Source organism: Haliotis rubra, unplaced genomic scaffold (genome assembly GCF_003918875.1).
Source record: "Haliotis rubra isolate DU_JTF1 unplaced genomic scaffold, ASM391887v1 Scf101, whole genome shotgun sequence".
Classification (NCBI taxonomy): domain Eukaryota; kingdom Metazoa; phylum Mollusca; class Gastropoda; order Lepetellida; family Haliotidae; genus Haliotis; species Haliotis rubra.
Genome location: NW_025764904.1, coordinates 1,500,869 through 1,741,989, shown reverse-complemented (window position 1 = coordinate 1,741,989; position 241,121 = coordinate 1,500,869). Strand labels below are relative to the sequence as shown.

Genomic DNA, 241,121 nt, shown 5'->3' with positions numbered 1-241,121 from the left:
ATAATTCTCTGATAATTTCAAATGTTATAAACCTATCTTACCCCAAGTGCAAAAACTCACAAGTGGTGATGTTGGCCCAACGTGTGAGTGCTATCTGGGACGCGGTGCGTGAAATAGGTCATTATCGATACGAGCTGGTACATGTTTCAGATAGACCACTGACCGTAATCGAACCATTGTCTACAGCCCAGTGTGCAAAATAGCCACTGGCCCGCTAGCCCGTGACTAGTAAAAATTCTGTCGGGCCAGTATATTTTCTAGTGAATTTTCATAGGGTCATTTTGTAAATATATCAATCTCTCCGACTTGTTAAGTTATAATGCACTTTTAAATCGTATAAGGATACATTAAACCTACAAATACTACACAGCTGATAATTAAAGATATTCACTGCATACTAGTATATTATCAAGAATTGTTAACGCAGACAAGTTAAGGGTTCATTTTATGAGATATTTACGGTATCCTTGCTGGTTCATACCCAGTCGGGCGAGTGTTGGCCTACCCGTTTATTCATAGCCTCAGTTCGCAGGTGAGAGGTTTGCGAAATGCTGATAGCAACTAGCAAGGTTTTTTTTGCAGCGAGGGCGATAGAAAGACATTCACCGTGCACATACATGTAAATACTGCACGGTGTTTATTTCAATGTGTCTGCTAGCGGCTTGTTCCAATACCCTAGCTGCGTGCAGTCGAGGATAGATAGATAGATATTCTTTATTTCCTCCATAAAATGAACAAATACATTTGAATGATAAACAACAGTACAGAAAAGGTTCTAACTATTAGTACTGATATTATACAGTAATATTCAATTGTGAAAGAACTGAAGGTATTTATGAGCATTGCCGGAGTATGCTCTCCCAACTGCGAACAGAGAGACTAATCATTACCATCAGTTCTGACCAAACATTATAGTCCAATACACCTTTACAGTGGTCAGGTATACCTCCGAGGAGGAATGACAGGAATACATCATCGTCTTCCATCCGCATTTTAACAAAAATGTCTATGTCAAGAATATCACAGATTATTTCAAATGGAGAATTTCTTTCTACCAAGTTATACTGGCATGACATAAAAACATGTTTCATAATGTCGTGAGCAACTGTTCCGCATATAGACATTGCTTTGATTCTATTGGGAGTTGACCACCTCCGTGGTGTAGTGGTTAGAGCGTCTGCCCGGAGAGCGGAAGGTCGCGGGTTCGATCCCCGACCGCGTCATACCAAAAAAGACGTTAAAATATGGTACTTGTTGGTCCCTGTCTGGCGCTCGGCATTAATGGGTACAACAAGGACTGGTCGTCTCGAAGTCAGTATAATGTGTCTGAGTGGGGTATTCATGCTTCACTGCGGCAATTGGTATCTCAGTGGGCTAGCACTATAAAACCAGTTTAAGTCTGGGCTAGTACAAGCAGCCGCACATACACATACACACGCATGCACGTCGTCATATGAGCGAAATATTCTCAAGTACGACGTTAAACCCAATTTCACCTCACCTCACCTATTGGGAGATGCATGCCTTATAATTCTCGTAATGTCAGTGAAGTTCTGAGGTATCCATAGTCGATGTATCCATAGTCTATGTTCTCGTCCTGATCTTATTGTTAGATATCTGGAGAGAGACAACCTTGTCTGTAGTATATTTACCAACAGCATTTGATCATATGTAGTTACCTTATCTTTGACTAGTTGCGACCAAGCATTATTCTTCATAAACTTAGAATCACAAATGTAGTTACGGAATTTACTAAGCAGATTGTACTTGGAAACAAGCCGTAACATGTTAAAAACAGGTGATTTCAAATTAAACTTATTCTTGTGTATCAGTGATTCTTTGCAGTGGTATTGGCCAAGGCGGACTAAAAACATTTGTTTAAAGCTGTATCTTGTGTTGGCATGACAGAGTTTACCAATGAGTAAGAGGCTTTGTTGATCTATATATCCTTTTAGGGATGTTATCCCGACTGTATCTCTTACAATTTCATTTGGCATGTACTTATTAAAGCCTTGAATTATTTTCTGACAGAAGTAGCGCTGGATGATTTCTAGCATTTCATATTCTTTAAGGGACAATTTGCCCCAAACTGTACATCCATACAAACCACAAGGTAGAATCACTCGATTCCAAATACGTACATGTTTAGAGGATTCATACCGCCAAAGTAGAAGACAGAGTCAAAGTTCATATTTATTAATATTCGTAGCTTTTCACAGACAAGTTTTGTTCTCTCCGTAGGGCACTTAGTAGTGCTGATATGGACTCCATCATAAACTACAGACCATTTAATAGGGAGATTAGTTTCTCCAAGATACAGGTTGACAAGTAGGGATGCATTGCTTCATCCAAAGGTTACAGCAGCGCTTTTACCAACATTGTATTTTAGCTGCCACTTATTTGCATATAGTTCAGTCACCTTCAACAGTCTTTGGAGATCTGTTGGATTATTGGTGAGCAATGCTGTGTCATCGGCTAGTAGTATTCCTGGGCATTTCCCCCAAGGGTGACACAGACCGCAGCCAGTATCATTTAGTTCATTTAGTAGATCATTTATATATAGAGAAAATAGCCAGGCAGACAAAACACGACCTTGGCCCACGCCTTGTCTAATGTGAAATAGATCGGACTTAAAACCAGCAAAACTTACACATGAATGCATTGAACTATAGGATAGGCGTAGTATCCGCCAGAGTTTGCAAGTAATTCCAAGATTGTAGAGTTTGTAGAACAGACCACCAAGCCAAACACGGTCAAATGCTTTCTCGTTATCAAGGAAAGCACAGTAGACAGGTGAATCCTTTTCGTCATATATAGTATGCAATACTTTCTACAAGTGTGAGAGCTGCTGTCTCAGCACTGAAGTCTTTTCTCAAGCCAAATTGGAAGTTGTGGGGCAACGTTATATTTTCAGCTGTCCACTTTTCAATTATGTTAAGGAGCAATATTTCAAACAGTTTACTTAGAATCGACGTTAATCGACACCCCTGTAGTTGGAGGGGTCAGCTTTACTTTTACCGTGGCCTTTATGCAGGGGCAGAATGTGGCCAACATTAAAAGCTTGTGGAATGTACTCGTATGTGATGATATTGTTGAACTATATCATTCAGCGGTGAATACGTATCTCCTTCACATATATTTTTACTTTTCTCAAGATATTCAATATTTGATATTGAGCGCTCAATTTCTCCAGCAAAGTGATTATCAAAGCTACTTTCCATGTTTGTCACAGATAGGTCCTTGAAGTATTGACCAAAAGTGTTACAGATATTTTCTGCATTATTGCCTGAATGATTTTTGTATACTGTTCTGTTACTAGACCTGTAGCTCGTTTATACCTTTTTGTAAGCTTAAAATATTCATGTACGTCTATTTCCGCTGCCTGATGGATTTCTTTCAGTCTATCATCTATGAGACTTTGCTTACACTGACGGTGTCTTTTTCTAAAGATACGATTAGCTTCTTTGTATCTAGCAGCCGTATGATGAGACGAATGGACCTATCAAGATATGTCTCTATCAGATCTGTTGAACATAATAAACTGTGGCTGTTATGTCAAAATTATCCATGTAAATTTAAACAGCTGTCGCGTATTGTCTCACATGCATCAAGAAGACTTCAATCAAAAGAATGCTGTTGTGGTACAGTTGCTCATGACATCATTAAGCATGTGTTCATATCTTGCCATATTAATATGAAAGAAAGAAATGAACTGTATGAAAGTGTCATTGACATACTCGATGTAGATTGCTTTGTCAACTTGTGGGCAAACGATGATGACATTATGATTACATTTCTACTTGGTGGTCTTCCAGAATGTGCTGCTAACATTGATTTTGATATCTGGTGCAAAATAATGTTCCTGGCTGCTGATTGTATTTATAAATGCCAACATCTATTTGTGTAATCTCTTGTCTATCACCTGTACATTAAACCTGTCATAACCATTTAAACGGTACCCTTGTAATCTTCAATTGTTGAGGAAATAAAGACTATCTATCTATCTTTCCCATTCTCAACCCAGAGTTTTCGTCTACTGCGCATATCATCATACAGTTTATTTAGATTTTCTGCTTTCCAATATGGTTTCAGAAATGGTTGAAACCTTGATGACGGGATACTGATAGACGCACATGCATGTAGAATATCAGCTATGTGCTGATTGTACATTTCAATATACTCGGCATGGGACGAGAAGTGAGGAAGGTTGTGGATATCGTAACGAAAGTAGTTTTCAGTTTCGTAACGATAGATCATGCGGTCGACATCAGATGCCTTTCTCCAACTGAGCCTAGACCAACCATAAGACACGCATGGATTATCAATTTTAAGACATACATGAATGGGTAGGTGATCAGACACATTGTATGATATGTTGGTATCGATGGTGTAGCCTATAACGTTGTGGATACAGTCATTGTTTATAATAGTCTATCATTGTTCTCGTACTAGCACTTTTGGTTGAGAACGTATATTTACATTTATCGTCTAAGGGCACGACAGGTCGCGTTCGTCAAGTACTCTCTGGAGACAGCAAGATCGAGTCTTCTTGGCAACAAAGTGCCGAATGTCTGTATTAAAGGTGAGGTGAGGTGAAATTGGGTTTAACGTCGTACTTGAGAATATTTCGCTCATATGACGACGTGCATGCGTGTGTATGTGTATGTGCGGCTGCTTGTACTAGCCCAGACTTAAGCTGGTTTTATAGTGCTAGCCTACTGAGATACCATGCCGCAGTGAAGCATGAATACCCCACTCAGACACATTATACTGACTTCGAGACGACCAGTCCTTGTTGTACCCATTAATGCCGAGCGCCAGACAGGGACCAACAAGTACCATATTTTAACGTCTTTTTGGTATGACGCGGTCGGGGATCGAACCCGCGACCTTCCGCTCTCCGGGCAGACGCTCTAACCACTACACCACGGAGGCGGTCCTGTGTTAAAGTCTCCAGTGAGTATGGTTTGACAATACTGTGAATATATATCATATAGGTTCATCACATAATGGAGTTCCTGAGTGTGTGAAGGAACACTTGTACTTTCATTTGTTCCCTTATTCGTTTCCATGAGTATATATTTGAAGTTATGCCCCAAGTTATAGCCTTGACTAACACCAGATAACTCAGGTTGAATCTTGTAAAGCCTGGTGGCCAGAAACGAGGTGGTGGTTGACTCGGGTCACTGTTAACTGAAGGTTATCCCTTAGAAAAACAGAAAAAACACGACTCAAAAGATGACAAGGTATTTCTTTGTAAACAGCCTACCCGTAAGGAGGTCACGCTCTGCGTATTTGGGTTGAGGAGATCGTATAACTCGACAGCCATGGGTACATTTAGTGCTCATGTACCGTAAATCTCTCTGGACAAGTTTCAAGCAGTGATTTCTTCAACCCATTTCTCTCAGTTTTCCTTCTAAGTCAGATTCTTTATTTATCACTTATAGTCTGTTTGCAGTGAAAACGTACCGATGAATTTCACTTTTAACAAAAACGTAAATCAAATAAAGTGAAATTAGAAGTACGAATCCTCATGATTTTACCTTGCCAATTGAACATTTAAATCTCAGAATTTTATTCAACTTAGGATAAAAGTTGTTTAACAGACGATCATAGTTTCAAATCGCTATTGTTGGTTTGTATTACAAGGGGGTATGCACATTAAATGAAACACCGAGAAGAAGTAGGGTTGGTCTAAGTTAACGCTCATCACGAACTGCACGTGCATTTGTATCACTGTTCCAATTACTGGGTTTACTCCCTTGTAATACAAACCAATAATAGCGATTTGAATCTATGGTTAAGGTATGGGAGTTACGGTCACCTTAGCGCTACGATAGTTGTAAGTCTATGTTAAGGTATTGGAGTTACGGTCACCTTAGCGCTACGATAGTTGTAAGTCTATGTTAAGGTATGGGAGTTAAGGTCACCTTAGCGCTGAGATCGCTTTGTACAACGGCACCCTCCTGGCCAAGGTCAAATTGCTGCCGCGTCTTGAAGTGAGAAATCATCAACCGCTAGTACACGATGGGGCCTTGTGTTCAGAGTATGTTATTCGAACAGACCTGTCTATGATGTAAGTAATGTACGGTTGTCCATTTAAATTTGAACTGTTCCTCACAAGACCATGTTTACAGTCGTTTACAATCAGTGAACCCCCAAATGCCATTCAAACACCTTACCAACAACTTTCCATCTTTGAGGAGGCCCCATATTTGCAACAACGAAATCAATTGATTTTCCAAGTTATCGAACTGCAAGAACAGTTTACTGAAACGTATTTTGCTTAATGACGGGTATTGCACATGACTCTTGCCTTTGATTGTAGCACGTGCATATTTCTAATCAAAGAATGATATGTCCGAAGCGTAAATGATCATATATACATATTTATAATATGAACATAAATGACTATATGTGGGTTCAAAGTCATAGGTGTTGCGATACTTTTTTCTATGTGTATATACACTCATGCACTTTATATGATGGGAACTGCAGATGTTTACTTAATATTAGAGCAGGGAGTGTGGTGCGAGTACGGCTGCCCGCGTATTGCGCAATTTGTTTAAATATCAGGTTGGTTTTGGAGGGTCAGACACTGTCTGAATACAAGTTCGACTTGAAACCTCAACGTATTAAACAAACGAAGGAGCAAAGAAATTGCACATCTCAGCTGGTTCTTTTTAACAAGTTTAATTTCCAGTTCGAAATGTCTTAAGTTTGCTATAGTTTATATAAATGGACTACATCGGCACTTAGTCAGAACTCAGAGAACATGGTTTTGATTAACAAATAATTTGATTTCATTCTTTTGAAAATTAAAAACTTTGCATGCTACAAAACTGTTGAAAGGTATCTAGACGTCTTATCTGTGAAAATCAATAAATCTGCTCAAATCTGCAACATTTCATACATGGTAGGAGCTAAATGGTTGCAAATTCGTTTTTACGACAGTCTTTACTGATACAATGTATTTTTTAAGATTTCTAAGCTACGTTACTTGTAACATACTGTTGCAGGATTCAGTGGTGGTTAAATCAGAGACCATATATAATCTGTTATCTATAATCTATTATATGGTCTCTGGTTAAATAGACATGATAGATGTGATACAAATAAGACTCGCAAGCATGGGAGAATGAATCCGTTGATCTCGTATTTTGTTTCTGGAATATTGAAAACACTCACTCACCCTTATGCTGTCGTTGGGTGGCCGGTTGGTTTGTTGTTTAACGCCACATTCAGAAATAGTCCAGCTATATGGCGGCGGTCTGTAAATAATCAAGTCTGGACCAGATAATTCAGTGATCAACACCATGAGCATCGATCTGCGCAATTGGGATACGATGACATGTGTTAACGAAGTCAGTGAGCGTGACCACGTACCGATCCCGTTAGTCCCGTTACGACCCGAGCATGGGTTACTGAAAGGCAATTCTAGCCCGGATCTTCACTGGTCCATATGCTGTCAATAGTAATTCTCGTAATTTCCTTTCTAATTGTATATCATAGTCAACACTCAATTTGTCTTTTAGCACAATGTCTATCGCAAAGAAAAGAAATGGTTAGTCCATGGAGATGGATATATATATATGACTCGGTCATCATTGTTGCGTTTGTTGTCTGTCTCACAGTCCCCCCAGCTGCACTATTTCTTCTTCAGCCCAGCCCTCCCTGCAATGCTAAAGCCCTAAACCAAGACGTCTAGATTTCCTCAGCTTCAGAATTTCCCCTCTCACTGCATGGGGCTAACTTCGTTGTGTGCCAGTTTAATAGGTACACGGGCTTCTTTTTAATTTAAAAGGAATATAGTGAGTGAGTTGGGTTTTACGCCGCTTTTAGCAATATTCCAGCAATATCACGCTGGGGTACACCAGAAATGGGCTTCACACATTGTACCCACGTGGGGAGTCGAACGCAGGGTCTTCTGCGTGACGAGCGAACACCTTAACCACAAGGCTACCCCACCGCCCTTTAAAAGGAATAATTCCTATCAAACTTAATGTATTTTCTACTCTACGCGTTAGTCTGTTGGGCTTTTATGTGTTTCGGGGTCAAGGTATTGTGTGAAGTAAATGCCGTTGTGCAGTGGTATATCATGGGTGGATCCAGGAATTTTGAAGGGGCTTCGCCAACGCATTTTTTTTTTCAATGTGGTCTTAAGTCATTTTCAGAGAGGGTGTGTGTGTGTTCGAACCCCCTGAACCCCCTCCCCCCCCTGGATCCGCCACTGTATATGGTGATAAATAAGAATTAAGTTAAACGATTTTATCATATTATGAATTTATCTCATGATGACTTATGATTTTTTAAACACCATTTTGAACAGGTGTAAGTTGTCGAAAGATATAACATCTATGTAACACATGAAATGTGTCACTAAACATATTCACACATCAGCACGTACGACCGTATACTACTGCCGTAAATGACACATTGTATCCGGGGGTCTTATTTCCTGTGGTTGTGTGCCTCTATTATTTTCATCCGGGTAAGTTGAAAGTTTTTCTTTTCTTTTTTAAACATAACTTGTATAAAACACAAAACAACATTAGTAAAAACTGAAATAAGCGAAATCCATAATGCAGTTTATATATATTCAAAAAAATATACATTTTCAAACCTATGTATTATGGAGATTTCTTGTAGATCAAACTTGTTAACAAAACAACACAATGAAGGGTCCCTGGAATGTCCAATCTCGAACGATCTCGTGAGAAACAAACCTCAGTCCAAGATGTCTGCGATCAAGTCGCTGAATCCCAAAGCCGAAGTTGCTAGGGCGTCGCAGGCCCTAGCTGTGAATATAAGTGCAGCTAAAGGTCTACAGGATGTCCTTCGTACCAATCTTGGCCCAAAGGGTACCATGAAAATGTACGTTTATTCATAATAACCGTGATTTGTCGAAGCCGACTAGCGTTGTTAATGAGAATGTTCTGGAAACACGTGCTCCTGTCGACACGCTGTTTTGAGTCATGTCGGCACTTGTTATTTGTTAAGTACGGCTACTTTGAAACGTTTTACAATTATCCCGCTTTTGAATAATATTTCAGTGGTATTTCAGAATAATCTAGATAGTAGGAATGATATTAACCATCATAACCGTGTACTAAGCGTGTGCAGGGTACCGGTTCAGATGTGCAATACATGCATATTTTACAACATTTTTGTGATACTCCCAACGTATGTTCGTAGGAGTCTTAGCTAACGCAGTAGTTTTTCAAACAAGTGTACCTTGAATAAAAAACAAACGAATTGCATTTAAAATATCCCTCAAAATATTTACTATGATTCGGTTTCAGTCACCAAGACCAGTTTTCAAAGTCTGTAAAACCATTCGTGTGGTACTTGGGTTGCAAGAAAAATAATTGTGCTGAAAACAGCCCCACCTGTTTTATATTTTTCCCCATCTTGCCTGTGGACTAAACTGTTTGAAATTCTGCCTTTTCGTTACAATGATAAAGCCTACCCATGAAATTCTGGGTTAGAATTGGTCTTGTAACCCATGCTTCTTGCAAGAAGACTTGGTTGACACAATCATATCATCATATCCCTATTGCGTAGAATGATGCTCATGCTCTTGATCACTGGATTCTCTGGTCCAATCTCAATTACTTACCGACCGCCGCCATATAGCTAGAATATAGCTGAGTGCTGCGTAAACCTTATCTAACTCACTCACTCATTATCAAAGCCAATCAGCATTACAAAACATTTTGCATCAACACTTTCTGTTTTGGTTTCAGGCTTGTGTCCGGAGCTGGAGACATCAAGCTGACGAAAGATGGAAATGTACTGCTACACGAGATGGTAGGGATATTTCTTCATCAACACCATGCAATAACCAGTATCTGTTATCCAACAAAACAGATTCCTTTGGCCATAAAAGACAAAATAGTTGTGAATCAATGAAAATATGTGATGTCAACAGGTTTTAACGGAAATGATAAGCTTGTTCGTCCACGTCAAATAATGTTATTACACTAACATCTTTTGTTTTCATTTGCTTAGGTGACGCACATTTAATTAATAACCAATTGACAAGAAGATAATCTGTTTTTTGTTATTTGATTGACAGCAATGTTACAATAACCCCAATTTTACAAAATCCGAAATTTTGAAAATGATGACCTTTGTTCAGATCGTTGTTCTTGAATTATTAACCTATGTATTTGATAAGTTTTATGGTTGTGTTTGTAGCAAATCCAGCACCCTACCGCCTCCCTGATTGCAAGAGTTGCAACAGCTCAAGATGACATCACTGGAGATGGCACAACATCCAACGTCCTCATCATCGGAGAGCTGCTTAAACAGGCTGATCTCTACATTGCAGAGGTAGGGAGAGAAAATTTTCATGGATTGTCTGTGTGTAATCTGAGTAAGGCATTGAACATGATAAACCAAGAGCCAGATGCTATGATAATGACTTTGTATACAATGATGACTTCTTATGTTCGTAATCAAATAATAGCAAGAATAATAATAGATTTTTATTTGATGAAATCTGGGAATATGATAGGTGATTTACATTTGATCAGTTTGAAACTTTTGAATGGTCCCTCAGTGGGGATATATTCAGCTCAACTGGTGATTTTGATAATCAAATTTTATTCTGTTTTTACATATTTCATATGTGAGAATCGGCTTTGTGTGGTATAGATAAATAAATATCTTCTATCACAATTTGAGTATTAAGAGTTAAATATCTAACAATACAGTGTGTGCAAACAATATTTGTGTGTTTGTGTATGAGGGGAGATCTTGGGCTAGGCATGAATTTCAAAAGCTGCTTGTTATAAGCCTTAAATTTCAAGTTGAAAGTATAGGGGTAAATTAAAATACTGTGGGGTTCCTCAAGGATGCCAGGATGCCCTTTAGTTTCAAACACTGAATTAGCTGCCATGAAAAATGTCAGAATTTGTTTCGTGTATTCTTGTACAGCAAAATAACTTTATTTTTCAGGGACTGCATCCCCGTCTGATCACTGAGGGGTTTGAGCTGGCCAGAAACAAGTCCTTGGAAGTAAGTCTTGATGATTCTTTTGAGGGTGATATGGTGGATTGTATATTTACCTGGTTTAAAGACTGTAAACCTAGAGATATAGATACCAATGCAGGACAAAAGTTGCTTCCAGTATACACACCTTAAATAGGTCCTGTGTAGAAAAGGTTCCATGTATCAAATGCTAATTGCGGATTGCAGGAGTTATCGGAACCACAAAAATTTTTTTATGGGCTTTATTGTAAAAATATGGTATGTCTTTTTGTATAGGTTTTGGACGAGGTGAAGATTGAGCGTACAATTGATCGGGACACACTGGTGCAGGTGGCACGCCACATCACTCAGGACCAAGGTGCATCAGGAGCTGGCTGATCTTCTCACAGAGGTAGACTTTACATAATGCAGTTAAGATTTATGCTCAGTAAAATGACAGTTACATTCCTGCCAAAAGAATACAGATATAGTGTTTCTGTATCAATTTATGAGAGCCCAATTGGGAGAAGACTCGTCAATATATTTGTGATAAGTCTTGTACTTGCACTGTATCATGTTCACACAATTGTTTTAGTTAGCTGGTTGTAAAGATGTTATATTGTAAGTATGCAGCAAAAATCATTTTGGGTGTTTACGACATGGAACAGCATATTGGTATCAACATACATCACATGGCCTTTGTTTTCTCCATTCAGAACTGTTTTTGTTTTGTTTTCAAGATAAATGAATGTGATATTTTCATGAAATTGTGCCTCTGTGATAGCTGAAAATAACTAGTGCCTAGCATGGTTAAAGACTCGGAAACTGATGCCAGTGTTGTGTTGTGAATGTGGTGAAGCAATGCACATCTAAACGCTAGCAAAATGGTGATTGTCTTTACAGCATGTCGTTGATGCTGTTCTGGCCATCAAGCGTCCAAATGAGGCCATTGACTTGCATATGGTGGAAATCATGGAGATGCAGCACAAGACTGATATGGACACGACGTGAGTTTCACCTGATAGAAGTTTAGTAAACAAACATTGTTTAAACAGCAAGACTGGAGGTATGTTTGCTCACTAGCAAGTCTGGAAAATGAATACCTCACTTGTGTGACTCGTTAATGACGGACGTGAATATCCAGGTTAGAACTGATCTTCCGCAACCAATGCTTGTCATGAGCCAAACAACTGGATCGGGTGGTCAGTCATGCTGACTTGGTTGACACATGTCATCGTATCCCAACTAATCAATGCTCTTGCTATTGATCACTGGATTGTCTGGTTCACACTCTAATTACAGACCAATGCCATATTGTTGGAATATTGCATAGGAGATTTAAAAAAAAAGATAAAATTTTGTCATCTGGTCCAGATGAGAATAGTTATAAGGCTGGAATATACTAGTACACAACAAATATGTCAGGCATGGAATGCAAGGGTATTCCCAACTGTGAAGACATTCATAAAACATTCATCCTCAGCTTATGGGGAATTGTCCAGCTTTGGATGATTGTAATTTCTTGAACAGGAGAAATATGCATGCTTGTTCTTGTCTCTGTTTTCTGATGAAACTATGTGTTTACTGAATAGGTTTGTGCGGGGGCTTGTCATGGATCATGGATCTCGTCACCCCGATATGAAGAAGCGAGTTGAGGATGCCTACATTCTCACCTGCAATGTCTCACTGGAATATGAAAAGACGTGAGTGGCTAAAAATAATGTTCAGTGTTTTAGAAGACACATGTTTTTCTGGATAACTCGCATCTTCATCATAATGATAAAATAGACCCATTGTAATGGAGATTCCAAACAGAAAACACCTGCCATATATGGAATATAAACAATAGCTCCATACAACGAAAACTGTGGCACAAGGTTGTCTGTGTTTGCTGAGCTGGTGTCAATCACAAGTTGTGCGTAAGATATTTGTAAAGAGCGCTCCAAGGGGCATAACTCGATGGGGTTCGCTTGAAATAATGTTTGGCCTGTAGAGAGCCCGAAAGTCAATTTAATGCAACTTTACATTAAGTAATTCAAACTTTTTATTTTAAATTGTAATCTAAATACAACATTTTTTGGGAGTAAATGATATGGTAGCTTTCCTGAGGGCTGATAGTTAATATTATTGAGAGAAATGCATTATTTATTTTTAGAGAAGTTTGGTGTAATATAGTGCCTTTAATATTGACTTACAATGGTTGTAGCGTTAAATTGCCTTATGGCCCGAGTCCCTCTCATAATACTCACTTTATCAATGTAGGGATGGTTACTATTAACACTTTCCTTGTACAATATGGCTAAAATATTGTCAGTGTGACTATAAATCTTCACTCCCTCACTTTTCTTGTCTGCTTCCAGCGAGGTGAACTCTGGTTTCTTCTACAAGAGTGCTGCAGAGAGAGAAAAACTGGTGGAGGCAGAGAGAAAGTTCATTGATGATCGTGTCAGGAAGATTATTGAGCTGAAGAACAAAGTGTGCAAAGGGAATGACAAGGGATTTGTTGTCATCAACCAGAAGGTAGTGCCTGAGGTTACCCGCAGTCTAAGTTAACTTAGGCTCAGTATCATTTGTCATCGTTCGTTAGTCTAACAAATCCTAGTAGAAGGTTGTGTCAGCTAACCTTTGAGTGACCTATGTCGTCCAAACAAACGGGAGACGGACGAACAGATTTAACCAATCAGACGACGGCTACTATTTAGGGTTCGCAGGGACTTACGAAATGGATTTTCTCTTCCCTGGTCGCTGACACTGATCTCTCAACAAACGAAAATCTGCATAAAACACAGATACTTAACATGCAGCTTATGCGCTTAGGGGTTTCTGATGACATGGTTACTATTAGCTTATATTTTCGCAAGATGACATCCTGGAATATTGACAAAAATGGTATGTGTGAATGTTAACTTTCGTGATTTGGTAAGCTGTGTTCTGATTGGTAAATTGACATGGTTAGATGACGGCGACCTTCATACTGGCATTTGTTAGACTCAGTATAGCAGTGTAATGAATATACAGAGCCTAAGTTTACTTAGACTGAGGTTATCCAGTAGCCACTATAACAGCGAAAATAGGGTGATAGGTTTACTTGTGCTATTCTGATTTAAGTTTTGAGGATTTTTTTTCTTCTAAAAACAAGAATATTGGGTTCAATTCTGATGAAAGAAGTTTTTCATTTTCAATTTATTTTTCAACTTCAGATGTATTTTTTGACGGGAAAATCTGATCTGATGATCGGTTTGTTTTACTTCTGCAATTGACATGTTCAAATAATTGTATTGACTCAACCATGTTATGATGATGTTTGAGTTTTAAAAATATTTTACAAAATTTGCTGTACTTTCAATACTTCAGTTTTACGTCTTTAAATACACGTTAAGAATAGCCAGTCAATTCCTCGAACAGAATCAACAACTACTCTACTGGACGTTGTCTTAATGATTTACAAATGAAGCTGCATTCAGTGCAATAATGTAGAAATAACTATTGATGCCACATCTTCTTTTTAGGTCCTGTTATCAGTGAAATACAAATAAACTCATTCTCAAATAATAATGGAAGTCTCTCTGATATAATATAATTAAAAATAAGAAACACAATGTTAGACATGAACACTATTCATTTCATATTTCTTGCAGGGAATTGATCCTCTGTCGCTGGATATGTTTGCCAAGGAGGGCATTGTGGGTCTGCGCCGTGCCAAGAGGAGGAACATGGAGAGGTTAGTCAGTGCTTCAGGCTAGGAGACATCAGAAATAGATCCTTGAATTGGTCGTTTAGCCTGGTGGTGTAAGTGTTCAGGTCAAAGAGCGGGCTTCAATTCCAAACTTAGGTTCAGTGTGAAGGCCTTTTTCCTGATGTATTGTTAAGTGTCTTAAAAACTAGCCAGAGCATAATGTCTCCTTTCCAATGTAAGAAATACATTAATCCCCTATACTACTGTAGCCTCATTTTAAACCTGGTTCCTATGATTTAACATTTGTTAAAAATACTCTTTAGCAAGGGCATTGCTTTGTTGGGAAATTAGTCTGAATAATCTATTCATCTGAGTTGATAGTAGTTGAGTTGATTACTACCATGCATTAGCATTATTACATGACTCCATCTTATTGTTTTAATACCATGGCTTTATCAACCTATTGTTGAATTTCAAAAGAAGAGAGACTGAAATTGGGGACATCAATACTCAAAGAACGGGAGGCAATGGGTCCAGGGTGTTATGTTCAGGTGGTTTGAAACCAAATCTCTCTCCCTCTCTCTCTCTCTCTTTCCCTCTCCCTCTCCCCCTCTCCATCTCTCCCATTGAAAATGACTTAAGTACACAGTTTTACACTGGCGGAGAAGGAGGGATTCAGTGGGTTCGAACCCCCTAACCCCCCCTTTTGAAAATTCCTGGATCCGCCTCTGGATATTGATGACAAACATGTTATCACACAACTGAAGTTGATGTAATCATGTTGCTGGTAATGCTGTCAAAGGCCCAGTGGTTTGAAGAAGACTTTTAGCTGTGATATTTGGGATCCGAGAAAATCTGTGTTAGAATTGATCTTCAGTAACACAGTAACTCATGCTTGGCTGATAGATGTCATCGTATCATATCCCGATGCTCATGCTGTTGATCACTGGATTGTCTGGTCTAGACTCAGTTATTTATAGACTGCTGTCATATCGCTGGAAAATTAAGTGCAGCTTTAAACAACAAACTTGATATTTTGTGTACAGTGTTTGTTACAATGTGTACTCATGTCTTCAGACTTTCCCTGGCAGTTGGTGGGACAGCTATGAACTCCGTGGATGACCTGACACCAGATGTACTGGGACATGCTGGGCTCATGTATGAACATGTTCTGGTAGGTAAACACTGTAACTGTGTTGGAGTCTCATCCCTTCATGACATGGTGAAAACAATACTTTAGAAGCATGTGTGTGTTGGATGGAGAAAGTGCTTGTTGTTCCCCGCTGCAGCGCGGAACGGGGGACTATGTATTCAGCAGCGTCCATATGTACGTCCCGATTCTTGTAACCCAATATCTCATGAACTGTTGTACCCAATGTCTTCAAATTTGGTGACAGCCTACATTGGGGAATTACGCAGACACCAGTTCATTTTGGTGACCTTGAGGTTGTTTTAATCCTGCACTACTTAGGAAGTAAGTAGTGCAGGATAAGTATACAAATATAAAAAATATTTAGATTTTACTAAATTGGTCTTTAGGATTGTCTTCCAGATGTACAAAATGTAAAATTTGATGAAATCGCCTATTTTTCTGACTTCTCATTAAATCAAGTCCAGTCCAGTTCATCCAGTGTTGCTTCTTCTAGGGAGAACAAAAGTACACCTTTGTGGAGGATTGCAAGAACCCGCAGTCTGTCACCATCCTCGTCAAGGGACCTAACAAACACACACTGACGCAGATCAAGGATGCTATCCGAGATGGGCTCCGTGCCGTCAAGAACGCCATCGAGGACAGTGAGTTGAAATGCATTTGGGATTCTGTTGGTTTTGAGCACACACAAAAGAAATTCAAGTTGGCCACAAATTAGTGTTGGACAGCTGTGTCACAAGATATGTACCTGGTGGGTTTTTTGATTTTTTTAATGCCGCACTGAGCAGTATTCCGGCTTTATGACGGGGGTCTGTAAATAAATGGAGTCTGGACCAGACAATCCAGTGATCAACAGCATGAGCATCGATCTACGCAATTGGGATATGATGAGATGTGCCGAGACAGCAAGCCTGACCATCCGATCGCAATAGTTGCCTCTTAAGACAAGCATGGGTTACTGAAGACCTATTATTTACCTGATGAAAGGTATCTTAGTGGCACATTTCAAGTTTCTTTCGTGTGGGCACATGTCATGGTAATGAAACTGAGTTGGCACATTTCTTGTCTCATAGTTTCTTATCGCTATATGGCTGTAATATTGCCGACGTGATGTAAAATATTAACTCACTCACTCACTCATAGTTTCTTGCTATGGACATATGTAAGGTTCAGTGTTGTGTGGTAGAAAATTGTCGAGTTTATTTTCAAACCTAATCTGAGCTCATTTGTGTTTGTGTGTGTGATTGTTCCCTGGCTGGACAAGGCTGTCAGATGTTTGACAAATGTCTTCTTCCATCAGGCTGTGTGCTGCCAGGAGCTGGAGCCTTCGAGATTGCTGCCTTCCAGGAACTCATGAAGTTCAAGGACACTGTCAAAGGCCGAGCTCGTCTAGGTTAGTTACATTAATTTTGTAAGAATTTTTAAGAATCCTTAAGATGCCTCCAACATACACCAGTCTTTTCTCATAATTTAAGTTTCCCACATCATTGTCAGGGAAAGAAATCTTTAAAAAATTCCCACAAGACCACAGGACCAGTGAGTGGACAATAATTAGTGGTCTTGTCTGTACTTCACTGGTCCAAAATAACATTCGTAGATTTACGTAACTTATCAATACAAAATTCACTGGCCACCAGGGCCACTAAAACTTATCATTTACTCGTCCTGATGAATTTTTACTAGCCAGGGATTACAGGACCAGCATAAATTTCGCACACTGATTGTGATAAGGATTAGAAATATTCTAACCATTGACTAGAAAATGTTAATTCCTTTTTGTCACCGCTTAAACTCATTATTTTCATTTCAACACAATAGACTCATTATTTCAGGCCATATATCTAGATAAACTGTTCATTTAAAAATTACCCACCCACTTCATAGAAATATATGCTCCCTGAGGAATCTGGTCATTCATTGTTTCAGAAATCTTAATCAGTTGTGAATGTTGTAAAGCCGATGACTAGTCTCAGATAACGTTGATAGTTGTACCAGTGGTTGACACAGATCCTCAGATGATGAGTACATGTGTCCTAGTTTCTTTAATAGTGTGACTTTTATAGATAAGAAGTGACAGGTGTGGATAAGTGGGACACAAGTGAAGGTATATAGGACATGAGAATTTTATCTCGCAGGAAATATGTACCTAGCTTCTACCCTTTCACCTTGCAATGATCTGAGTTTGCACTGGCTGAACTTGTTGCATTTTGTTAAGTGTCGGCTTCCATTTTGTCCTTTGCCAATCACACATCAACGCAAGTTAACTGTTGGCTTCCATTGTTTAGACTCCATCTTTGTTGTCTTATTACTTTTGTTGTTCCTACATGTACATATACATGCTGTCTTATAGTGTTCATTCACATGATGAAGGAGTAAGGATATACTCCGAAACCTTATGTCCTTCATAATAAAGAAGTTGACCTCCATAAAACTCGCTTCCTTATGCGCATCTCACCTAAATGCCATTCAAAGACCCATTTTGTTTTGTCTCTGAAATTAATGATTGTCCCCCGCAACAACGCGGATCGCGGGACTATGTATTCAGCGGTGTCCGTACATACGTCTGTCCATACATACATACATACATATATACGTCCGTTCGTCCATACATACATACATCCCGATTCTTGTTAACGCGATATCTCATGAACTGTTGTACCCAATGTGGTGACAGCCTACATTGGGGGATTACATACACCAGTCGATTTTGGTGACCTTGACCTTATTTTCAACGACACTTTGACCACTTTGCAAACTCTTGTTAACGCGATATCTCATAAAACATTGCACCCAATGTTTTCAATTATATTGACAGCCTGCATTGGGTGATTATGCAGATACCAGTCATTTCAGGCATCTTGTATGTGACCAAAATATAAAAAGTAGTAAATGTGTTATAAATTTTCCGTTCTTTAGCAGCGGGGGACATTGCCATATCACTGGCAAACACTTGTTTAAACTTAACTGGTACTTTTAAAGTTTGACACAATTTCAATTGTGTGACATGCACTGATTTCTTCTCAATAAAGAAAAGGATATACAAATAGGTAGTTCCACACCCGAATCCCTTTAACTACTGTTGCATACAAACAGATTAGATAATTGTTGTAACAATCAAAACGTTTTCTTTTTGTGGAATTTGTGTGAGCTTGGGAAATTTGTCATCTTTTGATGACTCTTGTTGAGTGTTCAAGGTCTCAAGGCATTCACTGGATTGCTGCTTATTATTGTGAATGTTCTTGAACGACAAATGAGGTTAGAAATACTTTCATCAAGATGGGCTGATAACTCTTGTAGGATTTCACCCATGTACCATTCAGATGACCCCCTTCAGAATTTGTGGATGACATTGTGATGACTCTTTGTTGACTGTTCCAGGAATCCAGGCGTTTGCCGAGGCTCTGCTTATCATCGTTAAGGTTCTAGCCCAGAACTCGGGCCTGGATCCCCAGGAGGCCATTGTCAAGCTACAGCAGGAGTACCTGGGTCCTAAACAGGCAGTGGGACTAGACATCAAAACAGGTAAAGTACAGTACTGGTTCATGGATAGATCCACAGGACACTCAGATGTTACTATACTTCTCTACTTTGACAGGGACATTTGTATCTTTGATTTGTGCACAAAAATGATTTTCATTATATACCAAGTGTGTATTTAAGTAGAATATTGTCTTTATGAAAAGTTGAGTGGTCAAAATGTCTATAAATGTCTTGACTAGGAGTGTAATGATGCATCAAACTATTGATGGATTGCAGTTGTTGATTCTCCGATGGCAATTAATTGATGATAAATGCGCAGCATAAAGTACAGGAAGTACCAGATTCGTTCACTTTCATTTAGAGTTATCCGCCCCCGTTATGTTTTAACTGTTTCCTTGATGTGGGTTTCCAGTTTTTTGTCAGTTATTAAAAGAGACTGAAACTACATCAACTTGTTTTTATTTCATATAATCTATACATTCATTTGGGTAATGACTTCAAATGAGACAACTGAAGGAGAGAAAAAAACATTCAGGGGGAAACAATAGTCTATTGCAATACTATTGCAATAGACTATTGTTTCCCCCTGAATGGTCACCCCTAGTCTTGACCAAATGTTGACAACTGCATGTTCCCCCTCCCTCTGTTCCCATAACCAAGCCATTTTTCAGCTTAGGTTTCTGTTTTTCTCTCCCGGTCTTTATTGACTGACCTAAAATATGAATCAATAAACATGAACTGTAGTGAATATGGCAAAGAATGCTGTCTCACTTCTTGTAACAAAGTCATCTATCATGGTGAGCATATGTGATGTGTATTAGACGTCACATAAGCAAATGAAAAGTTAGAAGTCACATGAAGCAGCATTTTAAGCAGAACTACTTTTGAAGCCCATCTTTGATTTAATAGTAGCCATTAGACAGGGTATGAGGGAGTCAGCACAGTGGAGTATGAGGAGAACTATTAGTATCTGATGAGATCATTTGATTAAGTACTCAGTGGTACAAGTTTCCTGAACACTGTTGCCTTTTCCTGTAGATGTATGTTCCTTTATTACTGTATGTTGCTGACATGCCAAGAACTGTCATATCCCATGTGTTTTACTGTGGGGGATTTCCTTCATTCAGGGGAGGCAATCATACCAGCTGATTTAGGAATCCTGGACAACTTCCGGGTGAAGAAACAGCTACTACATTCATGGTGAGTTGTCTCCCTGGACATGTAGCTCCTCATATTTCTGGTCCTTTTTACTGGAACCAGTTATGTTTATCTATTTATCTTTTCTAACAAATCATCCGGCAGTTTGATCTGACAATTTGTGAGGTCACATTATCATAAGACAAATCCTCATTTGTGTCAAATACTAACATATTTTTTTTATAATAGGACCTGACAGAAATAGGGTAGACCTGACAGAAATAGGGGTAGACCTGACAGAAATAGGGTTGTCAGGTTTGTGTCTCAGCAAGTTTTCATTGTACCCCAGAGGTGTAGATTGTTAATCACTGATATTTTAGTCAGTGCTTTGGCAGTTGCAGACAACATATTTTTGAAGTTCAATGTGATATCTATGAAACATTGTGGAAACATTTGATTTGATCTGATGTTGGATGTTTGTGTTTTTCTTTTGCAGTACTGTGATAGCTACCAACCTTCTACTGGTGGACGAGATTATGAGAGCTGGCATGTCTTCCCTCAAGGGAGACTAACATCACCACATGCTGCTCCTTGTGCTGCTTGTCCTGTCATCTTATAGTGCTTCACCGAAGAACTTCATTCTGTCTAATCCAGGAGTCATTATCTTTGTTCAAAACTTAACTGCACGGTCATTATATTCATTTTGGTTTTGAAATTATTGTTCTCCAGTGCGATTGATGTTTTCACACGACTGCCTGACAATTTTGGAATGATGAGCATGTGTCCGGAAATGGTCTTTTGAAATTTTCAGGGATAGAATGAAGTTATCTAAGGATCTGTGTTTGTGTCTTTTCATATACCTAAATAAACGAATCCTGCTTACTCATGTTTGTTCATTACAGATGATTTGAGTGAGTTTAGTTTTACGCCGGACTCAGCAATATTCCAACTATATGGCGGCTGTCTGTAAATAATTGAGTCTGGACCAGACAATCCAGTGATCAACAGCATGAGCATCGATCTGCGAAATTGGGAACCAATGACATGTGTCAAACAAGTCAGTAAGCCTGACCATCCGATCCCGTTAGTCGCCTCTTACGACAAGCATGGGTTACTGAAGATCAGTATTCTAACCTGGACCTTCACGGGTTGGATAATTTGAGTGCATGGCAAGTAAAGCAAGACCGAAGGCTTGAGATGTGTGCATCACGGATAGAATGTGTTAGGTTATGGTGATTCACGCTGCAAACAGTTTGATTTCTAGGTTTCCACCCATTTTTCGAGAAAGTATACCGAAAGCAGTATGGGAGACGGACAAGTGTTAGTTATAGCCGGCCTGCCTGCAATCTATGTTGGTCATTTATGGCTACTAAACAGGATTGAATTGTTGCTCATTGTAATATCGAGCACTGGATTGTCTGGTCCAGGTGAAATAATCACACATTAATACACACTGTAAATGGAAGGACTACAAGTCTGTTTTACCTTCACACAGGGACATCCATCATTTATCAGAGGTGTAGTAGCAATGTCAGGTGCCACCATCAGTTTTTCTGTTGTCAGTTGTTGGAGTCACAATTTGCCCTGCAGAGTTGCTTCCCTTAGGCATGCTGCATACTTTGTGGGTTCAAACACTGACTTGCCTGATAATGTTTCAAGGTTTGTCAGGTTTGTGGAGTTTTCTTTCCACATTCAGCTGACGTGCAGTGATATAACTGGAATACTGAAATTCTTCAAAGGCATTTAGAAGTTGGTATAGTAATTCAGGACAAATCTTCAAAGTGGCATTAAACTTCACAGTATTTACAGTTTTGTGGTTGAAAAGTCAAACCCAAATAAGAAGTTGTGGCAAGGTTGTAATTTCTTTGTCAAAGCCTTTTCTCTTGAAAGGAGGTATGATGGAAGGATTTCATGATACATGTCAGCTGGAAATCTGTGCAGAAATAAGTCCCCTTGGCTCTACCAAGATCCAGTTCCAAAGTTACCTGATCGTGATCTCACTGTCAGGAGCCATGTTATAATTACTGCTTTTCCCAAACTGCTTGAACCGAACTTCTTCACTCGATGCTCGTGACCGATACTGTGATGGAGTGGATAGAGTGCCTGTTAGGAGAGTTGAAAGTTTGTTCAATGCCTGGCAGTGGTGAGCACATGGGATGTTTAAATATTATACTTGCTTCCCTGTCTGGGCTGCTTGGCTCAGTCAGTATGCAGTGTCTTCAGTTGGGTAACCTTATGAAACTAATATATAACCAGCATGAACAAGGTCTGGGTTAGAATATTGGCCTTCAGTGGCCCATGCTTGTCGTAAGAGGCGAGTAACGGGATCGGGTGGTCAGGCTCGCTGGTTCCCAATTGTGCAGATCGATGCTCATGCTGTTGATAACTGGATTGTCTGACTATTATTTACAGACCGCCGCCATATAGCTGGAATATTGATGAGTAAAACTAAACTCACTCACTCCTCTTTCCTTTCCCCCCCACATGGAGGCAGTGGGGTATCCTAGTGGTTGAAGCATTTGCTTGTCATGTTGAAGACCAGGGTTCGATTCCTCGCATGGGTACAATATGTGAAGCCCATTTCTGGTGTCCCCTGCCATTATACTGCTGGAATATTGCTTTAAGAGGCGTAAAACCAAATTCACTCACTCGCACCACTCTGGAAATGCAGTAAACCAAAACAATCACCTCGCTGCACTGCAAATATTTGTGAATGTGCAAACCCAACAAACATCAACACCATGAGCCAGTTTAGACTTTTTTATTGCTGAAAAACAGTATCAAGCAAGAATAAATACTGACAGTAAAAGCATTGTCAAAAACAATTAAGATATTGTTCAGTGAGCAAGGAATCAATTTGGCACAAACATTAATTCATCAAGAACACAAAAGCAGCATATATCTTTAGGGTGGAATGTATTTGTAAATACAAGGTTCTTACAGTCTGTATATCCAGGAAGCCATTGTACAAAGGGATCCTGCTTTCGAGGTGATCTTAAGGGCACAATGTCACACATTTTCGACAATAATTAACCTCTATTTTATATATTTGGGGCATATGCACTCACTTTAGCTTCCTATTGATGCAATAAAAGACTTATTATCCCTTACGACTTGCCTGAAATCGACAACTGAAACTTTGAGGCGAACATTTGCCATATATGGAATGTAAACAATTACTCCGTACATTGAAAACTGTCGCACAGGGTGTTGTTGGCGTTAGCCAAACTGGTTTCAATCACATATATATTATATCACTGGATATACGTAAAGAATGCTCCAAGGGACATAACTCTGTGGGGTTCGCTTGAAATGATGTTTGGATGGTAGAGGGTGTGAGAGTCCATATACGTTGCATTAATTCATTCGAACCTTTTAATTTAATATCATAATCTAAATACATAATTATTAATAATAAAATAAATTATACGGTAGCTTCCCTGAGGGCTGATAGTATTATTGAGAGAAATGCATTATGTATTTTTCGAGAACTGTGGCATGACATTGTGCCTTTAACGCCATTACTTTAGCGTGGGTGTAGAATCAAGGATATCCATAAAGACATACAGGACGGAACACGCCTCCTGTACCCAGTGCTTGTAAAAAGCTGACTAAAAGGAGGTTATAATTTGTGACCTCTTGTATCTTCTGCTCGTAAGACTGAAAAAGGACTCTGGGCCTCATTCTGCAAAGTGATCTCAGTGTTTAACAGCACTAACAGACTGACCATACTATGCACACTTGTCAACATAAATGTTACATCAAGTTCAAGGTCATTCTTTGTGTGACCACACATTTTGTGTTCTACTTGACGGCATGGATTGTTGCTCGCAATGTTAACCACTGGTTTTCAACACTTATGTAATGTTGAACATAGAGATTTTTTTCTGGGTTACATCTTCTTTTTAATCTCTATGTTCATCAAATATCATCTTCTAAAATGCCAATCAAGCATTTATGTAATGTTAATATTGTTGACCTTAAAAACACTGTTCCTTTCCAATCAAACAGTAAAATCATATCATATACGAATAATTGTCAATGTTTATGTACATGAAAAATAAGTTTGATAAAGAATCAGGGGTTTGCGCCTACATACAAAAAGCAAATGAGTAATGTCTTTCGTTGTTTTTAAAGCTAAGCTCCAATGATGACGTCCAGACCCAAATCTAGACCAATCTCTAATGTTTAGAAACACCATCATAAAAGACAAAACATAAGCCAGGGCTCCAGATAATTTTTCAACATCTGGAGTACGTACTCCTTATATTTTCAACACAGGAGTACTGGACAACCTTATTGCTAAAAGCGGCGTAAAACTAAACTCACTCACTCAGACTGAAAAAACATATTGAAAAAATCTTTCACAGTGATTGGCCAGTGGTGAATATTATTCTTTCTTTTTTGACATTACAGTTATTAATCCTCTCTATGCTGCATTATGACAAATCCAAACAAAACTTCCAATAACCATTGACCAGGCCAAAATAGCACTGAAACTTCCATTGTTGACATTAAGAACCTCCCCAATTCAATTAGTTACAAACTTATGGCCTGGCATTGTGCAGATGTTTTCCTTTGCCTCGTACAAACTTATTTCACTGATATTGTGGACAATAAATATGATGGAGCAAAAGGACATAATACTTAACTTTAGGTTATTGCACATCCTCGATAATCTCCAGGGTATACGTTACGATCACTCTCCACTATACGCTGGATGCATCCACAGCTTGGCCTGATAATTATTATTATAGACACCTGATTGGATAAAAAGCCAGCCAAGGGAGGTAATAAAATCATCCGGCCAAGCCGTGGATGCATCCAGGGTATAGTGGAGAGTGATCGTAACGTATACCCTGGAGATTATCGAGGATGATTATTGCACTGAGTGCACTAATAGGGCGAATACATTGGGAAAATATTTCTGAATTTATGAAAATTAGAACTTTCAAAAATCTGAAATAGGAGCAATATAATTATTTCTAACCCAATTTGCCTTCAAATCCTTTGTCTGGAATCCTAGATGAACTCGACAGTGGCAGTGGTGTGATGCATTTAAAATACACAAGGCTTGGCACCCTACAAGTGACATATTCATAAATATGTTAAGTTCTATTTTTTATCGCATACTGGATAGTGGTCTCAATATGTTAGACAAATAAAAAATACTTATCACCTTCCAATAATTGTGCAAATGAGGTCCTTGCAGGCACTACTTTTTATAATAATGTGTCAATGCAATATCTATTTCATTAAAACACCTTGTCTGACATCTAAAAATGTAATACTGTTGTTTTTCTATTCATGGAACAGTACATAAAATGGCTTCAAACCATTTGGTTCACAATGCCACTTTTACTTACATTAAAAGTAAAATAAAATTACTGCAAAATCATGACAAGGAAAGTACATGTCATAAATCCAGCTTACTAAATATGTATAATGAAAATTAAGTATGAAAACCGCGACGTACATTCTTAATATCACACAGGCAATTCGAAACACTCCGAAATTATATTTATGTAATAATACATAAACAATAGATACATATGTTTTGAAATTCATTGAAATCATTGATGTATTGGCAAAACATCAAACCTTAAATATGTTGCGATGGTATTAAAGCTACATTAAAAGAGATGCTTCCCTACAAGGCTGGGAATATTTTCCCTAAAAATGTATAAATGTTAATTATTCTTCCTTGTCTTTCCGACCAAACCTAAACAGCCTCTGAATGATGAGTCGTACTAGCTCAAACGTGATGACGATAGTGAACTCAGGTTTCAGCATGTGGAGCTTGGGAACTCGACCTGTATTCAGATGATAAAGAATGTGTATACACAAGGTGCAAGGTGACATTTATGTAGTACTTGACTATAATATGTTCTGAAGTTTTAGAGATAAAATACGGTGTGCCAAGTGTAGAGTAATAACTTCACAGGTTGCTCATGCCATCAACACACGATACAATGTCGATAAAATTGGTTTGTTCATTATTTAACGCCACACTCAGCAACATTCCAGCTATAATGCGGTCTGTTAATAATCAAGTCGCAATTTTATATATGATGACATGTGTCAACCAAGTCGGAGAGCCTGACCACCCGATCCCATTAGTCGCCTCTTACGACAAGCATGGTTTGCTGAAGACCAATTCTAACCCAGATCTTCACGGGTACAACAATAAGAAGACGGGACACAGTTGATAAAGCTTTATGGGTTAAGAGAGAGAATAGGTGAGGTGAGGTGAAATTGGGTTTAACGTCGTGCTTGAGAATATTTCACTCATATGACGACGTGCATGCATGTGTATGTGTATGTGCGGCTGCTTGTACTAGCCCAGATTGAAGTTGGTTTTATAGTGCTAGCCCACTGAGATACCATGCCGCAGTGAAGCATGAATACCCCACTCAGACACATTATACTGACTCCGAGCCGACCAGTCTTTGTTGTACCCATTAATGCCAAGCGCCAGGCAGGGACCAACAAGTACCATATTTTAACGTCTTTTGGTATGACGCGGTCGGGGATCGAACCCGCGATCTTCCGCTCTCCGGGCGGACGCTCTAACCACTACACCACGGAGGCGTCCGGGAGAGAATAGGAGCAGATAGACAGTGAGAGAAGAGGAAAAGAAATTGTTCCAGTAAATACTGGAAAAATAATTTATACACAAAAGATGAGAGTCTAATGGGTGTAACATATGTAATATGTATAGGTTAGACCACGAGGGCCCCCGTGTTTAACTGTTGAAATGCTGAGTTAAACCCCGAGGCGCCGAGAGATTTAACGCAGCATTTCAACGGTTAAACACGGGGGCCCGAGTGGTCTAAGCTATTTAAACCATGGCCATCTTCAGATGGTATTAACTTCATTGATTATTCTGTAAATTTAAGTTAAAATAGCGATCTGCATTTTGTGTGTAGGTATGTTTTGCGTTCATGGTTGTGAACAGGCTTTCCCATCGAAGCTACTGACGTCAGACGCTAGCTAGCATGTGTTGCATGACCTGCACGTGCATTTCGAACTACTTCAATTTCTTAATGATTAATTATACTTGTTTCGGGCTGCTATTGTTTTCGCTTGGGCCATTTGATATGAGTGATTATTTGTTTTCTGAATACCTCAAGGCACGGGCATGCGTGTTGCCACTTTGGTCAGAGCACTTTTACAGTATGGATGCACACGTATTTGACAGTGATATCGCCTCCATCTTCACAAATAGGACTGGATATGTATGTTATGACGAATTCAAGCAGTGGTGAAGATATGGCCAGTACCTGTGAGTACCTTGAGAATACTTGTGCAGGGTGTCCTGGCAAAATGTCCGAAACTGAACTGTTACAATCGACATGTTAACTCCATCGTGCACAGTGACTGCTCCGTCTGACAAGAGTGTCCACCTTGTGTTAATATCTCCCTCAATATCCACTTCAAGTGAAAAAAACCTCGTGAAAATGTAAATTATCCCGAATAAAACTTTATCGCAAATTCCTTGTTTGTCGTTTGGAAAGTAGTTCCGACCTGGGGTTTAACTGGTTTGGCGGTCAGCTAAACCCCGGTCTGAAACAAAGGAGCCATGGTTTAATTGGGATTACACTTTCTCAGTAAAGTACAGATTCTAGTGCTTTGTTAGGTCGAGTCCCATCCAGGATACGAACCCTTACTCTCCTGATTGGCAGCACACAAAGTCAGGGATCTAACCCACTCAGCCACCATGGTTTCAACAAGATGGAAGTCTTGATCACATACTGTAACAAGTGTAAAGTGGCATGTACCTGTCATAATGTCTGCCCATTTCAGAAGGAACTTATCTCCCTTTCTCTTGACAGCAGCTGTTGCTGCATCGATCAGGATTGGAAACCGGAATACCAGCTGTGCAAATATCATGGACCTGTAAAATAATATCACATCAGAAGAAGCTGTACAAACATCATTGATTTGTGAAACAATATCATGTCAGAAGAAGCTGATCAAACATCATTGATCTGTGAAACAATATCATGTCAGAAGAAGCTGTTCAAACATCATTGATCTGTGAAACAATATCATGTCAGAAGAAGCTGTACAAACATCATTGACCTGTGAAACAATATCATGTCAGAAGAAGCTGTTCAAACATCATTGATCTGTGAAACAATATCATGTCAGAAGAAGCTGTACAAACATCATTGATCTGTGAAACAATATCATGTCAGAAGAAGCTGTACAAACATCATTGAACTGTGAAACAATATCATGTCAGAAGAAGCTGTACAAATATCATGGACCTGTGAAACAATATCATGTCAGAAGAAGCTGTTCAAACATCATTGATCTGTGAAACAATATCACGTCAGAAGAAGCTGTACAAATATCATGGACCTGTGAAACAATATCATGTCAGAAGAAGCTGTACAAATATCATGGACCTGTAAAATAATATCACATCAGAAGAAGCTGTACAAACATCATTGATTTGTGAAACAATATCATGTCAGAAGAAGCTGTACAAACATCATTGATCTGTGAAACAATATCATGTCAGAAGAAGCTGTTCAAACATCATTGAACTATGAAACAATATCATGTCAGAAGAAGCTGTACAAATATCATGGACCTGTGAAACAATATCATGTCAGAAGAAGCTGTTCAAACATCATTGATCTGTGAAACAATATCACGTCAGAAGAAGCTGTACAAATATCATGGACCTGTGAAACAATATCATGTCAGAAGAAGCTGTACAAACATCATTGACCTGTGAAACAATATCATGTCAGAAGCTGTTCAAACATCATTGATCTGTGAAACAATATCATGTCAGAAGAAGCTGTTCAAACATCACTGACCTGTGAAACAATATCATGTCAGAAGAAGCTGTACAAATATCATGGACCTGTGAAACAATATCATGTCAGAAGAAGCTGTACAAATATCATGGACCTGTAAAATAATATCACATCAGAAGAAGCTGTACAAACATCATTGATTTGTGAAACAATATCATGTCAGAAGCTGTTCAAACATCATTGAACTGTGAAACAATATCATGTCAGAAGAAGCTGTACAAATATCATTGATCTGTGAAACAATATCATGTCAGAAGAAGCTGATCAAACATCATTGATCTGTGAAACAATATCATGTCAGAAGAAGCTGTACAAATATCATGGACCTGTAAAATAATATCACATCAGAAGAAGCTGTACAAACATCATTGATCTGTGAAACAATATCATGTCAGAAGAAGCTGTTCAAACATCATTGATCTGTGAAACAATATCATGTCAGAAGAAGCTGTACAAATATCATGGACCTGTGAAACAATATCATGTCAGAAGAAGCTGTTCAAACATCATTGATCTGTGAAACAATATCACGTCAGAAGAAGCTGTACAAATATCATGGACCTGTGAAACAATATCATGTCAGAAGAAGCTGTACAAATATCATTGATCTGTGAAACAATATCATGTCAGAAGAAGCTGTTCAAACATCATTGATCTGTGAAATAATATCATGTGAGAAGAAGCTGTTCAAACATCATTGATCTGTGAAACAATATCATGTCAGAAGAAGCTGTACAAACATCATTGATCTGTGAAACAATATCATGTCAGAACAAGCTGTACAAACATCATTGATCTGTGAAACAATATCATGTCAGAAGAAGCTTCTGGATGTTAAAACACAATTAAGTTGATGAAGATTCTCCATCCAGAACTGCTGATATCATTTTAGAAGATCTGATATAATTTCTATGTCTTTTCAAAGATTCTCGACCAAGAAGAACTGATATCATTTCAATACTGTAATATAAACATGCCTATTGTTTATGAAACACTCACCATCTGTGACTAAGGACATGCCTATTGTTTATGAAACACTCATCATCTGTGACTAAGGACATGCCTATTGTTTTATGAAACACTCACCATCTGTGACTAAGGACATGCCTATTGTGTATGAAACACTCATCATCTGTGACTAAGGACATGCCTATTGTTGAATGAAACACTCACCATCTATGACTAAGGACATGCCTATTGTTTTATGAAACACTCATCATCTGTGTCTAAGGACATGCCTATTGTTTATGAAACACTCATCATCTGTGACTAAGGACATGCCTATTGTTTTATGAAACACTCACCATCTATGACTAAGGACATGCCTATTGTTTTATGAAACACTCATCATCTGTGACTAAGGACATGCCTATTGTTTTATGAAACACTCACCATCTATGACTAAGGACATGCCTACTGTTTATGAAACACTCACCATCTATGACTAAGGACATGCCTATTGTTTATGAAACACCCACCCTTTGTGACTAAGGGCATGCCTATTGTTTATGAAACACTCATCATCTGTGACTAAGGATGTGCCCTTTTGTTTATGAAACACTCACCATATATGACTAAGGACATGCCTATTGTTTATGAAACACTCACCATCTGTGACTAAAGACATACCTATTGTTTATGAAACACTCACCATCTGTGACTAAAGACATGCCTATTGTTTATGAAACACCCACCATTTGTGACTAAGGACATGCCTATTGTTTATGAAACACCCACCCTTTGTGACTAAGGGCATGCCTATTGTTTATGAAACACTTACCATCTAAGACTAAAGATATGCCTATTGTTTATGAAACAATCACCATCTAACTGTCTCATACCTCCCTTCAAGAACTCTACGCTCTAGTCAACAACAGCTCCTTCGGGTGCCTGTCACCAAACTTAAAACTTTCGGCTCCAGATCCTTTTCTGTCTCAGCCGCTACTCTGTGGAACTCTCTACCCGAATCACTGAAGTTGATTCCATCTCTTGAAACTTTTAAATCCAGTCTTAAATCCTACCTTTTCAAGCACTATACGTAAAAGATACATAACTCATACCATTGTGGAGAACTCAACTGCCTCTGTTTCCATCGTTTGAGGCAATGCGCTTTGAGCATACCTTCATGGCGTGGATATAGCGCAATATAAGTGCCATTATTATTATTATTATTATTATTATTATTATCTATGACTAAAGATATGCCTATTGTTTATGAAACAATCACCACTCAAGAAGATGGACATGACTATTGTTTTTTTTAAATAATAATCAATGGTTTATGAAACACGCACCACTCAAGAAGATGGACATGACTATTGTTTTTTATCAATGGTTTATAAAACACGTACCACCAGAAGTCGTAGCCAAACTTTTTTCATCCATCTCTGGTGGAAGATCCTCATCACATCGTTGTCATAGTTACCATGAAGTAGTACCTCCTGCAGGAACTTTGCTGCAATCTGTCCTCCCTCCATAGCATGATGGATTCCTTCTCCTACAGTACATAACAGAGGTTGTCAGGGAAGGTCACTTCTTGTCAGGGAAGGTCATGTTTTGTCAGGGAAGGTCACTTCTTGTCAGTGAAGGTAATGTTTTGTCAGAGAAGGACACTTCTTGTCAGTGAAGGTAATGTTTTGTCAGGGAAGGTCATGTTTTGTCAGAGAAGGTCACTTCTTGTCAGTGAAGGTAATGTTTTGTCAGTGAAGGTCCTATCTTGTCAGTGAAGGTAATGTTTTGTCAGTGAAGGTCCAATCTTGTCAGTAAATGTCCCATGTTATCAGGGGGCGGTGAGGTAGCTTACCCCACATGGGTACAATGTGTAAAGCTCATTTCTGGTGTCGCCTGCTGTGATATTGCTGGAATATTGCTAAAAGCGGCGTAAAACTAAACTCACTTATACACTCACCCATATTGTCAGCAAAGGTCCCATCTTGTGACAGGGATGGCAACAGGAAAATTTATTTTCAGCTGAAAACTTAATATTCTGTCATCACATGGGGGATTTAGAGGGATTCAGACGATTCACAGAATTGATAAATTTAAAATAAAACCGGCAGAAAATTGCCACATATGTTGTCAGCTAATGCCCCATCTTGTCAGTACATGTCAAATCTTGTCAGTGAAGGTCCTTGGTTGTCGGTGAATGTCATTTATATTGTCAGATAATGTTACACTTAATGACTGACTGACTGACTGAGTTTGGTTTTACGCCGCTTTTAGCAATATTCACGGCGGGGGACACCAGAAATGGCTTAACACATTGTGCCCATGTGGGGATTCGAACCCGGGTCTTCGGTGTGACGAGCCAACGCTTGCACCATTAGGCTACCCCACCGGCCCTACACTTAATGACTGAATGTGAAGTCTCACAAGTAAATCTCACATTTTGACAGAATGTTATCTAAAAATACAAGTTAAAAAACCAAGAAAATGAAATCAACTGAAACTACAAAAAAACAAATCACATAAAATAACTGAGATTTTGGGGAAACGGTAACCACGTCTGAGAATGTTAAACAATGTACCTGTCATTGGGTCAATCATTCCTGCAGCATCACCGACAACAATCACATGATCTCCATGGGACACTTTCTCTCCCCCCGATTCGTAGACTTGCTGTTAACAGAAAAGCGTATATTCAAGAACCACTTCTGGTTCCAAATTTTGTGAGTGCCAAATATGACTTTACTAGACCGGAAAAAGTGTACAACATGATGCTTGGCTGTCAAGTTGTTGACAGTCATAATAGTTGGCTAATTTGGGGATGGTTAGATCGGAATTCTTTTATTCCTGCAAGGATTACCAGTTCCTCACTGTCAACTGACAACCATCAGACCAAACGCAAAGGTATAGAACGTCTCGCGATGTGCCGTGACCTACTTACGGGCCCTTATTGCTCAAATATAGCTTGACATTTTCAAAATTGAGCTTAATAATAGTAGAGATAGATAATTTACATGTACACAAAGTAGGCTAAGCTTGGGTCAGTTAGGTGGTGGTGGTGGTGGAATTGGGTTTAATGTCGTGCTTGAGAATATTTCGCTCATATGACGACGTGCATGCGTGTGTATGTGTATGTGCGGCTGCTTGTACTAGCCCAGACTTAAGCTGGTTTTATAGTGCTAGCCCACTGAGATACCATGCCGCAGTGAAGCATGAATACCCCACTCAGACACATTATGCTGACTCCCGAGCCGACCAGTCCTTATTGTACCCATTAATGTCGAGCGCCAGGCAGGGACCAACAAGTACCATATTTTAACGTCTTTTGGTATGACGCGGTCGGGCGGACGCTCTAACCACTACACCATTGAGGCGGTCTGGGTCAGTTAGGACTCCTACCACAGTATACAGCAAAATAAGTAACCAACAAACTAAGAACATACCAGCTTTCATCCTCTCTATCTTGTGGTCTGGACCAAGGGCTCTCTTGATGTTTGGATCGTTGGTCTTGAGCCATTCATGCCAGTGGGCCAGGTCCTCGCTCTTCACGTCGGGGTTGCCGGGGATGATGTAGCAACAGTAGTTTAAGACGTCGTTGGGGTGGCGGAACAAGGCTGAGTAACCTGTATAAACAAAACTCATTGTTCAAATATATATATGTAAATAATCAAGTATAATCAAGCTAACAGCAGTGAACTTTGGAATTTTTAGTCTAGATTTGTGATAAGAAGCTGTTTTGTTTGGCCCTCATGAAAGAATTGGTCGCAACCAGTGGTGTTCCAATTAATTGAAATAATCGAACATTGGTCGCAGTGATTAATCGACCAAGCAATCGATCACATTTACTCATTATCGAACACAAACGATTTTGGAACTACTGTTTTAGTGTTTGAAACACTTGACAAAGGAGATATCCTAGAAGTTGTCAGGGCCTGAAAATGTTTTTAACTCTTAGAAAACTCACTTCATTTACTGAAAAGTCATGACTGAATATTTCTTGAAGACTCCAGGAAGTTCATGTTCATTATATATTAGTCATCACTTTAAAGTAGCTAGTTGCAACATTTTAAATTGGTTCTGAAATTTGCAAAAGCAATTTGCGCAGTTTCTAAATAAAACAAGAAACAACAGAGAACCATGTTATACTTATCTGCAAGAACACCTGATTAGGAAAATCTGAGAAATGCCGCTAACCAATTTTTTTTGATGATTGCTCGCTGGTAGTGAACAAATCATCAATTGTTAGATTGCAAATAATTCCCAACACTAGTCGCAACTTGTCTTCAGAAACTCATGTTTTTTGTAAGGGATGACTGTGAGAACCATATGGTCTGACATAGGATCAGCTGGTTAGGTTTGTTGAATTGGTTGATGCATGTAATTGTATCCCGCTGTGTAGATCGATGCTCATGATATCATTCACTGAATTGTCCTGTTCACTGCTATTCTGCTCATGATATCATTCACTGAATTGTCCCGTTCACTGCTATTCTGGTCATGATATCATTCACTGAATTGTCCTGTTCACTGCTATTCTGCTCATGATATCATTCACTGAATTGTCCTGTTCACTGATATTCTGCTCATGATATCATTCACTGAATTGTCCTGTTCACTGATATTCTGCTCATGATCATTCACTGAATTGTCCTGTTCACTGCTATACTGCTCATGATATCATTCACTGAATTGTCCTGTTCACTGCTATTCTGCTCATGATATCATTCACTGAATTGTCCTGTTCACTGCTATTCTGCTCATGATATCATTCACTGAATTGTCCTGTTCACTGCTATTCTGCTCATGATCATTCACTGAATTGTCCTGTTCACTGCTATTCTGCTCATGATATCATTCACTGAATTGTCCTGTTCACTGCTATTCTGCTCATGATATCATTCACTGAATTATCCTGTTCACTGCTATTCTGCTCATGATATCATTCACTGAATTGTCCTGTTCACTGCTATTCTGCTCATGATATCATTCACTGAATTGTCCTGTTCACTGCTATTCTGCTCATGATCATTCACTGAATTGTCCTGTTCACTGCTATACTGTTCATCATATCATTCACTGAATTGTCCCGTTCACTGCTATTCTGCTCATGATATCATTCACTGAATTGTCCAGTTTACTGCTATTCTGCTCATGATATCATTCACTGAATTGTCCTGTTCACTGCTATTCTGCTCATGATATCATTCACTGAATTGTCCTGTTCACTGCTATTCTGCTCATGATATCATTCACTGAATTGTCCTGTTCACTGCTATTCTGCTCATGATATCATTCACTGAATTGTCCCGTTCACTGCTATTCTGCTCATGATATCATTCACTGAATTGTCCTGTTCACTGCTATTCTGCTCATGATATCATTCACTGAATTGTCCTGTTCACTGCTATTCTGCTCATGATATCATTCACTGAATTGTCCTGTTCACTGCTATTCTGCTCATGATATCATTCACTGAATTGTCCTGTTCACTGCTATTCTGCTCATGATATCATTCACTGAATTGTCCTGTTCACTGCTATTCTGCTCATGATCATTCACTGAATTGTCCTGTTCACTGCTATACTGCTCATCATATCATTCACTGAATTGTCCTGTTCACTGCTATTCTGCTCATGATATCATTCACTGAATTGTCCTGTTCACTGCTATTCTGCTCATGATATCATTCACTGAATTGTCCTGTTCACTGCTATTCTGCTCATGATCATTCACTGAATTGTCCTGTTCACTGCTATACTGTTCATCATATCATTCACTGAATTGTCCTGTTCACTGCTATACTGTTCATCATATCATTCACTGAATTGTCCTGTTCACTGCTATTCTGCTCATGATATCATTCACTGAATTGTCCTGTTCACTGCTATTCTGCTCGATATCATTCACTGAATTGTCCTGTTCACTGCTATTCTGCTCATGATATCATTCACTGAATTGTCCAGTTTACTGCTATTCTGCTCATGATATCATTCACTGAATTGTCCTGTTCACTGCTATTCTGCTCATGATATCATTCACTGAATTGTCTTGTTCACTGTTATTCTGCTCATGATATCATTCACTGAATTGTCCTGTTCACTGCTATTCTGCTCATGATATCATTCACTGAATTGTCCTGTTCACTGCTATTCTGCTCATGATATCATTCACTGAATTGTCCTGTTCACTGCTATTCTGCTCATGATCATTCACTGAATTGTCCTGTTCACTGCTATACTGTTCATCATATCATTCACTGAATTGTCCTGTTCACTGCTATACTGTTCATCATATCATTCACTGATTTGTCCTGTTCACTGCTATTCTGCTCATGATATCATTCACTGAATTGTCCTGTTCACTGCTATTCTGCTCGATATCATTCACTGAATTGTCCTGTTCACTGCTATTCTGCTCATGATATCATTCACTGAATTGTCCAGTTTACTGCTATTCTGCTCATGATATCATTCACTGAATTGTCCTGTTCACTGCTATTCTGCTCGTGATCATTCACTGAATTGTCTTGTTCACTGCTATACTGCTCATGATATCATTCACTGAATTGTCCTGTTCACTGCTTTTCTGCTCATGATATCATTCACTGAATTGTCCTGTTCACTGCTATTCTGCTCATGATATCATTCACTGAATTGTCCTGTTCACTGTTATTCTGCTCATGATCATTCACTGAATTGTCCTGTACACTGCTATACTGTTCATCATATCATTCACTGAATTGTCCTGTTCACTGCTATACTGTTCATCATATCATTCACTGAATTGTCCTGTTCACTGCTATTCTGCTCATGATATCATTCACTGAATTGTCCTGTTCACTGCTTTTCTGCTCATGATATCATTCACTGAATTGTCCTGTTCACTGCTATTCTGCTCATGATATCATTCACTGAATTGTCCCGTTCACTGCTATTCTGCTTATGATATCATTCACTGAATTGTCCTGTTCACTGCTATTCTGCTCATGATATCATTCACTGAATTGTCCTGTTCACTGCTATTCTGCTCATGATATCATTCACTGAATTGTCCTGTTCACTGCTATTCTGCTCATGATATCATTCACTGAATTGTCCCGTTCACTGCTATTCTGCTCATCATATCATTCACTGAATTGTCCCGTTCACTGCTATTCTGGGATTTGGTTCTGTGTGTAGCATGTCACAAATGAGGAGAAGTTAACCAGCATTGGTTTCAGACAGCAGTTAGACCCTATTTGGCATCCAAAGGTTAGGGGATAATGCTCCTCTCAGGGAAAGAAAATCGGGGGAATGGGGTGTGTGTGTGTGTGTGTGTGTGTGTGTGTGTGTGCGTGTGCGTGTGTGCGCCCCGATATAGTTTTGACCTGAGAATGTTCACCAGGTTCATTGATGCATACTTATCATGTAACTTACAATCTTCAAACCAAATAAAACCTGTGAAAATCCGGGTTAAAAATGATCTTCAGTAACCCATGCTTGTCGAAAGAGGCGACTAATGGGATCGGATGGTCAGGCTCGCTGACTTGGTTGACACATGTCATCGTATCTTAATTGCGTAGATCAATGCTCATGCTGTTGATCAGTGGAATGTCAGGTCCAGACTTGACTATTTACAGCAATATAGCTGGAACATTGCTGAGTGCGGCGTAAACTCTCACACTCACTCATGATGTCAATCAGTGGATTTTCTAGTCCTGAGTCGATTAATTTACAGACAGTCATTATTTAGTTGGAAATTGCTGAGTGTGACATGAAACAACAAACACACACACAAATTGTGGGTCTGCCAACTACAGAGGAGGCATTGAACAACACTGCATAATGTCAACCTGAGGCTAGACTTGTTTAAACTTCGATACAAACCTAAAAGGAACGGAAAGGTAACATTTATTGAAAAACTGACAAAAATAACCAGAAATAAGGTATTCAGAGATGCCAACCCTGAATCAAATAAAGTCCTGTCTTGGAAAAGCAATTCCCCGAGCCCTGAAGTTGCGAGTTGGGGGTGAGCATGAGAGGGGGCTTGGGCCTCCTCTATGAAATTGTTTAGATATAGCCTGGAAATATTTAATTTCTAGGCATATTTAACCAGATAATTCTGAACTCACACGAACATATTTACTAAAATCTTCTTTCAAACATTCTAAATTCATAAACATATTTTTTATATAGACAAATCAGAGAGTGGATTTTGCATTTAAAAAATGGAGTAATGGTTGGCATCTCTGGGTATTCCTGGCCTTTGCTATATGAATACTGAATATGCGAGCATGACGAGGGCATGAAACATTGGCTCTACCTGGAAGCAATGTCTTGTTGTAGAAGATAACACCATCGGCCTTGAACTTGTGTGTGCCGCCCTCGACATACGATCTGGAGCATGTGCTGTCTGGAGGCCTTGTCACGAGCCCAAGTTTAGTTGCCAGGCGAGACGGTGCACCATCCGCACAAACTAGCACCTGTGATAATATTAACCTATGATAATAACACGGTATAACAACAAATTAACTATGACAGCAATAAGCATAAAAATAACAGGAAAAACCCATAACAGCAATAAATAGACAAACAACAATACTTACATGAATATGAACAATATATACATGCATAAGAATCACAGAAAAATAAATAATAAATATATTAGGAATTAAATAGAAACAATAAACATATTAAAAACAACAATAAATATAACAATTCATTAATAACAACTCTTAAAAATACATATATGTATAACAATATATATATTCATAGCAACACAAAAAATGTTCATGACAATAAATATATTGATGACAATACATATATATTAATAACAAGAATATAATATAGTACTAAAAAAATTATTTAATAATGACAATGATGATGACAAAGTATAACCAATATCCCTTAACGACTTGCCTGAAATCAATAATTGAAACTTCTAGGCGAACAGCTTCCAAACAGAAACACTTGCCATATATGGAATGTAAACAATAGCTCCGTACATCGAAAACTGTCGCACACGGTGTTATCAGTGTTTGTGCAACAGGTTTCAAAATAATGTTCGGCTGGTAGAGGATGCGACAGTCGATTTAATTAATTGCATTAATTTATTCAAACTTTTTAATTTAATAATGTAATCTAAATACGTAACTGTTTCTGAAAAAATTATATGGTAGCTTCCCAGAGGGCTATTGTGAGAAATGCATTATGTATTTTTAGAGAAACGTGGTGTGACATTGTGCCTTTAAAGTCACCATATTGTACCAATCAATATGAGATACTGGGAACATGCTAATTAAACCAATAACTCAGTCATTAATCAATACAAGTACTATACAACTGTAGGATTACCCTTGCTGTAAACTCTGTGTCCGTGTTCTCCAAGGTCACAGTCCATAGTCCTTTCTCTTTGTCAAATACAGCTTCATCCACAGAACATTCCTCCCGTAAATCTGCTCCTGCCCTAAAATAAACATAGTGCAGTGATTGAGCAGTTGGGTGCAACCTGATTTGTTGTAACTGTTGTTAAATGGCACTGAATCACAGAAGCCTTCCAGACTTTTCACTGTGAATGAATATGTTTTTGTCTCTCATGACAAAATTTAAAAACCAAAATGTGCCTTTCTTAAAAATGAATAATTTGTCAACTTTAGATTTAGTTTCGCCAATATCAGGCAGACAAGTTCAGTCATGGTGGTATCATTACAGTGAGACATCAATTCTTTCCAATCTGTGTGTGTGTGTGCGTGTGTGCATGCATGCCTGCATGTCGTGCATGTTAGTGAAGAATGTAAATTTACTGAAAATACAAAATATATCTGCAACACCATGTATTCTCCACTCCATGGGGAGAGTCACAATCCAGTTTTGTAAGTCAGTCTACTATCCTTTCAATTCACGTGAAGTCTGTGCTGAAGCGTGAATGTTGTAGCTGAAATAAAATTGATTGAATCGTCCCAAAAATGATAAAATTGAAACATAAAAATTCCTTGAAATTTTATCGTTGCAAAATTAAGGTTATCAATATTGTTACCCACCGTTTTGCTGCCATGGCGATGGCCTCGTCAAGGTGTATCCTCTTACATGCAAGAGCTGCGGGGACAGGACCCAGAGCTTCCTTACTGCGCCCGATGAAGCTCAACCCCCCAGGACTGCACATTCCTCCATTGTCCGACTGGAATCAAACAGTGATACAATACATCATACAGTCGAGCACTGCTGTCTCGATATTCATGGCACCAAGAAATTTTTTCGAGGTATCCGAACTTCGAGACCTCCGACCAGGGCATATCATCACATATCATTTAGACACAACTCAACAATCACATGCTAGTCACGTGATTACACAAAACCCTCATTGGATTCTCAGTATGTTTTTATTTGAAACTTTAATCCGTTATCAGTAGTGTTTAGTCGTAACAGTGAGTACTTCCTAAATTAATTCCTTCTTAATTAATTTTAATTAAATAACAAACAAGTGACACCTTCAACTCAATTAGCCCTAATTAGTTTACACGGTTATCTCCCATTTGACAGACACCCATTTGACAGACAGTCAGTTGACAGACACTGAAGTAGAAGGTTAATTAGGGTAACAACTACGGTTATAATGGAACAGTCCACTGTCTAGTGAACAGAGTAGGGTGAGTCTGAAACAGGCTCGTTACTTAGAAGTTTGATTGTGTGTAAATAGAACTTATGTTGTGATTAAATGATAATCTGTCTTCTCTTCTCAAAATTCTTTAACTATCATTTACTATCGAATATAAAAACTGAGAGGTTTGATTGTGTTTATTGACTGCAATATATTTTATTCATGCCGCACCATGTGTAAACACCCTCAGTTCAGAGGGATACTTGCCTATCAAAGGTAGGTGAATATCAAGTTTCTTTGCAAATATCGAGTTAAAAGGGTAAATTTGCTTGTTGGGACCATGAAATTATATCAAGATATCCGAAATATCGAGACATCCATATCGAGTTAAAAGAGCTTGAATAATGATAAATTATGATGGATTTTGCTGGGACCAAGATGTTATATCAAGACAACCGAGATATCAAGTTATCAGAGTTCAACACAACGGTGCTAGACTGTATATTTCATTGTTCACAAGCTGAGTCATCTGTTGACGTATTGTAGTTGGGTCTCTTATGCAAGTGTAGCAGGGCGTGGAGTCATTCCACAGATGACATCCTTACCTGTCAGCTTGCTGATGGGGTTAACCCCTTGGTCATGTTGACAAAGCGTTCCTCCCCCCCCTCTGAAAATTCCTGGATCCGCCTATGGACTTTGGATCAGAAGGTCTGTGGTTTGAATCCCCAGCATGGGACTTGGAACTTTTATGGCCACTACACAAGGATCCTATGAATGGGGTTGGAATCATGTGATACCATACATCATATATTTCATTGTTCACAGCTCAATCATCCTTTTCTGTAACATTTGTCGTGCAGAGTTATGTCCCTTGGGTGTGCACGGATACCATAAATCATATATTTCACTGTTCATAGGCTCAGTCATCTATTGGTGCATCATTTCTAGTGAAGAGTTATGTACCTTAGGCTGCAAGGATCCTAAAAGTGAGGTTGGAATCATGTGTTATCATTCATCACACTCTATACAAATGACTATATCTCATTTATGCACCTGTTTGAATTTCAAATTTGCTGATGATGCCGCTTTGGTTGGGTTTATTCGTCAATCAGAGTTAGAGTATAGGAAAAATATTGATGCGTTTACTTCATGGTGCAAACACAATTACCTCTCCCTGAACATAAAAAAAACAAAGAAAATGATAATTGACTTTCGAAGCGGAAAAAAACAAACTGAAACCTGTTTGTATTGATGGACAGGAAGTAGAAACAGTAGAAGAGTATAAATATCTGGGTACTATCATTGATAATAAACTTTCATGGAAGTCCAAATTCACATCGGGTACATAGGAAAGCACAACAGAGGCTTTTCTTTCTGCGAAAATTGCGATCATTTAATGTAGACACTAATATCTTAAAATTATTCTACCAAACATTCATAAATAGTATTTTAACTTTCTGCTTTTATGCCTGGTATGGCAATCTTTCTCTTCCACAGAAAAATAAAATTGACAAAATTGTAAACATATCAAGCAAAATTTGCGGCTTCAATTTCGAACCTCTACCTTTTCAGTATGAGTCAAAAGTGATCCAATTGGATCCATCACACTTTTTAAATGAATGTTATGAACTTCTGCCTTCTGGCGGCCGTTTCAAAATCATGTATTACAAAACTAATAGAACTTCAAAATCATTTGTCACATACAGCATGAAACTTCTAAATCTTCCTTCAAAACTGTGATAGTGAAATCTATGATGAGGCACGAGTGATTATTATATCATGAACTTTGATTATGTTATAATTCAACATTATATTCTGATTAGCTTGGCATTGTGTATATACATTTTAAATTACTTGTTGTTATATGCTTGTATTGGCTCTTTGAATGCAAAACATATTTCCTTGCGGGACAATAAAATTTATCTTATCTTATATATTTCATTGTTCATAGACTTATTCATCTATTGCTATATCACATGCAGTGCAGAGTTGTATCCTTTGGGCATGACAGACTGAGTATGGTTTTACGCCGTCTTTTTAGCAATATTCCAGCAATATCGCAGCAGGGGACACCAGAAATGGGCGTCACACATTGTACCCATGTGGGGAAAGGATGTTATGAATGGGGTTCGAGTCATGTGATATCATAAATCATGTATTTCTTTGTTGACAAAAGGACACATGTTGCTTTGTTATAATGAAATTCATAGTGGCTAGTTAGAAAAATACCCAGAATCCTGTTATTGTTTATTTGAATCCCAGATTTGCTGCCTGCATGAAAAAATGACACAGATCACAACCATAAAGGGTTTGGCGAGAGCATCAATAATTCACTGATTCATTTCGGCAAATACAATTTATATGTATACATATATATAGAATTAGTCATAGGGATCATGAGATCAAATTGGGGTCAGCAAAATATGTTTTATCAGTATGTATTCAAATTCAATAATACTAGTAATACAGGAAAATAGGAAAAAATATCATTTTGGAACAAACTTAAGTGAGTGAGTGATGATAACTGCTTCATTTGTAAAAATAATAACTTGTTAATTAAAACATTCATTATCTATAATACTCATTCTAGCACGACAATGTGTGATCCTCGATTCTGATTGGCTGAGAGCTCATCAAAACTTTACTTAAATGACAGTTTAAGGACCGCTAATTAAAGTGACCGATTCACCGCGTATGAATACTACGAACTCGTTGACCCTATTGTTTGTAAACAAACATGTCGGACATCGGCAATTTCTATCTCGGCAGCATCTTTGGTGTTTTTGAAGTAAAAAGTGAATGGTTTGAAGAAGAATTTCTTGACCTTAATCCCAGTGAAGAAACTACGAAGCTAGAAAATCCGTCAGCAGCGCAAAAGCGGCAGTATATTCAAAGCGGGTCCAGATCTACGTGTGTTGACGTCGACAACACACGTCGGCCCACACGTCCTAACCTGACCGCTTCCGTCCCGGCCGTATTGCCCAGTCCTTCCACTTCCACTGTCCATGTATCCGACATAAAACGTGGCATGTCAGGTCTTTTCCAAATTGGGAATAGTAGGGTGGTTATCAATAATTATTTCTGTGAATAAAGTTAGCGGCGACTAAACTTAGCGAGTTCACTGCTTGCATTTGGGTGAGTCGATTGTCATACAGTAGGGGAGATCAATAATTCGCTTGAGAAAAATCAAATAATTGTACTTGCTCACAGTATAAACTGTATTTTTATTTATTTATATATGCTACTTGTTACAAATACAAGCATACTATTTCCTTAAATAGAGCATTTATGTTGTTGAAAATGTCTTATTTTGTTCATTACACAACCTGTCCCTCAACGGGACGATTCCAAGCTATTTCCAGGAAAAAGGCCCTTTATGCCTTTGTGTTCTCTTGGCCAAACAGTTCGGTTTTGAAACGCTTTATCAGTCGTAGCTAGAATGAAGATAAAGCTACTCTGTTTTCATTTTATGGTTCTTTATCGTTGATTTAAGACCGCTAAATGTTTATTTAAAACCTCACGCTAACGCGTTCGGTTTTTAAATTACATTTAGCGGTCTTAAATCAACGATAAAGGACCACAAAATTGAAAACAGAGTAGCTTTATCTTCTAATTATAATTTCATTCAACATCAAAATGCCTGTAAAATCTTGCAGATATATATTTCTTTGGTTATCTGAAAACATCTGCTGCTGGTGATAATTGGTTTTATTCATATTATTCATGATATTATAAATAAGGTTGTGCTTTAGGACATGATCGCCAAGATTATGATGATGTAGGTAATTATTTGTTCATTTGATAGTGCTTAAGATGCTGATCCAGAGACAAGTGGGTAGGGGGGAACAAATAGTGATGTTTTTGTCATCCTTGAATAACCAGGTTATCATATTTCCATTCTATTGTAAACCAAGACGAGATTAAGGATTTGAATAGATCCTAGGAACATGTGCTAGGAGGAGATCAAATACACAGTGTGGTCAGGCTTGGCTGCTTGGTTGATAAGGGGTCACTGGATGGTTGTTCACTGTAAAGATCCGAGTTGGAATTGGTTTTCAGCAACCCATGCTTGTTGAGAGAGGCGACTAACGGGATCAGGTGGTCAGGCTCGCTGACTTGGTTGATATGTCATTGGGTCACATATATCTATTCTCATGACATCAGTCACTAGATTGTACGGTCCAGGTGTGATCGCTTACATTCCTTGTATAGCTGGAATATTGCTGAAAAGGGGATTAAATACCAAACAAACATATTATGATAAATACCATCCTACCTGATTCAACAGACACAAAAGAATGACAGTAACACCACTATGATGGATGGATGGAATGATGGATGGAATGATGGATGGATGGATGGAATGATGGATGGAATGATGGATGGATGGACGGAATGATGGATGGAAGGATGGATGGATGGATGGATGGATGGATGGATGGAATGATGGATGGATGGATAGATGGAATGATGGCAGGATGGAATGATGGATGGATGGATAGATGGAATGATGGCTGGATGGAATGATGGATGGAATGATGGATGGAATTATGGATGGATGGAATGATGGATGGAATAATGGATGGAATGATGGAATGATGGATGGATGGATGAATGGAATGATGGATGGCTGGATGGAATGATGGATGGATGGAATGATGGATGGAATGATGCATAGAATGATGGGTGGATGGATGATGGAATGATGGATGGAATGATGGATGGAATGACTGACTGAGTTTGGTTTTACGTCGCTTTTAGCAATATTCCAGCAATATCACGGCGGGGGACACCAGAAATGGGCTTAACACATTGTGCCCATGTGGAGAATCGAACCCGGATCTTCGGCGTGACGAGCCAACGCTTTAACCACTAGGCTACCCCACCACACCTGGATGGAATGAATGATGGAATGAATGATGGAATGAATGATGGAATGAATGAATGATGGAAATGATGGAATGATGGAATGGAATGGATGGATGGAATGATGGATGGATGGAATGATGGATGAATGGAAGAATGATGGATGGAATGATGGATGGAATGATGGATAGATGGAAAGATGGATTGATGGAATGATGGATGGATGGATGGAATGATGGATGGATGGAAAGATGGACAGATGGAATGATGGATGGATGGATGGAATGATGGATGGATGGAATGATGGATGGGTTAAGGAATGGATGGATGGATGGATGTGTTGATTGATGGATGGATGATGGAATGATGGATGGAATGATGGATGGAAGGATGGAATGATGGATGGAATGGATGAATGGAATGATGGATGGATGGAATGATGGATGGATGGAATGATGGATGGAATGATGGATGGAATGATGCATAGAATGATGGATGGATGGATGATGGATGGAATGATGGATGGATGGAATGATGGATGGAATGATGGATGGGTTATGGACGGATTTGAAGGAATGGATGGATGGATGTGTTAATTGATGGGTGGATGGATGGAATGATGGAATGATGATGGAATGATGGATGGAATGATGGATGGAATGAATGATGGAATGATGGATGGGATGGATGGATGGAATGATGGATGGAATGATGGATGGAATGGAATGGATGGATGGATGGAATGATGGATGGAATGATGGATGGATGGAATGATGGATGATGGAATGATGGATGGATGGAATGATGGATGGAATGATGGATGGAATGATGGAATGATGGATGGAATGATGGATGGAATGATGGATGGAATGATGGATGGATGGAATGATGGATGGAATGATGGATGGATGGATGATGATGGATGGATGATGGAATGGATGGATGGAATGATGGATGGAATGATGGAATGATGGATGGAATGATGGATGGAATGATGGATGGAATGATGGATGGATGGAATGATGGATGGAATGATGGATGGATGGAATGATGGATAGATGGAATGATGGATGGATGGAATGATGGATGAGTTAAGGAATGGATTGATGGATGGATGTGTTGATTGATGGATGATGGATGTGACATAAGCTTATGTCAAGGTCCTTCAAAAAGAACATATTAAACATGTAAAACTCACCACATGAGCTTTGTTCTGTTTGAGGAGCTGATCATATATTCCCATGTCCATTAAAATCTCGATTCCAGTTTTACAAACAGCATCTCCACAATATTTGTCCCGTGGAAATTTCTTCTTCTCTAAAAGGAGACATTTCCATCCTTCTTTTCCTGAAAATGAATACACCTGATTTAGTTTTGTTTATGTCACTCTGAATAACATATTGTATATCATGGCATGTGATATGTGAGGAAAACCCAAAGTAATGTCGACGTTCACACCTTCGGTGAAATCTATGAGCATGATAATGGTGTTGACAAATAGCATAATATGACAGAACGGGATCCCTCACCCTCATCAAAGCTTTTCACCCCAATTCCACCCCCAGAGCCCCCACAAAACAGGTCAAATTCAGTGAAACACCAAATGATGTCCCGCTAAATTTGTTCTGTTTTTGTGGGGTTGTGAAGTGAGGTGAAAAGGCTTGACAAGGTTGAGTGGCTCCCGTGATCTGGGTGGGCAGGGTTTAGATCCACAATCATAGGTCTTTGGCGTTCTCAAGGGCCACAGCTCGGTGCCGTGAATTGTGGTGCCACAGATGACTCGCTATTCTCATTTACCCATTGATAGAATGAACAATGATCCATTCCTGGGTATGATGACACGTGCACACAGATCTTCATGCAGAGAGGTATGATGACACGTGCACACTGATCTTCATGCAGAGAGGTAAGATGACACGTGCACACAGATCTTCATGCAGAGAGGTATGTTATCACGGTGTCCTTGGATCTTCATGCAGAGAGGTATTTTATCACGGTGTTCTTGGATCTTCATGCAAAGAGGTATCATATCACGGTGTTCTTGGATCTTCATGCAGAGAGGTATCATATCACGGTGTTCTTGGATCTGCATGCAGAGAGGTATCCTATCACGGTGTCCTTGGATCTTCATGCAGAGAGGTATCACATCATGGTGTTTTTGGATTTTCATGCAGAGGTATCATATCACGGTGTTCTTGATTCTTCATGCAGAGAGGTCATCACGGTGTTCTTGATTCTTCATGCAGAGAGGTATCTCACTGTGGTGTTGTTAGATCTTCTTGCAGAGAGGTATCTCACTGTGGTGTTGTTAGATCTTCTTGCAGAGAGGTATCTCACTGTGGTGTTCTTAGATCTTCTTGAAGAGAGGTCTCACTGTGGTGTTCTTAGATCTTCTTGCAGAGAGGTATCTCACTGTGGTTTTCTTGGACCTTCGTGTAGAGTGGTATCACAAGTATGCCCTCACCCCTACCTCTCTAAACAACTGGCATATCATAACTATGGAGTTACCACTTAAGAAGTCTTGGCATATATATAGTGTCCAAATCAGGGGTTGGCATTCTCTGCTATATCAAGTGTGAAATATCTGACCTCATCTGTTAATGCCTGAATTGTTGCTATAAATACACTTTGGTATATCACATGAAAAACAATGGGTCTGACAACAGGAGTTACCTCCCTTATATTTGCAAGCAAGACTGACAATATTTTTCCTTTCAGGATTCAGTATAAGTAGGAATTGTCAAAATCTGCTGCAGATTAAGAAGAACTCCACTGAACATTAAATATTTTTTGTCACCTTTCAGTTTCAGAGGAGAGTAATATATACTAAAAAGTTTCACATAAACAACAACTTAGAGTACATTTATATTATCCAGTACTCACCCAGATAGTAGCCGCAGACTGATCCGGCTGGGCCGGCGCCGACAATGGCAACATCATAATGCTCCTTGTCTGCTGCCTGCCGAGATGAATAGACATCAGTAACTCACTGCCGGAAATATAAGAAACTACGATCATTACGAACTAACAGGGACCTTTAACTTCTACTTCAAAATAAACATAACAAGCAATTAAAACATTTGGCACAATTTAATAAATTCAAAACGCTGGAAGATACATCATGAAACGTGTCAGCATGCTGTGACTTACAACATGTTACAGTAATGTAATAATGTATATTATATCTCCCAGCCCAAAGAAAGAAACGAGGTAATGTTAAAACCTCAAACCTTTTCTGTGAACACTAAATTATATAGTCACTTTGTAGAAAGAAATATTAGAACCTCAAACTTTCAATTCTGAACATTAATTACGCACGCTCAATTATGCAATCTATTTTGCAGGGAGGGCCTTCCCAAACCTTTACATAGCTTCTAATTTGCGGTTGGTACTAATATCCAAGTAGCGAAGATATGCCTGACTTTTCCAAAAACCTAAGTCTTGTATGATTTCTCAAACCAATCTGAAAAGCCCAAGACGCTCCACCCCTTCTAAAGGAATGGCCTGTAATAGTGCCCTCACACCTGCTGACTCTAGAACATGCTGCACTGTAGCTATGAAGCCACAGTAAGTCAAAGCATACAACTGGTAAATTAAACATTTAGCGGTCTTAAATCAACGATAAAGGACCGCATAATTGAAAACAGAGTAGCTTTATCTTCATTCTAGCACGACTGATAAGCGTTTTAAAACCGAACTGTTTGGCGCGCAAGAACACAAGGCGCAAAGGGGCCTTTTTCCTGGAAATCGCTTGGAATCGTCCCGTTGAGGGACCGATTTTTCAATGAACAAAATAAGACAATTTCTACAACATAAATGCAATATTTCAGGAAACAGTATGCTTGTATTTGTAACAAGTAGCATACATAAATACAAAAAATACAGTTTATACTGTGAGCAAGTACAATTATTTGATTTTTCTCAAGTGAATTATTGATCTTCCCTACTGTATGACAATCGACCCACCCAAATTCAAGCCGTGAACTCGCTAAGTTTAGTCGCCGATGAAAGTTTGTAAACTAAGATTTAGCAAAAGTTATAGTTAAACTAAAAAAAGGAAAATTGTAAAATGCAGTAAAAGTTGCTTTACAAACAAAACAAACAGATTTTAGCTGTAATTATCAGTATCTGGCAAGGAGAAGTGTTTATTCACTACAATAAACTCAAAATCATAAAATAAATTATTCCAAAATCTTATTAATGTGGCCTTTTACAGTTTTTGTCAATTAGCAATCTGAATTGTTCGAAAAATGTCTGAATCTTTGACATTCGGGTTCTTCCTGATTATGCATAATTAAAGCTTACTTGATGTGTAAATGTCATCTTGGTATATAATTGTTATTTTTAGTCAAAACTTAATTTAAAAATTCAGTCCCATCACATTTTCTTTCATAAAGAATAGAAAAGGTTATGGTATTTGTAAAACTGTCAGTGGATAAAGCTTCTTTAACAGGTTGATTAAATTGATGGCTATACCCTAACTTTTCTGTAGCATCACATCTTATTTTCAAAATAGGATGGTGCTTAATTAATGCACTTGTGTATACAATTTTCTCAATGAAACGCTTATCATAATCAAAACATCAGACCAACTCTGTGAGTTTTTGCAGAATTTATGTCCTAAAATATAAAAGTCGTTTAACAAACTATCATTAAAATTTTGACACATTATTTGTTACGAGGGAGGAGTGCAAAGAGAGGAACAGCCAGGTGTGCGAGAAATGATGGAGACGGCAATGAATCAGGTAAATGAATCAATAACTTTGTTGGCACTTGTGCACGTGTTTCGCGTACAGCTGGAAAACAGAGATACAATGATACAATGGGGGTTTCAGTACCATTTGTATCCTGATACACACCTTTTAACTCGTAAGACATTGCCCTTACAGGTGACTCGAAACCTTGTATTGTCTTTAAATTTAGAGACAGATTTTTGTTTTGTTTGTTTGTTGTTTAACGCAGCACTCATCAATATTCCAGCTATATGACAGTGGTCTGTAAATAATCCAGTCTGGACCAGACAATCCAGTGATCAACAGCATGAGCATCGATCTATGCAATTGGGAACCGATGACATGTGTCAACCAAGTCAGTGAGTTTGACCACCCGATCCCGTTGGTCGCCTCTTACGACAATCATTGGTTATTGAAGATCAATTCTAACCCAGATCCTCACTGATTTCAGAGACGGAAGAATGTTTGTTCAGATCTGCATTGTTATTGAGCATACAACGCTCAGAAATTTCATTTGGAAATTTAAGTATAAGCCATGTAAGTTTTAAATGTAAATAATTCTATGCATCACAGACTCAAAATGTTCACTGACATTATAAACACTAATGTTATCAGAATATCTGCTTTGAGTAAGACCACAGAGGATGTGATATGCTTCCATGTCAAGTGAACCAACACGGTTATCAGGATGAAGAGGAGAATGAACCAGATATTATAAATTATACACGATGAAAATGATCTAAAATGATCTAAAAATTCTTTATTGAACTTGATATTTAATTATGTGCTATCCATTTTAAAGTTCATATGCAGTGAAAAGTCAGGAAGATTTCCTGGATACATTAAACAATAATTCTCATCAATCAAATTGCAGCATACAATCCCAGTCATTTTCGACAGGATACACAGGAAACGCTCTTCTAGTAACCATGGTAACAATCTCATAGAGTTAGATGTTGATTTTAGATCACTTTGGCTTCACACGTCACAAGTAACATTCAAATGCTCACTGGAGACAAATTATCATGGAAATATTCTCCCAATTCCTTAAACATTTTTTAAAACGTCACTAAAATATTTACACTGAAATCATTATTAATGGGACAGTAAGGGTGTCAAATCTTGATGTGTTCAGTTGATGATGAAGGGCAATAATGATTTAGCTAATGGAAGGATGGTGGATGAAGACATGACACAGACTAAATTGATGGTGTCAAGTTGCACTGATCAGTGATAACAGGATTTACTTTGTGCTTCACACTAAATGGTTGCGTTGAAACCATAAAGCACTGCTTTCTTTACTTCCTCTTCCAGTCGACCAATGAAGGTCCGGGTTAGAATGAACCTTCAGTAACCTATGCTTGTCGTAAGAGGCGACTAACGGGATCGGGTGGTCAGCCTTGCTGGCTTGGTTGACACATGTCATCGGTTCCCAATTCTGCAGATCGATGCTCATGCTGTTGATCACTGGATTGTCTGGTCCAGAGTCGATTATTTACAGACCGCCGCCATATTGCTTAGTGCAGCGTAAAAGTAAACTCACTCACTCTCTCATCTTCCAGTCTCCCATTACAAGTTAATGCCATAGTCCTACTACCTACAATACCAACAAACCTTTAACTCTCTTTATCTCTATCTTAGTTTCCATTTGCAAAACATTCTGTAACTGCACACATCAATCCCATCATCTCACAACACTCATTTCGCATCACGTCCCATATGCGGCATGTGATTTTGATTTTTATATTTAGTCTCAGAGGGACACCAGAAATTGGCTTCACACACTGTACCCATGTGGGGAATCAAACCCGGGTCTTCAGCATGACAAGTGCACGCTTTAACCACTTGGCTACCCTAACGCCCCCTCATCAAGTCTATCAAATAATGCATCAGCTGTTATTCAGATTTTATAGCTGATCTCACCTTACTAGAACTACTTGTATTGTCATTAAAATCAAATCTTGTCCTCTTATAAGATAACTATCTGATTTTGATAAAATTAGATTGATATGGTTGCATGCTCGTCTGATCTGTGTAAAAGAAAACCTTTAACTTTGACTTTGAAATTCTCGGTAGATTTTAAATTAAACTAAGTTTATCGCAAAATTTGTTTAATTATTTTACCCAATACATATTGTGAGTGAGTATAGTTTTACACCACTTTTATCAATATTTCCGCAATATCATGGCTGGGAACACCGGCAATGGGCTTCACACATTGTACCAATCTGGGGAATCGAACTCAGGTCTTTGGTGTGACGAGCAAACGCTTTCATCACTAGACTATCCCGGTGCCCTTGATTGAAAAGCACATTGCGGTATATTGGTATAGAGGTAAATCCATAGAGACCTTCTTATAACAGTATCTTTATTGAATTTGCTTTTACTAGAGATAATTCCAAAAAGTCTGAAGTTTTTTTATGGGATTGTTACCATGGTAATAATTGTAGGAAAAGCCCATGGGAATTAAATACTATAAATAAGAGGTGACTAAATGAATCTGATGGTCAGGCCAGGTGATTTGGATGTGTAAAAGGTTTCACTTCTACATAATAACGGATATTTCATCATGCTTGTTTCTGAGGGACACTGTTTCCATGCAGTGTGCGAAAGAGTTTCCAAATTTTGCTAGTCAGTTGGGCTAGCTATACCTGAAAGTTACTAGCCCACAAAATAACTCACTAGCCCGAAATTTGAATGTAGGCACGGGTTTCATCATAGTATGATGAACATTTTTATCAGGCCATAATCTTGCATGGTTTAAAAGATTATTATAACTAAACACGTCATAGAGAGTTATATATTTACAAAATGATCCAATGAAAATTTACTCGCCAGTCGGGCCAGTGACTGTAGAGATTTTCTGGCCCAAATGGATTTTTTACTAGCCACAGGCTAGCGGGCCAATGGCTATTTCACATACTGTTTCTAAGAATATAACATGTTCTGTGATTGGCTCATGGAGCTCCACTTTCTTAATTTAAAGCTAAGTTGGCTCAATCACTGTCTGTCTGAGACTTGATAATGCACAAAGTGTTGTCATATAGCTGACTGCAGCAGTCTAAGTAAACTTAGGATCAGTAGTATTCGTTACACTGCTATACTGAGTCTAACAAACCCTAGTAGAAGGTCGCGTCAGCTAACCTTTTGGACTGACCAATCAGAACACAGCTTACCAAATCGCGAAAGTTAACATTCGCACATACCGTTTGAACCTCTAAATTACCTAAAAACTCGAAAATTCCAATGCTATTTTCAGTACGATCGCTTCCGAATGATACACATGGAGGACACAATGAGTAAACAGTCGTTGAAAATAGTGTTTTTGTCAATATAAATGTAAGCTAATAGTAACCAGGTCAAATATCTGTGTTTATTGCGGATTTTCATTTGTTGATAGATCAGTGTCAGCAACCAGGGAAGAGAAAATCCAAAACCTGTTTTGTAAGTCCCGACGAACCCTAACAAGTAAAGTCATTGTCTGATTGGTTAAATCTGTTCGGCTGTCTTGCGTTTGATTGGACGGTCATAGGTCACTCAAAGGTTAGCTGACGCGACCTTCTACGGTACTAGGGCTTTTTAGACTCAGTATACTGTGTAACGAATAAAACTGAGCCTATGTTTACTTAGACTGCTGCTTGCAGTGTCAACAATAAAGCATTCGATCGTTGTCAGTACACGATTTTAATCATAAATTATTAAAATATTTCTGAAACTGTCTATTTATTCGTCAAATATTAATTGTTTTGGAGTGATTATCGTAGTGTTTTTGTTGCCACTTTGTGAATAGGTAATTAAACTATGACGAATTATTTAGAACAATATATGTCTGTGTGTGTAAGCAAAATACTGGTTTCAGTTGAGCACAACCATGCAGGCAGTAGACTGAAGCATTTCTTTATATTATAATGACAATTATCTGTCCATTACGTCGCCCAAAGTCTACTTGAGGTGCATACAGGCTAAATCACAAACATTATGAGTGATTCAAAATAGACAAAGAATTATCTCCTCGTCAGCTGTTTATAAACAAACCTTTTGCTCTGGGTATTTTGACGGGAAATCTTTGATATTTCCTTCCTTCTCGCTGGATGTCAGTCCTAACACGATAATCAGAAAAAGTATAAACACAAGAAATAAGATGCCTGCCCAAAACAGATCCATATTGGCGGTGTTTTGAACTTTGTATTATGACATGTGTTGAGCTGATTGTCCCAATACAACCTTTGAACTTTGACCGATAGTTGAAAGGTCATTGTGACCAACACTAACAGCAAACGATTCGTATCATGAATAATTTTAATGCGAATATTTATCGAATATTGAGGATTGCTAATAATTATTTTCTAATTTTCTACTGCCATTACGATGATATGTGAGTGTTATAGTTGTCTATTAGGTAAATACCGATATAATAAATGCTAAATTCCGGATCCGGGCACCTGCCTCGTGACGTCACATTCTTTTTCGCCCATGTTGGTTACGCCGTGTGGGGCTGAGACCGGTGAAGATAATCATGTCGACCCTGCAGAAAGCCGAGAGTCCTGTGTCGCCAGGCTGTAGTGGTAGCAGCAGCCAATACAAGGGTGGTATTATAAAAGAATTGTAAGTATAGGTGTTCTTTGTCGAAAGATCATTGTCCGATTTGTGACCCCGATGATAGGTTCATCTGATTGTCATGTTGTGCGACTCATACGATTGCGCATGATTGTCCGCCACCTGTTTCTCAATAAGCCCGAATTATTTGTCACCCACGACACTTTACGTATACTAAAGGGACACACGATTGGAAATATGCTTGTTGTTCAGATTGGAAATGACTTGTTTCCTCGATCAATCAATAAATCTTTCTAGGGTATGAGTCATATCGGGACATTTGACGTTACTGCCCTTACTCTAAGTAAAATGACTTGACGTACACATATCTATGACGAATCAGAATATTCTTCACTTTTTCCCCCATGACTGAGTGTTCACATGTGGGTTTTTGTATGGTGTCGTGTTTGTTATGAAAAATACAATGAAAAAGAATGTAAGGATGTTTGGTAATGTTTTGATGTGTTGGATTCATAGTAACAGAAGCAAATATCTCTGTTATTTTACACAGCTGAAGATGTTCTTTTAACTTGTCTTGAATGGTAAATAAGTGCCAATAAGTGAAAACAGATCTAATTTAGGGGAACCAGTTGTTGCAGTAAATAGGTTGATCTGTGTACAGGGATTTAAACTGTCTGTCTGTTTCTTTGATTGGCATTGTTTGTGAATAGTGAATAGTTAAATCCTTTGTGTTGCTTAGCAACATAAACCTTTGTGTTTATGTACATGATATATGCATCTTAAATTGATGGAAGCTTTCGGTGGTGCATTGATTGAGACCTTAGCTACAGTCATTGTGCAGAAGATTTCTATTTTATCACAGTTTGTTATACTATTTGATTGTCATGGTTATGATATTGGTTAGCAGCTAGAAATAATAGTCAGGATTCTGCCAGATGTAATATATTGCATTCTACACACATGAAAATTAATAATGGATGCAAATAGTATTCACTGGGAGTTTCATCAGGCACAATTATGGATATAGGAATAATTGAAAGCAATTCATCTGAAGTATATGCTTAATTTAGGACAAAAATAACATATATTTGGATTGTCCATGTCGGATCTTTTTCACTTGGTCACTGATTTTTGGTAAAAAGGAAAGCCAATTCACTATGTGTTTGATTCCTGTATATTTTAATTTTATCATGAAGTTTCCTGGGTAAGTTTGTTTAGAATATTGTGGTCCCAGGTTCTGATGAGCAGGCGGTGGGTTAGCCTAGTGGATAAGGTGTTTGCTCATAACAAGAAAGGTGTGGGCTCAATTTCCAACATTGGTTGGTTGGTTTGTTGTTAAACGCTGCACTCGGCAATATTCCACCTATATGGCGGTGTTCTGTAAATATTCAAGTCTTGATCAGACAATCCAGTGATCAGCATCATGGTTGATCTCACTGATTTGGTTGACACATGCCATCGTATCTCGTATTCTCATGCTGTTGATGACGGGATTGTCTTGTCCACACTCAATCATTTAGAGACTGCTGCCATATAGCTGGAATATTGCTGAGTGCGACGTTAAACTACAAACACTGGAAACAAAAGCAGACTCATCCAAATCCTTCCCATTTTGCCACAGGAACCTTCCATTAGGTTCACTGCACTGGATTAAGTTACATAAGAGGCAACTATTAGACTTAATTAGACGTATTTGTTTAACCCTATTGATTGTGTCATCTTACCTGGAGAGCACTGTGTGTTGCTCATAATATCATCCACTTGTTTGCGTGTTATTTACATGCCTGTATGATGAAATTGGAATGCTTCTCACATTCACTCGCCAGTGTTTGTATTAAGTGGAGTCGTTGAGGTTTGCTGATAAGGCATCAATAGAGTCTAGCATCCCAAGACCTCTGCTTCATATCATTTTATCATATTGATTATGGGGTAGCCCAGTGGTTAAGGCATTTGCTCGTCACACCGAAGACATGGGTTCGATTACCCACACAATGTTTGAAGCCCATTTCTGGTGTCCCTCGTCATGATATTGCTGGAATATTGCTAAAAGCAGCGTAAAACTAAACTCCTCTCTCACTCATAATGGTTACGATTATGGTTATCCATGATTCATATGAATCATAGTTACCTTCCTCTAGCCTTTGAAACTGTTATTGAGGCAGCCAAGTAGGCTAGTGTTAATTTCTGACCTTCCATCAACATAATTATATGCTGCAGTCATAACGACATATTAGCATGAACATAGTGTTGGAAATAACAGCGCCGCCCCCTTTCGGTCTGTGGCAGGTAGATTTAGTGTCGGCCCAATAGTTTTAAATCTGTGTGGGTCCTTGCAGAAAATTCATATGTGTCTTCAATATAATGCAGTGTTGTTAAATAAACCCTGAATTAGTGCATAGTTAAGCAGTATGTGAAATTTACGCTGGTCCCGTTGTCCCTGGCTAGTAAAAATTCATCAGGACCACTAAATAAGTTTGCAATGGTCCTGGTGGCCAGTGCATTTTGTGTTGATAGTTAAGTAAATCTACGAATGTTATTTTGGACTAGTGAAATACAGACAGGACCACTAATTGTTGTCCACTCACTGGTCCTGTGGTCTTTTGGGAAATTTTGAAAGGTTTCTTTCCCTGTTAAGCCTGGGCTTACAGCTCTAAAAGTCTGTAGGTCCAGATGGCATCCAGGCTGTTTTATGTTTCAAACACTGCATGCAAAGTTCTGCTTTATGAATTAGAGTCAGAAATACTTGTCAGCCAGCATTTCCAGCTGGTACCTCACTGTCTGTAGTCTGTAATTGCTATACTGATAATTTTTAATCAGGAATTGATATGACTCAAGCATCTGCAAGCAAGAAATAGCTTTGTGATTATACAACTGTAAGTATAAAAACACAGAGTTAAATAAATCTGAGAAAAATGATTATCTAGGATATTTGTAATTGGAGACAATCCAGTGAGTGTTCTGATTACAAATTACCAGGTACTTCAGACACTGTTAATTTTATGAACCTATATATATACACATGATGTAGGGATCAAATATCACAGGCTTTGTGTCCGCCCTAATCATGTCACATGCAGTAGTTGACATAGACAGTACATTTTCTGTTGTATATATCAAGCATATCATTGTTTATATCAAATATTCCAGGGATGTATCTGATCTGCTTCAGCCCCTAATCGGAACAATATGTTGTTAAAAGTTAAAAATTGGTATTACACTCATGATTAAAGTTTTTGTTAAATATGGCTTTTGCAGTGGTGTATTTCAAGGATAACAGGACCTGTAGAAGGTGTATTACTGTAATGGTTTTATGGCTTAAATATGTATTACTGCAGTCGTATTACATTGAATGCAATCAAATCAAAAACATCTGAATATGCTAGGGATGATGGGGTAGACTTATGGTTAAAGTGTTCAATTGTCACACCAAAAAGTGGGATTGATTCCCCAAATTGTGTGAAGGTGATATCTGGTGTCCCCTGTAGTGATATTGAAGGAATATTGCTGAAAAAGACACACTCAGTCACTTTGAACGTGCTGGATTCTGCATTAGAAAAACCCCCAACATGATTATGATAAAAGAAATCCAAATTTGCAGCAACGAAAACTTGATCTAATATTATACCACAGAATAGTTTACCATGGTGATAGCGTTTAGTTTAGACTAGACACTAAATTCAGATTTCAAACAAAGCTTTGTGTTTGTCATTATCCATCTGTGTCAAAGCTTTTTCAATTTAACAGCATTTTACATCAACACATTATGTACATAGGATGATATGAGCTAAGTTATGTTGGATACTGAAAGAAAATTCCAAAGTCTCATGCTTCAGACCCATGTCTCTACCAATAAATACCTAACAATGTTTTTCACGGAAAATAAAAAAGCACATTGAATTTTGCCCCAAGACTAGCCTAAGTTTACAGGGTGTAATTGTTAACACGGTTAATCTGTATTTACAAAGATATTGCTATTGTATCAGGACAGCTATGCAGTATCTTTATCAGGAGACTCATTGCATTGATGTGTTGAGGTTTAATCATCATCGTTTATCAATGACAGTTATGTTCTTGTGCTTCTGTGACCATGTCAGGTGTATTTGTCACATGTGATCTAATGATCTAATTTTACTTTGAGATTTCTTGGCTGCTGATCATAATAAATCAGATGAATACTTTTTCCACCAATATATTATTTAGTCGTAACTAACATATCATATAATCTGTCAATAATTGGGCATAGGTGTATACAATAAAGAAGAAATTGACATCCATAATATTTTGTCTTTTACTTAATACCACCATCTGTATGCCTCTCAAGAACCTCAATAATGCATTTGACAGCCGGAATGGTAATCGTTTTTGACTTATTGATGCTGAAGTTAGTGTTCAGTTAAGTTAAGATAGATAAGTTAAGATAAGCATTCTGCTGTCCTGTTTTGCTGCATTTTCAAATTAAGGAGGTATTACAGTCATGAGGTGTTCTCAGTTGTAGCAATGATATTCAGATCAAAATCAGGGGCAGTGGGGTAGCCTAGTGGTTAATGCGTTCGCTCGTCACACAGAAGACTCGGGTTCGATTCCTTACATGGTTAGAATGTGTCCCCCATAGTGATATTGCTGGATTATTGCTAAAATTGGCATGAAACTAAACTCGCTCACTCACTTTTGTGATAGTGAAACTGGAATTCAGAATGTGGTTTCTGATCTTAAACATAAGTTGATCATAAAGAGAGTTATGTGCTCTTTGACTGATCCTTTAAAATTTTCTTCTTGCTTCAGCTATTCCAACATGATTTAAACTTTTGAAAAGGAATAGACTTTCCATTGTCTCTATTGAGTTCTGCTCATTGTCATCCTTTCATGAAACATTTCAAATTTTTGTGTTATATTTTCAAATTTGAATCATGAATAAAGTTTCCCATTTTGAAAACAGTGCTGTAAAACTCACTTCTGATTGGCCAAATGTTGTCTTTCTGTTAGTCATTGTGTTGGACGGTCAAAGTTCGCAAAAGGTTGTTCTTACTTGACCTTTGATGGGATGTCCCCATATGTTTGTGAAGCAGTCGCAAGTGCAGATATCTGAGAGATCACATAAATGTACCCGTTGACTTGTTTGCTCTTATTTAAGTACAGTATTTCAGTTGCAGATAACTGTCATAACACCTAGGTATATCAATAGTTAGTGTCTCCACCAATTAATAATGATTTATATATCAATGACCCTGGGTGTTAATAGCATGTAATAACATGTCGAAAATGTGTGGCCTTGAATGTATGATAGTGATCTATGGAATAGACTGAAACTTGTAAGAAGCTTAAACTGTATTGCTTTTGACATTTATATCAAGTAGATATGCTGTGTTTGTAATGTATAATGTAATAGTACAGATCAAATCAAATCAAATCAGACTCTCTTTCTAAGCTGTATGTAGCAGAGTGAGACGCAGTTGTTGTTGTCACGGTCTGATAAATATGTAAATGAGGCCACTGCTCAGGAACTGCTATTGATAAGCTCTATGGATGTATGCGATACTAGTGTTGGGAATTGGTTGAAATCTCACAACTGATGATTGGTTCGATACCAACGACCAATCGTTGAAAAAAATTGGTTAGCGTCATTTTTTAGATTTTCCTATTCAGGTTGTAGTTGCAGATAAGTATAAAGAAAAAACATTTGGTTCTCTGTTGTTGTTTTTGTTTTATTTAGAAACTGCACAAATTACATTTGCAAATTTCACATCCAGTGGAAAATGATTCAGTTCCAGTGTAACATAAACTTCCCAGATCCTTCAAGAATTATTCAGTCACAACTTTTCAGAAAGTGAAGTGAGTTTTCTAAGAATTAAACACGTTTTCCGGCCCTGACAACGTCCTTGATATGTTCCATCATCAAGTATTTCAAACTCTATTGCAGCCGTTCCAAAATCGTTTATGTTCGATTATGAGAAAATGTGATCGATTGCTTGGTCGTTTGGCCACTGCGACCAATCTTCGATTATTTCAATTAATCGGAACAACACTTTGCGATACACACTTGCTAACATTACTAAGATATTTTGATAGGGGGCTTTCGATGTGTGAGTGTTTATGTAAAACAAATAAATGAAATGTCATTGGGCACTATACAATGTAAATTCTATAATAAATGGGGCCGTTAACACAGGAATTGTATTCATACTGTTTACATGTTAATAAAATTACTATAATAATTATTATATTTCATTTACTTTACGGGTGGTCAGGTTCGCTGACTTGGTTGACACATGTCATCGGTTCCCAATTGCGCGGATTGATGCTCATGCTGTTGATCACTGGAATGTCTGGTCAAGACTTGATCATTTACAGACAACCGCCATACAGCTGGAATATTGCTGAGTGTGGCTTAAAACTAAACTCACTCACTCACTCATTTACTTAGTGAGTGAGTTTTACCCCACTTTTAGCAATATTCCAGCAATATCACGGTGGGGGACACCAGAAATGGGCTTCACACATTGTACCCATGCAGGGAATCGAATCCAGGCCTTCGGCGTGATAAGCGAATGCTTTAACCACAAGGCTACCCCACCGCCCCACTAAGGATGACATTATCAGCTGGATGTAGTATAAAAAAGATTTTTATCCCTTGTGTATATCGTATTGTATCTTATATCATATCTTGTATTATGAATAAATAATCTGTAAATATTATTAAAGGGAATTTATATTCCTGATATTTGATATTTGCCTTACAAAACCACACACTCCTAATTGCCTGTATTTATGTCTGCTGTGAGTTTAATGTGTGATTATTAAAAACAATTATAAAAAACTACCCTCTGCTTGGTAGTGTGCTAGTTTCAATTAAGATATCATTTTGCACCAAGCTCTGTCGCACACCGTTGTAAATATTCAATTAGGAAGAACTTATCGCTTGCCTGTAATGGAAAGTTCAAAAGTCAATCATTAATGATCTACCAGTGACCTTCGTTATCCAAATGCATTTGACCTATGTGAAGTATTCATTAGTGTAATTGTAGATTTTCATAGATTTCTCCTGGAAGTTTGTTCCTTAACATGGTAACAATGACAGTGAGGACAATAGGATGGTTAATTAGTGCTGGCTAGAAAGATCAATAATTGGAAATATCATCCATGGGAAAAATGATTATTAATTATATGAAAATTTAGACTAACTACTAGTCTCTGAAATGAACATATTTTACTGAAAAAAAGTTCATAGTAAAAAATATATATATATAATGAAAAGGGGTCCTGAGACTTTCTTCATTTTCAGAAGCTGAGGAAATCTAGACTTGCCACATTTTCTTGACTTGTGTGGGCTTTCTTGGATATATTTGCTTCAGGGTCTGTACGACAGACTAATGAAAATTGTGTCATTGATAATATTGTATATACATTTTTGTGATATTTTTTTGTAATTTAATCACATAATTCACAAAGTTAGATCTTTATTGATTGGGTGCTTCTAAATTATGTTCAGGATGCTGTTGGTAGTAACCCATCCATAGACATATCGCCAGCTGCGGCTTCATAAAATACTTAACTAAATCTTTTGTTTGGGAAAGAGAGTATCGTTGTAGGATCAGAAGTCAGCGATTGAGATACGTTGTCACATGAATAGTATTTGATGTTGCGATGTAATTGCAGATTAAACATAGAAACACAGTTCAATTTTATTGTCACATTATATCACCGCTGAACTATCTCATTATATAAACCAAATGTTGAGTACCAGTCTTATGTTAAATTTGCTGGGAGATTAATATTTGTTTCTGATTCACAAGCTATTATTTTGCTTAAAAATCTAAGAAAATAGTATAAAATTGCAAAATTACTAACTTGTCCATAATCATAAATAATTTGCTAACTTGTCCAGAACTATAACCATTGTAATCTCTTATAATTGTACCTGAATGTTCTTAAGGAAGAAAAAACAAAACAAACCCAGTCATATTTAGTGTAAACCATGTATTATTCATCTGTTTAATAGTTGATAACAGTTCATTGGAACATATACACTGGATTTATTGATCAAGATTAATGTTAACTTGATATTAATGCCCACTCACTTTATCTTAATATATGAGTATCCCCTTGGATAAAAACTTTCATGTAAAATCAATATAGTTCTCGGTCTAATTTTGAATCAAAGGTCATGAAAGTCATGCACTGATCAACCTAACCTGAACTCTTCCCACCTAACACCTACAGTGAGAGTCAAGGCAAAGTTGTACTAGCCTAGAGGGAAGGAGGGTCACTATGCATTTTGTAGGAGGCGTATTTGTCACTTTGTGTATTGGGATCAGGTTGTCAGGCTCAGTGATTCAATGATTCAGCATGTTCAGTGTTTAAAAACAAACCATGTTGCCTGTCAGTGGCTATTTTCAAGCCTTTCAGTGGCTTTTAGAAGTGATGCACATAACTTGGAAACATGTAAACGGCTCAGTGATTCAGTGTCTATGAAACTAAAGTAGTCTTTTGATGACTTTTAGAAGTGATGCACATTACTAGGAAGAATTTGTTTGTTATACGGAATTTGTTCTCACTGTAGATTGGCTACCTGATGAAGATTGTCATTGTCAAACTCTTTGTTCATACACAATAGGGACATGGTAAATTTTGCGAAAGCATGTATATTTCCCCAGAATTATTTCATATAATAAAATTCAAGTGTTGGATTAACCAGGTTATAGAGCCTGAACATCAAGCTTCACAAAACTGTTTTAGCGCTAAGGTGATCGTAACGCCCATGCTTTAAAACAGGCTTACAATTATCATAGCGCTAATATCGCTTTGCGTAAGTCGATCAAGATCCATTTAGTCATCAATTACGACTTGTAGAGCTAAGGTGATTGTAACCCCCATACTTCGACATAGGTTTATGATCATTGTAGCGCTAAGATCGTTTTGTGCATGTGAATCCAGATCTGTTTAGTAGCCAATAACATCCATTAGAACTAAGGCCATCATAACTCCCATACCTCGTATTGCTTTTTGCAAGTGGATCCAGATTTATTTCGTCTCCAATCACGACCAGTATAGAGGACTGGGCGCCTACATTCTTACATGGAATTCCCACACATCTTCTGAATATGGTAGTAGCCATGTTGGTCCACTGAGAAGTAATCATTAGACCATCCTCAATTTTAGTAGTTGTGACAGGCACTTGTGGTCGACGTTTGAACGGTAATTTCAAACCTTCGGGTGTGGGATATGCTCTGCATGCACCTGCTCATTCAGATGGTACTTTCAAAACTAGATGCGGGGTGTACTCTACTTGCTAATTGGAAAGAATTACCAGTTCTTCATTATTCAACTCCTTGTAAGTTATATGTTTTTCTATAGTTCCTTAAAATGGTTGATTGAGCCTTGAAAAGTGCCTAAACAGCCTTAAAGTTTGATGGCTGATAGAATGACGTCATCCCCGGTTTCACTTGTTGGATATCAGACATTTAGTTGGTACTTTCAAACTTAGATGCAGGGCATACTCCACTTGCTAATTGTAAAGCATTATCAGGTCTTCATTACATGCCATTCCAAAAAAGTAGGGGATATTGGATTTATAAGGTTGATAAAGGGCAAATATTGAAGCCAAGGAGGAAACAGATGATGAACGGAAATTATGGGAAAATGTGACAATTTATTCCATTCCTTTGGAAATGTTTCATCTGTATGGATATATCTATATATTACTTTTTCTCATGCATTGGCATTGGCTTGTGGTATGCTCGCACAATGGAATATCCCCTACCTTTTTTGAATGGTATATTTTCAGCTCTTGACTGTATTATCAGGTCTTATTTATCAGGTTCACTTGTGTATCATTGACTATCATCCCCAGTTTCACTTGGTACTTTCCAGCCCAGATGTCGGACATACTCCACTTGCACTTTGTATAGCACTATCAGGTCTTCCTTGTTCTCAGCTGCAATAACAATTGACTATCAGAACTATTGTTGGTTGTGACCTAGTGACCCTGTGAGAGGTCAAAGGTTAATGTGTATGACCAGCTGCTTGAACTCCTTTGATGACAGGTAAAGAAACAAAGAAATTATTACATACTGACCTAAAACTCCTCCCAAAAGAAGGCATGAAGAAGGTTCTTGCCCTGTTTAAATGTAATGAACCTAAGGGGACATCTTAGAGTTAACATTCTATTGTTGTAAGTCTAGGGGCCTGTCTTTTTCTGATGTTATAGTTCAAAATTAAGGTTGTTCCTTCACATGCTGGGCTCAGATGCTTTAACCCAGAAACCCCATAACCCCCAGAGCGTAGAATGATGCTCATGATGTTTAATCACTGGATTGTCTGGTCCAGACTTGATTATTTACAGACATATAGCTGGAATATTGCTGAGTGCAGCATTAGACAACAAATAAGACAACCAACCATAACCCCCAGACCCACTTTTGACTTCAAACTGTGTATTTCACTTGTACATAACAATACTTTTTTAAGACTAAAATGGTGAAAGGTTAATTCTTGTAAAAGGTTAAAAACATTTTTTCTCCCTGCCCTGTTTTATGTGGTGTTTTTTGCACAAGGAACGACACTCCAGGACTATATTTCTTTTATCTTTTGAGTTGTATGACTGACTGACTGAGTTTAGTTTTACGCCGCTTTTAGCAATATTCCAGCAATATCACGGCAGGGGATCCCAGAAATGGGCTTAACACATTGTGCCGTGTGGGGAATCGAACCCGGGTCTTCGGCGTGACGAGCCAACACTTTAACCACTAGGCTACCCCCACCGCCCATGAGTTGTATGAAGGGTGGTGGGGTAGCTTAGTGGTTAAAGCATTTGCTGATCACACCGAAGACCCGGGTTCGATTCCCCACATGGGTTAAATGTGTGAGGCCCATTTCTGGTGTCCCCCTGCCGTGATATTGCTGGAATATTGCTAAAAGCGGCGTAAAACTCAACTCCCTCACTCACTCATATCACATCATAAGCTTATATTGGAATATCCAGAAATGATGTCAGAAGGGAACAATGCGATATTGTTTGACAAACCAAGCCTTGTTCATTGTTCTTTAAGATTTGTCCTGTAGCTGTCTAATAAACCATGTATGATACATTACAACTTCTTCGACTTGAATGTATGTGGGTGTAGATATTATTGATCAGCGGACATAGCTCTGTAAGTTGTAACAATGGGACACAGGTGTCTACTAGGTCCATTGTTCCATCACATATTACAGGCTTCAGTAGTTACTCGAACTGTGAAGAACCAATAGGAAAGTAGGTCACTATCAAAAGGTAAACAAGTGACAATGTTATTGAACAAATTTTTCAAATGAAATTTGTGAGATTAATTTGTTCAGTTTCATATGCAGTACATGCGTCCGGAACTACTTTTGTTAGTTTGAAGCTTTAACAATGGTTATATTGAGATTTAACTTTCTTAGTGAAGTACAGATTCTAGTACTTTTTGGATTGAGTCCCATCTGAAATTCGAACTGGGCACCAAATCACCAGCGTTTAAAGTCCATTTGACTTCATTTGCAACCGATGAATTGCTCACTAACACAAAATCGCTATTTGTTACGAAGGGAGACCACTTCACGTGCTGGTAGAACAGCCAGGTAATCAACAAGCATGTGCAGTGAAATTTCAATTTCATACGTACAACTCGCACACCTGGCTGCTCTACCAGCCAGTGGTCCTCCCTCGTAAGAAACAGTGAAAAGTGACAACAAAATAATGATCGTTGGTTAAACAACTTTTTTAATTGGGTGTCCAAAATTATGAGACAAATCATCAGAGTTGATCTGTCGATTTCATGTGACTGTGCAAAGTTTGGTTTTGTTGCAATTATTAGATTTTGTGTTAGTGAGCAATTCATCAGTCTCAAATGAAGTCATTCGGACTGTAAACATGGTAAAGTCACTGATTTAACCCACTCAGCAACTGGGACTTCTGTTTGTTTCTTGTTGTTTAATGCTGCACTTTGTTTGGTCTAGTAAGCTCTGTTTATAGTAGTTGACATAATAACACTAACTTCTACTGAAATTCATGGCAAGAGTCAAGTTTTGGCTGCTTGTCTCTGTAGGTTTGACCATTTTGTCAGAATGGCTACTTTTGTAATGCCCTCTGTACTGCTCTCTTGACTCATCCCCTTCCCATATCAAGTGAAATATATTTGTATTCGTGATGCAGTGTTATGATTGACAGGGATTTATGGGAAGCGAATTCCTGCATCCTATACACATAAAAATGACAATGGAAGCAACACAATTTATTAGCGCGTCCATACGGACGCAGGAAAAGTCCAAATAACTTTTGTTAACATTCCAATCATGTAACAATAAGTTATCACTAAAGCTTGGTTATGGTATCTCTTGCAATTTAGTTACTATAACAATGTGATTAGAAATACAGTTAGGCTCCACCACCATTTATAGTGTAATAAAACACTTTAAGCCTGAACTATTATAGTTAAAGCACGAGGGACGCTTGCGCCCAAGTGCCTTAACGCTATAATAGTTCAGGGCTAAAAAGTGTGCTTTATTACACTATACATGGTGGTAGAGCTTAACTGTATTTCTTTCTAAGATGCCAAACTTAACTCTTTCTAAGGATAATTACGATTAATTTAAGGCAAAAACAAATGATGGTGTCGGTGACCTAAATTGAGAATCCTCGCCAGGGCGTGCTGTTCTATTGATGTGTGTGTCTGCCCCTACGTTAAGATCTAACGTTACCAGAAGAAAACAAATGATAACAGTTTGATGACGGTTTACATTCGATTAAATATCTTCTCTGAATTATTTTAATGACATCTGTCATTAACGTAAACCATATGGGGCAATATGAAACGCCGCGATTTCTACTACCAACGTAAGTTTAGATCAGTACATCCAGATAAAGCTGAGTACTCAAGCTTACATTCCACGCATTGCATTGTGGGAATGTAAACATTCGCGAACGTTACCGTGTCGCTGAAAACTTGTGAGTGGAATTGACACATTTTAACCGCCGTAAAACATAAACGTAATGTTTCCACCAGTGATGTTAGCTGCGTGAAGCAACTGCAAACCAAGAAACGGGATGCAACTGCAAACCAAGAAACGGGATGCAACTGCAAACCAAGAAACGGGATGCAACAGAGTAGTTTACTGTAGGAGGTCAGACGAGTCGATGACAACTGACATGCATCAGGACGCCGCTTACATTGTGACGTAATGTAAAATGGTTCGATTACGAGGGGCACACTAGAATGGCGCAGTGACGGGATAACGTCATTCAATTGTTACGTCATCAAAAACTATACCTTTATTGTCTGATAATGTTTTTTTTTTTCGATTGTTCTAACCGCTAGGCATCTTAGAATACACAATACAAAAAACAGCAACTGCATTGCAACAATATTACAACATAGCATTGGTGATAATATGTAGGTGTCTGGGACCCCATTTTGTAGTTCAGGGCCTAGATTTTCGAAGCTCTCTTAGTGCTAAGATAGTCTTAAGTTAATGGTAATGTATGGCACTACGACTATCTTAGTGCTAAGAAAGTTTCAAAATCTAGGCGCCAGGATCCCTGAATATTATGTATGACTCCCAGGGACCCTCAAATACAGGACTCAAGGTGAATCGCTGGATAGAGATGGGGTGATGGGTTAGCCTTGTGGTTAAAGCGTTAATTGTCATGTCCAAGATTCGGGTTTGATTCCCCACATGGGTACATTGTTCCCCACCATAATATAGCTGGAATTTTGCAAAAAGCGCGTAAAACCAAACTCACTCACTCTCTCACTATGATTGAGACAAATCAGCTCAAATTGATTTTGAAAACAAGTTTAGGCTAAACTGTTGCCTACCTTAGAGAATTGTGCAAGTCTACTTGTGTATACTGCCAAAGGAGATGAGAAAATATCACTTGAATGCACGCAAAAAGGTGTCTAGGCTTTCGATGACACTTTTGACCTGCCTATGGGTATCAATATAGTATCATGGCTTAATATATGAAATGCTATCTTGGTTAAATATACTTCTTGCACCAGACAAAAACGGGTTGCACTTGCTGGTCAGTATAAAATTATATGTAATGTTTTAGTTTTGTATTGATGATTTAGAACATCATTATAACAAAATTATTCTGGTACTGATAAGATTGTTTCATCTTTCTTCATAAAATATTGTGACGTAAACAGAAGCTGTCATCCAGTCACTGTCAGCTTTGTTGTGAGAGTCACCGCTCCAAGCCAGTTCCTCATTCTGTTTTCCAGCTGAAGCGTCTGTTCTTTGAACTTTGAACAGCAAAATATTGGGTGCAAGTTAGTTGTTATAAATACGAGGCTGCAATTTTGCAGTTTCGGGAATTCACCAGTGGAAGTTGGGGAGGTGGGGTAGCCTAGTGGTTAAAGCGTTCGCTTGTCATGCCGAAGACCTGGGTTCAATTCCCCACATGGGTACGATGTGTGAAGCCCATTTCTGGTGTGCCTCGACGTGATATTGCTGGAATATTGCTAAAAGTGGCGTAAAACTACACTCACTCACTCTAAATGCTCAGTGTATGGTTTGTCATGTTTAAGGCATGGGTGTGGATTAAGATAGATACACATTATAATGGTAATAATTTAGGTGGTAAAAATTTATGGTAAAAACATCTTGAAAACGAACAGATAAATGCAAGTCTGATATCTCACCATTTTCGCATTTGACATTTACAAGTGATGATCTAAGCATTTTCTATGAGTTCATGCAATAATAGTTGACAAGTTTTAAATTTCTTTTCATTGTGATTGTCGTAATATATTCAAACTTTGTTTTTTCAGCCGGGTCGTTCTGCCTGTTTCTGTTGAGGAGGTGAGTAATGAGTGTTGGCATTGTGTATCAAGGCAGGGGTTTATGTGGTTGATGGAAAATGTCTGATGAGAGTCCAAAAATGGAAAAATAAAACTGGTAAATAAAAGGCCTTGTTTAGTTATACTGGTAAATAAAGGGCCTTGTTTAGTTATACTGGTAAATAAAGGCCTTGTTTAGTTATACTGGTAAATAAAAGCTTTGTTCAGTTATACTGGTAAATAAAGGCCTTGTTTAGTTATACTGGTAAATGAAAGGCCTTGTTTAGTTATACTGGTAAATAAAAGGCCTTGTTCAGTTATACTGGTAAATAAAGGCCTTGTTTAGTTATACTGGTAAATAAAGGCTTTGTTCAGTTATACTGGTAAATAAAGGCCTTGTTTAGTGATACTGGTAAATGAAAGGCCTTGTTTAGTGATACTGGTAAATAAAAGGCCTTGTTTAGTTATACTGGTAAATAAAGGCCTTGTTTAGTTATACTGGTAAATAAAGGCTTTGTTCAGTTATACTGGTAAATAAAAGGCCTTGTTTAGTTATACTGGTAAATAAAGGCCTTGTTTAGTTATACTGGTAAATAAAAGCTTTGTTCAGTTATACTGGTAAATAAAGGCCTTGTTTAGTGATACTGGTAAATGAAAGGCCTTGTTTAGTGATACTGGTAAATAAAAGGCCTTGTTTAGTTATACTGGTAAATAAAGGCCTTGTTTAGTTATACTGGTAAATAAAAGGCCTTGTTTAGTTATACTGGTAAATAAAAGGCCTTGTTCAGTTATACTGGCAAATAAAAGGCCTTGTTCAGTTATACTGGTAAATAAAAGGCCTTGGTGTGCTGCATTAGATAGCAAACAAACTCATACCTATTGTGTGTTTCAGTACCAAGTGGCTCAGCTCTACTCTGTGGCGGAGGCCAGCAAGAATGAGACGGGTGGAGGCGAGGGTATTGAGGTGATAAAAAACGAACCCTTCTCCCCTACTGAGGGGGTACAACCTCCCGACCCCCTTCTTGGTGGTGATTTCAACACTGGGCAATACACTTATAAAGTCTACCACTTGCAGAGGTGAGCTGGAGTTTATGGGTGTTAAGTAGTAGAACAATCTGTGAAGATCCGGGTTAGAATTCTTCAGCAACCCGTACTTGTAAGAGGCAACTAACGGGATCAGGTGGTCAGACTCGCTGACTTGGTTGACATTTGTCATTGTATCCCAATTGTGTAGATCGATATTCATGCTGTTGATGACTGGATTGTCTCGTACAGACTTGATTACTTACAGACCGCCACCATATACCATAGCTGGAATATTTCTGAGTGCAGCTTTTAACAACAACCAAACCAAGCCTAGTAGTAGAACAGCAAAGCGTAGTTTAAACCAGTGGATCAGAGTTGATCAAGCCAGATGTCTAGTTAGCATGGACAGTTCTGAAGCACAACAAAGACTTATAATGACATAAGAATGTAAATCCTTAAATAAAGTATGTTATATTTGTGATTACACATTTTCATTATCATGGGAATATATTTTCTTTTGGTATCTACCTGTGAAGAATGTGGTTAGAATTGGTCCTCAGTTTGTCATAAGAGGCTGAACCACTGGTCAAGCTCGCTGACTTGGTTGACACATGTCATCGTATCCCAGTTAGATTGATGCTCATGCTGTTGATCACTGGGTTGTCTGGTCCAGACTCAAATCTTTACAGACCACCATATAGCTTCAATATTTATGAGTGCGGCGTTCAACAACAAATAAACAAACAAATCTGTTGATATATCTATAAATAGCAAGCTGTGTTTCTTTTCTTTTGCAGCAAAGTGCCAGGATATATTCGTGTATTAGCACCGAAGGGAAGTCTAGAAGTACATGAAGAGGCATGGAATGCCTATCCTTACTGCAGGACAGTGATAACGGTAAGCTGTTCATCCATATCTCACCTGAAACCTGACCCACTGAGTGTAGCTTTGGGTAGAAGCCTTCCAGCTCCGGCTGACTTGACTAAAGACCCGTGAAGATCCAGCTTAGAATTGGTCTTCAGCGACCCATGCTTGTCGTAAGAGGTGACTAACGGGATCAGGTGGTCATGTTCGCTGATTTGGTTGACACATGTTGTCGTATCCCAGTTCTGTTGATTGATGCTCATGCTGTTGATCACTGGATTGTCTGGTCCAGACTCAATTATTTACTGCAGTCACTATATGGCTCAGATAATGCCGATGCGACGTAAAATTCAACTCAACAATTATTATTTACAGACTGCCGCCATATAGCTGGAATATTGCTGAGTGTGGCATAAAACTAAACTCACTCACTTGACTGAAAGCTCTGTGAGTGGTGAACATTAGTGGTGCAACGATATGGCAATAGAGACTTGTATTGCAATACGAGGCTCACAATACAATGCATCGATATACAACTCCTGTATTGCAACGTGGGATTCAAGTTACATTGATATAAACATTTGAACTATAACAAAAAACTGTTCAAGACCCAGTTTCTGCAGAGTTTCTTGTATTATCTGTTTGGTCAATCTGCTCCAAGCGTATGTGTTTCTTTTCTACAATATCCTATTTACCTGTGAGAAATATTAAACAAACTGTTTTAGGGCTTTGATTCACCTGCTGGAAGTGAGAGAAAATGAACTCATGAAATCGTATTGCACCCATATTGTGGGGATATGTATTGTATTGAGACCTCACTGTATTGTTACACCCCTTGATACTTGCAACGTCCTTCGGAAGATGAATTCAAGGAATGTCTGTGTTTGAGACAAGGCTGAATGCTGGGCAAGGTATTTTCGAAGCTGTTACATCGCTTGTCCATTAGTTTAGGTATTAAACATCGCCTTGGAGTGGTTTATGAATTGGATGAAGAAACTGGTCAGCTTATTATTATCACCCGCAACGCTTTTTGTGGAGGGTATTATTTTGGACTTTGTCTATCCGTTTTTTCCAGAGCAGAACTTAAAAACTGTACAATATCCCTTCACCAAATTTGGCACAAAGATAGGTCTGGTGGTGAACTGGTGCCTTTTAGTAGTTTTTGATATCTGAATTAAAAAAAATTGTTTTCGTTTCCATGGCAACAGGTTTGACTTCGACTGAAATTGGTGGTAGTGATCTTTTCTGGAACAGAAATTTAAAACCTGTCAATAGTCTCTTTCCACTTTGTGGGTATCCAAGAACCTAATGACATAAATCAACAGAACCACTCTATATCAACATTACTGAGGTACATCAAACCGTACATTGGACATAGTCGTATCTAGTTGACATATTCATGAAAAGTATTTTACCATTGTGGGGGATAATGATGACTTTGTCTTCTTGTTTCTGTTCAGACATCTGTTGAAGCAAATAGTCAAGTGACTCTATTGTTCATTTTCCAGAATCCGGAGTACATGAAGGATGCTTTCCATATTGTGATAGAAAGTCTCCACTTACCGGACAAGGGGAACACAGCTAATGTGAGTATCTGGAACAAGCTGCCTGGTCCTTCAAGGGGCGGTGGGGTAGCCTAGTGGTTAAAGTGTTCTCTCGTCGCCCGGGTTCGATTCCCCACATGAGTACAATGTGTGAAGCCCATTTCTGGTGTTCCCCCCACCATGATATTGCTGGAATATTGCTAAAAGTGGCGTAAAATCCGACTCACTCACTCATCATAAGATATGAAGTTCGTCAGGCATTGTCGTATGTCCTGCCTTTTGGTATAGTATTTGGATACATCTGAATCTAGCCGTAAAGATTCGGGTTAGGAATTGGTCTTCAGCAACCCATGCTTGTCGTTAGTGGCGACCAACGGGGGCGAGTGGTCAGGCTCGCTGACTTGGTTGACATATGTCAATTGTGTAGATGGATGCTCGAGCTGTTGATCACTGGATTGTCTGGTCCAGACTCGATTGTTTACAGACCGCTACCATACAGCAGGAATATTGCTGCGTGCGGCGTTAACAATAAACACACAAACAAAACAAAAAAGAAACCAGTTAAAAGTATAAAAAAAAGCTATTGTCATCGAACTGTTACCATGGTTTTGGAACATTTCATTTGGTAATATGTTTCAGTTTCTGTATTTCATTGTTAGTATGTCATTTTGTAGATAAAAACATGTTTCAGAACATATGATTTCATATGTAGGCTACTTTATCCAGAAAGATAACGCTATATGGATGAACAACTTCTTTATTACAGTGAGAGCAACGTTTCGGTGTAGGTTCTAACACCATTATCAAGCAAGGTGTTAGAACCTACACCAAAGTCAGGGGTTCAATTTTTTTTTAAAGCCACTTGCCACAGGGCAAGTAACTTCAAGAAAGTAACTTGTCCTGGCCAATTTTCCACTTGCCCTGATTTTTATGACATGATTATAATGATGTAATTATGAAAGAAGAAATCAACATGGTATTTGATGTTAATGTTCACTGGACTATTTATCGAGAAGTGATAAATAGCAAAGAAAGATAAGTCTACTTAATTATCATTGCAAAATTTAATAGCTACATTTTGAGCAGATATGAAATGAAATCCAAGTTTATTTGCAGTTTGAAACCATAAGCAGAGATTATCTAGTAGCCCACGGACAAGTAAGATACCATTATTTGATTGCCGGAAATGAAAACTGACTTGTCCCGGGCGTCGGGTAATAGGATTTTTGAACCCCTGAAAGTGTCATCTCCGTGTAATAAAGAAGTTGTTCAACCATATATAGTTATCATTCGTTGGTGGTCCAACTTCTAACTGCCTCTCAAAGAAGTTACTTTATCTGAAAATATTGAGCAGGTGCTTTACTGTTTTCCTTATGTGTATTCAATTCCTCTTTACCAGGCCCATCGACTGACTCCTGAAGAACTGAAGCACTTGGATGTCTGCAATATTGATATAACTGACAAAGTTTCCTCATCGGTAAGGACTTCAAACATATTCAGGAAGGTAGTCATGGTTGCATTGTTCGGGTAGGATCTCCCATGGAGAATCTGTGGGCAAACAGTCTTACTGAGATGTGGACTGGGTGCAGGAGATGATTTGTCAGTGCATTCGGATACAGATTTCCTTGAGTTTACATAACAGAGACTCCAGACTCGCTTGCCTCTAGGGACTCAGTAGTGTTGGGAATTGGTATAAATAATTGGTTAGCGTCATTTATCAAATTTCATGGTTATGTTTCTTAATATAAATAAAAAACGTGTAGTTCTTTCTGGGGTTTTTGTGTGGCAAATTGCACACAATTTCTTGAAAATTTTACATCTTTACAGGATCACTGATATGTTAAGAACATAAATTACCTGGACTCTTTAAGATAATTTCAGTCATGACTTGGAATGAGTTAGTAGTGCTTATGAAATGTAACAGACAAAACCAACCTTGTGAAAAATATTGTTAATGCAAACAAGTGTTCCAAAATAGTTTGTGTTCGATTATGAGAAAATATGATCGATTGCTAGGTCGTTTAGTCATTGCGACCAATTAATCGCACCACCCCTAGACTCCAGTTTCCGTTACTTACAGACACCAGACCTACTCGATAAGGGGCCAATGCTCGCTCCCTCCCTCCCTCCCTCCCTCACTCCTCACTCACTCACTCACTCACTCACTCACTCACTCACTCACTCACTCACTCACTCACTCACTCACTCACTCACTCACTCACTCACTCACTCACTCACTCACTCACTCACTCACTCACTCACTCACTCACTCACTCACTCACTCACTCACTCACTCACTCACTCACTCACTCACTCACTCTTTTTTCAGCGCCCCAACACCCAAGTCTTACTTCTGAGCCCAGAATCGAGGTGTACTTATTTACAGGTCCACACTCACTTTCAAGGAATTCAGCTTTCCTTGGGTGGTTGGGGAGGGGGATATTTCTGAAATTTTATGGAATTATTTATTTTTGTCCTACATGAATCTTTTGAACTTGTCTCTAAGTCATTTTTACATTTGTTTACAGGACTACAAGAAATCCACTGATCCGAAGTTATTCAAGAGTCAGAAGACAGGAAGGGGCCCATTAGATACTCCCAACTGGAAGGTGAGGCAGCCATTAAAATTTGTACACGTGAAGATCTGGGTTAGAATGGATCTTCAGTAACCCATGGTTGTTGTACAAGGCGACTAACGGGATTGCTGTCTTGGTTGACACATGTCATTGTATCCCAGTTGCATAGAACAATGCTCATGATGTTTAATCAGTGGATTGTCTGGTCAATACTCGATTATTTACAGACAGCTGCCATATCAACTGGAATATTGCTGAGTGTGGCTTAAAACTAAACTTACTCACTCACTCATTAAAATTTGGGGCAATATGACCCACAGCAATGATTCAGCTACATCAGGGATTACCCAGCTCTGATAGTAGTTTAATTTAGAGACAGTATTACTTGATAGTAGTTTAATTTAAGACATTGATGAAGTGTTCAAATTTTATTTGCTTTTGCAGGAAAATGTTGACCCAGTTATGTGTGCATATAAACTGGTTCGGGCCAAATTCAAGTGGTTTGGTCTGCAGACTAGAGTTGAAAAAATGATCATGAAGGTAAGAGAACTGTTCTTAAAATTGCACTTTTCTGGTATCGTGGCTGTATAACTTTCTGTAGGACAAAAGGATGGTAGGGTAGCCTGGTGGTTAAAGCATTTGCTCATTGCTCGGAAGACCTGGGTCTGATTCCCCATATGGGTACAAGCATCAGTGTGTGAAACCAGTTTCTGGCGTGATATTGTTAGAATTGTACTTATGTTGTGTAAAAACATAGTCACTCGTACTTTCTCCTTCCTGAAGGTAAAAGCTTAAAGTACAACCAAGATACAACTTGGATGGATCTTAAGTAAGGCTGTGCAATATAACCGGTTTACCGGTAGTTACCGGTTCAGACATGAAAACGATACGTATTGAGATACGCTGATTGAAAACCGGTATTTTGACATGCATTAGGAAAACTTTGTAATACTCGGAAATATTCAAATATTTTTCCTTATCCTGACTCATGCTCTTTTGCTTGTCTTCTTCTTCTTGCGAACATAGTGGAAACACTTGTATCTCCTAATTGAAGCTCCCTTCAATGTATAATCACTAATTAATACTCACCATGACTTGCCTCCCTTTGTCCCAGCGCGGGAAAGGTGGCGCGCCACCCTCTGGCCACATGCTTCACTCTCTCCTTCTTCGCCCAGTGAGCAGGATGTGAGAGCACCTGTGTCTCCTTGCACACTATATCCTTTGATTATTCTTAGTTTATTACCTCTTATTCCTTACTAAAGAGGTGTAGCTAGTATCCTTTAACAATATGTATTGATTATTACTCGTAATTCTACTGTTTATTCACGGTTTTCCGTGATTGTTCAGCCTAGTTTACGTGGATGAAAATCTGTACTGTTTGTAGATTACGTTTTCTGCTGCTGATCCGCATTTAATATGTCCTAGCTGTACTCACGCCTGCAATGCGTTTACTTCACGTTGCAGTTACTGTATTAATTTATCCATTTCTGCATTTAACAAATATCGTTTTTGCGTCTTGAGACGTGCAGCAGATAGGTCACGTAAACAAGCCTTAGGCATGGCCGATACATCGGACCCTCTAGCCAGTCAACTGCTGTCGGACGACCCCCTCCCGTCTGGTGTTCCGCTAGAGATTCGCCGGAGGAGGGGCGTGGGATGCAGTCCGCCGCCTCCAAGAAGCGTCCTGCTTCCCCAGACATCCCGTCTTCGCAGCAGAAGTCTAAGAGGGCATCGACTTCGTCACAGCGTAAACTCCGTACCCCCAGGGCAGCGCCGACCTCCAAGGGAAAAGATAAGAAGCCAGCTAGAGCGTTCTCAGCGAGATTCTTCCCGCGCCGCTGAACTGGGCCTGTATGGCGACCAGCCGATCATCATACCCGATCTACATACAAGAAGCGACCGGTGTCAGCTACAGTAGCGTCAGCAGAGATCGACAGGCAGCCTGATGTCTCTACACTGATGTCTGACGATCATTCTGAGGGGCCCTTGTAACATCGCAGAGAGGGCATCGACGACATCGTCGCAGACCATCCCAGGCGACATGAAACAGAAGATCATGCAGATGATGGAGGACCGTTACAGACTGCAACCAGCCCAGAAGGACCTCCGCGAAGGCACCAAGCAGAGCGACTGCCCAGAGGGACACTCCGTCAGCGTAGCGGCCACGACCAAGCCACCTTCGCGAAGGAAGTCACAGTCTACCTCCAGGAAGGACCCAGATGAACAGCCTGCACGAAGGGTTAGAAGATCATCACCTTCCCGGACTCGGAGGATCATCACTCTTATAAAGATTCCAGAAGGAAGACTTCGTCGTCCTTGGACTCAGACTCGGACCCCGACTTCACGAAAGCCTTCGCGAAGGTCAAGCCGTCACTCCCCAGAACGGACACAGTTAAGGCTTCACGAAGGGCTTCACGAAGGACTCCAGTAGCAGGTTCTAAATCATCTTCGTCCAGGCGATCATCTGCAGATTCCTCAAGGGCTTTAGCGAAGCTATCAGCGTTCACCTCACAGATCTCGCGAAAGTCCAGGCGCAGCTCATCAGGCCGATCACCAAGATCATATCGTTAAGCCTGCGCCGTTCACCTCGCCGATCACCTGCGCCGATCACCACATCGATCTCCACACAGATCGCCACACAGGTCTTCACAGAAGTCCCAAGTCAGGTCTCCATTATCGTCTCCATGTACAGCGATAGAACCATATATACCGCCATTACAAGAGCATCAACCTCTTATGGGCGATCCCATTACAGAAGGCGATGGAGGCATCATCTTCTCAGATGCTGAGATCACGATACTGGATGGTAAACAACCTAGACCTTTCTTCACCTTCCAAGAGTAACAACTTCGGCGCAGACTTATTTGATGAAGGAGGGCGATGCTGATGCCATCACCTTACCACCCGATCGACCCGATTGCTGCAGTACCCGAAGAATTTGGACTCAGCCTTCCACAAAGCCACTAAAGTCCAAACAGCACATTTACCACTGTTCCATGCTAACAAGTTTTCAACCCACAACATGGAACCGTTCCTCAAGGCACAAGACATAGGCGACAACTACAAGTTGATCAATGATGTCAAGAACAAGAACTACAAGATTGGCGATCGCCAAAGTTGGTTCAGCTAGAAACCATGACTAGGCGAATGTTCTTTGGCCTTAATAGATCTAGAGCGATCAATGAGACTCTTATCACCAGATTTCGTGACACGACATCTGAAGATGATAGAATGATTTACTTTCGGCCCTACTTATGCAGAAGAAGGACCAGCAGTTCCTTACGGATCATCTCACATCAGTCTCAGCAGCCTTAACCTTAGCCCGTCGTCAAGGCCTCCCAAGCTTCCTGCAACTGGGGTGAGCAGTTTACAGCTCCACTCTATACAGCCCGTGGTCTGCTCCATCCATCTTCGATGGAGGAATAGAAAGTCTCCAAGGAAGTCACTAAGGATTCCAGAGAAGTCCTTATGATTAAGTCAATGGATCAGCTAGCCAGCGTCATCAGACAGACTTCACAAAGATATTCAGGGAAATCTAAATTCACTGGATTACAGAAACCGCGGGATAAAAGATAGCCAGTTCAGGGGAAGAGATTCTTTTAGGTAAGCCCATTTGGCAACTACAGAGGAGGATCAGGAAGAGGCAGGGCACCCAGAGGCTCCCGCAACTATAAAGCGCTGAAAGTCAGGTTTGGAGCGACTGGAGTCTTCCACCCCAGCCGTTCCAGTACAACCGTCACAAGTGGGTGGGCGCCTTCAACTATACTGGGAGAACTGGGGAATGTTACAAGACCCATATGTCTCCAACATTCTTCATCACGCGGATATCATTATCCAACTAAAAGGCCGCGCCTCGCTGACAGTCAACCCTTACAAGTTCGACTTCCAGACACAACAACTACCAAAGTTAAGAGAGGCCATTACTTCCCTCCTGAACAAGCAGGCCATAGAAGTACTAGATCAAGTAAACATCGAACCAGGTTTCTACTCCCCAGTTTTCCTAGTACCCAAGAAAAACTCCAAGGAGAAATACAGACTCATCTACAACATGAGCACGTTCAGCAGAGATTATCTCGCCAAACCACCGAAGTTTAGCATGATACATCTACCCCAGTTACGGCACTTTAATCCGTCCATGGATTACATGGCCAGTATAGACCTACAAGATGCGTATCTACACATCCCGATACATCCCGAATCCAAGAAATACCTACGATTTACACTGGACGGGCTGCATTACCAATGGAAAGTACTCCCATTCAGAATATCATCAGCCCCATGGTTATTTACAAGAGTAGCGAAACCCATCGTCACCTACCTACATCGTCAAGGGCTACGCAGTGCGTTTTTACCTCGACGGACGGGATACAAGTAGATCAAGATCCACAGCGTCTCAAACTACAGTTAAACTACATCATCAAGCTACTAACACAGCTGGGATGGTTAGTAAATCTACTCAAGTCGGACCTAGTACCTTCACAAGATCTGCAGTTTCTAGGCATTCGATTTATCACGGACGCTCAACCGTATCGTCGTTCCAGAAGACCGCTGGCTCAAGATCCAACAGACCATTCCACCAGCTACTCTCTCCGTTACCACTACGACAATGGCAGAGTCTATTGGGTCTCCTCCGTCAGCCCAAGACTTGACACTAAGAGGCAGGCTACAGTTCGCCCATTACAGGTCTTCATCAGCGCTCATCTCGGCGATCTACAACCATTCAGTCTACCGGTACACCTCAGACCTCATCTACTATGGTGGACCAGCAGGTCGAATGTCTGCGAAGGCATCTATTTAACAGAGCGAATTCCAAACCCATCTCTATGTAGGCAGCGTCGGCTCCAAGGTTGGGGAGCTCATCTCGCCAACCCGGACGACATCAGGCATATGGAATCAGCAAGAAAGCAAGCTCCATATAAACATGTTAGAGATGAAAGCGGTAATCAGCGCCATCGTCATTGGAGTACCATTCTCGACAGGCACATCTGATGATTCATACCGACAACTCAACAGTGGGTATTATGTGAACAAACAAGGCTTAGCGAGATCATCAAGCCTATTGACTGTATGCTTTCAACTGTTCGATCTAATCAGCGATCTCAACCTACATGTCAGAGCATGTCACATTCCGGAGCCAAGAATGTACTAGCAGGCGCACTCTCGGCCACACCTACGGCACCGACAGAATGGATGCTCCATACAGAAATCTTCGCACAGATTATCAAACAATTAGGAGCACCGCTAGTAGACCTATTAAGCCACTCGATTCAACAATCAGCTAGCGACATTACAGTATCACCTGTCCCGGATCCACAAGCATGGGCAGCGGACGGCTCTAAGCATATCCTGGGAAGGCCTAAGCGCGCGTGCGCGTTTCCGCCAGTGCTAATCCCTCAAGTGTTACAGAAAATCAGACAAACACAGAGGCTACAACTAACTTTGGTGCAGCCCTACTGGCCAGCCAGAGCGTGGTTTCCCATTCTAATTCAAGAAATCGGACAACCAACACTAAAGCTACCAAAGCGCTTTCGAATCTACTAGTACATCCTCACACCAAACAAGCATGCGAAACCCAGAAGTGTACCAACTTCGCGTATGGACTGTATTAAAGTGTGTTTAAACAAGAGAGGATATTCTACAAAGGCGGCAAAAGCAGTCACGCTTGCTTTGCGCTATTCTACTCGTGTAACTTGCGACGACAAGTGGCAAAGTTTGAAAACTACGCAGCAAAAATTGGATTTACAGCGAGATGCTACACATCCACAAGTGGCTGATTATCTGTGTTACCCTCGTCAAAATAAACATTTGAAGGGCTCGACATTGTCAACATATCTTGCGGCGCTTAGCTCGGTCGTTACCATGAGAGCGGGTGTCAAGTTAGCGAAGGCGCCAGAGTTACTTCGCCTTGCTACACGCTCTTTTCGTTTGGAAGATCAGAAAGTGAAATTCGCGGCGCCAGCGTGGGATCTAAATATAGTGCTTCAACACCTCACAAGTGAAAGTTATGAACCGTTAGATTCAACAAACTTTGAACTTCTCACTCAGAAAACGGTTTTCCTGTTATCGCTAGCTACGGCAGCCAGGATGTCTGAAATTCACGCACTAGATTACGAGAGGATTCAGTTTGATGACAATCACAACACAGTGCACATGGGTTTCGCGATGGGACTTTATCGCTAAGAATCAATTGCCAGGTCAACCAGACAGATTATTCCATATCCCTGCACTATCCTCGATTCTCGGATCTCAAGATACGTTGGACTTATCTCTATGCCCAGTCAGAGCTCTCAAAATCTATATCTGACGTTCCAAACCAAAGGCGCCGACATCTCAAGCGATTATTCATCCCTTTAGCGGCGACAAGTCAGACCGAGGTCTCTCGTACCACCATATCTATATGGATTAGAACTGTCATACTGCGCCTACACAAGGCGGCTGGACTGGACCCTCCAAGAGCAGCAAATCCTCCGCGAAATCAGAGCCTTAGCTTCCACGCTCGCTACACGGTAACTGCTCACTAAATACCATCATGGAGGGATGTTTTGGAAATCCGACATGGTGTTTGCTAATCACTATCTGAGAGATATCACCACCGAGGACGTCTCAGGTATTCACCATTTCGGTCCTATGGTCCTCGCACAGCAGTTGACAGTCCCTCGTAGACGATAAGATAGTCTTACGAGATTATTATGTATATTTATACATGTATTATCTAGCTTAAAACTCTACAGAGTTGTTAGGGCTATTGATATACCTAGCTTAAGTCTAACCTTAAGCTCAGTACTGATATTATGTATATTTTGGATAACTTCTCCATGTTGGAGTAGTATATATACTTATTGCTATGTTCATAGTATGTTTTTGTATAGTAATACCCCTTTTTATCCATGGCAGTGTATAAATTTATAGTTATAATAGCAAAGGATTACAATCAGTGCCATTATAAGTTCCCGTCAGGGGGTTATTACAGATATATATATATATAAAAATCACTAATTAATCTGGTAAATCCAAAGTCTCTACTCTTTCCCACCTCCGATTCCGTCGGATACTACAAGCAAAAGAGCATGAGTCAGGATAAGGAAAAATATGTAATTTTTAGAGTAAAATTGATATTTTATACTTATCCTGACTCATGAGGTAAGCCCTCCCATCCTCCCCACATAACACTTTGGATTTCCCCGAAAATTCAAGTGTTGGGCTCGAAAAATAAGGAGAGAGTGAAGCATGTGGCCAGAGGGTGGCGCCACCTTTCCCGAGCTGGGACAAAGGGAGGCAAGTCATGGTGAGTATTAATTAGTGATTATACATTGAAGGGAGCTTCAATTAGGAGATACAAGTGTTTCCACTATGTTCGCAAGAAGAAGAAGACAAGCAAAAGAGCATGAGTCAGGATAAGTATAAAATATCAATTTTACTCTAAAAATTACATATTTCCATTTTTCCCACTGGAAGTCATGCGATTGTTGTAAAATGATGACACCCAATAACAAACAATTACTTGGACCTATGTTTAAGCATGGCAGCAGTTTGGTTTGAAAAAGTTCACGTTTTTATTGTGTCAAGCAAGCAGTGTGAATTTTTTGTGTTTTTGCTTTATAATAAAGCATTAACTCGATTATGAGTCATCTTTTGTTAAAAAAACAACTTCTTGCAATATATTGCAATACATATCACAATATATGATTTTGCATCGCAATATATCGCAATATGAAGATTCTCTGCAATTCCCACCTCTAATCTTAAGTCATTGATGAATGTTGTGTATGTGTATAAACATGGAAAATGGTGCTGTTGTACAAAGCGGTCATAGTGCTAAGGTGACCGTAACTGTCATACCTTAACATGGACTTAAGGTAGTCTTAGCGCTAAGGTTGTTTTGTACAGCGGTACCCTGATGTGAGTCTTATCTATTAGAGTCAGAGAAGTGTTTTGATGAGTTAATACAACTGAATCTTGTTCTGCTTCCAGCAAGAGCAGCGTTTGTTTACCAATTTCCACCGAGAGGTGTTCTGTTGGATGGATCAGTGGTATGGTTTGACAATGAGCGACATTCGGGCTCTGGAAGATAAGACCAAGGAAGATCTTGATAAGGTGAGTTCACACCAGAATTCCTGCAACTTCGATTTAACTGATGTTTGTGTGGACTGACAGCGATTGAATTTCTGTACTGTCCCAGCTAGTAATCCATTCTTTGGGAGATGGGTATTTTATTAAAAAAATGTGGTGTTTGTTGTGGAAGGTGGGATGTTTTGTGGGTGTGGTTTTTTTTAGGGAAGGTGGTGTTTTGTGGACGGTGGTGTTTGTGAGGGAAGGTGGGGTGTTTGTGAGGGAAGGGTGTATGTGAGGGAAGGTGGGGTGTATGTGAGGGAAGGTGGGGTGTTTGTGAGGGAAGGTGGGGTGTTTGTGAGGGAAGATGGGTTGTTTGTGAGGGAAGGTGGGGTGTATGTGAGGGAAGGTGGGGTGTTTGTGAGGGAAGATGGTGTATGTGAGGGAAGGTGGGGTGTATGTGAGGGAAGGTGGTGTATGTGAGGGAAGGTGGGGTGTATGTGAGGGAAGTTGGGGTGTTTGTGAGGGAAGATGGTGTATGTGAGGGAAGGTGGGGTGTATCTGAGGGAAGGTGGGGTGTGTGAGGGAGGGTGGGTTGTTTTGTGGACAGTGTTATGGTGAGACTTGTCTGGATGAAAATCACATAATTATGTTCATGTAATATTTGAATGATGTCCTTAACTGTTGCAAGTAACTCTTTGGCAGATGATTATCTTCAAGTGACATTCAGGTAAAATTGATGTGTTTTCCTTGTAGAGTCGCCGTACGGGTGATGTACGTGGCACATCAGCAACTGATAATTGAAGATGGTCATGCTTAGCAAGTTTTCCCATCGTCTGAGTGCTGCAAGAGCGACACATCGTCACACCATTCACAGAGCATAGACTTTACTCAGCCGCAAACCATTTTAGTCTTTTGTTATTTATATTTCCTTTGTTTTTACATCCTGTTGTGTGATGTTAAAAGGCTTTACTTGTTGCTCTCTGTTTAAAAAAACTGCCAGTAACCATGGCAACTGATAGTGATATACGAATAATTATTCCACTTCACATTAATGCTGTGATTTAGAATCATCACTGAATGAAATTTAAAAAAAATGTTTTTCACTACAAAGTATATTGTCAAACCTGAAAAGTTCACTGAAACAAAAAGTGATTTGAAATTTTATTAGCACCATATACATATGAGAGAATATGAGGTCGAAATATTAAAAAAGGTGTACAATTTGCCCCTTGATTTAACGAAAATAAAATATCAACGAAAATAAGATCAGTACAGATGAAAGTATTGGTTGAATTTAACACAAGTTTGTGGAAAAACAGTAATATGAAGTTTTGTACTTAATGGTCAAACAAACATGAATCAGAGATAAGTTGTAAAAAAACTTTCAGGAACTTGTTTAAACTTCACACATAATCATGCTGCCTGTAAACTATTCTATCATTAATCGACACAGCATATATCTGATTCTTTTCAGTTTGAATGCCAGTCTGTGATGCCTTAGCGTTTCTGTTCTTTGAGTACAATCATGATGAGTTAAGTGTTGTGTAGCACACTCCTGGATTAAAGCTCTATTTTAGTAAATGATAGAACATGACTTTGATACGACGTACTTAGAAAATGCTAAATTTGCACCTATTTATTTATACCTATTGCTCTGCGAGAGTGGTAAAGAGTAGGGGTGTCACGATATACCTAAATCACATGTTGAGTACGTATCATGATACTTCAGTGATGTACCAATAGACAGTATGTATCATGATAGTTTAGTTTCTGCCGTTTTCACTTCTGTGTTCCAAGTGGGTTGGGGCGGTGGGGTAGCCTAGTGGTTAAGGCGTTCACTCATCAACGCCGAAGACCTGGGTTTGATTCCTCACATGGGTACAGTGTGTGAAGCCCATTTCTGGTGTCCCCTGCTGTGATATTGCTGGAATATTGCTAAAAGTGGCGTAAAACCCGCTGGTATGACTTCAACTTCTTCGAGCATCATATCAGATTTCTCAAAGTCGTTTAGTGATGCTAGTTTCAGCAGATCTCAGGCAGTTTGACTTTTTACATAAAGTATGCATTCTTTTTGTCAAATTATGAATCTATACATGGGTAGTTGCATCGCCAGGTGTACGTTTGGGATACATCGGTGAGTCGTGACACCCCTAACATACACCCAATGATAGACATGTCTCACTTAACATAGGTTATGGCACTGTGAATATTACTGATATGTGTGCACTAAGATATGTATGTAAATTTGTATGTAATTGCTGTGTCCAGTGTTTGCAGAGATATACATTGACATACGTCCACCGATTCAGAACAAGACAATGTTACATGTACAGTGGTAGAACTCACTGGCTCTTATACCTTGATCACATAATTGCATAGTCATTGGTTTGGAGCAAAGCAAAGAAAGATTCGGGACATTTTTCTTTGCAGCCGAAACCAAGTTTGTTCAGGTACGCTGTAGGCAAAACACATTTGCGGCTTTCATAAATGGGGTGGAGGTTGTGGGTCACAGAAATTTAAGCATTGCGAGTAAGTCCTAACATTTTAACTATACTTAAACTTTATTGATTTATCTGTAATAGAAAGTGATGGACTACATTTTCAAAAATACTAGTTCCTAAAATTTATGAATTAACTTCATAGAATGTCGAAAGTTTGTGTGAATGCCTTAATGCTTTTGATGAAACCACATTGTTGACACCTCACTGTGATGTAATGAGATGTTACTGGTTTTGTAAACAAGTCTAGTGTTAAGATTACAATGGCCAGAAGGCATTATTGCAGATAATATGGGAGAAATATGTGTGCACCATAAAAAAGTGTTCATCAGTCTCATTGCCTTACAGTTCGAATCTTTTTTGAAGTGATCACAATGAATTATTTGTATGTGTATAACTGGTGTAATGCTGACATTGACTGACTCATGTTTCAAGTAAATCTATTTCCTGTATGTGTATGTCGGACATACTGTTCATGTAATGACAAGTATGATGGACTACGTGTACTGTGTCCATGTAAGAATAGATCTCGGGAGGAACAGAGGCATCGTAGCTTGCTGTGCAGAGTTGCGTCCCTTTGCGTACCAGGATCCATTCCAAGTGTCCTCTTGTGAACCTCACTCTACCAGCATCATGCCATGTTTGTGGGTAACTACGAAATGGTAAATGTCTTCAGCCGGCATCACTTCAAGATCCCGATATGGAGACAGTCCGTTATGTTTATCCAGGCTCACACCTTGTGTTCTAGAGCTTCTGTTGATAATAAAAGCACTGCAAGTACTGTAGAGACTTTGTTTGCAAACTCATGACAACCCGAAAAGTATTTTCTTATAAACTCTATGGTAAGTGTACAAAAGCTGAGAGGGCACAGTTAGGCTGCCTAATAGTTAAAGCGTCCACTTTTCACACTGGAGTTTGATTTCCCACATGGGTACAATATGTGAAACCCATATCTTGTGTCCCAAGTTGTGTCTTTGCTGGAATATTGCTAAAAGTGGCATTGAACCAAACTTCACTCTAGTTGCTGAAGTGGCATGAAGCAAAGATGGATTGTTGGATCAGAACATCCTTCCCTAAAGTGATCTTACCGCTAAGATGATCGTAACTCCCATACTCTAACATAGACTTACGACAATCATCGTGCCAAGATCGCTTTGATGAACAAGCCTCAGGGTGCCATTGGACGATGTCATCTCAGCACTGACGTGAATGTAACTCCCTTACCTTAACATAGACCTCAGTTTTAGCGCAACGGTTTTGTACAATGACACCCTGGTTTGATAATGTGGTAATAAGATCAGAATTGTGTCATTTCTAAATCTGCAGAGGAAACTGATATATTTATTGTAAGTACATGGTCATATCAGAAGTGTTAATATTGAGACTGGGCCAGGCAGGATTGTAATTGTAGCGCAGACTAGGTTTGCGAAGACTAAATGTCATTGCCTGTAATGTAACCTAATGAATAAATGATATGGACCATTATCTGCCTTCAGGTTGCGTTGTGTTTCATACAGGTTTTTTGTTAATGTTTGTTGTTTAATGCTGCAGCTATATGAAGGCATTCTGGAAATAATCGAGTAAGGACCAGACAATTCAGTGATCAACAGCAAGAGCATTGATCTATGCAATTGGAATACGATGACGTGTCAATCAAGTCATCAAGCCTGACCACCTGATCCTGTTACAAGCATTGGTTGAACAAGCAATTTTACAGCTATATGAAAGCATTCTGGAAATAATCGAGTAAGGACCAGACAATTCAGTGATCAACAGCAAGAGCATTGATCTATGCAATTGGAATACGATGACGTGTCAATCAAGTCATCAAGCCTGACCACCTGATCCTGTTAGTCACCTCTCACAACAAGCATGGGTTGCTGAAGACCCATTCTAACCTGCATCTTCAGGGGTCTTGTGCTAAATACAGACTGGGATGGATACGTTTTAAGCTGCATCTCCAACACAGATGTCAAGACAGCTGGTACTCATATCTTGAACTGGAGGTTACGAGCAGACGTGTGTGTTCTTTCCTTGACAAGTGCCATGCATTAATCCACTGGGAAAAACTTTTACCATGACACTTCCCAAAAGGGCAGACATCTTTAAGGGTCAACATAGTTTTGTCTAAAACAAATCACATTTGTCACACACATACACAATTTCATTTGGCTGGCATGGTCATCGTTAAATGCAACTTACACATATTGACAGGTGTTTGTACTTGAGACACCTTTTTCAGAAGTTGTGTTAAATGTGTGGTAATTATGGAAAATTCTTGACAAGGTTGTGTAAGAAATAAGGGCCAGAAAACTTGGTTCTCACTTTCTAGTCCTCCACGATTGTCCAGTGAATAAGTGCGAGTGAATTTTCAAAAATAAAACATTCAATTAAATTATCAAATAGTATACGTAAACAATAAATTTAAACCATATTTTATTCAGTATCAAGCTATATATGGATACTTACTACTGATTTAGGTGAGTACAATGTATTTACATATTTTATTTAATATGAAAATTCTTTGGAAAAGTTCATACTAATTTTGACCAAAAAATATTAATGTTTGCATCAGTTTTTTGCCAAAATACAAATTGGGGTAAATTAAGGTTGGCATCTCTGCTAGTGGTTAAAGCGATGGCTTGCCACACTGAGACATGGGCTCGATTCTCCACATGGGTACATTGTGTGAAGCCCATTTCTGGTGTTTCCCGCCATGATATTGCTGGAATATTGCTAATCCATACTCACTCCAGTGTATAGGCTATTCTATCATAATTTCACTGAGAGTAGCTTGAAAAATGATATGATTGGAATAGCAATCATTAAATTGCACTCCTGGGCCTAGATTTTCGAAGCTCTCTTAGTGCTAAGATAGTCGTAAGTTAATGTTAATGTATGGCACTTATGACTATCTTAGCGCTAAGAGGGCTTCGAAAATCTAGGCCCAGGGTGGGAGAAAATCATTGGGAAGATGTTGATGTGACAAATGGAGATTGTAACCTAGTGGTTAAAGCATTTGCTCCTCACATCGAAGGCCCGGGTTGGATTCCCCACATGGGTACAATGTGTGAAGCCCATTTCTTGTGTCCCCTGCTGTGATATTTCTGGAATATTGCTAAAAGCAACGTAAAACTGAACTCACTCTGTTGATGAAGTTGGGCTTGCATGTCTGAGTTAATAAAACTTGATGCAATTAGTTTTCAGTGTTGCATGTCATAAACCTTTCATAATAGTTCAGATTCTCATTTGCCCCAATAACGTTCATGGTTTGTCTGCATCATGCAAAGTCATAAACATTTGAAGCCTGCACCACATAGGGCATACCTGCCCACTTTCTCCCCTTTAGACTCACTCACTCACTTCAGACTCACTAACTTTCATTACTCATGTGACGCTCTCACAACAAAACTGATAAATCTTATACCAAACATTTCAACCACTTAAAATCACACAAATAAGTCGGTTGGAAGCTGTGTTGTTGAAACCATGACTACACAAGATGAGACCCCACCTTGCTTACTTTCCTATACAAAGCAGGGTGGTTGGGTAGACTAGTGGTTAAAGCGTTCGCTTGTCATGCCGAAGACCCCGGGTTCAATTCCCCACATGGGAACAATGTGTATGGTTCAGCACATTGACTGGTGGGACGGAGTGTGTGTGACATGTTTGACTGTCACATCAGCTACAGTTCTTGGGACCTGCTCAAACCAGGCCATCTCCAGGTTCCTCATCAAGAAAAACAAAAGTAACAAATCAAAATAATTTATTTCATTATGACTGACAAAATCATTCTGTTCCCTCTCTCAGGACTGCCTTCAGCATCTCCACAAAAATCTCGGCACATTCCCCACTCAGCATCTGTGCCAGCAGCTGTGACTTCTCCGACAGACTGATCGGTGAACACAGCACCACCTTCACGCAGTCTGACGCCAGGTCCGAGAACTCGTGAAAAGACGCAAACCCAAACACTGTGGCACAGGATGCTGAATCCAGATGGTGAGACGAGATGGACACTTTCAGATACTGAACCAGGTCTGCGAGGAGGAATCTATCAGCTAGGGCTACTGCATCGAGAAGAAACTCTACAGTCACATCACTGGTATCGGAGTTGACTTTCTTCATGACAGGACACCCAAGATTACACCCCTGCAAATAATGAAGGACATATTCCAATGCTTCTGGCGATGTGTCTTGAATGGCGATTTCCGACTGGCTGGATTCTGAATAGTGACCCTCGAGCATTGCCAGAAACATGGCAGATGACTGTACGAGTTTTTCTCGATTGGCTTGGATCTTTTTACTGTCAACTTTGAATACAAGATCCACGTGAAGACCCTGATATATGCATTGGTCAGTGCTACAGTTTTCAGACTGGGAGGCAGGTTTGAACACTGTGTCTGATCTCTCCTGCTTCAGTTTGAGAGGAATGCTGTTGAGTTTACAGATGAAGGTGAGACCAGCAACAATGGCCATGAAAGCGGGTCCTGGATCCAGGAGTTCTGCCTTGAGGAGCTCCAGGACTGTGTCCAGAACATGGTATCGGATTAAGTACTGCTTCTGCATCACTGAGCCCCTGGAACATAACATCATACATGGATTGACTGATGGATTAATGTGTCTGCTACATAACACCATACATTGATTGGCTGATTGATTGATGTGTCTGCTACATAACACCATACATTGATTGGCTGATTGATTGATGTGTCTGCTACATAACACCATACATTGATTGGCTGATTGATTGATGTGTCTGCTACATAACATCATACATTGATTGGCTGATTGATTGATGTGTCTGCTACATAACACCATACATTGACATTGATGTTGGCATTGATTGATTGATGTGTCTGCTACATAACATCATACATTGATTGGCTGATTGATTGATGTGTCTGCTACATAACACCATACATTGATTGGCTGATTGATTGATGTGTCTGCTACATAACACCATACATTGATTGGCTGATTGATTGATGTGTCTGCTACATCTGCTACATAACACCATACATCATCAGTCATGCTACATAACATCATACATTGATTGATTGATTTGATGTGATCTGCTACATAACACCATACATTGATTGGATTGATTGATTGCTACATAACACCATACATTGATTGGCTGATTGATTGATGTGTCTGCTACATCAACACCATACATTGATTGGCATTGATTGATTGATTGATGTGTCTGCTACATAACACCATACATTCATGATTGACATTGATTGGCTGATTGATTGATGTGTCTCTGCTTGATCATACATTGATTGCTGATGGATTCTGTCTACATAACATCATACATTGATTGGCTGATGATTGATTGATGTGTCTGCTACATAACATCATACATTGATTGGCTGATTGATTGATGTGTCTGCTACATAACATCATACATTGATTGGCTGATTGATTGATGTGTCTGCTACATAACATCATACATTGATTGGCTGATTGATTGATGTGTCTGCTACATAACATCATACATTGATTGATTGATTGATGTGTCTGCTACATAACATCATACATTGATTGGTTGATTGATTTGGTCTGCTACATAACATCATACATTGATTGGTGATGGATTGCTACATAACATCATACATTGATTGGCTGATTGATTGATAACATCATAACATTGATTTGGCTGATTGATTGATGATTGATTGATTGATGATTGATGTGTCTGCTACATAACATCATACATTGATTGGCTGATTGATTGATGTGTCTGCTACATAACATCATACATTGATTGGTTGATTGATTGATGTCTGCTACATAACATGATTGATTGCTGTTTACATAAGATTGATTGATGTCTGCTACATAACATCATACATTGATTGGCTGATTGATTGATGTGTCTGCTACATAACATCATACATTGATTGATTGATTGACTGTGTCTGCTACATAACATCATACATTGAACTGATGGATTGATACATTGATTGATTGATCGTGTCTGCTGGATTATTGTGTCTGCTACATAACATCATTGATTGATTGATTGATTGATGTGTCTGCTACATAACATCATACATTGATGGCTGATTGATTGATTGCTAACACCATACATTGATTCTGATTGATTGATGTGTCTGCTACATAACATCATTGACATTGATTGATTGATGTGTCTGATTGATTGATTGATGTGTCTGCTACATAACATCATACATCATGTCTGCTACACATTGATTGATTGATTGATTGATGTCTGCTACATAACATCATACATTGATTGATTGCTACATTGATTGATTGATGTGTCTGCTACATAACATCATACATTGATTGACTGATTGGTTGATGTGTCTGCTACATAACATCATACATTGGTTGGCTGATTGATTGATGTGTCTGCTACATAACATCATACATTGATTGGCTAATGGATTGATGTGTCTGCTACATAATATCATACATTGATTGGCTGATTGGTTGATGCGTCAGGAATATAGCATTTTGACTGACTTATGGATTTCACAAGCAGGACATTTGTGTACAACATGCTACCGCTGGTCTCAAGGTATACATGAGAATTCAGATAATAAAATCCTGTACACCCTGCTAGTGACACTAAGCTTCTGGGCCCAATGAGTCACTGGTTGATATAATCAGCAGCATCTCACATCAATAATGACACTTGATTCCCATCAGCATTAACTACCTGTTACAGTTACACAGGATATACTCACCAACACAGGAAGAGCAGAGAGACGGTACACAGTAATTTGTCCTCTTGAGATCCCCTCAACAAGATGGACGAGATGATGCCCTTCCCATACGGTGACTCGGCAGAGAAACTCAGATCCTTCAACAAACTCAGCCCGCTTTGTCCTACATCAGCAACACTGAGCTCAGCTGCATTCTGTGACATCGGTGACTGGCCGACCTTGAAGCTGAGTTCCGTCTCGCTCCGAGGGGAGGTTGGTGATGCAAGAAGACCATGAGTGAAGTCCAAAGCATTATCTTTGGTACCGCTAGTAGACCCAGGATAGCTGTTCTCCAAATTTGTTAAATAACCTCCACAGAATGAGTCCTCAGATGAAGTGCTGACTCGACTACATCGTCGGGAATGGGATGATCGCTGGCTAAAGTGTTCGTAAGTCTCCTTGTCGATTCCATCTGAATCCAGGATGATTTTCTTGTAGATGACAACGGGTACTGTGAGGAGAAGGCACGATTTAAGGCAATGAGGGTTCTTAAATAATCGGGACAGTGTTCGGACACATCGGGAATGAGGTAAAGGTACATAGAAAAGGTAGTCCACGAGGCAGGACATTGCAGAGGACGTTATAAGGTACATGGAGGGATTGGTCTTCACCGATATTCTGGACAACAGGATCAGGAGGTTGTGCTCTGTAGTCTTCATAATGTCTGACCTCTTTGATTCCGTCTTTTTCCGCTTAGAGCAGGACTCTACCAACTTGTAAGAAGGTGACCTTAAAGCTAGGGGTCGCTTGCCATACACATTCTTGCCAAGAACTTCAACTGATTCATCCTCTCTTGCTCCTGAATCTTCAACCGAATCTGGCTTTTCAATCTTCTCTGATGAAACATCTGTGGATGATGTGTCGAGGGAGGGACAGTCTTCATCCTTCTCGGCATCATCCTTCTCTGTTTCATTCTTCTGTTTTACTGTATCACAAATATCATCCTCTTCAGTTGAGGAGTAACATGGCTGGTTCACAGCTATAGTGGACTTCGATCCAGATGGAGTCTTCTCGGGACTTCCACAAGTATAAGAAACACTAAGCACTGGATGGTACTGAGAGTCAAAATTAGAAGCTGATGGACTCCCTGGCACAGAATCAGGACTCCTTGGGAGGCTGTAAGATGGGGAGGACTGGGCAGGGGAGAAGTAAGTGTCGTTGCTGAGGGGGCTGAGTGGACTGAGAGGTGGTTCAGGAGAGGGTGACCTCAGAACACTCTGTTGACTGAAACTCTGCTTACATGTCTGTCCAGCAAAGTTTTCAAGATTCCATTCAGTGTTGACTTCATAAGTAGGACTGTCTATGCTAAATTTGTGAAGATGCTTTTTAGGGTCTTCCTGAATAGATTCAATGACCTCATTTTCAACTTTAGAAGCTTGATCTATAGTGAGATCTTTTGGTCTCATTGACAAAGCACTTCTTTCATCAGTGTCACTTGCAGCTTCCAGACACAGATCAGACTGGTCTTCATCCAGAGAACATATAGAAGTATCACATTTCACATGTGAGGTAGATAGCTTCTCTGAGGGTTTCAACAACTTGCTCTTCCCTGTGTGATTCGCAAATGTTAAGGTATCAACAGATGACTTAAAATCTCCACATCTCTGGAGGTGTATAAGGAGCACCTCCACAACGTTGTTCTCCAGAAGCACATCCATACTGTCAAAGTCATACAAGAAGCAGACCAACCCACTAATAATTCGGTCATGGATCTGTGCAAAAAATGGGGTCCCTTAGGGCTTTGATAAACAGCTCAAGCCCTCCTTGTTCTCGAATTTTGATCCGGTTGACGGCCTCTTTTCCACACAAACACAAAGCATTGATGACGGATATCACGTTGATGTGACTTCTGTTGGTCTCCTGCTGCAGCAGACGTATAAATAGTTGAATACCTCCGGCTGCTCCAATGGCTGCCCGGACGTCAGCTTGGTTGGTGAGATTGTAGAGGATTGACAGTGCCTCATGGGAATCATCATCATTGTCACAATCAACTGTTGACACAAGGTGGTCCAGGATACTTGCACCGATTATCTGCCGAGCAAAGTTCGAGCAGCATCTGTTTGAGAAAAAGATGGTTTCTTAGATTTGGTGTGAGTGAGTAAGCAAGTGATTGAATGTGCATGGTTTTACCACAGTATTCCAGTAATATGACAGCTAATGACACTAGAAATGGGCTTCACATCTTCTAGAAGTTCTAACCATAATATGAATCAATACTAAACCCTGGTGTGGTTGACGGGATCCTTTGACGACTAGGCTACTGAGATATTACTGGTGATTGAGCCATGTATACTTTTTTAGAATATTCTCTTTGGCTTCAAATCCGCCAATAATAAATGGCAGTTGAAACAAGCACAGTAATCTTTGGTCACTATCACGAAATCTTCTAGTTATGAATGATTTTGTTAATGATCAAAATTAATCTGTTTTGAAAACATCATGTATGTTGCACAGATACTTTCCATCACTTTCATTGCAAGTAACAAGTGACCAGTCATAAAATGTTGCCTAATTCACTCTTTTGCATGGCATAATCCACATATTTCACAATATGACTTTGATTCTTGATGTTGTAGCTTAAATTGGAGAGAGACCGGCGACTTCAAATATAATGAACATGTCAGTTTGAGATGTACAGTATGCACAAACTCACCAGTCATTCTTGATGATTAATTTGACATTATCACAAAATGGCAAAGATAAATATCATCTGAATTTAAAAGAACGTTTCCTACAACTCCAAATTTGGAATAAGTATATTTTTTCTGGTCTGCCTGCTGAGTACAGTTAGTTTGAACACCTCGATGACTCCTGTGTTACCCAAATGGCCGACATCTGACCACAAGACAGACTCACCCTGATTTGCTAAGCTCAGACACTGTCCTCAGAGCACAATTCGCAATGTCTGCATCGTCATTCTTCAGCAGCTTGGCAACTTGCAGCACCGCACCAGACTCCACAACCCTTCTCTGGTTATCACGGACTCGTCCCAGAAGCCTGAAATATCACAAGGCTTAACTAAGCAAACAGCCACATATTTCACAGTGTGTTTAATGCCTGCCAGTAGTGGTGGTCTGATTAATTAAAATAATCAAAGATTGGTCGCAGTGACTAAACGACCAAGCAATCGATCATGTTTTCTCATAATCAAACACAAACAATTCTGGAACACTTGCTTGCATTGACAATTGCATTGACAAGGTTGGTTTTGTCTGTTACATTTCATGAACACTACAAGCTCCTTCCAAGTCATGATTGAATTTATCTTAAAGACCCCCAAAAATGTATGTTCCTAACATACTATAGTCATCCTTTAAACATGTGCAATTTGCAAAAATACCAAATAAACCCAAAGAACTACATGTTGTTTTCCTTATGTTTTTGTGCAAACAAAAACAACCAGGAATATTTGATAAATGGCGCTAACCAATTATTTTTGATGAACCAATCATCAATTATGAGATTTTAACCAATTCCCAACACTACTGGCCAGACAGCAGGGTTTTACGTGACACACATATATAGGGAACGGATGCAGAAAAACAAAAATACTGTGTCCTAAGGACAAAAGTACTGACAGCGTACAGAGACGATGAATGACCTCATGCACGTGACTACTGTCCTTCAGATTGCCAGGGGACTCACATTCTCGGGAATGGAGTTTAATTTGTTTTCTTCAAAGGTGAATAACTTTGAAAAGGTCATTAACCAAGCAGAAATACAAATGATCAAACTGACACTCATCCCTGAGAACAATATGAGTGAGTGATATCATGTTGATTTGAACAGTTCTTCATTTACACAACAACATGTTATCATGGCTGCCACTTTTGAGGACGCCTAAAGGACAACCATGGTGCAAACCATGACACATTATCAGGGCATTCAGTCATGTGAGCTAAAAAATTAATATAAAAAAGCCCAAAACACATGGTTATTTCCCTTCCTCTGTTAAAGCTCAGATAAAGACTTTTCTGAAGAAATGCTTTTATTCAAAGCACAAGAAAATGTGTTAGCAAATCCATTAAACAAGTCAATGAAGAAACAGCTTACCGGAATGCCCGACAGTATGTGAGCTTGCATTCTTTCGTCTTGGTTTCGTTGAGCAGCTTGACCACCCGTGGCAGTGTTTCTAAGCTGATGATCTGGGAACAGGCTGATGGAGTGAGTGCCAAATTAGCCAGACCTCGACAGCTTCGGTTCTGTATGCTCTCTACTGACGATTCCAGGAGGTGGCGCGCTGGAAGACATTGTTATTGGGGCATTACTAGACTTGAAATGATTATCCTTCATCTCCTGTATGTTTATATTTATATGTATAATGATATGGAAGCTGTTCGATTTATTCAATTTATCAGAACTGGAGATTGCTGGTTACATACAACTGAAAATTCAACCAAATTCTCAATGGGTAGTATTCTCAGTCTAACATTAAACCTGCTATCTATATACAATAAGCTTCAGGCTTTTAAGCAAGTGCAGTGACATGACATCAGTAACAATTTTGAAAATCAATTGAATGACAATCATCACTTGGTGTCAGTCTGTTCAGGCCTTTGATCTTAATATTCATTACTGAAAGTTCCCAATACACAGAGAGTGCAGCAAATAGAACAAGTGTCATATATATATTTAACATGCAATCTACAGATTTGTAGTCATTCTCTTTGGTATCCCACATGCCCTGCAATCTAGTTCAGCTGTGTCCTATTTCTGAGTGTATCCGGGTTCAATATTTTTTATCCACCAAAACCCACATCATTCATAGCAAGAGTAACTTCACACAATGATCAACTTTGCTGAGGGCATGTGTGGCTTAATGGTATTTGGCAGTGCTCATTATGACAATGTCATGGGTTTGAATCCAAATATTGTCCTTATGATCTCCCTATGCTTTACAGGGTCACCTGTCAGTTAATCTGTATAGACTTCAGGTACGTACAGGTGCCCAGCAACATGTGCTGGTGTTTAGCTGTGAATGTATTGATTACATGTTCAACAGGATTCGGTGGATGGACATGTCAGCATACTTTGACAGTGTGGATATTTGCTTATAATATGAATCACTGGATTCTCTGGTCCATCATCTTACAGCTGAGTGCAAAGTTCAGTGACAAATACACACAGACAACACACACTCACACAATGAGGCATCATCAAAGACACACAGACCACACACCTGCAATGATACACAGAGACACCAGACACATACAGACCACACACAAAGACATCACACACACTCACACAATAACATATGCTCAAGGCCACACAGACCACAAACAAAGACAGACATCACACACACTCACACAATAACATGGCCAAGGATTCAGACCACACACAAAGACATCACACACACTCACACAATAACATGGTCAAGGACACACAGATCACACACAAAAACATGACACACACACTCACACAATAACATATGGTCAAGGACACACAGACCACACACAAAGACATCACAAACACTCACACAATAACATATGGTCAAGGACACACACAAAGACACACACACACACACTCACACAATAAAATGGTCAAGGACACACAGACCACACACAAAGACATCACACACTCACACAATAACATCATCAAGGACACACAGACCACACACAAAGACATCACACACACTCACACAATACCATGGTCAAGGATTCACAGACCACACACATCAAAGACATGGTCAAGGACACACACACACTCACACACTCACACAATAACATATGGTCAAGGACACACAGACCACACACAAAGACATCACACACACTCACACAATAACATGGTCAAGGACACACAGATCACACACAAAGACATCACACACACTCACACAATAACATATGGTCAAGGACACACAGACCACACACAAAGACATCACACACACTCACACAATAACATGGTCAAGGACACACAGACCACACACAAAGACATCACACACACTCACACAATACCATGGTCAAGGATACACAGACCACACACAAAGACATCACACACTCACAATAACATATGGTTAAGGACACATAGACCACACACAAAGACATCACACACACTCACACAATAACATGGTCAAGGACACACAGACCACACACAAAGACATCACACACACTCACACAATAACATGGTCAAGGACACACAGACCACACACAAAGACATCACACACTCACACAATAACATGGCCAAGGACACACACACCACACACAAAGACATCACACAATAACATCGTGGAGGACACACAGACCACACACAAAGACATCACATACACTCTTATCACACACTCATATCTTAAATGAAATTGTAACATTAGCTGTTCGCGACGTGGAAGTGAAACAACATGATGGGGAAAAAGGTTTTGAAAAAACCCCAGTTGCTACATAGAAAAGAAAATATCCAATAATAAATATTTTGAATGAAAAAAAGACTTATGAAGTCATGTTGTAGTGTGTGTCAGGCACACCTCTTACACTTGTTATTTAAAATGAATACCAGGATCTTAAAAATATGGTGGGTATCAAAAAGTATAGATACGAACTTGAAATTGGAGGCTGTTACTCTGTATCCCTTAAATTTACACAACTGCAAATAGCATATGTTGAAATAACCCACATCAGCCTAACTGGGCGTTCAGTGGGATGTGTAATAGGATATTCAGAAGTACATGTTTACTTGTAAAATAGGGCAAAACTTAGAAAAACTATGAATAGCTGCTGAAAACAATAGATCAGACTATAGATGGCAATTAGGTCGCTCAGCCAGGTAGTCTGGCCGTCTCAGACCGTCGACTCACCTGGCATGAAATGCACGTGCTGCCTACAGGCACAAGGGGTTATCTCAAAGATACTTTATGCTTTTTTCATGTGTATTGAATATGTCTCATCTATTGATTATCATCTTACGTGTCTTTCATAACGTTTATGTTGTGATACCCATAGAAAAGCTTAAATCAACTATCGTATTAAATGTCTCACTGACTGAGTTTAGTTTTACGCCGCTTTTAGCAATATTCCAGCAATATCATGGCAGGGGACACCAGAAATGGGCTTAACACATTGTGCCCATGTGGGGAATCGAACCCGGGTCTTCGGCATGACGAGCCAACGCTTTAACCACTAGGCCAACCCACCCGCCCCATTAAATGTCTCAAAATATATAAGTGGCAAGACCACCCCAAGACCGACAGGACTGGATATTATTTGTTAATTGTTAAGACATGCCATTTACTTCCCCAAGTTTAATTCCCCTAAAGGATTATCTTATCGTTGCTGATATCTCTATCCCCCAGTACAACCCTAACCACCGTCTGCGACACCCGTCCTGGTTATGCTTTTGAGAAGACCCCTCCTACCTGTTTCTTTTTATAGTGATAGTGAGGCTCCATGGTAGCTACATCCTTTAGTTTCAGTATTAAAGTTAGTATTTTTTACGTCAGCTATCGTTTATAATGAAGCTAAGTCTAGTTTCAAAATAGGCATTTAAAAAGTGTCCTTTGAAATACAATATCATCGCACACTAATTTGCATAAAGCCATGGTCTGTTCTAAATAAGTTGCTTTGGACTTTGGACCCGCATTGCTCATTTCTGCACTAATCTCTCCTCAGTAAAGTCCTTTTTTTATGTTTCCTATCTCCCTACCACCGAGACTGTAGTTAGGCCGAACTTAGTTTCACAGATATTTCACACTTTCACACTTTAACTTCATAAATTGTAGATATATATGTGAAAAAAAACAGTTTTTTTTCTATTTCCGACAGTACTTTAGTTTAAAAAGTATGGGTATCATACCCACATGGCCAAAGGCTTATCTGGAGCGCTGAACATAACACACTCCGACACAGACAAACAAGAACAACTGACAACACGCAGAGACACATCACACACACACACACTCACACAAGGGCAAACAGACCACACTCAGAGATAGGGGTGAAATGATACGCTCTTAACACGGTACAGTACATATTGCGATACAAGGCCTTCGGTTTGGTCCGTTTCAGTTCGGTATATGAGGACTTACTTCCGGGCAAATCGCGCTCGTCTAGCAAAGAAATACATAGATTGCGACAAAATGATTTGTTTGCTGGACATTTTAGAAAAGGTTTAAAACTGCTATACATAAACATAAAATGACGGTATGAAACCAAAAAAACTGAATTTTTGTGAAAGATTTCCGCCCGTAACCCTATACACGAAACAGCCAATACCTAACCCTAAACCCCAACCCTAAAATCTAACCCCAAACCTTACCCTTAACCCTCGAAATAATCCTAATAAATAGAATACATTTCAAGTGGGGGTTACGGGCGGAACTCTTACCAATTTTTGGATTGCATAAAAGTATACTGAACCGAAGGCGAAATACCGTGGTATACCGTTTCACCCCTACTCAGAAACAATATACACTCACACAAGGCCAACCACTGTCCACACACAAGTTGTCACAGTCACACACACCACAGACCGACAGCTCCCACCCAGAGACACTCCCATTTCACAGAGTCTACACACAAATATTTGAATTAGGGTACAGATCCACAATTGACTCTACAGGCAGGCAATTGAAAACTTGTTTAATTTGTCAGTTTTAAATTGTCACCCTGTTGTCACCAGTATATCTGACATGACAAACTGACTCACCCAGAGCGGCAACCCCATTTCTTGTTATGACCTGAAATCAAACACAACACTATTCAAGTCTTACAAATCATTCAACTATGGTATACTTGAACTCTTCATTTCCACAGTATTTTATTTATTTGGAAACAATCAACAACATCAATGTGTATCATATCTATTTATTCACCTTGTTGACCTAACTGTTCAAGTTTTGAAGTCCGATCACTTGGACACCTTGTATCTAGATAGACTTCCACAACAAATACCATGAAGGTTGAAGAAATTACAATTATTTCACACCCTTATTTTATCTCTTGACCAGTCCATGATAACACGTATCTGGAACATACATTGCAGATGATGTTGAACTTGATTCATAAGTCACATGACACAATCTATCATTTTGTCAATGGCCTGTACCTGACTGAATTAACAATGACACGTCATATCTCAACAACACTAGGGACCGCAGACCAAATTTTTAAATATAAGGGATATTTTTTTGCCTATTTTTTTTAGGTCTAGTAACCACTGAGAAGTAAAGCAATGATGTTACTTTTACAAAAATGTATGTGCTTTAGCCTACAGAGGTCCCCCAAGCGGAACCGCTGACGTCACCCATTTTCGCATTTTTAAGAACAATTTTGGCCACTCAACTGCTCCAAGGAAATATATGTTTTCATGGAAAAAACTGTTCCAGTCTGTTGAGTAGATGTTGTTGCATATTTCCCCAAAGTTTCCTTTGAAAATATTCATAATTTTTTTATCTACTGGTATGTGTTTGCATGGAAATATCGTTGTGAGACAAAAACAGAGACAATATCAAGTCAAAAATCATGTTTATTATCATATTATATTTTCTTCTAAGCAATTATGCATATAGTATCACTGAATGTTGTCACGTTTAGTTCAGAATACAATTTCTTCATCCTGTTCATGTGTATTTACATGCATTCAAGAACCAAAGTAAATTTTTTATCATGTTGCTTTTACTAAGGTTTTCGGCAAAAACTACTTCTCAAAATTCCTCTTTACCATTGTGTAAACTTCAAAATGAAATTATATTAATATAACACTCATTTGATTCTTGAAAATTATTTTTAAAGATAATAAAAATCTGAGCAAATATTTAAAATATTCAAAAACCATAATGATTGCTTGTTGTATATTCAAGTCGCAGTTCTGTCTTGAATCCAGTAAATAGTTCATATCCATAATCCAAATATATTACATGATTTGACACTTCTGTTCAGAGTATACTTGAAATGAAGCCTCACACAAAGAGGATCATACACATAAAAACGTTCTTTTCAGTCACTTCATTGTCTAACTATCTTTCAGTTTCATCACTGGTCCTGGATGTTTCCCATCTGTTTCAGAAATACGTGAAGAAAATACTTGAGTGTATAATAAAACATATAGACAAGACAGTTGGCATCACATCAGCACCGCTAAGACCAAATACATCAGCTTAGAATCATTGTGAAAATGATATTGACAAATACGTTTCAGAGTTTGAAACAGTTCAAATGAATTTTATCTTGATGCATTGTGTCATTTGCTGTGTTCTTCAAACCCATGTGTTTCCAGTATCTAGCTACACTTTGTAATACATGTTATCATAAACAGTCATAGCAATTCTTTGTAAAAATATTTTACTATGTCAGTAGGTACCACGATTTTACAATCCCTCACGACTCCACGTGGAGAGGAGTCAGATTACATACTTTCAACAGTTGCCACATTAGTCATGTGTTGCATATTATATGTAATAAATTGAGAGAGAGAGAGAAGAGAGAGAGAAAAGACACCGATTCTAAAAAATTCTTCATTTTCCTTACTAGATATATGCATTTTACGACACCATAACGGAGCTTTTAAATGTATCTTTTCACGATTGTGAATTGTGGTGGTCCGATTAATTGAAATAATCAAAGATTGGTTGCAATGGCTAAACGCAATCAAGCAATTGATGATGTTTTCTCAGAAGCTTAACACAAACAATTCTGGAACACTTGTTTGCATTAACAATATTTTTCACAAGGTTGGTTTTGTCTGTTACATTTCATAAGCACTACAAGTTCGTTCCTCATCATGATTGAATTCTGTGCAATGTACAAAATAAACCCAAAGAACTACATGTTTTTCTAGATTTTTGTGCATTAAAACATTAAAGCACACAGTCAGGAAGATTTGATAAATGGCGAAAACCAATTATTTTCGATGATTGATCGGTTGTAATGAATCAATCATCAATTATGAGATTTAACCAATTCCCAGTATTAATTGTGAATAGGTTATTGACATGTTATCATAGACAGTCATAACAAGTTCTCATATTTATCTTCCACAGTATTTTCTTCGAGATGAGGCATTCTTCAACCCTTGTAGCAGGAATCTCTAAAACACAACGAAGTTCAATACAATATATAACATATGTATGTAATATAATACATTAATATATGTGCATTCTTAGCAGCCAAACACTTGACAGTTCAGAAAAAACCTAAAGCACATAAGAGAAGATTAACTCTTTAAAGATTCAATTGTCATCTGACATTAAACATACATGCCCCCATCCCATTACCCTACAATAAATGGCTATCACTTAATTTTTGTTCAGTTTTTGTTTGTATATAAAAAAATGAAATTTTCATACATGCAGTAACCATTTATTAAAAACGCTTTCATTAATTTTTATGTAGATAAATCTCGGTTTAAATACTAAACCTCTATGCAATACATAACATTTCACAATTTATTAATGATCCTTCCATCATCATGATCATACATTCAATCTGGTTTTCAATAAATATAAAAGTCAGCTTTAAGTGAACACAGTAAAACACATTTTTATACACACAAGTGTTACCACTATTTCAACACACTAAAATGAACATGTAATGAGCCTTGTCTTTGCTAAGACACGGGGATTGTTTACATGCATATAGTTTGAAAAATATCTTAATCATGTTACCATGGTTACTAAATTGCAATTTGTAAACACAAAAAGAGTGACAACTTCCTGTTCTTGCTCAAATACGATATAACCACAACAATAAAAATGTTCTATGATCAGGAGAATCCAGGAAACGTGATATACAAAGACGTTAGTTATAAAAACTTTCGTTGTGAAAAAATAGCTGAATATCTGCGTCGACTTTACCTGCTTCATGTCAGGAGCAGATAACTCTAAATGACCAAGGTACGCGATTCGCGGCAATGACACAAGAAAAGTTTAAGGTCTCATTTCAATAAGTTATATGCTTCCTAAAAAATACCAAACTTTTTGTGCATGTACAGTAATGATTATATTAAGCGTATTTGCCCATACTTCAAGAAAATAAATATTTTTACAATATTTGGCATACGTTTAAAAAAGAGCAAAGTTCAACTTACCGTCGTTTTTTCATCTTTCGTGGTCAGATGCTAGTTTTGCGAAATACGCGCACTTGAACATGTGTACGACGCGACACCATAAAAAAAAATCGCATACATTTGGTCAAAATATGCGTACTTGGACCTTAAACGTCGGCCTGTCCGTGACCCAAAATCGTCCGCAATTCTAAAAATAACGACACTAGCGCCCCTAGCGGCGGCTGCGGTCGCTAACAACACTACAGAAATTCTCACATCGTTCCTGGTGTCTGGTTCCATGCAAAGGTTGCCGAGGATACTAAGGGCAATATCGGCAATTTTCGGTTTCTTCTCTGTTGTGTCTGCATTGTCCAGGATTTTCAGGATTTGTGGAATCAATCCTTGTGACAGAATCTTTTTCAGAATCGTTTGCGATTTTATCGCCTTCGTTCTTACATGAACGAGGGCATTGTAAACCTTGCTAGACGAAGCGCTAGAAAGGCTAGATATAATTTGCTTTAAATCTTCCTTTGAACTGCTCATTTTCAGTCTCAGAAATTTCCATCGATGTATTTTTTTCTTCTACAGAGTGCGCCGTCACTACAACTCTGCCATTCAAGGGACGTCACTCTAATTTCCCTACAGTGTTGAACTGGTTGTGTGGTCTTCATGTCTGTTGCAAGTTCAAGTCTCAGTAAGCACAGATCTCATTGAAGAAAACGGCCACACATATATACGCTTTTTGTTATTTTGGTTATAATCTACAAAATCATCTCTATATGAACAAATATTTATAATTCACGAAATATTTATTACAATTTGATACGAAGAAAATAACATATTAGAAAAATTAGTATACATTCATATGATATATTTCAAGTCACCATAAATTCGTTATGATTACTTAATTAAGATGTAATTTTGAGAAAAAACACACACTATTAGTTCACCTGCTTGGTGTTAATCTATAAGAATACTGCTTACAGTTAGATTATAGGTGTTTCTGGCGTGATGTACAGTTACAAGAGTTGTTGATAGCAAATAAAACTACATTTTGATTGTTTTAAATAAACGAAAAATATACCCGGTAAATATGTTTGTAATAATTACTGCAAACATTTTTAACACAAATAGTATTTCAATTTTGATTGAGATCCGCCGGGATCATTCATTTATTACCGAAATAATATATACAGAATAGAATTATAGAATGACCAACTCTAATCCTGAACTTCGCAGATGGCGACACGCATGGGTTGCTGATGATCAACACTAATCCCGAACATCGAGGAGGGAGGCACGCACGGATTGCTGATGATCAACTCTAACCAGCAACGTCAAGGGGGGCTTGGCATATTGTGTATGTTTAAGCTGGGTTTGGGAATGCTAAGGTCGTATGCTGCGATCCATCTCTTCTTACAGACGTTCTGTCGACTTCAAACATGCGGACCCTTACATTGTGCTTCGGTAAGAAAGCTGTGCTTACACGAGCATCAGCACTGTCATCAGTTTCAGCGCTGTGCCAATGGAAGATGCTTGTTTGCATCATAAATTTGCATTAGAACCTGTGCTCTAGGATTTCCTTAAAATTGAATTCGGTTTCTCAGCATTTGCACCAGTTTTGTTTTACCAGTGTGGGAGATTTCCACCCACATCATTACCCTTCGCCGTGTAATCTGTTGATCTCTCCGTACGTTCATGGTTGACCCTGATACTCCTATTATTTCGAGGCAGCATACATCGTCCCTTATATACATAAAACTATACACTTATCCACCTCTGTTCAGCCAATAACCTGCGTGTTTAATAAAACTGGCATCGCATTTCAGTGTAAATGAAAAGTACTAATTTTCCAGTTATTCATTTTCTAAAGCGTGTACCATGGATGTATCACATGTATTTTGTGCATGGTGTATTTTCTGGAACATTGTCAAATGGTCAGTCCCTAATCAGACCATGCATTCATCGATGCTGTTGAATCCGAACCATGTGAATGTATGAATTCACAATGCCACTTAGAAAGTGCATGGTCAAATGCATCCTCAATAATCTCCAGGGTATACGTTCCGATACATCCACTAGTGGAAGGGGCAACGGGGTAGCCTTGTGGTTAAAGCGTTCGCTCGTCATGCCGAAGACCCGGGCTCGATTCCCCATATGGGCACAGCGAGTATAACCCATTTCTGGTGTCCCCTGCCGTGATATTGCTGGAATATTGCTAAAAGCGACGTAAAACTAAACTCACTCACTCACTCACTCACTAGTGGAGATTTATCGGAACATATACCCTGGAGATTATCGAGGATGGGTCATATGTAATTTATTTACGCTTTCTCAATAAAGTAAAAATTCTAGTACTTACTTAAGTAAGGGGCTCCCCTAAAGTGCAACATTCTGTACTTTACTAAGAAGAAATAATTCCTATGTACAAATTCATTATCTTCGTTTAAATCAAAGTTATCTGGAAAAAATGACAAGGTTCCCAAATTCTTTCTATTTGGTGAAAGAAAGACAAATATGCTATACACGAAGTTAAGACATTCGTGTACTTTATTGCATGCAGATCTGTTTCTTGTTAGTCTATCAGAGAGTAGAGCTTGCAATTGTGGCGCTCCGGTGGAAGATGCTAACCATTTCTTTTTAAAGTGTCCAAAATTTGTCAGCTGCCGTTTTGATCTGAAGCAAGACTTTGAACTATCAAAAGTTCACTTAGACATTGATACCATTCTTTACGGCAACCCTGCTCTGCCAAATACTATTAATGAAAATATCTTTAGACATGTGCATAAATACATTGTACGAAGTAAGCACTTCGATTGATGAATAATATGTCTTAATATTATTATGTCCATTCATTACGTCTATTCATTATTGTTCATGTTTCTGATGGGAGCGGGCGGTAATACGTTATATAACTTGTGCCCAATTGCAATCCATTTCTACATTGAATAAAATGTATGTTCAAGCAAACAATATTTCCAAATGTAATATATGTTACATATGTTACATTTGACCACTTTATTTATAGCATTATGCACTCATAACTCTCGGCCGTGGGAGCCGTGTCAATTTGCGCTTACCAGAGGGCTACATACAGCACTGATGTAAACTACAGTCTTCAAATCTCCATTTCTGTAGAAGTCTCGATAACTGGGAGGGTTAGATCGCGGTCTTCGTAAATTGTCTATAAGGCGCTTCACACTGAGAGTTCGGGTTCGTAACCCGGATGTGTCCCAACTCAAAGAGTGCTAGAAACTGTTGTTTGCTGTGAAAGTGTAATCCCGAATCTACCATATATACTGAGGGAAAAAAATAAGGGATCACAAGAAAGCACAAGTGTTCCATTACTTTTTTCAAGGTTTCTTCACAAGCTATGTGATACCAAGCTTGTGAAGAAACCTGGAAAAAATACAGGAACACTTGCCCTTTCATGTGATCCCTTCTTTTTTTCCCTCAGTATATGTTACATGAGAACGTATCCCAAGCCGCCTTACGCTATCCTTGTTGAACTCGTAATGGCAATCATCATGTCTGTCACACGTGGAATGGACGAAGTGTGCTTTACTTTCTATTTTTCTAATTTTTTAAATCAAACTTACAACTGTACGACACAATTTCAGGTCGCTTATACTTTTATAAAGCAAAAAATATATTGATGAACAAAATGGCCGTCGGATTCGAAAGTCCGAGTATAACATGTCAGCTTAATGTGACAAGGCGACATGTCAATAAATCTGAAACTGTCGATATTCTTGCCAAAGGTTAAACCTCCACTAACGTACTTTGTTTGACAAGCTGTCGGTAAATTGTATACCGTATATAGGTATTGTGAACTGTAGCTGGGTCGTCGTAACCTAGGGTATCCATTTACATATGTAAGCAGCTGCACAGAAGAAAGTCCGTTGGTTAAAGTTAGATTCGAGAATAAATATTACAAACGTTATCAAAACCTTCAGTGTGCGTGCGTGTATACGTGCGTGTGTATGTGTTTTAGTTACTGTGTGTGAGTGCGTGTGTGCCTGTCTGTCTGAATTTACAGTGTGTACACCATGGATGACCATCCGTGGTTGTCGCAGCAATGCGGAATGGATTACAACCTGGTTCGTCTAATTTTTAGGCTCTGACTATACCTGGATTGTCTAACCACGCATGAGTGATTTCTCCATGGGACAGTGTGAGCCGTGGAGTTACTGACCGGTAAAATCTGTTTGGGGGAGGCTATTGGAGATCTTCGGGGTCTCAAGATGCATACTAATAATAATAGGGGTTTATCAATTAAGATATGTCCAAGTGATCTGACAATACAGAGATTACAAGCAGTAAGTTTATTTTCAAACACTTAGTAATAAGATTAATGAAAGTTATTCTTCTAATCAGGAAATGCAAGTTAATTAAGTAACTAAATACATGGAGATTCTAGTTGGAGTATAGACGAACATAAAAATAGTTTCAAGTGTAGAGTGCTAACAGACTACGTTCAGTATAAAAATCATGTGTCTTGACTTGACCAGTACTTTGATTAATTATGGCGAATGCAATAGTTCAGTTATCTTTCCTCCCTAACCTTCATGGCGGAAGATGCGCATATCATGCAGGCTACAACTACTCCAAGAACAGAGAGAAGACTGACCAGATGTATGGAGGAGGTGCATAAACAGGACATGCAAGGCGACACTGCAGACCAGGAATGATTTGCTCGTGATTATTGGTGTAACTCCACACTGCCACCCAGCGACCCCTCATGCCCATGATGTGGATTCTTTCAAGATAAAGCTGCTTCAGCGATCCCTTTCAGAAACCACTCCAGTACCCCGGATCTATGGAGATGAACTAGCTGAGCTCAGGAAGGATCAAGACTGTGAGGAACTACTGCAAAACATCCCCCACTTCGACACAATGAGGACATCTATGTACAGAGAGCGTCGCAAGAATCTACCAAAGCTGCCAAAGGCACAAGCTGACTTTCAACTGGAGAGAGACTGGACAACTACAGATGCAGGGGACCGGTTCCTGATAGCTGACCAAGGGGTTAACAAGCGAATTTTGATATTTTCCACAACATCCAACCTAGAATATCTCTGTGATGCAGACATCATTCATGCCGATGGGACATTTTATTTACCACGCATGTTTGCACAAAACTACACCCTACATGCAGAGATCCAGGGCCACATGTATCCTCTCGTGTATTGCATCCTGCCAGACAAGAGTCAGAACACGTACAGCACAGCATTCCAAATTATCAAAGAAGAAGCCGAGACTCACCGCTTCAACTTGAAACCGGATGTGTTCCAGATAGACTTCGAAATGGCAGCTGCTAATGCTGCAACTTCTGTGTTTGATGGTGTTGAGATGCGTGGATGCTACTTTCACTACGCCCCGGCACTATAGAGGAAGATTCAAAATCTCGGACTTGCAGCAACGTATAAGGAGATTTTTATCAACTGGTGAGCAGAGCTATAGCCCTTCCCTTAGTCCCCCTAGACCAAGTCGAAAATGTGTGGCAAGAGGCTATCAGTGAAAGTCCCGGGGGAGAGGCCTGTGTCAAGTTTATGGACTATGTGACAACAACATGGATTGAGGGAGCCTGGGACCAAATGACCTGGAACCACTTTGCTAATGATGGACACAGAACAAACAACAACATTGAAGGTTGGCACAACAAGATCAACTCCCTCACCCCATGCCACCCGAATATATTTGATTTCATTCAGCTCATCAAGAGGGAACAGTCTACAACTAAGGTGAAACTTGCACAGCAGAGAGGAAACAGACGTAAACCATCAAGACGCCGACAGTATGTGGCAGTTGACGAAGGTCTTCGTCGTGCAAAAGACGAACTTTTAAGCAATGAAGTCTCTGTAATTGACTATACAGATATAGTCTCCCACCTTCTAGGAGAGTATGCCTGATATGATGTGGTGATATAATATCTACATGTGAAAAGTGGTGATAAGATAAATAAGGTGCAACTGTAATACAAGTCAATATATGATAAAATATATTTATGTATATTTTTTGAATTATGAAATATATATGATTTGTATATATGTGTGTGTGTGGTTATAAGTTGCAGATGTTTGTGCAACTAACTATAATATAAGTAAAAATACATGATAAAATATATTTCTATATATTTGTGAATGTTATATATGTGTGAGATATATATGCAAATAAGTTCAGTAAAATAATAAATAATAAAAATGTACGATGAAATATATTTATGTTGTCTTTGTTCTTATTTTGTGGTAGCACCCCTGTTAAGTTTGAAATGGACTGGTCCACATGCCTACTTCGTCTAACAAGCAAAGTCACTCAACCCTGACTATGCCTGGGTCGTCTAATTGCTACTGTTTACCTGTTTTAAGAATGAGATGAAAGTTCAGATCCAGGCTTAATTATTAAACAAACGAACGAACGAACGAAATAACGAACGAACGAACGAACGAATCCTGGTCCCATGTATCATTAACCCGATAATCGTTTAATTAGGAAACATACTAAACAAACATACTTTCTCTTTACATGCCGGACAAACGAAAGCAAAAATAAAAAAAGTGTTTGTTGCATGGTAGCTTAACTGTAAACAAACAGGAAATGGTTATTCGATGTTTGTGTAATAAATGCGAGTGCCATAGACCCATAGTCGATGTTACTGCCTTCATATCAACAAGCACCGACTGGAATCAGCCTTTGTAACTTTTTAGTCAAATCAGTTTTTCAAGTGTAAACGTTATACTTCAGTTTATTTGAAAAGCAAAACATGGAATATCCGTTTGCACTGAACACCTGTTTCGATACACGTATTTCGATAGTGACAGCAGCACGATTTATTTCTTTGAGATTACATTTTAATACTGATAAATGATCTGGGAGATTCACTCAATTAAACAATCAATACTTGGCTCAGGTGTCTATCCGCCCGAATCGACCAATTGCATGATCATACATTTAAACGCTTGTGTTCCGACCTTTGATCACTTTTAAATAGTTTGACTGCGACGTCGCTGCTCCGTGCAGGTAAGAATAACAACATATCTTACCTAATATATTATTCAAGTCTATTTTCAAAAGAACCAAAACAGAGCCTGAATTTTTATTCATTAAAGTTCATTACAATAACTCCAGGTGTTTTTTCGAATTTTAGTTTTATAATTGTATAGTCGTTCAACATCCGTAAATTCGTCCAGAATTTGTGATTTTTATCTATGTTTTGGTCAAATGACAAATTACTAAAGAAAAAATATTACAAGTTCAATATATATGATGTGAGTTTGGTTAAAACCGCTTTGATTTGACGTGTCAGTACAATGAAATCTACACAGGGCAGAATCAGGAACTGGAATCCGATCAGTGGATCCTTACACTACCAAGGGACTGAACTCTGCAAAAATGTGTCCTGATGTAGATGTTTCATTGATGTGACGTTATGTGGATGTGAGACGGGATAGGTGTAAAGGCATGCGCGAGCAGTTTTATGGATGCTGTAAGGAGCGTGAGGTTGCTAATTGTGAGGAAGAGTTATGTCATCATATATATGAAGTGGCATAATTGTGAATGTTAGATTATGTTTACTGGCCTAATCGGAAGTGTACATTGTGGTGATAGTGATTGAATCATAATATCACGGGGCGATGGGTAGCCTGGTGGTTAAAGCGTTCGCCGAAGGCCCGGGTTCGATTCCTTACATGGGTACAATGTGTAAAACCCATTTTTGGTGTCCCCCGCCGTGGTATTGCTGAAATATTGCTAAAAGCCGTGTAAAACTACACTCACTTACTCAATCACTCACTCACTCACTCAGAATATCACTGTAAATGTGATAAATGTAAATGCGCGGTTCGTATTAATTACTACATGTAAAAAAGAGCGTCATTGTGAGAGTGATATGATTATGGCCATTAATGCGTATCATTGAGGAAGAGCGTTGCTGTAATTGTGAATTGTGAAGGAGAACATCATTGTAAATGTGAGGTTGTAAGGAAGTTCGTATAAGTAAATGCGGGGTTTTCAATGTAAATATTTGATTGTAAATGTGATGCGATGCCGTTAATTTGTTTGTTTGTTGTTTAACGCCGATGTTTAACGAGATTGTGAAGGGGAACATCATAAATGTGAGGTTGTAATATACCGTTTTGTATTGCTAGCTCACTACCGCAGTGTAACCGACAACGAGCTGAAAATTTCCTGTCTCATCCTTTCATTCCGACCGCCACACCTACTATCGTTGAAGGTGTTTTTTGGTACCACTTACCGTGGATACGAACACCGACCTACCTCACTCAGGATAAACTCTCAATCCACTCGACCACAGAGGATGGGCATCTTTTAAATGTGACTGTGTGATATTGTGTGTCATAAATGTGAGGTTATACCAATGCCAGTTTGTAAGGATGAGTGTCATTGTGAATGAACGTGAGTTGTAAGGATGCAATTTGAGGGAATGTGAAACCCAATTTTAATCCTTTCCAAACAGGATTTAGGATTCAGGATTTTATATTCTCATTAATCATACAAAATGGTATAGAGAACATACATATATTTTGATAAATACAAAGTGCCACGTTGGCTTATATGCGTATGAATATAATACAAATATACAACTAAAACAGGGATAATACAATTTTCATTAAATTTGAAAGTTTCTGTACCAAAGGATGATAGTCAGATTTCATAAGGGAAATAAATTTATCAATATGGGGGTTATTACAAAAATATCTAGGGAGTATACTTTTTCTTACATCATCTAGAGCTCTGCATGATAAGATAATATGAAATTCGCCACATATAACATGGTGGTTACAAATTGTACATATTCTATTTTCTGTGTCTATATTATACCATCTGCCGGTTTCCATCGGTAATCTGTGATTGCATGTTCGCAGTTTTGTTAACCAGATACGTTGTTTCAATGGGAGGCTGATTAAATAAGGTTCTAAGTTGGAAGTATGCTTATACAAGGAGTAATATTTACCTTTTAATGAATTTTGAAGGTCAGCATTCCATGATTGCTTAAACTGATCTATGAGTGTGTATTTAACATAGTTTTTCAGCCAGGATGCGGAAGGAAAACTTTGGTACTGAATCCAGAATCCTGTTTGAAAAGGATTAAAATTGGGATTCACATTCCCTCAAATTGCATCCGTACAACTCACGTTCATTCACAATGACACTCATCCTTACAAACTAAGATAACCCAACATTTTGAAGTATACCTTTCACTACATTTAAAAGATCAAATTGAATACCCAAACAAGTCGACACATTAGCCATTACATTATACAATATATGAGGTAACTTGTGTGTTGATGTAATGACTTTACACCAGTAACTTATGATTCTTGTTCTAATCATTACTTCAATAGGATATCTACCGAGTTCCCCATAAACCATAAAATTTGGAGTAGATTGTCTTACCTTAAGTATATACTTACAGAATTTCATATGCGTTCTTTCTAAAATAGTTGCATTTTCATACCCCCTAACTTCTGACCCATATAATAAAATTGGATCAAAACGTTTCAGTTGACAGTCAATTGGGATTTCAACTTCCCTAATAGTTTTAAAAGCAGGAAACATCGCCCTTGGTGCTTGTTCTACAAGTCTCTTAATTGCTTTAGCAAACTTACCATTGCCGTTAAATAGAATTCCCAAGTATAGATATTCTCGGACACTTCAATTTCCTCATCAAAAAGTTGAAACCTGGATTTGATCTTTACATTGCCTTTTGAAAAGATCACAATTTTGGTTTTATCCAAACCCAGTCTACTGACCTTGATTACTGAACTGTAGATGAAAGGAAAACGATATCAGTCTTCTCAAAACAGTATCCTCGACTATTGTCTCGTGCAAAAATTCTCAACTACTTGCTCCAACATATTTGGCGCCTAATTGTGCTCGTTTCATCAATTTAAGACTTATACAGACAAAACCAGTTGTATTTTCAGAGATGTCAGTTTCAACCCTCCTGCCGGCCTTTGTGCTTCTGTCGTTATTCCTACAAGGAACTCTCGCACAAAGTGAGTCTATTGTCCGTTCCTTTTCACTCCATTTCTCAGCACCCGACGTGAGTTGGTGGAAATATTGCTCAATGCGCCATAAAACAATCCTCACTCTCTCCTGACAAACTAGATAGCGGCATGTATGTTGATGCAGTCACTAACGACACATGACGCCACAGGACAGAAATATGCTGAATCAAATGTGTCAAAGAGGACCTTTTTCAACACATTTGGAAAAAACTCATATTTTTCTGTTTGTGACAATAGAAGATTTTTCATTTGTATTAGTATTTGCATCTGCATTAAACCCCCCCCAAAAAAAATAAAAATAAATAAATATAAAAATTAAAAAACCTGCTCTGTCGATGAGTTATTGTAAATATTCTTTACGAATGTTACAGTTTCTCTAACATTCCATAGATCAGCCATTTTAAACATCCACCATTATTTCCTAATGATATTTTCAAAATATTGTAATGATGTAACTGAAATATTTCAACATCATTCGTATGAGCAGAACAACTGTGTGTTCAAGTGAGGCCTGAAATCTTTTTGAACCACCATTTCATAACCTTTCTAGAACCTTTGCACATAGCTGTGACTAGACAATTAAGCCATTATGTGTTCGCTTTTCCTAAAAAAGGACCCTTTCCCTACAATTTGCATTTCATATCTATTTCAGGTGGTATCATATGCCTTGACTCGCCGCCGCTAATTATCGAAAACGAGGGTCCACTGACCTTGACCTTCACTCGTAAACAAGGCACTTCCGGCACCATAACAGCCACATACACCATATTTCCTCTAACAGCAACGACTGCAGATTATGGCGGGAGCAGCACTGGGACCATCACCATGAACGACGGGGACACAACTGCCTCTCTTGACATACCCATAACCAATGATGTGGTGAGAGGTCATGTCAAAACGGGCGTATAAACTCAACTCGTCATTTAATTTTAGAACATCAAAAGAGAAACATACCTTTAGGAAAGTTTTTTTATGTAAACGAAAAACTCGTAATATAATAATATTTCTAATGATATTGGCCTGACATTTGGACTTTTGTTGATACAGACTATGGCTCATCTGGACTATAGTCCGTTTGGCTCAAAAGCGGAGAGATGAATTGCAATCGAACTCGAAAACTAATAAACATAAAATACTCAATGAAACGCTGATCATAATCAAAACATCAGACCAACTCTGTGAGGTTTTTGCAGAATTTTTATCCTAAAAATTAAAAAGTTGTTTAACAATCTATCATTAAAATATTGACACAGTTCAGTATTTGTTACGAGGGAGGAGTGCAGAGAAAGGGACAGCCAGGTGTTCGAGAACGGATGGAGACGGCACAGCACAGGTTAATGAATAAATAACTTTGTCTGTGAACGTGCTTCTCGAACACCTGGCTGGCTTTATGATTTTTAGGAGTAAAAATAAAAACCCTGTCAGTGGATGCCCTTCCTTGGTACAAACAGCATGCCTTAAACGAGCTCCTTCCATGGAACGACCCTGAACATGTCTAGGGTGTCATGCAAAATGGTGCTTTTAAACTTCTTTGGAATGGGCCCCTATACGGCCTCAGAAGAATTCTCAACATACTTGATCTTGTCGTTTTTGATAAAACCATAAATTTATTAATATCATTGAATTTTCTGACCCTTTCGACAGCAACGTAATTGACAAGAGTCAGGAAAAGTATGCTATGTATGCTGACCTCGCCTTTGAAATGTCTCGCTTGCATCCCAAGTACACTGTCGTCACTCTCCCCATCGGTGCCCTTGGTTTGGTACCTCCTGATCTCTTAGTGCAGATCAGGAGAGTGCACGGTTTCTCCACCGGGAGTACAGCCCTTCTGACATTCTGGGTAATGTAGGAGGTTGGAGTGTTGGGGAGTCATATTCTCCGGAAAGTTCTTGGTGGGTTAGACTTGGCATCGTTTCCTTGGAGAAGTCCCATTTACTGTCTGGGCTGCGTGAAGAGGGTGATGACGAGCCTTACCAGCCTGACTGCCAGGATCACCCGAACCCTCTCTGCTGCATACCATTATATTTTTAGTCTGTAAAACATAATGACATTAATACTGAGCCGTCTCCATGAAGGTATGCTCAAAGCACATAACATACTATTACCACGGCTAACCCAAGCTGCCTGTTAGGCGCTAGAAGGTTTTAGTCACATGACTTTATCCCACCGGGTACCCATTTTCTGCAGGGTGGACAGAGGGAATTTTGAACAAACGCACTTGCTTAAGGTGAGACCACATGCATCACATGTGCTTCGTTTTGGGGCAGGACTGAAGTCCTAGAAACCCTCAGCAGTAAGTTAGATAATCTCGTAATGTACACCTTAAAAAGCGTTTAGCAACCCCATTCTTCATCATCATACACAGCTTCTGTGTATCATTCAAGTATCTGTGTATGACTTCATTTGCCACAAAATATTCACAGAGAACTTATTTAAGCACCCCCTGTATTTTTGCAATGATAGGTTTTCAACACGTACATAGAACTTATCGTGGTGACCATGATGGAAAAACATAAGTTTTTCTGATTCGTATGACCCTTTGACTCATATCAATCAATCAATCAATCAATCAATCAATCAATCAATCTTTATTTCTTGTAGTGGAGGCCACAGGCCCATTCTACATTTACAATTGACTATGAGAGAGTATATACAATATACAATATAAACAATAACATACGGTTCGGTTATGTAACAATATGTACAAATGACTGTCTAAGACGCATAGCTTTATATACATACAATGCTAGATTTTTTTAAGTTTCTGGATTTATCTCTGACATTAACATGTTAAATTTATGTACAGTAGGATTCAAATAGTATTTCTTTGGCAAAAGTAAAGACCTTAGATCTTGGTATACATTACATACTAATAAAAAAATGGTATTCGTCTTCAGTATATCGTTCTTGGCATACAAGACATAATCTATCATCTTTAGTTTCGTTAGCATATCTGCCAGTTTCAATTCGAGGCCGGTGTGAAAAACATCTAAATTGAGCAAACGCAGCCCTGAAATTTGAAATAGTGAGTTCTTTGATATACAATTCTAAGCCAAATGATGATTTAAACGAAATATAGGTTGAATTTAATGCTGCTATCGAGGGCCAATCTTGCTCATAAGATACTTTAAGTCTGTATACAAACACCGACATATAATTTCTAACACCAACTACACATTGTTCCTCCCAAAGATAGCCAAATCCATACATGTAGAGAATATGTTTGATTTTAGCGGCCCAGTTACTTTTCCCCTTGATTTTATTATGATAATTGCTCATTTAAAACCCCCACTGATTTTCATATAAAACCATGCCTGTACAAGTATGGCCTTGGAATGTTTAATTTTGAATTAATTGGTGAATGTGAATGTTCAAAATGTCATTTTGCGTGTCTTGCACGATTCATGTGACTGTATGACAGCCAGCACACTCCTCCTCATACCCCTGTCAGCCTCCTGACCCATGGGCAGGCTACGCCATTCCTGGTGTAGTTGCTTGGTGTGGGTCTTTTTTCACCTGAAAAACTGATTTGACTTAAAATCACAAAGGCTGATTCCAGTCGGTGCTTGTTTGATGTGAGTGAGTGAGTTTAGTTTTACGCCACACCCAACAATATTTTGGTGGTCTGTAAATAATCGAGTCTGGACCAAACAGTCCAGTCATCAACAGCATGAGCACTGATCGATGTGTCAACCAAGTCAGCGAGCATGACCACCCAATCCCATTAGTCGCCTCTTACGACAAGCACGTGTTACCGAAGATCAATTCTAATCCGGATCTTCACGGGTCCATTCCTCGTGTAAAGCAGCTTCCAGCTGGACCAGGTTCTGTACAGGAGGATCCCTTTGTTGCACACAATGACCAGTCATGTCCCAAGATATGCCCCAAAGGGTTCAGATCTGGGCTCATTCAATCATGAGATATGCCAGGGGTTGCTTAACTAAATTCTTTGTGTATATTTACCATAGACTGCTGTATATTATATCGACTAATTTCAAAATAATCGTAATACAAAACCACTGTTTCTCAAGTCTCAATGACATAGATGATGATGATGATGATGATGATGATGATGACGACAACGACAAAGGGGAGGAGGAGGATTGACATCTACTACCAGTCCTACCGATGAAGATACCACCACAACAACGATTATATTAAGAATGTGTCAACCTCCTTCCATAATCAGACTCAGAATCAAAATCAAAATATGAATTTTTTAAAACTTTCCCTTAATCATCAGAAAGCTCAAGGGATGCCGTGGCATACGGGACATATTGCTGACTGTGGCGTTAAATCATTCTATCCCTAACTAATAGGGCTAAATCTAAGGGTGTTCTAATTCTTCGATTTGTCACAGGTTTTGGTTCAATTCTCCTTGCAGCTTATGGAGTCAACTGAACAGTTCCGCTTCATGCTGACCGGGGCGGACGTTGGGCCTGACGGTAACGTGCTTATCAACATCCAGGATGATGATGTCTGTAAGTCTTCGTCTCCATAGCAACTGACATTTGATTAACATTTGATAACGTATCCACAAAGCAACGGACATACTTTGAGCATGTATTGTACCCCGGTCTCCTACCCAGAGTTCCATGCTGCAAGCCAGCATAGTACCTCTGCAACAGGCCAGAAAAATGTGACGATTCGTCACATCTTGCAGTGTCCATTCAATATAATGTACAGATTTCTTTTACCCTTTTTTTTTTTTGACGAATTTTTTTGTCTACACATCTAACTAAACATCTTTAATAGAATGGTTTAGTTTCACTGAGAAAATATCCAAAAATATGTTACACTATTTCGATTTGCGTAGCGATCCTTTGTTTACATAGGTTGTACGGCTCCACGTGCAGTCATCGAAGCCGACGGAGAGCAAACGATGCAGCCAGTTTGATATCTAAATATGTAGTGTCATAGACCTAACCGTCGAAGTTGTGGAACAATGTAAAACAATATGAAGTGTGCGCCGAAAAGCTTTCGTGAGTCCAGTCTCTTCTTATTATGAATATGCGCGTTAGATTACAAACAAGAGAAAAGTCCGGTCACGTGATATGCAAATTATCCTGTGGCAGTGATATTATGTTAAGTCATCGCTGTGCCGGAGTGTGATTGTACCCTTTTCATTCTCGTAATGTGAGCACGGGTACACTCGTCCTAGGGCTGGGATTGGTCCAAATTTCCTACCCGGGTACCCGACCTCCTATTACCGAACCCGACCCGGGTACCTGTTATAACACTAATTGAGGCGGATGTCTGCGTTTCCTCAATCTTTTACATGCAAATTATGTTACACGTGACATGTTTAGTTGGCGACAGTTGATATCGCGTGAGTTTTCAGTGCAAGTTTTGTCCATAATCCCAAAACTGACTGACTGACTGACTGAGTTTGGTTTTACGCCGCTTTTAGCAATATTCCAGCAATATCACGGTGGGGGACACCAGAAATGGGCTTCACTCATTGTACCCATGTGGGAATTTGAACCCGGGTCTTCGGCGTGACGAGCCAACGCTTTAACCACTAGACTACCCCACCGCCCCAAACATAAGACGACAATCTCGTGTATTGAAATAATAACAGACACATTCAATTAAGTCTTCGTTTATTATCCACGTGATCAAAGCGGGTCCGGGTAATGCGATGGATACCCGGATCCAACTCTTTACCCACCCAAGGTATCCTGGTTACCCAGCCCAGCCCAAACTCGTCCCTTTGGCGCCGTTACAGGCTGGATTATCTCGCCGTTTGAGTACTCGTGACTGAACACACCATTGTTGGTATCGAATACAACATTCTTTAAGGCACAATGTCACACATTTTCGACAACATTTTGACCTATATTATATGTATTGGGACATATGCACTCACTTTAGCTCCCTATTGATGCAATAATTGAAACTTCGAGGCGAACAGCTCACAAACAGAGAACACTTGCCATATATGGAATGTAAACAATTGCTCCGTACATCGAAAACTGTCGCAAGCGGTGTTCTCGGTGTTTGCCGAACTGGTTTCAATCACAAGTTATGCATTGGGTATTCGTAAAAAGCGCTCCAAGGGACATAACTCTATAGGATTCACTTTATATAATGTTCGTTTGGTAGAGGGCGCCGGAGTTGATTTAATGCAACGTTGCAATAATTCATTCGAACTTTTTGATTTTGTACTGTAATCTAAATACCTTTTTTGGAATAAATTATATGGTAGCTTCCGTGAGGGCCGATACTTAAAATTATTGAGAGAAATGCATTAGTTATTTTTAGAGAAGTGTGGTGAGATATAGTGCCTTTAAACGTTCTTTGTTACGAGGGAGGAGTGCAGAGAAAGGGACAGCCAGGTGTTCGAGAAGCACGTTCACAGACAAATTTATTTATTCATTAACCTGTGCTTTGCCGTCTCCATCCGTTCTCGAACACCTGGCTGTCCCTTTCTCTGCACTCCTCCCTCGTAACAAACAGTGAACTGTGTCAATATTTTAATGATAAATTGTTAAACAACGTTTTTATTTGTAGGACAAAAATTCTGCAAAAACCTCACAGAGTTGGTCTGATGTTTTGATTATGATCAGCATTTCATTGAGTATTTTATGTTTATTAGTTTTCGAGTTCGATTGCAAGTCATCTCTCCGCTTTTGAGCCAAACGGACTATAGACAGGTTGTTTAGGCTTGTGATTTGGGACGGCGGGACATTGATGATGACATCAACCATCGGTTTGTCCGGGCGAGTTTCGACTTACAGAGGAAATGGTGTATTAGTACTGCAATAGGCAAAATAATTTTTATTAGTTTGCGTTATTATGTCGTTTGTTGCCGCACTCAACAATATTCCAGCTACATGGCGGCGGTCTGTAAATCATGGAGTCTGTGATCAACATCATGAACATCGATCGATTTGGTATGCGATAACATGTGTCAAGCAAGTCAGCAAACCTGACCAGGGTGCTGTTGTCTATGTTAAGGTATGGTAGTTACGGTCACCTTAGCGCTAAGATCGCTTTGTACTACGGCACCTTGATCCTGTCAGTTGCCTCTTACAACAACCGTGGGTTGCTGAAGACCAATTATAACCCGGATATTCGAGGGTGTGATATTTCGGTCATGAAACCCAATGAATTTCTCTCACAAATATACTTGAGACTCATTTGAGTTCGTTGCCTTTCAGATTCGCCGTGGACTGAATGGGTGGACGGAACGTGCAGTACCACGTGTGACCTAGGGATCCAGACAGACACACGTGACCGGACATGTCTGTCGCCATTCGCCGCGACCCTATGCGTCGAGCCCCTCACAGACAACAGAACCAATCCATGTAACCTCGGGAACTGCACAGGTGAGTCATTTGTGTTTGTTGCTTAATGCCGCACTCAGAAATATTCCAGCTATAAGGTGGCGGCAGTAAATTGGCGATATCATGAACATCGATCTACGCATTCTGATTACGATGACACAACGACACAAATCAGAGAACCTATCCACCCAATCCCGTCATGCAACGACGGCATCCATTCTTTCCCCTTTGAAGTACCGCCTTTCTAAATGTTGATTGTTGTTTAACGCCGCCTTTCAGCCATATGTCAGCGGTCTGTAAATAATCGAATCACGCCCAGACAATCTAGTGATCAACATCATGAGCATCGATTGGGATACGATGACATATGTCAACCAAGTCAGCGAGTCTGACCGCCCGATCCTGTTAGTCGCCTCTTACGACAAGCATGTGTTGGTAAAGACCAATTTCAATCCGGGTCTTCACGGGTAGGGTGGAATCGGATGGGGTGGAATCGTTTTAAAGTATAGTGGGCAAGGACGTAAACCTCGATTTGGATGACGGTACATTGGCAGAATGGTTGAAGATATTAAAAACGCAATGTATCTCCGATTTGAATTAAAGTGTTTTAAACATAAAAATATGCACGGACGAGTCAGATGGTTCCAAAGTGATGGAAACCTCGAATGAAGCGTAAGCCATGATAAAGGCACAAGCTTGCATGAGTTGGACAGTGATACAAGGTGGAATGGGTGCGAAACACAATTGCTAGAGGGTTGTGATGGTGTTGGCAGTGGTAGACCTGAACCGTTGCTTATGCAGCTAGTCACTCGTTTGTTTAATTCCATTCGGTTTGCTCGGATGGTGTTTCTGGTCTTACCAAGTAGGTAATAATTTGGGATGTAAAATGCTTTTAACAATGTTGATACGGAAGACGCCTGGCAATGAAACAGAAGGTGTTGCTAATCGACATAAACTGTTTCACATCTGCAGAAACACATACATGTATTTGTCTCCTAACTGAACTAACCTGGTTTAGACATAATTTTTTGGTGAAATGTTCAAGCTTGGTCGTTAGATCAGGGCCAGATAAGCGTGAAGCTAAGTCTGTTCATAGGCGTTAAATGTGTGCTATAATATTCATGTTTTATTTAACTTTCGTTTAAAAGAAACTTCCGGCAGTCTACGTGGTATCGATGTAAACATTATGTTTTTCATGCAATCGATTGCAATCGATTTATGAAACAGCTGAGTGAATCGACCGGTCGGTCGATCGATATAATCCTGTTGCATTAAACTATTGATGCACAACATGCATTACTAAACACTACAAAATTAAAAACAATATTTTTTTCGATTGGTATAAAATATTCAATAAAATATTGTCACGACTAGAAATACAGTCTCGATCCTCCATAGAATTGTGTAGCAAAGAGTGAGAGAAAAGGCAAAATAGCTCCGACAACAACATTGGTGTTACTGATACTCAGTAGTGACATCAGGTGAGTTATCGTTTTACGTCACATCGGCAATACTTCAGCCATATCGGACGACAAAAGGTCATATGCTGAGAATATATATTATATATTAATACATTATAAAATTCTGTCAGCGAAGGACAGTATAATTACTAGATTATCACAGATTAATTAAATCAGTGAGCTGAATGAATCGATCTGTCGATCGATCTATATAATCATGATCGATATAATATGAAACATGATATGTTGCACCTTAAAAGGGCCCATGTACTGAGGTCACGCACGGTAGCTGATGACAATCGGCTTTTAAATCAAATCTAAAATATTCCTGATTGTGAAAAACCACGTCCCATTCGGTCGCCAGAACTGCACCATATTTTCACAATTTTTGGGGACTGGCTTTCAGACCAAATGGATGACATCTTTATATTGTTGCAAGATTCTACAGTTGTGTTCAAGACAACGGTTCAAGAATATATACTAAACCGTCGCACTGACAAAATAAAAGCAGTTGTTATCTATAAATTTGTCACAATGGTACTTCCCAATTTCTAAAATGCCACTCAAAGAAGTGACCTTTGTGTGAGTGAGTATGTGAGAGGATGGAATTTATTTATGACGACAAACACGAAAACAGAGTGAGTGACAATGGTTTTACGCCGCTTTTAGCAACTTTCCAGCAATATCACGGCAGAGAACACCACAAATGGGCTTCACACATTGTTCCCTTGTGGGGAATCGAACCCGGGTCTTCAGCGTGACGAGCGGACATTTTAACCACTAGGTTACCCCACACCCCTTATGACTGATATGCTGCAAATCCCCATGCTCCCCAGTTGTATAGCTTTGTTCGTTAATAGTTTATAACCAATGCGTTTGCCTCAATTCCACGAATTATTGGTATCATGCGGAAGACGTTTCAGGGCTTCTTTATCCACCTCTGATAACACGTTTTTGTAATGTTATAACTTCTTAGCGTCGTTAATGATTATTCCTGAAAAAATGATAATGTGAAAAAGTAACTCACTCACGTTATGTGTATTAATTATTTCCCCCCGTCGAATGCTTTTTTGGTCAAGTGCAATATTTCACAGAAATCGAAGCATATCCGTTTTTATTTATCTCAAGTCATATTTGAAACCTGCAGCTCACATTTCAGACTAACAACCGGCTGTAGTTTCATGGATGTATCGTTTACAGGTCCAATTATTGGTTACGATTATCGAAAACAAGACAAGCACGATCATCGTATTTTGCGCCATGTTTATGCATGGTCACATTGGTTGGCCTAAACTGATTTCCTCGCTTTGACCTCGTATCTTCGACTGAAAGGGCTGACTCAAACAGCCATCCATACGGACATTGTGTCAGTTTTCTACAGACATAGATCCTGCTGGGAATTCATGTAGGAAGTAAAATCACTGTAAGTCCCCTTTATCCGCAGTAAGGTGGTCAAACTTTGGTTGTTAGTGGCTTAAAGCCTGGTTTTATTTGGTAAGAATGATTTTATTGCATCTACTGTCTTCTTACCATAATTTTCACCAGGCTTGTTTTATTTTAAAATTGTGATAAACCTACCTAGTTTACTGTACTTTGTCGACAGATATTTTAAAATGATTATCTTGTTTTCATCGCTGTATGCTGTAATATTGCTGTACAATTTTAACTCACTCACTATTGACATGGCGTTTCTATTAGTGAATGATTTGGGGTTGTTTTGTTGATGTTTCACGGAATCAACAACACTGCAGATGTATCAACACGACCTGAGTCCAGAACGAACAACAAGCTCTTGGTATTTTAAGCGTCTTCCCACATCACCCAGGACTCGTGCAGATCCGGGTTAGACATGGAGCCACTTGCACTAAGCAATCTTACAATGATTGTAACTCCCATTATCCAACATTAAGATAGTCGTAGCGCTAAGATTGCTTTGTGCAAGTGGCCCCAATGGTCTTCAGCAACCGATGTTTGTCGCAAAAGGACTGACTGACTGAGTTTAGTTTTACGCCGCTTTTAGCAATATTCCAGCAATATCACGGCGGGGGACACCAGAAATAGGCTTCACACATTGTGCCCATGTGTGGAATCGAACCCGGGTCTTCGGCGTGACGAGCCAACGCTTTAACCACTAGTCTACCCCACCGCCCCTGTCGCAAAAGGTGACTAACGGGCTCGGTTGGTTAGGCTTACTGACTTGGTGGACACATGTCATGGTATCATAGTACTAAGTTCAGACCACATCCATATAGGTGGACTATTGCTGAATGCGGCGTTAAACAACCAACCAACACCAATCGGAACGAGGATAAGCGATTCACTAACCACCAAGCTGATCTGATCTATACTACCGTACAACCTTGTTATAATGCCACTGGTCATAATTCCAACCTTGTTGTAATGCTAACCTCGTTATAATACCCTGGTGTTTAGATAACGTATATCCGCTATATCAAATTACTTTTCCATAATGTTTAAGCTGACTAGGGCAGGCTAGAATGATCGGTAATTGGAAATATCGTCGCTTGGAAACATTATTGAATATTATCGATATGAAATTTGTGTTATCGATAATATCGTACTGTAAATTTTGTGAAAAAAGTTTATATATCTCACACAGTATGAAAACTTAGGACTTTATTCATGGTCTGGAATTATGTTAAGGATGTTGTTTTGCTAATAATCCATGCAGAAACATGTCACAAGTCACCAGCGATGTGAAATATATTCATTTTTTTCAGACGTTTTAAACAAACGAATCCGATATTTATCGATTATCGATCGATATTTAACTTCTGTGAGAGGCATTTAGAAGTTGGTGTGATGAACGACTCAATGTTGATCGATATTTAGTTGACGATTATCGATCTCTGTGATCTATATCGATAGCAAACCAGTGAGTTCCTGGGTCAAAATCGGCTGCAGCAACAGTAGCGTGTTGACATCAAAACCGTTCAAGTAAACGAGTACTTATTAAATACGATTCGTGTGCACTTCCTTATGTTTTCTTTGTTGTTTATGAGGTTTCAAGAAGTATGAGTGCATGGATGAGTGATTGAATGAATGCGTGCATGAGTGCGTACGTAAGCGAGTGAGTGAGTGCGTGTAGATTAACATATGCACCACAGATCCTTCACACAACTTCCAGATATACAGGATTGTGGTGTAATATACTTGTGCTGTGTGTGCCACTGGGAACACACTGTTAGGCTTCTAGTTCCCAACCATACAATTCCAGATCGTAGTTTGATGATGCCTTGGCCTTCTTTGTGGCTATCGGGGCGGTGGGGTAGCCTAGTGGTTTGGCTTGCAACGCCAAAGGCCCGGGTTTGATTCCCCACATGGTTACAAATGTATGAAGCCCATTTCTGGTGTCCCCCGTCGTGATATTGGTGGAATCTTGCTAAAGGTTCTTCGGAACCGATCTTGTACTGGTGTTTGCCAGCCTGACTTTGTGTCAATGGAGACCAGATTTACCTCATGTAACGAAGGTCCTTGTCCAGGTAGGTGCAGCAAGTGCAGATTAGTGGTGTTCCGATTAATTGAAATAATCGAAGATTGGTCGCAATGACTAAACGACCAAGCAATCGATCATGTTTTCTCATAATCGAACACAAACAATTTTGGAACACTTGTTTGCATTAACAATATTTTTCACAAGGTTGGTTTTGTCTGTTACATTTCATAAGAAATACAAGCTCCTTCAAAGTCCTGATTGAATTTATCTTAAAGACTCCAAGAAATTTATGTTCCTAACATACTTGTCATCCTTTAAAGATGTGAAATGTGCAAATGCATTTTGTGCAAAAACCCGAAAGAACTACATGTTTTGTTTTTATTGTTTGTGCATTAACAAACATAACCAGGAAAATATCACAAATGACGCTAACCAATTACTTTCGATGATTGATCGGTTGCAATGAACCAGTCATCAACTATGAGATTTTTACCAATTCCCAACACTAGTGCAGATATGTACGAACGGAACGTGTACGAGTGTTGGGTCTGTATATGTTAATTTGGGCGGTGGGATAGCCTAATGGTTAAAGCCTTCGCTCGACTAAGCATTCTAACGTAGAATTAAAAGTTTCAGTTACCAGTTTTCATTTTTACATTTAACACAAGCATTTATGTTCATATGAATATTCTTCAAGCAGCAAATATTCTTCACAAAACAAAACAAATATTATGTGGCTCATGGCTCATGATCATGAATGACCCAAACTGGAAGGAATCAATATGATAAAAGTCTTTCGTATGATGTTGCCGTGAGATAGCGCGAGCATATTTGAATACTAACGGAACTACCATGAAGGCTGGTGTCTTACAACGAGAATACTGACTTACCTGAACCCCAGTCATTGTCAGAGCATGTGTCGGCTTTTAGGCGCACGGGTCAACGCCATCTGTATTAACTCCCTCAAGCTTCTTTTTCGAAATTGCTCATCCAGATGTGATAAGGTCGTTATCCTGTTCGTAATGGTCACCGAGTGGTCCGACTAACGACGTAAGAACATCCTAACAGAGCAATGTAAAAACAGGCTGGACTTTTACAAAAATAATACTGACTTACATGAATCTTTCGTAATTGTCCGAGTCACTTTTTTCTTCTGCTTTCCAAATTCTTCATCGAGATGTGATAAGGTTGTTATCCTGTTTGTAGTGGTCACCGATTGGTCCGAATGGGCTAATAGTGGAGCATGCTCAGTGACGTGCGGGTCGGGGACAGTGACACAGGCTAGGAACCGTACCTGTTCCGCTAACTGTCCGACCACTTTCATGGGAATGGAGACGAGGACTGTGGCGTGTGACGAAAGCCCATGTCCAGGTATGTGGAACAAGTGTTTTATGTATATACATTTTTAATGTGAAGTTTACACGGTATAGGTGCTTCTTTGGATGAGAATCATGGATTGCATAGCTGACTTTCATAATTGTTTGAGCAACACCATTTGGCTGCATGATCATACAGGAATATCCTCCACTGAGTATCTAAGGGAACAATACGAATAATTTGACATCCAAACTATCGAGGTATCGAATAGTTGCTGCATAGACTGATAATGACAGTCGACCGCAGCCTTGCTACTGATAATCAGATCCGTATCAACCTGACACATCTTATATTCACTTTTTTATAATGAGCCAGTTGATCAATGGCGACTTACTTCTCCAATTCCAACAGGTTCTGCGGCATCTTCGGACACCTCTTCTGTCAATTTTATCGTGTTATGGATTCTGTTTTGGGAGACAGTTTAGTTTGATGTTTCTGTGGCGTGGATCATTTTTATGTTTTGGATATGATATTAAGAGCACACAAACATGCCATTCTCAAAGCCGGTCGTCAGAATAGGAGTCACCCACTTAGCACACATTCAAATGCTATTTGCATGAACTCTCCGTTGTTGTTTACCATTCTGGATCGTAGTGTGAACAGTTTTAATGCTTCCACAAGTTAGAGACAGTGCATTTGAATACTAACGACGTAAGAACATCCTAACAGAGCAATGTATAAACAGGCTGGACTTTTACAACGATAATACTGACTTACAAGAATCTTTCGTAATTGTCCGAGCAGGAGTCAGCTTCTCAGCGTTCAGTTCAAAGCCATCTAAAATAGCTCAACTCACTTTTTTCTTCTGCTTTCCAAATTCTTCATCGAGATGTGATAAGGTTGTTATCCTGTTTGTAGTGGTCACCGATTGGTCCGAATGGGCTAATAGTGGAGCATGCTCAGTGACGTGCGGGTCGGGGACAGTGACACAGGCTAGGAACCGTACCTGTTCCGCTAACTGTCCGACCACTTTCATGGGAATGGAGACGAGGACTGTGGCGTGTGACGAAAGCCCATGTCCAGGTATGTGGAACAAGTGTTTTATGTATATACATTTTTAATGTGAAGTTTACACGGTATAGGTGCTTCTTTGGATGAGAATCATGGATTGCATAGCTGACTTTCATAATTGTTTGAGCAACACCATTTGGCTGCATGATCATACAGGAATATCCTCCACTGAGTATCTAAGGGAACAATACGAATAATTTGACATCCAAACTATCGAGGTATCGAATAGTTGCTGCATAGACTGATAATGACAGTCGACCGCAGCCTTGCTACTGATAATCAGATCCGTATCAACCTGACACATCTTATATTCACTTTTTTATAATGAGCCAGTTGATCAATGGCGACTTACTTCTCCAATTCCAACAGGTTCTGCGGCATCTTCGGACACCTCTTCTGTCAATTTTATCGTGTTATGGATTCTGTTTTGGGAGACAGTTTAGTTTGATGTTTCTGTGGCGTGGATCATTTTTATGTTTTGGATATGATATTAAGAGCACACAAACATGCCATTCTCAAAGCCGGTCGTCAGAATAGGAGTCACCCACTTAGCACACATTCAAATGCTATTTGCATGAACTCTCCGTTGTTGTTTACCATTCTGGATCGTAGTGTGAACAGTTTTAATGCTTCCACAAGTTAGAGACAGTGCATTTGAATACTAACGACGTAAGAACATCCTAACAGAGCAATGTATAAACAGGCTGGACTTTTACAACGATAATACTGACTTACAAGAATCTTTCGTAATTGTCCGAGCAGGAGTCAGCTTCTCAGCGTTCAGTTCAAAGCCATCTAAAATAGCTCAACTCACTTTTTTCTTCTGCTTTCCAAATTCTTCATCGAGATGTGATAAGGTTGTTATCCTGTTTGTAGTGGTCACCGATTGGTCCGAATGGGCTAATAGTGGAGCATGCTCAGTGACGTGCGGGTCGGGGACAGTGACACAGGCTAGGAACCGTACCTGTTCCGCTAACTGTCCGACCACTTTCATGGGAATGGAGACGAGGACTGTGGCGTGTGACGAAAGCCCATGTCCAGGTATGTGGAACAAGTGTTTTATGTATATACATTTTTAATGTGAAGTTTACACGGTATAGGTGCTTCTTTGGATGAGAATCATGGATTGCATAGCTGACTTTCATAATTGTTTGAGCAACACCATTTGGCTGCATGATCATACAGGAATATCCTCCACTGAGTATCTAAGGGAACAATACGAATAATTTGACATCCAAACTATCGAGGTATCGAATAGTTGCTGCATAGACTGATAATGACAGTCGACCGCAGCCTTGCTACTGATAATCAGATCCGTATCAACCTGACACATCTTATATTCACTTTTTTATAATGAGCCAGTTGATCAATGGCGACTTACTTCTCCAATTCCAACAGGTTCTGCGGCATCTTCGGACACCTCTTCTGTCAATTTTATCGTGTTATGGATTCTGTTTTGGGAGACAGTTTAGTTTGATGTTTCTGTGGCGTGGATCATTTTTATGTTTTGGATATGATATTAAGAGCACACAAACATGCCATTCTCAAAGCCGGTCGTCAGAATAGGAGTCACCCACTTAGCACACATTCAAATGCTATTTGCATGAACTCTCCGTTGTTGTTTACCATTCTGGATCGTAGTGTGAACAGTTTTAATGCTTCCACAAGTTAGAGACAGTGCATTTGAATACTAACGACGTAAGAACATCCTAACAGAGCAATGTATAAACAGGCTGGACTTTTACAACGATAATACTGACTTACAAGAATCTTTCGTAATTGTCCGAGCAGGAGTCAGCTTCTCAGCGTTCAGTTCAAAGCCATCTAAAATAGCTCAACTCACTTTTTTCTTCTGCTTTCCAAATTCTTCATCGAGATGTGATAAGGTTGTTATCCTGTTTGTAGTGGTCACCGATTGGTCCGAATGGGCTAATAGTGGAGCATGCTCAGTGACGTCTTGGGTCGGGGACAGTGACACAGGCTAGGAACCGTACCTGTTCCGCTAACTGTCCGACCACTTTCATGGGAATGGAGACGAGGACTGTGGCGTGTGACGAAAGCCCATGTCCAGGTATGTGGAACAAGTGTTTTATGTATATACATTTTTAATGTGAAGTTTACACGGTATAGGTGCTTCTTTGGATGAGAATCATGGATTGCATAGCTGACTTTCATAATTGTTTGAGCAACACCATTTGGCTGCATGATCATACAGGAATATCCTCCACTGAGTATCTAAGGGAACAATACGAATAATTTGACATCCAAACTATCGAGGTATCGAATAGTTGCTGCATAGACTGATAATGACAGTCGACCGCAGCCTTGCTACTGATAATCAGATCCGTATCAACCTGACACATCTTATATTCACTTTTTTATAATGAGCCAGTTGATCAATGGCGACTTACTTCTCCAATTCCAACAGGTTCTGCGGCATCTTCGGACACCTCTTCTGTCAATTTTATCGTGTTATGGATTCTGTTTTGGGAGACAGTTTAGTTTGATGTTTCTGTGGCGTGGATCATTTTTATGTTTTGGATATGATATTAAGAGCACACAAACATGCCATTCTCAAAGCCGGTCGTCAGAATAGGAGTCACCCACTTAGCACACATTCAAATGCTATTTGCATGAACTCTCCGTTGTTGTTTACCATTCTGGATCGTAGTGTGAACAGTTTTAATGCTTCCACAAGTTAGAGACAGTGCATTTGAATACTAACGACGTAAGAACATCCTAACAGAGCAATGTATAAACAGGCTGGACTTTTACAACGATAATACTGACTTACAAGAATCTTTCGTAATTGTCCGAGCAGGAGTCAGCTTCTCAGCGTTCAGTTCAAAGCCATCTAAAATAGCTCAACTCACTTTTTGTCTTCTGCTTTCCAAATTCTTCATCGAGATGTGATAAGGTTGTTATCCTGTTTGTAGTGGTCACCGATTGGTCCGAATGGGCTAATAGTGGAGCATGCTCAGTGACGTGCGGGTCGGGGACAGTGACACAGGCTAGGAACCGTACCTGTTCCGCTAACTGTCCGACCACTTTCATGGGAATGGAGACGAGGACTGTGGCGTGTGACGAAAGCCCATGTCCAGGTATGTGGAACAAGTGTTTTATGTATATACATTTTTAATGTGAAGTTTACACGGTATAGGTGCTTCTTTGGATGAGAATCATGGATTGCATAGCTGACTTTCATAATTGTTTGAGCAACACCATTTGGCTGCATGATCATACAGGAATATCCTCCACTGAGTATCTAAGGGAACAATACGAATAATTTGACATCCAAACTATCGAGGTATCGAATAGTTGCTGCATAGACTGATAATGACAGTCGACCGCAGCCTTGCTACTGATAATCAGATCCGTATCAACCTGACACATCTTATATTCACTTTTTTATAATGAGCCAGTTGATCAATGGCGACTTACTTCTCCAATTCCAACAGGTTCTGCGGCATCTTCGGACACCTCTTCTGTCAATTTTATCGTGTTATGGATTCTGTTTTGGGAGACAGTTTAGTTTGATGTTTCTGTGGCGTGGATCATTTTTATGTTTTGGATATGATATTAAGGGCACACAAACATGCCATTCTCAAAGCCGGTCGTCAGAATAGGAGTCACCCACTTAGCACACATTCAAATGCTATTTGCATGAACTCTCCGTTGTTGTTTACCATTCTGGATCGTAGTGTGAACAGTTTTAATGCTTCCACAAGTTAGAGACAGTGCATGTGAATACTAACGACGTAAGAACATCCTAACAGAGCAATGTATAAACAGGCTGGACTTTTACAACGATAATACTGACTTACAAGAATCTTTCGTAATTGTCCGAGCAGGAGTCAGCTTCTCAGCGTTCAGTTCAAAGCCATCTAAAATAGCTCAACTCACTTTTTTCTTCTGCTTTTCAAATGCTTCATCGAGGATGTAATAAGGTTGTTATCCTGTTTGTAGTGGTCACCGAGTGGTCCGAATGGGCTAATAGTGGAGCATGCTCAGTGACGTGCGGGTCGGGGACAGTGACACAGGCTAGGAACCGTACCTGTTCCGCTAACTGTCCGGCCAATTTCATGGGAATGGAGACGAGAACTGTGGCGTGTGACGAAAGCCCATGTCCAGGTAGGCGGAACACGTGTTGTTTCTAAAGTGAAAGTTATATGTTTATATATTATGTTTTTCTAAATTGAAGTTCAGATTATCCATGATGAGAATCATGACTTTCTTGGAAGCGAAACTGACAGTTTTCTTAACAAAGTCAGAAATCTTTCCCCTGAACTTTATCGTGTCAGCCATTTTGACATCTGATGCTAGTTCAAAATATACTCATGGAAACAAATAAGGGAACACCTGAAAGTACAAGTGTTCCTCGGTGGATGAAATTCTGGAAAAGAATAAAGGAACACTTGTACTTTCATGTGTTCCCTTATTCGTTTCCATGAGTGTATATTACGACGTGCTGTCATTGTGACTGACTGTCACGTTGTTTATAACAGGTCTTTCTCATCTACTGATGATATCATATGAATATTTGTTGTGAAGAAACTACAAAAGATGTCACCATCCATCTACGTCACTACTACTTTTGAGGAACTAATTCATTTCCCGATTCAGACAATTCTTCATCTGGATGTACTGATCTTAAATTACATTGGAAGTAGAAATACGACATCCATATTGCCCCATATGGTTTACGATAATCTCAAATGTAATTGAAATAGCATAGAGGAGAAATACTGAACCGCAAAAGAACCTTGTTCTTACAAGGTGGTGTTTTTATGATGATTGTACCGTGTGTTTTTTCAATCCAAATTGACAGTTGTTACCAACATCAGTGTGTTTTCTGATGAAAAAGCATATCGACCAAACGGACCTAAAAGGACGTGGTAAAGTTCCGTACGATATTCGTGAAAATGAAAATACACATGCATATCGTGACAGTCCTACCAATGAAAACGAGTTCCAAACCCGCCTGAAATTATGTTTGTTTTGACACAATCGCCATGCCACGACTTACGAGACATCAGAGGAACCAGGCCTTGGGACGATTGCAACTTGTCTATTCCGTACAGAGGGTAGCCAATCATTTTAATGTTCACGTTAGGTCAATCTACCGACAGGAGGGGTATCAGGCCACTAACAGCATCCAAGACCGTCCACGCAGAGGACGACCTTCGGTTACATCACAACGTCAAGACCGACAGATTATGTGCAACCATCTACAGGATTCCTTTTCAAAAGCGACGGAAACAGCACCCTAGACCATTGGAACTCACAGCAGACCATAAACCGAATGCAATAGGCATCTCAGCATCGAAATTGGTGTTGTCGACAATGGAGAACTGTGTTTTTTCTGATGAAAGCAGATATTGTGTTTCAACAGCCAATGGCAGAGTGAGAGTATGGCGAAGGCGTGGGGAACTGTTTTCCAATGAGAGTATTGTTGAAAGAGACTCGTGGGGTGATCCATGCATTATGGCATGGGGTGGAATCGATCTGAACCAGACAGTTGGCACCGTGGTGTTCCAGAATCTCGGTCCAGGATGAGGAAATGACGTGACAGCTGCTCGCTATATTGACCAAGTCATAAGACCCCACGTTGTACCACAGACATCACATCTTCCAGCAAGACAACACTCGTGCCCACACTGTTAGGGTAACATTGGACTTACTAAGACAATACTAAGTCCAATAGAGCACCTTTTGGAGGAGATTCAAAGAAGACTGAATGACCAGTGATATACACCTATTTAACGTTTAGTTGATTTAGTCCAATTTTCTCGCGTTCTCTAATTAGGATCTGTCGGTAAGTGGATATAATTTTTAATCTCGTTCGCGTTACGACTCTTTTTGCATGAACGCTCTGGTGTTTCGAACATTATGAATCACTGTTTTTAAGTGTTGATGTTCTTTGCAGTGATCACTGAATGGTGTGAATGGGCTAATAGTGGAGCCTGTTCAGTGACCTGTGGGTCTGGGGCACACTCGCAGGCAAGGAACCGTACCTGTTCCGCTAACTGTCGGACCAATTTCATTGGAATGGAGACGAGGACTGTCCACTGCAAGCATGGTCCATGTCCAAGTAAGTGTGTATGTCTGTGTCTGGCGAGTGTCTACGCTTCCGTGCGTGCGTATGTGTGTGTGTGCGTGTGCATGTAGGAATTCGCTTTAAACTTGTGGGAAATGGCGTCTTTAGTGTTAAACTGCAAAAAACGCGCCCGGAAATACCTTGAAATAGCCAGCCTCACCATACACCTCAATATTGCGGTTGTGGTGTTAAGCTGTGGTACAAACTATTTTGTGAGTATAACAGTCGCCCTTTACGCAATTGTTCAGCAATTTTCCAGGGCCGGGGACACCACAACTGGGATTTACGACTGACTCAAGATACTTTAGATGCCCAAGATGCTTCTAACAGCATGCATTTGAATCAATAAAGGTTTATTTAGCCAGTTTGATTTTAAGACAGCAAGCCTGTGAATTAGCTAAGGACGATTTAGCACAGGATGGTTTCAACACAACATGTATTTTAATCAGCTAAGGTCGGTTAAATCCAGAGTAGTTTTAAGACAGCATATATTTGAATAAGCTACTTTTGACTTAACCTATGGTGATTTTAAGACAGCATGCATTTTGAATCAGGTAAGATCGTATTCGCCCAAGATTCTTTTAAGACAACAGGATTGTCACCGATTCTCAGAGCGTGTATTGCAGTATGTATTGTTTGAAAAGCGTATTGCGGCATACCAGCATACTGATAATACCATGCAGTCCTAGAATAAGTTATGGTCGACAAAGTCCAGGATGGCTTTAAGACAGTGTGCATGTGAAAAACTAAGGTCGAATAAGCCCAGGGTAGTTTTAAGGCAACCTGCATTTTAATCTCTTGAGGTCTACTTAGCCCAGGATGCTTTTTATACAGCATGCATGTGAATCAGCTAAGACCGACTTATTCGAGGATTGTTTTAAGGCACCATGCATTTGAATCAGGTAAGGTAGACTAGGCCAACGATGGTTTTAAGGCAGCATGCATGTGAATAGTCTAAGGTCGACTTAGTCCAGGCTGGTTTAAAGACAGCATGCATTTGAATCATCTAGGTCCAGGGAACACGTCATCCTCTATGCGAGGAGCGTTTGAACATAAACAAGGCGTTTGCTTCATTGTGTGGTCACAAACCATCTCTGTTTCCACGACTTATTTTACTTACAGTCAATATAGTCCCTTTACATTTGCACAGAAGGACATGGAGCCGGATGGCCACAACCGTATAGATGGGGGCAAAGGAGACATCATTGGGGCTTTGGCACACATCGAAGGATACATCATGGGGGCTTTGGCACACATCGAAGTAGATATTATGGGAGCTTTGGCACACATCGAAGTAGATTTCATGGGAGCTTTGGCACACATCGAAGTAGATTTCATGGGAGCTTTGGCACGCATCAGACCGGATGGGCCAGACGTCGTTATGGATATCGTAAGTAATTCTCATTTATATTCTTCAATATTTTATGTTTTGTGTGTTGTTTAACGCCGCGACATTCCTCCTATATTCGGGTGGTCTGAAAATAGCCCTATCTGAACCAGAGATTCAAGTAATTGATATTATGAACATCCACTGAGCCCAGCATAGTATAATTCTGATTGACTGTGTATTCAATGATAGCTTTTGTAGCCTCAAGGTCACAGGGGCTTGTAACGCAAAGTAGCTTCTCGGTATATATACTACTGGTATACCGTCAAAAGTTTAGACTCACTCACTCACTGTATGTATCTATATATATGGTGGGGCTGTGGGGTAGCCTAGTGGTTAAAACGTTCGCTCGAAGGCCGGGTTCGATTCCCCACATAGGCACAATGTGTGAAGCCCTTTTCTGGTTTTCCCCACCGTGATGTTGCTGGAATATATGTATGGTTACATCGAAGATGAATTTCTTCACTAACTTGGGGGAACCAACTTCAAACCTAACGCAGATCATGCATCAACTTGCGGAAAAGCATGTACAAATATCGTACATGTGAACAGCTGCGTTGTGGTGTAAGGTTTTGTTAAGAATTCGCCAAGTTTCACTGAGTTTCATCATTTATTGAACTCATGACACTAATCTGTTCAAGGTAACGAAATTGTTTAACAAATTGAATACACCAGTTCATGTGTAAACAGTACCTTTAAGCAGTATAGAAATATTTTGCAAAATCTAGTTTAGAACAGTTGCCTGATGTAAGTGGCTTCTTTTACAGTGGTGAGTCTAAACTTTTGATGGGTAGTATAGATATATGGTCACTAACGGGATCTTAGGACCGTATGAAATAAAGTGAAGTAACGAGGTCAACACACCAATTTCGTTCCAGGACGTATTCAACACTACTCTCTGTAAAGCCCCCTTTTATACTGTAAGCCAAGAGATTTAGCTACAAAATAACACATGGATTACAAAAACCGAAGAACCTTAGGGTCTTCGGAGGCACTAAAAATCGTGATTTTTCGATTCCAAGTCAAAATCCCTGCTCACCATATGTACCCGTAACTTACCGAATTTCTTTTCTATTGCATTGTGTACACAAAAGACACCAGACCACGCTTGAATTGATGGCTCCAATCACCATTCTTAGCGAGACACTTAAACGTAACTGCTGTAATGAGTTTACCTGCATGTATTCATTGCAACCGACCATGTGTCGCGTTCTTCCGCCATTGGCGACCTTGGCCTTGACCTACCATGCACTGAAAAGAGCCAGTGACTTGATTGGGCATATTTTATTTACAAACTGTCAGTTTAATGAGAGAGGAAAGCCGAAATGAATCTTAATGTTTACTAATGGTGCTTTAAAACCAGAAATATTACTCAAAATGAAGATTCGAATCCACTGTCACAGGATTCCGGCACACCTAAGGGACACAACTCTGAACAGCAGATCAGGGCGCCCTGTCTCAGAATGGGCGTATCTCTGATAAGCCCCGCATCGTCTTGGTAATTCCTGATGATACGTGTAACAAAAGATACAAGTAATAAAAGATAACAAAATGACAACGGAAAATTCATCGATGACGACAGAGGCAAATAGGTCCCACAGATCATTTGCCCATATGTTTTCTTTTCAGAGACAATTCAGATATACCCAGATCCAGATTTGTCATTGTATCGCATGGTGATAATCACTGGATTATATGGTCCAGACGCGATTTGTTTACAAACAACATCGTACAGCTATAATGCTGCTGAAACAAATATATGCTCATGATATAGTCACAATTGTACAATCGACTCTTCTTTTGGGAGAGATTTTTTATGAATGTGGAAAGGGATTTGTCGGATTTATTAAAATATGTACTACTGCATTTGTATGTACTTAATAAACCTTATTATTCCGGCCTCTCTTTCCGAGCACAATATATATTATATTCTGGATCATCATTCGTAATTCATAAAAGATTATCCTTCAGTCTTGATGGCAATGATATCGTCCTGATTAACGGAGTTTCGCTGTATTAAAATAAGACATTGACTCTGTTCTTTTCCAGATGGCTAGGCGCAACTCTACTAAGCCAGATTTTGACGCCAAAGATATCAAGGATATTACGCTGTTCTTGAGCTGACGGCCTGGATTGATACAACTTATAATACGGATGCCGCGGTTACGACCAACAGCTACGCCTATTTCAAAGATATAAGACATTTGATAATACAATACCGCACATTTTTGTGGCTGTGATGGATCTAAATGTGCATTCTACATGTCAATAAAGCTTACGATCTAACTGTCTAAGTATTCTTACGGTTAATAATTTGCCGTGACAAAAGGTTTAAAAGTCCCATTTAAACCAGCAAAATAGAACACAGACAAGTCTAAAATATTCAATAATATATTGAACAAACAATGAGCAAGCTACGATGAATGACAATACAGATTTCTAGTACAATTCAGTTGAGTCACAAATCTAAAATATTGTGTCGCATATTTAAAATATTAACTCACTAGTCTTGACATTCACAGTGAGAACAGATATACTGACTGAAGGTTGACAACAATTGAATAGACGAGCACGGTCAGTCTTGAAATGTTGGTCAGCTTGACGATGGCAGACAGATGTGTATATATCCAGTCATGTGAAAAGCCACGTGTCGCACTACTCAACAACCAGCCTTTATATAGCTCTTACATAGTTCTCGAGCATTCTAGCAAAGCTAGGCTCTATCATTATTCTCTCAGAACGCCATGGAACCACGTGGAAAACACACCACGTGACAAGACCCGGAAGTGAAAACAAAATCAAGCCAGCCAAGGGAGGCAACTCTGAAGCGCTATAAAAAAGGCGTGCCGCTACAAATAGAGAGAGAGGGGGGGGGGGGAGGGAGTCAATGCTCATTAGTCAATGTATTATTTAAGCAGGAGAATAACAATATCAGACAATATATTAGCTGCGACGAATGTTGAACATTTCCAGACTCGTGGAAGACTAGATCTTCTTAAGTAGTCTTAGTAATGCCTCCGGTGTAAACGATTAACAAATGATCCACAGGGAAATCCCTACAGGACAGGTTGGGGCACAACAAAGGAATACTGACTTACCTGAACCCTCCGTAATTTGGACACATATATTTATGCATCATAGCTTGCAAACATATAGTCTGATCTATGATAGAATAATTTGAGTTTAAGATGAATATACGTGAGTTGTAAAGGCCCCTTCTTGCTCTAAATAGTTCTGTTGTAGTGTTAAAATTCGTCCTAAATCAGTTTCATCCTCCTGAAAATGTATGTTTAGTTCCTTTTTGTCACAATGTTTTGGTGTTATTGCATGTGAGCTGTATTGCCCTGTATTGTCATTTTGACCTGCACACAGGACTCTTCACAAGGTCACTCCAATGGCCATAGCAACACCATTGGGCACTTATGGCTACGTTCCATCCAAACAATCCAATATTAGATCGTGGACGCCAAAACATCGAAGTTCGAGTTGAACACTTGCTTCTAATTTGTAGATCGCCCCAATGGTGTATTAGTCAGAGCGACAGCTCTGAGAGCGGAAAGTTTGCGGACTGTCAAAAGACGTTAAAATATGGTACTTGTTGTTCCCAGCCTGGCGCTCGGCATTAATGGTTACAACAAGGATTGGTCGGCTCGGATTCAGTATAATGTGTCTGAGTGGGGTATCCATGCTTAACTGCGGCATGGTATCTTGGTTAATGGAAGACCTAAGGCTTCTGCAAATGATAATGCCCTCAAAAATAGCATTACCCTTATATCATATCCCATTACTTTATTCTTACCGACTGCTTTCCGGTAAATTACTGCATTAGCTTAACACATAACATCATCCTCTGGAAGGGAACCCGTGAAGATCCGGGTTAGAATTGTCGTAAGAGGGATCGGGTGGTCAGGCTCGCTGACTGGGTTGACACATGTCATCGTATCCCAATTGCGTAGATCGATGTTCATGCTGTTGATCCCTGGATTGTCTCGATTATTTACAGACCGCCGCCTTATCGCTCGAATTTATTGCTGAGTGCGGCGTAAAACTAAACTCACTCAATCACTCAGGAAGGTAGGTGGGGGTTTTATTATCTGAAATGGGATGAAGGCGGCAGTAAGGACGTCAGTGATTGTGACGCAAGGGAACTTGAACGAGTTACCGAGATGAGAATGTGCAAATGGCCGCTTGGTCCTCTTAGTTTCAGAGCGGTCCTGGAGTGATGTTTTAACAGGATGCCGATAAACCACACGTTGCCCAATTTGTACAGCTGTATAGCATAAAGAAAAAAAAATGTTACTGAAAAATGTTAGATACTCTGATTCGTCTGGGATGAAATGGAACAACGTTTACGATGTCATCCGAATCGTCCACCAACGCTGCAGGAACTCCGTCTAATATGGAATTATCTTGTAAAGGACCTTCATCGACGTTTAGTCGCTTCAATAAGACGGATGTGTCAGACATGCATCAATGCGCAATGTGGACACACTCGCCACTGACAGTGTAAACATGCTTGTGAACCTCCTCCTGTGATGTGACTCAGTGTACAGTACAAAACCCTGTGCACTTAAAGAACCCAGGAATCCGTTGGTAAATGACCTGATGGTGGGCACAAGAATACGTGCAAACACCTAGTTGCGGGTACAGCAACGTGCAGTAAAGCTTGGACAACTTGGTGCGCCTAGTGGCTGCGCGAGGTATGATCCCGAGGGAGTTGAGATTGAAAATGTCATGTGCCGTTGAGATTGATCTCCAGTGATCGAGGGCAACAAAGCGCTTTGAGCATGTATGTAGATGGGAGGGGCTATAACGCTATATAAATACCCATATGAGAATTAAAAAATAATAATTTGCATACGCTAGGTTCTTAAAGACTGTTGACCGTTACCATACCTTGCCCTGTTGGGCATTATGTATTAGGTCGCACACCTGCCTGTGTAGTCTGCTACAGAAGGTTCCATACCTGGGTGTAAATTGGTTAAGATTAGGCCACACATCTCAATGGATTGGTCACTATATTTATAGGGACCACCTACTTGTGTAGTGTGTGAAAGACTAGGTCGTTCATGTGTAGACCGCTATAAATAAGGATGCACAACTGATTGTGTGAGTCGCTTTAGATTAGGTAACATACCTGCATGTGTAGTGTATTAAAGACTAGGCCATGCATGTGCAGGCCACTCTAAATATAGATGTACTATTGATTGTGTGAGTCGCTTTAGACTAGGTAACATACCTGCACGTGTAGTTTATTAAAGACTAGGCCATGCATGTGTAGGCCACTCTAAATAAAGATGTACTACTGATCGTGTGAGTCGCTTTAGACTAGGTAACATACCTGCATGTGTAGTTTGTTAACGACTAGGCCATGCATGTGTAGGCCACTCTAAATAAAGATGTACTACTGACTGAGTGAGTCGCTTTAGACTAGGTAACATACCTGCATGTGTAGTTTGTTAACGACTAGGCCATGCATGTGTAGGCCACTCTAAATAAAGATGTATTACTGATTGAGTGAGATTAGGTAACATACCTGCGTGTGTAGACCATTATTGATGAGCCCAGTTACATGCATGTATAGGTCGTAAAAGAATGTGTGTGCGGGTGTAATTTTAACGTCGCACTTTGATGTATATGTTCAATATACCTACCAAAAGCTGCATACTAAATACAAATGTACCCGTAAATAATCAGAGCTGGGTCAGACAATCAAGTGAATGGTACCACCGGCTTGACAACCAAAATCATTAAAACATCCGGAATACACAGTTACCACAACACAATATCACACTTGTAATACCGAGATCATTTTGGTTGGTACGTTTAAACAACGGCACCCACCGTTTCTTGCCCCTGATATAGGCCTCCCAGTGTAGTTTGTCAAAGACTTGGAGATACACGTGTAGGCACCTATACATAAGGCTGCACAGCTGATTGTGTGAGTAGGTTACATAGCTGCATGTGCAGGTCATTACTGATAGGCCGAATTACATGCATGTGTAGGTTGTTAACGAATGTTTGCGTGGGTGTAATTTTAACATCGAACTTTGTTGTATCTGTTCAATATACATACTAAAAGCTCCTACTTAATACCTGTAAATAATCAGAGTTGGGTCAGACAATCAAGTGAATGATACCACCGGCTTGACCACGGAAACCATTAAGTCCATAATGACACCAGTTCTAACCTGGAGTAAACTGGTACCAAAACATACTTGTAATACCGGGGAGGTGGGATAGCCTAGAGGTTAAAACGTTCGCTCGTTACGCCCGGGTTTTTGATCCCCCACATGGATCCTATGTGTGGAGCCCTTTTCTGGTGTCATTTTATTGTTGGAATATTGCTAAAAGCGGCGTAAATCCCAATCATTCACTCACTCACTTGTAATACCGAGATCATTTTGGTTGGTACTTACAGCAAGCATGGGCCACTGGTGATGTGTGTGACAGACAATCCGCACCGTATTGGGGAATTGTGTTGATAGCTTGGAACCTCAACTACAGTAGGTACGTGTGTGCACGTATTGCACATGTCAAGTGTCAGGATGCATGCTGTGGATTAGGATGCATGTGAGATGCTATGGGTTTGGCTAAAGATTGCAAGCTGTTCAACATGTCAATACATATTAAATAGTCATTACAGCGTTAATGTGATCTTGTTATCAGAATTTAGTCCCACCATTACGTGTCTTGAATGACAGGATAATTCCGCACGTGACGCAAATGATGGGTGTAGTACATATGAAATTAACTTAAGCGTTCTAGTGCACCAGAAGGCAAGAAAGCAGAATTTTAAGAAAAAGGATTTCAAACGGATCGGTTAGTTGGTTGGTTGTTGTTTAACGCCGCACTCAGCAATATCCCAGCTACATGACGGCGTTCTGTTAATTATCGAGTCTGGACCAGACAACCCAGAGATCAACAACATGAGCATCGATCTACGCAACTGGGATACGATGACATCTGTCACCCAAGTCTAAGACTAAGATTTCCATATCTATGGCAAGGGAAGAATCACATTTGATTGGGAACACAAAGATCAACTCCAAGCAAAAGATACTTTACTTTATATCACTCAACTCGTGAAAATTGTTTTCAAGTTTGTCAGTTCATTATCTGTTCTAGACTGGCGGGGCGCTGGGGTAGCCTTGTGGTTAAAGCTTTTGCTCGTCACGCCGAAGACCCGGGTTCGATTCCCCACATGGGTACAATGTGTGAAGCCCATTTCTGGTGCCCCCCGCCGTGATATTGCTGGAATATTGCTAAAAGTGGCGTAAACCCGTACTCTCACTCTCTCACTCAACTCGTGACAATTATTTTCAAGTTTGTCAGTTCATTATCTGTTCTAGACTGGCGAGGCGGTAGGGTAGCCGAGTGGTTAAAGCGTTCGCTCATCACGCCGAACACCCGGGTTCAATTCCCCACATGGGTACAATGTGTGAAGCCCATTCCTGGTGTGATATTGCTGGAAAAGCAGCGTGAAACTAAACTCGTTCACCGCCCACTCTAGACTGGCTATTCCGTGCATGTTGTTCAATCACGGGAAATTGTAATGTTAAAATCCAGCTTAATTGTTATTGAACATTAGGATTACGGTGTTACTGGCACACCCTTTCGAAGCTTAAACACATTAATACAAATCAATAGACTTGTGCATTATGTAGCCGCTCTAATCTATGCAGCTGTAACGGCATGCACTATAAAGACGTCCTGGATCTGCCTTCTAGCTCCATATGCAGACGTGCTGGACTGCAAGGTGTCTCTTCAGTGCAGGTGAGCTTTCTCTTTCCGATTCTCATCCATAAAAGGGCGTTATGTTGCTTTGAACAGTACATCTGTTACATCATGGTCAAAGCGTTGCAGGTTCGGGGTTTTAATAATTTAGGTGTGAAAGCCAAGTGGTTAATGTAGAGACAAGCATTAATCCCAGTTTGAAACCTGCATGCATGTGTTTGGTGAAATCCGGGTTCGAATTGCTCTTAAGCAACTCATGCTTGCCGTAAGAATAGGCGACTAACGGGATCGGGTGGTCATGGTCGCAGACTTGGTTTACACATGTCACTGTATCCCATGCCCATGTTGTTGATCGATGCTCATGTTGTTGATCACTGGATTGTCTGGTCCAGATTATGTACAGTTGAAATAATGCTGAGGGCAGCGTTGAATATCAAGCTAAAGGTATTTCTGCTTAAAACGCCCTGTAAGTCTCATTGAGCGAATAAAGGACAGCCTGCGCGTCTTCGATGTTAACCACAACAGTAAAACCCATGATGTAGGGTATGGTGAAAACCTAGAGAGATAATATCGTCGAACCGGGGTTCGAACCTACAATGACATGTATCAGATGACCCCGACATTACAATGCACATGTTCCTGTTTTTTAGCTGGAATAATGCGGAAGAATGTGTTGTACATTCGGAATGACAAAATACTCTCCACAAGCCTGTGTGGCAAGAGAGATGTCTTCAACTTCCAAATATTCGATTTCCCTTTAAGGCTGAGCTACATTCCTGCATGCCGCTCAAGCCTCGGTATAAAGCCTTTTGCGTTTTCCAAGATTTCAAAGAGTGAGTTTATCGTCACATCGGCAATATTTCAGCCATATCGTGACAAGAACAATTAATTCTTATACATAGTAATTAATGGTAAATTATAATTCAACGAAGTCAACGAAGGACAGTAAAATAACTAGATTATCACAGATATGAATTTAAAGCCAGTAATTAAATTTAAAACAGTTTAACTATAGATGACAATAAAATATAAAGATTGCCAACAACTGAAGGTAGATCACCATACCAGGGACCATGGGGACTTACAGTACATTTGCTTCCTGCATGGGCCCTACCTGGATTTACATCATTCCTTCAGCCGTTAGCAATTGAGACAAATCTGGCCATATAGTAAAATCACACATATTCTACGATTAAAAAAAGTGGAGAGTTTTAATTTACCTTGAATGTTTTGGGACTTACGTACCCTCTCAGGAGGACACTAATTTTACAGTCCGTTAACCCCTTTTGAGGATACAGCCACTAACAATCTGAGTTACTAACTTAAACTTCCAATCATAAAATATTTATCTATTTACAAATCATTCAGCAAATCCATTTCTTTTAAAAATGCTGGAACTAAATGAGAACTGATATTCTTAAAAAGATCCTTCATAGTTCGTGATTTGAAATAGTTATTCCTTGTGATGGAATATTCAATACAGTCAAGCAGGTATTCATGAGTACATCTAGTATGGCCAACACGACATCGTCGCATGATGACCTCTTCAAATCTGGAATGACAACCCAAGTAGGTGTAACCAATATAGGGTTTTATTGCATGTAATGTAATGATACCTACTTGGCTGTCCCACAGATCACGGATGTAAGTTCTAATGCTAGCTTTGCAATCAGAGTATGGTATAAGAACTGGTGTCACCGATTTGTTGAGTGCTGCTTTGGCAGCAAGATTGGCCATTGTGTTCCCAGAAATGCCAACGTGGCTGGGTAACCAACAGAGGACGATGTCGTATTGGCCAGTAGCAAGATCATTATACAATTCAATAATTTCAATTGAAAGTGGATGTTTGCAAGAAAGATCTTTAATCGCCTGAAAGAGAGTCCGAAAAGATAAAATATTCTTGTGTATTTTGGGTGTTTTTGATATATTTCAAGGCTGTTAACATGGCGTTTGCTTCTGCGGTAAAATTAGAGCTGTTATCTGGTAATTGAGAAGATATTGTTCTGGATCCATTGGCAGTGGCACAGGCAACAGCGAGATTTCAAAGAGCGTTAAACAGCTCTTGCTCAGAGTGAGTGAGTATATATGGTTTTACGCCGCTTTTAACAATATTCTAGTAATATCACGGCGGGGGACATAAGAAATGGGTTCATACATTGTGCCCATGTGAGAATCAAACCCAAGCTTTCGGTTTGACGAATGAACGCTTTAACCACTAGGCTACTCCACCGCCACGCTCTTGCTCAGAAGCTGGTTCATCAGGGTTACATTATTCAAGGCCTAAGTGTAGCTTTAAAAAAGGTTCCATATGAACCATATGTTCCCGTGTTGTTTTGAGGTGAGCAATTGCCAAGCCCTTGTATTTCGGATTGCCACTCGTGGGCAGAATACGCTCAAATTTTCGTGAACACCTGGTATCATAAAGACAGGGCCATTTGTTTCACCAGTTTGCCAGCAATACGTGGTCTGTAAATCGTCGAGTAAATAGTCACAGCAGGTCCAGCGATTGATATAATGAGCATCAATCTACACAATAGAGATGCCATGGGGTATGTCAACCATGTCGGCGAGCCTGACCACCCGATTCCTTAGATACCTCTTGCGGCCAGTTTGGGGTTCTGAAGATCAATTCTAACGCAGATCTTCATGGGTCTCTTTGACTCTTTGACTTCATGGGTCGGATAGTCCATGGACCTTGGTATTTGGTATTTTCAGATATGGGAGAAAAAGCTGTAAGACTTTGGATAATCCATTCTGAGAGATAGTAACAGTGGTGGTGCCTGGATATTTCATGATGAAACTGTAAATTGTTTGGTAACCTTTGCCTTTTGCACACCAGTTGAAAATACTGTCAAACGACAAACGAAGTTAATGTTCAAGTGCAAATTAATGACCTCGATATTACTCACTTGTCTGTTCAGACACTATATGTCCAACATTGTTGTGCTTTTACCAACAAATACTGAGTTTGGTAACCTGGCTAGCTATTCTCGAAACGTTCGTAGCCTTACGAACTTCTTAAGCCCATTCTTTACATTGGCTACAATCAAAGTTAAGAATTCTTAGGGCTACGAACGTTTGGAGAATAAGGGCACTGAAATGTAGTGTTTTGGTCTTGTTCGTAGAGCCAGGGCTACAAGTCAGTTGAAGTCCAGCAAACGTTGGTCACGGACAGTCCATGGACGGGGGACCGTGTTCGGCAGCTTGACTCCGCATTCGTAACTACTCGTCCCTTTCCGTAACCTGAAAGAAGACTCGTACCCTTCTCGTAGCCATGTCCGGGAGAAATATCCCCCCAGCCAATCAGAATTGTAGAGAAGAACTTGGGTCAAAATACTTAGTTGAAATAATATTCATTTCGGCTTGTATAATTCTTTCCCAGACACTTCAAGTATATTTTAATTATTGTATCGTCTTCCTGGGTTTCCTGAATTTTTATAGCCAGGATATATTAACATTATGGCGTAGGAAAGTATTTAAGCATGTTAAAATAACCTTTGAGGTAATTTCTTGGCCTGGATGCCATGTTTGTTTTCCAAGTAAATTAAAGTTACATGCCCTTGAAAATAGTTCGGCGACAAGACTATTTCTTTCTCTCTGCGCTTTTGCGTTCAGAAAGGTTCAGTAAAATGGCAACGAGAAGGGCACGAGTAGTTACGAATGTTTGACTCCGGAGAGTTTCTGGGACTCCCAGAGTGGAGAGTGCCCCACAACGGAGCACATGTGGTCTCTAGCGAGTTTGTTCAATATTACCTCTGTTTACCCAGCAGTCAGTGGGTACCCAGTGTGATAAGTCAGTTAACATTCCAGGGTTAACCGCGATAATAATGTCTCAGCGCTTCGAGCAAGCCAAGTGCGTGCGTAGGGATAATTTATATAAATAATCAATAGACCATCATTTCCATTGTACGTTTCAGAGATGTCCATGGCAACTATCCTATCGGTCTTTGCGTTACTTTCGATTACCTGCGTTCAGGAGGCAAGAGCACAAGGTAAGTAAGCTACTGTACACGAAAAGTTCATTAATGTTGATTGACATATTTCCAAATATTCCAAATGATTGTCTACAGCATGGAAATGGTTTTAAACGTTTACATGATACCTTATGCCATGTATGTATGGCGATTTAACACCATTTCAATGAGAATTGAAGTGAGCGCTCATTCCGTTTGTAGTGAGTGAGTGAGTGAGTTTAGTTTACACCGCTTTTAGCAATATTCCAGCAATATCACGGCGGGGGACACCAGAAATGGGCTTTACACATTGTACCCATGTGGGGAAGCGAACCCGGGTCTTCGGCGTGACGTTCGAACGCTTTAACTACTAGGCTACCCCACACACCCCTCATTCCGTTTGTAATACATTAGACAGTTTACTATTTCAAACCATTTTAAAGACTAAAAGACACGTCTGACTTAAATGTTTATGTACAGAAATTGATCGGACACTGTATAAACTTCCATCAGGTGGAATGTATACAACAGTTATATTAAACACTTGCCCGAATTCCCTTGGTAGATAGAACGGTCTGAAAGACACAGTTAAGAGTTCGATATTGGGTGTACACACAGTATCTCGAACAGCATAATTAGTCCACCATTTAGAATTGACATACATGAATACGCCGCCTCCACTAGATTTACCGGCTGCCACTTCATCTCTGTCCAGCCGTATCGGGTAACCAAATCCATCGAGACAAAGACTTGCATTCGCAATACTGTCCGTTAGCCATGTTTCCGAGAAGCAAAGAAGGCAGATGTCTTATATCGATGTAGATACGTTACACATGCTTCAAGCTCCGTAAATTGTTTCCGTAGACTGCGTACGTTAGCGAGAACTAGTGTAGGTAGAGGGAGTCTGTACTGTCTAGCCCTAACCCGGCGTCTCACTCCACCCCTCTCACCTCTTTTCCCCTTTTTCTGTGAATTTCCAGTGTCACATTCCGGTGGTATATCCAGTCTTAGTGAGCTGATATCAGTGTGATTCCGGAGTTTCAGGAGTTCTGCCCGTTCGTAAGAGAGTACTGGCGTCTGGCTTGGTCCGCCATTGTTGACGTCCATGACAGGCCATGTTGAACATACACCACTGAAGTGGTCATAAATCAACAGAAGTGTTGAAACCACACAGACAGTTCTCAGCAATATCTTGTCAGACATACTTCGTTAGTCTTTATGCTCAAAATGAGCACTTATGCGGCATTAAAACACTCAAAAACAAGCAAAATTCCTAAAGCAAACATTAAAACACCCAAAAAACAACCTGCATTCGTAAAGCAAACAAGACAGGCGATACTTAAAAGAACTGGCGCCAAATAACTTGATCAAATGTTGACTATAAAATAGCTTCTGGAGTAATGGCAAATAGAATCATGAATGTTCTATCACATATTATTAGTGAAACGCAAACGGGCTTTCTAAAGGGACGTTTCATTGGGGGAAATACAAGAATATTATATGATATCATGAATTACTATGAAATACACTAAATGCCAGGACTTATTATAACAGTAGATTTTAAAAAAAAGCTTTTGACAATGTTGAATGGCATTTCATAGATAAAGCATTAGAAGCATTAAATCTTTCTCTCAGACAATGGATTAAATTGTTCCAATATAATAGTAACAGTGTAATAATAAGCAAGGGGCAGATTTCAAATTATTTTAGTCTTGAAAGGGCTGTAGGCATGGCGATCCTATTTTCCCCCATCTATTTATCATTCGTGCAGAATTATTATCCATATCTATTAAGAATGCCATCTGAATAAAAGGTGTAGATGTTAATGGGGTTGAATATTTCAAATATGCAATATGCCAAACACCCGCAAATTTCACCTTAGAAGGATCACAGGAGGGACTCTCGGAACATTTCAATGAATGAGCGGCTTTTCTGTGTTGTTGTTTTTGTCCATCTGTTATTATCCACTCAAAATATATCAATTCCTTACACGTGCTTTTAATAATCTGAACTTTTATAAGTGGTGCGTTTTCAATGATGTTCAGTATATTTCAGATTATTAACTAACTGCTCTCTTCTCTACTAATATCTCTACTCGGCTAGGTCAGGTGATGTATCATTATCTGTTGTTTCAGTTCAGTGCACTTCCTGGGCTATCCTATTACCTTAAAAGGGGTGATGAGGGGTTGTTGTTTTAACAATGTGTGGCAGTATTGGGATGTGGAAGTTTTGGGATATAACCTATTGGAACAATACAAGATTTTGCTAATGCATCCGGTTTCAAAATAAATTGTAGCAAGACCAAGGCTGTTTGGTTTGGTTCCCCAAAAATTTCAAATAAACATTTTTGTCCAAATTTGCTTTTGCAATGGTCAAAAGAACCTTTTAAGATTCTAGGGATAATGTTTACGACAGACTTAAAATAAACGATTTCCTTGAATTTTGATAAACAAATTGTTAAAGCAAGACAGATCTGCTGTTCCTGGTCAAAAGAATTACTACCATTAAATGGTATAATAACGATTATCAAATCACAAATAAACCTTCTTTAAATCTCTAAACTCAACCTTGTTTATGTATATTTGGAACAGAAAACGAAATAAAATACTAAGAAGAATGTTGACGAATGATGATTCAGAAGGAGGTCGTGGCATGGCTGATGTTGAGGCTGGTTCTAAAATTAAATGATTAAATTTTATACCCAACTCATGGATTAAGTTATCAAAAGTTAACCTGGTTAACAGAACAAATTCAAATATTAACTAAGATTCTCATGGAAATTATCTCATCACCACATTGTAAATGTGTTTATACTGATTCGTATGATGTTGTATATGTTCTCTTCAAGATCGTACTTCTAAATGGAAATCAAAGTTGGATGCACACATAACAGAAAATTACCTTTCCCAATGTTTTGAAACAATGCGATTGTGTGGACGGAATTTCCACTATAAACTCATCCATCGTTTCATAGCATCAAAATAAAAAAAATTCAAAATAGGATTGATAGAGGATAACCTTTGAACATTTTGCCAATCAGAAAGTGAAACACTAGAACATTTATTTTTTTTCTGTTGAAAAGTTCAAATTATGATAGATGAGTTTAAAATTTTGGTATGAAATTAGAACCTATTCAAAATAAGACCTAAATAGGAATAATTTCCTTCTTGCAGATCCAAAAATGCATATCCTTGAAAAACATCTGCTTATAATAACCAAGCGTTATATTCAAAATTGTCATTACAATAAGTCTAATTTGCCGAAAAATGGGCCCGCTACAAATATAGGTATCTTATAAGACGCTTCATTTACATTAATAAAGCATACGACTTTATGAATACCAACTTCGTGTTTATTGCATAGAGCGACGTTTGGATGTAGATTCTTACACCGTTTTCAAGCTGAGAGTGACAACAACTAATAGTGGAGCAGATAACAATCGTTCACTTCTCGAAACAAGCACCAAAATTGGTACACATACTCCTGGGGGATTGCTCTTTTGATAAAACCCCTTAGCCACCTAGAAATTCAAGATGGCGGCAATTTTTTAAGATGGCTGATACACAGAAATATTGCATTTCAAAATAAAGTCGCAAAGTATTTGAATGATCTTGGTGTTAAATCATACATTTTTGACTATGCAGAATCCGAATTTTGAACTATATTCCTACTCTCTATCTTCCTTGTAAAATATCAGTCCCGGAATCATAATTAGGGTAAAAAGTGACCTTATCATAGGCATCAACAGTTCGATATAGTTTGGATGTACATGTTGGCAGTAGGCTTACACGTTATGTCTTGCCGCCTGGATGAGTTTCTGCAGCTGCAAAGTGCCGTGCAGTTCAGACCAAAGCAGCAGCATTTGCATCGACCGCAGGATTCCGACTTACATCCACACTTCAGTCAAGTGCTGGCAACTCTTTGCAATGGGTGGGAGCACTGTCTAAACGATCTGCCACAGATCTCCTTTCTTAGTCCAGCCCAAGTTGACAGGAGCCTGAGCTTCAGGTTGACGTACTGTTGACAGACTCCAGATGCAGCCCTCCTGGTTGGCAGCACGCTCCAGGTGCTGCTCGGTTTGGAGGAATGGCTTCGTACGGCCTCTGCTTCCGAGCAGGCATGTCTAACGCTGGTTCCATGGAAAAAAATGGTCGGTGTCGTTGCAGTGGGATTGTGGTCTATGTTGTCCGTGGCGGCTGTGGTGAATTAGATAGCATTTGGGACACTAAACTAATTATTTAGCAATACTAAACTAACTATTTAATTGGGTTTCACAGCAGCGTTGCCACCAGTGTGCCCTGGTCTACACCTTCCGCTGCAAGTCTATGTACGTCCAAGTGTTTCAACGCCCCTCCACCCCTACTTCGTGTCATGTCCAGTTTAGAAGCTTTTCACAGAAAGATGACACACACACACACACACACACACACACACACACACACACACACACACACACACACACACACACACACACACACACACACACACACACACACACACACACACACACACACACACACACACACACACACAAACAAACCCCATCTAACACAACTGCAATATAAGTTACCATGCATTTTACCAGGCGTAACATGAACCTCATTATTTCGCCGAACATTAGTATTTTGGGACTGATACATGGTACAAGGAAGCCAGTGAATGAGTCCATGGTTCAAAATTCTGATTCCACATAGTCAAAAATGTATGATTTGACACCAAGGTCGTTCAAATAGGACAGGTCTCTGCGATTTTATTGCGAAATGCAATAGGTCTTTATATTCAATGGCGGCAATGGCCGCCATCTTGAATATTTTGGTGGCAAACGGGTTTTATTAAAAGAGTAATCCCCAAGGAGTATGTGTGCCAGTTTTGGTGCTTGTTTCCAGAAGTGAACGATTCTCCTGAAATTGTCAGATAGTTGCTCCAGTAAATATTGAGAAGTATAGTACGACTAGAAATTATTGAGAATTTGAGGAATATGTTTTATTGGATTTCTAGTATAAACAACCTTGACCAGCTATCAAGTGCTTGGTTTCATTCAAGAGAGACAACTCCGTTAATCCTTTTTCATTAGTTTGTGAAGAGTTATCCCCCTTTGTTTACTTGCTAGCAGACGACATTTTCAGTGATCCTCAGTATGGATGATTTAGAGAAGAGGAAGTTGATTTTAAGGTATTATAACAAGGACATCAGATCAGCTAAAGTGATTTCAAGTAGAACAGGCATCCCTTTGTCCACTGTTTATCGTGTTTTGAAAAATATTGCAAATGGATATGGCATTGAGCGCCAGGGAGGCGCAGGTAGCCCAGAAAATTGACTGTCGGTGACAGGAGGCGGCTTGGTATTCTTGTTTAAAAAAAACAAACGAAGGAGTTTAGAAAACTTAAGGCTGGATATGATTGATTGAGGAACTATGGCTGTCTGTAAGGAGACAATTAGAACTGAGCTGCATGCAATGGGTTGGCGGAAAAGTCGAGGAATTCCATCACTGATCATGAAACCTGAACAAAAGGAGTGAAGGTTGAACTGGTGCTTACAGCATAGAAATTTTTAACTGGGACAATGTGATTTTCTCAGATGAAAGTTCTGTGTGGCTGTTTCCTAATACACTGAAATTCTGGACCAAACAAACTGAAAAACCTTTGTATCAGCGCCCAAAGTACAGTCCGAAATTTAACGTGTGGGGTGGCATATCTGTGTTAGGGGCAACGCCCCTCTGTGTATTTGAAGGGAATATGAACAGTGAGCGGTACACATATATTCTCGAGGGACATTTACTTCCATCTGCTCACGTGTTCTATGGAAATGTTTGGATTTTCCAGCAGGACAACGACCCAAAACATCGTTCAAAGCATTCACAGGCCTGGTTTCGGACAGAAAATATGAGCTATAGCCCTGACCCAAATCCATTAGAAAGGTTTGGGGACTTATGAAGGAAAGTGTCAATAAGAAAAATATTGCTGAAATGAAAAAAGCGGTGGTCCGATATTGGGACAGCATGGACCACGACTTTCTAACTTCTTTGATCAGTAGTATGCCCCGCCGCATTGAAGCCTGCATTGCTGCCCATGGTGACTTGACAAAAAACTAACTGTTCACCTGTGTTTGAATCTGGAGTTATGTTCTGCTAATATTCACATTTAATACGTGAGTAATGAGTGAAAAAAATGTAAACAAATTACAATCTTTAAATTCTCAATAATTTCTTGTTGTACTATATATGAAATTTTAGGGAATACATGAAATGCCTGGGGGTCACAGTGATTGAAATCACTGACTCTTTTAGGGATTACGTTAAATCCCTGGTTTTACACATTCCCTGTAACATATATAGATAGCGTGTTGTGACAAACAGAAGTTCAACATTAACAAGAGCATGTGCGTGAGTGAGTGAGTGAGTTAAAATTTAGCAGCAAAATCGGCCATTGTGTTACCAGAGATTTCAACATGGCTGGGTAACCAGCCAGTAGCAAGGTCATTGTATAATTCAATTATTTCTATTAAAAGTCGATGTTTGCAAGTAAGATTTTTAATAGCCTGAGTCTGGAAATATTATGTATTGTTTAAATTTGGGGTGTTTTTTTTCATATATTTAAGCGCTGTTAATATGGCGTTTGCTTCTGCTGTGCAAATAGAGCTGTTATTTGGTAATCGAAAATATATTGTTCTGGATCCAATGACAAAACAAAAGCATGTATTTGAACCGCAAGTGGTACATAATTGGATGAGGCAAGTTAAGGTAGTAAGAAAAACAAATAGCACAGGTGATGATACCAATAACTAGGAGGGATTAAGTTGTGAAAGCAGGAAAAAAACAGGCTGATAAGGTGCTAATGGTCATGAGGTGGCCCGGTGGGCAAGATGGCTAAGGCGCCAGGCTAGTGATCCAGCGAGGTTGAGGTGTCGGGATCGAGCCCACTTGTGACCGGGTGTAAAAACCTTTGAGTCAACTTTGCGTGTAGACCCTTTCAGTGTTGTCACAACCCCTAGTGTACAGTACACAACCCTGTGCACTTAAAAGAACCCACGAATCCGTTGGTATATGACCAGATGGTGGCCACATGAATACGTGCAAACACCTAGTTGCGGGTACAGCAACGTGCAGTGAACTTGGACAAAGTACTGTGACTATGTGTCGCAGTCCACCCAGCTGGCAATGGGTACCTAGGATGAGAAAGCCACAATAACTCGGTGCGCCTAGGGGCTGCAAGAGTTGTATACTCCCCAGGGAAGTTGAGATTGATAATACGATGTGCCATTGAGATTGAGATCCAATGATCGAAGAAAAAATATCAGCGCCTTGAGCATGCACTAGTTGCCTGGATATGTGCGCTATATAAATATCCTATAATAATAATGATGAAATACTAATTCTTGGTGGATAGGATTTCAACTTTGTTGAATTGGATTAAATGACTGTATTTTTGTTGGTGTTCTGGGAGGGCTGATTTGTTGTCTGCCTCGGAAGAAGTCATATGCTTTATTATAGACTCATCAACTTCTAGAATGCCGATCAAACAATTAACAGTTACGTGAAACTGTTGCTTCTTTATGTCAAGTCCATCCCAATGTACGGGTCGTAGCTACCATTATAAAAAAGTCCGGTTTACACAGGAATTTAGCTAAAAAATATTTTTCTAATTCATGCCAATAATACCTCAAATATTACCTAATACAAAGCTTTGCAAGCTTTCGGGCTTACACAAAAACAACTGGCATGATACGCGCCTGATGTTACAATAAAATATGTTCAGAATTACATAATTTACCTCCATAATAGATGTCTAGCAATTCATTTACAATATTAGTGAGTTAAGTTTTACGCCGCACTCGGCAATATTCCAGGTATATGGCGGTGGTCTGTAAATAATAGTCTGGGCCAGACAATCTAGTGATCAACAGCATGAGCACCGATCTGCGCAATTGGGAACCGATGACATGTGTCAACCGAGCCAGCGAGCCTGACCACCCGATCCCGTTAGTCGCCTCTTACGACAAGCATGGGTTACTGAAGGCTCATTCTAACCCGGACCTTCACGGGTTTTGCAATATTAGGGAGAATTAGGTTTACAAATGCAGTCTAAACAGTCAACCTCTACTGTACAACACTTTACATTCGTTACCCTGGTTCATAGTTTGTAATTTGTTTTCACCAATATTTATCTGATAGAACAGGCATAAATTTAACAGACGGTTCTTTAAGATGACCCGTCTGCTTAAACGCATTACAGTAATAGCATAATATTTTAATTTATAGATCTTATCAGTGTCATAGTTACCCATACAGAATATGCTGCTGTGGGTTTCGAAAGTACAGCGATCCTAGACCAGAAGTGGGTGAATTTAGTTTTACGCCGCTTTTTACAATACTCAAGCAATATTACGGCGGAGAACACCAGAAATACCCATGTGGGGAATCAAACCCGGGTTTTCAGCGTGACTAGCGGACACTTTAACCGCTAGGCTATCCCACAGTCCCCCCTCAACGCATTTAAAGATGAAGTATTTATTTGCTCAACAAGATATTATAATACATGAGGCATGGTTACTTTTTCTCATTGTACTTGATACACCCAAAACCAAAAAACAACAAAAATAAATACATATACAAAACAATACAACCCCCCCCAAAAAAACAACAACAAAACAAAACAAAAACAAACAACAAAAATAAAAACAATACCAGTGTCATATGGATCCAGCTGATTTCAGTGATTTATTCATTTATTATTAAATTACATTTAAATATATTTTTGTTTCAAATTATTATATTTGGCGGCATTAGTTCCACTGCGTCTTCAGTGAACCAGTTATACCTGTGACAGAATGAGAGATGATAATTTTTCTTTTTCTCCAACGACGTCATTAGATTATAGTGAACCGTTTTGTTATCCCCAGTTATGCGTTTTGCGGGGGGTATTAAAATGGACTCCGTCCGTCCGTGCGTCCGTGCACATTTGTCTTATCCGGAACAGAACTTTAAAACCGTTCATTATTTCTTCACCAAACTTGGCACATAGATAGATCTGGTGGTGAACTGGTGCCTCCTGGTAGTTTTGGATTTCTGAATAAAATATGTTTTGCGTTTCCATGCCAACAAATTTGGTTTAAGTTGAAATTGGTGGAAGTGCTCTTTCCCGGAGCAGAACTTAAAAACATTCACTATTTCTTCACCAAACCTGGCACATAGATAGGTCTGGTGGTGTACTGGTGCCTTTTGGTAGGTCTGGAATTTCTAGAGCAGAACTTAAAAACCTTTCAATAGTCTCCTTCCACTGTGCTATATACATGCTAAAACATTTGACATAATCATAACTAGTAGACATATTCATGATGAATGTTTTGCCATTGCGGGGGATATTCATGGCTTTGTCTTCTTGTTGATGTATCAAAAAAGTAACGTCTGAAACAGACTTTTCTATGTGTACAGGTGTAGCCTAGTGGTTAAAGCGTCCGCTCGTCACGCCGAAGACCCGGGTTCGATTCCCGATATGGGTACAATAAATCCCATTTCTGGTCCTCCGATGTGATGTTACTGGAATATTGCTAACAGTGGCGACAACTAAACTCAATCACACACACTAAAACTCGTGATGCTTCTTGTCCTGCGCAGAATTTGTACCTCTAACTTACCGAGTTTCTTGTTTATTGTTCACAAACGACACCAAAACACATTGATATTGCTACAACATTGCTAAAAGCGGCGGAAAACTAAATTCACTCACTATGTGTTTGTTTCAGCTGGTGTAGTATGCATTATGCGAATGGAAGACAATGTTCCTGAGAACCTGGGTCCCTTTATTTTCGAACTTGAACGAAAATCAGGCTTTGTTGGAAATGTTACTGTCAGCTATACCATAACGGACGTAAGTACAGGGCCTGCAGACCTTATCGGACCAAGGACCGGGAGCATCACCTTAACAGATGGACAGACAACGGCGAATCTTTCCGTTTTCATAAACGACGATAAGGTAAGGGCTCGGTCAGATATGGGCGTCTCGGGGTGATACGGGGCAATATGGAAAAGGGAGGGTGATAATCTCTACACATACAGGATGCAGTCATACGAGTGAGTGAGTGAGTTAAGATTTTTTAAGTCACATCGGTAATATTTAAGCCATATCGTGACTAAAAACAAGTTTAATTTTATAATAAATATGGGTAAATTATAAGAAAAACCTGTCAACGAAGGACAGAAAGAACAACTAGAATATCACAGTTGTAAATATAAAACTAGAATGTAAATCTAAAATATTTTAGTTACAGAAGACAATACAATATAAAAACTAGGATATGGATTGCGAACAGCTGAAGGTTGGGACCATGGAGACTAACAGTACATTTGCTTCCTGCATGGACCCTGGCTAGATTTACACCATCCCTTCAGCTGTCAGCAAGTTTAGACAATTTAGCCATAAATCAGAATAACATATATTCTACGGTTAAAAATAATGGTATGTTTAAATTTACTTGAATATTTTGGGACTTACATACCCCCACACGAGGGCAATCATTTTCCAATACTTCAACCCCTTTTGAGGATACAGCCACTCACAATCTCAGCTGCTCAATTAAACTACCAATGAAATATTTATCTATTTACATATCATATATAATTTTTTTGGGTAACAATTCAAATTCTTTTAAAAATGCAATTATTAAATGATAATTGACGTTAAAAAGACCCCTTACTGTTTTGACACTGAAATACTTATCGACGTAATACGACAAATCAATCGTTTAAACTTCTCGCTTGCAAGTGTTTCGATTCATATATAACTTTGTCAATCTTCTATGTTTACAGCTACAGGAAGATGCTGAACAATTCACCGTTACTCTGACTGGCCAAGTAGGCACCGAAACACAGTCGACTGCCGTTATCTTTGATGATGATGTTTGTAAGTGTGTTTTTTTTTTCACCTTTATAGTTCCCATGGTCCCTAGTATGATGATCAACCTTCAGTTGTTGGCGACCAATAGCCCATTTTTACATTACATTGTCTAAGATAGTTTTCTACATTTTAAAATATATGTTAACTAGTTTAGACTTTCTGTAACAGTGTATTTTTTACAGTCCTTTTCGACAGATTTAATGGTGAAACTTAGTCACGATATGGCTGAAATACTGCCCACGTGACTAAAATTCTTCACTCACTCACTCATAATAACCTCCAAACCTGACTTTCAGAACCGTTAATATTGTCACCCTGGGGTACAGGTGTTTACACAGATCGGTTGACTTCCCAGATTATGATATGATGATACTTAGAGAATAATCATCGAGGTACGAGTGATTACGGGAAATATGCCCGAGTTGAAATAGTGTTCACAGTGCCTAGCCTTGGCGAGGCACCGAACATTATTTTAACGAGGGCATATTTCCCGTAATCACTCGTACCGAGTTGGTTATTCTATTCATTACCCATGATGTAATTTAAAAAGAAGAAACACGAAATAAAAATCACCCGGAGACAGGACTTGTGACATCAAACAGCTGATTCGTATTCATGCGCGTATTAAACGTAACTTCTCCAGCGGTAATAACATAACTACGCTATGACAAAAAGTACCTCGTAAAATCGCTTTAAAATACAACAATAATATATTTTATGGAATAATTTAATATGATAAAGATGATCTTTTAAAAGCAATAACACTGAACGTGATAACAGCTAAAACGTTATTTGATCAAGTAAGTGCGCCGGAACATCGTTCATTCATGACTGACGTGTGTCTAGTGAAGGTGTAGTGTTAAAGCACACTTTGGCAAAAACCTGTCAATTTTTGGGAAAGTCAACGGTTACAAGTTGGGAAATCTAGAAGACAACCATCCCACGAATACATCTAGAAAACGCTTTCTGTCAAGAAACTCAACAAGTTTGAAGATTATAAAAAACATTTTGTTCTGAGGAAGGCGTGCTTCAGTCACGTCAGTTCCAAGAAGGATTACAGCAGTTCCAAGAAGAATTTCTCCAGTCGGAATCCGAGTCAATGGGAAGAATATGCCTCTTTGGAGCAGATGATCGACTGACAGAGGAGTCATTCGAGATGTTGAAGTGGAATACACTACCGTAAATTGGACCTGAGAATAGTGTATGTACAGAATGAAGATTTACGGCATGCGACAACTGTGACGCCGTGGCAGACTCACTTGTCACACTTTCAGGTAACACCTTTAGTCGGTATGTTCTGCTTCTATTTCCCCGAATTCAGTTTCAACAACAAACAGGTTGTAGGAATTCAAGGGATGTAAAATTCTTATCACTCTTCCTGTTAGGTCCCCGTCAACATTTAGGTTCTAGGTCATTGGCCTTGATCGGGGTTAGCCTAATGGCGGCCATGTTTGTTTACAAACAATGCAAACTATTTCATTGTGTGTGTGTGTTTTTTTAACGTTATTTATTTCAAAAATACTACTATTTATAACGCAATTTTATTGCAAAATAATAATGTCTAATAAAAAGAGTATTCATATTCTTTAACCGTATGTTTTCTTTTTTAAATCTGGGAATGTGTGAGTACAGCACGTTCTAATTATCAATGAAAAGGTAAAAGTTGTCAATGAACGTGGATCATGAAAAGTAGTTCCATCAACCAATCATATTTCTTCTCTGCTTAGCTGCCCAATCAACGTTGAGAATCACTGAAAAGCACATGTGCAATTATCACAAAAATAATCACCTGTGTATCCAAGCCCACATGAGTAATAATATATGATAGCTATGGAAAACGTAATTGGGTAACAGACATAAAACACATGTTATCATCAATCGGCTTCGGCGATGCCTGGCATGAACACTTTGTACAACCTGATTCTCATTTTCTCCGTTCAGTTAAACAAAGACTTAAAGATATATTCCTTCAAAATTGGCCAACTAGTCTCTCATTATCTAATAAATGCTTTTACTACAAAATGATAAAAGATTCTATATATACAGAACATTATATAAATTCCAACTGGACAGTAATTTCTGTTGCTTTGTGGCGATGCTTTTTTAATCCTTGCAAGAAATCTCATCAAAATCAACATTTTCAGGTAAAGTCGATTTTTTACTTGTGCAATTGTGTAAAATCATGTTATCAACACTTTAGTTACACATTTTGACAATTGTTTTAACAAAATAGGTAATTAATAGATTTTTGAAAATACAAAACGCCAATGCGTTTCTTTTTTGGGACAGTATATTTCAGTTTTGACCATAGGGAAATATAAATCTTCACTGGCTAGATTCCGCTGCTCCGCGCATGATTTATGTTTTTAAACTGGGAGATACCAAGGAATTAAGAAAGAAAATAGAGTCTGTCAAATGTGCAACATAAATGAGGGCGAAGATGAATTACATTTTTTATGTGTTTGCCCAGCATACTTATCGTCAAGAAATACATATATAAAGAAATATTAATATGTATATCCTGTATCATTGATGAATAATTCCAGTAAAACACATTTAGAAAGCTTGTCCATATATATCAACAAAGCTTTCATTCTCAGAAAGAATGTATTTCTAGCCACACATGATTAATTATTATTAATATTAATATTAAAAAATGTCACTATAGACAACAGTACAATATAAAAACGGGTTATAGGTCACCAGCAACTGAAGGCTGATCACCATACTAGGGACCATGGGGACTTACCGTACTTTTGCTACCTGCATGGACCCTTACTGGATTTATATAAACACTTCAGCAACTGGCGATTGAGTGATATAAGTTTATCCAAAACTAAAATGACAAAAATACTACATTTTATAAATCTGGTAGATTTAAATTTCCGTTGAATGTTTCGGGACTTATGTACCCTCTCAGGAGGACAATAATTTTACAATACTTTAACCTCATTAGAGGATACAGCCACTAACAATCTAGGTTACTAATCTAAACTACCAATCATTAAAATACATCTATCTACAAAACATGTTAAACAGAATTTATCAATTAAATCAATTTCATTTAAAAAATGAGTAATTAAATGAACATTAATATCCACAATTTTTTTCATTGAAATTCTTATCCCTTGTGATGGAGAAAACAATACAGTCAAGGGTACACCTGTGAATACAACTTAAACACAAGATAGGGTAGGCTTGCACCACTGTGGGAAACTGAGTGACGGAGAACGGCTTCGGTCAGTTGAAAAGCGTGCACTACTCTATTCGTGTTTAAAGTATCTTTTTAAATGGCTCGGGTCTGACCTGATCTTGATCACATGCTCCCATACATTGAACCTTGAATAGGTGTGTGAGTGAGTGAAGATTTAAAGTCACATCGGCAATATATCAGCCATATCGTGACTAGAAACAAGTAATAATTTTAGAATAAATATAGGTATATTTTTAAAACCCTGTCAGCGAAGGACAGTAAAATCAACTAGAATATCACAGATATGAATATAAAACTAGTATGTAAGTCTTAAACAGCTTAATTACGGAAGACAATACAATATAAAAACAGGCTATATATTGCCAACAACTGATGGTAGATCACCATACTAGGGATCATAGGGACTTACAGTACATTTGCTGCCTGCATAGACGTAATAGGTAGAGCACTGGGCACCACTGTTCGGTGACTCGTTCCTTTTCAACTGTTTTGTCGATTGTGTTTTTGTATGGTCAATCTGGTTAGTCAATCATGGGGGCGGTGAGGTAGCCTAATGGGATAGCCAAATGGTTACCAAGTAACTATGCCTCATATATTATAATTATTTGTTTGGAAATTATACTTCATCTTTCAATGCGTTTAGGGGACGTTGGGGTAGCCTAGTGGTTAAAGCGGTCGTTTGCAACGCTGAATACCCGGGTTCGATTCCCCACATGGGTACAATGTGTAAAGCCCATTTCTGGCGTCCGACGCCGTGATATTGCTGGAATATTGCTAAAAGTGACGTAAAGTCATATTCACTTACTCAGTTACTCATCACGACTGTGTTTTCCCATTACTTCGCGAAATCTACGGCACAAACCCTCTATTTATCTTCTTGTAATAACTCGCGACAGTCTGTCACCATAGCTTTTCTAAACTCATGAGAATAACCACAAATCTAAACAAGGAATCTGTTGTAATGTTCTAATGGTTTAGTGATGCATTTTGTAATATAACACTGTTCAGATGGCCCATGGGGTGAATGGACCGGGGACTGCAGCGTGACATGTGGCCCAGCCAACAAGACGGAAACGAGAATAAGAGAATGTGTTGCAATATTTCCGCGAGGATGTTTTGGTCTGCCAGTACAAGAGTCCCGAGTTGTGGATTGTGGCCTACCAGGCTGTCCGGGTAAGTCACATTATAAACGACCCGTGAAGATCCGGGTTAGAAATTAAAAGTGGTCCTCAGCAATCCATGCTTGATGTAAGAGGCGATTTATGGATCGGGTGTTCACATGTCATGGTATTCCAGATTCCATAGGTCGATGCTCATGATGTCCGTGATGCCATTGTCTGGTCCAGAATCGGTACTTTCACACCGCCGTCATATAGCTGGAATGGAGTGCGGCGTAAAACAATGAACAAGGAAAAAACTCATGTCTCCTCCAAGTCATTTCAAAACCACGACCCCTCTTTAGCTTTTCTGCATTGATCTTCAGTAACCAACCCATGCTTGTTGTAAGAGGCGACTAACGGGATCGGGTGGGAAGGCTCGCTGACTTTGGATCCCTATTGGGCAGATCGATGCTCATGCTGTTGATTACTGGATTGATTACTGAGTGCTGCATAAAACTAAACTCACTCACTCTTTAGATTATCTAATTTCAAACACTACAAAATGATCTATTTTGCAGTTTTCACTCCATGGTCAGAGTGGGCTGATAATGGAACTTGCTCGATGACCTGTGGACCTGGGACAAAGATGCAGTTTCGGGAGCGGAACTGTACCGCAAATTGCCCGCCCAACGCTACATTAACTGAGACGAGAACTATGATGTGTGAATTATGTTCATGTCCAGGTGAGTACATTTGTACAAAAATACTTTTAGGCTAAGTAATAAGTGAGTTACAATTTTACATCGCATCGGCAATATTGCAGTCATATCGCGATGAAAGCAAGGTGAAATTAAATGTCTGTCAACAAAGGACAGTAAAACAGTATGTTCAGAATCACAGTTTAGGTACAACAACCTAATTCAATATAAAGAATGGTACGTTGTCAGAATGTCAGTAAGAAATTAAAACTAGGCAATAGACCACTAGCGACCAAAGATAGATCACCCTCCTGGGGATCAAGAGGACTTACGTTATACCTGCTTCCTATATGGTTCAAAGAGTGATTTAAGTCATCACTTTGGCCACTTTCAGCAAGTCTGGTGGTTTTAGGCACTTTGACTTGAGATATTTTGACCAAAAATGTCAGGTGACAATAACAAATAAGGCCCAAGAATGCGCCAACTTCAACTACTTAAACTGGTGTGCCAGTTAGAAACAGTTGAGGGTCTTTGTACTGTCTTTATTTTCTGCAAAAATGTACACAGTTAGTCTTAGATTTTGAGAACTCGAAGCCGTTAACAAGCAACAATTTGTGGATTTTATTGAGACACAATGGCAGTAGTCTCTCAATGGTGTGCATGATTGTACCGCGACAAGAAATGGTTAAAGTCGTCTACAAATCTCAGTCCGTCAACAAAATCATTTAAAACTTTGGACAAACGAGCAATTTAAATTGTCGGTAGGTTTCTATTTTCATACACTACATCTATTGGTAGCTGATTACGATCTTAATAACCACTTCAGATATCGGCATGTGGACCGAATGGGCTGATACTGGAATTTGCTCTACGACCTGTGATCCTGGGACAAAGACACAGGGTCGGACACGGACCTGTGTCAATTCCACCTGTTGTCCGGCCATCGCAACTAATGAGACACGAACTGTCATGTGTGAAGACTGTGCATGTCCAGGTGAGCAGAAAACCACCCAAACAAGCCTGTGTGCTTAGTAATAAGTGAAAAGCACGTATAAAGTGTACTGCAACTGAGACACACTACCTCAACCTGCCATTGGTAGGATTAAGGGGCCGTCTCAAACATTCAGTGTGAATGACTTGATTATCCTTTTTCTAGAATTCACCTCCCACTTCTTGATTTATGACGGGTATAATGAGATAATGTTTTCAAATATACACTGTATAGCCTCCATCCAGTCTAAAATACCCTTAGGCACTAGAAAATAATACACACTGTCTGAACAACCTGCACTGAGCCAGTTCCCATTTCCTTAATCCTAAAAATATAATAAGGGACTCCCAATTCAGCATCACGAGCGACACCTTGCTTGAAGTTGTACCAAATGTTAACCTGTGCATGTTCACTACTTACAGACTGCAGAGGCCTAACATGAAGTCTGCACAGGTTTAAAATTTATGAGAAAATAAACAATTTGTGCTAATGTTTCCAAGATAATATTCAAATTGAACGTCAAGGATCTTTCTATGAATGGCCATCTGGACACAAAATTACAAATATATGAACGTAAGGACATTCCTGACCGTACTCTAACTGTTTTGAAGAGGTTGTGTTTTGTGGTGGACTGCAGACCTTTGCAATGATCAATAACATACAAAGTGCAAAGAATATCACATTGACTTTGTTTCCTTGAAACATAAACATTCCATCTTTTCTACAGCATTCTGGAAAGGAACATATTCATTTACAACCCGCGTGGCATTTTTGTCCGTTTGCATTTCTAAATTTTAGTTGTTATACTGACATGTTGCTGCAAAGTAGAAACTATGAAACGGGAGACAATCGTCAAAACCCGTGTCGCCAACTGACATCATTTCCAATTGTTTGTGAGGGACTTGTCGGTAGGTTTCTATTTTCATACACTACATCTACTGGTAGCTGATTACGATCTTAATAACCTCTTCAGATATCGGCATGTGGACCGAATGGGCTGATACTGGAAGTTGCTCTACGACCTGTGATCCTGGGACAAAGACACAGGGTCGGACACGGACCTGTGTCAATTCCACCTGTTGTCCGGCCATCGCAACTAATGAGACACGAACTGTCATGTGTGAAGACTGTGCATGTCCAGGTGAGCAGAAAACCACCCAAACAAGCCTGTGTGCTTAGTAATAAGTGAAAAGTACGTATAAAGTGTACTGCAACTGAGACACACTACCTCAACCTGCCATTGGTAGGATTAAGGGGCCGTCTCAAACATTCAGTGTGAATGACTTGATTATCCTTTTTCTAGAATTCACCTCCCACTTCTTGATTTATGACGGGTATAATGAGATAATGTTTTCAAATATACACTGTATAGCCTCCATCCAGTCTAAAATACCCTTAGGCACTAGAAAATAATACACACTGTCTGAACAACCTGCACTGAGCCAGTTCCCATTTTCTTAATCCTAAAAATATAATAAGGGACTCCCAATTCAGCATCACGAGCGACACCTTGCTTGAAGTTGTACCAAATGTTAACCTGTGCATGTTCACTACTTACAGACTGCAGAGGCCTAACATGAAGTCTGCACAGGTTTAAAATTTATGAGAAAATAAACAATTTGTGCTAATGTTTCCAAGATAATATTCAAATTGAACGTCAAGGATCTTTCTATGAATGGCCATCTGGACACAAAATTACAAATATATGAACGTAAGGACATTCCTGACCGTTCTCTAACTGTTTTGAAGAGGTTGTGTTTTGTGGTGGACTGCAAACCTCTGCAATGATCAATAATACACAACATGCAAAGAATATCACATTGATTTACTTCCCTTAAAACATAAACATTCCATCTTCTTTACAGCATTGCTTGAAAGGAACATATTCATTTACAACCTGCGTGGCATTTTTGTCCGTTTGCGTTTCTAATTTTTAGTTGTTATACTGACATGTTTCTGCACAGAAGAAACTATGAAACGGGAGGCAATCGTCAAAACCCGTGTCGCCAACTGACATCATTTCCAATTGTTTGTGAGGGACTTGTCGGTAGCTTTCTATTTTCATACACTACATCTATTGGTAGCTGATTACGATCTTAATAACCTCTTCAGATATCGGCATGTGGACCGAATGGGCTGATAATGGAAGTTGCTCTACGACCTGTGATCCTGGGACAAAGACACAGGGTCGGACACGGACCTGTGTCAATTCCACCTGTTGTCCGGCCATCGCAACTAATGAGACACGAACTGTCATGTGTGAAGACTGTGCATGTCCAGGTGAGCAGAAAACCACCCAAACAAGCCTGTGTGCTTAGTAATAAGTGAAAAGTACGTATAAAGTGTACTGCAACTGAGACACACTACCTCAACCTGCCATTGGTAGGATTAAGGGGCCGTCTCAAACATTCAGTGTGAATGACTTGATTATCCTTTTTCTAGAATTCACCTCCCACTTCTTGATTTATGACGGGTATAATGAGATAATGTTTTCAAATATACACTGTATAGCCTCCATCCAGTCTAAAATACCCTTAGGCACTAGAAAATAATACACACTGTCTGAACAACCTGCACTGAGCCAGTTCCCATTTCCTTAATCCTAAAAATATATAAAAAGGGACTCCCAATTCAGCATCACGAGCGACACCTTGCTTGAAGTTGTACCAAATGTTAACCTGTGCATGTTCACTACTTACAGACTGCAGAGGCCTAACATGAAGTCTGCACAGGTTTAAAATTTATGAGAAAATAAACAATTTGTGCTAATGTTTCCAAGATAATATTCAAATTGAACGTCAAGGATCTTTCTATGAATGGCCATCTGGACACAAAATTACAAATATATGAACGTAAGGACATTCCTGACCGTTCTCTAACTGTTTTGAAGAGGTTGTGTTTTGTGGTGGACTGCAGACCTTTCCAATGATCAATAACATACAAAGTGCAAAGAATATCACATTGACTTTGTTTCCCTGAAACATAAACATTCCATCTTTTCTACAGCATTCTGGAAAGGAACATATTCATTTACAACCCGCGTGGCATTTTTGTCCGTTTGCATTTCTAAATTTTAGTTGTTATACTGACATGTTGCTGCAAAGTAGAAACTATGAAACGGGAGACAATCGTCAAAACCCGTGTCGCCAACTGACATCATTTCCAATTGTTTGTGAGGGACTTCTCTGTAGCTTTCTATTTTCATACACTTCATCTATTGGTAGCTGATTACGATCTTAATAACCTCTTCAGTTATCGGCATGTGGACCGAATGGGTTGATACTGGAATTTGCTCTACGACCTGTGGGCCTGGGACAAAGTGTCAGGGTCGGACACGGACCTGTGTCAATTCCACCTGTTGTCCGGCCATCGCAACTAGTGAGACGCGAACTGTCGTGTGTGAAGACTGTCCATGTCCAGGTGAGCAGAAAACCACCCAAACAAGCCTTAGCGCTTAGTAATAAGTGAAAGACAGGGCTGTCTCTGTTTTCCGTTACTGTCTACTGATGTCATTGTGGCAGTGAGAGTACTGAATGCCGGAGTAGAAATTGTCCATAGAAATCTACAGTGAGTGTGTTTAAATTTAAAGGTGTACTGCAGCCATAAATTGACTATGATATATATGTATCAAATGTACACTTAACAATGTATATACTTTTTCAACAAAGTACTTTTGCTGCCTGCATGGATCCTAACTGGATTTACACCATCCCAAAGATAATTCGAATAAAAACTAAACTGAACTGACAACCCAAGTAGGTGTAACCAATGTAGGATTTTATTGCACGTAATTTATTGACACCTACTTGGGTGTTTCTCTCGCATTACGTATCGGATGTAACCTCTTATAAATAGGGTTAAAGTAAGGTATCATACGTGGTGTCACAGATCGCTTGAGTGCTGCCTAAATACAGAATCTGCCGAAATTCCAACATGGCCAGTAGTAGCATAATTTTGTAATTCGTGAATTTTGATTAAAAGTGCGTTTATATTCAACATGTTTTTAAAGGCCTGCGGGTAAAGAAGATCTGAAAATATTATGTATTGTTTATATTTAGACGAATGTTTATTGCCAGTTTTAAGAGCAGATAAAATGGCGTTAGTTTCGACTGTGAAAATAGTACTGTTGTCCGGTAATCATGGATATATTATTCTGGATCCAATGATAGTGGCACTAGCAACAGCGCCACCATTCTTGGACCTATACGTGAATATAGATTTGTAAGTACCATAAGTGTGTCTTGATTGATTATGTTCTTGTTTGTAGATTATTTGGTTACTTTCAGATTTCTTAAGCTTTGTTAATGTAAGCGCCACCTGTGGTCTCACCAACTGAGACAAAAGTATACGGAAAGGAGATATATTTTCAAGTTTAATATTTGCGACAGAAATGAAAGTTTAATATTCGAATTCCAAGAGGTGGAACTAGAGTATTTTTTTATTATATAGATCCATCAGGACTGCCAATAGTTGAAGTTCGAAAAGATCAAGACAAAGCCTGAGACCATGATGATGGATAGAATCAAGAATGTTAAGGCTGCTTTTAAGGCTATACCATACTTTCTATTTTTCAAATATTTGACATGTGACTGAAAGAAAGTCAAATGTTGAAGATTATACCCAAGAGCTTGGCCTCTTACAAATATTTCCTTGTGTGATTCTGGACCTGACTGTAATGAATAGGATAGAAACCATGCAGACTGTCCGTTGCCTGTCATTTAATAATTTGACATCAACTGAGGCAAACGTTCTCACATTCCAAAACCATGCAATGCTTTATAATTCTGTATTTCTATGTACTGTCGTACGCTTTTTCTAGATTGGAAAAGATAGAAACTACATGTTGTGTATTTATCATAGCACTTTTGACAAATCATTCTACGCGCACCGTACTCCTGGCTTTACGCAAACCACGTTGTATATTAGTAAGAAGATCGTTGGTCTCCAAGTACCAAACTAATCGATTATTGATCATGCGGCCCATAATTTTGCAAACACAACTTGTTAGTGACACTGGTCGATGATTTGAATGATCGGTATGATCACGTCCAGGTTTAGGTATTGACACGATTATATTATCATGCCCCGAAGAAGGAAATTAAAAACTTGCATTACAATGTACCACTAAATTTAAATCAACGCCATTTATCAATGTACTCACAACAAGTTGTTCCTGGGTGGTGCTGAATGTTTATTACATCTCCGAACTTCGTTACATACGTAAAAATGATGTTGTCATCCAAGCAATATTGTCTTACGATAGAACTCGCACACCTGATTTCTCACTCACATGTTCTCACGAGACGCACAGACAGACCGGCAGTAATGCAAGGGGGATAATCACAGAAAAATTCAACGCTTGCCGCTAGCCAAAATACTAATAAAAATCTAAATTTCCGTTACACTTCTACCACATTAGGACCTCCTATTTCCTATCGTTTACAATCATACATATACTTATTACATCGCTTGTAAGTACAACAGTTATATTCAGCTAACTATATTTTGCTGTGAATTTCAGATCATTGTCAGAACAACAAGTAATTCTAAACTAGTAAACAGTTGAAAATGTTCATCTCCAGTCAAGTTCAGCACAGGTGTTATTAGAACAGACACAGTCCATGAACCTGAAATATAACACGGTTCACTCTGCATCATCTACATTGTTTTCATCACTGCAGTCCAACAATAGAACCAATGTTTTGATTGGTCTCTCCATGTAAGTAACTGGTCCAGTTCTTTTCCCATCAGAGGTGAGGTCTCGGTCACCGACAGCTACTTTCACTCGACGGACAAGACTGTCCTTACCAAGGTATCACAAACCCGGGCAATCCTCCATTGATTGCAAGATAGACCTTCATCCTTTATAAGAACGGTATCGCCATTACGGAGTGTTTTACGAGGTCGTAACCACTTCTGACGAACTTGTAAATTCTGAGTGAATTCTCTTCTCCATCTGTACCCGAATTCATTAACACAATGCTAGACACATCGCCACTGTTTGTGAGAATAGATGTACTCCTTCTGAAAATTGTCTGATGGTGGCAAAATGATGCCAGTCTTTGTGGTCAGAAGATGATTCGGTGTCAATGGTTCAGGTGAATTGGGTTCATAGAGATTCTCTACTGTCAATGGTCAATTCACAATGGCCATCACTTCTGCCATTAACGTTCTCAAACCTTCATCATCCAGTTGCTTGCCGACTTGATCCATCATTCTAGAGAGCACATTCCGCACAGTACGAATTTGTGGATTACAGGGTGGACAACAAAGGGTATGAAGTCGCAGTCCTTGCTCAGTAGGAAGCCTTTGACTGATTCGGAGTCATACAACTCATTTCTAGCTCCTACAAAGTTGGTGCCCTGATCACTTCTTAGTTGTCTTTTGGGGCCTCTCACAGCAATGAACCTTCTCAATGCATTGATGAAGGGGTCCGTAGACATAGAGTTGTGACTTCAATATGTATAGCACGACATACAAGGCATATGAATAAAGTCCCGTAACGCTTGAGTTCCTTACGTCCCTTCTTCACGAAAAATGGGGACGAACATATCTAAGCCACAATGAGAAAATGGGGGCGCCTCAGCTATTCTATCAATTGGCAGATTTGACATTTTCATCTCCTGTACTGAATGACGCATTTTTCTGCAATTGACACACTTTGATATGTAAAAGGCTACGGATGATCCAGAAGGCATGTGAGCGTATCTCATTAGTGGTGACGCCACGCCCCTGGTGTGCAACCATCTCATGATAGTGCCTAATGATCAGTTGGGTGATATGATGACGTTTGGGAAGGATTATTGAATGTTTAAGGTTATCTGAGAGGCTACTCTGTTGAATGTAACATATGTTATATTTGGGATTACACTTTCTTAGTAAAGTAAAAATTCTAGTACTTTTTGAGTTGAGCCCCATCCGGCATTCGAACTCACACCCTCAGAGTCAGGCATCTAATCGCCAGCACACGAAGTAAGCCGCCTAACCCGTTCAGCTACCGCGACTTCCACAAAAATGGAAGTCGGACAACTGGTAGTCTAGACTGCAGACTTTGTGTACCCCTCTGATAAGTGTTAATAGGCACGTCTCCCACGGCCGAAAGCTATGATTACACAATGCCATTTAGAAAGTGGTCAAATGTAACATATGTTATATTTGGGATTACACTTTCTTAGTAAAGTACAAAGTCACAAAGACACAAAGTCTGCAGTCTAGACTACAAGTTGTCCGACTTCCATTTTTGTGGAAGTCACGGTAGCTGAGCGGGTTAGGCGGCTGACTTTGTGTGCTGGCTATTAGGTGCCTGACTCTGAGGGTGTGAGTTCGAATGCCGGATGGGGCTCAACTCAAAAATACTAGAATTTGTACTTTACTAAGAAAGTGTAATCCCAAATATAACATATGTTACATTTGACCACTTTCTAAATGGCATTGTGTAATCATATTCTGTTGAAGTCTTCTTCGAACACGGAGAACACCATCTGAATCCACATACGGATCCAGTTTATGTAGTGAGCTTGTTCCTTTCACACGTTTTAGAGTTCTCTTTCTCTTCACACAGCACTGTCTCTCATAAGCAGGCGAGTCATCACAGATTCCAGATTTGTTTCTCTCACTCGGGGCTCTCATCTCATCTGGAAATGATTCTGCTTGTACGAGACTAATTATTTCAAATTCAGCCCTCTGCATATCATGCACAGTTAAAGAACCAATCATAGATTCACTCTTGAATTTGGTATTCATGTCATTATCTTCACTTGAAATTTGGAGGTTAATTGGATAAGTTTCTGTTTAAATTTTAAGCAATGAGCAACAGGTTTTTTCGCTTTATTCCATTTTGAGCAATGGTTCAAGTGATTCAATTTATGTCTTCCATTAACTGTGGATGCTAAAGGTTTCACCTTTTTCACTTCGGGGTTGTCTTGTGCTACTTTAGATGGTTCACATCCTTAGGTTTCAAAAGGCAGCGTTTTGTCCCACAGGAATTTTGGTCCGTGGAGCAATGATGACTAGGCTAAATCACAAGCCCTTAGGCCACGTGAGGCATCATCAGCAGGATTATCTATGCACTTAACATGTTTCCACTGGTTAGGATCGGTGTGATCCCTGATCTGTTGAATCCGCTTTGCCACAAACACATGATAGCGTACAGTCATTTGCAATGTATCCCAATACAGCTTTACTATCAGACCAATAAACTTCCTTGACATTCTCAAAATGAAGTTCCCTTTGCAGAGACTGACAGATTCTAATGGACACAACCGCCGCTCTAAGTTCAAGGCGTGGGACTGTCACTGACTTGAGTGGACACACTCTTGCCTTTCCTATGACAAAGGCACAATGAATGTTGTCATCAACATCTATGCTTCTAAGAAATCGTTGTGCACAAAGTTAGCCGCAGCCGAGCCAAACTGAGCCTCATAGTCCCTGGATACCTGCTTAAGTTCATAGTTCGCACATCCAGGGGATGCTGCTGCCCCAAACAGATGAACTGTTATTCTATAATCAGCAAGATCAGTTTTAAGGTCACCATTATCCCACCAGAGGAACCTAAGATAGTCTCCTGTGCTTCTCTACCACACTGAATTGATAAAACATTTGCTCAATGTCACACTGCACTGCAACACTTTCTATCCGAAACCTACACAAGACGCCAATCAGTGTATTAGTCATCTCAGGGCCCTTCAACAAGTGATTGTTCAACGAGACGCCCTGATGCTTGGCACTGCAATCGAACACAACTCGCAGTTTCTGCTTTTTCTTATGGTAGACACTATGATGTGGTATATACCAAGTACGCCGTACATCATATGCTGGCAGACGTTCAGCATGTCTATTTTTCATGAGGTTGCTCATAAACGACTCATATTCCCCTGCATAGTCCAAATCTCTCTCAAACCTACTTTGGAGCTGCTTGAGTCGCTGCATGGCCGCAGATCTGTTGGCTTGCAGATAAGGTTCGCCTCCATTGAATGGTAAAGGCATTTCATAATGCTTATTTTCTCCTTGGTGTATGCCTTTCTCCATGCAAAGTAGAAATTCCCTTTCATCGTGGGATAGGGAGTTGTCATTACACTTCGTCTCATGAAAATCAAGCTCCATCATATGAGATATATCGCAAGGGTACATCACTTCTTTCACTGAAATCTTGGGCAAAATGTGGATTTCATTTGGAAAATCTACCCGACTTGATGACAGGATGGATGGACACAATTCGCTGGGGACGACCGATGTCATGATACGATGACTAATACCTACTGGTCCAGAATCATCAATCCCCTTGTGTTAAATAGTGCCCACTATTCCCCATCCAAACTGTTCTTTGTTCATAGAGGTCATCATAATTCACTGGTGGAATAACCTCTCTTGGGGTGAGCGCTCGTGGACAGTTATAGCCTATTAACAGGCCCACTTTCACATCACTCAACGGCATAAGTTCTTGAAACAAATGTTTAAGATGAGGCCACATCTTCACTTTGTTGAGGGTAGGAATATGATTCCTGTTTGCTGGCATGATATTCCGTGTATATACTGATGGTCGATCATTCGTTACTGAGTTATTAAAACCCCGGACCTTTAGACCAGTAATTTTTCTACTGTTCTTCAGTAGTCATCGTAGACAAGAGGAGCTTTACATTCATTCCATTCAGTTGTAATTCCTCGCATGTGCTGTCGAGGACAAAAGTGGTATCTGATTGGGTATCCCAAAAACGCGTAAAACAGTCTTTCGTATTCTGGTCTATCGGAGTATGAAACCCACACTGGTAGAATCATGGGGCACTGATCCCCTTGGCCACTCACGTGGGAGATAATGGACGTCTTCGTCTCACTGTTTTGAGGATGTTGAGGTTCTTGCTGCCTTGTATCTCCATAAAATGGGGTAGGGTGGTATCTGCCACATGTTCTGCATTTGCCCCGCCTTTGACCTGTGTCCCGATTTCAAACATGCAAAACATAAATTCCTTTGCTTAACAAATTCCTTTCGCTTCAGTAATGACAGGTCAAGAAATGAGAAGCAGTAATCCAGAATATGACCCTGCTTGTAGCACTGTACGCTTCCTAAGAATAAGATGCTTGTCAGATTCTGTCTTCCGGTTGGGTGTCTTCAGCTTTGATGCTGTCACAGGGTCGCACATGATGTCAGCTTCCTTAGATAGAAGTGAAACAAATTCCTTAAATGGAGGAAATGAAGTTTGCTTTCTCTACAGTCTGAAACAATCCTGCCCCAACGATATGACTGTCATATAACTGAGCCGTTGTCACGACCAGAATAAACTTTATTCTTCGTCACTGTAACGGGATACACTGTTGGTCATGTGCTTCGGCACACATCCCATAATGATCGTGAACAAGGGGGAATAACTCTTGAATGGATTACCAATACTGACAATGACAACCACTCAGGGAGCTTTGCTAGAATTTTCTGGTTCTCTCGCTCATCATTCCAGATATTAAGACTGCCAATGGTTTGCAAGGCAATTAAACACTGCCCCAGATAGTCAGCTAATGATGCACCGTCCTTTCGATCGATTCTGGGCCATTCCTCGAGCTTGTCCCTGAAGGAGATTGCGATGATGAACTGATTGCCAAATCTCTTGTCGAATAGAGCCTTTGCCGCATCAGAAGATTCACTCGTGTTAATAAGCAGGAATCTTTCTACACATTCTCTAGCTGGGCCTCCTAGATACTTCTGTAAATAATATATGCGTTATGATGCGGAACATCCCGATTTTCGATCAAAGTCTCGAATGCACTTTCCAATTGACATAAGTCATAGAATCACTAACGAATACACTTGGCTCAGGAGTAGGCAATCTTCCCAAGCTTATCTGTTCTGCAAATGATTTAGTGATATTAGGCAGGTTAAGAATGCTGTCCACAGCATTTTTTTGTGGCTCTGCAGCGGACGCATCAAGTCTGGTTGAATGTCTTACTGTGGGTGTTGGTTTCGAGTTACCTTCCTTGAAATCAGCACTGTTTCTATATCTGTCACATGCAGGTGGAATCGACATTTCGGTTGGCTCGTTTATCAACAATGGGTTCTTCTTGATGTAGTCCTGTACGTATCTTTCAGCACCATATTGGGAATTCAAGTCCTTCATCAAGTCCATCTATCTTGTTTGTGTCAACCTGATCAACAACAATATCTCTGCCATACATAAGAGTGTCCTCTGCCTCTTTCGCTTATACACCGAATCTAGCCTCAGCAATGTCCAACTCCTTCTGTAATGTTAGTGTTTCTAACTCACACTTCTTCTTAGGTCACGTATTTCATTCTCGCCTTCAGTGCAGCCACGTCTGCTGCCGCTTTGGCCTTCGAGCTCGCTCGACTTTTCCTACTACCACTTGATATCGCTGATCTTTGATCGCTCATTGTCTCTCATTGTCTCTTCACATATCCGGTTATAAGCACAAAATATGAAACAAATCAGCAAAGTTCATCCAGAAATATCCCACTCATAGCACGTATTGATACAGCATGCCCGCACCATCAATGTACTCACAAGTTGTTTCTGGGTGGTGCTGAATGTTTATTACATCTCCGAACTTCGTTAGATACGTAAACACGATGTTGTCATCCAAGCAATATTGTCTTACGATAGAACTCGCACACCAGTAATGCAAGGGAGATAATCACAGAAAAAGTCAACGCTAGCCGCTAGTCAAAATACTGATAAAAATCTAAATTTCCGTTACACCGTCAAATCCAGTCTTTTCAATACACAATGTCATTTGGAAAGAAGTCAAATGTAACATTTGTTATATTTGTCAACTTTCTTAGTAAAGTACAGATTCCAGTACTTTTGTTGGGTTGAGCCACTTAGTGGGTTAGGCGTCTAACTTTGTGTGCTGGCGATTAGGTGCTTTGGGTTATCAAGACAGTGAGAACACACAACAGACAATGTGCAAGTATTTACACCATAGGCATACTAGTGGCTGTTGAAGCATCTGAGGGGATTCCGAATGGATGTTACAATAACCTGCCTGTAGTGATTTGGGAGCATTTGCAGAAGAAAAGCAAAACAGATAGGTAATGGTTTACGTGTTTCATTGTTTTAGCAGGTTGTAAATCGCTCAACGTAGGGCACACCTTGATCTTGCATTTCTGAGGGGATTTCAAGTTCAAACAATCGATCGCGGCCTCTGACGATTCCTTTGCTCGTGTTTAGTGTTTTGTGAGCAGAGACCAACGAAAGATTCAGCATTCATCAAGTTCGTTGATTGCTGTCTGTTCCAGCACTCAACCAACAGCGCACTCTGGCGTAACCGTTTAATGTCCTAAACGTCACTGGCAATGCCTTGTATATCCTTAGGCACAGTGAAAAGGATTAACTGTAACGTTGTCTTGTCAACAGTTTTGATCACAAGAAAACGTGGAGAGTAATCAATTTATTTTGCAATCTTAGGTCAATACCAACAGGATCATGAATAGGAAACAGGAAACAGGAAAATGAACTTAATTCCTGGAATCAGTGCCCTCAACTACCAGAATCCCGCCCTCCATCGACTCAGGGGCACATCTAGAAAAAGACGTATGGGACTATTCAATCGTTAAGAACATGCTGGATGGACGCTAAAAATAACATTTGCAGTTTTAAATATGTTTGTCACTTTGTCTTAATTCCATATTCAGTGATCGGCTCCTGGTGCCCCTGGTCTAATGTTGGTCCGTGTTCAGTGAAGTGCGGATGTGGGAATCAACAGCAGGCTCGAACTCGGATCTGTATAAATACTTGCACACCCCCTGACTGTGTTAATCGCGAGTTGAGAACGGTCAAGTGCTGCCATAAGCCGTGTCGTAAGTATAAAAATAACCTTGTGGGGTATATATAGCTACTGTTTGAATTGTTCCAATAAAAGAAGGAACAAGGACATATTTTGTTCACAACAGAACATCCAGCATGTCCAGTGTCGTTTACTCCAACCTCCCCAATATTCACACGTTGGTTCTAAGTATAGGGTAAAGTCTTTAACGATATCATTTGAAGTCGTCATGTACCTAATTATTACAAAAGCAGCCTGAAAGCATTCTGAAGCTATATAGAAATATACTACCCATCAAAAATTTAGACTCACTAGTGTAAATATATCCACTAACTTCAGTCAGCTGTTCCAAACTAGATTTTGCAAAATATTCCATACTGTTTAAAGGTACTATTTACACATGACCTGATGTATTTTAAAACAAATTCGTAACGTTGAAAAGATTATTGTCATGAGTTCAATAAATGATGAAACTCAGTGAAAATTGGCGAATTTTTAACAAAACGTTACACCAAAACGCAGCTGTTCACATGCACGATATTTACACATGCTTTGCAGCAATTTGATGCATGATCCTCATGCAAATCATCTGCATATGGTTTGCAGTTGGTTCCCCAAAATTGGGGGAGAATTCATTTTCGATGTAACCACAAACATATACATATCATATAGTGAATTCTTTTAGTGAGTCTAAACTTTTGATGGGTAGTATAGATAAGTGAACTGTCTCGTGTCACATAATTGAAACTGAGTGAGTAAATGAGTGATAAGCTAAACCTTAATTCTTTCCTCGTCGCATATTCTTAACAAAATAATCAGTAACAACAATTTTGTTCTGAATTGATCACACAAGAGAGAGTTAGTTTAGTTTTACGCCACACTCAGCAATACTCCAGCTATATGGCGGCGGACTGTAAATAATCGAGTCTGGACCAGACATTCCAGTGATCAACAGCATGAGCATCGATCTGCGCAATTGGGAACCGAGGACATATGTCAACCAAGTCAACGAGTCTGACCACCCGATGCCGTTAGTCGCCTCTTACGACAAGCATGGGTTACTGAAGGCACATTCTAACCTGGACCTTCACGGGTAGATCACACAAGAATTCAAACAACAACAGTCCGTATCTATTAAAACAACATGTTTGTATGTGTGCACTTAAGACTTGGATAAAAGTGGCGTGGTGGTGTTGTTCAAGTGTTCGCTCGTCACGTCGAAGACCCGGGTTCGACTCCCCATATGGGTACAATGTGTGAAGCCCTTTTCGGGTGTCCCCCGCCGTGATATTGCTGGAATGGGTCTAAAAAAATAACTCACTCTGGATAAAGGCATTAGTCATCAAGATCGTGTGCTTTTCAGAAGCAGAGACTGACTGGGTTGAAGTTGTCTGCCACTTTTTTGATTGCACATAAGTGTTTCACATGACAATAAATGGATGGATCGGGTTTTTGGCAATCACTGGATTGTCTGGTCCAGACTTGACTATTAAAGCCGGTGGTGATATGGTTCGAATATATGTCTGGGTGCAGCGTTGAACAACAACCCTTTCTACTGCAGCTACTACTGCGTGGACGTCATGGAACGGGTGGTCAGGAACACGATGGCCGACATGGAACAGAGGGTCACAGTGGCCAACAAGGAACAGAGGGTCGCAGTGGCCGACAAGGAACAGAGGGTCGCAGTGGCCGACATGGAACAGAGGGTCGCAGTGGCCGACAAGGAACAGAGGGTCAGGGTGGAGGAGGGGGAGCAGAGGGTCAGGGTTGGGGAGGGGAGCAGAGGGTCAGGGTGGGGGGGGGGAGCAGAGGGTCAGGGTGGGGGAGGGGAGCAGAGGGTCAGGTTGGAGGAGGGGAGCAGAGGGTCAGGGTGGGGGAGAGGGAGCAGATGGTCAGGATGGCCGAAATTCGGATGATAACACGGATGGAGAAGTAAGTATTATAATATAATATTATAATCCAATTAGAGAAAAAAAACTGACTTCAAATGTGCCTCTGTTCATCAAGCACGAAACTGATAATTCAAATGTTTATTGTAAGAAAGGCCATAGGCCCATATACTCGAAGTGTACATGGTACAGTATAGGATCAAGTAAACAAAAGATTCACATTTAATTTCTTCTTTGAAGGCATATTTGAAATATAACATACAGATTTTAAATCTTGATAGTTTGCTGTTGCCCTAAGGCGAACAAATTGTTGTACTGAAGGGCGATTTAAATGTTTATTTGGCATGTATTTCTTTCGAATGTTCTTTGAGGATGGACATATGAGGGTGACATGGTACAAATCTTCGATGTTGTTTAAATTACAATAAGTACTTTGCAATTTTATTATGTCTCCCGGTAGCCATATTTAGCCTTGTACATCTAACTCAAGCACGAACAAAGTCAGTTGCAAATATACACAAGGTCGAATCTATTACACATTTCTCTGTTTCAAGGCTAATGTTTATGCGAGGTGGTTGTAAAAAACCCTCTAGCGCCCGTAGCCAGTTTAGGGTGTATACTCAAGAGGGCGGTAGGTTAGCCTAGGGGTTAAAGGGTTCGCTCGTCACGCCGATTCCCCACATGTGTACAATGTGTGAATCCCATTTCTGGTGTCCCCACCATGATATTGCAGGAAAATTGCAAATAGGAAGGAAACTAATCTCACTTGATCAATGTTTATGATGCCATACACCGGAGTAATCACCAAACATAATTAGCAGCCATGAATGATTCTTCAACTTATTGCCCCAGGGAATCAGCGTCAACGATTTAGAAAGACGTCGTTCTTTTACAAATCCTTACACATGTCAATTGCCATTATATGAAACTGATATAGAATGGTAAAAAAGTAATCATCCAAAACTGTGTTCCTCAGGAGATATTGCTTGTGTGAGATCATACGATATATCCTAGGAGATATCGTTTTAACAGTAGATTTTGTACAATGCCCTTACAATGCCATGACGTCATGAAGTTGATGACGGCACAATGCTATGACATCGCCGCACTGCAAGTCTAATGGTGACCGCCTCCGTGGTGTAGTGGTTAGAGCGTCCGCCCGACCGCGTCATACCAAAAGACGTTAAAATATGGTACTTGTTGGTTGAGTGGGGTATTCATGCTTCACTGCGGCATGATATCTCAGTGGGCTAGCACTATATAACCAGCTTCAGTCTGGGCTAGTACAAGCAGCCGCACATACACATACACACGCATGCACGAGCGAAATATTCTCCAGCACGACGTTAAACCCAATTCCACCACCACAAGTCTAATGGTAGTACAGGGTTCAGAGGTGTACAGTTTTCATTGAAAAATAATGAAGAGTGGTTATTGATGATAAATAGAATCTCACCCTCGTGTCTCCCGATATCAATGATAACAACACTCGTTGATAAAAGTAAAAATATTTGTAACCTTATCAGCTCGTGATGATATAGTTGATATCAGTAGACATTTTGGTGAGATTCTCTATATATCACATATATCTATACGTTTGACCTTTTGTTTCTTTGTTATTTATGCAAAACATTATTTCTTATCCGTTGCAGGCTGCAAGACGCACCGACACGGAAGCAGCTGTCCTGACTCACATGTAAAGCCAGCTCAAATAAAAGGTGCAACAAATAAGTGTCATGTTATCAATGTTTTATAACCCCACGAGATTTACGTGAATGTTGTTGTCAGAGACCCACTCAGAAAAACGGCATTGAATTCGATTTTTGAACTGTCTTATCTACCTGTAAAATTGGTACCAGAGTGGACTATGCCTTCTAGTGGCCACACCCATACAAAATCTATGCTGTAAGCAGGCTCTTTGGCACCATATCAAGAGCAAGTGTTTCTGAATAACTGTTTCTGAATAACTGTCACTGAGCTCGTCCATATCATTATTAGAATAACAAAAAGACAAGTATGATGTCAAAAAATAATGACACACTCAATATTATTATCATCATCTCTAAAAACCTCATTTTTGGAAGAAGGCAGGGTGCCACCTTTTCATGTTTTCCAGAATGAAATTAGACACTACTGTGTAATAACTACGTGTTCTTCTCTAAAGGAGTGCAATATCAGCGCCTTAAATAAGTTTTGGTCTTCATGTCACGGATTGTTTGTAAATCGTAACCTGAATGTCTTTTGTTGATTTTTTATAATGTTTACACAATGTTTTTTAAAAACAATAAAAATAATAAAAATATGATTCCATACCCCGTGTTTAATGATGTGGAAAAGCAACCAGAATGGTAAAGGGGAAGTTTTCGTTTAACGTGGGAAGTGCAAGTGACATTATCCCTTTCCTAGTCTCAGAAAAGTCCGCTAAACGAGATCACTGAGCGATTCCCCCTGCATGAGGAACATGTGTTTATGGCAAAAAAAACCTATCAAATAGGTGAGGTGAGGTGAGGTGAGGTAAAAATTGGGTTTAACGTCGTGCTTGAGAATATTTCGCTCATATGACGACGTGCATGCGTGTGTATGTGTGCGGCTGCTTGTACTAGCCCAGACTGAAACTGGTTTGATAGTGCTAGCCCACTAGCTCACACACATTATACTGACTCCGAGCCGACCAGTCCTTGTTGTACCCATTAATGCCGAACGCCAGGCAGGGACCAACAAGTACCATATTTTAACGTCTTTTGGTATGACGCAGTCGGGGATCTAAACCGCGACCTTCTGCTCTCGGGGCGGACGCTCTAACCACTACACCACGGAGGCGGTTCTATAAAATAGGTATGACACAGGGTGTTTTTGTAAAAGTAGGCGTATCGCTTTAAGAGAAATTGAATTATTAGAAAAAATATTGAATAAGGTGTTTTGTAAACAGAACAATGGTATTTTTAAAAAGGTAGACTAAATAAGTAACTAAGATTGTTAGTGGCTGTATCATCAAAGGGGATTAACGCATTTTAAAATTATTGTCCTCCTGAGAAAATTTAAATCTGTCAACCTTTTTAATCGCAGTATTAATGTGATATTTAATTTATGGCTAAATCTCATCAGAACCACCAATGGCTGAAGGAATGGTGTAAATCCAGCTAGGGTGCATGCAGGTAGCAAAAGTACTGTAAGCCCCCATGGACCCTAATATAGTGATCTACCTTCAGTTCCTGGAGATTTATAGCCTTTTTTTATATTATGTATTGACCAGATAGAGCTATTACTTTTAACTTAACATGCTAGTTTTAATTTTAACTGTCATTCTCTTTGTCTTACTGTCCTTTGACGACAGATTTTATAATATTCACGTATTCCATTTCAAAGTCAAATTTGTTCTTGTCACGATATGGCTGAAATATTGTCGATGTTAAATATTAACTCACTCGCTACAAAGTGTGAAGCATGTGATGTGATACCGCCGTGATGATGCGTAAATAGTGCGAAATGTGGCGCAAAACGTTTACACCCGACATATATTCGAGCAAAAACGTGTGTGTGTGTGTGTGTGTGTGTGTTTGTGTGTGCGAGCGTATGTATGTTATGATGACACACCATTATCAGCAACACACCTATGCCATGTAGTTAATGGAATATGCTGTTGTGACCAGATAAAAGCAACCAATCCTGGCCGTCTAATCCATCAAGGTACTTACAGGAACAATACGTATTTCACGGGACAAATTCTGATGGGAAATGGTAAAACGGTTTAAGAGGCCCCTCTGAACCAGCAATATAGAACACAGACAAGTCTAAAATATTCAATAATATATTGAATAAACAATGAACAAGGATACAATGAATGATAATACCGATTTTTAGTACAATGCAATTGAGTCACAAAGCTGAAATATTTGGTCACAATGTAAAATATTTACTCACTAGAATCTTGACATTCACAGTGAGAACAGAAATACTGATTGATATACAATGACATCAGTTAGAACAGACAAGCACAATCGGTCTTGAAACGTTACTAAACTTGATGATGGCAGACAGATGTGTATAAATCCGAAGTCCTCTACGTCATGTATGGGCGCGGTGGCGAGCTGGCTAAGGTGCTAGGCTAGTGATCCAGCGAGGTTGAGGTGCCGGAATCGAGCCCACCTGTGACCGGGTGTAAATACCTTGGAGTCAAGTTTGTGTGCAGACTCTTTCAGTGTTGTCACAACCCGTAGTGTACAGTACACAACCCTGTGCACTTAAAAGAACCCACGAATCCGTTGGTATATGACCAGATGGTGGCCACATGAATACGTGCAGACACCGTGCAGTGAACTTGGACAAAGTACTGTGACCATGTGTCCCAGTCCACCCAACTGTGAATGGGTACCTCGTTAGGATGAGAAAGCCACAATAACTCGGTGCGCCTAGTGGCAGCAAGAGCAGTATACTCCCGAGGGGGGTGGGGGGGGTTGGGGGTGAGATTGATAATACGATGTGCTGTTGAGATTGACATCCAGTGATCGAGGGAAAAAATACCAGCGCCTTGAGCATGCACCAGTTGCGTGGATATGTACGCTATATAAATATACTAGAATAATGAAGAAAAAAAATCTTGTACATAGCTCTTACACAGTTCAAGCTAGGCTACATCAATATCTTCTCAAAACGTTATGGAATGCCATTGACAACACAAGATGAGAAGCCATCACCGGAACTCAAAACACATAAACAAGCCAGCCAAGGGCAGGTAAATCCAAAAGCGCTATCTCAAAGGGGGTGCAGCTAAAAACACTGTTGTCATTGAACATACATGATGCGAGATGCAAGCCAAAACCCCCACTCAAAACTTTAAACTTTTTGAACCATAATAACTATCAGTTAATCAATGTGATTATAACAGCTGGCATGGTGTCGTTTGTCGTTGAACATGACTATGTGACTGTTATGTGAGCAAAAACACATCACTAGTCCCGTAGATAATTGTGCAATTGACCAAAACAATGTATGTGCAGCACCTTAACACAACGTCTTCGATCTTAACAATCACATCTTTTTAGCCAGTCTGCCCCAGAAGCATAGCCTGCTAGGGTTCAACTCTAAGCCGGAAGCACCTCAATGATGCTTCAGATGCTTAAGACCTCATTCTCTGATGGAGCTAAATTATCCCCACCGATATCTATACATTAAACCTAAATAAATCTATACCATAACAAAACCTGTCGTAAAAGGACAGTAAACATACAAGTGAATGAGTGAGTGAGTTAAAAAGTCACTTTGGCGGTATTTCAGCCATATCGTGACTAAATCAAGTTATAGATTAATATAAGTAAACATACAAGAGTATCAAAGATTTGGTTTAAAACCAGCATGTTGTAATAAAATGTATCACTACAAAATAACAATGGGCAACATACTATGGACCATGGGGACTTACAGATATTTTGCTGCCTGAATACACCCAGCTGGATTTACACCATCCCTTCAGGTGTTGGCGATTATGGGGAAAATTAGCCGAACATTAAAAGAACAAGCATTGTCACTAAGGTGACATAACCCCCCGCCGCAAATTATCAAATCAAACTTATAAAGTAATGAAAGTTTAAGTTAAATGTCAACAAAAACATGACCAGTCAACCTCTCTTGATATCTTGCTCTTTAAGTGTTCAAACACGTACATATTTTCAAGACTGACTTTGACCTTGACATGAATGTCATAGTGTATGAAATATGCAAAAATAGTACTAAAGAAATTGCTTATTGAAAAACATTCAAGGGAAGTCTTGAAAGTCTATGAAGAAAATCCAGTGAACCGTTCTTGAAATATCTTGCTGACAATTCAGGTTAACATGCTGAATTCTTCAAAGTGTCATCGTGACCCTGAAAATTATGTAAAGGTAAATTGACTGGGCCCTGGGCCTGTCCTAGATAAAGCTTGGTGTCAAATATAAAGAAAATCCAGTGAATATTTTTTGCGATATCTTGCTGACTATCTTAACATGCAATTCAACATGCTAAAATCCTCAAAGTGTCTCTGTGACCTTCACAATTAAGTGAAGGTCACCAAAATAGACTGGGCCCTGTGCCTTCCCTAGATAAAGCTTGGTTGCAAATATGAAGAAAATCCAGTGAACGGTTCTTCAGATAGCTTAAGATGCAGGTAAAACGTTACAGTCACCAAACCTGACTTGGACCTTTCTTATACTGTGATGAACCTAGGTACCAAATATGAAAAGAATCTGGTGAACGGTTCTTAAAGGTCACATGCAACCAAAAAATCAAACATAATTAAAACACAATTATCACTTATTCATGACATATAATATACATTGCTGATTATGAAAAATCATATAAACAAAATTAAGAGCGTACGATCGCAAATCAAAGTGCAATATTTTGTACTTGGGTTTACTTCCCTAGAAACGAAGCAGCCGGGATACCGAACCCAGTCAGAGCGGATGGGTGTGCACTCAAGTGTAACGGCTGATTCATTTGCAGATGCCTTCACGGCTCATTGTGTGTGTATATATAGAGAAGTTGGGTTTTGTAAATACATGCTCATTTTTTGTGCATAACATTTTGCAATCAACAGACACCATAACATCTCATGTTCACAAGTATCACGCCTGCCTGTCTGCGTAATTACATAATGTGACAGAGACCGAACTCGGTCCATAAATCAATACGTTTTGTTTATGGTGTATAGCCTGATAGGTGTTAAGTTCAAATTGCATGTGGTCAGTGATCGAAGTTGTGTATTGAATATTGTCATTAGCAGACAGGCAGGCAGACACAGAGGTGTCAAAAAAACAGACATTGAGTTTTGTCTGTGACAACGACATATCTATATCACAGTTAGAAATTCTGTCAACGCTAAATAACGACATTGCTTTTAAGTATCGAACTGAGAAAGTGACTCGGTAAGAAGAACGTGTGGTGAAATAGACAAATGAAATTATATAAACAGTTAAATCAGAAATCTACTGTCATAACATATAAAAAGCTCGCGCCTGTGAAATATCAACAAAACATTAGAAAAATAGCTCACTCTAAAGCCTTCACCGAGTATTTATCGGACAACTCGCTTCCAGCTGGGCGAACCTATTTCACTGCGCATGTGCTATGAGCACAGCCCAGCTGTTGAGACCACTTTTCCCCCAAGCGCTGGGGGAAAATTAGTGAATCGTTTGAACTCCGATTTCGCGGGCTTTTTTTCAACTTTATAAGTTGAATTTGCACTTTCGATGATTTGTTTCGGTAAGTCCATTCCGAAAGTTATCAGAATCTGCAAAGTTGTTTTTTACGTTGCATGTGACCTTTAAGATATTCCAATTCGTACGTACGGACGGACGGACGGAGCCTTAGACTATATCCCCCGCTTCGCGCTAAACGCGCGGCGAGGGATAACAAATATTCTACTATTAAAACGATGGTAGATATAAAAATACTTTGAAAGAAATGGGACTGGCGTACCCTCTCATGGTGACAATAATTATAAGGTACTGAGCGGTCTAGGCGTCCACTGTGGAAGCCGCGGTGGCTGAGTGGTCTAGGCGTTTGACTTTGTGTGCTGGCGATTAGGTGCCTGACTCTGAGAGTATGGGTTCGAATCCCGGATGGGACTCAATCCAACAAAAGTACTAGAATCTATACTTTTCATAGAAAGTGTAATCCCAAATATAACATATGCTACATTTGACCACTTTCTAAATGGCATTGTGTATTTCTATGAGACCTTGTTAACAAACTGGATGTGACTGCTAAACCTTCCTCTGTAAATAGTGGTCATTTGAATATTCAACCCGTCTTATGGGAGTGTTTTGAATGTCAAGCATAAAGAATATACTTTAGCACCTTTTGTTACAGAAGCACTCGTCAATGCTCACCTACTCACGTCTCTATGTGCTAACTGTCCAGATGATGTACCTATTACACTAAATCATCTGATGCACTAAGACGTTGGTAGAAAATCTGCGACAGTGCGTCGAAACGACATCATTCAACGTGTGAGAATGGTGGGGACGATTACAGGAACTGGTCAGGCACTTCTGGAGAGGATGGTTAAGGGAGTAGCTGCCAACTGTTAACGTCAAAAGTGGAAAGAAGACAGATGTGAATGATGTGGACTCCCCACGTAGAAGTTGGCCTTTGCGGAGAATCTTCTTCACTTGTCAAGGCCAAGATGGTCACGTTCGTGTGGTACAAGACAAAATCGTCTGTCTGCCATTGGTTGAACCAATGGCAGGTTCAAAGTGGCTCCTGAGGAGGACATATTCTAACACTGAAGATTGTAATTATAAATGGTCCATTGCTGAGAGTAACAGTAAACTCAGACATATTACGGTAGATTTTACATTATTCAGGGTATAAAATTAGGATTCGTCAAATTCAAAGTTATACATATATACTAAGCAGCAAAAGAAACGTCAGTTTGAAATTTTCCTTCGCAGAAACGGATAACCGTTAACTCATTTAATGTTTTGATTGTATATTTTAGACAACATCTCTAACTTTACCTGAGCAAAGACATTCCTTCCCAAACTCAGAATGGAACCCAGGAAATGGTCTCAAAAACGCAACCTGACCTCGGAGATGGTACGGTGTTCTCCATGTTTTTCATGCTGCACGTGCTGTTCACAAAGACCAGCCCTATAAAATGCATTCCCAAACCTGGTTGAAACATTCACATTACAACGTCAGCAGGATGCCGCGACTCACGACAGCTCAGAGGAACCAGGCGCTAGAAAGACTTGAAGCTGGCCACACTGCATAAGCCGTTGCCAATCACTTCCAGGTCAACGTTCGGACCATCTACAGGCTGCAGCAACGTTTCCGGGCCACCAACATCACAAATGATCGCCCCCGTACTGGCAGACCAAGGGTGACCACAAGACGGCAAGACCGCCATGTTGTGCCTGTACAAAGTCCTTTCTGCAGGCATCCGAAACAGCACGCCAGACAGTGGGAACACACGGAAGACCAATCAGTACTGATACAGTACGCCGACGTCTTAACAGCGGGAACCTCCATTGCCATAGACCTTATCGTGGACCTATCTTCACCTCTCGTCATTGGCGTGAACGTCTAAAGTTTGCCCTACAACACCAAAACTGGCGATACAGGCAATGGAGAACTGTTCTGTTCACAAATGAGAGTCGGTACTGCGTATCAACTGCAGATGGCAGAACAAGAATATGGCGACGACGTGGCCAGCGTTACTCAGACCAATGTGTTATTGAAAGATACTCATGGGGAGGTGCAAGCATCATGGTATGGCGTGGAATAGGCCTGAACCAGAGAGTGGGTCCTGTGGTGTTCCAGAACCTTGGTCCAGGGAGAGGAGGCGGCATCACAGCGGTGCGCTACATCGACCAAGCTCTCAGACCCCACGTCATACCACATTTTGCACGTTACCAGAACAACATTTCCCCGCATGATAACGCCCGGGCCTATACTGCCAGAGCTACACGGGACTTCCTACAGCAAAACGGTGTCAACATTATGCAGTGACCAGCCCTTAGTCCTGATTTAAACCCAATTGAACATCTTTGGGATGAAATTCCGAGGAGACTGACTAATGTCATACCAAGGCCGAACACAGTCGATTTATTGCGCCAGGCCTTTCTCAGAGTGTGGTTCCAGGTGCCAATGGCCTTTATCAATCGATTGGTGCACTCCATGCATAGAAGCTGTACTGCAGTTATTGCCGCTCGTGGTGGCCACACTCGATACTGAAGTCGAGAGTCTGAATGGACTGCAAACGGTCACGTAATGTCTTGAAATTTACTTTATGTGACAACATATTGTACACAAAAAATGGTTTTGATCCGCTAATTATGTCAATTTCTGTAATGATTTGATTACAGTGCCTATCTAGTTTTGAATTCGTACTGACGTTTTGTTTTGCTGCTGAGTATATAATGTGTACTAGTATAATATATTTATATATAAATGAATTGGTGTACGATTAAATATTTATGAAACAAATACACTGTCAAGGTATATTGCTTGTTCTCTCCGAACATGTTATTAGTTGATACACAGCCCTTTCTAAACCCTGCCTGTGATTCATTTATTTATTTCATATATATATTGTATCACCAAGAAGACACGTGTTTCGCTAATGATTGCGGTAAGAGTTCGCTGGAAATGCTTCATGGAGTGATACATCATTTGTTCTGGGTATTGTTTAAATCCCAGTGTTGATATACTGAAACAATTATTCCAATAGCCCTGAATGTCGAAAGATTCCACAATACTCGATTGGATTCAAGTAAGGCATTATCTATTCCAGGTGATTTATTATATTCAAGGTATATTCTTGTCTGATTGTAATACAGTATCCCATCAGTGTAGGCTTTTCGGATTTTCTAATGCCTGGGTGGTATAGTGACAGATCCAGTTTAATCCTATTTATGTGTTTTTTACCTCGATATAAAATCGTGTAATGTGAAAATATGATGTCTATTACCTATATTAAAAAAAGCACATTTGATTCCTTAGAATCTGTAAACTAAACAACGCCATTTTGCCATTGCTAGAAAAAATAGAAAATTTACTTGGGTAAATAGGTATTTACGTTTTTTTAACTCAAGTACATAGAAAATGCTTATATGTATTTCTTATGCAACAATGAAATTCCGCAATTTGTATCCTCAAAACAATTGCGTGCAATACAGCGATTACTACTCCCTTGCTGTAGCCCGTGTTTGGTGGTATAAACCTATACATGGCATTTGTCATCATTCACTTGATGGTCAGTTAATGAATTTATAACACGTATAATTAGTGGTAGCACCACTCAGATTACCCGACAAAGGTTCCCATTTGGCATTTCTCGAATCTGGAGTAAATACTTAGCATTATAAATTAAGGTCTTATGTGGAAAATGTATTACAGCTTATGTAATATGCGGATGGAAGTGCAGCAAGAAGAATTATCAACTAAGTTACAAAAACAAACATCGATCAAAGGATTAACCGATAACACGCTGATTGATTAATTACTTTTATCTTGCGCAGAGGATTTGTCAAAATGTAGTGTTTATGCATGTGGATTTACTCACCTATACTGAATACACCCTGCCGTAAAGTGCCTGTGTAAAAACAACATCCTTCATTCAAAGGATTAACCGCCAATTGAATGCTCATTATTGGCTAACTAAATTACTTTTGTTAAAGAATGGCGGATATTATGCAATTAGTTGCCAGGTGTGCTATCTTGGGTGACCAATGACTATAGACCAATGTGAAAAACCTGAAACGATTTATCACGTTTTCGCATATTAGACTGTAAAAGACACATGGCATGAAACAGGATTCTATGTCAGCTGCAGATGAATGGCATATCGTTCCTTTATGTGGATATGTTGATGGAAACATTCCTCGAACAAGGTAACAGCCTGACATTGTTGCTATAACTCTAATGGTGTATCCATTGATGCTGACATTTCATGTAGTCTATTGTATTCTGATGACATTGCCTTTATTGCCACAGGATGCTACATGTTCTGAATATTTGGTGTAAAAAATGACGTCTCACTGTAAATCTTGATAAAACCAAAATCATTCATTTTAGAAAAAAATCTGTTGTCAAGCCATGTTTTGGTTTTACTTCTGGCGATAACACAATCGTTTATGATACATTCTACTGTTATTTGAGTTTGTGTTTTTGAACGAGCATATGGATATGTATCTTACTGTAAAGGAATTTGTCTAAATTCGCCAGTAGAGCTTTATCTGCACTGTACACAAGTTTATTTACGCTGGGGTATGTCTTATGATGTTTTCACAAAGTTGTATAATGCTCTTGTTGAACCTGTATTGTGGTATGGTGCGAGTATTTGGGGTATAAATAAGTATAAAAAAGTGCAAGTAGTTCCAAATAAGGCATGTAGAATGTTTCTTGGCATTGGTAAGAATGCTCCAGTAAATGCAAGAAGAGGGGACATGGGTTGGTGCTCTGTAGATGTTTCACAAAAGTCGAATGTTTTCGTAATATTTTTAGATTTAAGGCATCCGCATATAAAAAAAGGATACACTTATGGGGGATGCAAAAAAGAAGTTTTTAAGTTGTTATGTCAATACAACTGTGAATTTTTACTTTATAATGACTGGGTTCTAAACGTTGTATTAATTATGTAAAGGAATATAAAAAAAAGACAGGAAGTTGATTGTTGGCATGCTTCTCTATGGAATGATGTTGGAAAGGTTAATGGTAATAAACTGCGCACCAACTGTTTATATAAAATCTTGAAAATTATGTTAAAAATTTATGTTTAGAGATCATGTTGTAGCATTCAACAGAATTTTTTTTTTCGCCGTGAAGTGCAATGAGACAGACAACATACACTAGGTGGCACTTCGGGCGTGTGTGTGAAATATGATTTAACTGGCAATCTATAAAATGTCTACATATTACAGTGATGTTATAAATTCACTATAAGTATCAGCAGATCGTGTGCTTGTTATTAAGTTTCAAAATGCATACAGATATGACAATAAACTAATTTGAATTATAAGACAAAATATAAAGACGTATATTTGACTTCGTTATTTTTCAGTCCTAACATTTTTTACCACTGGCAGATGGTTCAACTTCAAAATGTTTTCACTTGTTATCATAAATAAATAATGAAGATGGAAATATTATCGAGTAAAAATGATTTCATCTTTGTTGATCAGTCCACACTTATACTATTGTACTTGCGGGTGGCGCAGCAGAGGTCATGAACCAGTCGAGATTTCTGGGATATCATCCGGGTACTCAAGGGAGTAAAACAATAACAAAAGCAACAACTAGTCCATGGACATTGCTCTGGATCAGTGCCACTTTAATCTCGACCTAAGTCAACCGGCCCGACATCTATTTGACCTGAGCTCGACGGAAATTCCATTTATCTGCCGAGTATACCATTGGTTTCCAAATTGTATAAATTACCGGGTTAATTTTCACCAGGTATCCATTCAGTTTGAGGACTGCAAAATAGTAACACCACTACCATGAACCTTCACGTAAACATGTTGAGCCTCGGAAGCGAAGACTGCTTACAATGCAGTTGCAGACTGCCTGACACATGCTTCAACTGGCGGATGAACAGGATGTGCGATGTTACCACGTTCATGTGTCCAACGTTAATACTCTCACATTTCTTTACAAAATAATGTATGCAATTTAATTAAGTATACATATTAAGAAAGAAATTTTGGCTTTACTCACCATCTTCAGAACCATGCTGAGGTACCTGACAACAACTCCTTGGATCTCCTGGCGGCATGAACCTTACAATTTCTAAACTCGATTTTGCAAATATTCCATCCAGTTTATAGGTACTGTTTACACATGAACTAATGTATTGTAAAACCAATTCGTAACGTTAAATAGATTATTGTCGTGAGTTCAGTAAATGATGAAAATCAGTAAAAATTGGCGAATTCTTAACAAAACATTACAGCAAAACGCAGCTGTTCACATGAACGATATTTGCATATGCCTTTTAGCGATTTGATGCATGATCCTCATACAAGTAATCTGCATAAAGTTTGCAGTTGGTTCCCCCAAGTTAGCGGAGAAATTCATCTTCGATGTAACCATATATATATACATATATGTCAGTTTATTTGTTTTATTTTTCCTAACACCTTTTTACACACCACAAGTTTGTAAATGCTGAGTTTAAATTGACGTATAATTACGCTTGAGTTATTATAGTTAAGAAACTAAGTGTTAAGTGCCTACCTGCCACTCCTAATGTAAGGCAGTAGGGGTGTCAGGAACTGGAATCTGTCTCTAATCCATTGACGCCTGGCCGTGTGCATAGCATGTTCAGAACTACTCTTCACTACTCTTGAACTACTCGTCAAGTGACATTCATTGGAATATAATATTTCTGGTACATATAAATATATTTCTAGTACATATATATATATAACTACACATTTCTAGTACATATAAATATACATTTCTAGTGAGTAAGTATAAATATATGATATTTCTAGCACATATCCATGTAATGGTCAATTAAGTAATTTATCACTCACTTTCTTGGTGAATTTGCCGTACTGCATACGAATTTCCTTGGTCACCCAGCTCCTTGTCAGCCCACATCTTCTGTTTCTGGCTGGTCAGTTTGGAAAGCTCTGAAGCCTTGTCGTACAAGAACTGATTCTGCTTGAGCCATTCAACCATATGGTCTTCCTCCTCGGACGTCAGTCTCCTTTTCATCCTGTTCATGGCCCGCTCCTGTGGAAAAGAAATAAACATTGCAAATATACAAATAAACATGATCAAAACTGACTCCCACGATGATTACACTACATACCAAAAGTCCCAAATGACACAGGAATGCTTTCGTCTGAGCTCACCTCATCTAAGTCTTGCGTTGAATGAGCTGTTTCTCTGTCTTCAAACTCTGGGTCGGCCTGGTCAACAACTGTCTCCACTTTCTCCTCAAAAACCCAAACTCGGTTCATTTTAAAATGTTAAAGGAAAGTTTAAACATGATCTAAGTAAAACAAATGCTCAGATTTGTTTTTACTATTCACACGATATTAAAGAAACATTACGCAGTCCACATCATACCCAGCAAAAACAATTTTACACATTTCCGTAGTATACATCAATGGTATCAAATAGTACACAGTGACATCTGTGAAATACAAACAAATAATATACACTATACCATCTGCGGAAGAGGCGATAGTCCGACGCTTCTTGTATGACTTCCTGGTGCCCTGCCTGGAAGGAGCCTTGCCCTTGCCCTTGTGACCTTGTTCCTTCGGCATTCTGGATGATTCTGAATGTATCTGCTAAGGACGTTCACTCTTTGGCTCAAGTTTGGCTCAGATGAATCTGCTGGGAAGATGGCGGCCATTAATGCGGCCGGCATGCAGTCGGTTACGTCGAGTTGAGGTCGAGATAGGTCGACTTCAGGTCGACTCATGGTCGAGTACAGATCGACTCGAAGCCGAACACTTATCGGCATGTCAGGCCAGCTCGACCTTCAGCAAAACCTAATTTCCAAGTAAACTCGGCCTTTTTCTACCTACGAAAAGGTTTTGACATTTTTAAAAAACTTAGTATACCTGACTCGACCTATCTCGATCTCAAAATCGACCAACTCGCTTCAGGTCTTCCCTGACATAGTGATGCTTTTATCACATAAAACGTGATGGTCATCACTGGAACAGCTCGTTCAGTCATTTTCTTAGTGTTCTAACCTTCAGGTCGAGTAGGTCGCTTAGCGCAAGGTTGGCACAGGGCCTGCACCATTGTGTAGTTCGTCCACAGATTTGTATATGCTCGGTTTATGTGTTATTAATGTATAACTTGTTTCAGTCACTATATGGCTGAAATACTGCCGATATGACCAGGAATCTTCACTCACTCACTCACTCAGAAGGAATGCACAATGCAGATTTTTCCTGAGGATAGGAAAGAGATTTTATCACATTTACTTTCCACGTTAAATGAAAACTTCGTCCTTCCCGCATTTTGCACGTTGGCCTTTTTCGAACTCTTGATAGTGACAGTTATTCAGAAACAAGTGCTCCTGATATGGTACCAAAGAGCCTGCTTAAAGCATAGATCTTGTATGGGTGTTAGACGACATAGTCCACTCTGGTATCCACTTTACAGGTTACTGAGACAGTTAAGTGTTTGGTTAAAAAATCGAATTAAATTTCCCTTTCGCAGTGGGTATCTGACAACAACATTTACGTAAATCTCCTGGGGTTATAGAACATTCATAACATGACACTTGTATGTTGCACTTTTTATTTGGATCATTGAGCTGGCTTTACATGTAAGTCAGGGCAGCTGATTCTGTGTTGGTGCCTCTTGCTACCTGCAAAGACAAGAAATAATGGTTTGTAGAAATAACAAAGAAACAAAAAATCAAACTTATAGATGTATGTGATAACTATTTTCTCCTGGCAATTGACATGTGTAAGGATTTGTAAAAGAACGACGTCACTCTAAAACCTTGACGCATAGAAGAAACATTCATGGCTGCCAATTATGACTGGAACATCATTCATCTGTTTGATGATTACGCCGCATTAAACCACACTCTAGCGATCTCTTAATATCAAGTAATTGGCATCATAGACATTGATCAAGTGAGATTAGTTGTACGCTGATTTTAGCAATAATCCAGCAATATTATGGCGGGGAACACCAAGAATGGGCTCCACACATTGTACTCATGTGGGAAATCGGCGTGACGAGCGAACACTTTAGCCTCTAGGCTACCCTACCGCCTTCGTGAGTATACAACGTTAACTGGCTACGGGCGCTAGAGGGGTTTTACAACCACCTCGCATATACATATCAGTTCCGTGCTTTATGAACAGAGGCACATTTGAACTAAGTCAGTTGCTCTAATTGGATTAACCCGATCTCCACTGTTCTTACATCATAATTTTAATATCTTAGGATTAAATATGTACTTTTCCTTCCGTGTTATCATCCGAATCTCCGCCATCCTGACCCTCCGTTCCATCTCGGCCACTGTGACCCTCTGTTCCAAGTCGGCAGTCGTGACCCTCTGTTCCATGTCGTCCACTGCGACCCTCTGTTCCATGTTGGCCACTGTGACCCTCTGCTCCATGTCGATCGTCGTGACCCTCTGTTCCATGTCGACCGTCGTGACCCTCTGTTCCATGTCGACCGTCGTGACCCTCTGTTCCATGTCGGCCACTGCGACCCTCTGTTCCATGTTGACCACTGCGACCCTCTGTTCCATGTTGACCACTGTGACCCTCTGTTCCATGTCGGCCATCGTGTCCCTGACCACCCGTTCCATGACGTCCACGCAGTAGTAGCTGCAATAGAAAGGGTTGTTGTTCAACGCTGCACCCAGACATATATTCGAACCATATCACCACCGGCTTTAATAGTCCAGTCTGGACCAGATAATCCAGTGCTTGTCAAAAAGCCGACCCGTCCATAAATTGTGATGTGATACACTTATGTGCAATAGAAAAAGTGGCGGATTACTTCAACCCATTCAGTCTCTGCTTACGAAAAACACAGGATCAATCTGGAAGGCTTACGATTGAGTGTAGTTTATAGAACTACAATATCCAGCAATATCACGGCGGGGAACACCAGAAAAGGGCTTCGCACATTGTACCCTTGTGGAACCTTCAGTAACCCATACTTGTCGAAAGAGGCGACTAACGGGATCGGGTGGTCAGACTCGCTGGCTTGGTTGACATATGTCATCGGCTCCCAACTGCGCAGGTCGATACCCATGCTGTTGATCACTGGATTGCCTGGTCCAGACTCCATCATCAACAGACCGCCGCCATATAGCTGGAATATTGCTGAGTGCGGCGTAAAACTAAACTCACACACACACACGCACGCACGCACGCACGCACGCACGCACGCACGCACGCACACACACACACACACACACACACATACATACATACATACATACATACATACATACATACATACATACATACATACATATTCTTTTCATATACGCAATGGTGTCGTTTGAATTCTTATGTGATCAGGTCAGAACAAACTTGTTGTTTCTGATTACGTTCTTGGTTAAATATATGTTACGAGGAAAGAGTTAAGTTTTTGCTTTTCACTAGCTTACTCTCTCAGTTTGAATTAAGTGACACGTGACTGTTACCTTATCTATTTTTATATAGCTTGTAGAATGGTTTCAGACCGCTTTTGTAATAATTAGGTATATGACGACTTAAAAATAGTGGTTAGGGCGTCCGCCCGGAAAACGGAAGATCGCGGGTTCGATCCCCGACGGCGTCATACCAAAAGACGTTAAAATATGGTACTTTTTGGTCCCTGCCTGGCGCTCGGCATTAATGGACAAGGACTGGTCGGCTCGGAGTCAGTATAATGTGCTGAGCGGGGTATTCATGCTTCACTGCGGCATGGTATCTAAGTGGGCTAGCACTATAAAACCAGCTTCAGTCTGGGCTATACACATACCGCCCATACACATACACACGCATGCATGTCGTCATATGAGTGAAATATTCTCAAGCACGACGTTAAACCCAATTTCACCTCACCTCACTCAAAATGATATCGTTTAAGATACAGATTTTACCCTATACTTAGAACCAACGTTTGAATATTGGGGAGGTTGGAGTAAACGACACTGGACATGCTGGATGTTCTGTTGTGTACAAAATATATCTTTGTTCCTTCTCTTAATGGAACAATTCAAACAGTAGCTATCAATACCCCACAAGGTTATTTTTATACTTACGACACGGCTTATGGCTGCAGTTGACCGTTCTGTCCTCGCGATTAACACAGTCAGGGGGAATGCAAGTATTTATACAGATCCGAGTGCGAGCCTGCTGTTGATTCCCACATCCGCACGTCACTGAACACGGACCAACATTAGACCAGGGGCACCAGGGGCCGATCACTGAATAGGAAATGTTTCAACTTATATGTAGTAATCGCTCTGCAAATAAAGACAGCTAATGGTCTATCCTTGGCAGGTAGTAGCTATTCATTAAAACGTGTACAGCCTGTGACTCGGCTTCATAACACATCGGTCGTATTTACATCTTCACAGTGAGTGAGTGGGTGGGTTTTGAGTGGGTGAGTGAGTGGGTTGGATTTTACGCCGATGTTAGCAATATTCCAGCAATATCACGGCGGGGGTACCAGGTATAGAATCCGGGTCTTCGGCGTGATGAACGAACGCTTTAACCACTGGGCTACCCCACCGCCCCGACAGTGGACGTATATGCCTTTCACACGATGGCTGGAAATGGAAATAGGTCCATGTTGTCAAAATGATAAAACAGTGTTTTATGCACCCAAGCTTGATGTTTGTCCGGTAGTTGAAGTTACATTTTTACAAGTAAATTATTTCGTATTTCCTCATTATTAATAAAACTTTGAAAAATTCCACAATTATAAGACTTATGCATAATTATGTCCCTAGTTTTACAGTCTGTTTGTATTTGTGCGTGTAATGTCTAAGCTACCCTCTAACACATTGAGGCTCATTTGAAATACACATTATGTAATGCTTTCCCAAAGCTTTTATGTGAAAAAGATGAGGAAGGAAGTCGAAAAATGGCTTAAAACTGTTTCGGAGGGTGAAACTAATTTTTCACTAGAGATTATTATTGGATTTAAAGGCAAACACAATAATCATAACTCTGAATATAAGATATATTAAAGCAGAAATCATTAGATATTGTGAAGCAACAAAAAATGATAGCTTTTTCTAATTGTAGTCATGCCAAATTTTTCAGCTTCTGGTCATCCTTTCATACTTTATTTGCTTATAATGAAACTTTTATCAACAGACTTGTACAACATGTAACACTTCATATAGACGCTTAGTCTTGATTTAAGAGCCGCTTTCGATACTGTTGATCACTGCAAACTGCTGGATACTCTGAGGATCAAGTTTGGTACTGTTGCGACCACTTTAACGTGGTTTCAATCCTATCTCACCTCTCGGTACCAATCCGTCAACATTGATGGATCGTAACCGAAGACAGTTATGCCCAAGTGTGGAGTCCCGCAGGGCTCTGTGTTAGAACCTCTACTTTTCACTTTGTATGTGAAGGCTCTTGGAACGATCATTGATCGTACTGCTTCACAACGTACTGCTTCACAACTCATTCTTACCTCATCCTCAGGAAGCTAACATCACACTCCAGCATATGTCAGATTGCTGTGAGGATGTCAAGACATGGATGTTTAACCACTATCTAAAGCTGAATGATGACAAGAGCGAATGCCTTCTAATTGGAACACCAACACGTCGATCTCAATGCTCAGTGTCCAATTTTGAAGGCGGTACTTCCCAGGTCCCAATGTCTGATACTGTTAGGAATCTTGGTGTGATTCTCGATCCAGAGCTCTCACTCCATAACCATGTCACCAATCTGATCAAAAGCTGCTTCTTTCATCTGAGAATTATCGGGAACATACGCAAGTACTTAACAAAGGTCTCTGCTACCATCCTCGTCCTGTCTCTGGTGATGAGTAGACTGGACTATTGTAACAGTCTCCTGGCCGGTTCCACAAAATCTCAGATCTCCAGACAACAACGTGTTCAAAACACTCCAGCTAGAATTTTGCCACTGACTCTAAAATATGATCACATATCTCCAGTTTTCTAATCCTCGCACTTGCTCTCAAGTGAGCACAGAATACCTTGTAAACAATGTTGTTTTGCTTTTATGTGTCTCTCTGGAATGGCTCCAGACCATCTCTCCAGCCTCCTCGATATCTACCAGCTCACTAAATCTCTCAGATCAGAGAACAAACGACTCCTTGTTGTCCCTCGTGTCCGGACCAAACGATTTGGTCACATACCATTTTCTTATTCTGCAGCTACTGCTTGGAATAGCCTACCCATTGAAATTAGACTATTCGTCCTTTCGCTCTTATCTCAAGAACTACTTGTACAGACTCGCCTATTCCAAATGATTCCCACCACTCTGTGTTCCTTCTTGTGTGCACCTTGAGAATGCAAAGTGCATGGAAAGGCGCCTTATATATGGACTATTATTATTAGTTTGATCATTTCACATATCTGTGAAACGCATGATATTTGACAATGTGATCAAAGAAACACTGTATTTGTGTACAATGAGGCTACCTATCCTGTAAAGGTAAAGTCTATAAACAAAATTCTGGGAATGAAAACATGGAAAAAGGAAAGAGATGCATTGCTTTCCCTTTATCACCTACCGCAAAAGTTTTAGCTACTTACCTGGACATGTACAAAGCTGACAGGCCGCTGTTCTCGTCTCACGTAATGAAAGGTCGGCCGGGCAACAGGTAGATTGGGTACAAGTCCGTGTCCGATCCTGCATTATTGTCCCAGGCCCACAGCTCGTAGAGCAAGTTCCATTATCAGCCCATTCGGTCCATTGGCTTATCACTGCAGAGAAGACCAAGTTCCTAATGCATCACACATCGATATAGTGTATGAAAGTAAACAGCTGCAGACAGGTCATGAACGTTGAATAGGAAAGACGTTAAGTTGGTGACACAGGGTCAGGTGATACCTTCCAATCTTTTAGTTAAAACTGCTATTAAACAGATTATTGGAACATCTGACAACTTTAAATAAAGGGAAAAATCACAAATATCATGCACATGGTAGACGAATATATACCTTCAATGCGATGACTGTAACCGCGATGCACGCCTATATCAAGAAAATACTAAAACAGTCATTTATACACCCAGGCTGGATGTTTGCCATGGTGTTGTAGTTGTATTTTCACAAGCACATTGTTTGGTATTTCCTCCTAATTAGTAAACCACATTTGTAGCATTGTAGTTGTGGTTTCTGGTACGTTTGTACTGGAACTCCTAACAGACCCGTACTGATCCTGGTTAGATTTGATCTTCAGCAACCCATGCTTGTCGTTAGAGGCGACTAACGGAATTAGGATATCAGGTTTGCTGACTTGCTTGACACATGTCATCATATCCCATTTACTTACATCGATGGTCATGATGGTGATCACTGGAAAGTCTGATCCAAACTCGATTATTTGCAGACGGCCGCCATATTGTCGGGGCATTGCTGAGTGAGGCGTTAAACACCAACCAACGAGCCTGACAGGGTTGATATACAATGCTTTTTGAAGCAGGTATCACTTGTGATGTTATATCAAGCTTACCTCTAAACATTGATGTTCATGGTTGAGGAGACCAGTTTAGGCTAAACGCAGGGGAATTGTCCTCAATGCAAGTCTACTGATTCAAAGAGTTTCAAGACAAAACTGAGCCCTGCTATCATTCTCATTTCAAAGTTGTATTGTTGTTGCCAACCAAGATCATGCTAGTATTCATACTGGCCAAACAATGCTCTTGGACAAACTAGCTAAAGTAATTCCATTTTATACAAACCATAAAAGTAGCGATAAAGAGACGATGAACGACAGTCCGGCTACATATGTAGGCATAATTTAATAAGTCCAAATTCAACGCGATGATGGATGGATACAGTGGCGAAACGTCTGTGCAATTCAGGATACATTTAGGATGGATTCTAACAATCAAAATTATTGCTAAGATACGAAACTAGCAACGTTTATCTTCCAAGCCGAGTAAAGAGTCACATGAAATGAGTGTGTTCACCAAAATATTTCATTGAAAAGTTGTGACACAATAAAGGTTATAAAATATAAAATTATTAACATTATACTTTCAGACACTGCATTTATGTAGAAGCGATAGTGGGTGGTGCATTCTGAAAAGAGTAATTATATTTCGTAGTTCACTCAAAATTTCGGATATTGTCCCTTGTTGATATCAATCGACACATTGAGGCTTAGTTGAAATACACATCATGCAATGCTTTCCCTTTAAAGTCTATAAACATAATTCTGGGAATGAAAACATGGAAAAAGGAAAGAAATGCATTGCTTTCCCTTTATCACCTACCGCAAAAGTTTTAGCTACTTACCTGGACATGTACAAAGCTGACAGGCCGCTGTTCTCGTCTCACGTAATGAAAGGTCGGCCGGGCAACAGGTAGATTGGGTACAAGTCCGTGTCCGATCCTGCATTATTGTCCCAGGCCCACAGCTCGTAGAGCAAGTTCCATTATCAGCCCATTCGGTCCATTGGCTTATCACTGCAGAGAAGACCAAGTTCCTAATGCATCACACATCGATATAGTGTATGAAAGTAAACAGCTGCAGACAGGTCATGAACGTTGAATAGGAAAGACGTTAAGTTGGTGACACAGGGTCAGGTGATACCTTCCAATCTTTTAGTTAAAGTGCTATTAAACAGATTATTGGAACATCTGACATCTTTAAATAAAGGGAAAAATCACAAATATCATGCACATGGTAGACGAATATATACCTTCATTGCGATGACTGTAACCGCGATGCACGGCTATATTAAGAAAATTCTAAAACAATCATTTATACACCCAGGCTGGATGTTTGCCATGGTGTTGTAGTTGTATTTTCCTAGTGTATGAAAGTATACAGCTGCAGATAGGTCAGCTACGTTGAATAGGAAGGACGTTGATAAGGAACGACGTTAAGTTGGTGACACAGGTTTAGGTGATGATTTTCGTGCTTCAGTTAAATCTGGCTATAGATATATTATTGTAACATTTGATGAATTAAGAAAATGAAGAAAACAGTTAGAAATGTCCTGTCGATAAGTCTAAAGGGACCTGAGGCGGTGGTGTAGCGTAATATTTAAAGCATGTGCTCGTCACGCTGAAGACCCGGGTTCTATTCCCCACATGGGTACAACCAATCCCTTTAGTCGCCTCAAATACCGAAGTACTGAAGTATGGACCGACGCTACACTTACACATCACCACACATCTATACACAGCACATATTTTGACATAAGTATCTGTTTGCTCACATGCGGTTTCTATTTGTTCCCTGACCAGGGCATCCGTATACTTTTCACGGGGACGCTGAGGTAGCCTAGTGGCAAAGCGTTCACTCGCCACACCGAAGACCCGGATTCAATTCTTCACATGGGTACACTGTGTGAAACCCATTCCTGGTGTCCCCAGCCGTGATATTGGTACATTGCTCGAAATGGCGTAAAACAATACTCACTCACTCACCAAACAGGAGCTACGTCGATATCACGGAAATCGATTCATAAAATTCCTTAGTACGCATATCCTTGATGTTTGCCTCAGTGTTTTGGTTTGATTAATTCTGAATGAAACTACAGCAGAAGGATCGTCTTTTCTCTCTATTTTTAAGCATTTCAGTACTTCATCTAACCATAAGTTTGATGTACGTTTGCATTTGAGCCTCTAACGGGGCTGTAATATAGAATTACTTAGACTTGGGATCATTTGAGATATTTTGTCACATTGTTGATATTCTGCCAGGTTATACAACTCACACTTTGAGGCATTGCCTTTTTATACACTGCATTAATAAAAAAGAGGGTAGTGCATGGTGGTGTACCTATTCCAAGTTGACATTGTCAGTCTACATATTATATCTAAACTCTTTTATGAACATATTACACAAATGGCAGGCAGATTGTGTAAGAATATAACGATTTTAAAAAATGTTGGTATGTCCATAGTTTGGGACCGTAACAAACTAAGTGTGGTGGTTTATAGTCAACTGCTAGACGTAGTTATTAACAAAACATTTGAGTGAAATCAAATGCCATTAATCCACTATACTACTCAAAACCATGTTAAGGAACATCCACATCTGGAAGACTGTGTGTATCCATAACCACCATATGAAACAAGTGGGCGTACTTTAACTTCTTCACAGTAGTTTATTTTGTTTTTTATCATGGAAATCTCAGATTAGCTCTACTCTCTTGAAAAAGAGCATGTGTTCATCATCTTCTTTTGAATGGTATAGATTTGTACTTTCATGTCCAAATGGTTTATATATCCTTGACTTTTGCCTCAGATTTATGGTTTGAATTATCATGGAAACTAGAACAAAAATTCTGTATTCCCTCTCATTTTTCGACATATTTCTCAAAATATGATGTTCTTTTTGCGTCATTTACATTGATCAAAATGTTGAAACATTGCTCTGGCTCCATTACACATGATGAAAGTTTTCCCCTTATTGCTTATTACAAGGCATTTCCTACTTACCTGGACATGTACAAAGCTGACAGGACACTGTTCTATTCTCCATTGATGTGAAAGTAGCTGGACAGAGACCGGTGCAGGTCCGTGTGCGAGACTGTCTCTGTTCCCCAGGTCCACATGTCGTTGAGCAAGGTCCTTCGTTGGTCCATTCGGACCACTGAGTGATAACTGCAAAATGTACTCATTCTTTCTCAATTCATTCATTCATTGAACTATATTAAAGATGGTTCTCAAAATGGAAATGAAATATGTCCTTCCATTGAGATGGATGAAGGATGTATGCAAAACACATTCAGATCCACACATATAGTATTCGACAAAAATCATAAAACAATGGAACTGCAAAACAGATCATTTAAATATAACATTCTGACGATTGCTTGAAATAGTTGTAAGGTTCAATCATTGTATTGGGTGATTTCAATACTCATTTTGATGAGCCGAATAAGCCAGATGTCAAGAAATGTATTTCAACTCTTAATGCAAATGGCTTTAAACAGCATGTGTCACAAGGGACTCATAAAAGTGGTCACAATATTGATTGGATTATCACTCGGGATTCTGACACAATATTGGAAAATATTTTAGTTGAAAATCGCCTCATGTCCGACCATTTCTGGATTGGATTTAATGTCTGTTTAATGCAACCCCCAGCATTAAGTAAATCTGTATTGTGCCGTAATGTCAAGGCTATTAACATGGATGACTTCAAGAAGGATCTCCGTGGCAGTGAGCTTGTGACAAATACTCCAAAAGATGTACATGTATTGACGGACATGTACAACTCTATACTCGCAGACCTTCTGGACAAACATGCACCTCCAGTCATGAAGACAGTTCGCTGTAGGTCCAGTAACCCATGGTACTGTGAGGAAATACGAGAAGCTAAACAGTCACGGCGGATCGCAGAAAGAAGATGGCGAAAGTCAAGACTCTGTGTTCACAGAGAACTATACAAGCAGGAGCGTGATAATGTAAACAGAGCAATTCGCTGCTGTAAGCAAAAAGTATCACAATGAAACCATTCTGTCAAATCTTAACAAGCCGAAAGCTCTGTGGACCCATATGTCCAAGCTTCTTGGGAAAGAAAAAGACTTTACACTTCCCGATGCCGATAGTGATGAATCCTTGGCAGAGGATTTCAACGAATTTTTCACTGAGAAGGTAACTACTATTAGAAAAGCCTTCGTTCCAAGTGATCAGAATATATCGGGAGAGCGGATATCTACTGGATGCAGGATGTGCAAATTTCAACCCTTAAGTGAAAACCAGGTTCTGAGTATAATAACAGACTCCAAGAAAACTACTTGCGAGTTGGACCCAGTCCCGACAAATGTGCTACTGGGGCTCATGGATGTCCTCCTCCCTGTCATTACCAGGATCATAAACATTAGTCTTGCTAGTGGTGAGGTGCCAAATGCTTTTAAACAGGCAGCAGTGAAACCTCTGATTAAAAAATCTAACCTTGACAAAAATACTTTGAAACATTATCGACCAGTTTCCAATTTGTCCTTCCTGTCGAAAATCCTCGAAAAAGCTGTGAATGCACAGCTTTTGGATTTCCTGGAGCAGAACAATCTTATGGCAAAGTTTCAGTCAGCCTATCGAAAAGCCCACAGCACGGAAACTGCCCTCCGGAGAGTACTGGATGATCTTCAGCGAGCAGTGGATAACGGCAAAGTTGCAGTATTAGTTCTGCTAGATCTCTCAGCAGCGTTTGATACTGTTGATCACCAGAAACTGCTACAGCGGCTATCAGATGAGTATGGCATTGGAGAGACCGTTTTGTCCTGGTTTCGGTCCTATGTGACTGACCGAAAACAGTCAGTAGTCATCAAGACGTCTCATTCCTCCACTGTCACAGTTGACTATGGAGTACCGCAGGGCTCTGTGCTGGGACCGTTACTCTTCACCCTGTATACCAGGCAGCTGGAGCAGGTTATCAGCAATCACCAGGTACTGCATCATCTATATGCTGACGACACCCAAATGGTTGACAGCTTTCTCCCAGCCAGGGACACATCACCATTGACCAATCTTGAGGACTGCTGCTCTTTAGTAAAGTCATGGATGAATGACAATATGCTTAAACTAAATGAGGACAAGACAGAGGCTATGCTTGTAGGCCCTAAAGCTCGTGTGTCAAAGGTCAACATCAGCCATCTCACTATTGGGGAAACAGAGATTTATTTCTCAAATTCTGTAAAAGATCTAGGAGTATATTTACAGTCAGACCTTTCAATGGAAAGACAAGTATCGGAGATCTGCAAGTCATGTTATCATCATATCCGGACCATCGGAAAAATACGACATCTACTGACTGAATGTTCTACAGCTGCCCTTGTTCGTTCCCTCATTCTTTCCAGAATAGACTATTGTAATAGCTTGCTTTTAAACATCTCACAAGAGCTCTTAAACCGTCTGCAACGCATAGAAAATATTGCAGCACGGATTGTGAGCAAAGCACCAAAGTTCTCAAGCATGACCCCTATTCTAAAACAGTTACACTGGTTGCCCATAAGAGCTAGAGTGAACTTTAAAGTTTTAACCCTCGTCTACCAGTGCATACTAGGCACTGCTCCAGCCTATCTCAAAGAACTGTTCAAACCCTATCTTCCATGCAGACAGCTTCGCTCCAGTGACAAAAACTTACTTCACATTCCAAAATGGAAGTTGAAATCCTATGGTTTTCGTTCCTTTCAGGTGGCGGCCGCGATGAACTGGAATGAGCTACCAGCTCACCTTAGAACAAGCCCAACAGTCACATGTTTCAAATCAAACCTAAAGACATACCTTTTCTCTATGTTTTAAAATGTCTCTTAAATTCTATCTTGTCTGCGCTATGAGCATGCTATCGGTGTGGATTTAGCGCAATATAAATGGACTAATTATTATTATTATTAATCCATTTTCGACCCTTCCTTTGGGAAAATTGTCATATGATTATGAAAAAGTTCTTTTCATTAGTTTACGTTTACTCAGTTCATATTATGGACTTTTCCGTGTTTAAGTCAACAATTCTACATCCATATATATAGTTGCGAGCCAAAAAAAAATGTGATAAAGATATTTTCTCTCGGATTCGATCACACTCATGAAATAGCTGAAATAATGTGTTTTAAGCTGTCTGTAGCTTATGCCGTTGTTACGCAGACGGCTTGGTCACGTGACCTCGTTGCTGGCAGACGATACCGAAGCTTTAGCATGACAAAACAACAGAAATCGACTCGTGCCGTTTTATGAATCTGGTATAAAATTCAATAAACATTTTCTTTTAATTTGACAGGGCTTCAATCTATCGCAAGTTGAAGAAATTTGAAGCTGGATTAGGGTCAGAGCGAAGCCCTGGATTGGATGATGTTCTTCTCTCGGGGTGAATTTCAGGCGACGGATCGCGCCCTTTGCAGCGTTACACACAAACTGGACTGCCAAACAACTTGCTCTGAAGGCTTCACGTCAAGGCACCCCTGTGGTATCAGAATGGACTATCAGAAGATCTTTGAAGCAATCTGGGTGTATCAAGCGAGTCTCAAAGAACACCCCATCAATGACATTAGCGCATATGGAGAAAAGGCTCCTGCAGTGCACGGAAATGCAGGCTAAAAGACTTTTCAAATGTGATTATTACGGACGAATCAAAGGTCCAGTTTTACACGATCGCTAGAAAAAGAGGGCTTAGAGGTGGTCGTTGATGTAAAATTGTTCCAAAGTTATGACCAAGTGTCATGATTTGGGATGGTAATAGCAAACCCGGAGAAACGCCTCTTCTGGCTATTTCGGCGTTATATAGCTGAGTGAGAAGTGGCCAATAGTAAATCATGTTGCCCATCTCCAGAGATACATCAGAACACAGCTGTTGGAGATTATGGTCCCTTCTTAAGAGAATGAACTGTGCCAATGGGTTTGCTAGCAGCGCTTGTGAGTCAAACACTACTTTGGCCATACCATTCAAGTACCCCTGTAGCATCTGGGATGTGTCACTGGCAAAATCTGTCTTTACTGAGGACGGGTCTTCTGCTGCATTAGCCTCCGTCACAGGGGGTAGTACCTTCCCCACATCAGAAATAAACCAGTAATTCAGATCTTGAATGTTGTGAATTAAATGGACGGACTTGTCAAAATTTCTAATTCTTTTTTTCCTTGATTGTCCAGTGAGGTTGATTTCAGTTGTAAATCTCTGTTGTCAGTTGTATATGAGTCTTTACCCTGTAGCGCCGAGTGTCGCAGACGATCTGAATATTTCAAACGTTGATGCCCTCATTCAATTCCTAATTATTTGGGTTTGAAAAGAAGAATGGTAATGTACGCTTTTGCTTGGTCTTAAATATCGGAGCTTCAACCTGCTGAATCTCTGCTGCGAATTCCTTATGAACAGGCTTTGGACATGGAGTCCGGAAAAAAACTTCCAAGGCTGCAACTTTATAGTTTGAGTGAGTTAAAATTTAAAGTCACATCGGCAGTATTTCAGCCATATCTTGACTATGAAAGTTGGAAATTTATAAATGTATGCATGAAATAGAAACACACTCATATACTTACCTGTCTGCGAAGAACAGTAAAATAACTGGTCTATCACAGATTAATTGTCATAACGCCGGTAAGGTCAACCATATGGCATAATGCAACGTTAGAATCTTATGGTCGTCAATAAAACTTATATTTCTAGGTAAATATGATGCACACCAGCATGTTTAGTCACGTAAACCACAAAAAAATAAGAGACGTTAGTTGCCGTGTTGCGATCGATGTGCGTAGGTGCGCGGAATTACCGGACGGCATTGTATTTCTACGTTTAACGGTACAATATCAAAATGGGCTATAGATTGCTATCAACAGAAGGTAGATCACCATACTACGGACCATGGGGACTTACAGTACATTTGCTTCCTGCATGAACCCTAGCTGGATTTACACAATCCCTTCAGCTGTCAGCAAGTTAGACAAATCTAGCCATACATAAAAAGAACACATGTTGTATATTCTACGATTAAAAAGGTGGTAAGTTAAAATTTACTTTTGGGACTTACGTACCCTCTCAGGAGGACAATAATTTTACTTAAACCCCCTTTGAGGGTAGAGCAACTAACAGTCCAAGTTACTGATCTAAACTACCAATCATTACAATGCATCTATCTACAAAACATATGAATCAAAATGTATCTATCGAATCAATTTCGTTTAAAAAAACAATTAAAAAATGAACATGTACATAATTAAAAAGATGCTTCATCGATTTTACATTGAAATAGTTACCCTTTGTGATGGATAAATCAATACATTCAAGCAGGACATGCTTGACCGCGATTCCTTCATCAAACGTTATACAAAACGGGAGTATCTGCACATGTTAACAAATTTTCGTGAGTGTACCTTGAGTGGCCAGTACAACATCGTCGCATAATGACCTCTTCAAATCCGGAGTGACAACCCAAGTAGGTGTAACCGATAGTCATTTAACTTATTTACACCTGCTTGAATGTCTCACTTCTTTTGCATTAGATCACGGATGTACGATCTAATGACAGCTTTGTAATCGGAGTAAGGGATCAGAAGTGGTGTCACAGTTTTGTTCAGTGTCTTTAAAGTTTGAAATGAAAGGCTGGACCGGGTAGATTGGTCAGCAGCTCGGTCAGTGTGCCTTCCGTTATTCACACGTGGTGCCTGGTGTGATCCGTGCTGCTGGGGCAGCCTGCTGTGAATCCACGCCATGGACTTTGTCTAAGTCAGGTTGCAGGGGAAGCAAATCGTTAGCCACGACTTGTGCTGACGACAGTTCATCCAGGTTGCCTCGACTAAGTCACTGGATTTCGATGTGCCTGGGTACTCCTCAGCTGCTGAAGGTGCTGGTCTCCAGCTCGTTTTCTTGCAGACAGCGACTCTTCCCTCTGAGTGATGACTGCCGGACGCTCAGATAAACTCTTGATGAGCTCTCCAAAGGGCTATCCTTCAGGGCTCCTGAATGCCTTCTTCCGGGACATATTTCGGCTCCAGAATCACGGGTCGAGGTGTTGTCTGATTAGGACAGACAGTGAGGACGCCATGCTCCGCCGAGTCCGTCTGAATGTCGCTGATCTAATTCTTCGCTGATCACCGCAGGAGTTAGGGGATGTATTATTGCCATCTTCCTCCTCTGCCCTTTAGACAGGCAGGGCATACATCTCAAAGGCTGCTTGAGACACGGAGTGACATATATGGCATCTAGATACAGAAGAACAAGGCTTCTCTACACACTTCCAGCACTGGGCGTAAGGATCGCGCGAAGGCATAATTTATCACATATCAAATAATGTTTAGCTCCCAAGGGAGACGACAAATATGTTTACTTCCTGTAGATTTATCCATTTAAGAATCAAATAGAACATAAAAAACAAGGAAATTTATAAAAATGTAACAGAGACTAGTAAAACACTTATGCTCATGTGTGCCTTCAGAAAAAATTAGCAGCCCATGCTTGTCGTAAAAGGCGACTAACGGGAACGGGTGGTCATGCTCGCCGACCTGGTTGAGACAGGTCATCGTATCCCAATGACATTGATCGATGCTACTGCTGTTTGTTACAGGATTTTCTGCTCCAGACTCGATTATTTACAGACCGCGGCCATATTGCTGGAATATTGCTGAGTGTGACGTTACACAACAATCAACCAAGTAGCTTGGTGCAGTCCTAACTGAAGGGGTTTCACTGGAATTTTGTTCCTTGGTTGATGGCACATCGAGAGACTTACCGGGGCAGGGTCCTAGGTTACACGGTTCAGTTCGGTTATCGATGTTTGGCAGTACACATAGAGGGGGAATTACTGCGACACAAGTCCTTGTCCTCGTGTCTGTACTGTTCCCTGGACCACATGTCACGCTGCAGACTCCTACTACCCACTCACCCCAAGGGGAATCTGAATAGCACAAACGAAATAGGAATTAGCCAGCAATATATCACCTTCAATACACTGTTCAAGATTCCTATTTGCATCAAACCAACAAACCATCTTTCAGCCACCGAAGGAACACATGCTAGAATAGAACCACACACTTTATTCTCTTATTCATAGATTGAATCTTGTGGTTGTTTGATTGGGTGCACTTGTATCCCAACGGCTCATAATTACAACGGGAATACTGCAACTGAGGAAGCTGAAGGTTCGCGTCTTTGAAAAAAGATTTCCATGGCAGTGGAACATGTTTTGCTAGACTTGGAATGGTTTTATTGGTCATTAATTTCAAGCTTGCAAATTTATTGTCTCCTAAAGAAGCCAACACTGCCTAATACATAAAGCGTCCGCGCTTCACGCTGAAGACCCGGGTTCGATTCCCCACATGGGTACAATGTGTGAAGGCCATTTCTGGTGTTCCCCGCCGTGATATTGCTGGAATATTGCTAAAAGCGGTGTAAAATCATACTCACACACTTACTCATCTATATCGGTTGCGATCGGTCACTTAGGCTACGCTCACGTTTTCACAACACTATTTTGTTTGTAGTGATTCATGTAAAATGATACAATGAGTGTACAACTAGCAATTTATGATCATTATAGAAAAGGGGTTTCTCTTTCTTTCAAATACTACCACTCAAGCACTTGTTAAATTTTAGGTGTTGTGAGAATATGGAGGTGGAAATACTTTTCCAATATGTCATCTTACTTGTTACTTCCAACACTCTTGTTCACCCAAGCAACCTATACAGAGGGCAATGTATTAATGAGGCTTGGTGACTTTGTTCAATGCTGACGCTGTATCCCGATGGTGCTGAACGTTGTGTATAAGATCAACCATTTGCTTGTGTGGCACATAGTCTATTATATACGCATGTTGTTGGCATTATAGTCAGCACGGGAACAATGGAACAGTAACCTGGTGGTTTTGTGTACACATGGGCTGAGAAAAGGGATCAATTACTTTGGTGAGATCAATTACCAATGAGTCGTGGTGTTAACTTGAATTGTTACTGTAGACTATTACCGATGCAAAATGGAAACTCCACCACCATTCACCAAATATGATTGTGATAGTAGTACATGTATGTATATTGTACTGAAGATAATACATCCAATGATATAAATATACATGTAAATAGAGAATGTTTTCCCCCCATTTATTTACCAAGAAAATTGATATTGAGCATTAATTCCATGATATAAGCCAGTTACAATGTATGGTACTGTTTGAAAAGTATTCAAGCAAGGAGGCATTGAATTATCCGACACTGTATAATCCGACATTTTTTCTCGGTCCAAGTGAGTGTCAGATTATACAGAGTCCACTGTATACCAGTGAGTGAGTGAGTTAATATATAACGTCACATCGGCAATATCTCAGCCATATCGTGACGAAAACAATTTATATAATACAAAAATGAAAACATTGTGAAGAGTTAAACTGTCGACGATAGACAGTTAAACTACTAGAGTATCACAGATATGAACATAAAAATAGCATGCAAAACTAAAACAGTGTAATTAAAGACGACAATACAATATAAAGCACGGGCTATAGATCGCCAACAACTGAGGGTAGATCACCATACTAGGAACCATGGGGACTTACATCACTTTTGCTACCTGCATGGAGTCCAGCTGGATTTACACCATCCCTTCAGCCGCTGGCGATTGAAGGATAATTTATCCGAAATTTAAAAGAACAAAAATACTACGTTTAAACACTTGGTACGTGAAAATTTGACTTAGAGAGTTTTGGGGACTCTCAGGAGGACAATAATTTTACGCTAATTCAACTTCCTTTGAGGATACAGCCACTAACAATCTAAGTTGATAATCTAAACTACCATTTATAAAACTTTATCTATTTACAAAAAAAACATCAAAACTCATTTAACAAATCTATCTCTTTTAAAAAATCAATGATTAAATGACAAGTAACTTTTTAAAAGGGTCCTTTACTGTTTTAATATTGAAATATTTATCCCTTAAGATAGAGAATTCAACACAGTCAAGCAGGACATGCTTGACCGTGGTTCTCTCATCCCACTGTATACCAATCTACCCCAGGTAGATGTTCTGTATACACACGTGTACCGCGGGGTGATCATATTAACGGTTCTGAGAGTCAGGTTTAGAGGATACCAAGGTAAAAAAGACCACACTTACAAACATCATTATCAAGGATAAGGGCAGTCGCTTGTGTTTGAGGACCTGTTTGACCATCTAGCGTGAGTGTGAATTGTTCGCTGTCTTCCTGAAGCTGAAAAAAAAAGATGGACGAGGTTACATAAGGTCGAGCAGGCGAGCAAGTGAGATGTTTCTATATTCGGTCATGTGCTGCAAATATATATAAAAAAAATTCTGCATCAAATCTGAGAATTAGGAAATGACACCAGTATCTACTCATCTGGACAGAATGATGTCATCGTAAGCAAAAGCACATGTCACGGTTCAACCTTCTTTTCAAAGAAGAAAATTACTGTGAGTGAGTGAGTTAATATTTAACGTCACATCGGCAATATTTCAGCCTTATCGTGACGAGAACATTTGATATTGAAATAAAATATATGTGTGTTATAAAACACCTGCCGACGAAGGACAGTAAAACAACTAGAGTATCACAGATATACATGTAAATCTAGTAATTGGATCTAAAACATTTTAACCATAGGGGACAACACAATATAAAAAATGGGCTATAGATCGCCAACAACTGAAGGTAGATCACCATGCTAGGAGCCATGGGGACTTACATTACTTTTGCTACCTGCATGGACCCTAGCTGGATTTACACCATCCCTTCAGCCGCTGGCGATTGTAGGAAAATTTAAAATTACTATGACAAAATGAGAGCTGATAAGAGAACTGATGAACAAAAATGTAATAATGTTGCGTAAAAGGACCATGTATGTTGTATCCAACCACAAATTAACATTTGTGCCTGTCTCAGACCATACAAAAATTAGATTTTAGCTTCAGAGGTCGAGGGGTTTTCGGGGAAAATGTAGTTGTGCCGGACGCTTTATAGCTTGGCTTCTTGATGTCCGATGCTATTCACCCGTGAAGATCCGGGTTAGAATTGGTCTTCGGCAACCCATACTTGTCGTAAAAGGCAACTAACGGTATCAGGTGGTCAGGCTTGCTGACTTGGTTGAAACAGGTCATGGTATCCCAATTGCGCAGATCGATGCTCATGATATTGATCGCTGGATTGTCTGGTCCAGACTCGATTATTTATAGACGGCCGCCAAATAGCTGGAATATTGCTGAGTGCGGAGTTACACAACCAACAGTCCAATGCAAATTCCTAATTGACTTTGGCCATATAGTTTCAATGTTTGTATAGTTGAATACGTGACGTGCTTATGTATGTGTTTGTGACATTTGGGCAGGTTGCAGGATGCGCTGACCCTTTCGCGAACAAGTGGAATCATCTGCATCTGCTTGTGAATAATAAACACACGGACTTAAAACAATAGTAACCCTGCAGTTTTTACCGTGTCATCGTTGATTAGAACAGAAATAATCCCCGATGTTACTCCATCATCTAAAGTGAGTGTTCCGTTCCTTGGTCCATCTATGTCTTCCATTTCAGTGGTTACGTCTGTTATGTTGTAACCAACAGTAACAGATCCAGTTGAGCCTTCTTTTCGAATAATTTGGAACATGACTGCACCCGCGTCCTCATTAACGCTGTTGTTCATCAGAACAACGCATAATTGCCCAGCTGAAAAAAATTACATTGTAGATTGTGTTTCATGCATTAACTTGTCAACTATATGAACGAAACGTTTCATATTAAAAAGTCCTTGATAAAGTTGAATAACCGTTGTCAAAAAAGATAACACTCCTCTTTTTCTGTCTTAGGCTTCTGGTTCATTTTAGGAAGAAATAGATGCTCTGATATACCCGATTGTCACACACAAACTATCAGAAGAAGATGTTAAGGGAATACATAATATAAAGCGGTATGAAAAGTTTCTTCCCTACTTAATAAATTTGGAAGAACCCTACTGACTCATATTCCGACAGCGGAACCTACAACCCTACTGTATTTTACCACCTTAACCCAACACGTAAACGTCAACCACCAAGGTTTGACAAGGAATGTGAAAAACTGAAATCGGAAAAATATAAACAGCTTAAATATTTACGGAGATGTAAATGCGACAGAAACATTCAGGATTATCCACGTGCTAAATCACACTTCAAACATTGCTGTAACGAGTGAGTGAGTGAGTTATTATTTAACGTCACATCGGCAATATTTCAGCGATATCGTGACGAGAACACATTTGTTTTGCTGTAACGAGAAGAGGATGCTGTTTCAAAGAACGAAAGCTGAAGATCCTAATGAAGCAACAAAACTTGGGGTCTACAAGCAGTTCTGGAACACGGTGTCTTGGTAGTAGCAGCAGGTCACCAATAGTCACCCAGATGGTTTGCCCATTTTAAAGACTTCCTAAATAACGCTAACATTGACAGAAGTAATGATGAAGACCTATATGATTTTGTGGACGATCATAATTGTGGCAATTGTAAACCATACCTTTGAATCAGAAAACTTATTGTCGTCCATTTTAACAGAAGAGGAAACTATCTTAGCCATTGACAACTTGAAACGTGGAAAAGCGCCAGGTGGAGATGGAAGAATACCTCCTGAAAAGTTGTCTAACACCTTACCTTACACTGTTGTTCAATGAAATACTAGAGACAAGTTCATGGAATGTTGGAATGATTATTCCGATCTGCAAATCCGGCAGTATAAAAGACCCTAGCAACTATCGAGGGATATTTTTGCTGAACATTACTGGTAAAATCTTTACTAGTATTCCAGAAAAGCGTTTCAGACTCTTGGTTGAAATCAACTACTATAGGAATCTTAAGTAGGTTTCCGCCACTCAACAATAGGCAATTATCTTTATACAACAGTCATTATGCTCTAAATTCTTATGTAAAGCTATTGGACGCTTCTCTGTGCTTTCAATGATTTCAAGAAAGTCTTCAATTTTGTTGACAGAAAAAAGCTATTATGTTAGCTCCACATCAAATGTTGTAATGGTAAAATGTATCATGTTCTTAAAAGAATGTATTTATCAGTCAAGGCATATGTCCGAACATCAGAAGGCAAAACACAGCTATTTTCTTCAGACATATGGTTGTTAGACAAGGCTGTATGTAAATTTGTTTACAGTTTTCATAAATGAACTTGTGCTGGTTATGTACAAAGGTTGTAATCATGGTATTTCTGCGACTCAAGAAATTGAGGATCTTTTACTTTTTGCTGATGACATTGTTACTTTTCCATTTTTTGTAAATGGTTTCCAAAAGCAATAAGATATTCCTGACAAGTTTTGTCAGATATGTCAGAGTGCGGCGTAAAACTAAACTCACTCACTCACCTGACCTGATAATAACTCGGTTTGGCCAATCTGTGGGTTACATTTGGAACAATATAACCTCAGGTTGACTTTAAATGATCTCTTGTATTCAGTGCCTCGCCTGTATCAAGTGGTGGTCACATGCGATGCTGACATTGTTGAATGGGTTGTTACACAACCATTCTTCTTGGGGATTTCAGATTTTGGTGCAGCGCAAAGTTTGACACAAATCTTTAATGTTTGTCCAGAATAATCATCATTCGTTGTGTTTGAGCTGAAGTTGGGAATCACGGTTTGGGGTATTAGCTGCCCTTGCTCACATTTTGGCTTTTTCATATCAGAGATGGGAAGATTTATGAGTATTGCCGAGGGAAGGAATGTTATGCTATACGATGCGTACATTAAGTCTAAAGATTCGATGGGGAAGAGTCATGAAGTGAGAGCCATTTATTATGGGTGAAGAACAGGGGAAACCTTGTGTGTGTTATTTTGACGATTTCTCCCAGAGCGGTCTATTCACTGTCGTTCATATCAGGTAGCGTAGCGAGTCATCATGTTGCTGCCACTGGCATTATTTTAACTATATTTCAACGAATAGTTATAAAATATCAATAAGATTTAATAGAGAATCAATAGCAGCACATATCCAAATATTCAATGCCCTGAATAAATCTGTGGAAACTCATACATGAGCAGATAAATCATTGTCCCGTATGTGCATGACAGATTGACATTGAACCTGGATGATGCTTAAATGATTGCAGAGAAAGCTCTACTCTAAGGGAGTGTCCATCTGCATTATGGTCCGGGCTAGAATTGATATTCAGTAACCCATGCTTGTCGTAAGAGGCGACAAACGGTATCAGGTGATCAAGTTCGCTCACAGGGTTGATGCATGCCATCGAACAACAAACATACAAATTAAGAAATATGAGACAGAGAAGAAACGAATATGCATCTATACGCAAGCAAGTCCAACTAAGTTAGAGCAAGTCTAACAAAAGTGATATGTTCAACTTCATAGAATATTCTTACCCAATATGCCTGTCCATACGTTGAGAGGGGTAAACACTGAGCTGTCCAAACAATACTATGGAATTGGGACTCCACATTTTCTATTTCTAAGTCCGAGTATTTTCTCTGAAAAGATCCTAGCTGGTAGGTATATGTCACACACGTTTAACAATACGCTGTAATATGTCAAGACTTAACATGCAGCAGTTTACAATTTGGTAATGATGTCTGTCTTCAGAAGGAAATCGGTAATATTCGAGATATTTTCAAGAAAAACAAATCCCTGTGAACAGAGTTAAATTCGACGTGGAAACGACAATACCCAACTATATTCCTTTATAAAAGCATGCCCCACTTGACAACCTAGTCGCTGTGTGTGCTAGAATAAAAGAATTATGTTTTAGGAAAGTTTTATACGGACTAAAACTTATGACTGACGGACAGAAAGAGGGTGACTATATTGCTCGTATACTTGCCTGGGGGGATAATAAATGATCATGTTGAAGTAAATTACTTGCATGTAAGCAAACAAACAGGTTATGTTTAAGAAAAGTTTTCTAATTTTCACTTATAGGTTGCCCATTATTACAATATATGCACATAATAGTAATAGATACGCTTCTCAATATATTCAGATCTGGATGGAAGGAAAACTTGTAAAACACTTACGCCCAAAAAAGTGAGTTGATTCAACAACCTCTGTTCATTTCTGGATCCACAAAAACCAAAAACAAAATAAAACAAACAAAAACAAACAAAAAAAACCCCGCAAATTCAACGACTGACCTTGTCCACTATTTAAACTGACCTCCAATACCAAACTAACCGTAACATTGTTATGGGACTCAATTCTTCAGCCATAGACCCGTCGACCCGGGTCTTCAGCAACCCATACTTGTGAGAGGCGACCGGTGGTCAAGCTCGAAGACTTGCTTAACACATGTCATCGTATCCCAATTGCGATGTTCAGATCGATGTTCATGCTGTTGTTCTCCGGACTGTCTGGTCCGGACTCGATTATCTTTAAATCCCAAGCTGTCAGTCATACCAGGTCACGCTTCCCTAAATCTAACCTGTTTCCATAGTACTACCGGATTGTATCCAACAACAACACCACAAAGTTCAATACACCACTTTAATAACACCCGAATATATATATCCAGTGAGATTACACGTAATGTATAAAACTACCGCCTCCGTGGTGTAGTGGTTAGAGCGTCCGCCCGGAGAGCGGAAGGTTGCGGGTTCGATCCCCGACGGCGTCATACCAAAGGACGTTAAAATATGGTACTTGTTGGTCCCTGCCTGGCGCTCGGCATTTATGGGTACAACAAGGACTGGTCGGCTCGGAGTGAGTATACTGTGTCTGAGTGGGATATACATGTTTCACTGCGGCATGGTATCTCAGTGGGCTAGCACTATAAAAGCAGCTTAAGTCTGGGCTAGTACAAGCAGCCGCACATACACACGCATGCACGTCGTCATATGAGCGAAATATTCTCAAGCACGACGTTAAACCCAATTTCACCTCACCTCACCTAATGTATAAAACAAAATCATATGTGATCTTGACAAAAGGGATACCAGAACTATCAAGTTCAAAGTCATTAAAAGACAAAAGACGTATTATGAAAAGTTCAAAACCTATCTTTTTTGGCGTTTTATTGCAGATACTAAATTCAGTTATTATTGCTTTTGAATAATAAATATTATAATCATTTTCAGTGAATGAGTTAGATTAATAGTCACGTATTACAAGTTCAAGCAAACAACGACAGCCGATGTAGATTGTGGTCGGACTGCATTGTGTCACATTGTGATTGCAAATGAATTGACCAACATCACTATCCTCCAATCTATCATCTTGTAAACCATACGTTATTCATCCAACTTAACCATACGTAAAGGACTCTGCATGATATCGAGGGCCATCCTGTGCCATACAGTTTGATTGACCATTTGTGACGGGATATGGCCATGGCAGGGAATAAAGTCTTACCCAATTCATTTATTCATCTTTCTAAGGTATAGAAAACCATTCATAATTCATCGATGTAAATTTAAAAAGTACGGTTTCCGATTAATTTCTGTATCAAGACTAACAGTGAAAATCATGTATTTCTAAAGGTTTTAAATAGGTTTGAAAAAGCAAGCTGTCTAAATCACTGTAATGGCACACGCACACAGTTATGTGCCATTTTTTCATTTTGTGTCACTGCCCCTTCTAAATGACCTAACACACTTGCCTGGATCATTATGTAAATGTATGTACGTACTGGCACAACATTTCAATGCTTTGCAAAGGTAGGAATTATAAGGAAATGAGGAATATGTGAAAATACATATATATTTATGTCGAACGTCTGTAAATGGGCTGTGGGTAGCTCACAATATTTCAATGCTTTACAAAGGTAAACACGTATGGAATTATAAGGAAATGAGGAATATGCGAAAATACATAATGTCAAACGTGTGTACATGGGCTTAGGACTTGAGTACAGCTTACTTACGTTGTGCTGTTGTCTCCTGCACGCTGGAAATTAGGAGAAACGCAAAGACTGACAGGAGAGTTACTGCTGACATCTCTAAAATGTTGAAAAAAGTATGATCGATTACACAGGTTGTTAAGATCGGTATTTCTGTTCGTGCTCGGAAATATTCCAGCCACATATTCAAGCCGAACTTATGACTAATATCACATACTACCGGATTTACGTACCCTCTCAGGGGGACACTATGTTTACAGTACTTCAACCCGCATGTCTATAAGCTGCAGACGGGTGTACAATTTACAGAGCAATTTACAGTATATCATTTTCAAGATGCATTCTAATTGAAACGACTGTAAGGATCCTGTGTCACATATCTTTCTTGCATATGCAAATAAGAATATGTCTTGCATATGCAAATTAGAATTAAAGATATAGTGAATATCTTTAATTCTAATTTGCATATGAAAGAAAGATGTGACACAGGATCCTTACACAGTCGTTTCGATTAGAACATCAATTATATTTCTTCACGTTTGTCCTCCTGAGAGGGTACGTAAGTCCACAAACATTCAAAGTAAATAAAAACTTTCCACTTTTTTAATCGTAGAATATGTGTCTTTTAATGTATAGCTAGATTTATCTAAATTGCTAACGGCGATGTGACTCACTCACACACTCATTTATTCACGTTTAGAAAGTGGCCATATGTTTTTTCGCACGAAAGTACAGATTCTATGTTTTTAGGTTGAGTCCCATCCAGGATTCGAACCCACACTCACAGAGTCAGACATAAGGTCACCACCACACAAAATCAGCCATTTAAACTCACTCATCCACCTTGGTTTCCACAAAAATGGAAGTCGGACAACTGGTAGTTAAGATCACGTTCAATGTGTACCCATCTGACAAGTGTAAATTGGCACGGCTTCAATTGCCGAAAGCTACGAATACAAATGTCATTTAGAAAGTGGTCAAATGTAACAGATGTTATATTGTGAGTATAACACTTTCTCAGTAAAGACACAGTATTGAAGCACATGGAGCTTTAAGATCCTGTCTGTACCTAAACATTAAATATATAAGTATTAAATAAAAGTGTGACACATAACGCCTCTTTGTGCAGTGTCCAAGAATTATTCTTCAGTGGAATCGAGAACGCGGCTTCGCCAATTGTTTCACAGCAGCCATGATATATGAGAAGTACTGTTCAAAGCAGCGTATTATGCAATTCACACACTCAGCTATGGATGTCAGTCAAAATAACAAAGCTTACCTGCTCTGAAATGAGTGAATATTGCTCAACGCCGCATCTGGAGAGTCTCCTTGCCGCCCAACACTCGAACGCAGCATTGGGCTATATTTATACTACATGTCATACAAAAGGGTCGATAGCCAATGCACCAGTCTAATTACTGTATTAATTCACATAAGCTCTGTTTGGGTGTGCCCATGAATATTTTAATGCCTTATAATACTGAGCTGACTTATCGAAAGCTTCCCATGATCCTACCTGCTGATCTCCTGCATTTATGGCTTCCCTAGCACAGGTGGGCGGACTCGCGAACATAGAGAACATCGTCCAGAACAACTGCTGAAACGTTTTCGATGAATCCTGGAATAATGGTCACTAGTGATAAACAATATAGTATTCTTTGTCATTAGGGGAGATGATTGTCCACGGATGCTGTACTTGTCAAACGACTTGGGCATGGATCAATGTCTTGTAGTGGCACAACTGCCTGGACTAAAGATTAGCCTGTGAAAATATATATATTTGAGAAAAGCAAATACCTCCCTGTTTACTGGAGACCCGTGAAGGTCCCGGTCAGAATGTACCTTCAGTAACCCATGCTTGTCGCAAGAGGCGACGGGTGGTCAGGCTCGCGGCTTGGTTGACACATGTCATCGGTTCGCAATTGCGCAGATTGATGCTCATGCTTTTGATCACTGGATTGTCTGATCCAGACTCGATTATTTACAGACCGCCGCCATATAGCTGGAATATTGCTGAGTGAGTGAGTGAGTTATTATTCAACGTCACATCGGCAATATTGCAGCCATATCGTGACGAGAACATATTTGACATTGAAATTGAATATATGTAAATTGTAAAAAATTGTAGACGAAGGACAGTAAAACAACTAGAATATCACAATTAGAAACTAGCGTGGAAAGTTAAAACTAATAGCACTATTGGGACAATACACTATATAAACAGGCAAAAGATCGCCAACAACAGAAGGTAGATCACCATACTAGGGACCATGGGGACTTACAATACTTTTGCTACCTGCATGGACCCTAGCTGGATTTACACCATCCCTTCAGCCGCTGGCGACTGTAGGAAACTTTAGCCGGCAGTTAAAAGAACAAATATACTACGTTTAAAATATGGTAAATTTACACTTTACTTTGATAGTTTTGGGACTTATTTTCGAAGACCACTAAATCTGAAATTATATATGTTTTTATTGACAACACCATAATGAAGATGAACATCATGGATAATTAATGTAAGTTTTTAGGCAATATGTTAATCAACGAGGCACTCAAATTGAAATAAACAAGCCACCAACCAGATGCATGACATATAACTGACCATAAGCGTCAACAATATCAGTGCCAACTCTCATTGAGATTCACCTGGAGTAAGGATACACTCCGAAACGTTGTGTTCCTCATAGAAACGAAGCTGACATCCATAAAACACTCTTCCTTATTGAGATGATGTTGATCTGACAGTATGGGGCCCATTTAAACTGTGATGATGTTCCCATGTACATCAGCTGTCAATGTCCGTTTAGCACGAAACAAATACTGTTAGATTGTACGGACACAACATCGTTGTTCTATTGTGGAACATCGCTGCAATACACTGTTGCAGCTTGTTTAATTGTTTCACTAAAACAAAAGATTTGAACAAACAATATGTCCTATACATAAAAGACCCATACATGTCAAGGTTCAGCTTACATATCTATATTTACAGAGACATTGAGAGAATTTAGGACTACCGTCTTAGCAGATTGTGTTTGTTTGTTGTTCAACGCTCAGCAATATTCCATCGGCAAGATGGCTGTCTGCAAATAACCCGAGTATTGACCAAACACTCCACTGATCAACATAAGCAAACGAAAAAACGCTAAATATTTAGAGTCCAGTAGTTGTAATCCAAGATGACTGCCTACATTGAAATGTTCCGCATGTCTTAGCATGTTATGAATTCATTAAAATCAGATCTGTTCTGGTTGGTTGAACGCCGCACTCGGCAATATTCCAGCTATATGGCTGCGGTCTGTAAATAATCGAGTCTGGACTAGACAATCCAGTGATCAACAGCATGAGCATCGATCTACGCAATTTGGGATACGATGATATGTGTCAACCATGTCAGCGAGCCTGACCACACGCCCCTGTTAGTCCCCTCAAACATTAGTTGCATCGGTAAAGCATACGGTCAGTTGTTGCAAATGCTCGTCTTGTCTTGTTTGTTTTAACTTTTTTAAGTAACACCTACAAAGCTTGCATCAAGATTTTGGTGACCTTCCCTAGGATATATCTAGTGATAGGCCTAAGTAAACAAACAGCTTTCTGTCTTTCTTCCATATATAAACATTCATATGAAGCTACATGTAATTCTGTTAATGCTAGTTGTCTGCACACATGAAGGAATAAAGTTACGTTCTTATCTAAATTAAAGCGACAAAACCCATTATTTAGAAATCTCTGTTAAAATCAGATAGTCATGCCTATACCATGAGCATATATTTGTTGCAGCAATATTACAGCTGAACGATGTTGTTTGTAAACAAATCTAGTCTGGACCAGACAATCCAGTGATTATCATAATGGAATACGATGACAGAACTTCTGTTTATGAATCACTATATAGGTGTTCGCTAAATGGTGAGCGTATCCTGCCCCACCGGTGGCACCCGTCAATTGTTCACCTGAAATAAGGGCGTATCAAACCCGTATCAAACATCTCTATTGCAAATGTAAATTGGAGTGTAAATGTGGGAGAAAATCATTCTATAGTGGTTCGTAGGAATAACGGCTATTAAGATGCTATCTTAACCTGTGTATCTATCTTCACTTAAATGACTGAATATGATCGTATGCTTCCTTTCACAATGGTAAAGCATTATCCGTTAAGTGCTACAGTCATGTGCTGAATCACCCTAATAGTAAGGCATGTCGTGTTAACACCGGAACAGCTGGGTTACCTTACTGCGTCTCGGCTCTGCATTGTTTCTACAGTAATCAATTAAAAACTGAAATACTCTGTGGCATAACACCCATCTCATTACCAATCCAAATGGAAACTATCACACGTGGAAGTGCCTCCTTGCTGTCCAACGATTCTGGATTACTGTGGAACGCAGAATTATGTCATCTTAATACCAAGGCCTTATACCTGGATCGGTTAGAGTGCTTAGACAATACTATTTATGGATTACACCAATGTGTTGCTAACTCCGTGAGGGTGTGCCGAATGATCTGATAAATATGTAATGACAACTAAGCTGGTTTATTGACGTGAGTCTTTTGAATGATATATCTCACCTTCATGCAACTTTTACTGACGGGTAGGTAACAGCAGGGCAGAGCCGCATCTACTATTTCCATGAGAAATCTTTAGACAGCTTTGTGCAGAGTTGATTTATAATCCCGAATATAAGCCGGGCATGTGTTTGTGAATCACTAGCATAGTTTCAAGCCGCACCCTCCCCTACCAACCCAAAGAAAAATGTGTCACTTGGTGCAGATAAGTGGGATGATTAGTCCTCTATATCACTGTCATGTAAGATTTGTTAAGTTCCTGAACACTAATCAGACAACGCATGACGCAAGTGACACCTGAGAGAAAGAGGGAGAGAGAGAGACTGAGAGAGAGAGAGAGCGTTTCATCCCAAATGGTAAATCATCACACACACAGACACACACATATGCATACATGCACGCATGCATGATCATGGACTACGCATTTTTAGCGTTAAGTCAAATGGGTTTCATATAAACGATTTGACACCAATTACATACGTACGCTCACACACACACACAAACATACACACGCTCGCATCAAACCAAACCACACACACACACACACACCACCCCACCCCACCCCACCCCACCCCCGACACACATGTCTTTGGTGCCATCTGGGAACTACCCCAATAGAGTACTTCGTTGTTTTTGACTGTTCAGAGCTGTTACTGTGATTAGCTGTGCAGAGGCCATCCTTTGGACCCTCTCCATATGTGGGCGATATTGTCAGCCAAGTGGGGACACACACGCATACACTATGACTTTCTTGGCGGTATGGATTTGGGGACACCCCAGTCCCTGTGGGCAGTATTATTTGGGGACACCCACGTCGCTCTGGGAAGTATTATTTGAGGACACACCCATCCCTCTTGACAGTATGATTTGGGGACTACACGTACCCCGTCTCCATAGGCAATATTATTTCGGGACACCCACGTCCCTCTTGGAAGTATTATTTGAGGACACACCCATCCCTCTTGACAGTATGATTTGGGGACTACCCCGTCTCCATAGGCAGTATTATTTAGGGAGGCGCACGAACTCCGGACAGTATAATTTGTGTTTAACTTCCAATTAACTAAAAAATGAGGACACTTGAACAAAATTTATTCATTTATTTCATTGGTGTTTTACGCCTTAGGCCCTACTCGAGAATGTTTCACTTACCATACGTACGACGACAACCAGCATTTTGTACCGTACTTATGCATCTATCATACTTGTACAATTACCTTCGAACATATAAACCATTGCTTTTATCTCCTTGTACAGTAGAGGTAACAAACTTTTTCATCCAAGTGTGAAAGTGAGAATTTTACGCTACGTCAACCCCTTTGAGGGTACAGCCACTAACAATCTCAGATACTAATTTAAATTACCAATAATAAAATATTTATCTATTTACAAATCAGTTAACAAATCTAATTCTTTTAAAAATTCAACTATTAAATGATAATTAACATTATAAAAAAGTTCCTTCAATGTTTTGACATTAAAATACTTATCCCTTGTGATGGAATATTCAATGCAGTCAAGCAAGACATGCTTGACTGTGATCCTTTCATCACAAGGGATACAAAACGGAGGATCTTCGCCTTTCAATAAATATTCATGAGTATATCTGGTATGGCCAATGCGACATCGTCGCATAATGACCTCTTCAAATCTGGACTGACAACCCAAGTAGGTGTAACAAATGTAGGGTTTTATTGCATGTAATTTATTAATACCTACTTGGGTGTCCCACTTCTTTTGCATTAGATCGCGGATGTATGTTCTAATGCTGGCTTTATAATCAGAGTATGGGATAAGACGTGGTGTCACAGACTTGTTGAGGGCTGCCTTAGCAGCAATATCAGCCATCGTGTTCCCAGAAATGCCAACATGGCTGGGTAACTAACAAAAGACGATGTCGCATTGGCCAGTAGCAAGATCATTATATAATTCGATTATTTCAATTAAAAGTGGATGTTTGCAAGAGATATTTTAAATAGCCTGAAGGCAAGAAAGAGAGTCAGAAAATATTATATATTGTTTATGTTTGGGATGTCTTTGAATATATTTAAGAGCTGTTAATATGGCGTTTGCTTCTGCCGTGAAAATAGAGCTGTTATTGGGTAATCGAGAAGAGATTGTTCTGGATCCAATGACGGTGGCACAAGCAACCGCACCACCATCCTTGGACCCATCTGTAAATAAGGATGTGTATGTAGTATATTTAGTTTTTAATTGATTAAATTCTTGTTTATATTGTAATTCATTTGTTTCTGATTTTTTAAATGTTGTCAGTGTAAGGTCAACCTGTGGCCTCACCAATTGCCAAGGAGGAGAAGAAATAAGACGGGAAGGAGCAATATGTTCTAGCTCAATGCCAGCAGCAGAAAGGAAAGGTTTCACTCTTATACCAAGAGGCGGAACAAGAGAAGGCTTCTTGTTATACAGATCTTCATATACTGGATTAAAGACAAAGTTATATGCAGGGTTTGACTTATTGGAATAAAGTTTTGTTATATACTGTAAAGTTAATTTAATACGGCGTTGTGTAAGAGATGGCTCATCAGCCTCGACGTAGAGGCTGTCAACAGGTGAAGTTCTAAAGGAACCAAGACATAGTCTTAGACCTTGGTGGTGGACAGAATCTAAAAGTTTTAGGTTGCTTTTGCAGGCTCCACCATATACGATGGAGCCATAATCAAGTTTGGAACGAACCAATGATCGATATAATTGTAGTAGGGTAGCTTGATCCCCTCCCCACTTAGAATTGGAAACGACTTTCAACAAGTCAAGTGCTTTCATGCATTTAGTTTTAAGGGCCTTGATATGTGGAAGAAAAGTTAGATGCGAGTCAAAAATTAAACCCAAGAACTTGGCTTCCTTAACAACTTTGATGGGAGAGCTATTTAGAAACAGTTCAGGGTCTTTATGCGGTTTATATTTTCTACAAAAATGGATACAATTAGTTTTGGATTTCGAAAATTTAAATCCATTCTCAAGACACCATTTATCTATTTTGTTTAAACACAACTGCAGTTGCCGTTCAATAGTATGCATATTTTTACCACGACAAGAAATATTAAAATCATCCACAAATAGTGACCCATCGATTGAATCACTTAAGACCTTTGATAAACTATTGATCTTAACACTAAACAATGTGACAGACAAAATACTACCTTGTGGGACACCCTGATCCTGCTTATAATGGTCAGACAGGGTAGAACCCACTCGGACTTGAAATTGCCTATCAGTTAAAAACTCGGATATAAACTGAGGCAAACGGCCTCTCAAACCAAAATCATGTAAATCTTGTAAAATGCCGTGCTTCCATGTCGTGTCATAGGCTTTCTCTAAATCGAAAAATATTGACACTGCATGCTGCTTGTTAAGAATGGCATTTTTAACGAATGACTCCAATCGAACTAAATGGTCAATGGTACTGCGATTTTTACGAAAACCACATTGAATATTTGTGATTAAATTATTGGACTCTAAGTACCAAGTTAATCTGTTATTGACCATGCGTTCCATGGTTTTGCAAACGCAACTAGTCAAGGAAATGGGCCTATAATTTGAGGGATCGGTATGATCACGTCCAGGTTTAGGTATGGGTACAACAATGGCATCACGCCAAGATGAAGGAAAGTTACGAGATGTCCAAATGTCATCAAAAATATTTAAAAGTGTTTCTAAACAAGATTCCGGTAGGTGTTGCAGGAGTTGATAATGAATGTTATCAGCTCCTGATGCAGTATTGTGAGCTTGTTCAAGAGCAGTATGAAGCTCGTGGATAGAGAAGATTTCATTATAGGCTTCCCCGTTATCCGAATGAAAATTGATTTGTTTCTTTTCTTGCAATGTTTTGTATTTTTGAAATTTAGCAACATAGTTTGACGAGGAAGAATGTTTTGCAAGTGTTTCACCCAGTTTATTTGCGATGTCAGATTTATCTGTTAACAATTGGTCCCCGGTTTTGAGATGATTAATGCTTGATTTGGTACCCTTACCTTTAATTCTCTGGATCATGTTCCATACCTTGGACATCGGCGTCCGTGAATTTATTTTCGAAACGTAATTTTGCCACGACTGGCGCTTATTTAGCTTAAATGTTCGACGTGCTCTAGCGTTTAAAATTTTAAATTTATCTAAATTATGCACCATTGGGTGGCGACGGAAATAGTGTTCAGCTTTTTTCCGTGCCTTTCTAGCTTGTTTGCAGTCATTATTAAACCATGGTTTACGTATATGTGGATTTGTAGAGGACCTAGGAATACACTCAACAGCTATTTTGTGTAGTTGATCAGAGAATAATTGCACAGAATCAAGAGCATCAATAAAACGAGCAGGATTTAGTTTGTCAGTACAGAGTAATTCAAACAAAGGCCAGTTTGCTTTGTTGAAGTTCCATCTTGATGATGGAGCAACATCAGCAGGAGTTATTGTTTTAAGAATGGTCGGAAAATGGTCGCTGCCACACAGATCGTGTGGACTGACCATTCAAATTCATTTAACAGATCGGTGTGAGAAAGTGATAAATCAAGAGAAGAATATGTGCCTGTGCCAGGATGCAGGTATGTTTTCGAATTATCATTAAATATACACAGATCGTTGTTTGAAATAAAATCTTCTAGAACTGTCCCATTTCTGTTTGTATGAGAACTACCCCAAAGAGGACTGTGACCATTCAAGTCACCCATAATGATACACGGTTTGGGGAGCTGGTCATAAAGAGCCTGAAGATCAGTTTGGTGAAGAGTGGAAGATGGCGGCACATAAAGGGAGCATAATGTAAAGGCAATGTGTAAAGTCAACCTGACTGCAACAGCCTGAAGTGTTGTATTTAGGGGAATAGGGCTGTGTATAATACCCTGTCGAACCAAAATTGAAGAACCTCCAGTAGCTCGGAGCCCCGGAGGAGAAAAGAAGTTATATGAATTATACTGCCGTATATCAAATTGATCTGTGGTTTTAAGATAAGTTTCCTGCAAACAAAATGCCGATGGTGTGAAATCTTGTATAAGTAGTTGTAAATCATTAAAATTATTTCTTAGTCCTCTACAATTCCACTGAACAATGTTATTTGAGCCACTCATGGAGGATCAATTGGAGAACGTGGATTGGAGGGAGGTCTACTCCCAGGGACTGGGAAAGAGGGATTGACCTCCATCTCCAAAGGTTCAAATTTATTTTGAACCTGTACAGGGGACGACTGAGAGGAAGGCATCTCCAAATGTTGAAGGGCCCTGGTCCTTCCTCTCGATTTTTTCTTTTCCTTTTTCTCATTTTTTGATGATTTATTATGCTGCGATGAATTTGTGGCACATTCTGGTTCAGACGCAGGATCTGTTGAAGGCAGCGATGTGACAGTCTCCGTCTGGGATGCCGATGTCAAAACACTAGAGGTGCCCATTTGAGAGGTCTGACTTGCCTCATCTAATGTTAATTGTTCATGAACCCAGGATATTGACGTTTGACACGACGTTGATGTCATGGGAGGTCTGAAAGTATTGACACGAGAAGAAACTGCAGTGGAATATGAAATTGTTGAATTTGTTGAAACAGTTACCTGCTTTTTAGCTTCAGCATAAGAAATATTGTTGGTATGTTTTATCCTTTGAATGGTAGACTCACGTTCACAGAAGGGGCATGATTTTGATGAGGCCAAGTGGTCGTCGCTGCAGTTAGCACACTTGATGCTATGAGTGCACTCAGAGAGTTCATGTGCACCACCACAACGGGAACATACAGTGGTGTTACGGCAGAACCTGGCCCCATGACCAAACTTTTGGCATTTGAAACATCGGAGTGGAGTTGGTACATATACCTCAACTCCGATGTTAAAGTACGCAGCTTTTATACTTTTTGGTAGTACGGAGAGTGAGAAAGTAAACAAGTATGTATTCAACTTGACAATTGTGCCATCATCATTCTTTTTCGAAAAACGCTTTACTGCTGTTACGCCCTGGTTTTTTAGTTCATTGACGATGTCATCCTCATTCATATCAGAAAGGCACCGGGCCCTGTCTCTGACTATACCTCTGCAGGAATTGAACGTTTTGTGCACTGACACAACAACGGGTTTATTCACAAATTGTTGTAGTTTCAACAGATTGACCGATTGTTGTTTACGGGTACATTCCACTAAGAGTGAGCCATTTCGAAGCCGTGTAACGTCCTTCACTTCCCCACAGACACCATGAATGCCCTTGGAGATTGCGAAAGGGTTAAGTTGTAACGGCGTATCGTCTTCAGAGGAGATAACAATAAACCTCGGCCACGATTCAACAGTGTCAGAAGATCCTTCATCCGACGATGTAGATTCTACATATCGACGTTTATGTTTAGATGAACCAGATGGAAGAGAAAGAGCCATAATGTAGGAAAAGTGTTCAACATCCCTGCTCCCCACCTACCATGGAGTGTCAACAAGGACGGTGGTACAGCGGAAACCAGCATGCTCCACCAGGGTTACAGGGATGTTATACTCCAGCAAATAAATACTTGAATAGCTGTCGAATCTAACAGAATAAATGTCAGACTGGTTCGCCCTTGACACCTTTCTGGAGAAACACAGAATTCAGAGGTCTCCATTGCCAGATTGGCCCATGAGCCACCGCCTTTTGGCATAGGACTCTAGGCAAATTTCAATAGAACATTTTATTGATGACATTCATTTTAATCAATCACAATAAAGTTGAAATTGCACAATTTCAAAATGAATGTTTCCATGCGCAGGGCATGACGTGACCAGCCGATTGGTTGAACCGGGCCCGTTCAACCACCCGTCTAGGTGAAGTAAGGGTCGAAGTGGTGTATTGGGCAAAGGAACGCTGTTCCTGGAGCCCTTGCCCTCAACCACCAGAATCCCGTCCTCCACCGACACAGGGGCGCAACCCACGGCAAACGGGTTGGTGGACCAAATATCCCCCCGGGTCCACAACGGGGGGTCGAAGGGCGCTTAGCGTGACCCAGCACCCACCACGAGGAGGTGGCCCTTCATGGGTGCCAAGTGTGAAAGTGAGATATTTTCCAACTATTGGTATTTAAATGATTGTGAAGTTTGAAAAAAATTATAATACGATTCGCTTTATAAAGTTTAGGAACTTTATTACCGATATTGTAGTGTATCACGTGCAAAGACGAGGCTGAAAGGTCATTGTTTGGACTATTCTAAAATAAAATTCATATGATATAAGAAATAAATGTACATATTTATTCAAATGGGGTCTTCCAATGTCAGTTAAATACAAGTTCTGTGTGTACTAAACACTCCCTCTAGACTAACTAAATGAGGTCGCTAACAACATGGTATTCAAGTGGGGTCTAGTGATGTGTGAAGCATACACATGCACAAGCTGGTATTATTGAGGACATGTGTAAAACCCTATTCAACTGGGGGGCTTGCCATAACAACCAATGATGAAAGGCACACTACCCTTCCAGAATGGTGACTTCTACAGTTGTACATAAATAAACATATAGCACATTTTGGCGTGAAAACCGTTCTAATGCTTGTTTGGATTAAGCATGATGTGTGTGTGACAATATGTTGGTGATTTCCTGTACCTAAATTGAGTGAAACTGCTGTAATCACCTACCTCATTTGCCATGCAAACACAAGACTATAAAGGCCATCAGTGTTAATAGTTCAAATTAAGTGGGAACCTGTGGAATGTACCAATTCTTGTTTCTTAGTTCTTCACTCCCAGAGACTGGTTGATTGGGTTTAGTCTTACAATTTGGGTATTCTTAATTGCTCATGCTTAAAGCTTAGATGCAACCAACAAACTAAACATAATCAAAACACAATTATCATTTATTCATGTGATATACATTGCTGATTATGAAAAAACAAAAATAAAAGCGTACAATCGCATATCAAAAGTGCAACATTTTGTACTTGGGTTTACTACCCTCGAAACGAAGCACCCGGGATACCGAACCCAGTCAGAGCGGGTAGGTGTGCACTTAAGTGTAACGAAGCCTTTCATTGGCTGGTTCATTTGCAGATACGCTCAGGGCTCTTTGTGTGTGTACAGAGATGTTGGGTTTTGTAAATACATGCTCATTTTTTGTGTATAACATTTTGCAATCAACAGACATCATAACATGTCATGTGTACACGTATCACACCTGCCCGTCTATTTAATTACATAATGTGACAGAGACAGAACTCGGGTGCAAGAGCCATAAATGAATGGGCTTTGTTTATGGTGCATAGCCTGATAGGTGTTAAGGTCAAAATGCCTGTGGTCAGTGGTCAGTTGTGTATTGCATATTGTCATTAGCAGACAATCAGGCAGACACATAGGTGTCAAAAAACAGAAATTGAGTTTTGTCTGTGACACAGGCATATCTATATCACAGTTAGAAATTCTGTCAACGCTAAATAATAACGTTGCTGTTAAGTATCGAACTGAGAAAGTGACTCGGTAAGAAGAACGTGTGTTGAAATAGTCAAATGAAATTATATAAACAGTTAAATCGATAATCTACTATCATAACATACAAAAAGCTTGCGCCTGTGAAACGAGGACGTTATTTCTCCAGCAGCGGAAGTGTGTAACAGGGTGGAAAATATTGTATTTATTTTGGTATTGTTTGGTGTTTGGTTTTAATTATAAGCTTTTAAATATTGTTAATTTCATAATGAGGTAGGGACCCTCAGTACCACTCATTTGGAGCCTTGCCACCTATGTAAGGATAGTTCACAATTCACATTTTATACCAACTGTGCTGATTGGGTTAAAGTGTATGAAGAAGCCTTACAGGTGAGGTGAGGTGAACTTGGGTTTAACGTCGCGCTCGAGAATATTTCGCTCATATGACGACGAAGAAGCCTTACAACTTCTCATTGGCTGGAAATAGCAGCTCATGTTTTTTATGCAAGGCGAGATACTCAGTTATTTTCATTCTGGCTGGCAACTTCACCAGGGACACACTTGTTTCGTCTCGAAGAAACGGAAGGTTAGTTTTATGTATTATAATGTAATTAATTAAAGGATAAACAGTACAAAAAATATTTCAATTGGTTTATGGTATTTCAAAGTAGGGAAAGAGTTCCTTACGTAGCCCCGCCTATTTTATGATTTTTTTTTAAAAAAGGGGCGCTTTCAGTTTTGGGTGTTTTTTTAAAGCATTTCATGGGGGTATAGAAATTTGGGGGTTACTTTTAAAAAAAGGGGGCTGGTGGAAAAATTCACGTACCTCTCCAATCCCTCTTGCCATACAGGTAGCAAAAGTACTGTAAGTCCCCATGGACCCTAGTTTGGTGATCTACCTTCAGTTGTTGGTGATCTATTGCCCGTTTTATTTTGTACCGTCTGTAGTGATTTAAGTTTACGATACATGTGACATGCCTAAAAAGAGTTAAAGGGCAAGTGTACACGAAAATTAACCTTTTTGTCTTGCACTTTTTCATCATAAAAAGTGTTTATCAAGTAGTTTTATATCCAAACACGTACATATATCAGAAGTAACTAATTTATTTTTTGCGTTATATCAATTCATATTTTCAACATTTACCGAGAGTTCTATGTCCACAATAAACACACCATGGCTTATGTCCCTTGGAAATGACGTCATTGGTGCCCAAACGATAAACGAATGACGTCGTTAGACCTTATTAGACCCATTTCACGTGGTGCAGGTATAGGTGTGGTTCTTGTGTCTCGATGCGCAGGCTACTGTTTTAATCCACCTGTTGCCTAGCCGTCAGCTGGCTATGTGGTCAGTTCTACACTGTAATGACGTTGCTGTTTTGAAAAAAGTATACATTGTACTAAATGTGTTACCACGTAACCAAATTGTATAACATTCAACCTGAGTCGGTCGCCTTTTCAACAGTATCATTTTTCACAAAAATTAAAACGTGCACTACATCTAGCTTGCCATCTGTGAATGTGCCGGCCTTCTACGTTTGTTACTAAAATTCCTACTTAAATCGTACAATATGTCCCTCCTCTTCCACCTTCACTTTGATATCGATACCATATCCAAATACATCACGAAGATAAATGCAATTTGCAGTTTTGAACTCTGTTTGAAATTCGTTTTTCTATGATAGATGTATCATCCGCTCATTATCCAAATATACTGAAAATTACATGCATCGTAAATCTCGCCAGTTTTGACACATTACTAAATCACCATTTACTGCGTTTTGCGTAATTTATAGTATGTCTTAATTCAAATGTCAAATTTTACTGGGAGAACTCAATTTAAAAGAAAAAGACGTATCATTGTGATCAGCGGTAGTTTTGTTGTTGTATGATCAAATCACCAATGCTCGTTCTGAAGCATTGTCGATGAACCGAGAATCGCTGAGAATGTTAAGAAAATACGCAAACACCAAAGCCATATTACAGAGTGTTTATAAAATCACGTCACATGTATGTTGGTTATGTTTCGCCCATAAAATCAATAAAATTGTATAGTTCAACACCATCTTCCTGACAGGAATCCCTGAATTCCACATACAGTTCAAAATAAACTGGCAAGTGGACTTTGTCACCAATTCGAAGTGTTTCAGTGAAATCGAACGAAATATATCAGATGCCGCGCTGGGAAAGGACCACATGTTTGAAATGTAAACAAAGCCAATCTCAGATTTTACACTGTGTATCCGTTCGCCTACTTGTTGCCTGGTCATTAGATTTAGAACATGCATGGAAAGGTATCGTAGCAAGCGATAGTTAAATAAAATAGGTGTATTCTTGTGATTTTCTAGATTCATCACAACATATATTACAGTTTCTGAAAGCGTGACGCCATGATTGACGCCAACTCACGCACAACGATGACGGTACCTCTCTTAATTTCTGACTATTTCCCTTGGTCACAATGAAAACAAAAAGAAAATAACAACCAGCAGACTGACATAATTTTCGGACTACTTACATGTCACATTTATGCATATACGTTGCTTGAAACAACGAAAATGTCTTCGAAAACTTCGTACTCGTGTCAGTGAACACGCCATTTTGAAAAAGTCGCTTCCCGATAGTGATGTCATACGGACGTCAACATTGTTATACACATTTGGTATTTTCACTGAGGTGAGGTTATGAATGAAAATACACACGATCAATCTGTCCTGCTGCTTACATTGTCTGTTCTTATGCTTCTTTCGAATTTTCACAAACTTTTTTCACGTGATTAATTTCAGTATAATTTATCTTGGGACTAGACAGGAGACCAGTTTAAAATCAAGTGGCACCAATTACGTCATAATCAAAGGGCGGTAACTCTGGCCTGTTTTAGCTCTGCAAACAAAGGCCTCATATTGGCGTAACATATCAGCACTTATTTTGTGGGTTATACTTACATTGTAAGAAAAATAAGTGTATATTTTCAAACATTGGTATTAACTAATTAAAACAGTTCACTTTGATTCACATAAGAATAAATGTGATTTATTCGTGTACAGTTCCCCTTTAAGATACGTTGTATATACGTTCCAGCAGAAGATGGTTTCCCTGTTGTACAGTACAACCAGAAATTATTGAGAATTTAAGATTGTATTTTTAAAAATGTATTTCACTCATTACTCACGTATTAAATGTGAATATTAGCAGAACATAACTCCAGATTCAAAGACAGGCGAACAGTTAGTATTTTGTCAAGTCAACATGGGCAGCAATGCAGGCTTCAATGCGGCGAGGCATACTACTGATCAAAGAAGTTAGAAACCGCCTCTTCTTTCATTTCCGCAATATTTGTCAGATTTTTCTTATTGACACTTTCCTTCATAAGTCCCCAAATGCCATATTTTGGGACCGAAACCAGGCCTGTGAATGCTTTGAACGATGTTTTGGGTCGTTGTCCTGCTGGAAAATCAACATATTTTCATAGAACACGTGAGCAGATGGAAGTAAATGTCCCTCGAAATTATCTGTGTACCGCTCACTCACTATTCATATTTCCTTCAAATACACAAAAGGGCGTTGCCCCTAACACAGATATGCCACCCAATACGTTAAATTTCGGACTGTTCTTTGGGCGCTGATACAAAGGTTTTTCAGTCTGTTTGGTCCAGAATTTCAGTGTACTAGGAAACAGCCACACAAAACTTTCATCTGAGAAAATCACATTGTCCCAGTTAAAATGTCTATGCTGTAAGCACCAGTTCAACCTTCGCTCCTTTTCTTCAGGTTTCATGATCGGTGATGGTGTTCCTAGACTTTTTCTGCCAACCCATTGCATGCAGCTCAGTTCTAATTGTCTCCTTACAGACAGCCATAGTTCCTCTATCAATCATATTCAGCCTTAAGTTTTCTAAACACCTTCGTTTGTTTTTAGAAACAAGAATACCAAGCCGCCTCCTGTCACCGACAGTCAATTTTCTGGGCCTGCCTGCGCCTCTCTGGTGCTCAATGCCATATCCATTTGCAATATTTTTCAAAACACGATAAACAGTGGACAAAGGGATGCCTGTTCTACTTGAAATCACTTTAACTGATCTGATGTCCTTGTTATAATACTCTAAAATCAACTTCCTCTTCTCTAAATCATCCATACTGAGGATCACTGAAAATGTCGTCTGCTAGCAAGTCAACAAAGGGGGATAACTCTTTACAAACTAATGCAAAAGGATTAACGGAGTTGTCTCTCTTGAATGAAACCAAGCACTTGATAGCTGGTCAAGGTTGTTTATACTAGAAATCCAATTAAACATATTCCTAAAATCTCAATAATTTCTGGTCATACTATACATAATTGTGTGGAATGCTGTTTGTGTGATGCATGTCCTGTCCTTGTCGCTGTTTGCCGTAGTGTGTTGGTTAGTATTGCTTTAATGGTCTTTGTTTCGTATAGCTCTGTTTGATACAATTCCGTTCCGTAGACCTTTCTGTTGTCATGGTTCTGAAGGAAACATTTAATAAGAACACGTGGCTTTTTTTCCTCCCAGGTCTGTAACGGTACTGAGCTCCACTTGTGATCCACTTACATGACGTAATTTACGTAAGGAACTCTAACCAAACCATTGCTTTAAAAGTAATTTGTATTGCACTTGTGATGTATTTTATACTAGTGTTTTGCATAGCATTCATAATTTTTATATTGTGTTTAGATACACTATTGAAGGCGTTCTGATGCAGCACCATAATTGTAATAGCAGTCACTTGCCATATGTGTATTTAATGTTTATGTAATGTTCCTTAAAGATTTAGTTGTATTTAAATGTTATATGTTGAGATCCCAATACATGTATTATAACAAGTTTTTGATATGACTCCAGCCGGGTTTGATCCCAGATCTCCCAAAGGTCTAGTGTAACAGTCCCACAGCAGATTACTGTAATTCGTCAACCTTTTCGCATGTTTGCAAAGTGTTTAATTCTAATTATAAATGGGCATACATTTCACTGAGTGAGTGAGTTAAAATTTATCGTCACATCGGCAATATTTCAGCCATATCGTGACGAGAACAATTAATTTTATACATTGAGTGAGTGAGTGAGTTAAGATTTAAAGTCACATCGGCAATATTTCAGCCATATCGTGACTAAAACTAGTTCCTAATACATACATATAATATATAAAGCCCTGTCAGCAAAGGACAGTAAAATCATTTGATTATCACAAAATGAGTTAAAACTAGCTAGCATATAACTTTAAAAGTAGAAAACTATTTTTAGACAATACAATGTAAAAATGGGCCAGTAATCGCCAACAACTGAAGGTAGATCACCATACTAGGAACCATGGGGACTTACAGTGCCTTTGCTACCTGCATGGACCCTAGCTGGATTTACACAATCCCTTCAGCCATTGGCGGTTATACTGAGATTTAGCCATACATTAAAAACACAAATATACTACGATTAAAAACCTGGTACACTTAAATTGACTAAATGTTTTGGGACTTACGTACCCTCGCAGGAGGACAATAATTTTATGCTACTTCAACCCCCTTTGAGGGTACAGCCACTAACAATCTCAGTTACTAATTTAAATTACCAATAATAAAATATTTATCTATTTACAAATCAGTTAACAAATCTAATTCTTTTAAATATGCAATAATTAAATGAGAACTTATATTACTAAAAAGATCCTTCATAGTTCGTGATTTGAAATAGATATCCCTTGTGATGGAATATTCAACACAGTCAAGCAAGACATGCTTGACCGTGATTCTTTCATCACAAGGGATACAAAACGGAGGAACCTCACCTTTTAACAGGTATTCATGAGTATATCTGGTGTGACCAATACGACATCGTCGCATGATGACCTCTTCAAATCTGGACTGACAACCCAAGTGAGTGAGTGAGTGAGTGAGTGAGTGAGTTAAGATTTAAAGTCACATCGGCAATATTTCAGCCATATCGTGACTAAAACTAGTTCTAAATTTATAATTTATAATACATACAGATAATATATAAAACCCTGTCAACGAAGGACAGTAAAATAACTAAAGTATCACAGATGGAGTCTAAAACTAGCATGAACATGTAAAACTATTTGAATTACGAAAACAATACAATATAAAAACGGGCTATAGATCGCCAACAACTGAAGTTAGATCACCATACTAAGGCCCATGGGGACTTACATTACTTTGCTACCTGCATGGACCCTAGCTGGATTTACACCATCCCTTCAGCCATTGGCGTTGATACTGAGATTTAGCCATACATTAAAAACACAAAAATACTACGATTAAAAACCTGGTACACTTAAATTGACTTGAAATGTTTTGGGACTTACGTACCCTCGCAGGAGGACAATAATTTTACGCTACTTCAACCCCCTTTGAGAGTACAGCCACTAACAATCTCAGTTACTAATCTAAACTACCAATAATAAAATATATATCTATTTACAAATCAGTTAGCAAGTCTAATTTTTTTAAAAAGGCAATAATTAAATGAGAACTTATATTACTAAAAAGATCCTTCATAGTTTTTACTTTGAAATAAATATCCCTTGTGATGGAATATTCAACACAGTCAAGCAGGATATGCTTGACCGTGATTCTTTCATCACAAGGGATACAAAACGGAGGATCCCCACCTTTCAATAGGTACTCATGAGTATATCTGGTGTGACCAATACGACATCGTCGTATGATGACCTCTTCAAATCTGGACTGACAACCCAAGTAGGTGTAACCGATAGTGGGTTTTATTGCATGTAATTTATTGATACCTACTTGGGCATCCCACTTCTTTTGCATCAGATCACGGATGTAAGTTCTAAAGCTGGCTTTGTAATCAGAGTATGAAATAAGAAGTGGTGTCACAGATTTGTTGAGTGCTGCCTTGGCAGCAAGATCGACCAATGTATTCCCAGAAATACCAACGTGGCTGGGTAACCAACAGAGGACGATGTCGTATTGGCCAGTGGCAAGATCATTATATAATTCTATAATTTCTAATAAAAGTGGATGTTTACAAGAAAGATTTTTAATAGCCTGAAGGCAAGAGAGAGAGTCGGAAAATATTATATATTGTTTATATTTAGGATGTTTATGAATATACTTGAGAGCTGTTAGTATTGCGTTAGCTTCTGCTGTGAAAATTGAACTGTCATTGGGTAATCTGGAAGATATTGTTTTGGACCCAATGACAGTGGCACAAGCCACTGAGCCACCATTCTTGGACCCATCTGTATATAAGGATTTATATGTATTATATTTACTTTTTAATTGATTATATTCTTGTTTATATTGTAATTCATTTGTTTCCGATTTTTTAAATGTTGTAAGTGTTAAGTCAACTTCTGGTCTAACTAACTGCCAAGGAGGAGAAGAAAAAAAACGGGAAGGAGCTATATTTTCCAGCTCAATGCCGGCAGCAGACAGGAATGGCTTAATTCTGTGCCCAAG

At 39.5% G+C, this 241,121-nt stretch overlaps 7 protein-coding genes and 2 long non-coding RNA genes across 10 annotated transcripts; 5 read left to right on the top strand and 4 right to left on the bottom strand.

The window, feature by feature from the left end:
* Positions 1-8,702: 8,702 nt before the first annotated feature.
* LOC124268685 (T-complex protein 1 subunit zeta-like) lies at positions 8,703-21,299 on the top strand. Its single transcript, XM_046703679.1, is given in 16 exon segments — positions 8,703-8,874; positions 9,747-9,810; positions 10,201-10,335; positions 10,963-11,022; positions 11,272-11,334; positions 11,336-11,386; positions 11,878-11,981; positions 12,567-12,677; positions 13,335-13,494; positions 14,613-14,695; positions 15,728-15,824; positions 16,297-16,444; positions 17,101-17,193; positions 19,179-19,322; positions 20,408-20,480; positions 20,914-21,299. Coding segments are annotated over 16 exon segments (1,599 nt in total). The 5' UTR covers positions 8,703-8,737; the 3' UTR covers positions 20,990-21,299.
* A 1,864-nt stretch (positions 21,300-23,163) lies between these two features.
* On the bottom strand, positions 23,164-54,594 carry LOC124268682 (conditioned medium factor receptor 1-like). The gene is given in 13 exon segments (XM_046703666.1): positions 23,164-26,230; positions 28,199-28,314; positions 31,603-31,628; positions 31,630-31,748; positions 32,779-32,854; positions 32,856-32,869; positions 33,640-33,819; positions 38,498-38,657; positions 39,529-39,640; positions 40,215-40,351; positions 46,836-46,984; positions 48,521-48,596; positions 54,406-54,594. Coding segments are annotated over 13 exon segments (1,413 nt in total). The 5' UTR covers positions 54,535-54,594; the 3' UTR covers positions 23,164-26,111.
* A 222-nt stretch (positions 54,595-54,816) lies between these two features.
* Positions 54,817-87,767, top strand: LOC124268678 (phosphatidylinositol transfer protein alpha isoform-like). The gene is made up of 10 exons (XM_046703651.1): positions 54,817-54,975; positions 69,714-69,744; positions 70,615-70,799; positions 71,546-71,645; positions 73,121-73,198; positions 74,556-74,633; positions 75,685-75,765; positions 76,177-76,272; positions 83,704-83,826; positions 84,538-87,767. The coding sequence occupies exons 1-10, from the start codon at positions 54,887-54,889 to the stop codon at positions 84,583-84,585; spliced, it is 909 nt and encodes a 302-aa protein (XP_046559607.1). The 5' UTR covers positions 54,817-54,886; the 3' UTR covers positions 84,586-87,767.
* Positions 87,768-90,031: 2,264 nt separating this feature from the next.
* Positions 90,032-105,529, bottom strand: LOC124268604 (armadillo repeat-containing protein 5-like). Its single transcript, XM_046703606.1, is given in 7 exon segments — positions 90,032-90,858; positions 93,002-94,750; positions 94,752-95,075; positions 95,876-96,016; positions 97,073-97,259; positions 101,651-101,681; positions 105,263-105,529. Coding segments are annotated over 7 exon segments (3,486 nt in total). The 3' UTR covers positions 90,032-90,071.
* Positions 103,798-105,242, bottom strand: LOC124268669. The gene is made up of 2 exons (XR_006896326.1): positions 105,029-105,242; positions 103,798-104,029 (listed from the first exon to the last, which is right to left on the bottom strand). It is a non-coding gene; the product is annotated as an uncharacterized LOC124268669 (long non-coding RNA).
* Positions 105,530-105,544: 15 nt separating the features above from the next.
* Positions 105,545-131,569, top strand: LOC124269038 (adhesion G protein-coupled receptor B3-like; the record flags this gene model as incomplete). The annotated part of the gene is made up of 10 exons (XM_046704061.1): positions 105,545-105,680; positions 106,226-106,453; positions 114,934-115,005; positions 115,670-115,896; positions 119,402-119,498; positions 122,181-122,348; positions 128,430-128,594; positions 129,459-129,623; positions 130,488-130,652; positions 131,517-131,569. Coding segments are annotated over exons 2-10 (1,137 nt in total), but the record flags the coding sequence as incomplete, so codon positions are not given.
* A 6-nt stretch (positions 131,570-131,575) lies between these two features.
* LOC124268623 (thrombospondin-2-like) lies at positions 131,576-139,389 on the top strand. Of its 2 annotated transcripts, XR_006896317.1 has the most exons (6): positions 131,576-131,682; positions 132,548-132,716; positions 133,578-133,742; positions 135,538-135,702; positions 136,859-137,098; positions 139,145-139,389. XR_006896317.1 is itself a non-coding variant. In XM_046703622.1 (5 exons), the coding sequence occupies exons 1-5, from the start codon at positions 131,634-131,636 to the stop codon at positions 139,150-139,152; spliced, it is 627 nt and encodes a 208-aa protein (XP_046559578.1). In that variant the 5' UTR covers positions 131,576-131,633; the 3' UTR covers positions 139,153-139,389. The 2 variants fall into 2 exon arrangements, 1 of the variants encoding a protein (XP_046559578.1); XM_046703622.1 differs by lacking the exon at positions 133,578-133,742 and having other exon boundaries at positions 132,548-132,712.
* Positions 139,390-178,731: 39,342 nt separating this feature from the next.
* LOC124268656 lies at positions 178,732-193,679 on the top strand. Its single transcript, XR_006896318.1, has 2 exons — positions 178,732-178,832; positions 193,645-193,679. It is a non-coding gene; the product is annotated as an uncharacterized LOC124268656 (long non-coding RNA).
* A 2,397-nt stretch (positions 193,680-196,076) lies between these two features.
* On the bottom strand, positions 196,077-197,133 carry LOC124268644. The gene is made up of 2 exons (XM_046703623.1): positions 196,765-197,133; positions 196,077-196,160 (listed from the first exon to the last, which is right to left on the bottom strand). Exons 1-2 carry the CDS (start codon positions 197,118-197,120, stop codon positions 196,157-196,159), a joined length of 360 nt encoding a protein of 119 aa, XP_046559579.1. The 5' UTR covers positions 197,121-197,133; the 3' UTR covers positions 196,077-196,156.
* Between the last annotated feature and the right edge of the window lie 43,988 nt (positions 197,134-241,121).

Coding starts and splice junctions, on each gene's coding strand:
- LOC124268678 (XM_046703651.1), top strand. CDS start 54,887: ATGTCGACCCTGCAGAAAGCCGAGAGTCCTGTGTCGCCAGGCTGTAGT. Junction 74,634..75,684: donor CTGACAAAGTTTCCTCATCG/GTAAGGACTTCA, acceptor ATTTGTTTACAG/GACTACAAGAAATCCACTGA. Junction 76,273..83,703: donor TTGAAAAAATGATCATGAAG/GTAAGAGAACTG, acceptor TTCTGCTTCCAG/CAAGAGCAGCGTTTGTTTAC.
- LOC124268623 (XM_046703622.1), top strand. CDS start 131,634: ATGGGAATGGAGACGAGGACTGTGGCGTGTGACGAAAGCCCATGTCCA. Junction 131,683..132,547: donor TGACGAAAGCCCATGTCCAG/GTATGTGGAACA, acceptor TCCTGTTTGTAG/TGGTCACCGATTGGTCCGAA. Junction 135,703..136,858: donor CAAGCATGGTCCATGTCCAA/GTAAGTGTGTAT, acceptor ACATTTGCACAG/AAGGACATGGAGCCGGATGG.
- LOC124268644 (XM_046703623.1), bottom strand. CDS start 197,120: ATGGAACGGGTGGTCAGGGACACGATGGCCGACATGGAACAGAGGGTC.